Source organism: Acinonyx jubatus, chromosome B4 (genome assembly GCF_027475565.1).
Source record: "Acinonyx jubatus isolate Ajub_Pintada_27869175 chromosome B4, VMU_Ajub_asm_v1.0, whole genome shotgun sequence".
NCBI classification, from domain to species: domain Eukaryota; kingdom Metazoa; phylum Chordata; class Mammalia; order Carnivora; family Felidae; genus Acinonyx; species Acinonyx jubatus.
In genome coordinates this window covers 28,262,614-28,528,176 of record NC_069387.1, presented here as the reverse complement: position 1 = coordinate 28,528,176, position 265,563 = coordinate 28,262,614, and the positions used below count along the sequence as shown (strand labels likewise).

The window sequence follows — 265,563 nt, the reverse complement described above, 5'->3', positions numbered from 1 at the left end:
ACTACTATCTTCCAGTGGTGACCAGTAGTGCATTTTTCCCCTTGTTTTTGTTACTTGGTTTTCTTTTAAGTGTACTCTGTGAGCCTCCAAATCATTTTCCCTTTTATGGAGGAATTGAAATGGAAACCGACTCTTACATATTCTCTCCCACACTGGACACTGGTACAGTGTGTCTTAGGGCCTCCACTGTGCTAGCCACTTCTGTCGCATTTATTTCGATAAGCTTAAATTAAAAAGGTGTTGATATATGTTCTGTGGAGTGACCAGATGTCCAGAACTCTCAAATTTGACAGAGGTCAGGAGAGTTAACATGGCCCTGGGGCAAAATTGTACATGAATGTTGTCTGCTACATATGAATGTGAACTGCTTATAATCTGAAAGGAGCACGTTATATACTGTTTTGGCCAGTGGGTGTGGGAAGGGAGGGCACAGCAGTTTCAAAGGCTTCTGTTTGGCCTCTGGGATAGCCTGTGTCCTACAGGCCAAAGATGCATGTGGGGCGCCCTGCCATCTATTATGTCAATTCTGGTTACACATGGAGAGATAAGGAAATGACCTATAAGCTGAGTCCACAGTATATACAATTTTTTTAAAAACAATTCTATACATTACCCAGTGCTCATCATGAGAAGTGTACTCGTTAATCCCCATCACCTCTTTCTTCTGTCCCCCACCCACCTCCCCTCTGGTAACCATCTGTTTCTTCTCTGTAGTTAAGAGTTTGTTTTCTTGGTTTGTCTCTCTTGCTCTTTTTTATTTTTCCTTGGTTTGTTTTGTTTCTTAAGGTCCACATATGAGTGAAATCATATGATAATTGTCTTTCTCTGATTTTGCTTAGCATTATGCTCTGTAGCTCCATCCATGTTGCAAATGGCAAGATTTCATTCTTTTTTATGGCTGAATAATATACTTTTATATATATGTGCCACATCTTTATCCATTCACCTATCATTGGACACTTGGGCTGCTTTCATAATGTGAGCATTGTAAATAATGCTGCAGTAAACACAGGGATGCATGTATCCCTTTGAGTTAATGTTTTTGTATTTTGGAAGTAAATACCCAGTTAGTGCAATTGCTGATCATAGGACAGTTCTATTTTTAACTTTTTGAGGAACCTCCATACTGTCTTCCAGAGTGGCTGTAATAGTTTGCATTCCCATGAACCATGCAAGAGGGTTCCTTTGTCTCCACATTCCCACCAATACCTGTTGCTTGTGTTTTTTATTTTAGCCATCCCGAGAGGTGTGAGATGATATCTCATGGTGGCTTTGATTTGCATTTTCCTTGATGATGAATGATGTTGAGCAAATTTTCATGTGTTGTCTGTTGGCCATAGGAGTCTTGGGAGAAATGTCTGTTCATTTCTTCCACCCATTTTTTTATTTGGATTTTTTGTTTTTTGACTATTGCATTGTATCAGTTCTTTATAGATACTGATTACCAGATACGTCGTTTACAAATATCTTCTTTCATTCAGTAGATTGTCTTATAGTTTTGTTGACTATTTTCTTTGCTGTGCAGAAGCTTTTTATTTTGGTGTAGTTGCCAATAGTTTATTTTTGTTTTTGTTTCGCTTGCCTCAGGAGACATATCTAGAAAGATGTTGCTACAGCCGATGTCAGAAAAATTACTGAGGATTTCTCTCTAGGATTTTTATGGTTTCCTGTCTCACATTTACATTCTTAATCCATTTTGAGTTTATTTTTGTGTCCAGTTTCATTCTTTTGCATGTAACTGCAATTTTCCCAACTCCCATTTGTTGAAGAGACTGTCTTTTTCCTATTTGCATACCTCTTTGTTGAAGATTAATTGGCCATATAATTGTGGGTTTATTTCTGGGTTTTCTATTTTGTTCCATTGATCTGTGCATCTGTTTTTGTGCCAGTACCATATTCTTTTGATTACTGCAGCTTTGTAATATAATTTGAAGTCTGGAATTGTGTTACTAACAGTTTTGTCTTTTCAAGATTGCTTTGGCTATTCAAGGTCTTTTGTGGTTCCATACAAATTTCAGGATTATTCTACGTCTGTGAAGAATTGTGTTGGCATTTTGATAGTGATTGCATTACATTTGTAGATTGCTTTGGGTAGCATAGATATAACAATACTTGTTCTTCCAGTCCATGAATGTATGCAGTGTAAGAGTACTTAACACATACATTTATAATTTGATCAACACTGATGTTTATTACTGTGCCTGTACATGTTCTCCTCCCCCTCTCCCTACCATGATGATGCTTCAGACCCCTGAGTGTCAGTGCCAACCCAGGCTGTGTCCAACAGCCTCCCCTCAAAACATTGGATATATCTATCCCTCTCTCCAGTGTACAGTTCTGAGTAAATGGCCAGAATTCTGTTTGGGGTCAGGGAATTTAGTCTGTGCATGCTGTGTTGTTGCCAGGTCCTTCCTCCTGGGTACCAAACCTCTTCATTTTGTGTTCTGGGTTGAAAAACTGGCTTGGGTATCTGGGAAAGGTATTGTGACTTTATTAGGGCAACTGCCCTTAGCTTCCTTGTTGTCTTCCATCAATATTCTGATGGAAAAAACTGAATAGTATCCTTATTTGCTGCCCATATATGTTGCCCTTAGACATACTGTGTTCTATTAGCCATATCCATAATTGTGAATCCAGGCCCCTAAGCTGCCAGGTCAGCCCTGCTACATAGTATGGTAATTACATCCTTCTGTCTTCTGGTAGTTAGGTATCACCACCTGGTCTTTATATTGGAGAGGGTAGGGAGAATTTTGTCATCTCCATCGCTATCAGTAATCCTAGTGGGTTGTTTTTTGTGTTTTTTTTTTTTTTTTGGTTTTTTGTTTTTTGGGTTTTTTTTAGCTTTTTTAATGTTTATTTTTGAGAGAAAGAGAGCATGCACGCAAGCAGGGGAAGAGTAGAGAGAGGGAGACAGAGGTTCCAAGGCAGACTCCATGCTGACAGCAGAGCCCCTGTGGGGCTCATACTCCCCAAACCACAAGATCATGACCTAAGCCAAAGTAGGAGGGCTCAACCAACTGAGCCACCCAGGCACCCCAGTGAATCTTGTTCTATAACAGCCTCATTTACCATCAGGCATCGGGCCCTACCATACAGAAGAAAGTCACCGCTGAACTTTTTACCTTAACCAAGTGATCACCAATGATACATGTGGATATCCTGTACCCTTGATATGTAATGAGAGCACTTTCCTGTTATTCTCCCCCAAAACTCCTAACCCCAATCTGATCATGAGAAAAACATCAAACCAAATAGAAGATCATTCTACAGAATGCCTGACCAGTACTTTTCCAAAGTGTCAAGGTCATGAAAAACAAGGAAAGACAAACTCACAAATCACAGGAGACTATGGATTCTTGACAACCAAATGCAGTATGGTATCCTAGATTGGATCCTGGAACAAAAAGCCATCAGTGGAAAACCTGGTGAATAAGTAATGTATCACTTAGTTTCTTAATTTTGAAGCATTGGTGATGAAAGATGTTAACATCGGGAGAAACTGAGTAAAGGGTATAAGGGAATTCCCTGTATTACTTTACAACTTTGTAAATCTAAAATTACTCCAAGAGAAAAGGTTTATTTAATAATTTATAAAGCAGTAAGAAACAAACATTCTGGAAACTAAAGCAGACTCCAGAAACCTGACATTGAAGTCAACAGTGAAAAGATTGCTAAGAAGCAACCCAGTATCTCGCCTCCCATAGAACTCCCAAATGTTCATGAATATGACATCAGGTACCAGTAGAAGGAGCTTGAATATAGGATGAGTTGAAAGTATTTAGGACTTTCAGTTTGATCCCCAGATGGGCTCTTCAATACTATACAGCTTGGCAACAGCATCCCAGCATAAGCCTGTGTGTTTATTTAGAAGGGGTAAAACAAGGTCTCTATACTAGGAAACACCACAAAGAGTTGAGGGGAGGGTAACATACTGAAAACAAAGAGTAAGGAGCATGACAATTATCAATTTATTGCCTCTTATCCCCAAACTCACCCTTCATTGCTAATAGAAGTTGAATTGTGCTCCTCCCCCTGCCCGCCCAAATTCCTATATTAAAGTCCTAACCCCTAGTACCCTAGAATGTGACCTTACTTGAAGATGGGGGTCTTTTCAGAGGTAATCAAGTTAAAGGTCACCAGAGTAGCTCTAACCCAATATGGCTGGGGTCCTTGTAAAAGACGAATTTGATACACAGGGAAGATGATCTGAGGAGACATGGGGAACAGCGATCTACAAGCCAAGGAGAGGTCTGGCACAGATTCTTCCCTAAGCCCTTAGAAGTCAGCCCTGCCAACACCCTGATTTTGAACTTCCAGCCTCCACAGCTGTGAGACCATAAGTTTCTGTGAAGTTAACTAGGCTGTGGTACTTGATTATGGCAGCCCTAGCAAACTACTACAATTGGCTACACTACAATATTGAGTTGGACCCTCAAGCATTTTTCCTTTTCTCGTTTCTTAGCTGGCATGATTTCATTTGCTTTTCTTGTTAACGCTATCCAGTTTTTAGTGGTGTGTTTGTGGTTTTGGATGGAGACATCCAGTGGCTCTCAACCCCAGGGTACAAAGTCTCTAAGCGAGCTTGCAGCCCTGCAGCATGTGACCACCTCTCTTGTTGGCAAATAGACTTCCAAAGTCCTGACTCCCTCTGAGCCTGCCCTTCAGCCTCGTGGAGAGGCATTTCCTGCTCACCTGTACTCTGGAGGGATGTGCTAGCCTCAACCCTGTTGTATCCCAGTGAGGTGTTTCCTTTTTCCCAGTTCCAGTCATGGTTCCCCGCTTGCCAACCTTGGCCTGACTGCAACCCAGAGGGATGGTTCTTGCTTGCCTGGCGACTGTGGTCCAGTTCTAGCCTGAGAACCCTAGCAAACTTCACCATTCAGTGGGCTGCAATCACCTTCAATTAAATCTGAATCCCAGACATGGGGACAGGGGGCCCCCTTCTAAGTTTGTTCCATTCTTGGGTACTCTCCCTTAGCCCTAGACTGTTCTTTAAAGTTCTCTGTACCCAAACCCATGGGGGAGGGGAAGGAAAAAAAAAAAAAAGAGGTTAGAGTGGAAGAGAGTCAAAGCATAAGAGATTCTTAAAAACTGAGAACAAACTGAGGGTTGATGGGGGGTGGGAGGGAGGGGAGGGCAGGTGATGGGTATTGAGGAGGGCACCTTTTGGGATGAGCACTTGGTCTTGTATGGAAACCAATTTGACAATAAACTTCATATATTGGAAAAAAATAAAAATAAAAGTTATCTGTACCCATTTATACTTAATCCCCTTGGACCATGACTGATACAGAGAGTAATATGAAAGTTTATAATGTGAGTATTTAGAACCTCAGCACTTTATTCCCTCACTTGGCTACCTGAATGCTGGCAGCCAGGCTTAGGCTCTCCATCCAGGAGATTAGAAGATTGCTCTGTGAAAAATTTGACAGCTGATACTGGGGGTACCCAAGGAAGCAATTTCAGAAATGCAGGCAAATCCTATTCATACGAACCAATTGCTTCCAGTCAGCTTCTTTGTGTCCCCATCTTAAATATGTACAGTCAAGGATCATCAGACATTTGAGGAAAGCCCTTAAAAGGTGAAAGAATCAAAACAAACAGAATTAAAAAAAATATATATTATGACAGGGAGGGAGGCAAACTATAAGAGACTCAAATACTGAGAACAAACTGAGGGTTGATGGAGGGTGGGAGAGAGGGGAAAGTGGGTGATGGGCATTGAGGAGAGCACCTGTTGGCATGAGCACTGGGTGTTGAATGGAAACCAATTTGACAATAAATTATATTTAATTAAAATAAAAATAAATATTATGACAAAGAGTGGCTCTATGAAGGGAGAAGAGAATATTTTAAAGAAATGCCACTAATATTCTCAGGTTTTAAAATAGTAAAAAAGTTTGTCTCCACTAAAAAAGAAATTAAAAACCAAGGGACCATAAAAAAGAAATATGCAGAAAACAAAATATCTTGAAAATAGAAATGAAGGGGCACCTGGGTGGCTCAGTCGGTTAAGGTCATGATCTCACGGTTTGTGGGTTCGAGCCCCATGTTAGGCTCTGTGCTGACAGCTCAGAGCCTGGAGCCTGCTTGGGATTCTGTGTGTCCCTCTCTTTCTGCCCCTCCTCCACTCATGCTCTGTCTCTCAAAAATAAATAAAAATGTTTAAAAAAAAGCAAACAGGGCGCCTGGGTGGCCCAGTTGGTTAAACGTCCGACTTCGGCTCAGGTCATGATCTCACAGTCCATGAGTTCGAGCCCCGCATTGGTCTCTGTGCTGACAGCTCAGAGCCTGGAGCCTGCTTCAGATTCTGTGTCTCCCTCTCTCTCTGCCCCTCCCCTGCTCATGCTCTGTCTCTCTCTGTCTCAAAAATAAATAAATAAATAACATTTTTAAAAAATTAAAAAAGAAAATAGAAAATAGAAGTGAAAAACTCAATAGAAGGGTTAGAAGATGAAGTTGAGGAAACTGCTACCAAAATAGTACCCAAAAATGTTGGAAAATAGGGGGAAAAAAGAAATTAGAAGACTAGAACAAAAGGACCCACATGGGAATAATTAAGCATCCCACAAAGATAGAACAGAGGAAATAATCAATGAAATAATTCAAGAAAGTTTAACGAAAGGTCATCAGTTTCTAATGTACAGCACAATGGGTAAAAATAGACCCACACTAAGGTACATCATTGTGATATCTCAGTACAAAGAAGACCTTAAAAAAACAACAGATTTCATACAAAGGACTGAGAATCTGAATGCATCAACCAACACTGGAAATTACAAGAAAATGTATTACTACCGTCAAAATTCTCAGGGAAAATGATCTCAATTCATATAAAGGAAGTAAAAGGTTTCCAGACACACAAGTTCTCAAAATTTTACTTCTTAGAACCCTTTACTGGGAAACTATTGCTAACCAAAATGAGGGATTAAACTAAGAAAGAAGGTGTGGGACATGCAAAAGAAGGGTTCAACAAAAGAAGGGAATCATCAAGGTGACACAGAAAGAGCAACCAGTCCAGATTAGGGCCAGTTAGAAAGCTACCAGAGATATGTTTCCAAAATAAAACAGATTAATTGATGTGTTTAAAGATTTGGAGAGGAAATTTATATAACTGAAGAGTAAGGTTAACCAAATGATTGGTACATAGAACCATGAAAGAAGGTAAATTACTGATTCAAAAAGGAACCCTAAGTGAGAAAGGAAAAGTTGCCATAATATTTAACATGGCTCAGCTGCGAGTGGCATATTTCATTGTCACAGTATATAAACACTGATTATTAAATTCATAAACATTAATTATTAAATTCATGATATGACCTTATTTTTTTTTTAACGTTTATTTATTCCTGAGACAGAGAGAGACACAGCATGAACGGGGGAGGGGCAGAGAGAGAGGGAGACACAGAATCGGAAGCAGGCTCCAGGCTCTGAGCCATCAGCCCAGAGCCCGACGCGGGGCTCGAACTCGTGGACCGTGAGATCGTGACCTGAGCTGAAGTCGGACGCCCAACCGACTGAGCCACCCAGGCGCCCCCATGATATGACCTTATTGAGAAGAAGAGGGGTTAAGGGTGTGGTGTGTATGTGTGTGTGGGGGTGTGGGGTATGTTTGTGTATGTGGGGTGTGTGGGGGGTGCACTCGTGTGGGGAGTGTGGGGTGGGCAGGAGGGGTGTATTTGTGTGTGGTAGGAGGGGTGTGCGTGTGTGTGTGTGTAGTAATGAAAAGGGTTCATTCTTCATCTTCCATAGTGATAACTGATGATGCTTACCCATGAATAATCAAGAAGTAGCAGGGATTTGGAGATGAAAAAAATGAAAAAGGCTGCTTCTGGAGAGTGGGAAAGAGGTGAGGTGGGGCAGGGGACCACTTTTTAGTTTTGTTTATTTTGATTGGGGGGGAACCACTGTTTTTGAAACAAGTTTTCTAGAGCACATTTGACTTTTCAGGGCTCAGCTCTGTATTCTGTCATCAACAGCTCTGCTGTGAAGATGGCTTTGGATGCTAGCCCCAGGTTCTTGACCTAACAGACTTTAACTTGTTCATTTGTAGAACAAAGAACTGTCATTTGAAAACCGCAAGGTGACTCTTAGATCTCTTGTTGCTCTATAATTCTTTGATGCCAACTAACCTTTCCTGGAGATATAAATATAGCAACTGGTGCCTGCTTCAGCAGCACATATACTAAAAATTGGAATAATACAGACAAGATGAACATGACCCCTGTGTAAAGATGACATGCAAATTTGAAGCATTCCGTATTTTTAAGTAAAATGTTTGTCTGAGTTCAAATATATATATAAGATAAATATATATATCTCACATCTGAAGGGTTCATTTTAAATTAAGCCTTTATAATCACTGATGATGTGCAAAAACAAATCCACAAGTTCTCTGAAATGGAAAGTTATTGAAATTACTTCTTTATGAAATAAATGTTTCTAAAGTTTGAAAATTTAGAAGGGAATTTTTTTAAATTGTGGTAAAATGCACATAAAATAAAATTTACCATTTTAATAATTGTTAAGTGTGCAATTCAGTAGTGTTGGAAAAGAAGTGCTTTCTTTTTTGTTTTCTTTTTTTTTTTCAACGTTTATTTATTTTTGGGACAGAGAGAGACAGAGCATGAACGGGGGAGGGGCAGAGAGAGAGGGAGACACAGAATCAGAAACAGGCTCCAGGCTCTGAGCCATCAGCCCAGAGCCTGACGCGGGGCTCGAACTCTGGGACCGCAAAATTGTGACCTGGCTGAAGTCGGACGCTCAACCGACTGCGCCACCCAGGCGCCCCAAGAAGTGCTTTCTAAAGAAAAATGTACACGGATATTAGCTCAGGACTAGAATTATTTGTGTCATGATCTATACCAGAATATTTATTTAATGCTCTTCATATTAGTTTAATGAATTAATGTTAACATTACGAACTTTCAAATGTGTCCACTGAAGCTAAGATTAGAACCTATGACAACTATTTAAAATATCCAAGAAATTAATTCATTTTTTCACCCACTTAACAGTTGACAGCCATTTGAAATAAAAAATAAAGTAGCGTAACTAAATCTAAGCAATCCCAAATAAATGCTCATTGTTTCTGGAGAGATAGACAAGACATCACCAGTGTGAGCTACAGAAAACACCCACATTAACATCTTGGATATATTATTTTCTCGCTGAATAAAAAGTTAGGCACACAGCTTTTCTATACAATAACTGGAATTGTGCACAGTCCCCCTCCACACTGCTCTGAAAATGAACTTTTGTTTTATGCAGATGTAGGCGAGTTAGAATGAACAAAAGGCACACATTTGAAGGCTGAGAACATTCAACTGAAAAGGAAAAACAGATTTTTCTCTCATTTTTGTCTAATGAGAGAAAAGAGAATAAGGAGACCAGATGCAAATGGTTTACAGATTGTTTTGCAGTGGGCAGGTTAGAGGCAGACCAGAGGTCTTCGAACTGTACTATCTTTGACAGTGGCTGTCCACCAGCAAGTGTTTTCTAACTGCTCCTGCCAAGGTTCCCAACGTGGCCTATCTGAAAGAGTACACAGGAACAAGCCTGGTCTCCTTTCTGGTCTCCTCTGGCCCAGTATCTGTGTCCAGGACCAACTTCTTCCTATACCCAGTATTGCAATAATTTGCTCATTTTGGGGTCTGAGTAACTTGCTAGAGGATTGAGCTCAACAGAGAGCTGATGGGACTGGAAAACTGCAGCAGACCCTTGAACTTTTATGGGAGAAGAAGCATGTATAATCCTTCTCCAGAAGGCTGATGGAAAGATGCTTGGTTACCAGGAATGTGGAGGTCAGATCCCTGAGCCTGGACGCAGAGGCAACTGTGAGCCCTTCCTACCCCATCCTCCACACACGTGCTCCAAAAGTCTAAGTTCACTCTGACATCTGACAATAACTCCACTGAGAACTAGGAAGCCAGAAAAGTGTGCTGTGTCTTTCCTTGGCCACTGCTAGTGGTCATGGTCCAGAATGATCACACCCTCTGCTCCGTCCAATTCAAGCTTTCTTCTCCACATTTCTTGATCCATCCCTTAAACACTGATGTTCCCATTGCTCTTCTGGCAATGCATGGTTTCTGTTACGGGCTTTCATGATTCTAATGCAACCATTATCTATATGTCGATAAATCCAAAATCTGCTTCTCTAACCCTAAGCTCTCCCTTAAATTTCTAACTCATATGTCAACAGCATGCAGCCCATATACACTTGAAGACCTCACAGGCACTAAAAATCCCCCAAGCATTATGTGTGTAAATAAACTCCACAATCTCTTAGTTGAAATCCTTGGGGACAAATATTTTATGGAATTTTGAGTTTCACGAATTTAGAAAAGATAATAATACACAGTATATAAATACCACCACCAGTGAGGTCTAGACCAGTCTCTTATAATCAGTTTTTTTCTTCAGCAAAATGTACCACTACTCACATTAAGTGGAATTTACAAAGGCTAAAAGTAGTCTTATGTCAGCAGAGGTTACATTTTGTTATCAAATGAGTTTGCACCAAATTTACTAAAAACTTCAGAGCTTTTCAGATGTTGGAATGGTGAATAAGTGATTCAACCTTATTTGTTCCATATATGATATTAAAGGGCTAATGTCCCTAATATACACAGAGCTCTTAGAAATCAATAAGTAAAACAAAGCTGAAACCTAAAAGGAAACTGGATGAAGGACACAAGTAGACTGTTTAAAGACAATATTTTTTAAATGTTTGACCATACTAACCATAAGCTGCGAAGTTATGAAACCTGAAATAGTAAATTATTTTCTGCTTATTAGATAATCAGAGACAAAAAATAAATAACTCAGCAGGGAACCTGGGTGGCTCAGTCAGTTAAGTGTCCAACTCTTGGTTTCAGCTCAGGTCATGATCTCACAGTTCATGGAATCGAGCTCCACGTCAGGCTCTGCGCTGACAGCATGCAGCCTGCATGGGATTCTCTCTCCCCTTCTCTCTGTCCCTCCCCTGCTCGTGCTTTCTCTCTCAAAATAAATAAATAAACATTAAAAAAAATAATTTAGCAAAGGTAGAGAAACAGGCACTTACATATACTATTAGTGAGCTTATATTTGTAAAAGCCTTAGAATAGTTGCCTAGCACGTAGAAAGCTTTACATAAGCGCTTATTAAATAAATATTGGTAGACATTTTTATTGGTAAAAACTTTTGGGAAGACAAGTTTTCAATAATTGATATTTATTAAAATTTTAAATGTGTATATGCTGATATCCAGCACCTCCAGTTCTAAGAATTTATTCCACCAAAAGACTCAAACAAATACATTTTACATAGAAAGATGTTCATCAAATCACTGTAATCATGAAATTTGGAAACATCATTTCCCTAGGGGAAGAAGAGAATATCTTCCTGGGGCTCACATTTAGGAGTAGAAAAGCTTTTCCCAGAAGCTTCCCAGTAGACTTTTCTCTTGTCTCATTGGACATTTCTGGAGTCCATGAACATTCCCATACCAATCCACAGCAAAGAGAATGGCATTCCTTCAGGCCAGTGGTTCTCAAACTTTTTTATCTTGGGACCAACCCAGATGCTCAAAAAAATTTATCTCCCCTGGTCGCGCTCTCTCCCAAACAAAAAATTAAAAAGATTTAAAAATAAACCCATTAAATGTTAATATAAGTTAACATAGTTATATTTTCCAAAGCAAAAGCATTTTTTAAATGTTCATTTTTGAGAGAAAGACAGAGCATGAGAGGGGAGGGGCAGAGAGATAGGGACACACAGAATTGAAGCAGACTCCAGGCTCTGAGCCGTGCACAGAGCCCGACACAGAGCCTAGACCCATGAACTGTGAGACTATGACCTGAGCCCAAAATCAAGAGCCAAATGCTTAACCGACTGAGCCAACCAGGCACCCCCAAAGCAAAAGCATTGTTAAAATAAAAATTGTAAGTATTTAAGGTGTACAACAGGATGATTTGACATACATATAAGTGGTGAAATGATTACTACAATCAAGCTAATTAATAAACTTGTCCTCTCATAGTTACCATTTGTGTGTGTGATGAGAGCACCTGAAATCTATTCTTTCAGCAAATTTCCAGTATTCAAGACAATATTATTAACTGCAGTCATCATGCTGTATGTTAGATCTCTAGACTTACTTATCCTACGTACCTGCAACCTTGTGCTCTTTGGCCAACATCTCCCCATTTCCCTTACCTCTAGACCCTGGAAACCACCTTTCTACTCTCTGCTTCTATGTATTTGCCTCTTTTAGAGTCAACATACAAATGAGATCATGCAGGAGTTTTTTGTTGTTGTTGTTTGTTTTTGTTTTGTTTTGTTTTTGTTTCTTCTGTGTTTGGATTATTTCACTTGGCATAGTGTCCTCCAAGTTCATACATGTTGTCACAAGTGGCAGGATTTCCTTCTTTTTTAAGGCTGAATAATATTCCATTGTATGTACATATCACCATTTCTTTATCAATTCATCTATCAACAAACACTGAGGTTGTTTCCATATCTTGGCTTTTGTGAATAATGCTGCATGAACATGGGAGTGCAGGTATCTCTTTGAAATGACAATTTCATTTTGTGTGTGGGGGAGGCCGGGGGTGGGTGGGTTATACCCAGAAGAGGGATTTCTGGATCATATGGTAGTTGCTTTTAGCCATATAGTAAACATATTTGATGAGAACAGTGGCCTTGCTTTCCATCTTTGCAAAGCACCTTAATATTTGGTTTAGTGTAAGACAGCTCGATTCTCATACATGCTTTTGTATTCATTCAATCTGTTGGGATCTATTAGTAGTAGTGTTTTTTTTTTTAATGTATATTTATTTTTGAGAGAGAGAGGGAGACAGAGAGGAGAAAGGAGAGAGGGAGACAGAGGATCTGAAGCAAGCTCTGTGCTGACAGCAGAAAGCCTGATGTAGGGCTCCAACTCACAAACTGTGAGATCATGAGATGAACTGAAGTCAGACTCTTAACCGATTGAGTCACCCAGACGCCTCAGTAGAAGTATTTTTTAAAAATCCAGGCTCATTCAGGGGCACCTGGGTGACAGCTCAGAGCCTGGAGCCTGCCTCAAATTCTGTGTCTCCCTCTGCCCATCCCCCCACTTGCACTCTCTGTCTCTCTCTGTCTCTCTCTCTCTCTTTCTCTCTGTCTTTCTCTCAAAAATAAATAAACATTAAAAATAAATAAATAAGAATCCAGGCTCATTCAGATATGTAGCTGGAAACGGGAGAAACTCACAGACCCTCGAAAAGGATCTCAGAAACCCCAGGGACTCCGGCTGCATTTTAGGAAGCTCTCCCCTGAAGGGAGGCCCACCCCTGTAGGAGGGGGTAGATCGTTAGGGCCTAGGGCTGTTAGGAGAATGGGTGGATATGTAAACTAAGTCACACTGTGTTGGGAAGGAGAGAGGAGGAAATAGATTCTGTCAGGAGAAGAGAGGACAACCAGCCACGCCCCTCTACAAACTTCTCTCCAGAACACATCGAGAACAAGGTTTGGTTGTTTGTTTCTGTTTCCCAATTGTGGTTAAATACGCACAACATGCACTTTTCCATTTTAACCATTTTTAAGCATACAGGCATCAAGTACACTTCCACTGTTGTGCAACTGTCCCCACCACCTATCCACAGAACTCTTCATCTTGCAAAACTGAAACTCTGTCCCCATTAAGCAACCCTCCATTCCCCGTTTCCCCTGGCCCCTGACAGCCACCACTCCACTTTCTGTCTCTAAGAGTTTCATGACTCTGAGTACCTCGCATAAGTGGAATCGCACAGCATTTGTCCATTTATACCTAACTTATGTCACTTAGCGTAATGTCTTCCAGGTTCATCCACGCTGTAACATGTGTCAGAATTTCCTTCTTTTTCAAAGCTGAAGAATATTCCATTTATGCACGTATATTTAGTTTATCCATCCTGGTGATGGGCAATTGGGTTATTTCCACCTTTTGGTTATTGTAAATAATGCTATTATGAACATGGGCCTACAAATAGGTGTTCAAGTCCCTGCTTTCAATATTTTGGGGCAGACACCCAGGAGTGGAATTGCTGGATCCTACTGTAATTCTATTTTTAACTTTTTGAGGAACAGTCATACTGTTTTCCATAGTGTCTGTACCATTTTACATTCGCACTGACAGCGCACAAGGGTCTCAATTTCTCCACATTTTCACCAATACTTGTTATATATTTATAAATTCCTAATAAGTATGAGGTGGTCAGGGTAATCTTTTAAAAACATAAACCAGGTCATGTCATTTTCCTGGTAAAACCACAATGCCTTTCAGCTATCTTGTAAAAGTGAAACTCCTTGTTATGAGTGCTGAGAAGGCCTTGTGGATCTGGCCCCATCCTCTTCTCCAACCTCCTCTCCTACACTCTCCCCTTGCTCACTGTCCTCCAGCCCATGAACTTTCTGGTTTATTATTATTATTATTATTATTATCAATGTTTATTTATTTTTGAGAGACAGAGAGAGGCAGAGCACAAGTGGGGGAGGGGCAGAGAGAGAAGGAGACACAGAATCCGAAGCAGGCTCCAGGCTCTGAGCTGTCAGCACAGAGCCCGACCCCGGGCTCGAACTCGGACCATGAGATCATGACCTGAGCCACAGTCAGAAGCTTAACCGACTGAACCGCCCAGATGCCCCCCTTCCTGTTTTTCAAACATGCCAAGGCGTTTCCACCTCTCAGCCTTTGCACAGCCTCTTCCCTCTGCCTGGAAACCCCTAGAAACCGCGACCCTTCCCAAGGCTGGCTCTCTCCCCCTCACTCAGGTCTGAGCTTAAATATAGGTATTTCCTGAGTGCTGCTCCCAATCACTTGTATCAGACATTTCACAAATGTTTCTTAAGCATCTACTATATGACAGGCCCTATTCTAACTGCTGGGGGTATAGGGTGGACAAAACACCAAAATCCCTACCCTTATGAGACTTCTATTCTGGTGACTGTCTACAAGGTGCTAATCACCACTGCAATCGTCTTGTTCATCTTTTCAATGTTTATTTTATTGGCTGGTCATTTTGGCATCATTTATAAAGCAAAAGTTGGAAACAACCCAAATGCCTGACAGTGGGAACTAGTTTAAAAATTTATCATCCATCCTTAATAATATAAAGTCCTACGTCTGTTTTAAAGAAGGAGTAGACCTATACGTACTGCCATGAAAAGGCAGCCACAATATACTTACATGGGACACATGGATGTACGCCTTCTGAGTTCCCTCTGCACCAGCCTCCTCTCAGACCCTCAGCTTCCTCTTCACCTCAGCACATGGTTCTACCATCTGGGCCCAACACATGGGCCCAATCCCTGGGCCTGGGAGAGCAAGGCTGTATCCTCTTGCTGCCTCTACATAAACAGGTCAAACACTTGCCCAGAGTTTACCTGCTCCTGCTACTTCTGCCCTTGGATGACACCACATGGCAGGGCATGGGCTCTGACATCCTAAGTGGCCACACAAGAGGACAGGTGAGGCAACATGGAAATGTGGGAGTTAACACCCCCGGGAGACTTTTGCCTTTACTGAGTATTTCAAAAAGCTTTTCTTCATATGGCTTACATCTCTCCATATTCATCATATTAGAAATTAAAAGTGAAAAAACATTTAACTATTTATTAATTGATTTTAAACATCAGCAAACACTCATTGTATGCAAACATAAATAGCATATTTTATATGAAAACAAAATATATTTTCCAGAACAAAAAAATTAAGACAGAAGAGTGGTATTGCTTTACACTTTAGCAGTTCTCTTACCAGAAAGCTCAATTCTCATATCTGCTTCTGCATTCAATCTGTTGCAGTATCTTACTTTTTTATTATTTAAAAAAAATTTTTTTTAATGCTTTTATTTTGAGACAGAGAGAGACAGAGCATGAGCAGGGGAGGGGCAGCATCCGAGGATGCTGGGAGGACACAGAATCCGAAGCAGGCTCCAGGCTCTGAGCTGTCGGCACAGAGCCCAATGTGGGGCTTGAACCCACAGACTGTGAGATCGTGACCTGAGCCTAAGTCGGAAGCTTAACTGAAGTCGGAAGCTTAACAGGTGTCCCTGTTGCAGTATCTCATTTTGGTTTAAGTTCATGAAGATAATCTGGCTGCAGATGTGCAATTGGAAAAAGCAGACATAGCATTTTCAGATAACCGGATATTCTTCTTTGATACTGCACCAAAACTTGACAAGTATTAGTTTCTGAAAGGTTAACTGCAACATGGAATCTGAAACCGCATCAATAAACTCTCTGCATTCCATTATATTAAAACACATTGTTCATTTGTACTTTGGGTGGATATTTCACCCAAGTGTAATACTGATCTTACAGACACCTGAAAGGGTCTTGGGGATTCTCAAAAGTCCATGGACCACACTTTGAGAAGTGATGATTTATTTATTTAATGTTGATAGTTTGTTCTTCCCAATCCTACCCTCCAGAAAGTCAGCTTCACAGGAGCGGGAACATTGTTCATCTTCAATCCCTTGAACCTAGAACTGTACTCAATAGTCACTAGTTCAATGAATGCACCTCAGTGATTCTTTAAGAGAGGCATCCCGTAAAGTTATCTTATCACCTTACAGGGATGGCTCATGGTTCTACATGACTTGAGACTATATTAAATTATTTCCCCAGGATTTAAAAAATTGATGTCATAAAGACAAATTAATTTAAAACTAACTAGCTTTAAAATTCACAAATTTTGCCCTTAAGAAAAACAGATTGTGACTTTCAATAATAAATATTTATTTCCATAAACATTAAATAAAATACAGTATAATACAATGTCAAGTACCCTTTAAGAAATATGTGGTACAAAATTCTACATATGAGGTCTATCTAACCAATGCTTTATGAAGGAATTCTTCCTTCTTTACAGGAAGTATGCAGAAAGAAGAGTACATGAGATTAGGCTAAAAGAATGTTGTAAGAAAAAGATGAAAACAAAATAAGAAAAAGTTACATGGCATCTTTTAAGAATATTCATAAAAGCTCTGGTATTTCCTGGAAGTTAGAAATGAAGAGTCTCAGGCCCCACCAGACCTACTGTGCAGATGATGTTTTCCAAATATAGCCGTACAATATGTTCCATTCCACATGTTGTGAAGTTGACCCTTCTCCCATCAAGTGATGGGGGCAAAGTCTCTTCCCCTTAAAAATGGGAATACCTTTTGGACTGACTCAACCAATAGATTATGGTAGAAGTGACACTAGGTGACTTCTGAGATTACATCATAAAAATGCCATGCACTTCCACCTTGCTTTCTTGGGCCACTTGGTGAAACCCAGCCACTATGCTGAAGGGAGCCACGCATACACTTGGAAGGGATACATGTGAGTTTCTGGTCAAGAGCCTCATCTAGGGTCTCATTCAACAGACAGCATTAACCACTAGACGGTGTGAGTAAATATTCAGATGATTTCAGTTCCCAGCTGTTAAGTTATCCTCAGTATCCAACTTTCCCATCTAAGCATGTATGGGGACAAGCTTTCCCTACCAGGCCCTGTTCAAATTGCAGGTTTGTGAGCAAAATAAATGAGTAATCACTTAATGGCTGTTTTAAGCCACTAATTTGGGATGATCTGCTGTCCAACAGATAACGAGAACACCCACTGAATCAGTATCTGCATTTTAACACAATCCTTCAATAATTCATATGCACATTTCAAATGTGGGAAGTATTGTGCTCGCTTTGGCAGCACATATACTAAAATGTGGGAAGTATTGATTTTTTAAAAGTTTTTATTTAGACAGAAAGAGAGGGAAAGAGAGAGAGAGAGAGAGAGAGAGAGAGAATGCAATCAAGGGAGGGGCAGAGAGAGAGGGAGAGAATCTGAGTTGACAGTCTAGAGCCCAATGTGGGGCTCGAGCCCAGGCACTGTGAGATCATGACCTGAGCTGAAATCAAGAGTTGGCACTCAACCAACTGAGCCACCAGGCACCCCAAGAAGTATTGATTTAAAGTAAAATTGTGTGACATGTAATTCTCCTACTGCCTTTAACGACACTGATTGCAAATTATGAAAACTTCATACTGAGTTAAAATTGTATTTACAGTAATTATTCCCAGAAAGCTAGATGTGCTGTGTTCTCTAGGTGTTAAAACTTGTCCAGATCATGGGTCTGACTCACAGTTGGAGGGTATTTTCTCCATGAGAGATGGAGAAAACTGGCTAAGTAATCGAGGCAAGTCAAAAGATTTTAGAAGCCAAGATTCCTGAAATGTTGTAAAGATGAGGACTGAGGATGTGTGACTGTCTAGCAAACTTACTCATGTCAAGCGCAGTAATCATTTTAATAGCAGGTGGCTTAAAACTTTTAAAAACAGATGGTGTCATGCTACCAAAATGAAATGCAGATGAACATATGCAGGTGTTTGCTATTGTTAAAGTATAACAACAAAACTGTAATTCATCGCATTCTCTGGGGGCAGGTTTTAAAAGTGTGTTAGCTAAAGGCCTATGGTTTCCTAAAGCAGTGTACAGGATAGCTTTCATTCCTACTCATGCATGTGGTTAATATCACCATGGTTAAGTTCTTTGTTCAGTGAAGTTGAACATTTCACTCATAGTGCTCTAAATTCTAAGTCAATCCAAATCACAAAGATCCATGAATAATAATCATCAGCTGTCACATGATGTCAAACAATTGGGTATTTGGGAACATCTAAATTTTTAAATTCGTTTTTCCAGTTTCCAACCAGATATTTGGCATCCTGTGACCACAGCCAGGTCATTTAGCATTTCTTCCTATCCCTATCAAACTCACCTGCGTTTAGACTATTCCTGCAAAGAATAGCCCTGCAGCTGCTGTTACATTAATGTGCAGCTTGCTTTATTCCTTTTCCAGTTATAAACAATAACTCATTAGTAAGGGTTCTTGGTTGCAAACAACAGAAACACATTCTGGCTAATGTAAGCAGAAAAGGATTTATTGGAAGACTAATAGGGGCTCATGAACACACTAGGGGGAGGAGTTCCAGGCTTGGGAAAGGGCGGGGGTCAAAGAAGTCCCAGCCCCACCCACTTTCTCACCTACAGTGCTACCACCACAGGGAGACTATCCTCCAAAAGATCTAGTGGCCTCCTGGGTCAAAGTCCTCCTGGCTTCTGTAAGAGAGAGGTGGATGTAAGATGGGCAAGCTAAAATTTCCCCTTCTGCTGAGATTCCTCACTGAGGAAGAAATACTATTTCCCATAAGAAAACTGGGATGTTATAAGGAAATAGGATGATGTTGGGCATCCAAAACCCTCTATACATCTGCTATAAATAATGTGTAAGACTTGTTTACATTATGAAATAATGCATGTTCATTGTGGGAATATATAGTATTGGTTTTTTAATGTTTATTTGAGAGAGAAAGTGTGCGTGAGCAGGGGAGGGGCAGAGAGAGAGAGGGAGAGAGAGAGAGAGAGAGAGAGAGAATCCCAAGCAGGCCCCTCGGGGTCAGCCTAGAGCCCAAAGTGAGGCTCTATCATGAACTGTGAGATCATGACCTGAGCTGAAATCAGGAATCAGAATGTCAACCCACTGAGCCACCCAGGCACCCCTATAGTATTTTCTTTCTATATATTTTTTTCTAAAATTGGAATTATATTGAATGTACTGTTTATAACCAACTTTTTTCTCCCAACACATTGTGATTATTTTCCATGTCATTAAACTATTCATCTGCTTTTCAATTGGTTTTCAGTGTTGGCATAGTATTTCTTCTCTGTATTTTAATCACTTAGGCAATTTTTACTTTACCTTTTACTATTGTAAATAATGCTGAGCTGAACATACACTTCTTTTTTTTTCTCTTTTGCTTAAGTATGTTGAAGGCTTACCATATATCAGGTAATATGCTAAGGTGCTTCGTGTGCATTTCCTCGTTTACTCCCCACAATGCCCTGTGTGGTAAATCCTATTATTATCACCATTTTCCAGATGAGGAACATGCTGCTTAGAGGCTATAAAGAATGTGCCTAAAATGACATGGACACTGAGGGACACTAATTAATGTGAAGGTCACACAGCCAGCAGAAGCAGAACCAGCCTGCAAATCTACATATAGCTCAGGCTCTGAACTTAAGTTCCTTCTTATGTAGCAGTTGTTGGATAATCCACAAATAGTTCCTTAGGATAATAAATAAATCAAGAGAAGTGGCATTGAGGGAGTAAAGGCCTTTGATACATATTATGAGCTGCTCTCCTAAGAGCACCAATTTTATACAACCCCAGAAATCAATTAAAGGGCCTATTTTCCCACACTCTCGGGAAGGGCCTAGATGGAATACCTGCTAGGTATTACCTTTATTAGAGAACCTTTGTAAATCTACCTGGTAGGAAAAAAGGTACCTTGGTTTTTACATTTTGCATGTTTTGTATTATATGATAATGCTACCTATGATTTATGATGTTTTACTATGTGTCAGTCAAATGTAAGCCCCAAGAAGCTAAAGATTATGTCTGTTTTGTTTATTGCTGTATCCCCAGCACCTAACAGAGTGCTTGGGACACAGCAGTCACGTGATAAAAATTTTCAGAGTAGAATAAATAAGGGAATGTGCCAGGCATTGAGTTTAGCACTTTATGTGGGTTATCTCAATCTCATAACACTCTATGCTTTAGCTAGTATTGACACCATTAATACTTTCACTAGTATGTCTGATGCAGTAGGAACTGCCAATGCCTTGCTTTGAACCTCAGGTTCAGCTGTTCTAAAGTAGGACTACCCATCTCCCTCGGTCTTTCCCCAAATGGATTCCTTGTACAATACATGAGCTATATTTTAGGTCAAATCACCCTGAAATCATTCCAAACTTGGTGAAAATATGCCCATCCACTTTCCATGAAGTAGTAATGGAAACTTAATTTTTTAGGAGTCTTTTGCTTTTTTTATTAGTTAGAAAAGGTCCATTTTTTATTATTTTTAAAATTTTTTTAATGTTTTATTTATATTTGACAGAGAGACAAAGCAGAAGCAGGAAGGGGCAGAGAGAGATGGAGACAGAATCTGAAGCAGGCTCCAGGCTTTGAGCTGTTAGCACAGAGCCTGACATGGGGTTTGAACTCACCAACCATGAGATCATGACCTGAGCTGAAGTTGTTTGCTTAACCGACTGAGCCACCCAGGAGCCCCAGAAAAGGTCCATTTTTTAATTTAGCTTTCTGATTCTGTGTTTGTGCCTTCAACACTTTCATAATGATTTTCTGCTCCTCGATCAGAAAAGCACTCTTGATCCTGTCCTGGAGACATTTAGCAACCACGGAAGCGCCACAGGCCTGGAGGACATGTTTTTTTTGGTTTTAGACAGTCTCATAAAAACTTCAGATCTCATTGCACAAACCCCTTGAAGTTGGCCTGGGCACATGCCACATGTGGATTTTGTGTACTGTCCCCACTCTTCTTGTTTTAAAGAGAAACAATTCTAATACCAGGGGCTCAGGGCAGCCTAGTTTTGCTAGAGGTTGTATTTGTAAAATCGCCTACAATGGTATGTCAAATGCGGGACCATTTGAATGCCTCTAGATACTATCCCTAAAAGGGAAAAAACAGAAACCTAATTTTATTTATAGAAGTTGGAAAGAACTCTCCATGTCTTAAAAACATTAGCCCTAATCCTCTGTCATCCTTTGTCATATAGTTTGCAAATACCTTCCAATATTTTTATTTGCCTTTTAGTTTTATTTACGGTATTTTTTTTACTTGTAAATATGTACCCTTTTTTGTAGCAAAATCCACCTGTCTTCCCCTTTATGGTTTCTTTCTTTGCTGTTATGCATAAAAGTCTTTTCTACTTTAAGTAGGCTAATAATCATATATAATAACCATTTCTTGATGGAATTATCTGGATATAGAATAAAAACTCTGGCTTTCCAATGCAAAATCAAGCTGGTGGTGCACAGAATCCCTCTATTTCCACGTAATGGCATGAGATTAGCTTTGAAACTGCTCCAGGGCAATCTAACCCACTCAAGGGCCTGGGATGTCAAAGTTCTCTACTCTGGAAGAGAAGATGGGAGCATCAGTTTTGTTTCCTCTCCAGATCCTACAGACTGGTTATATGCTCTCCAAAGAGCATCTATCATCACAAGCACTACTTCAGTTCCTTGGAATCAATAACTTTGGGTATGTTAAAAAAGAAACATTAGGATTTCCAAAATGGAGCCACTTGTGCTAAACCCCACATCAGCAAGCCAAGAGAGGTAAATACCTAAACTAAGTGCAGTTTCAGCCCCTCCTAGGATGTAATCTTAACCAGTCAGTCTGAAATGTCCTAATCAGCACTAGTGAGGTAATCCTAGTGACTTTGACTTTGCTTGAAACAATCCATTCTTTTCCCCCTTCTGCCTATAAAAGCCTTCCATATTGTAGAGCTCCTTGGAGGTCCTTTCTATTTGCTAAATGGGATTCATGAATCATTGAAAAAAGCCAATTAGATCTTCAAACTTAGTTGATTTTTTTAGCACTGTAGGAAATGAGAAGGGATGTTTGTATGTACATGTGTATATTCATACAATTTTCCTTATAAAGCTCAAAGGACTGAATAAGAACAATAAAAATTAAATAGCATTAAAACAGTTCTCTATAATAGTGGAAAGTTAAATAAGGAAGAGGAAAAAAAACTCAACCAAATGTAATGTGTGAAAATGGAATTTTCTATGCACATGAGTGAGAATTGCTTAGGATGAATGAATTTGTACCATACAATGAGTTAACTGGTAACAAACAGTGAATTCCAGGTATTCACTGAATTCCAATGAATTCCAAGTAAAGGGCCCTGCTTCCAGTCCTGTAAGAGAAAACCTGGAGCCTGAAGATGGTGGCCAAGGAAGACCATGACTGAACTCAACTTCCCCCACAGATACCAAATCTATAGCTACAAAAGGGATAATTCCCTCTAAAAGAGAACAGAAACCTAGCTGAACAGCTCTCTCCATAATGAAGGATAAAGGGGCCACACTGAGAAAGGAAGGAGAGGCAGAAATACAATCTCACCAAAAACTTCATTCCCCACACAACATGCAGCAACCCATACACAATAGGGAGGGATCTCACAGGTCTGGAGTCTCTCCCTGAGAAGTGAGAGGTTTATGCCCCATATCAAGCACTCCAACCCTAAGGATCTGCACCAGAGAGATAAGACCCCCAAAACATTGACTCTGAAAATCAAAGAGGCTTATATCCGGGGAAACTGGGGGGCTGTGGGAATCTGAGATATTTCCTATGAGGGGTTCACATGCAGACTTACTCATCCCAGGAACCAGCACAAAGATAGAAATTTGAGAGGTGACTGGATTACATGTGAAGGACACTCATTTGCTAACCTTAAAGCATCTGCCAGAGGGGCCAGGGATGAGTTGAGACATTCTTTGGGGATGGAGGCACCAGCTAGTGCCATTTTTGCACTCTCCCTCTATTTTGCTAGTACAGGCAAATATGTGTGGACACAGCCTCACTAAAGCCACCAACGAGCTGCACGCCCAGCATTCCCACATCTCCCTAAACCTGTGGACATGTATGGCCCTCGGCACACTCATGCAGCTTTCCCCAAGCCTGTGTGTGAGTGCAATCTAAACAGGGAGTGTCTCTTGATGGTCTGGCCCTGGCAGCCTGAGTAACTTGTGTTTCTGAGTCCCAAAAGACTATAACAATTGGAAAGTTAGTTCTGGGCAGGCTATAGCACCCAGGGCACTGCACAGATAGCAAACTGAAATGTACTCTCAGTGTACCTGAGAAAAAGGCCCATCTACTTGTCCTGGAGCTTCAATCAGAGGGATAGCCTTCAACTTTGCCCCACTTTAGAGGTTACAGAGGCACTTTGAGGGAACATAGCAGGGAAACACCATCTTTGAGCCCTTCCTTGGTCTCACCACAGCTTGCTGGTACCTCCCAAAAAGGAATTTATATACCAATCTGAAGCTGATTTTTGCAACACGGTTGATGATGATGATGATGATGATGATTATTCTACAGGTCTGTATATATTTGCATACCTTACTTTTATTTTTTTAATGCCTTTTTTTTAAATGTTTTTATTTATTTTCAAGGGAGAGAGAGAGAGAGAATGCAAGCGTAGGAGCGCCAGGGGGTGGGCAGAGGGTCCAATGTGGGCTCTGTGCTGACAGCAGAGAGCCCTATGTGGGGCTCAAACTCATGAACTGCGAGATCATGACCTGAGCTGAAGTCAGACACTCAACTGACTGAGCCACCCAGGAGCCCCTGTCTTTTTTTTTTTTTTAAAGAGAGTCACTTCAGATCCAAGGACACACACACAAACTGAAAATAAAAGGATGGAAAAAGATATATCATGCAAGAAAGCTGGTGTAGCTACACTTATATCAGAAAAAATAGACCTTAAAACAAAGACTGTAATACAATACAAGGAAGGGTATTACATAATCATAAAGGAATCAATGTAGCAAGGAAATACAACATTTATAAATATGTGTGTACCCAACATAGGAGCACTAAATATAGAGAGCAAATATTAACAGATCTAAAGGGAGAATACACCAATACAATAGTAGAGGACTTTAATACCTCACCTTCATTACTGGGATAGACTACCCAGACATAAATTCAATAAGGAAACATCAATCTTAAAAGACACATTAGACCAGATGGATTTAATACATATATACAGAACATTTTATCCAAAAGCAGCAGAATACACATTCTTCTCAAGTGCATGTGAAATATTCTCTGAAATAGATCATATGTGAGGCCATAAAACAAACCTCAATAAACTTAAGAAGACTGACATTATATCAAATATCTTCCCTGACCACAAGAGTGTGAAACCAGGAATCAATTACAAGAAGAAAACTAAACAAAATCACAAAATGTGGAGATTAAACAACACACCACTGGACAGCCAATGAGTCAATGAAGAAATCAAAGGAGAAATTTAAAAAAAAACCTTGAGACAAATGAAAATGGAAATACAACAATCCAAAACCTGTAAGATTTAGCAAAAGCAGTCCTAAGAGGAAAGTTCATAGTGATACAGACATTGCTCAGGAAATGAGAAAAATATCAAATAAACAATTTAACCTTACACTCAAAGGAACTAGAAAATGAAGAACAAATGGAGCCCAACATTAGGAGAAGGAAAGACATAATAAAGATATGAGCAGAAATAAATGAAATAGAGACTAAAAAAACAATAGAAAAGATTAATGAAACTAAGAGCTGGTTCTTTGAAAAGATAAACATAACTGACAAACCTTTAGCTAGATTCACCAAGAAAAAAAGAGACAAGTTCAAATAAACACAAGGAGAAATTAAAGAGAAGTAATAGTTGACATCACAGAAATACAAAAGATCATAAGAGACTACTATGCACAATTATATGCCAGCAAACTCAATAACAAAGAAGAAATGGATAAATTTGTAGAAACATACAATATTCCAAGACTGAATAGACGAATTACTAGTACAGAGATTGAATCAGTAATCAAAAACCTCCCAACAAACAGAAGTCCAGGACCAGATGGCTTCACTGGTGAATTCTATCAAACATTCAAAGGAGATTTAATACCTGTCCTTCTCAAACTCTACCAAAAATTGAAGAGGAATGAAGGCTTCCATACTCATTTTATAGGGCCATTTTAATTACCTTGATACCAAAACCAGACAAGGCCACCACTACAAAGAAGTACAGGTCAATATCCCTGATGAGCACAGATGAAAAAAATCTTAACAAAATAGTAGTAAACTTAATCCAATAATACATTAAAAGGATTATACACCATGATCTAGTAGGATTTATTCCAGGGATGCAAGGATTGATCAATATCCACAAATCAATCAACATGGTACATCGCATTAACAAAATGAAGGATAAAAATCAAATGATCATCTCAATAGATACAGAAAAAACATTTGACAAACTTCAACATCCATTTATGATAAAGATTCCCAGCAAAGTGGGTTTACAAGGAATGCACCTCAACATGATAGAGGCCATATATGACAGGCCCACAACTAACATCATAAGCAATGATAAGAAGCTGAAAGCTTTCCAAGACCAAGAATAAGACAAGGGTGCTCACTCTTGTCACGTTTATTCAGACGGTATTGGACATCCTAGTCATAGCAATTAGGCAAGAGAAAGAAAAAAAAAAGGCATCCAAATTGGAAAGAAAGAAGTAAAATTGTCACTATATGCATATGACATAATACTATATGCATAGAAAACCCTAAAGACTCCACCAAAAAAAACTGTTAGAACTAATAAATGAATTCAATAAAGTTGCAGGAAACAAATAAATATACAAAAATGTGCTGCATTTCGATACACTAATAACAAATTAGCAGAAAGAGAAATTAAGAAAACAAACCCATTTATAATTGTATCAAAAAGAATTAAATACCTAGGAATAAATTTAACCAAAGAAGTGAAAGACTTGTATACTGAAAACTATTAAGACACTGATGAAAGAAATTGAAGAAGACAAAAAATGTAAAGATATTCGACACTTATGGGTTGGAAGAATTAACATTCTTAAAATGTCCATACTACCCAAAGCAATCTATGGATTCCATAAAATCTCTACTAAAATTCCAATAGCATTTTGCTATTGGAACTAGAACTAGAATAATTCTAAAATTTGTATGGAACACAAGTAACCCTGAATAGCCAAAGCAATCTTGAGAAAGAAGAATAAAGCTGAAGGTATCATGCTCCCTGATTTCAAAGTATACCACAAAGCTACAGTAACCAAAACAGTATTGTATTGGCATAAAAACAGACATATAGATCAATAGAACAGAGTAGAAAGCCAGAAAAAACCCACACATATATCATAAGTTAACTTACCATAAAGGAGCCAAGAATATACAGTGGGGATAAGATAATCAAGAAATCATGTTAGGGAAATTGGACAGCCACATGCAAAAGAATGATATGCCATATACAAAGGTTAACTCAAAATGGATCAAAGACTTCAATGTAAGACCTGAAATCATAGAACTCCTAGAAGAAAAAATAGGTAGCAAGCTCTTTGACATTGGTCTTGGTGTTAACTTCTTGGATCTGACCCCATAAGCAAAGACAACAAAAGCAAAAATAAACAATTGGAACTATAAAAAGTGTCAGGAGCACCTGGGTGGCTCAGTCAGTTAAGTGTCCAACTCTTGATCTCAGCTCAGGTCTTGATCTCAGGGTAGTGAGCTCAAGCCCTGCACTGGGCTCTGTGCTGGGCGTTAAACCTACTTAAAACAAAAAACTAAAAAGAAACTAAAAAGCTCTGTACACCAAAGGAAACCATCAACAAAATGAAAAGGCAAACTACTGAATGGTAGAAAATATTTGCAAATCATACATCTGATAAGGGGTTAATATCCAACACATATAAAGAACTCAAACAACTCAATAGCAAAAAAAAAAAATCCAACTTAAAAATGGGATAGGTTTTAACTAGACATTTTTTGAAAGAAGATATACAGATGGCCAGCAAGCACATAGTGATATTCAATATCACTAATCATCAGGGAAATGCAAGTCAAAACCACAAGGAGGTATCACCTCACAACTGTCAGAATGGCTATTATCAAGAAAGCAATAAATAACAAGTGTTGGCAAAGATGTGGAAAAAAGGGAACCCTTGTGCACTGTTGGTGGGAATGTAAATTGGTGCAACCACTATGGAAAACATTTCACATGTTCCTAAAAAAATTAATAACAGAGCTAACATATGATCTACCTATTTCACTTTTGAGTATCTGAAGAAAATGAAAACACTAATTTGGAGAGATTTATGCACCCCTAAGTTCACTGCAGCATTATTTGCAATAGCCAATGTAAATAATTTCAATGTACATTGATGGGTGAATGGGTAGGGAAGATGTAATATATATATATATATAAACATAATATATATATTATTTTTTAGATGTAGCTAAAAATATTTTTATATTATTTGTTTATTTATATGTAAGTTTACAAATTATATAAAAATTTATTTATAAATAAATATATTCTGTATATTCTATTATATATATTTATGTGTAAATTTATTTACATTTATACATGTTTATGAATATATATTATATACACATAATATATATATGAGTTTTTCATCTATACAATGGATAGTAGTCCAGTGTGTGTGTGTGTGTGTGTGTGTGTGTACACAATGGACTACACGCAATCATAAAAAAGAAGGAAATCTTGTCATTTGCAACAACATGTATGGACCATGAGGGTATTATGTCAACTGAAATAAGTCAGACAAAGAAAGTCATGTGATTTCATTTATATATGGGACTTGGTGGTTATCTAAGAAGAGAGAGTTGGGAAGTGGGTGAAATGGGTAAAGGGGGTCAATTGTATGCTGATGGATGGAAACTAGATTTATTGTGGTGATCACTTTGTAGTGTACACAAATATTAAATTATTACGTTGTACACCCCAACCTAGTATAATGTTATATGCCAATTTTACCTCAATTAAAAAAAATAACCTGTAGCCTACAAGTAGATGGGAGCATATTTTAGGCTCACTTTGAGACACTGATCTCCCAAAATAACCAAATCAACTTTGTTTTGGATTCTACATTGAACACACTATCTGCATATAGTTATATCTTACAGAAATTATAGCAAAGGTTGTGCCGTTCCTGGTGTTACGTAATTATCAAAAACACCTTCAGAACTTGTTGGAGCCTCCATCTGTCATATTTGAAGACAAGGAGTTACAGCAGTAGTGTCAGGGTTGTGTGATGACAGGGTGGATTGGTAATTAGTCGCTAATTAGAATTTTCTGAAATATTAGGGTAATCATCACACGAAAATCCCACTCAACATTATATGTAAGTTAAAAATGCCGCAGGGTAGCTATTAACTTCTGAAAATAGTAGCAGGTAGAAGTACTTCAGTTGAAGGTAATCAATATTTCTATTACCTACTTAGGTTTTAGAGATTAAAACTTGATTTTTTTTAACGTTTATTTATTTTTGAGACAGAGAGAGACAGAGCATGAACGGGGGAGGGTCAGAGACAGGGAGATACAGAATCCAAAACAGGCTCCAGGCTCTGAGCTGTCAGCACAGAGCCCAATGCGGGGCTCGAACTCACAGACCACGAGATCATGACCTGAGCCGAAGTCGGCCACCCAACCGACTGAGCCACCCAGGCACCCCAAAACTTGATATTTTTTTATTGGGCTACATCAGTCTGGTGTTTATACCCAGGTTTATAAATCTATAAATTTAAAAATATCTTTCATTTTATTGTGAAGCTGCTGCTAATGAAAATTGGCTTTAATAAACATTTTGATATTGGACTTAGTCCTCTTTCTTTTTCACTTGGAGATTTTTTTTTAGACTTTTCATCAGGGAGAGGTACTTAGGTAACCTACAAACATGAAGACATAAACAGATCTCAAAGACAAGTCATGTTGACCTTATTTGGACCTTAACTTCATGGTGATTTATTTCAGATCTTTTAAACAATGAGTCAAAGGAAACTTGGCAAAATGATTCTTTTTTAACCTCAGATTACAATTGAAACCTCATTTGAACCACTAAAAAATTAGAGAAACAGCAAAGAACATAGCCAAATAATGTAGTCTAGACTTTACCTAGTTACAGAACGCTGTAATTACTGTATCTTAAGTTAAGATTTAAATGTTTAATTTTGTAGAGAGATAGAACAAGCAAGCAGGGGAGGGGCATAGAGAGAAAGAGAGAGAATCTCAAGCAGGCACTGCACTGCCAGTGCAGGGCTCAAACCCCTGAACCGTAAGATCATAACAAGCCGAAATCTAGAGTTGGATGCTCAGCCGACTGAGCCACCCAGGTGCCCCAGGTATCTTCATTTAAGATTTAAATTTAGGGGTGCTTGTCAGTAGGTAGAGCATGTGACTCTTGATCTCAGGACTCTTGATCTCAGGGCATTGATATTACCTAAAAATTTTTTTTAATAAATAGGATAATATGCAGCTACTAGGTATTTAGTCTGTTCATGGATAAAAATAATACCTGATAGTTTCTTCTAGGGGCAGAAAGTTAGTTTTCTTCAAATTCAACACAGAAAATATTAAAACATGACAGAAGTCATATTTGACATTTTCACAGATTTTTTTTTTTTGCCTCATCCTGTAGGTTTTTTTTTTTTTTTTGGTCATTTGCACATAAGACCATAAATATTACCTAATAATGGATCAACCCCAGTGTATTAGTTGTCTACTGCTCTTTAACAAATATCCCCCAAACTTAGTGACTTATAACAACAAAAATGTATGATCTCTCAGTTTCTGTGGATCAGGAATCTGGGTACAACTTAGTTGGCTGCCTCTAGCTCTAGGTCTCTCAGGAGGTTGCAATTGAGCTGTCAGCCAGGTCTGTTGTCTCATCAAAAGACTAGACTGGGGAAGGATCCACTTCCATGTTCATACACCTGGTTATTATCAGTCTTAGAAAACCCACTTCCACGCTCACTTACAAGAACCTCTCCATGGGACTGACTCACAACATGGTAGCTGGCTTCTACACAGGGTGAGCAATCCAAGAGAAAGCCAGAAAGTCAGAACATCCAAGATGGAACCTGCAATCTTTTATAACCGAATCTCAAAATGACACACCATTACTTCTATCATACTCTTTTCTTTACAAGTGAGTCACTAAATCTAGCCTTTGAAAGAGAGAGGATTACAAAAGTACATGGATACTAGGAGGTGGGGACTGTAAGGGGGGGGTGTATCTTTGAGGCTTCTATCGTAACTGTAATCAGTCAATGATGATCTTTTAGAGAAGTAGATCATTGTTCTCTCTTATTTTTTGTCTGCCTGCCATATTTTTAGAAAATGATTTCTTCCTCATTTTCAATCTGTGCGGTTCTGAGAGCCTTACTACCTAACCTCATCACCCTGGTTTTTGTGGGAGGCACTGTGGTGCCCTGGCCTTGCCAGTAAGAATGCTTAAACTTTTTGGCCACAGTGAGTGGTACAGGGATGGGCCATTTGGTATCTCTTTTCAGGAACTGACATGGGTGCTGGGAGAAAAAGGATTTCCTAAGATCCTAGGTGCAGTAGAACATTGAAAACTGGAATTTCTTCCATCTCCCATACCTATATACAGGCTACCTTTGCTCCATGTGGAAATATTTTTAGAATAATACCATACAGAATTAAATGGAACTCAGAAGTGGAAAGTGAGCGAGTTACACCAAGTTCTCATGACATCTTCTGCCTCTCTATACCCAGCTACACCTAAAGCCAGGCTCTCCTTTTTTTTAAAATTAGTTTTGATGTGGCTTTCTGTTGCTTCTGACAAAAATGGTCCTAATATACTAATATATCCAGATATTATGGGTGTAGCTCCAAATATTCTAGGCTACCTTAACAATACCATCACAGCAGTGCCTTTTATGAAATTATCTAAATATTGAGAATATTTATATGCTTCAACCTTATCAGCTTAACTCTTAGAACCTAAGCTCCAAGTGTTTCTTATTATGTGAATTACTTCCTTTATCCACCTTAAATTTACTTTTCTCAAGATTCAGGAAAAATCTTCTTGTTGTATTTAAGTTCTCTAAAAGCAGGGAGAAATGCCTTCTTAATTATTAATTTCCTCCCCAAACTGCAGCACAATATCTGGCCATGTAGTCAATCCTCAATAAACCTTTAATGAGTGAATGGGTACATAAATATTCTAAGTACACTTCAGATTATTTTTGTCTAAGTTCAATACTTTATTTTTGCCCAAAGATCAATTCAATACTTTCTGCCTATTCACATAGCTTCATACTAACTTCAGATTATCCCCATATACTTGAGCTTTTCATACTCAGAAGAACTTGTTGTCATTACGCCTTCCCTCCTCCAAATAATTAATAAAAATATTAAACAGGGCAATTTAGAGAGGAATGCCATGTTTATACTTCTTCCTCCAAGAATGCCCTTTTATCCTAAACCATTGTTTCTTGTCTCTAAGCAACTTCCCTGTGCATTACACCAGTCTCCATCATACCATGATGACTCAATTTTTAAAATAGCCTTTTGTGTGGAGCTCTGTGAAAGGCTTTTTGAAAATCTAAATAGACGCCATTCATGAGCTTTGTCCATATGCATATGTGCCTCCTAAAAGAACTTTAATAAACTGATGAGGCCTCATTTCCTCTTATGGAAACCATACATTTTTCTCCAGCTCCTTCCTTGCCTCCCCCAGTTATATTGCCATACAATTAATTGTCTTTTGGGGAAAAGTTCTTTTCTGTTGATCTGCTCTCATTGGGTCTTTAATCCTTACTAGGTATTGTAGAATTAAGCAGGTTTAAGATAGTGCAAATCTATCCTAAAAGAGATTCATATCTATGGTTAAGTTAGCATGTTGAGGTCAGAAACAGGGAAGTATGGACTAATGCGTGGTAACTATGGGCAAAAAACCAGAAGTAAGTTTAGAAATGTTGGAAGCCAGGGGTGCCTGGATGGCTCAGTCGGTTAAGTGGCCAACTTCGGCTCAGGTCATGATCTCGTGGTTCTCAAGTTGAAGCCCCATGTTGGGCTCTGTGCAGACAGCTCAGAGCCTGGAGCCTGTTTCAGATTCTGTGTTTCTGTCTCTCTCTGCCCCTCCTGTTCATGCTCTGTCTCTCTCTCTATCAAATATAAATAAATAAATAAATTTAAAAAAATATAAATAAGTAAATGATGGAAACCAATAGGGTCAAGGATGTTTTAGGTCCTTCAGGAATTTGACAATGTTACTGATTTCTCTTTTCTTTAGATTCTCCCTTCCTTTGATTTCTCTACATCATGCTCTCACCCTGCCTTGGTAAACAGTCTTTCTCCGAGTCTTTCCCTGGATGCTCTTTTTCTTTTTAATATGATTGTTTTCCAGGTCCCATTATTGTTTTTGTGTCTCTTCTATATATTCTCTATTCTCAATTTCATATAATCCAATGGATTTAGGTAAACTCTTATGGATTTAGGTACTCTATTTATTCTGTAGAATCAAAATGTAAATTTGGGGCACATGCTTCTTCCCTGAGCTTCAGAGAAGTCTATTCACCTACCTAGTGGACATTTCCACACTGATATTCCATAGACATTCCAAACATGCATTCAAAAATCAAATAACATTTTAAGATGTCCAAACTCAAATGCATCACCTGTATATAATTTAAGACCTTTTTTCATTATATGTGACAAAACTTACATCTCGTGGAATCTGAGAGGGAGCTGAACAGACATGGATACAACTAAGCTCAGAAAAAACTGAACCTAGGACCTGGAAAACTTGATGATTTCTCTCTCCAAATTATACCTCTACTTTCCTCTGTATGTCTCTTTTTCCCCTTGTTACAGACTAACTTCTGCTTCTCAGTCTACTTGGTGGGAAATAATGAAGATTTCTATGTTCTTACTTTAGTCACACAGAATGAGACTGGCTTTATTCCCTTTGGGTTCTAAATTCAAAATATCAAAAAAGAAAGCCCTTGGCTCAGCCATGGCCAAGGTGTCCACTCATAAAGCAACCAACTTTGGCCTCAGGTACAGAGTTACAATGTATGCAACTTGAAATTTTCCCATAGCTCACTGATACTCTGGTCATTTTACTTTCAACCCTTTTTCTCTGTTTGTTTCATTTTAGATAAATTTCTATTGCTATGTATTCAAGTTTACTATGCTTTTCTTCTGTTGGGTCTAATCTGCTATTAATCCCATTCAGTATATGAGGTGCCTGGGTGGCTCAATCAGTTAAGCACCCAACTTCGGCTCAGGTCACTATCTTGCGGCCTGTGAGTTCGAGTCCCACATCAGGCTCTATGCTTACAGCTCAGAGCCTGGAGCCTGCTTTGGATTCTGTGTCCTCCTCACTCTCTGCCTCTCCCCCACTCAGGCTCTGTCTCTCTCTCTCTCTCTCTCTCTCTCTCTCTCTCTCTCTCAAAAATAAATAAAACTTCAAGAAAAATTTAATCCCATTCAGTATATTTTTCACCATAGATATATTTCTCATATCTAGAGTTTATTCTTAATATCTCCCATTTCTCTACTTACTATGCTCCATCTTTCCTTTAGGTTCTTATACTTATGGAATAGAGCTATAATAACTTTTAATGTCCTTGTCTACTAATTCTGTCTTTGTATAAATTAATATCCATGTCATTTCTGGGTTTGCTTCTATTGATTGATTTTTTTCCTCATCACTCATTGTATTCTCCTGCTTATTTGCATGCCTAGTCCTTTTTCACTGGATGCCAGACATTGTCAATTTTACCTTCTTAGGTGCTATTTTTTATCCCTATAAATATTTTCTTGAACCTTATTCTGGGAAGTGGTTAAATTACTTGGACATAGTTTGATGTTTTCAAAGCTTCTTTCAGGCTTTGTTAGGCAGGATGAGCAGCCTTTAATTCAGAGCTAATGTTGCCACACTACTGAGGCAATAACATCCTTTTCATCCAAGGATTATTCCCTCTGTTCCTATCCTGGAGTAGTTTCCACATGCTCAGGTGCTGATCAGTACTCAGCTGAGGACTCTTGGGGGACTCCTCTAGGAGCTCTCTCCCTGTGTGACACTCCTCTCCCTGCTACTGTGCCTGGGAGCTCAAGATGCCATGGCCCCCTCGGACACTCAAGGCCCACAGAGATTCCCACTCTCTAAATCGCACCGTGGAAACTCTCTCCAGGCAGTAAGCCAGGACAATCACAGGGCTCACTTCATTTGTTCTCCCAGTGTCAGGGATCACCGTCCTCTGCTGCCTGGCACACAGCGCCTGAGAACAGTTGTTTTCTGTGTTTTGCCTCTTTTTAAAGTTGTGCCAGATGCGAGGAGGGTAAATCTAGTTCCTTCTCAATCCATCTTGGTCAGAAGTGGAAGTCCAGTTTTTCAGAACCCTGGGCCCTTGCATGTCCAGCATTCCTCTTCTGTGCTCCGTGGCTTTAGACACACACCATACAGTTGGTTCCCCTCACAGAACTCTATGTCCTGTGCCCACAGATCATAGCTGATTCCTCTTTGTATTTTTGAACTTAGCACGGCTGAAGCATAGCAGGTGCTCCACATATGCTTCGCAGAATGAATAAAACATTGTAGATAATTACACCAAAACAGAGAACAATATTCACTGTTTTTTTTTCAGAGTAGTTTATGAGCTGTTACCTGAAAAATGACTTATAACTTAAGCATCTCTATATTCTGAAGTTCTTGTATTTCATCTCTGTGAGTCAAGTAAGTCATTAGCAAATTTCTCAGCCATTAGACATGATTCTCAACAAAAGTGGTTTAATTAGAAGTGTCTATTTGCCTTCCTTTGAGGAGGGCTGGGGATTGTTTGGCACATGACTGTGCATTTGGTTTGGTCGCATATACTGAGCATGAAATCTTTTCAATGTGTCATAGATTTTGAAAAAGCATTTGTGTATTTACAGCTCATGCTGAGCAGAATGCAACCAGACTGCCAAACATACAACCTCATTATTTGCTTCTCATGATTGCCTTCTCTGATTCCAAACAAAGTCACGCCACAATCTGTAGCTGTGCATTGTATTTCATTTCAGTCCCATGGTCTGCTCAGTGCAGATACATGGAAAACTTTACATTACATTTGTCAAGAGTTAGATCTCTGAGATTCTGTAATAGGTCCTTCCCAGGCCATACATGTTCTCTTTTGCTAAAATGTGACACCTCTCTCAGCACTGCCTTCCCCAGATCTCTGGAGCATTCTGAGCTGAAAGCTACTTGACACCTTGGTGCTTTCTTTTTTGACCTAAAATGTTAAGTTTATAAAAAACTGACATAGATAGGACTGGTGTTAACTGTAAATGAAACTAAATATTTGTGTATGAGCAAATAAGTAATAAATGTCACATATAATGATGCCAGTCAGAATGTATCATATATCACATATTATATATGTTGTATACATGTTATATACATTATACATATTATATATCTTATGTTGTATCTACTACTTGGTAAATGGTAATCTGTTTTCCATCCCCCCCGTATCTTTCCAAGTCAATGAATATCTTTTTTAATTCCCCAAAATAAAATCTTTTACAAATATTACTTTTTGTTATGTTTCCACTCTTTCTCTTTCTTTCTGGAGTGTCTATATTTCAATAAAAAACTCTTGAAGGCATAACACCTAACATAAAGGTATTAATTACTCTCAAGTGGTGGAATTTAAAGCATGATGGGGATAGAATTTTGAGTGTTTTTAAGTTGCTGTATTCACTTCATTCATGCAGAAGGCCAGCTCTGCCATATTATGAGTAACCATAACAGTGTCATTGAATAAAAGGAGCAAAACTAGAGAGACCATTGTAAAAATTCCAAACGTAATGTTCCACTATGTTCTAAGTGACAACTACTTTTAGTAACAGCAGTGATAGTTGTGAAACTTTACTACCTAAAGGAAAAGAGAAAAGAAAAATCTGTGGTTTGACAATTTCAACATTTTCCAATAGCCTTCTAAAGCCAACAATGAGCAATTTAATTGATTTCTTAATTTTATATTTGTATCTTGAGTTGGGGCAGTGTGCAGCCAATTTTCTTGTCTCCTTTTGGGGGAAAATATCTATCTTTGAAATAGTCTAATATAGGAGGATAAAAACATTAATGTTAAGGTCTCTTTGGTAAGATATACTAAGTTCCAAGATAGTAGGAATGATGTCTACCTCTAGTGTCTAACATGGTGCCTCACAAAGAATAGGTGCACAATACATATTTACAGAATCTAATCAAGTGTCAGTATGTTTGTAAGAGTCACTATTTGCATTTGAAAACAAAGTGTCATCTAAAAATTAATTTTTTTTCTTACCCTTTTTTTTAGAATGACATTGATATACATACAAATTATACAAACACACATATCAGGGTTTCTAACCTTGATACTATTAACACTCTTTGTTGTGAGGGGCTGTCTGTGCACTGTGCACTGTGCACTATAGGATGTTTAGTAGTCTCTCTGGCCCCAACCCACTAGATGCCAGTAGCACCTTGCTCTCCTCCATGTTGTGACAATCAAAAAATATCTCTAGGGGCACCTGGGTGGCTCAGTCGGTTGAGCGTCCAACTTCAGCTCAGGTCACGATTTCGCGGTCCGTGAGTTTGAGCCCCGCGTCAGGCTCTGGGCTGATGGCTCAGAGCCTGGAGCCTGCTTCCAATTCTGTGTCTTCCTCTCTCTCTGCCTCTCCCCCGTTCATGCTCTGTCTCTCTGTCTCAAAAATAAATAAATGTTAAAAAAAAAATTAAAAAAAAAATCTCTAGACATTGCCTAATATCCCCTGGATGGGGGGGATTGCCTACACATACACACACATACACAGACACATGCACACCCACATATACACACAAAGTCAGGACTGTTGAGAAACAATTACAATGACTCTTTAAAAAGACATCATTCAAGTGACATATTACTAGTAACACATCAATTCAAAGGAAAAATTACCCAGCACCTTTGTGGCTCAGTTGGTTAAGCATCTTCTGACTCTTGACATTGGCTCAGGTCATGATGTCTCAGTCATGAGATTGAGCCTGATTTGGGCTCCGCCCTGAGTGCAGAGCCTGCTTAATATTCTCTCCCTCTCTCTCTGCCCCTCCCCTGTCCTCTCTCTCTCTCTCAAAATAAATAAGTAAACATTTTTTAAAAAAAGAAGAAGGAGAAATTACAAGGGTGCCTGACTGTCTGAGTTGGTAGAGCATGTGAACTTGATCTCTGGGTGGTGAGTTCCAGCCACATGTTGGATGTAGAGCTTACTTAAAAAAAAAAAAGAAATAAAAATAAATAGCTTTAAAAAAATAAATGAGCAAATAAAAATGAAAAGAAAATGAAAGATTACTTTAAGAAGTAGGAATATTTACCTCAATTTGCACAAAAATGGCTCGTTATCTTGACAATATTAACTGGGTTCTGAAACATAAAAAGACCTATACCATGTAAAAAACAACCCCTTTGCAATAGTCATGCATTAATTTTACGCATCCAGTTATGTACTTGAACTTTAAGAAAAATATCTGAAATCAAATCGGCACCAATATCCTAGTGATTCAAGTAGACTACATTTCAATGCCTTCAAATTCAGATTCTTTCATAATTAATGGCATTCTTGTTTACTTCACTATGTAAAAGTTAATTCTCAATGATCCATGTATTGATTATTCTGGTTCTGCCAGTGACACACAGGGCCTCAGTTTCTTCATCTGCAAAATAAAGGTAATACTAATATTGACTCCTAATTGTGTTGTCAGACTTGAAAGAGTACCCACAAGTGCACAGAACAATGACTGATGCTCAGAGAACACCTGGCGAAAATAAATAATATTATTAACATCTTCCAATTTGTAACGAGTTTTTCATATCAGAGGACTCATTCTTCTCTGTCTTTGCCACACATTATTTTTGGCTAATCCATCCCATCAAATTATACTAAGCAAAGTAAACTTATTTCAAGATTATCTTACATAAAATATAATTGGATATATACATCTGGCTCACTATTCTATTAATGCTATTATTCTTTTCTTTAATATAAGTAAAAAATTAAGAATTCATGAGAAAAGGGAAGACTGGCTAGTTTAGTTGGTAGAGCAGGCGACTATTGATCTTGGGGTTGTGAGTTCAAACCCCATGTTGGGCACAGAGAACAACAACAACAACAACAACAACAACAACAAAAGATTTATGAGAAAAGAACAACAGTCGCTATCCTAGATTCTCAATTTATTTCTCCCCAAGTTAAAAAGCAGTTTTAAATTCACTTTTTTCAGGTGATATGCTTTTTTTCTGTGTGAAACAAGAACAACAATAATGAGTACAATTGATACTTGAATAATATGGGTTCGAACTGCCAAGGTCCAATTATGTGTGGATTTTTAAAAATAATTTTTTTTTTGATTTTTGATTGTGCAATCCTAACTGTTCAAGGGTCAATTACTTACACAGCATTTATCCTCTTTCAGGTACTTTCCTAAGCATAAAATTTAATCCTCACCCTTATAAGATAGGTATTTTATTATGCCCATTTTACAGATGAGAAGCTGTAGCAAGACAGATTACATGACGTGCTCAAGGACATTCAGCTAATAAGTGGCAGAACTTGTGGAAGAGTCTAGGAAGTCTGAGTCTGTGCTCACAAGTGTATATGACTGAAAACAACAGCAGCAGCAAAGACACAGACATAAAATTAAAAGCTCTTTTCTCTTGACTTTTATGTATCTTCTTAAAATAATGACTTCTCATTGTCACTGTGAAGCTGAATGACAATATCCCAATTCAATCACTTATTTGCAATTGAAATGGTTAAGTGAATTTTCGGTTGCAGCCAAGGGAGCAAAATTAGCTCTCAGTCTAAAAAAAAGCACATTGTATTACACTTAAAAATAAAGCTCTAGAGGGTGGGACATCAGCAAGATGGCAAAATAGGAAGCCCCAGGGCTTTGTTCCCCACAGAGACACCAACTTAACAACAACATCCAGATCAAACTGCTTTTGTCAGACTTCCAGAAACTAGTTAAGAGTCTGTAGTACCTAGGCTAAGACAAAGCCAAGAGAGCCACAGTAAAGTGTGTAGGAAAGTTTGTTCCATTTTGCCTGCCCTCACTTCTTCCCTACCCACCCCACCCACCCTACAGTATGGTGCAATTGGGAGAAAATTCCCGAAGACCAGTTTTTCGTTCAGGAAGGAAAGAGAAGATTGGAACATTTGTCTAAAGATTTTATGGGGCTCCTTGAGGGAATATTCTGTCTCACTTGACTAAGTGCTGATGCGAACTAGTGACATAATTGCTTGCTAGGTTGGGGGCCATTGAGAAGAAAGGCAAGCATCAAGATGTTGTAGCAGTAGGGAGACTGCAGTACCTCAGGCAGACACCAGCAGGAGAAGAGATTACACTCTCATGAAAAGAAATAGGAAAAAGACTTATTAAGTAAACAATCACATGCAAAAGCTCAGAGGAGACATATCTCTAGAGAAATTTTGAGACGTCCCAGAATCTTTACCAGGTTGATTGGTGATGGTCTTCCCCTGCATAGAGGCAGTCTATAAAGACTGGGAGAGGTGACTTTTTTCAAATGCCAAAATCTCGACAAAAGATCACAAGGTACACAAAGAAATAGGGAAACATGGTCCAATCAAAAGACCAAAATAAATCTCCAGAAACTGACTCTAACGAACCAGAGATTAATGGACTACCTAACACAGAATTCAAAATAACTATCTTAAAGATGCTTAATAAGGTAAAAGAGAACACAGACAAACAAAATCAGGAAAATGATCATAAAATGAGAATATCAATAAGGAGATAGAAACTATAACAAAAAAAAACAAATAGAAATTCTTAAACTGGAAAATACAATAACTGAATTAAAAAATTTACTAGAGGGGTTTAACAGCAGACTTGATAAAACTGAAGGAAGAATCTGTAAACTTGAAGATATTGAAATTATTTTTTAATGTTTATTTTATTTTTGAGAGAGAGAGAGAGACAGAGACAAAGGGAGGGGAAGAGAGAGAAAGGGAGACACAGGATACAAAGCAGGTGCCAGGCTCTGAGCTGTCCGCACAGAGCCCAATGTGGGGCTCGAACTCACAAACTCATGAGATCATGACATGAACCAAAGGTGGCGCTCAACCGACTGAGCCACCCAGGTGCCCCATAAGATATTGAGACCCTCCCCAGAAGACCAGTGCAGCCCCTGCCCACACTACATCCCTAAATCCTGGAGTTTTAAAAGTCAGCAGGCTTAGCTGGGACAGAGGCAGGAGGGCACTGTACTGCTCCTGGAGAGAAGGCAGGCAAACAACCCAGAGGCAGACCTCATGAAAACCACCATCTCAAAAACACTGAAACACACAGCAGGGAGATTATTCGCTCTTCTGGGAGTGCTTCCCTGAGAATAGGAAGCACGAAGACCCCTCTCCCAGGATGAAGGAGCTGGCTGGCACCATCTCCCTCCCCTGCCCCTCAGCATAAACACAGAATCACCTTCAGTAAACAGTACAGCACTGACACTGGCTGCCTAACTTGCTTGCGCCAAGTAACAGCCCACTGCTCTCTATTGGTACTGCCCAGTAAAGTGTACCTCAGTCCCAGCACAACAAACCCCCCACCCTAGAAGACCAGCAGAAACCTCCTGCTCACACCACATTTCTCAACATAAGAGTTTTTGGCAAGGCTTCAGTACTTGTGGAAGTAGCATCAGGTCTCAGTTAACAAGCACACCAGAGAAAACCAAGTTAAAATTCGCCACATTCTGGCCAAGGGCCAAACACTGACCACTGCAGGCAAGGAGAGCCTCTGTAGATGACTAACCTAAGAGACAGAGCAGCCAAAACACAATAGCAGAGTACATGCAGCACACACCAAAGATATTCCCTGAAGCACCAGGCCATGGACACTATATGACCTCTTCTTCATAAAGCCATAACTCTCAGGAGCAGGAAACATAATGGGCTTTTCTAACACACAGAAGAAGACAGAGATTTAGACAAAATGCCAAGACAAAGGAATTCATGCAAATGAAAGAACAAGATAAGGTCATGGCCAGAGATTTAAGCCAAACAGGTATAAGTAATATGCCTGATGGCCTGATGGAGAATTTAAAGATACAATCATAAAGATACTTGATGGGCTTGAGAAAAGAATAGAAGGCTTCTGGGAGTCCCTTACCACAGAGATAAAAGAGATAAAAACAATGAGTCAGAAATGAAAAATACAATAACTGAGATTCAAAACAGACTGGATGCAGTAAACACAAGGATGGAAGAAACAGACAAATGAATAAGTGATATAGAAGATAGAATAATGAAAAATAATGAAGCTCAACCAAAGAGAGAAAGAAGAATTATGCAACAGAAAAATAGACTTAGGGAACTCAGTGACTTCATCAAATATAACAGAAGTCCCAGAAGAAGAAGAGAGAAAAGGAGGCAGAAATTTTATTTGAGGAAATCCTAGCTGAAAACTTTCCTAATCTGGAGAAGGAAACAACCATACAGATCCAGGAGGCACAGAGAACTCTTATCAACATCAACAAAAGAAGGCCAACACCAAGACATACTGTAATTAAATTTGCAAAATGTAGTGACAAAGAAAAACATCCTAAAAGCAGCAAGAAAAAAGAAGTCCCTACCTTACAAGGAAGGACCTATAAGGCTAGCTGCAGATCTCTCCACAGAAATTTGGCAAGCCAGAGGGGAGTGGCATAATATATTCAATGTGCTGAAGTGGAAAATTCTGCAGCCAACTCTATCCAGCAAGGCTATAATTCAGAATAGAAGGAGAGATAGTTTCCCAGACAAGCAAAACCTAAAGGAGTTCATGACCACTAAACCAGACCTACAAGAAATATTAAAGGGGACCTCTGTGAGTGGAAGGGAAAGAACAAAAGTGACAAAGACAAGAAAGGAACAGAGATCTCTAGAAACAATGTCAAAACAAGTAATAAAATGGCACTAAATATATATCTATCATTAATTACTCTGAATGTAAATGGACTAAACACTCCAATCAAAAGACACAGGGTGTCAGCGTGGAAAAAAAAAAGCATGACCTATCTGTATGTTGCTTATAAGACGGTCATTTTAGACCTAAAGACACCTGCAGATTGAAAATGAGGGGATGTAGGGGCGCCTGGGTGGTGCAGTCGGTTAAGCGTCCGACTTCAGCCAGGTCACCATCTCGCCGTCCATGAGTTCGAGCCCCACGTCGGGCTCTGGGCTGATGGCTCAGAGCCTGGAGCCTGCTTCCGATTCTGTGTCTCCCTCTCTCTCTGCCCCTCCCCCGTTCATGCTCTGTCTCTCCCTGTCTCAAAAATAAACGTTAAAAAAAAAAATTAAAAAAAAAAAACGAAAATGAGGGGATGGAGAAACATTTATCATGCAAATGGAAATCAAAAGAAAGCTGGAGTAGCAGTACTTACACCAGAAAACTAGACTTTAAATCAGAGATTTTAACAAGAGACAAAGAAGGACATTATATCATAATAAAGGGGACTGCCCAACAAGAAAATCTAACAATTGTAAATATTTATGCACCCAACGTGAAAGCACCCAAATATATAAATGATTAATAACAAACATAAAGGAACTCATTGATAATAATACATAATAGTAGGAGACTTTAACAACCCACTTACATCAATGGACAGATCACCTAAGCAGAAAATTAACAAGGACACAATGGCTTTGAATGGAGAGCAACACGCCAAGGAATGAAACTGGATCACTTTCTTTAATTTTTTTTTAATATTTGTTTTTGAGAGAAAGAGACAGAGTGCAAGTGGGGGAGGGAAAGAGAGAGAGGGAGACACAGAACTCGAAGCTGGCTCTAGGCTCTGAGATGTCTGCACAGAGTCCGATGCGGGGCTTGAACTCACGAACTGAGATCATGACCTGAGCCAAAGTTGGATGCTTAACCGACTGAACCATCCAGGCTCCCTGAAACCGGCTCACTTTCTTACACCATACACAAAAATAAATTCAAGATGGATAAAAGACCTAAATGTGAGACTTGAAACCATTAAAGTCCTAGAGAAGAACACAGGCAGTAACCTCTTTGATCTTGGCTATAGCAACTTCTTACTAGTTATGTCTCCTAGCGCAAGGAAAACAAAAGCAAAAATGAACTACTGGGACTTCATCAAAATAAAAAGCTTCTGCACAGTGAAGGAAACAATCAACAAAACTAAAAGGCAACCTACGGAATTGGAGAAGATACTTGCAAGTGACATATATGATACAACATTAGTATCCAAAATATTTAAAGAACTTATCAAACTCAACACCCAAAAACCAAATAATCCAATTAAAAATGGGCAGAAGACAGGAATAGACATTTTTCCAAAGAAGGCATCCAGATGGCCAATAGACACATGAAAAGATGCTCAACATCACTCATCATCAGGGAAATACAAATCAAAACTACAATGAAATATCACCTCACACTAGTCAAAAGGACTAAAATTAACAATGCAGGAAATTACAAGTGTTGGCAAGCATGTGGAAAAAGAAGAACCCGTTTACACTGTTGGTGGGAATGCAAACTGCTGCAGGAACTCTGGAAAACAGTATGGAGTTTCCCCAAAAAGTTAATATAGAACTACCCTATGACCCAGTAATTGCACTACTAGGTATTTACCCAAAGGCTACAAAAATACTGATTCGAAGGGACAAATACACCCAGTGCTTAAAGATGCACCATTAACAATAGCCAAATAATGGAAAGAGCCCAAATGACCATCAACTGATGAATGGATAAAGAAGATGCAGTATATATACACACAATGGAATACTACTCAGCCATCAAAAAGAATGAAATCTTGCCATTTGCAATGACATGGATGGAGCTAGAGAGCATTATGCTAGCAAAATAAGCCAATCAGAGAAAGACAAATACCATATGATTTCACTCATTTGTGGAATTTAGGAAACAAAACAAAGGACCATAGAGGGGAAAAGAAAAGAGGAAAACCAAGAAAGAGAGTCTAAATGACAGAGAATTAAATGATGGCTACCAGAGGAGAGGTGGGTGGAGCAATGGGTTAAATAAATGACTGGTTTTTTTTTTTAATGTTTATTTATGTTTGAGAGAGAGAGAGTGCACGCAGCAGCACAAGTGGGGGAGGGGCAGAGAAAGATAGGGAGACAAAATCTGAAGCAGCCTCCAGACTCTGAGCTGACAGCAGTGAGCCTGATGTGGGGCTTGAACTCACACACCGTGAGATCATGACTGAAGCCAAAGTTGGATGCTCAACCAATTGATCCACTCAGGTGCCCCTAGGTGATGTGTTTTAAGGAGTGTACTTGTGATGAGCACCAGGCGCTGTATGCAAGTATTGAATCACCATATGGTACACCTGAAACTAATATTACACTGTATGCTAACTAAATGGAATTTAATAAAAACCTGGAAAAAAAAAAGGATCACTGATTGTCTTCTGTCAGATTCCTCCACAGTGTTAGCAGTAGTTGTTATGCTTTTTATTTGTTTAGTAACTATTTGTTGAAATAAAAAAAAATGTCAAAAGTCACAGATAAAGAGAGGATCCTAAAATTAGCAAGAGAAAAGTGATTTGTCATCTGTAAGGGGGCATCTTTAAGATTACTAGTGAAATTCTCAGCAGAAACCTTATAGAATAGAAGGGATTGTGATGATTTAATCAAGGTATGTAAGGAAAAACTACCAGCCAAGAATAATATATTTAGCAAACCTTCCTTCAAAAATGAAGGAGAAATTAAGATTTTCCTAGATAAACAAAAGCTGGGGGAGTTTATCACCATTAAATTTTCTCTAATGTTAAAGGGAGTCCTTTAAGTTGAAATGAAAGGACACTAGACAGAAACATGAAACTATATGAAAATATAAGACTTCCTGGTAAAGATAAATATATGAACACATACAGAATCCTGTAGTTTTGTACTACTGGTGTGTCAGCCACTTTTACTTCTTGTATAGAATTTAAAACATGAAAGCATAGAAAGTAACTACAAACCTATGCTAATGAATACACAATATAAAAAGATGTAATTTGTGACATCAATAACATAAAATGGGTGAGGATAAACATGTAAAGGAGTAGAGCTTCATATTTACTTGAAGTTAAGGTGTTATCAGTTTAAAATAGGTTGTTATAACCTTAAGATGTTTTATACAATTGCCATGGTAACCACAAAGAAATTACCTATGTAAGTACACAAAAGGAAATGAGAGACCTACAGTTTCTGGTCCAGCATATAAGAAGCTTAGAAGCATGTAAAGAGCTTAGAAGTTGCCACTTTCTCCTAACACATAAAGAGCTGAACAAAATGAAAAATCAACAATTCTTCTAAGATCTAGAAGAAAAGTGAGGTCACAGGGCAAATCACTGCCCCCAGGGTTGGAGAAACAGGCACATACAGAAATTCACAACTACTGGAGTAGAAATCCATGAGCAAAAATCTCAGCAGGAACCAGTGCCTAAGTAGGAAAACCTGAACAGTAATTGGCAATTTGCTGGAGACTGAATGTGGACAAGTATGAAAGTTAAAAACTACAGAGGAGCCCAGTCATTGGGGAGGTGGGTTCTCATCCTTTTATGACTTTTACCCCATGGAGCTCTACTGGATTGTCACAGTGAGCACTGGGCAAAAAACCTCTCATGCCTCATGGTAGGAGGAGGAGAAAAGTACGCATTCTGAAGGACACTAGAGCATTGTTCATTTTTCTTTTTTAATGTTTATTTACTTATATTTGAGAGACAGAGAGAGATAGACAGTTGGCGAGGAGCAGAGAGAAAGGGAGACAGAGATTCCCAAGCAGGCTCCGCAGCTGTCAGTGCAGGGTCTGATGTGGGGCTCGAACCCACAAATCCTGAGATCATGACCTGAACCAAAACCAAGAGTTAGACGCTCAACTGACTGAGCCACCCAGGTGCCCCTGGACCATTCTGTTCTTCATAATAAGGACTGTCCTCAGGAGAAGCTATCTACCAGAGACTAACTTGAATCTTGAATCTAGAATCTTGAATCTTATCTAGACTAACTAGATTAGACTAACTCTATCAGAGCCTAATCTATCTGAAGGAAGGGAAACATCCATTTCCAGCTATTTCTAGACTTCTATTTGGGGGAAGGGGAATATGAAACTCTAACCCCCTCTTGCCATTTGTCCCAGGTAAGGGGAAAAAAAACCCTAAGAAGTACTGGTCAATTTCATAGTCTAAGGGCACAGGTATACCAAAAGACTGAGGCCTAGTCACACTGCCATAAAATACTTACCCTCCCCTCAACACCTTACCATCACATTATTAATGGCCTGTTTACAGTAGTTCCTTTTGCAGTACATCATGTCTGCTTTCCAACAAAAAATCATGAAACATGTTAAAAGGCAAAAAACAGTTTGATCAGTGAAAAAAACATCAGAATCAGAGTCAGATAGGGCAGGAATGTTGAAATTAACAACCTGGAAATAAAAAAATTTTGGTGAATATGCTAAGGACTTTAATGGAAAGAGTAAAGAATCTGCAAGAAGAGATGGATAATGTAGCAAAGAGATAGAAATTCTAAAAAAATAAATAAAAGAGAAATGCTAGAGTTCAAAAACACCATAACAGAAATGAAGAATGTAAGATGGACACTAAATTACAGATCCAGGAAGCTCAGAGAACACCATTTGGCAAAAAAACTACACCGATGCATATCATATTAAGTTGCAAAAAATCAAAAGAAAGAGTGTGCAGATAAGAGAGAAAAGTCTTCAAGGAAGCCAAAGGGAAAAAAAAACACCTTACACAGAGAAAAGTAAAGATAAGAATTACATTTTCTCCTCAGAAATCAAGCAAGCAAGAAGAAAATGGAATGAAAATATTCAAAGTATTGAGAGAAAAACCTATCAATCTAGAATTTTATAAACTGTGAAAATATCCTTCAAAAGTGAAGGAAAAGTCTTTCTCAGAAAAACAAACAGAATGAATTTGTTGCCAATAGATTTTTCTCATAAAAAATGTTAAAAGAAGTTCTTTGGAGTGAAGAAAAATGATATAGATCAGAAAGGAATCTATATAAAGAAAGGAATTGTATTAGATAAGGAATAAGTAAAAGAAAAATAAAAACTTTGATTTTTCTTATTCTTACTCTTATACTCTACCGACTGAGCCAGGCAGGCACCCCTGATTTTTCTTATTCTTAATTTAACTAACAGGTAACAGTCAAAATAATACCAATGATGTATTCAATCATGCATGTGCAACTACTTATCATACTTATGTATAAATGAAATAAATGATAACAATCAAGAGACAGGAGGAAGGAGTTAGGAGTATTTTGTTTTCATAAGGTACTTGCACTACCAGTAAAATGTTACAGAGCTATTTGAAAGTGGACTTGGATTAGTTGTATATAGCAAGCTCTAGATCAACACTAATTAAAGTTTAAAAATTAAGTATAATTGATATGCTAATAAGGAGAAAATAGAATCTCATTAAAATGCTCAGTTAAAACCATAAAGGGCAGAAAAAGTGTTAAAGATAAAAATAGGAACAAAGAACAAGAGCAACAAATAGAACACAGTAATAAATATGGTAGATATTAATCCAACTATATCAGTAAGCACTTTATGTGTCAATGGTCTAGGGGTACATGGGTGGCTCAGATGGTTAATTGTCTGACTTCAGCTCAGGTCATGATCTCCCAGTTTGTGAGTTCAAGCCTCACGTCAGGCTCTGTGTTGACAGCTCAGAGCCTGGAGCCCACTTCAGATTCTGTGTCTCCCTCTCTCTCTGCCCCTCCCCCACTTGCGCTCGCTCTCTCTCTCTCTCTCTCCCTCCCCCAAAAATAAACATTGAAATTTTTTTAATGTCAATGATCTAAATACACTAACTAAATGACAGAGATTGTTGGAGTGGATCAAAAAGCACGATCCAACTATATGTTGTCTGCAAGAAACCCACTTAAAATATAAAGACACATATAGATTAAGAGAAAAGGTATGGACCACATGATTTCATTCAAATGGGGAATTTAACAATGAACATATTGAGGGAAAAAGAGAGAGGCAAACCATGAAACAGATTCTTAACTATAGAGAATAAACTGAGGGTGCTAGAGGGGAGGTGGGCAGGGGGATGTGCAGAATGGAGAGCCCAGAGATATACTCACAAAAATATAGTTAACTAATCTTTCACTAAGAAGCAAAGGTAACACAATGCAGACAAACTGTCTTTTCAACAAATAGAGGTGGAAAAACTGGATATCTACATGCAAATAAAAGGATCTAGACAGACCTCACATCCTTCACAAAAACTCAGAATGAATCATAGAACTAAATGCAAAATTGAGAACTATAAAACTCCTAGAAGATAATATAGAAAATCCAGATGATCTTTAGTATGCCAATGACTTTTCAAATATAACAGCAAAACACAATCCATGAAAGAAATAATTGACTTCATTAAAATTAAAAATTTCTGCTCTGTGAAAGCATCTGGGTGGCTTAACTTGTTAAGCATGTGGCTCTTGATTTTGGCTCAGGCCATCATCTCACGGTTCATGAGATGGAGCCCCATATTGGGCTCTGCAGTGATAGCATGGAGCCTGCTTGGGATTCTCTGTCTCTCCCTCTCTCTCTCTCTCTGCCCCTCACTCACTCTCTCTCTCAAAATAAATAAACATTAAAAAAATTTCTGCTCTGTGTAACACAATGTGAAGAGAATGGGCAAACAAGGGACAGACTGGGAAAAAAATATTTGCAAAAGACATATACGATCAAGGACTATTATCCAGAACATACAAAGAGCTCTTTTAAAAAAATTATTTTAAGTAGACTCCACACACAATGTGATAATTGAACTCATGACCCTGAGATCAAGAGTCCCAGGCTCCACTGACTGAGCCAGCCAGGAACCCCATACAAAGAACTCTTAGAACACAACACTAGGAAACAAAAACTTGATTTAAAAAATAGGCTAAAGACCTGAACAGACACTCACCAAAGAAATTAAGCAGATGTCAGGTAAGTGTAAGTATATGAAAAGATGTTCAGCATTATACATCATTAGGAAACTGCAAATTAAAACAACAGTGAGACACCACTACATTCCTGTTAGAAAGGCGAAAAAAACTGACACCATATACTGACAAGGATGTGCAGCAACAGGAGCTTTCATTTATTTCTGATGGGATGTAAAGTGATTCAGCCACTTTGGAAGACAGTTTGGCAGTTTCTTACAAAACTAAACACACTCTTACCATATGACATAACAATCGCTCCTTGGTATTGAAAATTTATGTTCACACAAAAACCTACACACAGATATTTATAGCAACTTTATGCATAACTGCCAAAACTCAAAAGCAACCAACATTTTCCTTCAGTAGGTGAATAGATAAATAAACTGCAGCGTATCCAGACAATGCAATATTATTCAGTGCTGAAAAGAAATGAGCTATCAAGACTTGGAAAGACATGAAGGAAACTTAAGTGCATAATACTAAGTGAAAGAAGCTAGCTTAAAAGGTTACAAACTGTATGATTCCATGTATGTGACATTCTTGAAAATGCCAAAGTATGGAGTCAGTGAAAAAATTAGTGGTAACCAAGAGTTAGTGGGGGAGAGTGGGATGAATTGACAGAGAATAGAGGACTTCTAGGGCAATGAAACTATTCTGTATGATACTATATTGGTGGATACATGTCATTGTACATGCCCAAACTCAGAATTTGAGGCACCAATAACGATCCCTAATGTGAATATGGCCTTTGGATGACAATATATCAATGTAGGTTTATCAATTGTAACAATGTACCACTGTGGCGCAAGATGTCAATTGTAGGGTAACTTTCGCCTGTGTGGGGACAGTACATGGGAATGCTCTGTAGTTTCCCCTCAATTTTGCTATGAACCTAAAAATGCTCTAAAAAGTAAAACTTTTTTTTCACAAAAGCATAACCTAAAAAACGATAAAAACCCAACCCCCTTGTAACAAAAAAGAAAATAAATGACAAAGCATGCCACTGCAAAAAATAAATGGAGCACAAAGAAAGGAAGTAAAAGAGGGATAGGTTCAGACATACAGAAAATAATGAACAAAATGGCAATATTAAGTCATTCCCTATCAGTAACTATTTAAATGTGAAAGTATCAAACCACAATTAAATGACATATACTGGCTGAATGCATAAAAAAATTACACACTGTCCACAAGAGACTCACTTTAGATCTAATGACATGCACAGGCTGAAAGTGAAAGGATGGAAAAAAGATATTCTACACAAATGCTAACCAAAAGACAGCAGGGGTAGCATGCTTATATTAGACAAAATATAATTTCAGTCAAAAACTCACAAGAGACAAAGGACATTATATAATAAAGGGTCAATTCACCAGAAAGATATAATGAAAATGTATATATATATATATATCTCCACCTAACATCAGAGCTCCTAAATACAGGAAACAAACATTGACAGACTTGAAAGGAATAATAGCAACACAAAAATACTAGGAGCTTTCAATACCTCATTTTTAACAATGGATGGAAAAACCAGGCAGAAGGTAAATAACAAAACAGAGGACTTGAACAACAATACAAACCAATTGTAATAAAGAGACGTATGCAGAACAATCCATCCAGCAAAAGAATATACCTTCTCACATGTACATGGAACATTCCCCAGAATAGATTACATGTTAGGCCACAAAAGAAGTCTTAAAAACTTCAAGAAGGTGGAAATTATACAAAGTATGTTTTCTGAATACAAGGGAATAAAATGAGACATTAATAGTAGAAGGAAAATGGGAAGATTTACACATATTTGGAAATTTAACAGCACACTTTTAAACAACCAATGGGTTAAAGAATAAATCACAAGGAAAATTAATAATTAACATATATATTATATATGTAATACATATACATATTTATATATATAAATTATAACATCTAAAATATTTTTAGTGTTTCCTATTAAGGGTTACAATTTATATCTTTAACTTCTCACAATCTACCTTCAAATAGAATTTCACATAAATTTAAGAATCTGACAATAATTTATGTACATTTCTTTTTTCTCAATTTTTCCAGTATTAGTTATTCATTTTACATGTAAATATGTACTAAACACCAAAATTCATTTTTACTACTTTTTCTTTAAAGAATACAAAATAGGGGACACCTGGGTGGCTCAGTCAGTTAAGCATCCAACTCTTGATTTAGGCTCAGATCATGATCTCATGGTTGGTGAGATCAAGACCCACGTTGGGTTCGGTGCTGACAGTGCAGAGCCTGTTAGGGATATTCTCTCTCTCTCTCTCTCTCTCTCTCACTCTCTCTCCCCCTCAACTCCTCTCTGTCAAAATAAAGAAATAAACTTAAAAAAAAGAGTAAAAACTATTTACTCACATATTTACCATAGCCTGTGCTCTTCATTCCTTTTTGTTCATCCAAATTTTTATGTGGTTTCACTTCCCTCTGCCTGAAGGACTTCTTATGTGGTTTCATTTCCATCTGCCTGAAGGACTTTCACATATCTTGGTGTTGGTCATCTGGTGATGAATTCTTTCAACATTTATATGCCTCCAAATGTCTTTATTTACCTTCATCGTGAAAGATATTTTCACCAAGTAAAGAATTCTAGGTTGGCTATTTTTTAGTTTCATTACTTTTAGGATATTGCTTTATTCTTTTCTGGTTTGTATTGTTTCCAATGAGATGTTTGTGTACTTAATGTCGGTTTTCTCTGGCTGCTTTTAAGATTCTTTTTTCTCTTTATCAGTAGTTTTAAGCAATTTAATTATAAGGTCTTATAAAGTGCATCATGTTTCTTGTTCTTGGGCTTCATTGAGCTACATAGATCTTGTAGATATATACTTTTCATCACATACAGAAAATGTTTGGTCATTATTCTTTAAATAGTCTTTCTGCTTCCACTCTCCCATATCACATTCTCTTCTTCTGCGACTGTAATCACACGTATATTAGGTTGCTTGATATTGTCCCACAGCTCACTGAACTGAACTGTGTTCATTTTCATATCCAATCTCTCTTCTCTTTGTTTTTTATTTTGGATAGGGTTTTTTTTGTTTTGTCTTCAAATTCACTAATCTTTTCTTCTGTGGTGTCTGATCTGCTGCTAATCCCATCCGGTATAATTTTTTGTATTTTCCATATTTGGAAGTTTATATGGGTTATATCTTTTATATATCTCTTTGCAATGCTCCTTTAGAATATGCAGAATATTTATAATTACAGTTTTAATGTCCTTTTCTCCCACTTCTATCATGTGCTCCATATGTGAGTCTGCTTCTTTCTATTGATTGATTTTTCCTCTCACTGTGGGTTGTATTTCCCTGTTTCTTTTTATGTTTTAATTTTGTTTAAATGGGAGACTTTGTGGATTTTACATTGTTAGGTGCTGGATTTTTTTTTTTTTAGTTCTCTTAAATACTTTTGAGCTTTGCCCTGGGATGCAATCTAGTAAAACCTGAAACCGTCTGATCCTGTCAATGCTTACTTTTACACTTCCAAAACAGCCTTTACTCTAAAGCTAATTTGACTTTTCTCCTAAAGCAATACCCTTCTGAGCATTCTATTTAATGTCTAATAATTATGAGGTTTTCATTCTGGCTAGTGGGAACAATAACCATTCCCAACCCTGTTTGATCTCTGAAGATCATTCTGCCTTTTTCCTTCAGGTTTTCATTCTGGCTAGTGGGAACAATAACCATTCCCAACCCTGTTTGATCTCTGAAGATCATACTGCCTTTTTCCTTCAGGTGGTCTTTTCTCTAGCCTCAAGAAGTTTCCTCTCAGGTGTGTGCTGATCAATACTCAGCTGGAGACCTGAGAGGAACCCTCTGCAGTTCCCTCTAGTTCTCTTTCTATATAATTCTTTCTTCTCCAGTACTTCACCCTGCAAATTCTAACCACCTTCACCTCAATTCTGTCATTTCAACTCTCTTTCTTCACTCAGGCTCTGTTTCAGTTTATCCCTCTTTGAGCTATGGCCTGGAAAGTATAGAACAGTAAGCTGAGACAATGGTAGGGCTAACCTCATTTGTTTTCCTTCCCTTAGGGAACACTGTCCTGAGCTTTCTGTTGTCCAATATCTGTGAACCAATGTTTCATATACTTTGTCCAATTTCTTATTTGAGGTAAGAGGGTAAATCCGATTCTTGTTCCATCATGGTTGGAAGAAAAAAACCACTTGGTGCTTTTTGGTTCTACTAAATGACTTTACTGACAGTCTGACATCTAGTAATAAGACAAAGAGGCCTATAATGAGAGTAATACACAGTCAAATATCCACTGTGTATCACTGACATTTTGTATTATGTGCTGATAAAGAAATACTGCCCCCTTTAAGGTTTTTTAAAAGAATATTCTCTTCAGTTTTGTGTTTTTTCTCTCCCAACTTTTGATTTTGAAAAATGTGAACCCTTTTTTGGAGAATTTGAAAAAAATTGAAAAATGAAAATCCATAAGCTTTCACCTAGAATCAAAAATTAATATTCTACTGCATATCCTTTATCTCTGTAAATAAATTGAAAGTAAGTTTCACACCTAAATATTTATCCTTTATCTTTCAAGGAAAAGATATTCTCATACATAACCACAATAGTATTATTCTACCTAAGAAATTTAATAGAGGTTCCTGGGTGACTCAGTTAGTTAAGCATCCAACTTCAGCTCAGGTCATGATCTCATGATTCATGGGTTTGAGCCCTGTGTTGGGCTCTGTGCTGACAGCTCAGAGCCAAAGCCTGCTTGGTGTTCTGTGTCTCCCTCTCTCTCTGCCCCTCCCCAACTCGTGCTGTGTGTGTGTGTGTGTGTGTGTGTGCTTGTCTCCCTCAAAAACAAACATTAAAAAAATAAAAAAAAGAAATTTAATACCAATACAGTAATATTAGGTAATACATAGCCCATATTCGAATTTCTCTAATTATCCTTTTCTTTCCACAATCACAACCCAATCAAAAATTACTCACTGAATTTGGTAATTATAGTCTCATTAATCTCTTTTGTCTGAAACAATCCCCCTGCTATTTTCTGTTATTTATGATGTTGGCATTTTTGAGGAGCTCAGGCCTGCTATCCTGTTTAATTTCAATTTTTAAAGATTGTGATAATCTTAGTAAATTTTATGACAACTGGGAAAGAGAAACTCCTCATTATTCTAGAATTATATTCATCCTGTCACTTTGAAGACTGTGCTAAATTTTGAATATGAATAAAACTCATTTAAAGAACTAATACACTTGAAAGTTGCCCAGTGACTCAAATGTGCTATTATAGAATTTAGAAGTGGAAAATATCTCATAGTGCATTTCTCCCTGGCAAAGGGAAAAGCAATTGAGACATTTAGCTTCATTTTGTGTTGTCATGTTTGTTTTATAGTACTAGGGTTAAAAATGTGGCCCAACTTTTTCACAAGTACTATTCTTGGGTGATTGTTATAGAAAGTCAACTTTTTTCATCTATTCAGCAGCTGAACCTATTGTATACTCCCCCAAGTGAAATGGAAAAGGAAAATGCTCATTGATTTAGAACCCCAGAATATGCATGAGAGAAATAAATGCATATTTTCCCCTGATGAAAAGTATTTCACTTTACTTCCGGATATTTCAAAACTCACATCTGGTAGTCCACCCTGTTTTTCCACCAGATGGCAATAATCCATAATGGGTGAGCAGGACGAATGGAATGTACACAAGGGCGTGAGCGTTAAAGGGCTATGAGCTTGCAATGTGGTAATGTAGGAAAAATGATGAGTCCCAGGAGAAGAGGATAAATAATGAGTTGCTAAGTCTGGCATGCTAAAAGCTAACAACCACCATCATAAAAGGGATCGTATCATTCATCTTTAATTTATTAGTGCAAAATTTAAGAAGAAAACAAGTTGTGGCATTGTTATATTTTTTTGTTTGTTTTTAGAATCACATAGGAAAGAAAAGCTGATAGAGTGGAGAAGTTGTTGATTTTCAAGTAGAGTTTCTCAAATTCAGCACCAAAAAGACACTGTATATTCCTAACAGAAGTCACAAATTGAGGGATGCCTGGCTAGCTCAGTCAGTAGAGCGTGAGACTCTTGATCTTGAGGTTGTAAGTTTGAGCCCCACATTGGGTGTAGAGTTTACTTGAAATAGATAAATAACCTCATTTAAAAAAAAAGTCATAAGTTCAGAGCATTCGAAGAAAAGGGAGGGAGAAAGGAATCTGCAGGAGCTGCTCAGGAAACCTGGAGACCATTTCTCTTCCCCAGCACCATGGCTTGATGGGGAATCCTGCTGACACCTCACGAGTCTATCAAAATCTTTAACTGAATATTCCTTCTTGGTTTTGGTTTTAGGTGGTATCATACAAATCCAACCCAATGCTACACCATCTCATGCAAATAATTCCCAGTGTGTTATAGTGAAAAATTACTGTACAATTCTACACATTGGCAGGTTTCCTTTCAAAAGACTTTCCCCCACTGGATATCTGTCATTTTCTTCTCCTCTGGGTTCCTTTTTCTAAGTACTGAATATTCCTGTGATAAAGGCCAGGCTGCTCTTTTTGAAGACTAAATAGTACTAACTTTTATCATTGTTTTTACTATTTTCCTTTCTTTCATTTTGAAACATAACAATATAGAGTTCAAAGGAAACTGGAAAGAATCTAAATGAAGTTGTTTATTGGAACACAATCATACAAAATTTCTAAGGAAACTGTTAGGAACATTTTGCTGTTGGTGTTTTGAGAAATAGATCAATTATCTATTTAACGTAGGTAAAGATGGTATATAAAGAAAAAAGACCAAGATAACAGTGAGAAGAGATGAAATCCAGGGAATTCAGTTTTTTGTTTAGACAATGCTTTTTTAAAGGGGGCTATGATAAAAAGGTCTTATCCTTTTTTAAGTACATTTTTGTCTACATTATAAGTGATCAATATAAAAACATTAAGAATGAAGAAAAGTAAAGAGTTACCAATCTGAAGACAATTGCTATTAACATTTCAGTGTATTTTCTTCCACTGTTTTTTTCCGGAAATAAGTTTATTTTTGTCTTTTGAAAAAATCTGTTTTCATGATTGTTTCATATTTTTCATGAACTGATTTCTTACATTGCATGATAACGTATGTATTTTCCTATGTGATTAGAAACAATAAAAATATTTTATTTTTATTTTATTTAAAGGAATATTTAAAAATTTTTAATGTTCACTTATTTGTTTTAAAATTTTTTTTAACATTTTATTTATTTTTGAGAGACAGAGAGAGACAGACCATGATTGGGGGAGGGGCAGACAGAGAGGGAGACACAGAATCTGAAGCAGGCTCTAGGCTCTGAGCTGTCAGCACAGAGCCTGATGCAGGGCTCGAACGCACAAACCGTGAGATCATGACCTGAGCTGAAGTCAGACGCTTAACAGACAAAGCCATCCAGGCACCCCTAAAATAATTTTAATTGCTTCATAATGCTTCGGTAAGGATAAGCCATACTTTAATTAGCCTATTATTAGATATTTATTTAGTTTCTCCTTTTTGATTTAACAAATAGCACAGTGATAAACATGTTGGTGTATACAAAATATTTTCCATATTTAAACTTTCTTAGAAAGGATTCCCAAGAGTGAAATCACTAGTTCAACAATGATAAAATATTTTAATGCTTTAATTTTATTTGTATCACTGCCAATTTTCTTTTCAATAGAGCTAAGTCAGTTTACACAGCTAATCGCAGTGTGCAAGAATGCAGCTTTCACACTAATGTCGTTGCTGAGTATTATAAAAAACAAGCAACCAAACACTTTACTAAATGGCCTCTTACTAGTGCTTTAATTTGCATATCCTTGATTACTAGTGAGATGGAACCTTTTCCCACTGTTTGCTAAACAGCTGAATTTCCTCTTTTATTAATTGTTCATCCTTTGATCATCTTACGTCCCTTGTTCATCTCTTGGGGTCTCTGTAATCTCCGTTTACAAAGAGAACTAACAAGCACTATCTAGAGAAAGGCCTTCTGTATGCAACACTTTGGAATTCTTCCCCTTTTAAGTCTTTTCAGAGGCAGCATTGGAACTGCAATGTGAAGAGGAATCCAGGAAGGGCAGGAAAGATATATATTTCCTGTGATATATTTCCGTCTGCTGTACCAGTGAAATAGAAGTCCATGTTACCGTGGTGAAATCGCTCTCTTCTTTACTTAAGACGGTACTCACTCGAAAACTGCATTCTAATAAGTTTTGACCACTTTACAAATATCATGTTTATGTGTTATATAACACCAGAAATACACGTCATATAAGTCACTGTGGAGCCATGGTGGTTCCACAAAATGTTGCCATTCCAGGGTCTTTTAAAATAATTTACTTAGACAAAATTTAATTTAACTTAGCTTGGAACCAAGTTATTATCCTTTATTCTGCAGCCACTTCCTGGGAGGCTGGCACTTCATATATAATTTTTCTTTCTTTTTTTTTTTAATTTTTTTTTAGCGTTTATTTATTTTTGAGACAGACAGAGACAGAGCATGAACGGGGAAGGGGCAGAGAGAGAGGGAGACACAGAATCGGAAGCAGGCTCCAGGCTCTGAGCCATCAGCCCAGAGCCCGATGCGGGGTTCGAACTCATGGAGTGCGAGATCGTGACCTGAGCTGAAGTCGGACGCTTAACCGACTGAGCCACCCAGGCGCCCCTATAATTTTTTTTATATGGATACAACTAGAGCAAGTACTGAAAGGGGCATAAACACAGAGTCCTGTCTCTGAAGTGACAGTGGATGAGTTGAACTTTTCCCTGCATAGGTGACTATCCAGACCCAGGCTCTAAGAACATTCCTCCTCCTGGCAATGACAGGGCTTAAGACCAGTAAATAGGACTCTAATGCTGACAGCTACTTGAAACAGCCTAAATTCCCTATATGAAACACCCAGATAATCATAGTTCCTCTTATCCAACGGATATTTTAAAGATTACAAAAGAAAAATCTTTGAGGTTGAAAGGAATAGCATTAAGTATTACTATATTGCAGTAAATGTTATTTTAAAACCCAAGTCAAGACTCAAAAATGATCTCCTTTGTCAAGTATCTTGAGATCATAAAGAGAATCAAGGAATATTGGGAATGGACAGGGTCATGGAATCATCACAGCTAACTCTCTCCTTTGACAGAGGAAGAAACCAAGTCTCTGAGAGGTTTCAGCCAAGATGACACTTGAATAAAGTGACAATGCTAATTAAAGACAGAACTTGCATGCTAGTGTGGGGGTCCGGAGTTTCCTCCAGATATCTTTCTACCACCTCCCTCTTCATCTAATGGGTAGAAAGTTACTACGCATCATCTTTAATAGAAGTGTTTCAAGCTCCCTCTTTATTCTGAGAGCTAATTTTTTTAAGAGAGAGAGAGAGCATGTGTGCACGCGAGCGTGGGGGCAGGGGCGGAGAGAGAGAGAAAGAGAGAGAGAAAGAAAGAGAATCGCAAGCAGGCTCCATGCTGAGTGTGGAGCCACTGGATCCCATGACCCTGAGTCACAGGACCCAGTGGAACCACTGGATCATGATCTGAGTTGAACTCGAGTGTCTGATGCTCAACCTACTGAGCTACCCAGGTGTCCCCTAAGAGCTAAATTTCTGTTCACAGTAAAAATAATTACTTCAGGGGGACCCTGGCTGGTTCAGTGGGTAGAGCATGCAACTCTTGATCTCAGGATCATGAGTTCAAGCCCCACGCTGGGCGTGGAGACTACTTTAAAAACAAAAAACAAACAAACAAAAAACCAAGTGCTTCAAATAGGCTAAAATATGTATATAAAGTTCTCTGACAAAAGACTGTAAGTTTATTTAAAGATAAAATATTTTATGTCTAAAAGCTTAAGAAATAGGCATCAAAGAGCAGGTTTTAATCAAACTGAAGCATCTTTTTAGCTTGTGTGCTGCTGTAAACACAAGAGGACAAAGGTCACTGAAATGAAGTGGAACCAGTTTGACAGAGAGCATTCAATCTGGTTTCAACAGTTTGATTAATATCAGAAGAAATAAATTTGTTACACTAAGGAAGAGGGCTCTGGAATCCTTGTGATTTAAGAGGCTACACCCCTCTTTTCAGCTGATCAGTTAAGTGAATGTGTTAACTCTCTATGGAAATAATGCAGGTTGCAATGGGGAAATTGCATATCAGTACATCAGAGAAGCGTCTTCATCAAACACTGGGAAAACAGGCAAGTTGATTTATTTGTGTGAAGCTAAGGGGAATTGTATTAGTAGATACTTTTTTTTTTTTACACTTTATTTATTTTTGAGACACAGAGAAGAGTGACCAGGGGAAGGGCAGAGAGAGAGAGGGAGAGAGAATGTCAAGCAGGTCCCGCACTGTCAGTACAGAGCCTGATGTGGGGCTCGAACTCACAAACCATGAGATATGACCTGAGCTGAAACCAAGAGTCAGACAGACGCTCAACCAACTGAGCCATCCAGGCGCCCCTGTATTAGTAGATACATCTAATGATCCAGAGTTCAAACTTGTAAGTGTTGCTCATGAAGCTACATGCTTAGATAGAGAGGAGACAAACTGTAAAATCAAGAGAGAGAGTATCTTCCCCTCCCCCCAATTTCTTTAAATATTAAAGAACTTTTGCTTTCTTTTATATATTTTCCCCCAACTTAAGTAGGATTTAATATATATTTAGATACACAAGAATCTGTCTTTTTTCATTACGTGCATGCACATAAACACACACACATGAAATAGTATGAGTTAATCAAATGAAAAACACAGTAAGAAAGTTCTACGTGGCCAGAACTTTTTTCTAAAAGACAGAGAGAGAGAGAGAGAGAGAGGGAGGGAGGGAGAGTGAGCATGAGCCGGGAAGGGGCAGGAGGAGAGGGAGACAGAATCTTAAGCAGGTTCCACGCCCAGTACAGATCCTGCCGTGGGACCTCTGTCTCACAACCATGAGATTATGACCTGAACCAAAATCAAGAGTTACACACATAAACGACTGAGCCACCAAGGAGCCCCTCTTTTCTTGCTTTCGAACAAAACTGATAAGGCAGCAAAAAGAACTGTTTTACTTTCTCACTGGCCTTGCACCCAAAAGAAAGTGAAGAATATGTTTTGAATTGCCTAAAAACAAAAGGAAGAGACATAAAGGCTGCACATGAGCACAAAGTGAAAATGTCTCAAAATCCATGAAAATAGATGACAGAAATATTTAAGGAAACCAACACCTTGCTCTTGTGGAAACTGTCACAGATCATGTAGTGGCTGCATTTTACATCTTCTATGCTGAGTGAGAACATTGGTATTTTCGTGACTCACAAGGACAGGGGTGTGCTGCCTGCTGAATCACCCACCCTCCTCTCTTCCTGGGGTGCCTGAATGTTCCAAGACACTAATGGAGGATTAAATCGTGGTTACCATGACAGCTACTTAAATGCAGTCATGATACTATCAACAGATGTAGTACAGTGTTCCCTGAAAATTGAAATTTTATTTTACCCCCTTCAAAAACTTCAATAATTTTAATCATTGAAGTTCTTTAATAACTATGCAAAGTTGGTCTAAAGAATTAGTAGTATTTTTCTTAACTAGATAGATTGCTATATTAAGATATAAGTCATCTCTTAAAATTTATTTCATCTAGTGAACACTGATTGATAAATGATGTTGCCTATTGTATTTTTAGAAATTAAAATAATATTAAAGTAGAAATAAGAATGCAGTTTTATCAATTTTTTTGAAGTCTAGAAACTCAAATTTACAAAAACAAATCTGAATACTTTAAGCATTAGCCAGCATCTTGTGGTAACGGGCTGTTTTTTTATGTGTGCCAGCAGTTTATGCAAACTGTAACATGTAAAAACCTGCCTGTGGAGGGTTTGTATGTGGTAGGCTGATGTTCTGTCCCTCTCTTCCCTCGGTTCCAATGATTAGATAATCAGCAGGAGATTTTTATGTATATTTTAAAAATCTTACTTTCGGGGAAGTTTAAAATATCTTTTGGGATTACTGTGAAGCCTCAACTACTGAGGAGCACTTAGACTCATTAAAATGAACAGCAGGAAAAGTTCAATGACCTTGAGGGTTCTTGAAATGCCTTTACTAAATGTTTTCAAAACTCGGCTCAAGCATTTGCTGCTGCTTTTCTGATAGAGTGTTTTTCTCCTTCCATTTCACCTGCCCTCAGGGTATTGGTTATTCTTTTTTTGCTGGAGTGTCACTAGGAATCCTTCTAATTTCAGTGGGACAAATTATCCAAATTATCAAAGGCTAAACTGTTCTTCAGGCACATGTTTAATCAAATGTGTCAGTCAGGGACCTATCAGGAAAAGGTCCACTTAAATGAATTTAATGGAAGTTAATTTAATGATGGCACTATTCACAGAGGTGTGGGTAGGGTTAAAGGAACCAACAAGAGGGTGGTGAGGCACTCAGAGATTAGTACAACCAGGAGTCATTCCACCATCCAGACCTCTAGGTGGAGGAGGAAAGCCCAATTAATGCTCCAGTGCCTGTACAGAGCAGGAACTGTGAGAGAAGAGTTCTTAAAGGGAGTCGCATGTGCAGAGGTGAGCAGCTTCCCCACCACCAGAATCTTGGAAAGACAGGGCATGGAGAGGAATAAATACCCTGGCCCTTTCTCTCGTTCCACCTTCTATCTTCTGTCACTGCCTCCCAACCAAAAACCAACAGGGCAAGGGAGCCTGGTTTTGATACAATTCCAAGGGATTGGCCTCCAGGGCAAAACACAGGACACCAAGGGGTGGAGAATGAATCCAGGGATGGTGGTTGGGTATGGAGAATAACCAGTCTATTAAACCTAGAATTTCGGATTGAGTAAATTTTGTGCATGAATTCTGTTCCGAGCTCTGCTTTAAAAAAAAAGAAATTTCTTGGTTCTTGGCTATTTGGGTAGTCTATATTGCCAGATATCTGATTTATAATTAATCCAACTTACGGTTTTGTAGTCACATCATCACATTTGGATTCATACTGGGAAATGATAAAGTTATACTTCATGGAGCAATAAAGATGACAATATGCATTTTAATATTCTAATATTTTTAACATAATTCTGGCCACACAAAAACAAACGTTTCTTCTTAAGTATGGGACAGAGAAAATCCTCCAGGATTGACTCTTCAAACCATTATTATACACAACTATAAGACTGAATTGGTAGACATACACTGAAAGCAATGCAAATTTCACATGCTCACCTAAAGGAGTATAGGGCCCCCGCTACCATGGAGTTGGAGAATTCATCTAGCATCTTTCGGAAAATATGATTATGATGGTTAGTTCCATCTTGCGTATGTATTTAGAAAATTTCACAAACTCACACTTAGGGCTGTTATTGAAAATAGAAGAGAAGTTATTGTTGCTCGGTTCCCAGAATTTCCCTGGTGGGGTTAATCTCCAACTACCCACTGTACACATCCTTTACTAATTTCCCTCTTCTCTGCCTCCTTTCCTCACTCCCCTGTTTCTTCCATCCCCTCCCAAATAAACTATCTGCACTTTAATCCTTGCCTCAAGGTCAGTTTCTGGAGGAACCTAAACTAAGAAAAGTATATTTTCATCCCTTGCCTGTGTAAATCTGTAAAGGTCTAATTTCCACAATTTTATAACAAATTACTCTTTTACAAAGAGTTGAAAAACTCCACAGAACTTCAACTTTATCATTTACTGACCCCCTACCAAATGCCAAGTTTGGGGCTATCTTCTTTAATCCTTCCATCCAATCATATGGATTTCAGTAATGTGATTTGTTTGGGTGTTTTATCTACTGTACCAAATTGTATAAACATACATAAAGTTTTATCTACAAATTTACTTATTGCCAGATACTCGGTACAACCGCCAGTACAATGTTGACTCAAGGTGGTGAAAGCAGATATTTTTGCCTTATTCCCAAAGTTAGAGAAGTATCTCCACTTTTAAATCAAGAAATATTATTTCTATATTACCTGTGTTTCACACTGAAACATTGTACTACTGCTTAATTATGACAAATACTAAAGGTTTTCATGTAGTGTAAATAGACTTCAATAATGAGTTATTGGTCATTGCTTTTTATTAATCTTAAGGTAATTTCTTAGTGCCTATATCTGAGTTATAAAGTTTCAATGGCTGCATATATAATTTAAAGGATATAAGCAGAAGAAATTAAAATATACCTTTAATTATTGATTGGCTGATTACATAGTTTAAATGTTAAAGTCAATTACTAATTTTCTGGTGTTAGGTAGCCCTGGCTATACAATTTTGGAAATATTTCGAGGTGGCAGTTTGCCTTTTAGTCCTAATTACTTATGCCTGAATTTGTCTCTAACAAAAAGTGTGAAAACACTTATATGTAAGTTTATATTATGAAAACTGAGATTTCATAAGAATATATTAACAAAGCCCTTAAAATCCTCAAGGAGATGGTGTTTTGTAAACTTGAATGCTACTGTAGTCTATGATTATAATTCTTTTTGAAATTTCTGGAAATTAAGTCTAGGAATAAATATAATAAAATTCTGAAACACAGTAGGCAAAGTAATTTCCAGGGCACCTAGGTAATCTTTGGAAAAGAGAAGGTAGTTGACATTACAAAGTGGGCAAACTAACAGATATACACAGAAACACATGCTTTCAGTGTTTTTTTCCCAAATATTTTTTTCTTAATTTTAATTAAGAGATGAATAAATGATCCACAAAATTCTAATTTTATTACTTATTCAGAGGATCCAAGTCATTAAAACGTGTCCAAATAAGGCTCTATTTCAAGAAAAATAAAGTTCTTTTGAAAATACACATATATTTGATATGATGTAACCATACTTCAAAGTAAGTATAGTACCTGGGTCTTAAATTATTTCAGTAAGGTACAGTTATTGTTCAATCAAAACTTAATGAAAATAATTTATTTTTAAAAAAGTTTACCTTATAGGGGTGCCTGGGTGGCTCAGTCGGTTGAGTATCAGACTTTGGCTCAGGTCATGATCTCACAGTTTGTGAGTTCGAACCCTATTATCGGGCTCTGTGTTGACAACTCGGAGCCTGGAGCCTGGAGCCTGCTTTGGATTCTTGTCTCCCTCTCTCTCTCTCTGCCCCTCCCCAGCTCGTGCTCTTTCTCTCACTCTCTCTCAAAAATAAATAAATTAATTAATTAAAAAAAATGTTTACCTTATTTATGTACTAGTTTACCTGATAGGCTTATTTGATTAGGTAAACTTTGATAAAATAGGTGAAGCCTGACTGTTTTAATAACAAAATAAAGATAACAGAAAAAAATTAAATATTTTAATTTAAATTTTTGAGTAGTTAAACCACTCACATGGTTTGAATATCAAAAAGTTTAGATACAAAAAAAAGTTCAGATATGAATACAGTGAAGGATCTTTCTCAGACCTTCCATCCACAGATTTCTTATCCATCAACAGTTAGTTTGTCCTAGTTTAATGCACATACAAGGAAATAGATTATTTTGCACCATTTTCCTGCTTTTTTTCATTTAACAAAAAAACTTGGAGACTGTGATATTAAAACATAAGGAATTTTGTCTTTTCTTTGTTAACAGCCATGCAGTGTTTGCATGTATGGATTTATCATAATTTAATTAGTTATTCCCAATCATTTGCTATTCTCAACATTATAAGAAATACCTTATCATTTCTCATGTATAGAAATACATCTGCAGGATAAATCCCTAGAAGTGAATTGGAGTTCAGAATATGTATGCATTTGTAATTTTGATAGGGACTGCCAAATTCCTGTTTCTCTAGAACCTAGCCAAAGCAGGGATGCCAGATATAATTTTATGCCTTTTCATTTAGAAATACAAAATGAAAAGTCGGTTACCTATTACAGAATTAGAAAGCAGGGCATATTCAGCAATTTACAGAGTACATTTCAACAGAAATCTATTGTGCATCTATCACATGCCAAGTACTTTCAGGCACTTTAGATACACACACACACACACACACCCCAAACTCAAATCTCTGCCTTTGTGGAGCTTACATTTGAAATCTACATTTTGGAACTTCATGCTACCTCATTAGAAGTCAGTTAAATGTCAATATCCTGAAAGTGATCTGTTGAGATCCTGAGCACAGGAGCCAGACATATGCTGCTAGTCTTATTTAAAAACTAACAGGAGGCACTGTTGCAAATGATTTCATAGCTCTCCATCAGGCCCTTCTCAAACAACACACTTGAGTGAGAGCTCTTTTTATCTGACTCCATCTGCTGTTGGTAGTGATCAGCATACTGTGGGCATTGTGGTATCATCTGAGATTATGTTGTGAAATAGGAAGTAGAAGTTACAGGCAGATCAGCAAGTACGCAAACTGTTCAGTTTTCTCTTGCTGAAACCAAGGGTGCCCAGTTCAGGTTTGGGGAGTAGGGAAGATAAAGTTATCAGCACATTCCCATCAGGGCACAGTTTACTTTTTGTAGCCTGTCCTTGTTTTGGTTCTAGAAAGAGATCACAAGGGATTCTATGGAAAAGTTTCGGAAGCATACAGCAGCAACACTCTGTATGCTGAATAAGTGCATGGAAAAGAGAACATGTTAGAAACTGAGGGAGACAGGAAAAACCATTAGTGTCAAGGAAGGGGTAGTGGAAAGTGCAATGATAGAGACAGTCTCTGGCTTCTTTAGAAAGTGTCTTTCCTTTCTAAAATGAAAATATTTTAAAACTGTAGTGCCGCCCACCCATTAAATTTAATAAGAAGGTGGAAAACTATGGCTGTTAAAATCTTGTCAATAACCCAGTGGGTTCTCTGTAGTCATTAAAGAACAAATGGGAATTCAGCTTATGATAAGGAAGCCAGACACAGTGGCATCTTCAAGTATGAGGTGAAGAACAGAAAAGGGCCAGTTCCCGAGAGTGACTTTCCAACCATATCCTCCCACTTTTTTTTTTTTTTTTAATTCTGGTATCGTTAAAATTTAATCCCGGCACCATAATAGACACAACAATTGGTTACTGAATGAGTGGTTCCTTATGACCTAATAATGCTGATCAGTTTTCCTCACAGTCATTAAATTTAGGGCTAGAAGAAGGAGACTTTGAGTTCAGTGAACACAGTCCTTTGACAGCTGAGGTCGAGAAGTGTGAAGGGACAGTGGTAGAAGCTAGGTGTCTTTTCCAGATTCTCTGTCGAGTACAACTCCTGCCATAGGATCACCATGAAAAACCTTTAGTGCCTCTGACTTCTGGATTCTGTGCTGCCAAAGTGCAAACGCTGCAAACAGTGATGACTTTGGCCAATGACACTGTGGCCCCGGGGCTTGCACACAGCTGGCCCCATGGACAGCCATTGGGCTGCTTCAGCATTCAGCTGAATGCTGAACGAGGGGTCATGCTGCTTTGCAGCAGCCTGACCACACGGAGCGGCCGTTCTCGGGTCCCCAGGGCCCTCTTCAGCCCTGAGTGTGTGTGCACAGCTGGTGCAGCAATCTGCCCTGGTGGCCCCAGCGAAGGACAGCTCCTCATGGACCCAGTAAATGGACTCACTGTCTCCAGTGTTCCATTTCGTCCCCAGGAGGTAGCTGGTGGCACTTTTTCCGAGTCTCCCCGAGGGATTTCCGGGGCGGTGGACGACTGACTTAAGCCTGGCAGCAGCTCCCAGCAGGCCAGTGGGCCGAGAAAGGGAGCGGGCAGGGCCCACCGCCCCGCTGTCTTTCCCGGGGCTCCATTCCTGTCACCCTAGTGCTCGCTCCGTTTCCCGTTCGCCCTTCCCTCGTTTTCTCCCGAGCGTTTTCTCTCAACGTTTCCCACTTCATGTTTACAAAGTGCTTACGCCCACTTGGCAGGCAACAACCTCGCCAGCCCGAGTCCCTCAGCCAGTCCCTCGGACCGCCCCCCTCCTCCCGGATCCACCTCAGCCGATTCACCCGGCGCCCGCCCGGGTCGTCACGTGAGCACCGCCCCGCCCCCTGCCATCACGTGAGCCGCCAGCCCCGCCCCGCCCCCGCGCCGGCGCGCTCCGACGTGCCCTGGAACTTACCCTCCCTCGGAGACCAGCCTGCGGGGACAGGCTGGCCGCGGCCGCCGCGGTGTGAGCGCCCTTCGGGCTCGCCTAGGCGTCCTGCAGACCCCGTGCTAGTACAAGAGGGAGCTGCTTCCCGCGAGGCCGCCGTCCTCTCGGTAAGGTGGGGGGCACAGGTTCCCGCGGACGGAGGGCAGGTTGGTGAGGTGCTGCACAAAGGCGTCCGCGGCCGGGGCTGTGCCCGCCGAGGGCGGCGGAGTTAGGGGGAGGTGTGTGCGGGAGGCGCGTCGGCGCCGAGGTGAGCGCGAGGTGCGGTCGGGAGCGTCGCGGAGGGGGCGCGGCGCGGGGCGCGAGGTTGGCGCGGGGGCAGGGGGGCCGTGGCCAGCCCATTGGCTGACGTGGGCGAGAGGGTTTAAATGGCTCTAAAGTTGTGGCTCCTCTGCCCCCCGGGTTTCCTGACTTCCTGTGTGAGGGCAGCGCCCGCCCGCCCCGCCCCTAGGAAGGAGGGCGTCGGGGTGTGTGTGTGTGTGTGTCTGTGTGTGTAAGAGGCAGGCTGGTGCCGCCCTCCTTCCTCGCCTTCTGCAGCTGCGTGTGCCCGCTCTCTAATTGCTGTGGGGGGTGCAAACCTCCGCCCATCCAGGCAGCCCACCTGGGGCCTCCCCTGGACTGCTGACCTTAAACTGGGCACTTTGGTCTCCGCAGAGGTGCTTTAGAGGTGCTCCGCCCCTGTTGAATGGACACTTGCTACTCTAGCTCTTCTGGGAGCAATCTCCTCAAAGTCCTTGAATTAAAAAAAAAAAAAAAATGCTCCTTATGAGCGTGCTGCCCTCCTGCCGTTTCAACGCAGTTGATTGTCTTCCAAGAATGGCTGTCCTTTAAGTGTTGGATCTTAAGTTACCGCAGACCCTCTGAGAAGAAATGTCCGCAGGGTCAGCATTACAGAAAAACTCAACGGCCTTCAGTTTTAGAGGCTTGCGATGTTTTCCTTTGACTGCAGCAGCGGTTATAAATGCATTTGCAAAGGCTAAAGCAAAATGTTTAAAGCATACCTTTAGGAAAGTTCTAATGCCGTTCCAAGTGAAGTGTTTATTATGGGTAAAGGCACCTAACGCTCGAATTGTTTTATGGTTAATTATGACCTATGAGCAGATTTTATTGAGCATTTATGCACATATTCCAAAGGGGAGGAAATGTGGAGGAAGGAGCAGCAAGCGAGGAGTCCCTCGGCTTCTGGTTCAGATTCTGCCACCCCTTCTGAAGGTGAGACCTCGGAAGACTGTGTTACAGTGGAAGGTTGTTAAAAAGTATCTAGCCCCTGGCCACGCCTGTTTCCTACTGAAAAGTTGGGAAATGGTGGCCTAGAGCTGTTATTTATTTGTCCATATCCAGTGTTCCTTCCCTGGTCTGTAGAAGGGTGTGTTACAGAATGGGTCATCTTTCTGTACATTTTCTTGTCTGAGTAGACATTCTGGCTGCTGGTGCTAGTATTTTTCTCTTTTTCTCTGTTTTGAAATGGCTTGGAAAGGTTTCAAAATAGGGATTTGGGAGCCCAGAGAAGTGCCTAAAAGCAGGCTGTGAAATTTTAACCCTGAGCAGTGCACCGTGAAGAGCCAGACAAGCCCGATGCACATGTGGGACCCGCGGTTGCATGTAGCTCCGTGGCTCTGGAGGGGTTTGTGCTTGGGGGAAAAAATGAAGTGTGATGAACAGATTATGTGTTTGTGTATGTGTATGTCCAGGATTTGTTGATAGGATTCTGTTCAACTTTATCCACCATAAAAGTTGGAAAAGATTGCTAACGCACTAATTCTTGATACAATGCCATTTGTAAAGGTTATTCATATATAGACAATAACTTACATATTTTTATTTTTTACTTACTGTACTAGTTGTGAGGCACAAGTGAAAACGTGTACTATAAATGCTGTAGAAAAACAGCGTATTATTTGCAGTTAATCACTTGGTTTTCATTTCATTAATTAGAAAGTATCTGTTGGGTGCTTTTTTTTTTGTAAATAGGTGGATAGACAGTGGGCTTTACAAACTTAAGTACTTGAAGTTATGAAGTTGACATTCCTGAGAAAAAGAGCGTAATAAAATGTTTAAATTGATTGAAATAAAGCAGTGAATATAGTGAGGTATAAGTGGTAGTACCAATATTTTGCTTATCTGAGAAAATTGGTACTAAGAAAAGGTAACTTAAGGTGAATCTGGCCCAAATGGGCATTACAGTTTTCTAATAGTGGGAGAGAAAAGTGAAATTAAACTTTTATTTTATCTCATATTTAACATTTTTAGTTTTAATTGCAAATATGCAGTGTTTTGTGGATTGAATCATACCTGAAAAGGTATGATTATCACATACCATCATTTTACTTCAAATCATGCTTTTCAAATCTCTCTCTTTTGAGGAACCCATTGGGCCACTATCTTTGTGGTTTTTCTTTTCTTCTGTTGTTAACTGGTCTAAGTATGATACATCCTCAATTGTGGACGGCTTTGCTGTGATTCAGCCATTTTCCATTTACTTTCATTGACTTAAATATTTTGCAGTTTCAGTTTGCAGTTCATTAGCTTTTTATTTGAACCAAACTGCCAAATGCTGACATCTCTAAGCACCCCTCCCTTGTTGATAATTAGTGTTTCTCAAACTTTAATGTGCATGGGGATCACCTGAACTTCTAACAATCCCCCAGGTGATAGATACCCTTGCTGCTCTTCTACCCAGGCCACACAAACTATTGTCCAAAAGAAATGTAATACCAGTCACCTGTGTATTTAATGTAATGTAATTTTTTATGTAAGTAATCTCTACACCCAACATGGGTCTTGAACTCACAACCACGAGATCAAAAGTTTCATGCTGCTGCAGCTGAGCCAGCCAGTCGGGCGCACCTCACCTATGTAATTTTAAAGCTTTTAGTAGTCACATGATAAAAAGTTAAAAAAAAGGGGAGAACCCAAGTGAAATAAATTTTACCATATCATGTAATCCACATGATTCTTTTATTCAGACTAAGTGTTCAAATCCTATGTGTATTTTACACATCCAGCACATCTCAATTTAGATTAGCCACACTTAAAGTGCTCAGTAGCCACATTTGGCTAGTGGCTCCTGCATTGGACATCACTTCTGGAGTCTAGAACCTAGACCACTGCTCTTCTAAGTGTATTTTTACATTAGCCCCATCAGCATCCTTTGGGAACTTGATAGGAATGCAGATTGGGGGCCTCACCTCATACTGCTCTCATTATATTGTCTGGGTTTCAGTAACTTGTGTTTAAAAAAATTTTTTTTTAATGTTTATTACTTATTTTTGAGGGAGGGGAGGGGCAGAGAGAGAGGGAGACACAGGATTCAAAGCAGGCTTCTTCTGGCTCCCAGCTGTCAGGACAGAGCCCAACATGGTACTCGATCCCATGAACCATTTAAACCATGATCTTATCATGATCACAACCTGAGCCAGAGTCAGATGCCCAACCAACTTAGCCACCCAGGCTCCCCAGTAACTTGTGTTTTAAAAGCTACAGGATATGGGGCGCCTGGGTGGCTCGGTAGGTTAAGTGTCTGACTTCTGTTCAGGTCATGATCTCACAGTTCATGGGTTCGAGCCCTGCGTCTGGCTGTGTGCTGACTGCTCAGAGCCTGGAGCCTGCTTTGAGTTCTGTGTCTCCTTCTGTCTCTGCCCTTCTCTCTCTGCTCCTTCCCTGCTCATGCTCTGTCTCTCTCACTCCCTCAAAACTAAACATTAAAAATATCTTAAAAAAGAAAAAAGCTACAGGATATGATCACAAAATGTATATGTGGTATTCTGAATGGAATTCTAGAGCAGAAGTCCATTAGGGGAAAACTAAGGAAATCTGAACAGAGCATGGTTATTGTGTCAGTGACAAATGTACCATACATACATATATAAGATGTTAAAGGTAGAGGAGACTGTATACAGGGTATATGGGAACTCTCTGTTTATCTTTGCAATAATTCTGTAAATGTAGAACTCATCTAAAAAAGTTTTTATTAAATGTTTATTTATTTTTGAGATAGAGAACATGAGTGGGGGAGGGAGGGAGGGAGAGAGAGAGAGAGAGAGAGAAAAAGAGGATGAATCCCAGACAGGCCCTGCAGGGGGCTCAAAACCCATGAGCTGTGAGATCACGACCTGATCCAAAACCAAGAGTCAGACACTTAACCGACTGAGCCACCCAGGCATCCCGCAACTTTTGCATTTTTGAATAAGTGATTAGTGTGGATACTCTGTATCATGCCTTAGAGTTGACAGAGTGCTTTTTTCTCTTTCCATTCTCACAAGGATCTTTTGAGGTTTGTATTGTCTGTTTTACAGGTAAGTTAAGGTGCTCATAAATGGCAAATCCTAGATCTAAATTTCAGACCTCTAACCTTGATTTCTGTGCTTTTTTGCCACAGGAGAATTTAGAATACATTTTACGTTAGAGTGGTAGCTTTAAGTTTGTTGAAAATTACCACTATTTTGCTGTATATTACTGGTTTGTTTAAAAAAATCAGTTTTGTATACATTAACATATAATAATATTTAACAGTAGAAGTGGACTATAGATACATGCAACTACATGGATGAATCTCAAAAGCATTGTTCTAAGTGAAATAAGCCAGATGTAGAAGGCTACATACAGTATGATTCGTGGGTTCTTTTCTTTCACCACTTTGTTTCCTTTAGTGAACAGTGATTAATGTGATGGTCTGTATCAAGCTTTATAGTTTAAGTACTTTTTCACATTTTCTCTTTCCATTTTCACAAGGATGTCTCAAAGTTTGAGTATAGTTGATGCACAATGTTACATTAGGTTCAGGTGTACAACATAGTGTTTTGAAAAGTTATATGTTATACTCTGCTCACCCACAAGTGTAGCTACCATCTGTCACCATACAACACTATTACTGTAGCATTGACTATATTCGTCGTGCTTTGCCTTTTAATTCCATGACCTATTCATTCCATAATTAGAAGCTTGTATCTCCCAGTCCCCTTCACCCATTTTGCCCATCCCCCTCCACTCCTCCTCCCTTCCCAGGATCTCTTAAGGTTTCCATTCTTTCCTATTTTACACATGGATGTACCACAGTTAGTCTAGGGTTTCATTAGTTGATAGGCCTTTTTTTTTTAAATTTTTTAAATGCTTATTTATTTTTGAGAGAGAGCGAGAGCAAGAGACAGAGTGTGAATGGAGGTGGGGCAGAGAGAGAAGGACACAACAGGATCTGAAGCAGGCTCCAAACTCACGAACTGTGAGATCATGACCTAGGCTGAAGTCAGGTGCTTAACCGACTGAGCCACCCAGGTGCCCCATTTGATAGGCCTTTGAGTTTCCAGTTTCTGGCACTTTATGAATAAAGCTGTTATGAATGTTGATGTAAGGCCTTTGTATGGACTTATGGTTTCACTTTTCTTGGGTAAATACCTAGAGGTATTGAAAAGGAATGGCTAGATCATATGGTAAATGTATACTTTATGAGAAACTGACAAAATGTTTTCCAGAGTGTCTACCATTTTGCATTCCCATTAGCAGTGAATGAAAATTCCAGTTGCTAGTATTCTTACCATGCAAGATATCCTTTATATATACTTAAAGTCATTGTAGTATAGGAGAAAGTAGTATTTGGTGCTTTAAATTTGTATTATTAGAGGGTTTTTTAACAGGTTTATTGAGGTATAATTGCTGTCTAATAAACTGCATATATTTTAAATGTGTAACTTAATGAGTTTTGATGTATGTGTATATGTGTGTGTGTGTATATATATATATATGTGTATGTATATATATAACCTGTGAAACCATCACCACTATAAAGAACATGTTAATCTCCTCCCCACCCCCACCCCTAAATTTTCTTGAGCTCAGGATAGTTCATTCCCTTGTTCTCTGGTCAATATTGATTTGTTTTCTGGGGCTTTAGATTCATTTCCATTTTCTAGAATTTTATGTAGACGGACCCATATAGTATGCAGTCTTTCTTGTCTGGATTTTTTTTCACTCAGCAAAATTATTGTGAGATCCAGTTTGTTGTGTGTATTAGTAGTTGGTTCCTTTTTGTTGCTAAGTGATATCCCATTGTGTGGATATACCACAATTTATCCATTCACCATTTTTTTTTAATGTTTGTTTATTTTTGAGGGGACAGAGTGCGAGTGGGAGATGGGCAGAGAGAGAGAGGAAGTCACAGAATTTGAAGCAGGCTCCAGGCTCTGAGCTGTCAGCACAGAGCCGGATGCAGGGCTCGAACCCGCAAACTGCGAGATCATGACCTGTGCCAAAGTCCAGCTGACTGAGCCACCCAGGCGCCCCTATCCATTCACCTCTTGATGGACATTTGGATTGTTTCCAGTTTGGGGCTGTTACAAATAAAGCTGCTGTGAACATTTACACACAGGTCTTTGTGTGGACACCTGCTTTCATTTCTCTTGGGTAAATACCTAGCAGTAGAATCCCTGAGTCATATGGTAGATATATATTTAAATTTTTAAGAACCTCTCAGACTATTTCCAAATTTTACCATTTTACAGGTCCACCAGCAGTGTTGAGTTCTGGTTGCTCCACATTCCAGAAAACAGTGATATATGGTCAGTCTTTTAAATATTAGTCATTCTAATAAATGTGTAGTATTATTTCTTTGTGACTTTAATTTGCATTTCCCTAATAACCAAAGATGTTGGGCATCTTCTCATGGACTTATTTACCATCTGTAGATCCTCTTTGGATAAGTATATCTTCTACCTATTTTTTATTGGGTTGTCTTTTTTTTGTTTATTTATTTTGAGAGAGTTGGGGGACAGAGGGTGAGAGTGAGTGTGTGTGGGAGGGACAGAGAGAGAGAGAGAGAGAGAGAGAGAGAGAGAGAGAGAGAGAATCCCAAGCAAGCTCCACACTGTCAGCGCAGAGCGTGATGTGGGGCTCAAACCTGTGAACTGTGAGATTATGATCTGAGCTGAGATCAAGAGTTGGACACCTAACCTCCTGAGCCACCCAGGCACTCAGAGTTTTTATTGGGTTGTCTTATTGACTTGAATAGTTCTGTATATATTTAAATGTGAGTCCTTTCTTGGAGATAAGTTTGTATGTATGTTCATGAGGGATGTTAGGTCTTTAGTTTTTCTTACAATGTCTTTGTCTGGTTTTGGTATGAGGATAATGTTGACCTGATAGAATGAATTGGGATGTTTTTTCTCTGTTGCAATTTTCTTCAAAAGGTTTGTGTAGAATTGGTATTATCTTCCTTATATTTTTGGTAAAATTCTCTAGTGAAGCCATCTGGGCTAGGACTTTGTGGGAAGATTTTTAAAGAGATGTCAATTTATTTAACAGATACAGGGCTTTTTAGGTTATCGAGCTTTGGCAATTTGTCTTTCAGGAAATTTGGTTCATCTAAGTTGTTGGATTTATTGGGTTAAAGTTGTTCATAGTATTATCTTACTTTTGATGCCTTGAAAGCTGTAGTTGTGTTCCCTGTCTGAATGCCTGATATTGGTAATTCATGGTTTTCCCCCTTGTGTTCTGGATCAATTTGACTAGAGGGTTGTTAGTACTACTGATCTTTAAGAACCAGCTTCTGATTTCATCTAACACTTTTCTGTTTTCTCTCTCAGTGATTTCTGCTCTGATCTTTATCATGTGATATCTTCTGCCTATTTGCTGTTTAATTTGCTTGATGTTCATCTTGTAGTTTCTCAGAGGGGAAGTGTACATTGATTTGAGACTTTTTTCGTTTCTAATATGGCCATTTAGTGCTATAAATTTTCTCTGAGCACTACTTTAGCTGCATCCCAAAAGTTTTGAGATGTCATGTTTTCATTTTTATTCAGTTTAGATTTCCTGTTTGATTTCTTCTTTGACTTCTGAGTTATTTAGAAGTGTGTTGTTTAGATTCCAACAACAAATTTGCAGCTAAGTTTTTGTTAATTTATAACTCAATTCATTTGTTAGAGAATATACTTAGTATGATTTTAGTCCTTTGAAATTTATTGAGATTTGTTTCATGGCCCAGGAACAATTTGTTTCAGGCTGCAGAAAATCTTTGTTTATAGGAAACTACTGAACTGCCTGCACTGTTTTTAGTATTTCCATTAGCACTGTGTGTCGGATTCAGTTGTTGGTAGACTTATCAGCATTTTGTATTGTCTTTAATTTTTGAAAATAACTTTATTGTGGTTGGTGTGTAGTAATAATCTTGTTTTGGTTTAATTTGCATGTTTGGATTTTCAATGTTTTGTAAAATAATTTAAATCTGAATAAAAATTAAGAATCATAGTGTGCTTTCTTTTTTCAATCTGAGGGATTGGTAGTAGTAATAATTCATCATTTGTATGCCACATAAGTGCTACTTTCAGTTTTCTAAAAGTTTGAATGTGTTTTTGCCTTTTAAAATTTACTTTGAAAGCGTATCTGTAAAAGCTATGTGAGGATTTTAGTGACTTTTGTGGTTTGGGGGTAGGCAGGTGTAAGGTGATTTAAACTGTATTCTGCAATGACTATTGTGGTAATATATACACAGTAGTATTTTATGTATGTACCACATTTTGTTTAGGCATTTATCTGTCCACAGACATTTGGTTTTTCTTTCCATCTTTTGGCTATTGTGATTAGTGCTGTTGTTAACATGGGTGTACATATATGTTTACAAGTCCCTGCTTTTGGATATATACCCAGAAGTGGAATTGCTGTATGTTTTAAAAAACCACCATACTGTTTACCCCAGTGCTGCTACTGTTTTGCACTTCTACGAGCAGTGCAAAGAATTGCAATTTCTCCACATCCTCACCAGCACTTGTTATTTTGGGGTTTTTTTGGTTGTTGTGGTTTGATTTCCATTTCCCTAATGATTAGTGATGTTGAGCATCTTTCCATGTTCTTTTTTTTTTTTTTTTTTTTAAACATTTGTTTTTGAGAGACAGAGACAGAGTGTTAGCTGGGGAGGGGCAGAGGGAGAGGGAGACACAGAATCTGAAGTAGGCTCCAGGCTCAGAGCTGTCAGTGCAGGGCCTGATGTGGGCCTTGAAATCATAAACTGTGAGATCATGACCTGAGTTGAAGTTGGGAGCTTAACCCACTACGCCACCCAGGCGCCCCCATCTTTCCTTGTTATTGGCCACTTGTGTTCTCTTCTTTGGAAAAATATCTATTCAAGTCCTTTGCCAACAATGGCTCTTATCATGATGTTAATTTGGAGTAGGTTGGTATAATGTAAGCATTAAACAGAATAGTTTTTTCTTTTTTGAAAAGTTACTGAGGTCTGACTAGAGCTTTGCAATGGCCAGATGTTAATAATCACTATTCTTGTATTTGCCTTTGTTTTGTAGATTGTATATTTTTTTAAAGCACAGGATTTGGTAAACATTTGAAAGTAGTTGAATGTAAATAGTCATTTCAAAGATTTTAAGAGGGTAATGTGTATAGTTTTGGAGGAATATCTGAATGGGTTGGGGGAGAGGGTGGTTAATACCGAGGTAACCAATAGAATTGTGAAGTGAATGAAGTTTTTCTTCTAGAGCAAATTATTAGAGGATTAGAAATCCTATTAAACTTTATAAAGACCAAGGTTATGATTTTCTTTTCTTTTTTTAAGTTTATTTTGAGAGAAAGCGAGAGAGTGAGGGAGAGTGAACAAGGGAGGAGCAGAGAGAGGGAGAAAGAGAACCTGAAGCAGGCTCTGTGCTGTCAGCACAGAGCCCAACTTGTGGCTGGATCTCACAAACCACGAGATCATGACCTGAGTAGAAAGTAAGAGTTGGACACTTAAACTGACTGAGCCACCCTGGTGCCCTGATATTCTTATTAATATATGACAACTTGTGTAATGATATGGACTGAGATCATGAGCATGGATGCTTCCCCAAAGGAAAATCAAGGTGTTGTTACTATAAGGGGGGACAGGTTTGATGCCACCAAGGCAAGATCAAATTTATGTGACCTGTAAAAAAAGGTTACTTTCTTTTTTTTAAATTAAAAATGGTTATTATAGAAATTTCTTAATAAGAAATTAAAATATGGGACTCAGGTGTTGAGGGTATAGAAGGAAGAATCCATTGTTTGGAGTGCATTCAGAAAGAAGTAATAAGAAAGCTGAAAAATACAGAAGCAGAATTGATTATTGTAGAAGGGTGGTTTTAAAGGTTAACATGGAGCCAGTATCCATATAGGTAGCTTATGAAATAGAATCTGAAGGAAAAGGAAGTTAACCTGTTGGCTCAAGAAAATTTTTTGATCCTTAGACTTTTTACTAGGTCTGAGTTTGTTTGTTTTTTTTAACCTTATAGGCTGTCTTCTGGTGTGTGCAAATGGATCTGAAAGGATTAAATTCTAGTTTAATCCTTTTTGGTTTGAAAGGGCTTGATCAGGATGGTTTACTGAAGTACTGAGTGTGTGAAATTTTTAATACAGTAGGCTCCTCACTTTCTGCTCTGTCATATATCAGCTGGATCAGTATTTACTCTCCACGTATAAGAGATTATTTTAGAATGATTTTGAACCCTACTGCCTCTTAAGTAATTGTAATTTATATTTTGTTGAGAAAAACAGGCACTGTGATTCTCCATAAATGCAGTGTGTAAAAGTAAAGAATTACAGAAATGTGAGTTTTTATTTAAATTATTCAAATGTGGGGCAGCATAATGTAAGATTTTTTTTTATTTTTATTTTTGAGAGAGAGCTCCATGAGTGGGGGAGGGGCAGAGAGAGAGGGAGACAGAGGATCCAAAGCAGGCTCTGTGCTGACAGCAGAGAGCCCAATGTGGGGCTCGAACTCAACGAACTGTGAGATCATGACCTGACATGAATTTGGACACTTAACCTACTGAGCCACCCAGGCCCCCCCTAAGATATTTTAATATGAATATGAAATGTGCGCCATATCACTTTGAATTATAGTTTAAGAAGACAGTAGTTTAATAATAAGCATTAAAAAAATGGTAAGCATTTAAATCTAAGGACTAGATAGTCCTTAAAAAAAAGTGAATATAGTCCTTAAAATCCAGAGGGGGAAGGGTCACTATGGCACTACAAGGAGCTTGGGGCTCATCTTGTATATTTTCTGCCCCAGTCCTTGAATCAGTCATCTCTCCAAAGAGCCTTCTTTCCTTTATTTGGAGAATGGTATTAGAAACCATATCTGGATGTTAGGTGTACTTGTTGCTGTTAGGTATCATTTTTACTGACAGCAAAATGTGTATACTAAGCAATATATAGATACATATCTGTAGTATTTCTTTATAAAATCACCTTTATTTTTGTTGTTATTGTTCTGTTTATTTATTTTTGTTATTTTAGTTTATTTATTCTCATATTAGCTAACATAACAGTGTAGTCTTGGCTTCAGGAGTAGATTCCAGCGATTCATCACTTACATACAACACCCAGTGCTCATCCCAACAAGTGTCCTCCTTAATGCCCCTCACCCATTTTCTCCACCCCCATCAACCCTCAGTTTGTTCTCTGTATTTAAGAGTCTCTTACGGTTTGCCTCCCTCTCTGTTTTTATCTTACTTTTCCTACCTGTCCTCTACGATCATCTGTTAAGTTTCACATATGAGTGAAATCATATGATATTGATTGATTTATTTTGCTTAGCATAATACCCTCCAGTTCCATCCACATTGCTGCAAATGGTAAGGTTTCGTTCTTTTTTTTTATCACCAAGTAGTATTCCATTGTATGTATAAACCGCATCTTCTTTATCCATTCATCAGTTGATGGACTTTTGGGCTCTTTCCATAATTTGGCTATTGTTGATAGCACTGCTATAAACATTGGGGTTCATGAGCCCCATTGAATCAGCATTTTTGTATCCTTTGGATAAATTTCTAGCGTGGTTGCTGGGTTGTAGGTTAATACTATTTTTAATTTTGTGAGGAACCTCTACACTGTGTGGCTACACCAGTTTGCATTCCCACCAACAGTGCAAGAGGGTTCCCCTTTCTCCACATCCTTGCCAACATCTGTTGTTTCTTGAGTTGTTAATTTTAGCCATTTGATGGATGTGAGGTATCTCAGTGTGGTTTTGATCTCTGTTTCCCTGATGATGAGTGATGTTGAGCATCTTTTCATGTGTCTGTTTGCCATCTGGATGTCTTCTTTGGAAAAGTGTCTATTCGTGTTTTCTGTCCATTACAGAATCACCTTTGTTATTTTATCTGTAGTAAGCTAAAAATGAGTTCGTATTGATGTTTCCAAATTTAATCCATGGATAATTCTAATCTTTTCCCCATGATTATAAATTTCCACTCCATCACTGAGAAACCTGGTTCCTATCATCCATATTCCATTTAATTAATTATTTCGTTACAATACACAAATATGGCTGTATCAGAATTTTTGACTTGTACCCCCGTGGGATGTGTTTTTTATCAAGCTAGAATACAGTATTTATGTTCAATTCCTTTGCCTATATTCTTACAAACTTCACTTATTTTCAAAATAAGTTAGATCAGCATCCTCTTCCACCCTCCATCCATTCAGTGAGGTTGTTCCATGCATTTGTCATACTATTAGACTATCTTGTCTTAATCTGCTTTCCTGGGAAATCCTGGCATTCCCCCAACTGCCTAAATGAATTTTTAAAATTTGCATACATTAAAGTTCATTATTTGTGTTATAAAGATTAATGGCTTTTGACGTGTACATTGTCTTACACCCACCATTACAGTATCATACAAAATAGTTTTATTGACCTAAAAGAATCCCCTGTGCTTCGCTTGTGGAACCCTCCGTCTCCTCCTCCCGTCCCTGGCAATTACTGTCTGTATGGTTTTGACTTTCCCAGAACGTGATATAATTGAAGTCATTCAGTGTGTAGCATTTTCAGACTGGCCTCTTTTGCTTTGCCAAATATATTTAAGATTAGTTTGTATCTTTTCTTAGCTTGATACCTTATTTTTATCACTGAAGAATATTCCATTGTGTGGATGTCTCACACATAGTTGGTTTATCCTTTGTCCTATTGAAGGATTTCTTTGTTGCTTCCGGGTTTTGGCAGTGATACATAAAGCTGCTGTAAACATTTGCCTGCAGGACTTTTTGTGGACATAAGGTTTCAACTTATTTGGGTAAATACCTTGGAGTGTGATTGCTAGATCGTATGGCAAGACTATGTTTAGCTTTGTAAGAAACTGCTAAGCTGTCTTCAAAGTAGCTGAACCATTTTGCATTCCTACCAGCAGTGAGTGAAAGTTCCTGTTGCTCTACATCCTCACTAGCTCTTGTGTTGTCAGCTTTTTTTGGATTGTAGCTATTGTAAGAGGTGTGCTGTGGTGTCTTGTTTTAATTTGTAATTCCCTAATGGCATGATGAGCACTTTTTCATGTGCTTATTTGTCATTTGTCTGGTTTTTTTCATGATTTGTCTTTTCAGATTCTTTTTCCATTTAAAATGTTAGGTTCTTTTTATTGACTTTTAAGAATTCTTTGTATATTTTGGACACTAGTCCTTAATCAGGTATGTATTTTGAAAATATTTTCTCCTTGTGTGTGGTTTGTGTTTTCATTCTTTTCGCAGTGTCTGCCACAAAGGAGTTCTTAATTTTAATAAACTCCTATTTTTTTTCTTTCATGGATTGTATATTTGGTTGTATAACTAAAACTCATTGTAAACCCCAATATCATATTTCTTCCCTTTTAAATTAGAGTATTTTCTCCATTCTTGGAACAATCCAAGAAGTTATTACGTCCACCCTTATTTCTGACTAAGACTTTATGGCACGAATCATTCTAAAATACCCTATGCAAATGTAATTTTTAGTAAAAAATGCTTGCTTCCTCAAATGCTTTGTTGTTTCCTCATTTTTGTTTCAGATTTAAATCTCAGTTTTTAAATTTCTTTTACTACTCTGTTTGTGTTCTCTCCTGCTTTCCAGTTACCCAAATATTTCCTGTATCCTTCTTCTGTCCCTGTTTTTGCTATTTCTTCATGGCCAATGTAGTTGATAATATTAATCACTATATTTTTCTTCTCTTCTTTAGGCCTAAAGAAATGTCTTACATCCTACACGTTTTTATTATTAGAAAACAGGTGTCATGCATTGTGAAAAACTCTAAGTGCCTGATAAGTGGCCTATGATTTTTTGTTGTGCAAGTGTACAATTTAAAAAATTATTTGCTGGTATAATTCTTTATGCTAGAACTTAATGCTGGAATTGTTCTTAACTATTTTATTGTGCTCATTATGTTTAACTGATTTCTTCAGTAGAGGCCCGTTTACGAATTGTTCATTGTATTTATTTTTAATTTTTTAGGGGGATTATTCATTTTAAACAAGTACTTTTAAAACTATGTGGAGGGCTTCATGTCAAAAAAAGTGGCCTAAATTGTACTTTTTAAGTTGGTTAATATTTACTTATATTTTTAAATGTTTCTTTTTTTTTTTAATTTTTTTAAATGTTTATTTGTTTCTGAGACAGAGAGACAGAGCATGAGTGGGGGAGGGGCAGAGAGAGAGGGAGACACAGGAGCTGTCAGCACAGAGCCCGACGCAGGGCTTGAACTCACAAACCATAAGATCATGACCTGAGTGGAAGTAGGACGCTTAACCGACTGAGCCACTCAGGCGCCCCTGGTTTCTTTTTTTTTTTTATGTTTGTTTCTTTTTGATAGAATGAGAGAGAGACAGAGCGTGTGCAGAGGAGGGGCAGGGAGAGGGAGACACACTTTGAATCAGAAGTGGGCTCCAGGCTCTGAGCTGTCAGCACACAGCCTGACGTGGGGCTCAAACTCATGAACCGTGAGATCATGACATGAGCCAAAGTCAGATGCTTAACCGACTGAGCCACCCAGGTGCTCCAAAGTTGGTTAATATTTATGCACGTGAGGCTATATTAATATTTTGTTGCTCATGGCATTACAATTGCTATACTCATTGTACATATATGTATTAGATTTAAATTGTAGACTCATCCCCCTAAAATTATAGACTCATTAATTATGGATGCATTTACTGTATTTCTCTTAAGATTGTGTTCATTTGTTTACTTTTTTGATATACCTAGTAAAGATACCATGCTGAGAGATGTAGTTGATTAAAACAGATGTCCTGGGGGAGGAAGATAACATGTGCTGAGCTGTGTAATTTGCCGTGGGAAAGAAAATGAGGGGGGAAAAAAAGGCAGACAGAAAGGAGGAGGCTATTAGATTTTAAAATAGCATGGTAGAAAGTTCTGAAGCTGACGTGGAAGAAGAGAAGTAAAAGATGTAAGGAGTTGTGTATATCTGTTCTTGTTGAAACATGAGTTAGAAAACTGGTAAGAGTCATGGAAAGCCTACATGGGTGGTGTTGAAACTGCCGAGTAAAGCAGTGGTTGGTACTGGGTCAGTAGATACGCAAAAACTTTATATATATTGGTGGTTGGGTACTTAGTTTTAAGGTGTGTGTGTGATGAGTGTGGATGGGGGAGTGTGGTGATGAGTACAGAATGTATTTCAGTTCGAGGAGAGCTGTGCTCAGAGCATTATAGTTGGATGAGTAAGATTCTAATCAAAATACTTGAGAGGATAAAATAGCAGGATAAACAGTGCTTAACCTATCTAAAGAGAAGAATCCACAAGTTTGGAGAGTAGAGAAAAAGATAAATGTTTGTTTTAATATAGCTTATGTTTTTAAATAAAATTAGGCAATATAATATACTTGCAGATAATTTTCACTTAGATCTCAGTTTGTAGAGCTACCCCATAATTATTTTAATTTTCTCTGAATCCATAACTTAAAATAAGGCTTTCCTCTTTTTTATTTTATGTAACTTTTCCTAGACCTTGGGTTGTGATACATAATTCCTGCTGTGTGACTTTCTAGAGGTTTATAATTTTAATAGTCTCTCTTAGGGGCTTCCCAGTTTCATTCCCCACCTCACCACCCCAGTATTATAACTAGAAAACTATGTCAGCTCCATTTCCCCTATTCTTATCCCATGTGTCTACTCCTGTTCATGTTGTCTGCCTTGATATCCAATTTCTTTTTCTATGTAGAAGTCTTTTGGCTACTTCTCCATCTTCTTTGTCCTCCCAGTCTCATTTTTTTTTTTAAACTTTAGATTGCATGTCTCATGTTGAACATAGTGAACTGACTACTTCACCTTTCTCTCTGACTTCTCCTTCATATTTATCTTTGTAGTCACAGGGCAGGGTGTAGTCATAAAGCCTGGCAGTGAAAGGGACTGAGCATGGATTGGCTTTTAACCTATTGTTGGTCCCCACTGCCCAGCCTCTCTCCTACTAGCATGACATACAGTTTTCTTGTTATTCTTCATACTTTCCTTTTCTTCATTGCTGTGGATAAATACCTGACTGCTTATGGTATGTATGAGCTTAGAGGTGTTGCTTATGTTACTTTATTACTTCCTGGAAAGCAAAAGCAAAAAAAAAAAAGATCACCTGAGGAGAAGTATTTCAGTGTGGAATTTTAAAAAGTTGTAGTGAAAAACTTTTATGTAGGTAAAAGGATTAAAGCACATACTAATGTCCTGGTAACGCATGAAAGTAAAGGCTGAACATTTGGAAGGTTAGACTTTCTATTTACCGCTATTGGAAAGACCATGCAGATCTGGTGGGGCTCAGGTGGGATAGAGATAGAAAGTAGATTTTGCATGTTGTAAGTTTTAGGTACCTACTAAAATACCAAGTGTATTTTGTTGTTGTGGTCCAATAATCTCTTTTGATCTAGAAGACTCTTCCTCCCTTATTCATTTTTCCATGAAATTGTATTTCTTGAAGAGTTCAGGTCTGTTATCTAATAGAATGTCTTATACTTTGGAATTAATTGTTTCTTAACAATTAACAAGATTTAACATGTTTTTGACAAGAATACACCTTAGGCAACATTGTGTACATCACATTAGGAGGCATATATCATCAAGGTTGTCCCACTGTCGGTGTTACTGCATTTGATCACTTGGTTAAGCTCATGACTGCCAGATTTCTCTGTTGTAAAGGTGTATTCGTCTATTTATAATTAGTAAGTAATCTGTGGGGAAACATGTTAGGACTCCCAATAGCTTGGAGTGTTTGTTGTCATTCTCTTTATCCATTCAGTACAATAAACTTGAAAACCAGTTCTGTCATTTTAACAATTTTACAAAGGCTGCTTTCATATTATTAAAAATTTTAAAAGATATTTGTTAGAATAAAAAATAAGGGGCAGAAATGAAATTGAAACCATGTGAAAGTGAAGTAGGAGGGGCAGTGGTGAAGCATACCTTGTATTTGTCCACGTTTGGAGGGTGGTGCGGAACAGTCTTGAGATACAAAATTGTACTGTTTCATAGAGCTGTTATAAAAATATGAGCAACGCATCGCAGCTATTCTAAATCATGAACAATATTATTAGCCTTCTTAAAGCAATCCTGGTTAAAGTTAATGAACTTTATTATTTTTTTATAGGTTTAAATGAAATACTGGATATTTATTTCTTCCTTTAAGGTAAGTTTTTTATTTTTAATCTTTTTCAAAATATTATTAAATTTGTTATCCAAGTACTTTGTCCAGAAAGTAAAAGTTTTAGTTACTGAAGTTGTGTCACTAATTTATCATCTGGACTTATGGGCTTTATCTATTACAGAGAAGAAAAATGTCCTCAAGGAAATGATTGTTACTGTACATACAGCACCCAGTAATACTATGCCCAGCATTTGGGTGCTGAAGAGAATTGGTAGGTTATCATGGGACCTTAGGTTTACACATTTGTGGTGTATCTCAGTATTCAGAATTGCTTAGCTTTGCCTTAGGATCCTTGAGCCTTGGGTTAATACTAGTTTCCTAGGGCTGCAATAACAAAGTGCCACACACTGGGTGGCTTAAAACAATAGAAACTTATTCTCTCCCTGTTCTGGAGGCTAGATGTCCCAAATAAAGGCAGAGTTGTCCTCCATTTGTGAAGGCTTTAGCAAAGACTCTTTCTTTGCCTCTATCTTCTGGTAGCTGCTGGGTGTCCTTGGGGTTCCTTGCTTATAGCTGCTTCACTCCATTTTCTGCCTCTGACTTCACGTAGTTTTTCCTCTATGTGTTTCCTTTCTCTGCCTCCAGATCCCCCTCTCCTTATAAAAACACCAGTCATTGGATTTTGGTCCTACCCTAATGACATATAACCTCATCTTAAATTGATTACATCTGCAAAGATCCTATTTCCAAATAAGGTCACATTCATAGGTCCTGGGTTTATGACTTAAACATACCTTTTTTGGGGAACACAGTTCATCCTACAGCAGTTGGTACTTGAGTTGTAGTAATATCGAGATGCTATGATCACTTTGAAGCTTGAATACTGTATTCTGTGAAGTACTAAAGTATTTTGGAATTGATATAGAAATAAAAGTGAATCCCTAGATTTCTCAAGCCAAGTTAGAACTCATTCTGCAACAGACTTTGAGTGGTAGGGGGGTAAGAATTTTTAACATTTATAAATAAAAAGATCGGGAGCACCTGGACAGGCTCAGTCTGACTCGATTTTTGGCTCAGGTCATGATCCCAGAGTCATGGAATGGAGCCCCACTTCGGGTTTTGTGCTATGCATGGAGCCTGCTTAAGAGTCTTTCCCTCTCCCACCCCCTCCTCTCCCCCTTCCCACCCACCCTACCAGCTCCTGCTCTCTGTCTTTCAAAAAAAAAAAATTATAAGACTGGTTATTTATTTCCATTTGTGGGATTCAGCCTGACAAGGATTGTGGCCCTCCTGAGGTACAACATGGAAACAAAGTAAACTAGGAGTTTTGTTTTCTTCATGTGCGTACTTCGTCTGGAAATAACAGTGTTCTCCTTTTTATCCATTTATGTTAGACGAAACTCATATAATTGGATAATTTTTTAAAGCACATTAATACTCTTGACCATTTTAGAAAATAGTACAGGGTTACTGAAATTCAGTTCCAGCTTCAAAGAAGGACTTAGATAAGTGAACCTAGCTCAGTTCTTGGCTCTTGGTAAGTGCCTAAGATGTATTTGTTATTATTAGTGAGCCTTTCTAAGAAAGTGAAGGAGGTTTTAGGTAGTCATGAAAAGAAGGAAAATTCTCACCTCTTATTTATTATTATTTTTTTCTGTCTGGCTGGTTAGGATATTTACTGTTCCAGTAATTGGTTTGGTTTTGCTTATAAATGACTGGAAAATGTAGATTACAGTTAGAATGAATGTTTTTAATGTAGGAAAATACATATGATATTAGACACATGTTTACTTTTTGGAGGGTGAAGGTAATATTTTTTAAAACTTTTTATTTATTTTGAGAAGGAAAGAGTGCACTCCCATGTTAGCAGGGTAGGGGGCAGAGAGAGGGAGAGGGAGAGAATCCCAAGCAGGCTCTGTGCTGTCAGCACAGTCTGTCAGCTCATGAACCGTGAGATCATGACCCCAGCCGAAGTCAAGAGTCGAACGTGTAACCGACTGAGCCACCCAGGCGCCCTGGTAGTATTCTTTAAATACCTTGATTATATGATGCTTTTGGATAAATATTAAAAATCCAGGCTGTGTTAACTTTTTCTTTATTCTCTTCTTCCATTTAAATAAAAATAGCTGTATTAATCCAACAAGGCATAAAGCCATAATGTGGCATACCATCCTGTTTGAGAGGTGAACATTACTGAATAAAAATGGCTGACAGAAGTGGGAAGACTATTCCAGGACAAGTGTATATTGAAGTGGAATATGATTATGAATATGAAGCTAAGGACAGAAAGATCGTGATAAAACAAGGGGAACGATACATCTTGGTGAAAAAGACCAATGACGACTGGTGGCAAGTCAAACCAGATGAGAACTCCAAAGCATTTTATGTGCCAGCTCAGTATGTCAAGGAGGTCACCCGTAAAGCTCTCATGCCGCCTGTTAAACAGGCAGTTGGACTGCCAAATAATTCTATGAAAATGATACAGAGTCTCCATCTTCAGAGGTCAACAGAAAATGTGAACAAATTGCCTGAGCTTTCGAGCTTCGGAAAGCCATCATCGTCTGTTCAAGGAACAGGTCTTATTCGTGATGCCAATCAGAATTTTGGACCCAACTATAATCCATGTCAGACTGTGAACCTAAGCCTGGACCTGACCCATAATAATGGAAAGTTTAACAGTGATTCACATTCTCCTAAAGTTTCTGGCCAGAATAGGACGCGCTTATTTGGTCACTTTCCCGGCCCGGAGTTCTTGGACATAGAGAAAACTAGCTTCTCCCAGGAACAGTCTTGTGATTCAGCAGGAGAAGGCTCAGAAAGAGTACATCAGGATTCTGAATCTGGTGATGAACTTAGCAGCAGCTCCACTGAGCAGATAAGGGTAAGATGAAAAGTAGAATGATGGAGCACTTGTACTACCATAACAAAAATATTGCAGATTTTAATTAAAATCTTTGTAGGAGTTAGGCATTGTTCATTTTGCTTTGTTATTAGAATAGGTTCCATCCTGACTTAATGAGGTGGAGAATAGTGTAATAACTTGTAGAGTTCATAAAGGTTGGCCTTATGGTTTCCATAGTTCTCGTACCTTTGTGGGACTAGAGCTGCCTCAAGTGTGGAAAAGTTTTTTTTGGTCTTCTCTATTGATAATGCATAGGGTAGAAAGGATTTACTTACCCAGTGATATTTCTTTTACTAGACCAACTTTGTTTTCTAATTGTACTCATTTGGCTTATTTGTGATAAGTTTTCAGGTAATAGTGGGAATATGAGGAAAGGTGTCACTGGAATGTTAGCTGCTAACTCTTGTTCTTTAAAACTTGTTTATTAACCTCTAATATTTAAAAACTAGCTGACAAATCTTTGCCTTCATTCATGCACTTTGGTGTCTTAAGTGTTTAAATATACACACTTGTTTGCATGGAGCATTGGCCTGAAAAAGATTGTGTCAGTGATTTGATTTTTTTCCTCCTTATCCAACTTTATTTTGAGATTAGTTTATGCCAGTTTGTCAAGTAAAGTGAAATAAAATTAAAAGCAATTGCATGAAATCAAAACTTGAATGTATTTGGATAAGTCTAATTAAAAAAATTTTTTTAAATGTTTTATTTATTTTTGAGAGAGAGAGAGAGAGAGAGAGATGGAACGAGTGGGGGAGGGACAGAGCGAGAGGGAGACACAGAATCTGAAGCAGGCTTCAGGCTTCAAGCTGTCAGCACAGAGCTTGATGCAGGGCTTGAACCCATGAACTGGGAGATTATGACCTGAGCTGAAGTTGTTTGCTTAACTGACTGAGCCACCCAGGTACCCTGGAGAAGTCTAATTTTAAGTGAAATTGTAAATTGATAAATTTTTGGTCTAAAGCTCTGTTGTAAGATTTATTCATCAAGTTAAGTCAGTAATTGTGAGGCTGGTCTTAGATGTGGTCTGACTCTGATGGAACTAGTTTGTTCTTACTATAGCTTTTAATTTTTTTGTGACATTTTGAATGGAAAAGCGAAGATTCTCTAGAAAAATTTCTGATGTTTGAGATCAGGGCAGTTAACGAAGTAGCACTGCCAGTTTACCATCATGTGTCTTAGGAGGCTTCTATTTCTTTAGTCTTTATGTGATACTTTGACATAGGATATACAGTGTTTCCTGGAATTTTTCTGTTCATAGCTTCTTTTTGAACTAGCGGGACTTAGGAAAGATGCGTTTTCTATTACTGATAGCCATCACAGTTCACGGTATGTTTTATATTTATGTATCCCAGCAATCCTGTGTTCTCTTCATTATGGTCATCTTAAATTCACTGCATGGAAGTTCATGGCTCCTGACCTCTCCTGAGCCCTTAACACTGCTTGGAAATCCTGCTAAATTTCTCTGACAGGTCCTTTTCCTAACTGTTCATGACAAGTATTTCAAAACTTTATCATTTCTCTCATTCACCTGCTTTTCCCTGCTCTCTTAGGTCAAATAACTTTACCTTCTATTACCTTTTATTAGTCTGTAGCCTAAATAAAAGCTTTAGGATGGAAATGCTTCAGCTGTGGGAAGGATGTATTGCACAGCAGTTAATAGCACTGGCTTTAGATTTGGATCTGATTCCATACCACTTACCAGCCCTGCCATAATTGGGGCAAAGTGCTTAACCTCTGTGTCTCAGTTTCCTCATTTTGAAATGGGGATCACAGGGTTATTGAGGATTAAGTGGGCTACTATATCTAATATGCTTACAACTATGCTTTGCGTATAAGTACATTATGTATCTATTGCTATTTAATAAATTCCTCCCAAGTCTAGTGGCTTAAAACTGTAACATCTTCTCAGAGTTTCTGTGGTCCATAACTCAGAAGCCGGTTAAATGACTTTTTTTTTTTCAACGTTTATTTATTTTCTAGGACAGAGAGAGACAGAGCATGAATGGGGGAGGGGCAGAGAGACAGGGAGACACAGAATTGGAAACAGGCTCCAGGCTCTGAGCCATCGGCCCAGAGCCCGACGCGGGGCTCGAACTCACAGACCGCGAGATCGTGACGTAGCTGAAGTCGGACGCTTAACCGACTGCGCCACCCAGGCGCCCCTAAATGACTGGTTTTAAAGGCACAGGGTCTCATGAGGTTGTAGTCTTGTGAAGGCTTGGCTTGGGCTGGAGGAGCTGCCTCTAAAATGGTTCACTCACATGAAATTAGTTGGGCCTCTTCACAGGTGCTTTTGTTGTAGACCAGCTTTCCCTCAGAAGGAGCAGTCCAAGACAGAGCAAGGTAGAAGCTACATTGTCTTTTATGCCAGTCTTAGAAGTCATACACTGTCATTTCCTATTAATTACACATCTCACTTCTATTCTGTGTGGCAGGAGACCATAAAGGGTATGTGTATCAGGAGATGAGGATCATTGGGGTCCCTGTTGGGGCTGGCTAGCATAGTAAGTATTCAGTAAAATAGAGCTGTTGTTGTTATTTCTGTTATTTCCACCATCAAATCTATAGGTGCACCTGTGTCAGCAGTCCCCTTTCCCCTTGTGTGGCCCAAGCATTGTCTCTCTTCTCCCCTCCATAGCTGGTAAATATTATGCAGCATTGTGCTCATGTGGTTGATTATTTACCATGTTTTCTCCCTCATTTAAATCTCATGTTTTTCACATTTTAGTAAAGCACTTCAATAATACCTTCCCCTCTGAGTATCACTTTATCACCCTTTTCTTTTATTGACAACTCCCGGGAAGAGTTGTATGTATTTGCTTCTCTGCATTTTGTTGTTTCTCACTCACTCCTTAGCCTAGTAGGACTTCTAGCTCCACCATTCTACCTAAACTGCTTCTGCTAAAAGGTACTCAGGTAAATAAATTTACAGACAATTGAAAACATTCATACACAGCCAATGCCATCATCATGGTGAACAAGATTAATAATCATATGACAATTTAAAATAATCTTTTACTGAGGCAGAGCATACAATCAAGTGTGTAAATTGCAGCAGTCTTAAATGCACAGCTTGATGGATTTGACTTACGTGTACACCTCTGTAACCTTGAGCTGCTCCCCTGCCCCTCATGTGTCTGCTAGGAGATTGTCATTTTTCTGACTTATAGTGTCATTGGTCAATCTGCTTTAATTAAACTTTTCATTTTGAGATGCTTGTAGATTCATAAAAGCAGTTGTAAGACATAATACAGAGAGATTCCCTTGTGTCCTCTATCCAGTTGCAAAACTATACTGTCATATCACGATCAAGATATTGTCATTTGTTGGGCACCTGGGTGGCTCAGTTGGATGAGCGACTGACTTCGGCTCAGGTCATGATCTTGAAGTTTATGAGTTCCAGCTCCGCATCGGGCTCTGTGCTGATGGCTCAGAGCCTGGAGCCTACCTCAGATTCTGTGTCTCCCTCTCTCTGCCCCATCCCTGCTCATGCTCTGTCTCTCAAAAATGAATAAACGTTAAAAAAAAATTGTCATTTGTACAATCTAGATACTGAGCATTTCCATCACCACAAGGATCCTTTATATTGCCCTTTTATAATCACATCCTCTTTCCTCCCATCCCCATCCCTCCTTAACCCTGGTTACTACTAATTTGTTCTCCATCTTCATAATTTTGTCATTTCAAGAATATTATATAAATGGAATCATATGCTATATACCTTTTGAGGTTGGCTTTTTCATTCAGCGTAATTCTCTGGAGATTGATCCAGGTGACTGTATCAGTGTTTGCTGTTTTTGTTGTTGACAAGTATTCTGTGATATGGATGTACCACACTTTGTTTCACCATTAACCCATTGAAGAAAATCTAGGTTTCCAGTTTTCTGCTGTTGTAAACAAAGCTGCTATATATAAACATTTCTGCACAGGTTTTTGAGTGAACATAACTTTTTGTTTGTCTGGCATAAGTGCTCGTGAGTATTGCTAATGGTATGGTAGATGTGTGTTTAATTTTTTAAAGAGACTGCTAAACTGTTTCCCAGAGTGGCTGTACCATTTATATTCCTACCAGCAATATATGTGATCCAGTTTCTCTGCATGCTCACTAGCATTTGATGTTGCACTGTTTTTTTGTTTTTGTTTTTTTTTTAGCCATTCTGAAAGGTGTGTAATAATATCTTGTGATTATAATTTTCATTTCTTAACAACTAATGATGTTGAACATCTTTTCATATGCTCATTTGCCATCAATAGATCCTTTTAATTGAAATGTCCTTCATATCTTTTGCCCATTTTTTAATTGGACTGTTTGTTTTTGTACTCTTGAGTGTAGAGAGTTCTTTATATTGTCTAGATACTAGTCATTTGCCAGATACATGGTTTGCAAATATTTTCTCCCAGTCTATAGTTTGTCTTTTTATACTCTTAACAGCATAGCTAGTCAGGGTTCTCCAGAGGGTGTGTGTGTGTGTGTAAACTGCTTTTATATCTTTGTGAAAAATCAGTAGGCCATATTTGTATGGATCTATTTCTGGATCCTCTGTTGTGTTTCACTCATATATGTGTCTTTCCGTACTCTAATATCAGACATCCTTGATTTTTTTTAATATTTAATTTTATTTATTTTGAAAGAGGGTGAGTGGGGGAAGGGCAGAGAGGAAGAGAGAATCCCAAGCAGGCTCCACTCTGTCAGTGCAGAGCCCAATGTGGGGCTCAGACCCACAGAACTGCAAGATCATGACCCAAGTCGAAACCAAGAGTCAGATGCTTACCTGGCACCTCTCAGACATCGTTGATTACAGTAGCTATATAATATGACTTAAAATTGGTAGACTGATTCCTCCCAATTTGTTCTTCAAAATTGTTTTAGTTATTGTAGTAGGCTAAATGATATTCACCAGAGATATCAGATCCTAATCCCTGGAACATTTCTTTTTTAAGAAAAAGATCTTTATACAGATAAGATTAAGTTAAGGATTTTGAGATGAAGAAATTATCCTGGACCCTGCATGTAATCACAAATGTCCTTACAAGAGAAGAGCAGAGGGGGCATCGCACACAAAGAAGAAGGCTATGTGAAGATGGAGCACAGAGAGATTTGAAGATGCTGGCCTTGAAGACATGAGTGATGTGGCCACAAGCCAAGGAATACTGGCAGCCACCGGAAGTTGGAAGAGGCAAAGAAAGCATTGTTTACTAGAGACTCTGGAGGAAGTGCAGCCCTGCCAGTTCCTTGATTTCAGCCTGGTGATACTGATTTTGGACTTCTGGCCTCCACAACTGGCAAGGAATAAATTTTTGTTGTTTTAAGCCATTTTGTATTAAGTTCTTACGGCAGCCACAGGAAACTACTCAGCTATTCTAATTCCTTTGCTTTTCCTCATACATTTTAGAAGAGTCTGATCCATATCTATAAAACATCTTGCTGGGATTTTGATAGGAAGTGCATTAACTTCCATGTCATTTTGGAGAAGATGAACATTTTTACTATGTTGTGTCTTTAATCTGTGTATATTGTGTGTCTCTTTCCACTTACTTAGATCTGATTTGATTTTTTTTCATCAGCATTTTGTAGTTTTCAGTAAAAGTCCTGTATGTGTTTTGTTGTATTTACACGTAAGTATTTAAATTTTTTAGAGCAATTGTAAGTGATACTGGTTTTTAATTTTGGTATTCACGTATTCATTACTAGTATATAGAAATACAGTTGATTTATTTTTTTAAAGATTATATTTTTAAGTAATCTTTACACCAAATGTGGGGCTTGAACCTACAACCCTGAGGTGAAGAGTCGCATGCTCCACTGACAGTCACTCAGGTGCCCACGATTTGTTTTTATTCTTACTTTTGAACTTTTAAATTATAGACTTCTGATATACCCCACACCTAGTTTTCACTGTTGTTAACATATTAGTATGATTTGTCATAATTAATGAACTAATATTGATACATTATTAGCTAAAGTCCATACTTTTTTCAGGAGTTCTTCATTTTCTATTAATGTTCCTTTTTATCTCTTCCTGAATACCACATTACATTTAGTAGTTATGTGTCCTTAGGTTCTTCTTGGTTTTGATAGTTTTTCTGAGTTTCCTTGTTTATAATGACCTTGACAGTTTGGAGGAGTGTTGGTCAGGTGTTGTAGAATGACCCTATTTTGGAATTTGTCTCATGTTTTTCTCATGATTGGACTGTAGTTCTAGACTTTTGGGCAGGAAGACACAGAGGTAAAATGTCATTTTCATCACATCTTGTCAAGGGTAAATAACTACCAACATCATTTATCAGTGTTGATAGTGACCTTGATCACCTGATAGCTGTTATTGTCAGATTTTTCCACTGTGAAGTTACTCTTTTTCTCCCTCCCTTTCCATACCATGGTCTTTAGAAGGAAGTTGCTATAGTGGCCCATACATAAGAAGGGGAAGAATTATGCCCTACCTCTTTGAGTGTACAGTGTCTACATAAATTATTTGGAATTATTTTATATGAGAAATTTGTATGTTTTGCACCATTTATTCAGTTATTTATTTGTATCTGTATAGACTTACAGATTTTTTCTTTATACCTTGCATTATAATCAATACTACTATATTTTGTTCCTCAATTATTTCAGTTTTGGCCTTTGAGAACTCTTTCAGGTGTGTGTATGTGTGTTTTAGCCATTCCTTACTTGCTGGCACTTCAGGATGCTCCATGCTCATCCTCTGTATTTTATGCCCCAGCCCTAGAATCAGCCATTTCACCGTGGGGAGAATGGTATTAGAAACTGGAGAATGGTATTAGAAACCAAGTTCTGGGTGCTAGTGTGCTGATGCTACTAGGATGTCATGGCTTCTAGGCCCTCTGAGCTGACAGAGCAAGGAAATAAACATAGATATGCTAACTCATATATATACCCAATCTATAATTATTTCCATATGTAATCATCTGCATCTATGTTGAGCTAAACCTGGGTTCATATTGATGTCTTCCACTCTGTAATCTCTTCCTGCATGGATCATTGCTTATCTATAAACTTCCTCCCCAACATTGAGAAATGGGGCTTCCATTGTCCACTATCCATTTGCATAATTGTTTAATACAAGTATAAGTGTATAGGAGTATCAGAATTGTTAACTTGTATCCCTGTGGAAAGAACTTTATTAAATAGAATATAGTACTTCATATGCAGTTATTTTTTTTTTTACTTTATTTATTTTTAAAGTTTTTATTTATTTTTGAGAAAGAGCACAAGTCAGGGAGGGACAGAGAGAGGGAGAAAGAGAGAAAGAGAGCGAGCACGCCAAGCAGGCTCTGCTCTGCCAGCACAGAGCCCCACATGGGGCTCAAACTCATGAAACCGTGAGATCATGACCTGAGCAGAAACCAAGAGTCAGACGCTCAACTGACTGAGCCACCCAGGCGCTCCAGTTGTTTTTGTTTTTGTTTCCTAATGTTTGTTTATTTTGAGAGAAAGCAAGAGAGTAGGAGCTCACAAGCTGGGGAGTGGCAGCAAGAGAGAATCCCAAGTTGGTCCCATGCCCAGTGCGGAGCCCGTCATGGGGCTCGACCCCAGCCAGTATCAAGAGTTGGATAGCTAGCTCACTGAGCCACCCAAGCACCCCAAAATGCAGTTCTTTTTGATTTTAGTTTTACAGACTCATTTTCAAAGTTTCTTTGATCATCACCCTACCCACCCCCGCCCCCCCATTTTAATGAGGTTGCTGCATACATTTATAACATTTAAAAAAATCATATTCTGCTTTCTGTTTTGGGATTTCCCACCCCACCTTGAGTTCTCTCTCTATATATATCTACAAATACTTTCTCCTAGTCTGTAGCTTATCTTTTTATTTTCATAACAGTGACCTTCACAGAGTAGAATTTTTTAATTTTAATAAAGTGCAAAATTTAATTTTTTTTCTCCCAGACCGTGTTTTTACTGTTGTATCCAAAAACTCATTGCCAAATCTAAGATCATCTAGATTTTCTCTGTTTTCTAGAATATAGTTTTGCATTTTATGTTTACGTCTGTGACCCATTTTGAGTTAATTCTTGTGAAAGGTATAAAGTTTTTGTCTAGATTCTTTGTGTATATGTGTGTATATATGTATATATATATTATATATGTATATTATATGTGTATATATATATATATGATACATGTATATATATCTAGTTGTTCCCACTATGTACAGAAAGACTTTCCTTTCTCTGTTGAATTGCCTTTGTTCCTTTGTCAGTGGTCAGTTGACCATTTGTGTGTGATATATTTCTGGGCTGTTTTGTTCCATTGATCTCTGTGTCATTCTTTTGCCAATAACATGCTGTGTGGATTAGTGTAATTTTGAAACTAGGGAGTGCATGTCTTCCAGCTTTATCATTCGTCAGTATTGTGTTGACTCTTCTAGGTCTTTTGCCTTTCCATATTAAGTTTAGATTCAATTTGTTATCTATAAAAGAGTTAATTGGGATTTTGACTGGAATTATATTGAATCTATAGATCAAGTTGGGAAGAATTGATGTTTTAACACTATTGAGTCTTCCAATCCATGGGCAAGGAATATGTGTTCATTTATTTAGACTTGCTCTTGATGTCTTTCCATTAGAGTTTTGTAGTTTTTTGTACCCTTTAGCTATCACTTCACTATTCCTCTATCCACCCCTGCCCCAAACAACCTTTAATCTACTTCCTATTTCTGTAAATTTTCCTGTTCTGAATGTTTCATTTTAGTGGAATCATATAAGATGTGCTCTTCTGTGATTGGCTTCTTTCACTTAGCGTAATGTTTTCAGTGTTCATCTATGTTGTAGCATGTATCAGTACATCTTTCCTTTTTATGGTGGAATAATAATCTATTGTTTATCCATCACTTGTTAGGCATTTTGCTTGTTTTCATCCTTTTTTTTTTTTTTTTGCTACTGTGAATAATATTGTTATAAACACTTGTGTACAAGTTTTTGTGTGGGTATATGTTTTTACTTCTCTTGGGTAAATACCTAGGAGTGGAATTGCTAGGTGATAGGGTAACTCAGTGTTTAACTGTTTGAGTAACTGCCAGACTATTTTCCAAAGTGCCTATACTGTTTTGCATTCCCACCAGCAATATATGAGGGTTCCAGTTTTTCCATATCTTCTTTAGGACTGGTTAGTATCTGACTTATCACAGCTGTCCTGGTGGGTGTGAAGTGGTATTCCATTGTGGCTTTGATTTGCATTTCCCTCATGATTGATGATGTTGAGTATCTTTTCATAGGTTCATTGACTACTTGTGTATTTTCCTTGGAGAAATGTCTGTTCAGATCTTTTGCCCATTATTAAGTTGTCTTTTTATTTGAGTTGTAAGAGTTCTTTATATAGCCTAGGTATAGCCCACTACCACATGATTTGCAGATACTTCTCCCATTTTGTGGGTTGTCTTCTCATTTTCTTGATAATGTGCTTTTAAGTACAAGTTTTAAATTTTGATCAAGTCCAATTTACCCATTTTTTTTTAATTTTGTGCTTTTAGTGGCTTTGTTGCTAGTGCTTTTAGTGCAACTCCATCGCAAAATATGAGGTCAGGAAGGTAGTCCTTCATTTTCTCCCAATAGTTTTAGCTCATAAATTTAGTTTTGATCCATTTTGAGTTCATTTTTATGTATGGTATAAAGTAAGGGTCCAACTTAATTTTTTTTGTTCCAGGACCATTCCTTGAAAAGACTTTCTTTCCCTCATTGAATGGTCTTGGCAACTTTGTTGAAAATCAGTTGACCATAGACATGTGTTTATTTCTGAACTGTTCAACTCCAGTGATTTATATGTATATCCTTATGCCTGTGCTAGATAGACTGTCTTGATTACTGTTTTGAAAGTTCAAAGTGTTGTCCCTTCTACTTTATTATTCTTTTTCAAGAGTGTTTTGTCTGTTCTGGCTCCTTTGTAATTTTATGTGGATTTTAGAATCAGCTTGTCAGTTTCTGCAAAGAAGACAGCTGGAAGTCTGATAAAGATGGTCGGAAGTCTGTAGATGGTTTGGGGAATGATGCCATTTTAACAATGTTAATGTTTCTTTCAGGGCAGATGTGGTGCTGAATTCCTTGTTTTGTTTGTTAAAGCAGGTGTTTATTTCTGCTTCATTTTGCTGCATAATTTCCTTGGATACAAAGAAAATTGGTGATTTTGTTTCTTTCAACACTTTAAATATTTCACCCTTTTTTTGTTTGCTTGGTTTCTGATGAGAAGTATGCTATAATTCTTCAGTAGTTCAGGTGTTTTTTTCCTTTGGCTTCTTTCAAGCTTTTCTCTTGATCTTTGTTTTTTTGCAGTTTGCATATGACCTGCCTTTCTGTAGGTTTTTTGATATTTATCCTGTTTTCAGTTTGGGACGTTTCTTTTGACATATCTTCATGCTCATTGATTCTTTTCCCTGCCATGTCCATTCTAGTGATCATCCCATCAAAGGCATTTTCTATTTTTTTTTTTTAACAGTGCTTTAATTTCTGGAATTTGTTTTTGATTCTGTTTTAGCTTTTCCATCTCTCTGCTTACATTACTTATTTGTTTTTGAATTTTTTTCTTTTATAGCTCTTAAGATATTAATAGAAGTTAAATTCCCTGATAATTTGAAGATCTGTGCCATATCTGATGCTTGCTTTATGTTATCTCTTCACATTTTTTTCTTGTCTTTTGCCATATCTTCTGATTTTTTGTTGAAAGCCAGACATGTTCTATTCGGTAAGGGGAACTGAAGTGACTAGACCTCTAGTGTTAGGCTAATCTGGCAAGAAATTGAATTGTGTTTAAATTTTGCTGTGGTTGTAGGTAGCAGAGGCTTTAAATTTCTCAATTATCCGTGTTTGGGAGCTTTTCTGAGTGTTTCTCATTAATACCTGGTTCCTCACTAAATCTCTCTGCTACCTCCCTGGCTAGGAGGGGTTGAATTACCTCATTACTTGGTCCACCTGGCTTCCACTAACACCGCGGGTTAGAGGATGGCTTCCTTGCTGCTTGGCAGTAACGTAAGTTCTGATTCTCCCAGTAGGCCGTGTGTGTGTGTGTGTGTGTGTGTGTGTGTGTGTGTGTGTGTGTGTGTTGGGGGTGGAGGTTATCTTGTTACTGTCTGGTAATGACTCCTAGTTTCTTCTTCTGCCTTCTCTGACACCACTCAGGTGGGCATTTTGGAGTGCCTTGTTCCAGCCTGGTAAGTGTGAAGATCTAGGTTACCTGTCTGCCATTGTTGGTGATATGTGGTGAGACTGTAGGCGTTTTTTTCTATGTAGCATTTGGCTGATGCAGAGTGGTTATGTATAAAAGTTTTCAGTCTTGCTAAATCTTCCTCTTTTTTGGTCCTTTTGTTAGAGCAGGGATTTGTTGGGGCCTTTTAGTCTGTCTGTTAGTGTTTCTGTTTTTTGCTGACTTCTGCCTTCAAATCTGGGATATATGAAGCCAAAATTAAACCTAGGAAACTCACCACCATGTTGTTCGTTGGGTCCTGAAGTCACTAGTTGGTCTACTTTCTCTCTACTTTTCAGAGTCTGTGTGTGTTTTAATAATTTAATAATAGTAATTCCTAATCCATTCCCCTCACTCTCTTACCTCTGGCAACAACTGGTTTGTGCTCTATTTATGAGTCTGTGTCTGTTTATTTTGCTTTTCAGATCCCACATGTAAGTAAAATCATATGGTATTTGTCTTTCTCTGTTTGGCTTATTTCACTTAGCATGATACTCTCTAGGGCCATCCATGTTGTTGTAATAATGGCAGATCTCATTCTTTCTTATGGCTGAGAGTGTGTGTGTATGTGTGTACCACATCTTTATCCGTTCATCTTTGGGTGGACAGATGTGTTCTTGTGTTTGTTTTGTATTGCATCCAGTGTTTTTATTTGTACTTAGTGTGAGGAATAGGGAAAAGTACATTTACTTCTTTTTCCCAGAATGGAAGGTAATTGATAAGTTTTCAGTGGTACTTCTTAAGTATTAATACTTTTTAAGTATTAATTTTGTTTAAAAAATTTTTTATGTTTATTTTTGAGAGAGAGAGAGAGAGAACATGAGCTAGGGAGGGGCAGAGAGAGGGAAACAGAGAATCCCAAGAAGGCTCTGCACTGTCAGTGCAAAGCCTAATGTGGGGCTCAAACCCAAGAATTGTGAGATCATGACTTGAGCTGAAGTTGGACGCTCAACCAACTGAGTCACCCAGCTGCCCCAAGTATTAATTTTCTTGATCTCTTAACAGTCTTGTTAGTTTTGGCATCTTTGAGATACCCTCTCATCATAAACTACCATTGCGTCCTTACTCCTCCTTTGTTGTACTCACTGCATTTATGATTATTTTCTTCTTTTTTTTAGTCAGTCTGTAATCTCCAGGCCATACTAGTTATTATGTCTTGTCTATCTCTGCATATCGAGTGCCCTTAGTGTAGTGCATGGTACATAATACATATGCTGAATGTTTCTGGAATGATGACCAGTGTTTAGCTACAAATGCATGAAGTCAAAGGGGAAAGGGAAACCTAGATTAATGTCCCATCAAAGGCATGTTCCTTTTTCTAAAGTAACCTAGAAGTATTGTGACCCTTGCTTACAGCGTAGATTTTATCAAAGAATATTAGGGAGATGAAGTTGGAGGAGTTGGTTTTAGAGATTCCAGAATTTGAGTCAAAAATTATAAAATTCAGTTTGGCCTTTCACTCACAGTGAAATGGACACATCATATTTATTGTCTTCCTTAGAGCAGTAGGTTTTTAGGTCATTTCAAAGTTCATATTAATGGTTGATAAGAATATGAAACTTTGAAAATCAGTACGTTAGTGCAGAGCTCTAAACCTTTAAATAGACTTAAAAACTGTACATTTTGCTCCTGATACCCTGTTTTGCCTTCATGATCTCACTAATGCCCCTTTAATATATGACATATCAACCTGGAGTATCAAGTTTCCCAGTTCCCTATAGTTAGAAAGTATGGTCTTAAACTGGAGAGTAAGGGGTGCCTGGGTGGCTCAATCAGTTAAGCATCCAACTCTTGATTTAGGCTCAGGTTATGATCACAAGGTTCATGAGTTTGAGCCTGGAGTTGGGCTCCATGCTGACAGTGCAGAGCCTGCTTGGGATTCTCTCTCTCTCCCTCTCTCTTCCCCTCACCCACCCACTTCTTTCTTTCTTTCTGTCTCTCTCTCTCTCTCTCTCTTCCCCAATAAATAAATAAACAAACAAACTTTTAAAAAAACCCACAAAAACTGTAGAGTAGAAATGGTATTTTGTAGACCTTTATCTATGGGCTCGTGCTAGACAGAGAAATGAGGACTGACAACCTGCCATAAATTTAGGAAGGCCAAACAACTCTAATGCCTAGAATCATTATTTTAAAAATACAATATGAGGGGTGCCTGGGTGGCTCAGTCGGTTAAGCGTCCGACTTCGGCTCAGGTCATGATCTCATGGTTTGTGAGTTCGAGCCCCGTGTCAGGCTCTGTGCTGACAGCTCAGAGCCTGGAGCCTGCTTCAGATTCTGTGTCTCCCTCTCTCTCTGACCCTCCCCCGTTCATGCTCTGTCTCTCTCTGTCTCAAAAATAAATACACATTAAAAAAAAAAATACAATATGAATGTCTATCATGATGACCATAAATCTAGAAATGTTTGGATTAAGTTCTAGCTTTTTATGTTGGCAGATATGTTTATAAAGGAGTGTCTTCACTGACCATGATAAGCTAATGCATTTGAAACCTAATCTTAAATTAATCTGGAAAATTTTATATATGGAGCACTTCATCAACATTTTTAGGTGTTATTCTTCTCTGGGTTCACAAGATCAGTTCCTTATTTGTTATAGATTTACACTTCGTTTCTAATTGAAAAAACATTTAAATATTTCCTTTTAGTCCCTTTATTGCCAAATTGTGTTGGCTGTTGAAATAGATGTTTATTGTGTTTAAAAATTCAAATTTAACTATACGTATGTACGTTTGTATATTTACAAACATTTATATTGTATGTGCAGTTTCACTATAGGGAATATTTTAAAAACTAACATACAAATAGAATTATCTGTTATGCAAAGAAGAATGCTTGAGGGATGTAATTTTTCAGGCTAATTGGATTTTCTGGGTAATGCAAGAATAGGTATAAAATGTTTCAGGGTTTGTTAGAGATTTTCCTAAATCCATTTCCACATAGATGGTGCTGACTCTAAAAACAGATCTAAATTAGCTTTGTATAGCAAAAACTAATAATGTCTCCTGTCATCCAAATCTTTGTTCACTGTTAATAGATCTTTTTGTTAAATCCTTCCACTGCCACACTGCTGGAACCAGTGGAGTCATTACTTAGCTGCATCTAGGCAGAATGTTGATGTTTTAAAACTATTTAGTGTCCTTAACTTTCCTTTGTTTATATTTTCCTCCCTGAATGACATCTGTTTCTGCTTCACAGGATCATCTTCTAGTCACACCTTTCTACTTAATTAAATAGGAAAGAAAAATAGTTTTAAAAGTTGGTTTTATTTTTATTATTATTAAAACAATTTTTTTAATGTTTATTTTTGAGAGAGAGGGACCAAGTGGGAATGGGGGAGGGGCAGAGAGGGACAGAATCCAAAGCAGGCTCCAGGCTCCATGCTGTTGGCACAGAGCCCGATGTGGGGCTTGAACCCATGGACTTCGAGATCACAGCCTGAGCTGAAATTGTACACTTAACTTACTGAGCCACCCAGGTGCCCCCAGAAACCTGGATTCTTAAAGTGGAAGTTTTAGGCTGAGTAATTATGGAGTAAAAATTGATAAATCTTCTTTAAGGAAATTTAGGCTTAAATATCTGGGTAGATGGCAGTTTGGTAGAGGAGCTAGATGAGCTTGAAGTTGTATTTGGGGTGAAGCTGAAGGCAAAATTGATTGAGGTCTTTTAGGATAACTGATCTTAGCTTCCTTCTGGAACAAAGAGCCTGTTTTATTTTAGCATAGATCTGTTTATCAGGCTCCTTCTTTCTAAATTGTTTTTTTGTTTTGATCTTTTGAGGATATAGGGAAAGGAATGAATCGTCTAAGAAAGTGCCTCTGTGTGTATTCATGCATACAGTTTCATTGGGCTCACAGTTCACTTTTTATGTCCACCTCCCTTTCACCTCTTCTCTGACCTTTTCTCACTTTTTCATTTTCTAAGGTGTCTTTCAACTTTCTTCTAAACTCTACCTGTCCTTCTACTTTGATTCCTAATGCATTTGGTCTTATTTTACATTCATTTACTTTTTTCTGTTTTAATCCCTGTGATTAGTCAGAATGTAGCTGTTAAGTGGTAGACACCAAGTGTGACTAGGTGAGGCAGAAGGGAATTTAGTGGCTCATGTAACCAGGCTACAGGAAGTGTTTATTCATTAGAGCTAGGGCCTTGTTCACTGTTAGGATTCCTTTTATCACTTGTGTCTCATATCTCTGATTCTGTCTCCATGATTTTGTTATTCTTCCAAACAGACTTCTTCCTCATGGCTGTAGATGAGTTGCTGGCAACTACTAGGATCACATCCTCAGTTTTATAGTAGAGTATCTTATTTTCTTTTCTTAGTTCTAGTTTAGAAAATCTCAGAGAAGGAATTGGGCTTGGCTTGTGACATGCTTGTACTTACGGCCAGGGACCCTACCCAAACTGCATAGTTGGAATTTACAGAGAAACAGTTCTCCCAAAGAAATAGTAGGTATGCTGTTCCCAGAATAAGGGAGAGGTGCCAGGCAGACAGTATAGTTATCAACCATATCCTCTGTTTCTGAGATTGATTCTCTGGGTCTTCCCACATTGTATCTGTTCATATCAGGTCAGTCATTGACACCAGCTGTTCTGAAAGCCAGGGATGGAGCTAGCAAGGGTGGAATACCCAGACTGATTCTGGTTCAGCATATGAAGTTTTGAAGATCCAGATTTCAAATGGAGAGGAATTCTCTGTGCCAAAAAATAGGAAGAGCAAATTTTTGTGCATATCTTGTTCTCTTCATAGTCTTTAAAGCCAAAGATTGTGTCCTACCTATTTCTTCCAGTAAACTTTTGACAGCAAATAATGTAGTGAATAATCTGTATAGTGAAGCCAGTACTGATTAAAAAAAAGAAAACACCACCACCTTAATATGATATGCCTACAGTTGACAAGAGGTGAACTTGTGATGACGAACTGAATTTTATGTGTCAACTTGGCTGGACCATGGTGCCCAGATATTTGGTTAAATATTATTCTGAATGTTTCTGTGAAGGTGTTTTTTGGATGAGATTTACATATAAGTCAATGAAACTTGAGTAAAGCAGATTACTCTCCATAATGTGGATGGGCTTAATGGAGCAGACAATAGACCCTCCCCAAAATGAGAAGAAATTCTGCCTGCAGACTGCCTTTGAACTCAAACTGGTACTCTTCCCTTAGTCTCCAGCTTGCCAGCCTACCCTGCAGATTTTGGATTTGCCAGTCTTCCACAATTGCATGAGCCAGTTGTTTAAAATAAATCTCTCTTTCTCTCTATATACACACATATATCCTGTTGGATCTGTTTCTCTGGAGAACCCTAATTCACCAGATACGCAACTGAATATTCCAGGCTTTTGTCATCACAGTTAGAGCCAGAAGAAAGATATGAAGTTCATATCTCAAGTCCTTTGCAGGGACATCTGAACCTAGCTTAATTAAGTCTGTATTCATCTCTGTATAGTGTAGGTTGGTTGAGTATTCTGATTTGTCAGAAATCACTGTGTTTTGTGCCAATCCTTCACAAAGGTGTGAGGTGTGCAGGGTAGAGTCACCTATTTGGGGGAAGGCAGATAACCAAAGAAAGGAAAGGTGCTGGTGCTAGCACAGGAAAAGGACAGAAATGATACATGTTCAGATAGCACAGTTATTTGCTGTACACTGGGATCTATCTTTTGGAATATGGAATTAATGTATTTATGTTTCAGAATTTTTGCATACTGTGTAAGATCAATTACATATACATTTTTTTCACTTCTGTAGATGGATTCTGATATACTTAAATGCCTGAATATTCTATTCTATGACTTTAAAAAGTCGACATATTTAAAGATTAAAGTCGTGTCAGTTGACTTGCGATATTGGGAATTTCTTTCTCTGTCTCTTGATGTATATATGTCTATGTGTATATACATACCTATAATTGTAGTATGATTGTAGTAGAGTAGTAATGGAAAATGTGGTTGAAAAGATAATCTTAACAGAGTCATTAAAAAATGTGTACATTATACATGTTTTGTGTTTTCACCCTGTTTTCTTCCTAGGAAAGAATTTGCTAATCTAGGTGACATATCAACAAAAACAACAGATGTGGAAACATTTTTGCATTTTTCTTCAGAAAAATCTCATCTGTATGCATAGAATATCTTTAGCAATTGCTTCAGTAAATGCCAGACAGATGGTTTAGACTCAGAATGACTACCAAATAATTTTATCACCATAATTATTTTGAAGTGGGGTATAGTAACACCACTCAGATTTCTGGAAAATCATGAATGTAATTTGGTACATTAAGGAAAGAGGTGCATGAATAGGCTTCCAAACCAGAGAAATTTTTGTCTCAGAGCCTTCCTACAAGATATTTGACTTCTGAAGCCCTCTTTCTGTAACCTGTGGTTGAACATTACTTACTTGCCTGCTTTTCTGACTCAGAGCAGTGTAAAATTCAGTAGTTCCAAAGTGATTTGAAGTGGGTGAATGGCAACTTGATTTTTAGTGAGAGATACAAAAATAGAGGGGATTCACAAAAATAACCAATACTGTAGTGAGAAAGGGGAAGGTGAATGGATCTAGCCATTGCTGAGCATCTTTAATGTACCAGGCACGGGAGAGATGCGTACATATGCGCTTGCTTCACCACTGCTTTGTAAGGTAGATAGAGATGACTTCCTTACTACTCTGAAGAAACAATTCCATATTCTCAGTTTGCACAGTCAGGGGAATACTTACACCTTTAAAAAGTACTTAAATATAACTATATAAAAAATCTGACATTCTTGTTTGTGTTAGGAGTTGAACCAGTCACTTTTCATGGAACACCAGTTTTACCTGAAAGAATGAGAAGTGGTGTTCACACTAGGGCATATGTTAGATATTTTCTCAGATATGAACAAAGTAAGCCCATTACTTTCAGGAAAACAACAGTTGTTGCAAATGATAAAATTCAAGCTTTAAAGTGAAAATTAGAATTTTATTTTATTTTATATTTTTAAAGTTTATTTATTTTGAGAGAGTGAGAGCAAGAGTGGGCAAGCATGAACTGGGGAGGGGCAGACACACCGAAGCAGGCTCCATGTTGTCAGTGCAGAGCCTGATGTTGGGCTAGATCCCACGAACCATGAAATCATGACCTGATCTGAAATCAAGTGTCAGGTGCTTAACTGACTGAGCCATCCAGATGCCCCGAAAATGAGAATTTTAAAAATTTATATCTGCTGCCGTGAGCTTATAGCTTCTCAGTCTCAAGACCAACCGACCTTTTTTCCTTCCTCCCTCCCTCCCTCTTTTCCTTCCTCCCTCCCTCCCTTCCTCTTCTTTTCTCCCTCCCTCCCTCCCTCCCTCCCTCCCTCTTCCTTCCTTCCTTCCTTCCTTCCTTCCTTCCTTCCTTCCTTCCTTCCTTCCTTCCTTCCTTCCTTTTTCTTTCTTTCTTCCTTTCTTTTTATTTATTTTGAGAGAGAGAATGCAGAAGGGGCAGAGACAAGGAGAGAGACAGAATCTCAAGCAGAGCCTGATGTGGGGCTTGAACTCATGAACTATGAGATCATGACCTGAGCTGAAGTCAAGAGCCAGACATTTAACCAACTGAGCCACCCAGGCGCCCCAGTCTCAAGACTTTTCTGGTGAAACACTGGTGGTATTAAGAATTGTGTTTTGTTCTTTGTTTTTGATACTGTCTAATGAAATGTTTCAACATTTGGAAGATAAATGTAACTCAGTGAATTAGTATTTTTCAAATGACCAAACCATGATGAATACAAGAGTCATTCAAAGGCAAGATAGACCAATGGACTTTTAATGTGCCAACGAACAAATAATTGATCGTCGCAATTTTAGATTCCACATTGCAGCTAATCTTTAGAATCTATCACTTGTTGAGTTTTGGCAGAGTGACAGAGAAGAATGTTCACAGTTATCTGGAAGGACTATTAAAATACTTCCCCCTTTTCCATTTCCATATCTGTATAAAACCATTTTCCCTTCATGTAGTTCAAAACAACATATTACAAAAGACTTCACGTAGAAGTAGATATGTGAATCCAGACAATAAAGAGATTTGTAAATGTAAAACAATGCCATCTTTCTCACTAATTTTGGGGAGACTGTTTTTAGTTTTCATAAATATATATTTATGTTAACATAATGGAGCTTATTATTTTTAAATGAATTTAACAAATAATTTAAAATTTCTGTCTTAATTCCTAATAACTAAATAGCAATTGATAGAACATAGATAAACAAAAGCCCTTTGGTGTTCCCAAGTAATTATTAAGAATATAAAGGGACTCTGGGACCAAAAAGTTTGAGAATTGCTGTTGTGGTGAAAGTCTGCATTTGGCTTTGTGAAATGGTATTTGATTGAGGCCTTGCAGAATTCTTCCGTTAGAAGGAAAAGGGTATATGTGAGTGGTTTAGTGGTTGATGATAATAAAAATTTTTGATAAAATGTCTTAAAATTTGACTATATACTTTTTGGCTAAACTCTTTTTTTTCAGTTAGAGAGATTGGTAGGTGAATTCTTTGTTAAAATCTGCATCAGTTAGATCAGAAAGCATATATTCAGTGGTCTTTTAATAATATATAGAATTAATTTTTGTTGTAAACCCATATGAAATACTATGAATTATGGCAATACTAAAATGTTGGAAATTTCATGCCTTAGAAGTAGTTTATACTTAAATCAGTTATTGTACGTAGGGTCACATTCCCACAAGGAAAGCATTGTGAAAATACTCAGTTTCAAGACCTGAAAACCTTGAGTAAGCAGAAATAGAAATGACAAGAAGTGAAAGACTTAATGTCTCTAGTAAGGATGGAAAAGAGGAAGGAGTCAGACTGCTTTAAATATTTTTATGCTGAAGTTAGAAAATAGAAAACTTACCAAAAGAAAAAAAAGCCTGCCTACTATATTGGTTCTGCCTTAAACATAGCATACAGTTTGAGAGATACCTTAATTAGTGATGGAACTTTTTCGCTACTTTGTTATAAGATGAATTCATAGCACTTCTCTCCTTTTATTTGTCATGCTTGTTGAGCTGAACTTTGAAGCAAGTTTGGGTAAGGGGATAATTAATGTAAGTCTTAGGGAATAAATATTTCTTAATGTAATGAAATCTCACTCCATTTTCTTGGGGTACAGAAATTTTAGCCTAATTTCCCTTAGTAAGGTAGGGATGTCCAGTATCTATGTTTCCTTCTCCACTTACTAAAGACTTTCTCTGTGCCTGATAAAATGAAGTCTTGTCTAGTTTCTGCCTGTAGGAGGCTTATAATTTAGTGTATTGTAAGCCATGCTTAGTGTATTAGTAACAGTAATATATGAAAGATTATTGAACCCTTCTTTAAAGAAACCAAGACTGTTGTTGTCATCATAATTATTACCATTAGTTATCTTCATAGTAATATGTTAGTTGGTAGTGTTTCTAGGACATACTCAATGCGGTTTTGGGGGAAAAATAATTATTCTACCAGGTATCATTTGCCTAATTCCTCTCTCATGAAAACTCTGAGAAGTTACAGGTAACAGTTTTGGTTAGGTAGGCTCTGACTACTACAATTTTTTAATGTAGATTTTCACTTTTCTTTCTATCTGATTAAAACAAAATCTAAACAAAACTCTCTAAGTTTGAAACACTTGTTCCTTCTACTGTATTAACTCTTAGTGTGTTTATTATTTCTGACATTCATTTAAAATCCTGTGGCTGTAGACTTAGTCTTATTTTGGAGATTCTATCCTCTGAATGTTACTTACCATTTTTGGCCTCTTAGAGCCCAGAGCATACATCTGGCCTTCTTTGGTCTTGTGTCTAGTAGCTTCTCTGCAGATGAGGACCATATGTTAATTAAAATCTCAGTACCTAAGCACATAATCTAGCCAAATGTTATACAGTGGGAGAATTGTTCTGCCTCCCCTCTCTTTGAGAAACTGATAGAGTGGGAAGGTATCCAGTCCCTTACTTTGGGAGGGTAGACGGAATGTGCGCTATAGTCAGAAATGTATTCAAAACTTATTTTAAAAAAGAAATTGGTGGGTGTGTCATGACCGTTATTTTATAATTTCCAAGGTACTAGAGAACCATGAATACAAACCTTGAGAATGATCTTTTTCTGCTCAAAACTGCCTAATGCCCTATACTTACAGGCACTAAGTTAGATGACTCTGTGTAATGAATCAAGTAGTAATCTGTTTCCTAGTGGAATACGCTTTTGCACCATTAATTATTCTCCTTTCATTGTGCACAGCAAAATTAGTTAATTAAATTAATTAAATTAATTTAAAAATTTTGAGCTTGGATATTTGGTAGTGTCATGGATGTGGCAACCATACTGTAGGAACCAAAAATCAGAACATTGTTGTGACAAGTATGGGAAGTGAGAATGAACTTCTGGGGGCAGTAGGAGGCACTGAAATCTGAACTGAACTGTATGGTTGTCATGCTCGTAGAAAGAAGAGTATTATTTAATTATTTAAAATATTTATTGATTACTTATGCTGTGCCAGTCATGTTATACAAAGTATGGAACAGTATTCTCAGATCTTTTACTAAAAGGTAGGCAAACTGAAATGAAAGTGGAATAATTTAGTACTTAGTATTTCCTGTTAGTGTTTTCCTGTTTGCAGTTTCAGGGAAAGACAATGTGTCAGTTCCCATATTCGAAAATATTTTGCACTGTGGTAACAAAAGTATTTGTTAAACACAACTCCAAGAAATGATTACTTTTACTTCTACTTGGTAGCAACAATATAGGTACTAAGTAATAGCCCGGACTTTTGAAATCAAATACACCTAGTTTTGATCTTGGTTCAGCAACTTCCTCATGAGGAGGAGTAATTAAACTCCTGGGTGTTGACAAGATTAAGGAGATGAGTTAAGTGTTTTGAACAGAGTTTATGCTTAATAAATACTAACTGCTATGTATTATTTTTGTTCCTGCCTAAGGAAAATTTTATTGGAAAAAAAGTACAAAACTTTTTGGATTTTCCTTCCTTCCTTCCTTCCTTCCTTCCTTCCTTCCTTCCTTCCTTCCTTCCTTCCTTCCTCTCTCTCTCTCTCTCTCTTTCTTTCTTTCTCATTCTTTTTCTTTTTTAAATGTTTGAGAGGGAGGGGAGGGGCAGAGATAGGGAGAGAGAAAATCCCAGGCAGTCTCCGTGCTGTCAGTGGAGAGCCTGTTGTGGGTTTCAATCCCACAAACCATGCGATCGTGAGCTGAGCCAAAGTCAATAGTCAGACATATAACTGAGCCACCTAGTGTCCCAACTTTGTGGATTTCTATTTGAGACCCTTCAAAAAAACGTTTCTGAGACCAGCAAAAATTCTTTTTTTTTAAATTTTTTTTTTAATGTTTATTTAATTTTGAGAGAGAGGGCACTAGTGGGAGAGGAGTTGGACACTTAACCGACTGAGCCACCCAGGCACCCCAACAAGTACAAATTCTTAAATGTATTATTGGTATATTACTTTGGAATTGATTTGTTTGGAGTGTGTACTTATGTATTTTGTATAGTGTATTGGGCCTTTTGTAATATATCATTGGGCCCAGGGCATTTATTTGTGTTTTTCCACCTGTAGAAACAGTGTTACTGCTTTAGGCAGTTTTTATTTTTTATTTTTTAACATAGCATTGCTTTCTGCACTTTTATTATATTAGATAATTTTTTGTCAATTTTAATATTCTTATGGAAAACTGATACGGTACAGTTTTTTGGAGGAACTTATGATGTAAAGTCTGGAAAGTACACTCAACTGCATTGAGTCTTGCTTCCCATACCTGAGTTGCCACACTTCTCAAGGACTGATTTGTCTGTTACTTTTTTCTTATCCTTTTAGTCAAGGATATGAACATTTCTTGAATGAGTAAGTGAATGATGGAGAGCATAAAAGATTACTAGTGAAATCAAAAGACCTAGACATTGAAGAATATGATTTCTCAGTTCTTTTTCCTAATTAATGTATACATTGCCAGACAGACATGTTACTTTATTCACTGGCACAAGTGCTTTCCTTGGTTTTCCAGTTTAGTCTTTACTCCGAAGAAGGCTTGAATTTTGGTATGGTTTACTTTCTATAGCTCATAACTGTTAGCCATGTCTAAAATTTCAGTATTATATTTATAACTTTAATATACTTTTTACCCATTAATAAAGTGTAGAGGCAGCGTTGTGTAAGACAGGCACAGAGCATGGGTTCTAGAGCCAGGTTGCCTGGGTTCAAAGATCACTTTCTAGTTGTCTGACAATAAATGAGTACCTGAACTTTTCTGGCAGTATTTCCTCATCTGTAAAGTGGGAATAAGAGTACCTATGTCACAGGGTTTTTATAGGGTTAAATGAATTAATATAAGTACTTAGACTAGTGCCTGGTCCATAAAATATATGATGTAAGTGGTTTCTGTTATTTGTAGATGTACTTTTGTTAACTGATCTCAAGCATATAGACAGAACTACACACACACACATACACACACACACACACACACACACATTTATCTGTGAGTAAAGACAGTTTGTTTTTTCTTCTCAATCTGCACACAAGAAAATTTCTTTTCTTGTCTGGTTGTACTAGCTGGGTCTTCAAGTATGATGTTGATAGGAATGGTGAGAGGGAACGTGATTGCCTTTATTCCAGTCTTAGCAGGGAAAACATTCAGTTTCTCACCATTAAGTTGTTAGAGGTTAGCTGTAGACTTTTTGCAGATTAGAACTACGTATTTTTTGACATTTTAATTAAAAATAGAAGAAAGGAAAAATAGCTAAAGCCTATTTTAATACCTACTTAGGAAATAAAATTTACTTATAAAGTAAATGTATGAATGTTGTAGAAATACCATTATATGTCTGGTTGAAGTAGTAAAGGTGGAACTTAGTTAATTACTAGGGATAATTTGATATTGACATTCATATGTGTCTGTATTTGGTTATTTTACATGAGGAGATGTGAGCCTGTGTTTTTTACATAAGCATTTTTTTGGAGACCATAACAAGGTAGGGTATTTGAAAATTGAATCTGCAATATCTTCCCTGTGTTTCAGAGAAGTTTGAACTCCTCAAGTGAAACAAGAATTTTTTAATACCCATTGTCGGCTAGGGGTTTTCAAAAAACTGGTTTCTTTCTCATACATATTTGTTAAATATCTGAATATTTTTTATTTGGAAAGGAAGGGAAGATACTGATGGAGAAGAATAAAATAAAGCAAAAAATCATGACTTTAGATTTACTGGAATAATTCATTCATTCATGCATTCACTAAATAAATGTTTATTGGGCACCAGCTACATACTTTGTATAGTGCAAGGTTCTAGGGATAATGATGATGAGTAAAGGATCATGTCTTGTAATAAAACCATGCTTTATAAATGAATACTACATACCATTGTGTAATAGTAGATCATTTCTACTGCTTCCTAGTGATCTCCCATAAGAAAAAAATTTCAATTTGGACATTCCTGACCTTTAGGGGTTGTTAAAAGTACCTGCAGAGACTAGAATGACCAGCAACCTTGTAGAAGCATGTAGGAGCCATTACTGTAAACATCAAGGAACTATATAGGAAATTCCAATACGATTCTGGTACTGTAAGTGGAGATGATTTTAGTTTTGATACTTACCTGATATAAAAACTGCTAGTCTATGCTTGGCAGTGATGTACAGTTCAGATGTTTTAGGTGTTCCTCCCCGCCCCCCAGCTTTCAAATGTTTAGAGGTCACAACATTTTGAGTGTCTTTCTCTCTGTATATAGATCATAGAAAAAAATTAAGTCACACACATTAATTTTTATTGACTCCTCCAGGAGACTTTGGAGGAAATGGGAGAGGTGGAGTGCTTAGAAAACCAAGATAATCAAGTGACTTCAACTTAACTTGGAGACCAATTAAATGGTTTTGAATAGACAGTTAAGCGTAAGTGTATTTAGACAAAGGAAAATGTCATTGTTAATCAGGAAATGAAATTGCAACACAACATCATTTATCCTCTAATATTTATTACTATAGAGCTTTTTTTTAAAAAGTTTATTTACTTATTTTGAGAGGAGCGAACGAGCATGAGTGGAGGAGGGGCAGAGAGAGGGAGACAGGATCCAAAGCAGAGTCTACGCTGACAGCAGAGAGCGTGACATTGGGTTTGAACTCAGGAACTGTGAGATCATGACCTGAGCCGAAATCAGGAGTTGGCCACGTGCCCCACAGCACTAATTTTCTGTTCTGCGAATGCAAAGAACTAAAATACAGTAGTACAAAAATAAGAATTAGATCCAAAATATGAAGAGTACCCATTCATTGTCTTAAAAATTCCTGACATGTAGGAAATAGAAATAATACCACTTAATATACTTTTAGTAAGTAAGCTAGGGGGGAAAAAACCCTTTCAGCCTAGTGTCAGTCTGTTAATCTGTATTGACTTTTTTTTTTTAAACTAGAGCCAAGTGTGAGCATGTTAGGTGATTTGTTGGAATGCAGGTAATAAGTAGGATAAGGCAATGAATTGGATATGAGGTCAGAGGGAAAATATGTGGGGAAGAATAAGTTAAATAATTTTTACAACTAGAGATTCTACACTTAATTTGTGTGTCTGATTTGGTCTAGGTACTAATGTTGTATTTTTGTTTATTTTTAATTTTTTAATGTTTATTTTTGAGAGAGAGAGAGACAGAGTACAAGTGGAGAAGGGGCAGAGAGGGAGGGAGACACATAATCCAAAGCAGGCTCCAGGCTCTGAACTGTCAGCACAGAGCCTGATGCAGGGCTTAAACTCACAAACTGCAAGATCATGACCTGAGCCGAAGTCGGACGCTTAATTCACCCAGCCACCCTACATTTTTAAAATAAAAATTTTTTTAAATAAAAAAATTTTTAAGGGAACTCACTAAAGGCCTTTGTGAGAACTCTTTCTGTAGCTAAGAGAACTATGCTTGTCTTTTAAATAGGTAATAAAACTTGCATGTGAATTATGAAAATCAGTTGAAACTCACTGGTAACCTAAAAGCTGAAGATTGTAGCTTTTCATCTTTTCTGAGGTTTATAGGATAATGTCAATGCTGAACAGATCTAAATTTTGTAATTATTGAAACTAATTACTTTGGAAGAATGCAGTAAAATACATACCCATCTAATTCTTGTGTACTTGGTTTTAATAAAATCTAGCTTAATACAAGGAGGGCATTTTCACAGGAGTTGGCAGACTTTTTCTGTAAGGAACCAGATAGTGAATACTTTAGGTTTTGTGAGCTTATATGATTTCTGTTAAAAGAATCCAACTCGCATTGTAGCATAAAATAGCCGTAGACCATATGGAAACGGTATGTTTCAATAAAACTGTGTTTTACTGAAAACAGCTATGTTTCAATAAAACTTAATTTACCAAAATAGACTACAAGCTACATTTGGATTATAGTTTGCCTTCTCTGTATCATAAGGAAATCTAGGGGAATGCTATACTATACTATTATTTTTCCATTTTTATTTTTTGCCTCATTTTAATAAGTGTAAAATACAATAAAATGCTCACATACCAAATTATAATGGTCACTTGCTTTGCTGTATCACTATTGTTATGTAATAGTTTTCATGTTAGTGCATTCGCTGAAATAGAATATGAAGACTGAAAACTGTGATAACCAGACTTGTTCCTTCCTACGGTTAGCAGTTTCTTCTATTAAAAGGAACGAGGCATCTTTATGCCACTTTCAGTATGTGTCATTCAGAAGAGCAACAGTATCCTAAACAGACACAGTAAACAAGAAGTTAGTAAATCTTAATTTAGATCTCTGTCACAGATTTTCTCATTTGTCTGTTTTTATATGTAGAGACTTCTGAAGCCTGAATGAAATGTTTTTATTTCTCCTTGAACATTCAGATACCTGATGAAAAGGAGCAAACATATAAATAACTGATTCGGAAGCAAAGGGGACTGACATGTCTCAAGTGAGTCTTGGAGCAGGATAGAGTAATTCTGAGCCTTTAGATGAGAGTCAGTAGTTGATTTGACTTAGAGGAAATGTATCTTTTGTATTTAAGAGCTTTTAAAAAAATTCCAACTGAGAACTAGTTTTGATGAGGAAGAGAGGTTGGAAAGGCCCTAAAAGGAGACTAAAGATCTTGGAAAACAAACTGCAGTTTTGGCTAGCATTAACTCTGTAGAATTCAAGTGCATTTACTGGATGAATTTTGTTTCATGTACTTTGGGATATAACTAGAATGTTTTATATTTTTCTCTTTTACAATGAGGATATATGAGGAGGTCAAGAGGAACAAGATTAAATTGCTCCTAAACTTAGCTGCTGATCTTTCCCTCTTTAAAAATTTTTTAAAAAGTATTTATTTTTTTGAGAGACAAAGAATGCAAGTGGGGAGAGGCAGAGAGAGAGAGGGAGACACAGAATCTGAAGCAGGCTCCAGGCTCTGAGCTGTCAGCACAGAGCTGGATGTGGGGCTGGAATTCACAAACTGCGGGATCATGACCGGAGCCGAAGTTGGACGCTTAACTGGATGAACTACCTAGGCGTCCCTAATTTTTCCTTCTTTTAGATTAATGGTCTTTCATATATATGTAAGATGTCAGGAAGTGGAAAACATGCAAGGTATCAATGTTATTTTTTGAATGATGACCTTTAGAGCTAATGGTAAGTTTACTGAGGAGTTTGAGAAGAAAGGGGCTCTTATTGGTATTGGGGTTCTCAAGAGAAAAAGAACCAATAGGGTATAAATAGGTATATATATGAGATTTATTATAGGAATTGACTCATGCAGTCATGGAAGCTAAGAAGTCCCAGTTCTGCTGTCTGCAACCTGTAGAACCAAGGAAGCCAATAGCGTAATTCAGTCCATGGCTGAAGGTCTGAGAGCTGAGGAAGTCTGATGGTGTAACTCCTTGTCTAAGTCTTTAAAAAAAAAATTGTTTTTTAATGTTTATTTTTGAGAGACAGAGAGACTGAGCACCAGTGGGGGAGGGGCAGAGAGAGAGAGGGAGACACAGAATCTGAAGCAGGCTCCAGGCTTTGAGCTAGCACAGGGCCCGACATGGGCCTCAGACTCACCATGAGATCCTAACATGAGCCGAAGTTGAACACTTAACCAAGTGAACTACCCAGGCACCCCAGTCCTTGTGTACGTCTTAAAACTCAAGAAACAAGAGAGTCATGCAAGAGAGTGATTTTGCCCTTCCTCTGCCTTTTTCTTCTATTTAGGCCCTTAGCAGATTTGGAGGATGCCAGCTTCCTTTGGTGAGGACAGTCTTCTTGACTTAGTCTGCTGATGTAAATGCTGATCTCTTCCAGAGGCACCCAGATATAATGTTTTTCCAGCTATTTGGGCATCCTCTTAATCCAGTCAAGTTGACTAAATTAATGATCACAGTACCCAAAAGAATTGAATGCAGGGATTTGAACAGATATGTCCTTGTTTGTAGCAGCATTATTTTTAATAGCAAAAGGTAGAAGCAACCCAAGTTTCCATCAACAGATGAGTAAACAAAATATAGTATGTACATTCAGTGGGATAGTATTCAGCCTTAAAAAGGAAGGAAATTCTGACACCTGCCACAGCATGAATGAATCTTGAAGACATTATGTTAAATGAAATAAACCAGTCACAAAAAGACAAATATTGTATGATTCCACTACTCGAGTAGTCAAATTCATAGAGACAGAAAGTGGAATGTTGGTTGCCAGGGGCTGGGGAGTGAGGGGATGGAGAGTTATTGTGTAATGTGTACAGTTTCAGTTTTGCAAGATGAAGAAAGTTCTGGAAATGGATGGTGGTGATGGTTACAAAGAGAGAATGGCTGGGAATGATTACCTAGTGTCTAGACAGGCCTCAGTTTTATGAAACTTTAGGATGAACTGCTCAAAGAGGTGTTAGACTTTTCACTGCTGTCATTATAGAACATTCTCATTCTGTCTCACCCATTTTACCTTTCCCTTCTCTACCCTGTCCTGTTTTATCCTTTAGCAACTTGGAAAACTTGCTAATGGGAATCGTATTCTCATTGTGACTTATGAGGATTTTAATTCTAAGGACAGTGACTACATTTGTCATTTAGAATGAACCCAAAATACTCATGACTGTGAACTAGCCCTTCTTCCTTGCCTACTCTAGATTTTCTGGGTAAACTTAAAGTTTTGAATTTTGAACTCCATGGGTATCATCAGTGTGTTCTTGCTTTTGTAGCTTATGTTGTAGAATTTCTTAAAGATCATTCCAGAATTGTTGTATAGATTTAAAACTAATGGCCTTTTTCTCTTCCACAAGTTTTTTCTTTTTAATCTCATTTCAGAATAAATAAGAGAATACAGGTAAGCCAAGCCAGCCATAATTCCATGAAATAAGTTACAAAACTTATAGTCTTGATTTCTTTCATGCATCTATGAATGCATATGTGTGTGAATTTATGGATATATTTTTATATTTTTAGGTTCATCTATATGTGTCTAAATACCTATTTAGAATATCTTTTAAGGAATTCAGGGCTTAAATGTTTCTTGTTTTAGTATAAAGTGGCCATTAAAATGATAGAAAATCATCTACTTTTTATTTGCTTTGTATAGGTATAAGGTGTTCAATACAGTTTTAAGGGTATAATACTTTAAACCTTGTAAACTATGCACTCAGTTTAGAATTAATATAATAATAGATTATCCAAGTACCTGTCATACGGACTTGTTAACAAATTGGTACATGAAGTAAATTAGAAACCCATTTATTTGGTTGTGCTCTTTTGAAGTGAAAATTTATATTTTCCTTAGATAATGAGTTTTTCAGAATATTTTACTTCAGAATCTTATTTTTGAAAAAACAAAAGAACAGTCATGAAAATGACAGGACGGTATGTCAACCATTTAAATGTGTACCATGTAACTTTGGATTGATCTTGTATTTGTTTTTAATTTATTATATTTTTGGCTATTACCAGAAACCTCAACATCTAAGCTTAAACTTGTATTAATATTAAATGCTTTCTAACAAGTAAAGCCAGATGCATTTTTTTCCATGGGTGATTTTACCACAAACTTTTTACTCTCTAGAAATTTCACAACAGAGTATTCTTTATTCTTTAGTCATCCTCTGAATGCTGATCATACAGTTACCATTCAAGTCCCTAGGGAGAGAGATTTGCGATAGTGAATGGCAGCATACCAGGCCATTGCATGTTGCTTCATCAGTATAAATTAGTAGCTAAGTCTTGCTATTTCAGCATAATGTCCTAGTGGAGAATTTTGTTTGCTTAACTGACCAAGGACAGGCATATCTGGTTGAGTACTTTCAACACAATAATGAGGTTTCATCAACAAATATTCTTAGCTGTTTCATTTATCTTTCTGTTTTTTAAAATATTCTATGTATTGGGAAAGCAGTTACTGGGAAAATTATCAGTGTTTGAGTCAGGGCTTGAGAAGACATCTTAAATTTATTAATTTGTTTCTACATTTTGAAAATACAGTGTGTTTAAGACATGATCTTGCTCTGAACTCTTGGGGGGCTTCAGGTTTAGTTGGAGAGACTGAAAAATAACAACTAAGTACAATGTAGTATGGGGGGGAATTAGTAGAGGTGGATATAAAACACTGTGGATTGATACTGTTTAATACAGTAGCCAGTTGCCATGTGTGGTTATTGAGCACTTTCTGAATATGGCTAATGAGACTGAGGGACTGAATTTATTTTAGTTTTAGTTATTATAAGTTAAATTTAAAAACGGATATAGAATAATTTGCATATGTGAATTTGCCTAATTGTAAATTTTATGATATCTACAAACAGATTAAGTACTTTGAAAATTTGGGATCTAAATTGAAATATGCTATAAAATACTGGATTTTAAAGACTTAGAATTTTTATATTGATTATATGGTAAAATACTGGTATTTTGGATATATTGGGCTAAATGCATATATTATTACAATTCATTTCACCTCGTTTTGCCTTTTCAATGTGGCTACTAGAAAATTTTAAATGACATATCTGGCTGTCATTATATTTGTATTTGTGCTACTGTAGATGCATAGGAAACCTGTGCATTCTGCATTGAGGAATAGAGGAGTGTCTCAGAGAGAAAGTGACCTTTGAACCAGCTCTTTATGGTTTTATATATGGTTTATTCGTTGGTGATTAGGGACAGGATATCCCAGATAGAAGGATAAAGAAATATTTGAAGGTAATGGTTGGAGGTGGGGGAATAGCATGACATTCATAATAGATGTGTGAGTAACATGGGGTTTTGGAGCAAAGAATGTGAAGAGAATGAAAAGAAAGGAGGCAGAAAAGATTCTTTGGGACTGGAGTGTTCAAGAGTCTTAAATTCTCTGCTATGGTATTTGAACTTCTTTTATAGTCAGTGAAATATTCATTGATGTTTTTAAAAGCAGGTGAGTAGAAGATCAGATTTGTGATTTTAGAGAATAATTATTGGTACTGTGAAAGACCAATTGGACAGGGTGAAGAAATGGAGGCAGTTGACCCCCAAGGGTGCTTGTAATCATTTAGCAAAATAGATGAAGAGGACCTAGACTAAGGTAGTTATCTTAGGGTAAGAGAGGAAAGAATTTAAGGTATATTAGGAAGAATTCGTGGAACGTATTGGAGTAAAGAGAAGAGACACAAGATGACTTTGAGATTTCTGCTTGGGTAGCTTACGATGCTGTTATTTGAACTGGCAAATATTCAAAGATAGTGTGTTACAGAAAAAAAAAGTTTAGGAAGAAGATGTAAGGAATTTAAGGTATGTGTGGAGGATCCATGGTAGTAGGTCTTTCAAAATACATGTCTGTCATTTAGGGGAGAGAGGTGGATGTTAGAGAGGGAGTTTGATTTTACTGAAGCAGTAAAATTAGGTAAGATTTCCCAAGGAGACTATGAAAACAGTGGTAAGGAGTTAATTTCAGTGTATGGATTCCATGATAGCTTCTTTAGTTATATGAAATAATTTTCATTAAGGGGTGCATTGAGTGCTTACTGTGTGCAGGTGCTGTATTAGGCACTGTGGATGAAGAGATAATCAAGGCAAACATTCTGCCTTGAAGATCATCAAGTGTTAGAAGGAAAGGCAGACAAGTAAATCTGCGATCGTAGTGCAGTCTAATGAGTACCCCAGAAATAAGCTGCAGCATAGTAAGGCTGTAGGAAGAGATGCATGTGAGGGCACAACAGAGAATTATTGAAAGAGCTGTGGGCTTAATTTTTTTGTGTGTGGGGTCCTAGTTTTTAAGGGAAATAGGTCTTTTGTTCTTTTTTGGCAAATCTTTTACCTGTGACAGACTTCCTAATTGTACACACCCTTTTGACTATGTCTGTATGGGTCCCTTTTATTATTGTGGTGTCTGTCAGCTCTTATCTGTTCACCCTCTGATTATCTTCAGCTCCCAGTGATTTTAGTTGACAGCATGGCACATTTGCACTGTTGTCAGTTGGCATCTGGTTTTGCAGGTCGGCAGCACAGAAATGACTTCATCAGTATGTTTGTTTATGGCTTCCTACAAATAAGCCTTTATGGGGCCTCACAGCTCTCGTACTTGTGCCTGCCTTCTTACTGTCTGTCAAGGGAGAGGCAGAAATGGTGACAGATCTCTGATGTTGGGAAGCGGTTGTTGAGGTTTGTCAGTTAAGGTGATCCAAGGGGAGGGAAAGAGGATGGAAACAAGGTGAAAGATAAGCAGCTAAAATGTTTTAATGTATGAATATAAGGTATCAAACTCTAGAGGAGCTGAGCAACCTTGAGTGCAATAAATAGGAAAAAAATAATACAGAAAAGAGGCTTTTTGTTTTTAAACCATGAAAATTATATTTATGAAAGCTTTTCACAGTACTGACTTCCTTTAGCTACCAGTTATGTTTTATTATGCAAAGGCTGCTTTTTATTTTTTTGTGTTATGCTAGCTAAAAACAGATTTTGAAATGTACTCAGAGTGCCCTTCAGCACTTCCTTTGACCTCCTTGGCTCCCTCCTGCTTCCCTCTGCTTCCCTTTATAGATCCAGATAAACCTGTGTGTACCTTTCTTCCACACTATGTCTCACCCTCTCCTCCTTGTTTATTGCCACTTTTTTTGTGTGTGCTCCTGGAGTATCCTGTACACATAGCTCACTGTAGCACTTAGCATGTGCCATTGGAATCATTTTATTATCTGTCTCATCCTCTTTACTAGGTTGCTGGCCCTTAAGGATAGGGACTGTCACAATTTCATCTCCCACCCAGCTCATAATTAGTTCTTAAATGTTAGTTAAGTAAGTAAAATCATAGAATACTCCATAGTAAACTCTATAAACACTGAAATCTTAATGTAGGCATGCTTTAAAGATATAAACATTAGAGGGGTGCCTGGGTGGCTCAGTTGGTTAAGCATCTGGCTCTTATGATTTTGGCTCAGGTCATGATCTTACAGTTCATGAGTTCCAGCCCCACATTGGGCTCTGCACTGATGGTGTGGAGCCTGCTTGGGATTCTCTCCCTCCTTCTCTCTGCCCCTTCCTGGCTCATGCTGTCTCTCTTAAAATAAATAAATAAAACTTTAAAAAAGAGAGATATAAACATTAAAGCTTGTAAGTTTTTATATTTTAAAATTATCAAACAAAGGGTAATATATGTTTTTCTCCCTAAAATTCTCTGAAGTTTATTTTAGAAGCAATACTTTAATGTTAAAAAGTAAAAAGAGAGCAAATCTCCATGTTTTTGGTATTAAAAAAGTAAGGATTCAGGTAGAGTCTAAGTTTAAAGTTACCTTCTTATATATATATGTGTGGTTCCCCAGTTTTTTCTTTCTGTGCATAGTGGGAGGACTATTTTAGTCTATGTATAGACAAAGTGGAACAGGCCAAGTCTTTTTTTAAATATAAAATTGGGTCATGTGCAGAGGTACTAGTCCCAATTCAGTTGTTAATTAATGACAGATATATGGCCCATAAAATTAACTTTGTTTCTTTGTTCTCCTTTTAAAGTTTTTTTTGTTTTGTTTTGTATGAAAAATCACTTATTTTGTTGTCTACAATTCATGAGCAAGGTTTTTTGCTCAGTTTAAGGGCATAATGCATAAGTCTTATAAATATTAGAAAATTAATTTTTATGTGATTCATATGTTGGAAGAACTTCTTGTTGCTTATTCTTTTATTTTAATTCTTTGACTTATCTGCAGACTAAGAAACAACTGGGGGTGTGTGGAGTTCAGAATTATCTTTAAGCTTTTTAGAATACAAATTTGTTGGACCAAGGGTACCAGTTTGCCCTGAGTCCATTCAGGAAGATTTAATTTTATCAGTGTGTTCCAAACAATAGTACACATAAGGATCCCATAGAGTATTTAAAAATACAGATTCTTGACTACCACTTCCCAGTGTCTCTGGGATATGACTCAAGAATTTTAAATTTTATTTTATTTTATTTTATTTTATTTTATTTTATTTTATTTTATTTTATTTTTTTAATTTTATTTTATTATTATTTTTAACGTTTATTTATTTTTCAGACAGAAACAGAGCATGAACAGGGGAGGAGCAGAGAGAGAGGGAGACACAGAATCTGAAACAGGCTCCAGGCTCTGAGCTGTCAGCACAGAGCCTGACACGGGGCTCGAACTCACGGACCGTGAGATCATGACCTGAGCCGAAGTCGGACGCTTAACCGACCAAGCCACCCAGGCACCCCAAGAATTTTAAATTTTAAAAAGCATTCCTAAATGAGGCTGATCTAGATCATCCTTTGACCACCTGTTAAGAAACACTAGTTTACATAGTGTTAATACTGTTGCTGTCACTTTTGTGAGTCCCCTGGACTAGGCAAGTGCTCCAGATTATTGAGGAAAATAAAATTGGGAAATAAAGCATATAAAAAATCATACATAATCCTATTATCCAGAGAAAAATGGCCATGTTTAGTTGGTTTTTCTTCATACTTTAAAATTTTTAGTTGGAACTTAGTTGGGTTTTAGAAGCAGCTTTATATTCTGCTATTCTCATTAACCTCAAAATTTTTATTGTGTTATTAAAAATCATTAACATTTTCAGTTCCTCACTGAAAAAAAATATATTATTGCCTCATATATCATTATTTACTTAACCATTCCTCTGTTGCTGAATGTTTAGATGATTTCTAATTTATTTCTGATAAATAACATTGGAATGGACATCTTTGTGGGAAAAACTTTTTTCTATACTTAGGATTTTCCCCCCTTCTCTGCTCAGGGTTCTAAAAATATATTTAAAAGCTTTTGAAACATACTTGCCAAACTGTTTGCCAAAAAGGTTCAGCTAATTGAAGTCATCAGCAGTAAACTGAAGCTCTTACATTCAACCTTCAGCAGCATTGAGTGTGTTTGTTAAAAAAAAAAAAAAAAGTATTTTTGGTTCACTAGACAAAATGGTGTATAATTATTTACATTCCTCTTTGTAGTTAATCTGTATTTATTTATGTGTAAAATTAGTTTGATATTTTATACTATTTTTTCTATCAGGAATTTCTATTTTTAAAAGTTCTTGAGGAAAATCCTTAGTGATCTCTAAGGAAATGCCTTACAGAAATGGCATTTTTCTTCAGTTTTTCTCAGTGATTTGAGCAATTGAAATAAATGTACATAGTTTTCTTTTTGTCAGAGATGAGAGTATTAATAAAAATACTGAATCCTCTTCTATTCTCTTTCTGTATACTTTGGACGTTAAAGTATAAACTGATTTTAATCATGAAGTTAATTCTTTTCTATTCTTTTTTTAATGTTTATTTCTGAGACCGAGCATGAGTGGGGGAGGGGCAGAGAAGAGGGAGACACAGAATCTGAAGCAGGCTTGAGGCTCTGAGCTGTCAGCACAGAGCCGGACATGGGGCTCGAACTCACAGACTGCAAGATCATGACCTGAGCCGAAGTTGGTCGCTTAACTGACTGAGCCACCCAGGCGCCCTTTAAGTTAATTCTTAATTAAGAAAACAAAAGTCTTCTACCAGAAACTGTTGCTGACAGTAGATGAGCAACATTTCAAATGAATATCTGTCAACAATTTTAACTGGTAGTAAGAATGTGAAATATTAAAATTTTACCATTCATTCATTGTCAATAAACCTCTTCTAACTACATGTCATTCTGTTTAAAATGACTGTTATATTTCTTGATTTCAGACATAACTCTTCTTGATTTCTTAGTTTATCAATTTTGAAGAACATCAACAAAATTTGGAGATTCCTGGAAAAATTAGAGACCATTCTCCTTGTCCTCTCTTTGCAATATTTGATACTTACATAATTATTTTCATTTGTTGTATTTTTCCCTTTGATATTTTAAATAAGAAATGTAAACCTTTATCTCTGTACTGTTTAGTCAGTGAAACTGTATAGGTTTCCCCTTCCTGTGCTGATTTCTGGAAACTACCTCCAGGCAGAAAGCCTTGGAGTGGTCAGGGGACACCTCATTTGTTTCTTCTTTCTTGAGATCACAGTCCTGCGCTGCTTTTTGTTCCATTGCCTGAAAATGCCCGTTTCCTGTATTTCATTCCCTTTTCTGAATGTTGGTGGCAGGGAGATAATTTGGGATCTTCATGACTGGAAGTTGAAGTCTTCTAATGACTCCTTAATTGTTAAATCTAATACTTGTTCCAGAGCCCTTATATTGAATTCTTTGGAATGATACTGTCAAATTCCCCTTCTTTTGAAATTTTCTTCTCTTTGATTTTTTTAAATAGCACCTTTTCCTGTTTAGCTCTTCTATTTCAGACTTTCCTTTCTTCCTTTTTTATTAGATCCTCTAACTTTGGTACTTTAATTATAGTAATTGCAATAATAATTATAATAATAACAAGACTAGAGGTCACCATATTAAACCCTGTGCTAACTTTATACCTGTATTTGCATTTTAATTCATAAAGCAACTGCTTAGTATTCTCCACAGGTCTGTTTTCCTCCTCCTCACATTCTGGATACTCTACTCTCTTAAGGTAATGGCCCCACCTGTATGCTGATGACTTACATTTATATTTTCAGCTCTCATTTCTATACTGAACTCCCCATCCTTGTAGCCAACAAACAATCTGTGAATATTTTCAAAAGGCGCATCAACCTAATACAATCTGAGTGGAATCCCTCTTCGCTTCTTTTTATCCTGTTCTTTATCTTGGCATTATTTAACCTGTAGTTAAACACACAGACAAAACAAAAATATACTTCACATAAACAAACATACAGTCCGTATGTTAAGGTAACCTCATTATTTCTCCAGTCTGGCCCTGCTGCTTCATTCCTACCATCCTTGTCTCATTGTAGCTTTCTTCATCTTCTGTCTGTACCTTTGTGCCAACGTTAACAGCGCTCCGCCTCTGGTTGTGTCCCTCCGTAATATTTCTAAATTTTAAATCAGAATGTATTTCCTGCCTGAAAGTCTTCAGCCCTCCTTGTTCTGTCATTGCTTCTCCTTAGATCTCCATCTTGCTGCTCCTTTTACGTACTGTAGGAGTCACATCATTCCTTGACTGTGCCATGCTTTTTCCCCAAACTTTTGTTTGTGTTGCCTCCTGTATCCCCAACTTTTGCCTGGCTGACTCTTATTATTTATTCATTTCTAGAACTCAGTCACTTGTTTCCAGGTCTTTTTCCTTTTAGCTCCCACAGCACCCCATGCGTAGCTCTAGTCTTGTTGATTATCCACTTAAATGAGCTTTTGTTTCAGTTCCTTTTGCTGTATCACGAAGTCCCAGAAGACAGTACATTTTTTTAGTTCATGTTTGTAACCTTAGCACCTAGTTAAGTACTTGCTCCCAATTCATTTTTAGATAGTTTCTTTTCTTAAGATACTTTTTTAAAGTTTATTTATTTTTGAGAGGGGGGGAAAACATGAGTGGGACAGGGACAGAGAGAGAGAGAGAGAGAAAGAAAGAGAGAGCATCCCAAGTAGTCTCTGCACTTCAACGTAGAGCCCAGTGCAGGGCTCAAACTCACAAACTGGCAAGATCGTGACCTGAGCTGAAATCTTGAGTTGGACGCTTAACCGACTGAACCACGTAGGCGCCCCTAGATAGTTTCTGTCTTAAATGGTGACACAACCATCCATCCTTTCCCAAGACTAGAAATATAGATGTTTTTCTAGTTTCCTCTCTCTTTATCACATGTAGCCAGTTCCAAGTCCTTGAATTTCACTTTCACTTGGGCGTTAGGTGTTTGTATTTTTTTGTTCACATGTTCGTTCATTGAACGAATTTCATTAAGTGCTACTTTGTGCTGGGCAGTGTACTAACTATACTGCTTGCTGGACATAGTGTTGAATTTGTAGGATTTATAGATTTTTTTTTTTGCAGAAATCACATGTTTACAAGATAACTTTTTCCCTTTAGAAACAAAGGTTTATCTGAATAGATAAATATAATTTTAGGCATCTAAGGAAGGTTTTATAAGTACATATTCCTGCTTTGATTTTATACATTTCTTTTAAAGCTTATTTATATTCTTTTGCTATTGTGAATGAGGTTTTTTACATTGTTACATTTTCCACTGTGTCATTGCTCATGTATGAGAAACTGATCAGATGATCTTTTATCTGGCCAACTTATTAAATTTCTTAGTAGTTTTTCTGGACTTGGGTTTCCAGATATTTGTTATGTCATTGTCAGATATCATGGTTTTTTTCCTCTAGGTATTTATGAATTTAATTCATTTTTTATATCTTAGTACATTGCTTAGAATCTCCAATACAGTGTTGAATAAAAGCAGTGATATTTAGCATGCTAGTTTTTATTCTTTTAATGAAAATGCTTCTTATCAATCCTTGCTGTGATGCTTATTTTATTTTTAAAAAAATTTTTTAAATGTTTATTTTTTTGAGATAGAGGAAGCACGCACAAGCGGGCAGGGGGCAGAGAGAGGGAGACACAGAATCTGAAGCAGCTCCAGGCTCTGAGCTGTCAGCACAGAGTCGTATGTAGGGCTTGAACTCATGAGCTGTGAGATCATCACCCAAGCCAAAGTCGGACACTTAACTGACTGAGCCACCCACTCAGCTTAACTGACTGAGTGCCCCTGTGATATTCATTTTAAATAGTAATTTCTAAAGTCACATTAAGGAGACATCACACTTATTCCTTACTTGCTAAGAGTTTTATCCTGAACCCACGTTGAATTTTATCAAATGGTGTCTGTGGAGAGGATTATGTGAATCTGTTAATGTAAAGAATTATAGTATGAGAGTTCCTAAAGATGGACTTTCTTAACATTTCTGGGTTTTTTTCTGATTTACTTCCTTAGTACAGTGCTAGATTTGATTACTAATGTTTTACTTAGTATATTTTCATTTATAACCAAGGTTGGTTTATAATTTTCTTCCATTTAGAATAACGCTAGTCTTATAAACTGTGTTGAAGCATTTCAATTTTTTTTTCATGTCTGAGAGACAACATGAGTAGGGGAGTGGCAGAGACAGAGTAGAGAGAGAATCCCAAGCGTGCTCCACTTTGTCAGCCCAGAGCCTGATGTGGGGCTCGAACTCACATGAGATCATGACCTGAGCCAAAATCGAGGAGTTGGGCACCCAACCAACTGTGCCACCCAGGCGCCCCGAAGCATTTCAGTTTTTTTTAAGTAGAAAAACTGTTTAAATTTGCACTGTTTAAATTTTTTTTTCAACATTTATTTATTTTTGGGACAGAGAGAGTCAGAGCATGAACGGGGGAGGGGCAGAGAGAGAGGGAGACACAGAATCGGAAGCAGGCTCCAGGCTCTGAGCCATCAGCCCAGAGCCCGACGCGGGGCTCGAACTCACGGACCGCGAGATCGTGACCTGGCTGAAGTCGGACGCTTAACCGACTGCGCCACCCAGGCGCCCGTAAATTTGCACTGTTTAAATAACAGGACTTGGTGGTTTCTTAAAGATAGAGTAGAATTTTCTATCAGTAGAATTTTCTATGAACATCTTTTAGAAAATGGCTGTCTCTTGGCTCTTTGTTTCCCTAAGTCTAGTAACCTATCAGGAGCAAAGTAAGAATTTCTTTTAACACTTGTTGAATAAATATTCTCTAGAAAAGGTTCTGGGAAATGATTTGCTACATAGAATTATTTGTTGTATTAACAGAGTTCATTGTAGTCAGAGAAAAACATTGTTACCTTGGCTAATTCACCAGGATATGGAATTACTCTCAAAGAGAAATACTGCATGGAAATCTGTCTTCATGGATAGATTTTCTTCATAGAAAGATGCTGTTCGGTGGTAGTCTAAATTCACAGCTAACATTTCAAGGAAAACAGTCTTAATTTGTATCATTGTGCATAATTACTATGTGTAAAAAAACCAAGGTAACAATTTTACATATGTATTCATGTTTGGAGTTATTTTACTGTTTTCTCTTTTAAATCTTATTCTTTGATTTAGATTCATTATAATTACTTTATAGGCAGGTAATATTTTAGAAGTTAAAGTACTTTAATTTTAATATAACTGACTCTGTATCCATCCACATTTCCCTTTTTAAATTCAGTATTTTTAAGCATTCATAAAACTCTGGGTACATTATAGATGTAATTAAACATCTGCATATAATGCTAGGATGTATATAGTAAAGCAGTGGTTCTCAGTCAAGGTTAGTTTTGTCCCCAGGGGACATTTGGCGCAATGTCTGGAGACTTTTTAGTTGACACAGTGGGGGAATGCTGCTATCATCTAGTGGGTGGAGGCCAGAGATACCAGTAAACATTTTGTAACACACAAGATAGACCCCCCACAGCAAAGAATTATCAGTCCCAAAATGTTATGGTGCCCAGGTTGAGACACCCTGTGGTAAAAGGAAAGATAAATATACAAATATGAATACACAGTGTAGAAAGGTGTTCTCAGACATGTGCTTTTTTTCTTCAGCTATTAGAATTTTAAATTCAGTCATAGTGTCCTTATGCAAAGTGTCTGAAGAATATTCTGCTCTTGACTGACATCTAGTGAGACATTTAAAAATAAAAAGTAAAGCTGGAAGTTGAGATTAAGCATGTAAATCAGTTCCTGCTAATGCTTATTTTTCCACTGTTAGGAAATTCACAAATGAGGAATCTAGGAAGAGATTAAATGATTTGTTTATGGCAACTGAGAAATTATTAGTTGAGAAGGAATAGAATGTAGTAAACTCTTAGCTGAAGAATTTATCTCCTTTATCTTTCACTTATGTATTCCTGATTTAATATTAGAGCTTAGAACGTAAAATCTTTCTTTTGGTAGTTTTTTGAGTTACCCAGGTGTAAGGCTTTTTGTGTTTTAAAAGATTGTCTGAAATGATAGACTTTTAGAGACAAAGGAGACTGGTGTGATTTAATCTGATCCCCTCATATACAGAGATGTAAAAAATCAGTTTTGGAGAGATGAGGTGATCTAATCCAATGTCATACAACTTGTTAGTGCCAGGTCTTGAACTGAAACCCACAGATCCTGACTTCTAGTGCACGATTCTTTTAGGATAAGGAAAAGTTACTAAGTACACTTTGGATTCTATTTGAAACTTTTATGTTTTCTTTAACCAAATCATGAATATTAATACCATTGCATTGCTTTTTCTTTAGAAAGAATATATACATCTGTATGTACGTTTTAAATAAATTTGTATGTATTTTCTGTGTCTCATGTTTCATTCAATTTTTATTTGTAAATGTTATGCCAGTTTAAACATGAATATTTCACATTTTCCACAGGCCACAACCCCTCCAAATCAAGGACGCCCAGATTCTCCTGTCTATGCTAACCTACAAGAACTGAAAATATCCCAGTCTGCGCTCCCCCCGCTGCCTGGGAGCCCAGCAATTCAGATTAACGGAGAATGGGAAACTCATAAAGATAGTTCAGGGCGATGTTATTACTATAACAGAGGAACACAGGAAAGAACCTGGAAACCACCTCGTTGGACTCGGGACACAAGCATAAGCAAAGGAGATTTCCAGAGTCCAGGAGACCAAGAGGTATGAGTGATTAAGGAAATCAACCAGTGACTTACCAAATTTTCTCTGTTTCTATTATTCAAGATAAAAGAAGTGAATAGGTTTGTTTCTTGGTATTAAAATAGTAGAACACTTGAAATCTCTAAGATACTAAATGTTTTTTCCAAGTTTCATTATATTAATGCTACTTTCTAATATCTAACTAATAGACAGTAGCTAACCTTATAATGTACTTACTAGTTCCAGAATTAACTCCAAGTTGCTTAGTGCCAGTTATAGAAGATACTAATTTGGTTATTGTTATTGCTGAATCAGTGACATTTTATAGAAAAAGGAAAGAAAATACAGATATGACTTAGCCAAACAAATAAAAACAAAGTTATTAACTGGTTAAAACAGACATTTTTCTGTATTGGCGTGGTACGACTAAGATACTTTCCCAGTTTTTGTCAGTCAGAGGTACAACATCACTTTTTATTTATATGTAAGGAAAATGAGTAAATGTAATCCTTTGCTATAAATTAGCCACCCTGTAAAGTTTGACCATTCACTTTCAAGTCATTATTTTCTCTATCAAGTGTTCATACTACCTGTCCCCTACCGCAGTGAACTTGGCCAGCCATATTTTGAGTAACTCTCATGTCAGAAGTCTGGAGGGATTCCTTAGGACTGTTCAAACATGCAGGAGAGGCTTGGGTAGAATTGATAGAACAGAATTAAAGTCTCCTGTTTGATAGACGGAAGCCCCTATGCCCGCATAGGACACCTTGGTCTTACAGGAAGTAGCTGGATTGTGTAATAAAAACAGAACTCCAGTCACATAGGAGCTGGAAAAATCAGGTAGCACATCTTGTATTTAGCAGAATCTAAAAGCTTTTTGTAGTTAATAACTCCTCTTGTCCTATTTTTCAGTTGGTTATTTATAGCTTTGGTTTGGTGGTAACTTGTACTTTTAGTGTTCAAGAATGAGATCGAGAATAGTGAGAGAAATTTGCTCATGTGTTACTATAATAAGAAAATGTTGGGAAAATTATTTGAATTGTAGATCTAGAAAGATTTAAAATTATATTGTCCTGTGTATGAATAATAAAGTAAAATCTAATAATTTGGAAGAATTAGGGATTAAATTAAATTATAGAATAATTTAAAGGAATTTGAAGTATACACAGGAATTTTCAGTATGTTTTTTAGCTTTCCATTTTAATAAATACATGAGATTGATTTGTACATGAGAGTCTCAGTCTCTGCACAGATTGTTTCAAAATAGTTATTTCCATAGTAGCTGGAGCACGTTTTCCAGTAACCTCTTGAGAAAGGTTGCATACATTATATAATATTGAGACTTTATGTGTGAAAATGTTTATATATTTTTTTAATGTTTATTTATTTATTTTGAGAGAACGAGAAGGGGAGGGGCAAAGAGGAAAAGCAAGAATCCCAAGTAGGCTCAGCACTGTCAGCATAGAGCCCATCGCAGGGCTCCATCTCAAAAAGCATGAGATCATGACCTGAGCTGAAGTTAAGAGTCCGCTGCTTAACTGACTGAGCCACCCAGGTGCCCCGAGAAGGTTTATATTCTGCTCTTATATTTAATTGATAGCTTGCCTGAGAGAGTATAGAATTCTAGGTTGGAAATCATTTTTTCTCAAAATCGGAAAGCATTTTGAAGTTTACTTTATGGCCATATGGATCAACTGCTTGTAGGGAGTCTCCAATGTCAGAACATTAGGTCTTTCCTTTTAGACTAATGAGTCTTCACAGAAGTCTTAAAATCTTCCAGGAAAGTAAGGGTTGCCAGGGTCTTGGTAGTCAGCATTTAGTGTGCGTTTAGTCTCTCCTCTTTCTGCTTGGTACTCATGTCCCAGTTGTGCGTGTTGTCTTTCAAATCAGAATCTTTTTTCCCTCTTAAGAGGGAGTGAATTCCTGTACTTCTGCTGGGAAAAGGGAAGGGTGCACCTAGCGGTCAGGCCTGAAGGAAAGGGATTCTGGCAATTTTAGTGCTCGTTGCAATACCCTCTCTTCATCCCCAGTTCAAAGAGGACCTAATACTGTCAGTTCCTGAGCCATTTGAAGATTCTGCTCTGTAAAGTGGTTGGATTTCACTTCCCTCTCCAACTCCACCCACTACCCCCACCATTTTAGACTTTGCTCTTTGCAGATAATTTAGTCTTTTGTTCATCTGCTTCTCAGCTTCCAGAGTTTTGTGACTATTGTCTCTTCTTGTGTTCTCCCTGTTCTTGGGAGTTTAGGTCTTTTTATTAAAGCATATTTGAGTACTTCTAGTGGGGATTGAGAGGAAATAAGTGTTCAATCATCCATCTAATTCAGGCTTATTATTTTAGTGTTTAGCTAGAACAGTTGTTCTCAGCTGGAGATGGTTTTGCCTCCTGGTGACACTCCATGTCTGGGGACATTTTTGGTTGTTAGAACTCGGGGAGGGCTATTGGCGTTGATTGGGTGGGTAGAAGCCAGAGGTGCTATCAAACACCCTATGATATGAAAGAAAGCTCCCACAATGAAGAATTATCTGGTCCTAAATGTCAGTAGTGCTGCTGTTGAGAACCCTGCCGTATAAGTGTTAAGGTGCATGTATATCAAAGTCTAAAGTCAGTATCTTCTTGCTCTTTAAAGCCATACAAGAACCGTGTGCTGTTTGCTGTTCTTGTCTTTTATTTCTGTTTTTAGCCCCTTCTTTGTACATGGTGTCTCTTAAAATTTGTCCTTGTATTTAGCACTTTCTTTTCTCACACTCCTTTATGCAAATTAGATATCTTGGTTAACTTTTTGTTAACTACTGTCTTAAGTATGCACTTTTAAATTTTCTTAGTGAAGATTTATTAGTGATAGAATCTAGTTTTGTCTGAAAATTTAATTTTCCTCATTTTTGAAGAATATCTTTACTTGATAAACAGTTCTGAGTTGACTGTTTTTTCCTAGTTCACTGACTGTTTTATTCTCCTGTTTTCAGGCTTTCATTGTTGATATTGCAAATTCAGCTCTCAGTTTGATTGTCATTCCTTGTCTCTTCTCGCTGGCAGCTCTTAAAGTCCATGTCTGTAATTTTCCTATGATGTGATTAGGTGAGGGTATCTTTATTTCCTGCCAGGGTTTTTTTGAGGTTTTTGAACTTGAGGAGCCCTGTCTTTGATTAGTTCTAGAAAATTCTTGGTCATCTATATATAGCCTCTGTCCCATTTTCTCTTTCCTCTCATTCTGGAACTTTGATTAGAGGAACATTTAATCTGCTTACATTGGTCATGTCTCCTGATTTCCCTTATACTTGTGTATTATATCTCTAGGTCTCTCTGTGCTTCTCAGTTTTTAGATGCAGTTCCAGTTCACTATTCTTCACCTTTATTTGTTTTTGCATCTTTTTTCTGTAAGTTTATTTATTTATTTTGAGAGAGACAGAGACAGTGTGAGCAGGAGAGGGCAGGGAGAGGGAGACATAGAATCCCAAGCAAGCTCTGCACTGACAGTCCCAACAGGGGGCTCAAACTTACAAATGGTGAGATCATGACCTGAGCCGAGATTAAGAGTTGGACACTGAACCGACTGAGCCACCCAGGATCCCCCTTCTTTATTTGATATTAAACCAATCCTTGAATTTTAAAAACCTGTTAGTTTTTATTTATCTGGGGGAGCTTCTCCATCTTGTTGCTTTGGAAAGTTTTAAACCTAAAGAATAGAATAGTGAACATCCATATACTAGATAGCCTTATTAGTCAAGATTTACCAGTTTTAAATTTTGCTACATTTGCTTTATTTCTCTCCCTCCTTCTGCTCTCTACCCTCCAGTAATTTTCTTCTGAACCTTTTGGATAAGACAACATAATATTTTATTTTCTAAGGATAAGGACATTTTCTAGCAAAACTTTTTTTTTGGTGAATATCATACTCAAGTTTAATATTGGAATACTATTTAATACATAGTTAATATTCAGTGTTTCTCGTTTGTCAAGTAATATCCTTTACATTTTTTTTCCTGCAATAAAAGATCCAGTAAAGGATCATATATTTCATTTGTCCTATCTTTCTTTAGTCTTTTATTTTTTATAATTCTAGTATATAAAGTCTTTAAGAGTTGGATTATGCTGCTTTTTTGCTGACTCTAACTTACAGTGTTTTGTTTCACATCTTGTCCGTGTGTGTGTATTTTAAGATGAGATTATAGTTCATATATAGGAAGTCTTTAGTGCTGGGGTTGACAGTCTGTTCCATCAGAGAGGATTTGCTTTTGTTTCTGCCAGGAAGTTAGTATCCTGTGAACATTTGAAACTGAATTTTCAGCTTTAGTTTTTACAGGCCACCTAGGTACTAGTAATTTGGATTGCATGAAGACTGGTTTGTGGCTGGAGATTCTCCCATTTTCCCTCCCATTCTTCCATTATTTGGGGATATTCCCGTGATTTCTCTTGTGTGGAATAAAGGGACAAAATTTGTTTCTGGTTAACTGATAATCTGAGGGTATAATTCTTGGGGGTCCCAGTTCTTTATTTTCAGGGGGGAATTCTGTTAGACTCCCTACTTTTGGTAGTCTTGAGTTCTGTTTCCCAATGCTTCATGACTTTGAAAAGTAATGTTCTAGTTTGGGGATTGGCAAATGCCTTCAAAGAGAAAGCTGGTCTTTATATTCTACTTATACTTTTGGATTCTTGCTTCTACTTAGTTTTGACTTCTGAGTATTTCTTAGTTTCTTGCTTCTTGATAATTTTTTAAAAAAATTTGGGGCACCTGGGTGGCTCAGTCTGTTAAGTGTCCAACTTCAGCTCAGGTCATGATCTCGTGGTTCATGAGTTCGAGCCCCGCATCAGGCTCCTGTGCTGACAGCTCAGAGCCTGGAAACTGCTTTGGACTCTGTGTCTCCCTCTCTCTACCCCTACTCTGCTCGTTCTTTGTCTCTGTCGCTCTCAAAAATAAACTTTTTTTTTTTAAAGAATGTGTTAAAAAATTTAATATATTAGGGGTGCCTGGGTGGCTCCGTCAGTTAAGCGTCGGACTCTTGGATTTGACTCAGGTCATGATCCTACGGGTTTGTGAGATTGAGCCCCACATCAGGCTCTGTGTTGACACAGTCCTTGCTTGGGATTCACTCTCTGCTCCTCCCCTGCTCATTTTCTCTCTCAAAATAAATAAACTTAAAAAAAAATTAATATTTTAAATTGTTTTAATCCAGGTACCCATTTCAGTACCTCCCTGTCATTCCCCTGTAAATGGGACATCTGTGTAGCCCCCTTTATTTCTACTAGGCCATGTTTGCTGCAAAATATATACCCCAAAGTTACTGAGCTAAGTATGCTGCTGAATGGAGTTATGAGTATATAGCACAGTTAACATTGACAATGCTTGCCAAAAATAATCTAACTTTTATTTAATTGCCACTAAATAGCTCCTTTCTAGCAGTAAACAATCAAGATCTTCAAAGTACTCCTGGTTCTGTAATGAAACACATTGAGATACTGGAGGTTTCTTTTCATGGAAGAAAGGAACATCTTACTGCACAAAAATTGGGAAATGATGGGAGCATTTTGCCAAATAGAAAGTCATATTTACAAAAAAATTGATTTAGTAACTTTGTTTCCTAAATTAATTTTACTAGTTTTTTTTTATTTAGGTATAATTAACATATAATATTTTGTTAGCTTCAGGTATACAACCTAATGGTTCAATATTTGTAAATATTATAAAATGATCACCACTATCTAGTTAATATCTGTCACCACTTGATTATAGAAGTTTTTGTCTTGTGATGAGAAGTTTTAATATCTACTCTCTTTGCAACTTTCACATATGCAATACAGTATTATTAACTGTGGTTGCCATGCAGTACATTATATCCCCATGACTTACTCACTTTGTAACTGAATTTCGTGCCTTTTGTCTCCTTTGCTCATTCAACCTGCCTTCCCCATCTCTGGCAATCACCAGTTTGTTCTCTGCATCCATGAGCTTGTTTTGTTTGGTTTTGAGGACTCTACGTAAGTGAGATCATATAGTATTTGTCTTCTCGCTCTGATTTACTTCACTTAGCATAATGCCCTTAAGGTCCATCCATGTTGTCACAAATGGTAAAATTTCATTCTCTTTTAGGGCTGAATATTATTCTACTGTATAGATTTCTTTTCTCTATTTCTAAAATATTTTATTGTACTTTGCCTACATGAACTTATATTTTAAGTGGCCTCAATTAAATAAAAATAAATTCTGATTTTTGCAATAAGTTTTCATTAAAAAAAATTCCTGTTACAGAACATATATAGCGCACTTTATGCAAGGCTTCTGTAAAGTTGTTTATGTCAGTTTTTGTGTTATGTTATTATTAGTATGTTTGTATCTTTAAGTTACTTCTAAAACATTGAGAATCTACACATTTTACTATTTTAGACCATTTAGTATTTTAGTATTCTGTGGTGGGAGAAAATGCAGTCTGATTAAGTAAGATATAATTGTAGAAACTATTTTACCTAAAAGTGACCCAGGAAAGGTCATTTGCACCTGAGAGTTAATCTAGTAAATATTTGTTGAATTAATGACATTTAAGGGCAGTAAGTAAATTGCTACTCACATTATGATACTTCTTGTTTGAAAAAAGCAGAGATTAGGTTTTCTCCGTCTCAATCGTTTGTCTTATATGTCTGGATTCTCTCATGCTTTTATTTATTTTTATTTGTTTTTAAAATTTTTTAATGCTTATTTTTGAGAGAGAGAGAGACAGAGTGTGAGCAGGGGAAGGGCAGAGAGAGAGGGAGACACAGAATCTGAAGCTCCAGGCTGTGAGTTGTCATCACAGAGCCCCACACGGGGCTTGAACTCATGAACTGTGAGATACAACCTGAGCCAAAGTCGGAAGCGCAACCGACTGAGCCACCCAGGCGCCCCTCTCTCATGCTTTTAAAAGTAAAGTATACCTAAGTTACTTCCATACTGAATTTTTTCATCTATCATGTTTGAATTTTTTTAATATTATTTTTTCTTGTTTTGAAGTTCAGTTCCCAACCATCTTTAATAAACGTTTGGTTGAATGAGTTAGGAAATCTTGCCAATAATTTAGAATATAAAATACAGTATTATAAAACTAATGTCTCTTACCTCTCAGTTTCACACATTTAAAAAAATAATTCAAGATCTATTTTTTGAACACTGTCAGGCATTTGTCTAGGAACTTGTATATATAGGTGAGTGAGAATTTTTAAGAAACCCAGTCTAATGAAGTACCCTCATCCCCTATTTTGCTTACACATGGATGTGTATACCCATACACACATTCCTGTCAGTTTTTAACCTGATTTTGTTTCAAAAGCAGCATTAAATAGAAGGCAGCATTTTTGTCTCTCAGTCTGAAAACATTGTTTTCAGTTTTATTATAGAGAATTTTTCCAGGGTTGCATTATTGTGCTAAAATAACCATTATTAATTTCACCTTACCACTTACAGTGTACTCTTTGAAAGACTAACAGTTTGTTTTGAAAATATTGAGATATAGTCAAGATATCTTAGTGCTTCAGCCAGATACAGTTTATTGCTTAGATTTGCAACTGCTGCATATATATTTTTTTTTCAAAGAAGAAAAATACTTATGTTTCTGACTATTTATAGCTTCTTTCATCAGAAGAAAACTACCACAGCATTTGTTACAGCCAGTCAGATAGGCAGTGTGGTTCTCCTCCAAGGGGTTGGTCAGAAGAGTTGGATGAACGTGGGCATACCTTATATACCAGTGACTATACTAATGAAAAGGTACATTCTTTTTTTCTCATCTAGTTTTCTTGGCAGAATCTTCTCATAAAATAGTTGTGTACTCAAGTTTGGTATTTTAAAAACTCATGAAAATATTCTTTATTGTAATTTTGTAGTCATGGCAATTGACAACATGGAAACTCACTATAACTACTGATTCATGGTTTTAAACTTTATAATTACAGTGATTCTTGTGGTGTCAAAACCCATTTAAGACAAATCTTTATAAGAGTAGACCTATTGAGTGTCATTCTGTTTAAACTTCTTCAATAAACATATTTCTTTATATTTTGGGGGGGGGGAATGGTTTTTAGGGAATCGTTTTCTCAGCATGTGTCACTATGATATACCACTTCACTTTCTATACTTTTTATTTTATAACCAAGTTACGTAAAACAAAAACCATGAATCTAGTTATTTTATGATTGATTAACTATTTTGGGAATGCATATTGAAATTTTATGTATTATATCTCGTGTCATCAGAGAAGGTAAGGTTGTGCTTGCCTAGAGAATAGACCTTTGGGAATAAATGGAGATGGGCTTTTACCCCTCATTTCTGCTTTAATTATTTGACACTAGAACATAAGAAAACATTAGTTTTCATTTATTTCACAATTTTGTTTATATTAGCAGTGCTTAGTCTTTTGCCCCTCATATTCCCTGTATTATTTTATACGAAGTTATATTAGTATTACTTAAATCATGTTGAGTAAGAAATTTGTTGGCTACAGGAGGTAATTCCTAAGGGTTTGCATTAAGTTTGGCTTAAATTGTTCAATAGTTTTATATTTGAAGATTAAAAAAAATTTTCTCTTGTTAATTTCTCAACCTTGTTTTCAGAGTGAGTGTGGCTCTGTGTCTGGTGTATATGTGTATCTGTGTATCTTTGTTACATATTTCTTACATTAAGTGGTGCTTGACATTGGAACTAGCTTGACACACTGGAAGAAAGAGAGAGAAAAGAAATTCAATTAAAAAAATTAATATTGAGTTTACTTATTTTTACCAAACTTAAAATACAAATCTATTAGTATAAGTTTGTAAATTTCTTTTATAGTGTTCTTGAGCAAGTAGAATAAAATTCCTAAGAAAATATCTAATATCTCTGGTTGTATAAGCTTAAACTCACTTTTACTTAAATTGAAAAAGTAACACCTATTTTGTTTTTATAGTGGCTCAAGCATGTTGATGATCAAGGTAGACAATATTACTACAGTGCAGATGGATCTCGGTCAGAATGGGAATTGCCAAAGGTAATAAACCTTAACACTGAATTTCTGTTTTAAATAGCAGATAAAATATTATCTGAAAATGGCTTCAGCAGATTTACTTAAAATTTTTATTCAACCTTTAAAGAACAAGACTTTTCTTTCAGAATTCACTGAGAATCTTTTTGGTAAATTTTTCTAAGATGTGTATTATCTTTATAATACTATATAGTACTGATAATTTCTATTCAAAAATTCTGGTTTAACTTGAAATCAGTTTTTCATCGTTCCTAGAGATAAGCATCCCCTTCAGTGCCAATAATGACATCTTATACCTAGTTATCTTGAATATATTGAATTTTCTATGTGAGGTTGATTTTACGTTTAATCTTTTTTTTTTTTTTTAGTGTTTATTTATTTTTGAGGGAGGATAGAGCACACGAAAATGGGGGGTGGGCAGAGACAGAGGGACAGAGGATCCAGAGCTGGCTCTGCACTGACAGCAGCAAGCCTGACGCAGGGCTCGAACTCACAAACTGTGAAATCACGACCTGAGCCAAAGTCAGATACTTTACCGACTGAGCCATCCAAGTGCCCCTAATCTTTTTTTTTTTTTTTTAGGAGGAAAAAAAAAGCAGCTCAATATTCCAGTTTATTCTCATATGTAAATATGTGTTGTAATTGTGTCAGTAATTAGCAGCATGTGCTGATAAGATATTCTGGTCTCTCACTGGATATCTCCTTTCAGATAAGTACACTAGGGCTGAGTTTAAATGCAGCAGGTTTCAGAGTGGTCATGTACTTGTCACTAGTAGTATTGAGATCATTTTAAATGATATCGAGCAGGCTTTAAATTTTAATTGGTATATTATTTTGATGTTTTAGAAAACAGCCATAGTCAGCAGACGTATCTGTAGTGTTAATTATCAGGTAAACTTCAGTTTTTAAAAAAATTTGTCTCTTTACCAAAGTCAGTCAATTTAAAGAAAAGTATTAGTATAAAGATACATATAGAAAAACTCACTATGTGTTACTAAATTGAAGATTGGGAAACACTGTCTAGTAAAGTAGTAATGATGGTGGTTTCTTCCTATGTGAAGGTTATCTGCCTCTAATTCTTTTATGAAATTATAAGGGTTGATATTAGTAGAAAAAGATGAACCGCTTGTACTTGACTTTTAAGAACATCTTTGGGGCCTATCTTGAGCCACTAGCATAAGAACTCCATTATAAGTCTGACAGCTTTTATTTTTAGTATTATCTTTTAATTTTGAGAGAGAGAGAGAGAGAGAGAGAGAGAGAGAGAGAGAGAATGAATATGAATCACAAGCAAGCTCCATGCTATCAGCATAGAGCCTGACCTGGGGCTCGATCTCATGAACCGTGAGATCATAACCTGAGCTGGAATAAAGAGTCAGACACTTAACCCATTGAACCACCCAGGTGCCCTTAAGTCTGACACCTTTTAAAATGTTTACATTTCAGGGCGCCTGGGTGGCTCAGTCATTGAAGTGTCTGACTTCCACTCAGGTCATGATCTCATGGTTTGTGAGTTCAGGCCCCACCTCAGGCTCTCTGCTGTCAACACAGAGCCTGCTCTGGATCCTCTGTCTCCTTCTCTGTCTGCCTCTCCCTCCCCTCTCTCTCTCAAAAATAAACATTAAAAAAATTTTTGTAAATAAAATAAAATGTTAAGATCTCAAAGAACGATGTAAGTTGCTATAATGCAAACTTGATAACATTCGGGGATAAGGGTTGGGGATAAAGGAAATAATAGCTCTTTTGGTTAATTTGACTATCAAGTACAGCTCTGGATTTTTCTTGTGTTTAAAAAAAGCCTTGTCAAATCTTCAAGTGACTATTTATATTCACATATTTTAGCACTTATTTTACACAGGTACTTTCTCTTTTGTCCAGCTCAGCAGAAAAAAGTATTTCATATTTTTAACCATTTTTAGTAGTTTCAAAATGAGAAGTTGTATTAAAATTTATGTATAGACAATAGGTACTACTTGTTGGGCGCCTGGGTGGCTCAGTTGGTTAAGCCTCCGACTTCAGCTTAGTTCGTGATCTCATGGTTTTGTGAGTTCGAGCCCCACATCAGGCTCTGTGCTGACAGCTCAGAGCCTGGAGCCTGTTTCAGATTCTGTGTCTCCCTCTCTCTGCCCCTCTCCCACTTGTGTTCTGTCTGTCTCAAAGATAAACACTTAAAAAAACACAAATGCTATCTGCAACACAATATATTACTGTTTTTTTTGTTGTTTTATGTTTTTATTTTTTTTTAAACATTTTTTTTAACGTTTATTTATTTTTGAGACAGAGAGAAACAGAGCATGAACGGGGGGAGGGTCAGAGAGAGGGAGACACAGAATCTGAAACAGGCTCCAGGCTCTGAGCTGTCAGCACAGAGCCTGACGCGGGGCTCGAACTCACAGACCGCGAAATCATGACCTGAGCTGAAGTTGGCTGCTTAACCGACTGAGCCACCCAGGCGCTCCTATGTTTTTATTTTTGAGAGAAAGCAATAGTGGCAGATGGGCAGAGAGACACAGAATCCTTATCAGGCTCCAGGCTCTGAGGTTTCAGCCCAGAATCTGTTGCAGGGCTCGAACCCACGAACTGTTAGATCATGACCCGAGCCGAAGTCAGACACCTAACTGACTGAGCCACCCAGGCGCCTCCATGACATATTACTGTTAATGACGATAAGTTTTATATTTTAATTACAAAACTCCTTTATGCAAAGAGTTTTGAAGATATCACATTGTGGGTTTTCTTTTTCTTTTTAAGACTTAAGTTTTTTAAACAGTTTTAGGTTTACAACAAAATTGAGAGGAAGGTACAGAGATTTCTCAGATATCCCCTACACATGCATAGCCTCTCCCATTATCAACATTGCTTACCAGAATGGTATATTTTTTACTAAGGATGAACCCACATTGACACATCATAATCCCTGAAGTCCATAGTCTACTTTAGGGTTCATTCTTGGTATTGTATATTCTGTGTGTTTGGTTAAAAGTGTACTGACATGTCCATCATTATAATATTTATGATATATTTTCACTGCCCTGAAAATCTTGAAAATCTTATGGATGGTGAGAGTCAAAATATGTTAATACCCATGTGCTGGGAAAAGAATATGTATTTGGGGACATAATTATTCAATATTGAGAACTATGTAACAATGATTGGTTGTATTGGGCTTATAAAATATGAGATCTGCTTTTACTTGAAGACATCAGAAGATAAATCTGCTGGAAATTTAGTTCACTGAAAGTGATTTAGATTATAGAAGGCCAATATTTTATCAATATATTATTAATTAAATAATTTAAACATATATTAAATTTTTGTTCCACTTGACAAATTCTCATTGTAGCTCATATAAGTATGTCAAATATCATTTGAGTTATAGAAAAGTCTTATTGTATTACATCTTCTTTCATAGTAGTTTCTGATTACCTGGAGTAATGAGATCAAACACAAGCTGCCTTTTGAGCGATTTGTCTCAGGTCAGGGTCCATTGAAAGAAGAGGCTTCCAGGATGACCTTATGTAAGGAGCAATTTGGAACCTATACTTAACTGGTAGCTAAATATTTGTTTTTGTATTAACTCCTATACTTTCCTTGGTCAAAAGACTTAAAAGTTCACTATTAAGAAACTTGTTTGTGGAGATGCCCTGGATGAAAGAAAGAAGAGAGGCAAGGGACTAAGTGATATCAAAACCTTTAAGGATAGTTCCACAACAATGGAAGTGAGTGCTGATTGTGACCAGGAGTGAGTCATTAGTTTTGTGATATTATCTCATTTTCTGCCAATATTTGCCACTTGGACAAAGTCAGAATGGGCAGTTTCTTGAACTTCTAACTAAATTGGATGTAGGGAGGTTTGATTTGGGTACAGTGGGAATGAGGAAAAAAGACAAAATGTTTTAGAACCATTATTTAAAGGATTTTTACTGTATGATAAAGAAAATTATAGGTTAAATTTTGTACTCTAAGCAATTTACCACTTAGTAAATCCAAAATAAATTCGATCAGATAGGTTTGTAACTCCCAGTGCAGATAGATATTAGAAACTTAGCTAACTATTTTATGAATATATCTTTGTCAGCTCTGTGTAGGTATTATAATGGATCCAAATGCATAGGGCATGGTCTTTACCCTCAAGGAGTTTGCTGTAAATTTGGAAAGAAGAAACATGTTCATATGACAGCTAAGTGAGACAGAATACATACACACATACATTTATGCATACCTGGTTCTAAATTGGGTGTAGGTGAAGGGGATCATAAAACTAGACAGGAGCAGGGTGCCTGGGGGCTCAGTTGGTTGAATGTCCGTCCATCATCGGCTCAGGTCATGATCTCACATTTTGTGAGTGCAAGCCCTGTGTTGGGCTCTCTGCTGTCAGCATAGAGCCTGCTTTGGGTCCTCTGCCCATCTCTCCTTTTCCTCCTCCACTCGTGTCCTCTCTTTCTCTCTCTCTCTCTCAAAAATAAATAAACTAAAACAAACAAAAAACTAGACAGGAGGAAGGACTGGGAGAGAAAAATAAGGATGAATGAAAAGAGAACAAAACAAAATATCCCCCACTCAAAATGAGTCTGGTATCCAAAATTCTAAGTAAAACACATAAAGAACCCCAACGCTTATATAAACATGAAAAAATCCAGAATCAGAACATTGTACTCCAGTTGAAATTATTTTTTAAAATAACTTAATGAAGACTTTATAAATATGTTGTAGATGTCTAGAGTTAAATGAAGTGTTTCATTTAAAAAGAACAAGAAATTATGAAAAATAAATACAAATGATATTTTAATAGGTGAATATGATAAAAAATAAATTGGAAATATTTCAGGTGAGGGACGCCTGGGTGGCATAGTTGGTTGAACATCTGACTTTGGCTTACGTCATGATCTCACAGTTTATTGAATTTGAGCCTGGCATCTGGCTCTCTGCGATCAGCATGGAGCCCACTTTGAATTCTCTGTCCCCCCGCCCCTCTCTGCCCCTCCTCCGCTTATGCGCACTCTTTCTCTCTCTCTCAAAAATAAATAAAACATTTTTAAAAAAGAAATATTTCAGATGAAGAGATAGTGCAATAAAAAATGTAGGTAGTCAGTAGTGTAAACTACAGACAGAAGGGCAGAAAGATAACAAATATTAAAGCATAGTTAAGAGAAATGGAAGATGGGTGAGAGGTTTCCTGTATTCATATACTAGGAATTCCAGAAGAGGAGAATGGAAAAAAGATAGGGAAATAATATTTAAAAATATAATTTCTAGGAATTTTCTAAAATTGAATGAAGGCATGAGTCTTTAACTAGAAAATATGCCTTAAATACTGACTAGGATATATAAAAATAAATCTATGTGTTGACAAACTTTACTGGATATTCAGAACTTCAATATAGGGAGACAGTTGTAACAACCATCAAAGGGTAAAGGACCATATTACCTACTGTGGTAGAGTGCATCATTGGATCCGTTCTGCACCCACTCCTGTATCCGTGCTCTTTGCTGTGTGCCTTGTAGAGGCCTCCCACTGTGAGTGGAGGTATATTCTGCTGTTAACTGAGTTCAGTCATGTGACTTGCTTTCCCAGATGATTTTTTTTAAGTTTATTTTTTTTATTTGAAAGAGATACAGTGTGAGTGGGAGAGGGGCAGAGAGAGAGAATCCCAAGCGAGCTCTGTGCTGCCAACACAGAGCGATGCGGGGCTTGAACTCATGAAACCATGAGATCATGACCTGAGCTGAAACCAAGAATTGGATGCTCAACTGACTTAGCCACCCAGGTGCCCCAGCTTTCCCTAATGATTTTGAGCAAACGTGTCACAAGTATAGTATTGAAATGAGCATGTGCACCAAAAAATAAAGTTTTAAAAAATGAACAGAGCTTCAGAGATCTGTGGGGAAAATACAAAAGTGTTAGGTATTTATGATATTCATTTTATTGGAGTTCTAGAAGAAGAGGAGAAAGAGTGTGAAGCTGAAAAATATTTGCAGTAACGGTGTTTGAAGACATCTCAAATTTGGCAAAAGGCAAACCAAGAATCTGAGCAACACTAAACAGGATAGACCCAAAGAAACCCACATCTAGACATAGTAGTCAGATTTCTGTAAACTAAAGACTTCTCTTTCCTTTCCTGCTAAAATAATCTCGAAAGCAACTCAACACAGTAGCTGTAGGGGAATAGTGGTTTGAATGGCAGTGGATGTCTTATCAGAAGCCATGAAGCTAGAAGGAAGTGGTATAACATTTTTCAAATGCTGAAAGAAAAAACTGTAAACCCATAATTGTACATCCAAAAAAAATGCTCTTCAAGAATGAAAATAAAAGAGACATTTTCAAAGGAAAGGAAAGTAAGAATTTTATTACCAGTATCATGTTCTTAAAGAATTACTATAGGAAGTCCTTCACACAGAAGGGAAATGATAACTGAAGAAAACCTGGAACATCAAGAATGAAGAAAGTACAGTGGAAAGGGTGAATATCTGAGGAGACTTGTCTTGAGTTTTAAAAATTATGTTTGACATTCAAAACAAAAATTAAAACATTTCTGAAGTACTCATTGTAGTTAGAAATATACTTTTTTAAAGTTTATTTTGAGAGAGAGAGAGTGCATGTGCATGAGCAGGGGAAGGGCAGAGAGAGAGGGAGAGAGAATCCCAAGTAGGCTCCCCACTGACAGCGCAGAGCCCAACATGGGGCTCAATCTTACAAACCATGAGATCATGACCCAAGCCGAAATCAAGAGTCAGCGCTTAACCAACTGAGCCACCCAGGCGCCCTGGTAGAGATGATACTTAAAACAGCCAAATACAGTACCATAAAGAGGGGAGAGTAAAGTGATATCACTGTTAATAAGTTGTCTGCATTTCACTTGAAATAGTAAAATGTTGATACTAGTAGACTGTGGTAAATTAAGCATGTAAATTGTAATTCCTAGAGCAGTCACTAAAAACCAACAAAAGATATATTCAAGAAACTATAGATGAATTAAAATCTAATAGTGAAAACTTTTCAAGTAGTCCATAGGAAGGTAAGAAAGAAGAAATGTGAATGATAAACAGGATAAAAAACAAAATGGCAGCCTTAAATCTCATGGTTTGTGAGATCAAGCCCTGCATCAGGCTCTGAGCTGACAGTGCAGATCCTACTTGGGATTCTCTCTCTCCCTCTCTTTCTGCCTGTACTCTACTCATGAGGGTACTCTCTCTCTTTCTAAAAATAAATAAAGAACCTTAAAAGAAAAAAAACAACTACCCATTTCTCTAGTAAAAAGTCAGGTTTGAAATGTGATAGAAATAAAGATCCTCTTTACATTAGCAGCAGTGGCAACAAGAAGAGTTGTAACTACTGATACACCAATTAAAGGTTTGTAAGATCTTAATGAAGAAAATTTCAGAGCAGAATGGAAGAACATAAAACCTGAGTAAATGGTGCAATATGCCATTGTGGTTTTGGACAGGGAGGCCCAGTGTTAGTGCAGTGTCCACATTAATCTATAAATTCACTGCATTTCCACTTTTTCCCTCTCCACCTTTTTTGGAACTGATGCTAAATTTTGTTGACAAACAAAGGTCTATGAAGAACCCAAGTATTCCTGAAAATGGGAGGTGGGGCATATGAGGGATGAGGTTCATGAAAATAAGTGATTAAGATGGGTAGTAAGAGCACACATACAGAGAAATAGACCAGAATAGAAAGCTCAGATCTGGCATTACAAATCGATGAGTTAAGCATGGACTATGCAATAAATGTTGCTAAGATTATTGGTTATTCTCATGGAAAAAAAAATGAAGTGTAGATCTTGACTCATGTCATACTTAATGATTAATTCCAGGTAGATGAGAGATGTAAATTTAATCAGCAAAATTTTAAAAGCTATATAAAAATATCTTTGACTTCAGAATGGGAAGGATTTCTTAAAAAGACTACAATAACGAAAACCTATAAAAGGAAAGAATGACAGATGTGATTACATCAAATTAAACAAAACACTAATATAAAAGGTACCTTTTAGGGGAAAAGCTGAGCTATGGACTAGGAAAAGGTATATTAAACTCAAGAACTCAAGTAGCTTACAAATATTTAGAAGCAAAATATATAAAGAACTTCCTGATCCTTTCTGTATGTAAGAGAAAGTCCAGTTGAAATTAGGCAAAATACATGACTAAGCAATACACAGAAGAGGAAATACATGAAATAAGTATATGAAAAGATGTCCAAATTTATAGGTAATCAGAAAATGTAAATTAAAACACTGAGCTAGCGTTTCACCTTTCACATATTTTTTTAATGTGTATGTGTACTTAACATTTATTTTACATATAAAAATGCATATAAATTCAGCAATTCCAAGTAGGGCAGTGCAAAGCATTATGTTCTGCTGGTAGAACTATAAATAAATTAGTACTGCCACCTTAGACATATCCATTTGTAGCAAAATGGTTAAATTGTGGTGTTTACATATAATGTAATATTCTATAGAAGTGAAAATACGTGAGTCAGAACTGCATAGTCACCAGCATGGATATGTTTTTTACAATAACATGTTGAATGCAAAAAGCAAGTTGAAGAATGATGCAATATGTGGTCTGATTCCATTTATATCACTTTTAAAACTCCACAGGTAAATATATTTATAGGTGCATAAGTATATATCAAAGTGTGATGAGAATGATTACCACTGAATTATATGATGCTGCTGGGAAAAGAGGGAGAGGAATGGAATCTCAAAGATGTGTTCAGAGGGTCTCTAACATGTCTATAATATTTTCCTTTTTTTTTTTTTAAAGGGTACCTAAAGCAATGTCTTCTATTAGATATGCTAAAACTTGATGGTGGGTTTTCATTAGAGTCTTTATTCTTTTTTTTTTTTAAAGATGTTTATTTACTTATTTTTTTCAACGTTTATTTATTTTTGGGACAGAGAGAGACAGAGCATGAACGGGGGAGGGGCAGAGAGAGAGGGAGACACAGAATCGGAAACAGGCTCCAGGCTCTGAGCCATCAGCCCAGAGCCTGACGCGGGGCTCGAACTCACGGACCGCGAGATCGTGACCTGGCTGAAGTCGGACGCTTAACCGACTGCGCCACCCAGGCGCCCCGAGTCTTTATTCTTTTGTATATGTTTGAAATAATTCAAATAAAAGTTCATTTAAGATTGTTAAAAAGGTGTTTTTAATGGGATTAGAAAAGTTTTAAACTTAGCCGTCTTTTTAACTAGACGCACGTGTGTGTGTGCATGTGTTTTAACTGTGGGGTAGTTATTTTCTGTTCTTTGCACACAACTGTGCAAAAATAACAATTATTTTTCCTTTCTCTATGTGGCGCCTTGTTTTGTCTTCTGTCTATGCAGTATTTTCTGTTTGACATTTTATTTATGCTTTGTTTTTATGAACTTACTATGCCCTAGTAAAACCACCAACACATTTACAATTGTGCTTATTACCCAGTTTAGTTTTATGTTATCTTTGATACCGTGTAGAAAGGATTTCTCAGCAACTATAGTAATTATAAAGCTCATAAGCTAAGGTAGGTATCTGTTATGGTTTGTATACATGTCTCTACACAGCTATACATTTTAGTTCTTGCGATGTTTGTATTGAAGGGAAAGTGTATTTCTGTTTTCACTTAGAGACTTCTGGCAAAGAATTTTTGGGGGTGTAGCCTTTAAGTTTCATCTTTGTTCATTCTAGAAATTATCCCTTTGTGAACTTCTGTGACAGATTTTAAGATTGCTAATTGTTAAGCAACAGTGATTTAAAAACAAATGCCATATGTGACTGCCTGGCTTTGGCAAATTTTAATGTGAAGAATGAAGTAACAGATTTGGGAGACAGTTTAGGGGCCTATATAGGCTCATTTTGGGGACTAAAAAATGGCATAGAGAAACATGTTGGAAGATTTTTTAATATTAAAAACATTCCTATAATATAATTTTACTGGAATTGTAATGAATCATTAAAATTTTAAGATTTGATGGGCTTTTTACAGGTGAGAGAAGTAGATAGGTATTAGGTGTCCTTTGCTTTCAGGAGAAGAATGTAACCTGTAATTTTTTGTCATTTAATTATGTTTTATCACTTATAATTTATTAAAATTGGCTGTATAAATCAGTATAACTCCTAAACGTCACATTTCTGAAATGTTTATGTTTGCTGATCTACTTGACATTTCAAACACATGATTTAATACCTTACTGATAATACATTCTTAATTTTCTGTGTAATTTTAGGGGGTAGTTATTTTCTGTTCTTTGCACACAACTGATATATTCAGGATTGGTCTTTCCAACCAATACCATCTCTGTCTTCTGGTCTGCTATGTTTTACCACTTCAGAGAAACAAATAATAGTATGTTTGGCTTATAAATGAAAGCAAAAATACAAACAAACAAAAAACCCTTTAAATGTGAGGATACTGTTTTATATGTAATAATTATTTTAAAAACCTAAACCAAAAATTGAATTCATGTGGATTTTTGAATTAGAAGGAACCTTAAAATAATAAATTTGTTCAACAACTTCGTTCTACAAATTATAACTAATATTTACTGAGAGTCTACTATTAGGGCAATATTTAGCACTTTTTACACTGCTTAAGTTTTTTTTTTTAAGTTTATTTTGAGAGAGAGAGAGAGAGGCACACAGGGAGGGGCAGAGAGAGGGGGAAGGAGAGAGAGAATCCCAAGCAGTCTCCGTGCTGTCAGCCCATAGCCCCATGTGGGGCTCTGTCTCACAAACTGTGAGATCAGGGCCTGAGCCGAAATCAAGAGTCTGACACTCAACCCAGTGAGCCACCCAGGTGCCCCCATACTGCTTAACTTCTTTAACACCGGTGTGAATGAGACGGTGTTTCTGTTACGCCTGTTTTACAGTTGGTGAAACGGAGACCCATGGAGACTGAATATTTATTTTGCCAAGCTAACGTTAACTTTGTCCAACACCAAAACCCCTGATCATCTCAGTTGTGCCACAGTGTGGTCAAAGATGAGAAAACTGAGACAAGAAAAATTCCTGTGATGAACTTCGCCTAACATTATGTGTCATTTGGAGCCTGCATGTTTAGATTCCACTTTTGTTTCTATTATTTATGAGGTATAATTTTTTTTTTTTTAGTATAATGCTTCATCCCAACAACAAAGAGAAATAATTAAAAGTAGGAGCCTGGACAGGCGGCTGCAAGAACCGATAGTTTTAACAAAGTGGAGACATAGCACCATTGTGTTGGACACCAATGACAAGGTAGGACTTCTTGAGAAAAACTGTTGACAATATTGGCATGTTCTTTATTCTTTATACTTTTATCTTTTTCCTTAGGTGGATCTCCTATTTTGGTGACTACTGTTTTATTATATATAGACAGCAGCAATTTATCCTGGAATGGGTTTTGGTTTTGAAGCTTACTGATCTTTGCACAGTGGACTGATTTATCTGTGGCTTAATAATGTATACGTTTGAGCCTAGTAGGTGATAAATACTTTTGATAACCCTTTTTAAAAATCATATATCTGTTACTGTTTATCTTCAGTCTTCCAGAAGTTTTATAGTAAAGACATTAGTTAATTTTCTTCATCCCCTGGGAAGATCGGAATCCCACTCCTCTGTTTCCCTAATTGTTCTCTGCACGAAGGACTTTTATCAATCTGAGAAGTAATGTTTTCTGTTTCAAATAAGGGATAAATTTTGATGCAAACATCAGAATGGAAAAGCCATAATGTTTTTAACTTCCTTGTGAGTTTTCTCTTTATGTTGTATCTTCATTTTGGGGATGGAGTAGGAAATTCATGCGAATTTGTAGAGCATCAGCCATACTAATGTAAAAATGAAAGGGCAGTAGTAACACTCTAAAACTAAAAAACTTATTTTAAAAAGATATTTGTCACTGGGGACTCTTTTATTCTATCATAATCAGACTTTTCTTTAGCATAATTAACAGGTTTCCTACATTTTCAGGTGTGTGACTGAAAACAGAATGAACTCTGACTAAGGCGTGTTTCTCTATGCCTAAGTACTTTCAGATGTAAATTCCTTTGTAAATTATATCAATCAGTCAAAACAAGTTGGTTTTTTGTGTTTGTTTGTTTTTTTAGTGACTTTAATATTTTTGTGAAATTAAATGGAAGGGTTTTTGTGCAGCTGTAGAAGCAGTCTACACACATTATGTTTGTAAGATAAACTAATAGAACAACAACAGAAGTAGTAGATCAGTTTGTAATTTATAGTTTTTAAGAATATTATGTGATTTGAAAGTAGAGTGCATATCAAAGGAATGAAATTCTGGAACCTGTGCTATTGAAGAATGCTTCATTATTTTAACATTAGGATTAATGTGAGTAGGTGAGATTCCTAGAGATTTTTAATAGAAAAATTTATTTAACTCCAAAACCAGATTATAATTCATTGTAGACACAAAGCTTGTGTATGTTGTCATATATAATGCTCTAAGGCAAAAGCCATTTTTTAAAAAATTTTTGTTTATTTTTGAGAGCTAGAGAGACAGAGCATGAGTGGGGGAGGGGCAGAGAGAGAGGGAGACACAGAATCTCGAAGCAGGGTCCAGGCTCTGAGCTGTCAGCACAGGGCCCAATGTAGGGCTCGAACTCACGGATCACGAGATGAGCTGAGCCAGAGTTGGCCAAAGTTGGCCCATTGAGCCACCCAGGTGCCCCAAAAGCCATTGTTGAAACAACCCCACTCCCTCTTCATTCTCGAATAAAAGGGATGATTACTTTGCAGATGGAGACTTAGTTTCTTACTCTTATAAAATCTTTTTTGAGATTTATTTTCAGTCTGTTGTTAGAATAACTTGCCTGAAGTTCTTACGACATTCCTTCTTTTTTAATGTTTATTTGAGAGAGAGAGAGAGAGAGAGAGAGAGAAGAGAAGAGAAGAGAAGAGAAGAGAAGAGAAGAGAGACAGAGTAAGAGGGGGACAGAGGATATGAAGTGGGCTCTGTGCTGACAGCAGAGAGCCGAGAGCCCGATGCAGGGCTTGAACTCATGAACCATGAGATCATGACCTGAGCCGAAGTTGGACACTTTTAACCAACAGAGCCACCCAGTTGCCCCAGACATTTCTTTTTTTACTTGATTGTTTCAGAGTTCTGATAGCCTGATTTTCTTCGACCAGAGATTTACTTATTTTTGGTAGAAAGGTCTTTTTTTTTTAATACCCACACCTTAAACTTTATAAATGAAATCATAGATAATAACTTCAAGTAAGCTTTTCTATTTATTATCACCATCTAGTATATACATTAAGATTTGAGGAACTATGCCAGAACAAACTAGCTGAGTAATGTATGATGAGGGTTAAAGGATGTGTCACTTGAAATGTAATAGAAAGTGGGGTGCTTGGGTGGCTCAGTCAGTTAAGCGTCCAACTCTTGATCTTGGCTCAGGTCATGATCTCACTGTTCATGGGATCAAGCCTCGCTTTGGGCTCTCTGCTGGCAGCTTGGAGCATACTTAGGATTCTCTCTCTCTCTCTCTCTCTCTCTCTCTCTCTCTCTGCACCCCCCTCCCCGCCCCTTGCTTGTTCTCTCTCAAAATGAATGAATAGACTTTGAAAAGAGGAAAAAAGAAATAATAAAGAAACCTAATACTATGTAGCAAATGTTGTCATGATGATACAAGTCCTAATTCAGATGTCAGACAACTTTGGAGAAGGTAGATGTGTGTATATCTGTGTGTATATGTATATGTGTGGGTGCACTGTTCCTGCCTATGTATGTTTTTTTTACTAAAACCTCATTGTAGACATTTAGATATACATGCACATACATTTATAAATATACATAAATAAGTGTAAAACTTTTGCTATAGAATTCTACTTGTTGTACATATATTATTACTTCATTTGCTGTGGTTTTTATTTCTGTAGGACTGATAATGTCATGAAAAAAATCGTAATTACCATTCACTTATTTTTTAGTTTGTGGGTCATCAAATCTATCTTTTCTCTTTTTTTCAAACTCTTAATATTAGACACACAAGAAATTAAAAAGTGAAACATCTGAAGCAGTCAGAAAAATACTTAAGTGAAGCTATACTAGATATGTGTAATTTCTTTTTGTAAAGATACATTTGATATGCTTTTAATGTTTCTTCATTAGTAATATAGGCTTTGAATGTTTGATTTGTAAGATTGTCCCTTCAAGGATTTTCTCTGTAAACTTTCACTACTATCTAGTTTCTCTGTTTACAAACTTTATATGGTATAAACCTGAATATTTTTTTCCAAGTGAATGGATATGGAGTGGATGGTTTTTTTTATCGTGTTTTAATACGAATTTCCAGGTTTGTTAACAGTACCTGATTTCATAACCATGGTAGACTGATAGAGATGTGAAGATGAATGTGCAAACACATTATTTAGTTTTATAAGAAAACTAATAATAAGTGTTGGCATATGATTTTTCTAATTCTCTTTTCCTAAGATTATTCATAAAGCATTCAGGGCAATGGAAAAAATTAAATGGAGTTTGGCTGTGGGTACCAAAAATGTTTTTCCAGTCTTGTCTTCTATGAAGAGTCTTGTAAACATCTGTGGTGGAAATCACATAACATGTCTTTAATATTGACAAACCAGAATTGCTTTTAAAATACACACCATCGATTTGCTCCTGTTATATATTCTTGTAGGCTTAGACATTAAAACATTTTTTTTCTGGAGAGTTATGAATCTTTAAAGTTTTTTTGTGTGTTTTAAAAAATCTTGTTTATTTCTAGTAATTGAAAGTTAGCTATAAATTACTTTAAATATTAATAACCATTTCATTTAATTTACATAGATAACCATTAACCAACAAAGTTTTCATTCTGGCAGTTGCCACGTCATTCCTGTGACTGTTGCTTGCCTAATCCCGGGTATTCATACCTGCCGTACCAAGAGCCAGTTAGTATGGTGACTAATACATTTTTATCCATAAGTGTTTAAATTTTACCTATTTTAAATGTGGTCAGTTGAAGCTGATACAATATCATGGTATTAAGGCAACATGCATCATTTCTTTTGAGTAATTCTGTATGCAGTATTTAACTGTAATTAGAATAAAATATGTCATATTTCATTAACTTTAAGACGTCTGTATTTTATAAATCAATACCATACTAGTTTCAGAGCTGAATATAGAAAGAAAATAACTAGGAAGAAAATTTTTTAGCTTCCCTTATTAAGCTCTCCCACTGCGAATAGAGGGAGAAATATAATGCTATAAAATAGAGTAACATTTTTCATTACTTATTTCTTGTAGGAATCTCCAACTGCCTCAAAACCCTGCTTTCCTGAAAATGAATCTTCTCCCTCTTCACCAAAGCACCAAGATACAGTTAGTATGATAGCATATAGTATAATATAGTCCAGTTATTTCAATCAGTTTCAATAAGTTAATTTTCTCTAAGTATAATGTTTAAATATTTCTTGGGCTTCTATTAACTTTCTTTGTTTTTTTAGATAATAATCATAAAATAGGTTTAAGTTAAGAATTTAATCATTTTATAGACTTAAAAGCCCCCTTTTTAGGCAAAATATGGTATCTTCATGATTAAACAATTCATATACCATATTTGTAAGTGACAAATTTATATTTGGTTTTTTACAATAAATATAACATCCCTGGAAAATACTGTCAAATTCTACTTCATTCTTTTTTCCTCAGGACAGCAGTCCAAAGGTAAGCAGTTTCCCTTCTTCCTAATGAGCACAGACACCACTTTTGTTCTGTGCTGTACAATTCAATGACGGGTCTAAGCCAGAAGAATGTCAGAGGTCTGCAACTCAACTTTAAGGTTGCCCTACACTGAAAACCTCCAGATGACTTCTCTTCAGAGACCTGGTTTGACTTGGATGAAAGTTTACTTAATCTGTGTATTGCAGTCCCTCCTGGTCTTCCCTGTATTGGGCTGATCCTGCTAGACCCCTTCAGTGGCTTTCCTTTTCTTTTAGAATGAAGATCAACATTTGTAATGAGGACTACAAGACTGAGCATGCTCCAGCCTTACCTCACACTTCTTGTGTCCTCCTTTTCCCTCCTTGCTTGTTTTCCCTCAGCTGCACTGTACTTCTTTCCTCAAAAGAGCCTGCTTTTCAGCTCAAGGTCCTGGCACATGTCATTTCTCTGTCCACTGAACCATTTCTCTCCCACATCTTTGCCTGTTAACGTCCGTTCGTTTGTTCAAGTTCAGTTCCGATTTTGCTTCCTCGGAGAATCTCATTTGAATCTTCTAGATTTGGTCAGATTTCTCTGTAATACTCTTTGTAGCATGTAATTATATGTTACTTGATTATAGAAAATAAGATAACACTTTTCATTTTTATTTCTTATAGGAACCTCAGACCCTCTATTTGTGTTTGTCTTCCCTGCTAGACAAAGAAAAGCTTTATTAGAGCAGTAATAGAGGAGCCCTAGTACTTCTGTGGGTACACAGAGTAGTAGCTTTTCAGTAAATACTTATTGAATAAATAAATAAAACTTTTAAAGCTTTTTAAAAGACAGACTTTTATTGTTACTTCCTTATTTTATGGAACTGTAGTAGACTTACTTATATGATACTTCTGATTTTTTAGAGGCAAAGGCTTCCACAGATGCCATTTTATTTTTGTAACTCTTTCTCCATTCCCTAACTGCATCACATCTTTTATGGTTCATATCACATGTTGTACACAGTTCCTTCTGACATTCATTGTCAGAGTCAGGACTGACTCTTTCAGAGGCCTTGCCAGACTAACCTTAGCATAATAATGGTCTCTTCTTTTTAAAAAAAATTTTTTTGGATGTTTATTTTTCAGAGAGAGTGAGCAAGCAGGGGAGGGGGAGAGAGAGAGGGAGACACATAATCTGAAGCAGTCTCCATGCTCTGAGCTGTCAGCACGGAGCCTGACGTGGTGCTCAAACCCACAAACCGCGAGATCATGACCTGAGCTGAATTCAGACGCTCAGTTGACTGAGCCACCCAGGCGCCCCATGATCTCTTCTTTTTTTCCTGAATTGCCAAGTCTCTTATTGCATCGAATAGTGTAAATGTTAACTCATGTACCTGTCATCTCCCTACTAAGGTTTTAAACTCCCAAGGGATACATAGTGACTACTTTTTTAGTTTCTATTTTTGATCTTTTGCGTTATGTAACATAGTACTGGGTACATAAACATTAAAGATAAAAGTGAACATGACTTTAGTGGTGGTGTCAGGAATTAGTGTATGAATCTAAGGTGTTGTTACTCTAATACTCTTTATTAGCGCATCTAGAAAAACAAATCCTTTCTAACTTATTTTAAATACAGGTAATACATAATTATTAAGGAGACCTTTTATAATTTATTTACATTTTGGTAAAAGCGAATCTCTAGGTTAGACTGGAAACACAAATTTGCAAATGTTCCACATAGAGTTAAAAGGACAATTTGCAAATTATTTCCCAAACCATTGACCCCTTTTCTCCAGAGTTTGACAGCAACTAGACCATCCTGGACTCATGGTACCCCCTGATGGCCATCACAGGGAACTGTCTCACCGGTATTTTCCTCTTTGATTGTTTTATCTTCAAGTGAAAAGTGGAATAGGTTTGTTAGTTCTGCGCGACTCCATTCTTTTTTCCACATAATCGTACAACTCTTCTTTCCTGTTCTGGAGTACACCTCTTCCAGGCCATCTGGCCCCTTCCCATTGAGGCTTTTGCCCTCCTTGACTTTTCCCTTTCTTGGCCCTCCACTCCCTATCCTCAACTTGTGCTTTTTTCCACCAAGTCTTTTTTCCACGAAGCCTGCCTTTCCCACTCTTAATGGGTTAATACGGGTTAATACTTCCTTTTTGTGAGTTAAAATCTGGTTAGTATAATGCCTTAGCAGTAAGAAAAAGAAAGCTACAAATTTAGGAATGAAAATAATACTGTAATCATTGTTAGCTTCCTGATGTCATCTTAAAATCTCTGCAAAGTGCCCATCTATCTCTTCAGACCCTGTTTTGTTTTTATAAAAAGCTTTACTGAAATAAAATTCATGTACTGTACAATTTACCTACTTACATGTATAGTTAAATGGTTTTTAGTATATTCAGGTTTGTGTAGCCATCATCACAGTCAATTTTAGAATTTTTTCATCTCCTCAGGAAGAAACCACATACTATTAGGTATCACTCCTCTACCTCCACATCTCACCCAGCCCTGAACAACTAGGAATCGCACTTTCCGTCTCCCTAGATTTGCCTATCCTGGACATTTCATAAGAATGGAATCATACAATATGTGGTCATTTTTGACAGGCTTTGTTCACTCAGCATGATATTTTCATTTAACCTCTTCTAATCAAACCAGATTTAAAATTCCATCCCTCAGTGTAAATTTTAAACATGTTCATTTTTTTTCTTGTTTCATTTCCATTCAAATGCATTACTGTTGTTTTTAATGCCCCCTTCAAATCCTTTTTTGAGATATGCCGCATATGCTTTTTAAAAAGATCAGTGTAATATTTCCGTGCAGTATGAGTACAGTGTAGATTAAATAGGTGTGGGCTGATGCAAGAACCCAATCTCTTTCCCAGTGTGTCTGTGACAGATGTGCATTTTTTTAAAGTTTTTATTTAAATTTGAGTTAGTTAACTTACAGTATAGTATTAGTTTCAGGTGTACAGTACAGTGATTTAACAGTTCCATGCATCACCTGGTGCTCATCACAACAAGTGCCCCCGTCCTCACACCTACCTCCTTTCTGGGAACCATCAGATTCTTTTCTGTAATTAAGAGTGTGCTCCTTGGGTTGGCATTCTTATAGGCTTGACTCCCTCTCCTCTGTTCTTCCAATTCCTGTGTCCCCTAGCTCACATAAGCAGTGCCCTCCTGGCAGTTGTTGTTACTTAGTTCCTGTATCATTGAAAGGGTTTTTTCTCCCCTCCCTGCTCCTGATAGGAAGTTGGGAATATTCTTACTTAAATGTGCATACTTAAAATTGTGTAATTGATGTTTTTGTTAAGAGGCAATAGAGAACTGTTAGAAGTATCAGGCTTGCATGTCTAAGGAGATCTAACCTGTGTTTCATGAAAAAATTATAGTAAAACTTCACATGGTATTTCCCGAGTCTTCATTATACCACAAATGATGAACATTAATACTTTATCAGCTTTGTCTATAGATGAGAATTTTTGGCAGAGTAGGCAAAACTTTCAAACATTATTTTTTAGACATTATTGAGAAAACAGTCCACATCATGTTTATCTCTCATACAAGAAAGATTTATCTTTTTCTAATGGAAATACATTGGGAAAATAGCTGAGGGATAAATTAAGTAGAAATAAATTCTGAATTGGGAATATTTTTTCTTTGGTGTGGATGTGTGTGTGTGTGTGTGTTTTGGTTGAAGTAAAATTGTTCTGTCATATACATATAGTGCTTACTAATTTGGATGATTGCTATAGACATCAATCATGTAGATTAAATTCAGTTGAATATTGGAAGCTAAGCAATGAGAAAGTGTTTCCTTTCTTCACCTGGAAGAATTTTAAGATCAAATTTAACTTCAGCAAAGTGGTTTTGCCTTCAAGGGGTTTGATGATAAAGCTGTGTCACTATTTGACATCAGCTAACTACTATATCTGGTTTGTCCAGAGCCCAATTTACCATCTGATAGTATGTTTAATGAAGCACATACTGAATTTTTTAATGCCACATTAAGGCCAGTTCTATGCATAGAAACATTGACTTTTGAGTAATTTATTAATACAGTTACTGCATTTGTTTTATTTAGTTTTTTACATTCTGACAAAGGAGGTTAGTATCTTAACTAATTTTCAGGCAGTACTGCTGTAAAATAATACAAAGCAAATAATTTCTTTTTGTAGTATTTATCATTATAGCATTGTATTACTTTCTTTGAATAGGAAGTCATAAATCATTTTCCCAATACTGACTAGTAGTGTTCATGTGGAAACCTAATTTGACAGCAAAGTACTTTATGGCTGCTGTGACTTGAGAAGAAGAAAGGTTTAATTGTAAAGTTACCGAAAATAACCTTACGGAAGTACTAGGAAATTGTATTCCTAACATACTTTAGAACTAAGCATATTACATACTGACTAATCTTTTTTTAAGCTGATTTTTAGAGTACCAGATCATTTTGTCTTTATCATATATAAGAATTTAGATTTTACTGTCTAGATGAGTGATGTGTAAATGGTATTACTCTGTTACATAGGGTCAAGAAAAATATGGATTATTAAACGTAACAAAAATTACTGAAAATGGGAAAAAGGTTCGGTAAGTATAAAAATCATTAATATTCTGACATGTATTATTTGATTGAAATTAAAAGCTATGAATATAGTTATAGTAGAAATGGTTAAAAGGTTCATAAGAATTTCAAATAATGTATTTTCTAATATAACGTATGTAGGATTGTCATGAAATGCATGAAAATCTCCCTTTGTCTTGGCATTTTTAAAGGTGGTACTAGATTCAGAGGTGATAAAGCAGAGGATTCTGATCAAGCATTAGCTTTACTTAAACATTTTTTTCAGTAAGTAGTAAGTGCACATGGTAAAAAACAAAGATATGCATAATATTTAGCCAAAAGTCAGTCATCCATCTATGAGTTCCCTTCCCTAGAGGCAACTAGTTAAGTCTAATGAGAAATAGTGTTTTCTTCCAGAGTTAGAAGATATATACATCTGTATATGCATAGATTAATTTTTTAAACAGTCTTTGAAGAGTTTATTTTGGAGATGGTTCTGTTTTGTTCATGTAGAGCTGCCCATTGGTTTTAACTGCTGCAATATTGTGTGGCTGTACCCTAGTTTATTTAACCATTATTTGCAGGTAGGTAAATAGGCCTTGTCTATTGGTAGACATTTAGAATGATTACATTTTTTTTTGCTATTGCAAACAGTATTACACATACATTACATCTTACATAGTTCATTTTGCAAGTATGTAAATATACTTGTAGAATAAATTACAAAAGTGGACTTGCTAAGCCATATGCAGTAGTCATTTTGATAGTGTTCCAAGTTATGCTGTATGGCACTGAATCAGTTCATACCTCTAATAGCAGTGGATTTCTCCACACCTTTGCCAATTCAATATATTGCCCACTTTTTTGATCTTTGTTAATAGAGATTAGAGAGAAAATGATATTTTTAATTTGTATTATTTTTAATGTGGTAGAATATCATAAGCCACTTGTAGGTCTTTTTGTTGTTGTTGAATTGCTAGTTCATCCCCTTTGTCTGCTTATCTATTGGGTTGCTGGCTTTTTTGGTTAATGTGTAGTAACTCCTAATGAATCAAGGAAATTAACTCTATAAGCTAAGTTGGATTTTCCCCAGTTTTTAAAAACTGCTAAAATGCTATGATTTTATAGTCAACAGAGATCAGTCTGTTGTGTAAAGAAGAGTTTAAAATTTACATATAGTTGAGTTTTTAAGATTTGCTTTAACTGAACTGTCTTTGTCCCATTTTAGTACTTGGAAGTTTTTCTTTTAAGTGGTCTGAAATAGCTTTACAAATACTGCAATTATTTGTTCCTTCATCTGTTCTTTGGGTGGAGTCACTTGTGAATGGGGTCTTTATTTTTCCTTTTCTCCCTTTTGGGCATGTGTAGTGCAGATAGTTCTTTGGCCACTTTCTCTGTTTTTGTTTTTCCTGTGGTAGTCTTTTAGATTTTCGACTTCTTTTGGAATACTTTTGGTGATTTATGTTTTCTAAGAAAATCATCCATTTCTTCTTCAGATTTATTTGTGTGGAGTTGAACAAAATAGTTTTTTTACTTTTGTGTATATCCAGGGTTCTCAAACATTTTGATCTGAGAACCCCTTTAAACTCTTAAAAATTACTGAATACTGCAAAGAACTTTTGTCTATGTAGTTTATAGCTATAGCTATTTACTTTAAGAAATTAAAACTAAGAAATTTTAAGTATTGCAACTCTTAAAACTATAACCCATTATCTGCTAACACAGATAACACAATTACACATTTTTATGAAGGAAAATACCTGCATTTTCCAACACAAAAAATTTCCCTGAGAGGTGTGGCATTGTTCTACATTTTTGCAAATCTTTGAAATTTGATTTGATGGAAAACAGCTGGATTCTCATTTATGCTGGCAGTCAGTCTGCTGTGACACATTGTTTTGGCTGAAGTATATGAAGAGAATCCTCCCTTTCATATATAAAGCTGGCAAAGGGAGGAGTAGTTTAATATTCTTAGGTTATTGCACATATTTCTCTGCTACACCATAACTCCACAAGTGTTAGTTGCAGTTAGTGAACTTTCCTACTTAGTCACGTCAGAGTCCATCGGTCTGTGTTGCACTTTGAATGAATCTTTACCCATGCACAATTTTGTAGCATCTTGTGGATCATTTGGAAAATACTGGTTCACTAAAGTTTGCTGATTTTTTCAAATGTTGACATATTTTATAATATCAAAGAATCACAAATCTGTAACATCATCAGAAAAATCATTAAGGATTGGAAAATCGTCCACACCACAGTGGTGGGTATGCCAGGTTTTCCCAAATTCTACTTACCCTTTGAAAGCTTAAATTTTTTATTGTCAACAAATACTGTCATTTAAATGACACGCTCACTTCATTTATTTTTGAGATAATGTCTACCTGCCAAATGCTCAAGACTAAATAACCATAGTATGATCATCAGTCTTGTTTTTGTTGTTTTTTTCCAGGAAAAATTTCCTGGGGAAAAAAATGTGACTAATTCTGCTTGCAGCTCAGTCCCATGAGTGCTTCAGTTGTTGAGACAACTATTGTTAATTCACTATTTAATATTCAATATTCTTAATATGTTACTAGTTCTATAGTTTTTCTCATTTTGAAAACTAAGTTCAAAAAGTTTATTTAAAGTAGAAATACACTAATTTTAGCATTTTTCAGAGGAGGGAATCAGTAGATGATCTCTCTAGAAATAGAAGATTGAGTATAAAATAAATTTACAAATAAAAATAAATCTCTTCAAAATATCTTAAGAGATCCACACAAAACAAAAAATAAAATGAAATGAAAATATAGCAAAAAGATGACACAAGGACTAAACATATGTCAATGTCTATACTCCTCTATTAAAAGAAAAAGATAACTCAGATGAAGCACAAAACAAAACCCACCTAAATATTATATATAAAAGAGATACCTGAAAAATGATTCAGAAAAGTTAAAAAAAAAAAAAGGGGCATGTCCAAGATACAAAAAGTAAAGCAAGAATGGGGCTTTTAATAGCAGACATGTTCAGTTCGGAGGGGGCAGGGGGAAGGAAAGCATTAAGCATCACAAAGATGGGGACTTAAGATGAAAAAAACTGTGGATAAATCCACAATAAAGATCTAATCATTAGGAATAGCCATTCACCAAGTAAGTAGCATTAACTACCATAAACAAAAACACCAGGAAATAAAAGGAAAATTAGATAGAAACTTAGTAGTAGTAAACTTTATTTTACTTTTAATCCATGAAGTTCAAGTATACATAAAAACTAATAAAGTAGGTCTCATTGATATGTATTGAGTTCTGCATTCTGAAAAAGGAAAATAAATCTTTTTAGTACCCATAGAATTTTCACAAAACCGTCAGTATGTTTGGCAGTAAGGTAGGCCTTAATAAATTTCTGTAGTAGACCTATTTGACATTCATTTTAGCCTGCCAGCAGTTGAATTTCCTTATAAGGTAAATATTGCTTGTCTTTGGAATGTGGGTTGAAGGAGAAGAAATAGGGACTTTTCTCTTTATACATTTTTTTCTTCATACATTTTATATTTAGAGTTTTATATATGTGTTAATTTTGTAATTTAGGACAATAAGAAAAACCCTCATCTTAGTAACCTCATTGATCAATGAGTATGTAATTTATTGTATACTTGTAATGTACCTACTATCTATCACTTACATTGTGTAGCCTGTATTAGGGGAAGGGAGAATACTAAGAAATATAAAACAATATGTATCTATAAAGAATTAGGTGAAGGGGGCATGTTTGCCTAATTTTTAATCATGGGTAATTCTTGCCAAATAAAGGGTTCAGTTCATGTTACTTCAAAATAAATTCATATCCTTGATCACAGGTGTGCTGGATTAGTCCATGAGAACTTAATTAGGTATATAGTTATTCTGATAACTTCTATCTCTATTAGCTTCATTTATTTGGGGCATTATATTCTCAGTAAATACAATTAGAATGTCAATAATGAGTATACATTGTGGAAAACATTGTTAAGTAGGTTTTAATATTTTAAATGCAGTTGGAAAAACTAAGTAGCAAAGTTTTAGTTGGTCATATTTATAATTACAGGAAGAACTGGTTGTCTTCTTGGGCCGTGTTGCAAGGTTCATCTTTACTCTTTACCAAAACTCAAGGAAGCAGCACAAGTTGGGTAAGTATTTCTTCTCTTTGAGGGCTTTATACGTTTAAATTTTGTGGAAGGTATTTTACCTGAATTTCATGTAGTATTTCAAAGTCCTTCTAGCTACAGCTGGTATGCAAATAAAAGTAAATGAAATTTTTAAAAAGATGCATTTTGACTCATAACAAGAGGGCTAATTAGAAGTCTGATAAGTTGTATTATTTAAATCATCAAAGTCTGTTGTATCCATTGGACTGAAAGGTGAGCTTACTACTTGGATATAATAGAACAAAATATCTCTCTTTATTCACCTCCAGGATGTTATAGGTTGTCCGAAAGCAGAGCATTCCAATGAAACTTCATAAAGCAAAGAAGCAATTACCATTAATTTATATGGAAAAATTTTTGAGCATTTTCATCCCTCCCCCCACCCCCCCCCCATCCCTCTTTTAGGCTTTTCTGATACCTTAGGAAATATCTTGCTAATGGATGAACAAACAAGCTAAAGCACAGATGCTTACACAGTCAAAACCATGGTGGATTGATGCTCAGGTGCTAGTGTGGTTCCCTGAGAGGGAGCTTGGGGCGTGAGTTTGCCTCCACAGTTGCTCACTGACAACAAATGTCCAATGCTATTTTCACTCTTCACCTTTTTTTTTTTTAATTTTTTTTTCAACGTTTATTTATTTTTGAGACAGAGACAGAGCATGAACAGGGGAGGGGCAGAGAGAGAGGGAGACACAGAATCTGAAACAGGCCGCAGGCTCTGAGCGGTCAGCACAGAGCCCGACGCGGGGCTCGAATTCACAGGCCGTGAGATCATGACCTGAGCTGAAGTCGGACGATAAACTGACCAAGCCACCCAGGCGCCCCACTCTTCACCTTTTTTAATGAAAGTGCAAATACTCATCAGATTTGTTTTGGTTAACAAAAACAGATACTAATGTAGGTCTTTTGTAAAAGCAAAGTGGTGTAAAACTTCCAAAAAGCAGGGGACACCTGTAAAAGCTTTCTTATGCTTTGTGGTTTTGCCAGTTCAGATGTTTACTCAGAAAATAAACAGTAATGTGTCAAGCCCCACCTTGAATTGTGATCTGATCCTTGGATTACTAGTCAGTGATTACATATCTGTGTATGTCAGCCAACATTTAGAAGAATAAGTAAATGTCCCATTACTTGTGGGATTTTTGAAGTTTTTTGTATATCTGAGTGTTTGCTATTGTTACCCCTCAGTTAATTTGTAATCGAAATATTAAAAATTACAGCTTGTGACATAATAGTTATTAACACTTTTTGAATGCTTAATATGTATCAGGTACTCCTCTAAGGGCAGAAGATTATGCATATATTATTACCCTTTTAAGTCTGAGATAGCTACTGTTTATCATCCCCTCTTCCCCTGTTGTAGATGAGAAAATGAGGTGTAAAACAGTTAAGGAGCTTGCCGAAGGTCATATAGCTAGCTACTAAGTGGCAGAACTAGGAGGCATTTTGTCTCCAAAGTCCACCCTCAGAATATTTCCAAAAATTTTTGGTAATTGAATTTGAAAAGTCAAGCTTAAATAAAATTTAAAATGAAATCAATCTAACGTCTTTAGTCTGCTCTATATCCTACCTTAACCAGTATTTTCTTATATTTACTGTTGCTTTAAAATTAACAGGACTTATGGACCTTATGTTTGATAAAAAAAAGAAATCCATTTATAAAATTCAAGCAAATTCTACTCATTTACATTTATAATGCAGCCATTTAACATATTACTCAGAACCAGGAATGCATAGAACATGTTAGAACTCTGATATGGCAACAACCCCAAAATCCTCTGGATTGGGCACTAATATGAACTTTCTAGAATGTTTCTTCTGTTTTGTTCACCAATTTTTTGATTTGCTTCATTGTTTAACCAGAATGGTGGAACAGACCTGTGATCTGCTTTCCATATTTAAAGATTGAAATTTATCTTAAAGTAAATGGATAATTATGTGTTTCTCCTTTTTTTCTCTGAGGTAAAGCATATGGTACTTTTTGTTTGTGCTAATGCATTTCTAGAGGGTTATGCAATTCTTCTTCCTGCTTGTGGCTCAAGCTTTCTTTGAAATCAAGTGCAGGAAATGAATGCAAGAAGAGGAATGGAGAAGCAATTAGAGATTAATAAGTAATAAAAAAGGACCTAAAGAAAGCCGAGTAATGGTTATTTGTTTGATAATTTCTGATACTTAAAGATTGGAGGTTGTGGTATGTGCAGATAAAGTAGAGAACATTGTGGTAAGAGGTGTCATTTAGCTAGGCAGATTTGTATGTTATTTAAAGAAAATGAAAACTTTTTTAAATTTAAAGATGTTAAGTGAATACCTCAGCTCATGATCATCAGTGCAGGCTGGTTGCATTTTACTTAAGGTTTTCACTCTTGAAGATCTTACATAATTCAGAACTCATAATTAAATCTAATCTTGACAAAGGATGTGAGGTATTTCTGTTCATCAGCTAAAGTTGTGTTACTGTATTACCATGTGGCAATAACGGAAACAGTGTAAAATTCAGTGAGCCAGCCAATTTTGAAACTGTAGAATTCTTAATTAATTTTTAAGTTTAGGGATTCACTATTTGAACTACTGCCTTTAAATGAAATTTTATTAATGTATTTTGAATTATAGAATATATTGTAATCATTTCAAATTGGTATAATTAAATAAAACTAAACAGATGTGAGATGATAAAATGCTTGGATTTGCAGTTAATTCTTAATTTTTATTTTATGGCAAATTTAAAAATCAGGCTTTCTTTCCATATGTAACATTTATGAAGTGAATGAAAACTAATTTAAATGGGCTAAGTAAAAGCAAGTCAAGATGATTCAAATAAAAAGTATATGAGTGTGTACAATATATTTTGGCACATACAACATTCATAAATATTAAAAAATTGGTGAAATATGTGAAAGGCTTCTTAACTAACTCTGTAATTAGGATTGTTAAAAAGGATTTGAAAAAAATCACAGCTTTGTTTCTCTGCTCAGTCACCGAGTAGATCTATTGTAGGTAAAATGTATCCTGTTTATATAATGAAATCACACCTTACCTGAGGATGAGATTCTAAGGCTAGATATAAGCCAAAAAGACAAAAATCACTTGTAGTGAAAATGTCCTTGAGTATCTCTTAGAAAGGTGTTAGTTAGAAGTTGGTCTCTAGCAGAGATACTTTGTGCCTTTGATGTTGGAAGATTGCTTGCCCTCCACTTGGTTTATGTTAAGGGGCTAGTTGGTCCCCAGTCCAGTTGGTTCTTTAAAAATTAGTTTCACAATTAGTGCAAAAACCTATACCTAGATCTACTTGAAGAAAGAGCAGGTTCAAATCTTATGCTCACTCCAGGGCATATACTCATTGATTGAAGGCTGAGCAAAATCACTCACACTATTTGAAATTGTTTTTTGTTTTAATTAATTCATACTTAGCATTTATTTTTGGTTCCATGGATAGTTAATATTAAGTAAACAAAACATACATATGCACCATGCAACTCCACTATATAAGATAAATTTTACATAGGTGGTACATGATCCAATGAGCCTTTCTTTCCCCTTTAGGATATATTCCAGTTGTTTTCTGTATAATTAGTTATCCACTGGATTGTGATATCAATAACATAAATTATACTTGTTTTTTTTTTCTTACTTCATTTCACCTGATTTGTTCAACAGACCTTAAAGCCTATTTTGTTCTGGGCATTGTGTTAAGTTTGGGGAGTTACAAGTAAGTAACATGGTCTTTATCCTCATGACTTACACTATAATGGGGAAGACTGACAAGTGCACAGCTATAATGTGACATGACATGTATTGTGCTACCTTTCGGGATATCATTCATCATATTCCTTGAGTATTATAAAAATCACCCCACAAATATTAGTAATTATTCAAATTTATTTATATGTGCTTTTAAATATCTAAAAATTGTCATTTTGGGGGAGCAGATAATTCTTTGTTGTGGGGGCTCTCCTGTAAATTTTGTGGTATTTAGCAGAAGATAGTAGCATCCTCACCTCCAGGTGTGACAACCACAAATGTCTCCAGACATTGCCAGATGTCCCCTGGGGGACAGAATTGCCCGTGGTTGAGAACCACTTGTCCTAAAGGAAGAGAAGGCAAACTGGATGGTAGGGCCACTGGGGGACATTGCCCAGCAGGTTGCAAGGAGGAAGCTCCCAGATTCAGGGGCTGCTGGGTAAGATGGTGGTGGGCCAGATGTGACTCCCGTCTGTGACCCTTCAGGTCTTCTGTTCTGAATACAGACGAAGATGTTTAATGTAATTTCTGTTTAATGTAATTTCTATAAAGCATTCACCTTAAAAATAAAGCATGAACTTACATAGTAACAGAGTCAGAAAATAATTCTGAGATATAAATGCTTAGTGTAATGTTTAATGTAATTTCTATAAAGCATTCATGTTAAAGATAAAGCATGAACTTACATAGTAACAGAATCAGAAAATTATTCTGAGATATAAATGCTAGGGCCTTTGCAAAATATTTGGAAGTTAAGCTTTGTGTTGTGTCTGCTTGTGGAATTGTATTTTTGTCCCATTTGTTTCCATATGCTTTTCTCTTATGTGTCATTTTGCCGTTGTGCATTATTATGACATCATCACTTTCTTCCCTTTTTCCATCAAGTCATTCTGCCAACAGGGCTCTGTCTCTGAGCTCTTGCTTTCGCTGCTTTCTTCTTGGAAAAATTCTGTCAGTCGTCGGCCTGCATATGTAAAATCTGATCCTGTTTCGGCTGTCACTGTATGTGTTCTTGTTGCATGCCCCTTGCCACAATTATTCCATTTTCTTTGCCATGAATTTATTGGAGGGATGTATGATAAAGTGGGACTAAAGTTTGAAAAAGAATGAGTAACAAACACAAAATTTTGCCAACCGCAGTGAATGTACTTTTACCAGCATTCCGTGTCCTGTCATTGTATTTGTTATTTGGTTGCTATATCTTACTTGGTTAGTTATTTAAGCTAAGTATCTTAGCTTATAGCTAACCATTTACAGGCATGTAATGACAATTTGTACATGGATTTTTATCATTCAGTTAAATGTGTACATTTAAGTTTTACAACTTTTGAGATCATCATTTTTGCTCAGAAAGTTCTCTTTGCCCATTGTAGCTCCTCCTATGGTTAATTAAATGTTTTTTGAATGACAATGACAGACACTTAAGGCCAAGACTATAAATTAGTCAAAATTTTTGTGATTGTTATTATGATTCCACTAATAAAAATTCCATATAACACCCTAAGCTTTGTTTTGATTCCACTAATAAATGCCATATAATATCCTAAATGTTGTTTTGTTATAACAAGTACATTATTTAAGTCCACGTTGCTAGCTGAAAAGATGAAGTAAAAGGGAACAGATGAAGTTGAACCATTCATTAAACGGGAAGCTACTGAGTAGTGTTATGAACAGTGACGAAGATATCAGTAGGTTGCTGGGGTAATATCCATTTCCAATGACAAACATAATTTGACTTGAAAATATTTTAAGAAACAAAATCTTCTGTAATATATCTTTGGCCTTAAGATTATAACCCTTAAAGATTTAAAACCTCTAAACCTTTCAATAAATGGGAATGCTATTTTCTGTTCTTAGTTCTGTTGTCTATTCTTAGTTAAATTTCTAAACAAAAATTTAAGTTAATGATGACAAGGTACAGAGTACGTCTGTATTTAACATGAATTTTCTGCTGCTTGCTAATCTTTTCCTTATCTGGTTAACAAAATCTAACAGCTAGCTAAGTGCTTTTTCTTTTTATGTCAGCTGTCTTCCTATTCTTTTCACAGTTTTTTATTAAATTGCTGAGGCTTCATAGCATCTGGCTCCAGGTATAATTTCTAACAAAGGCTAATAAGTAAAAGAACATGAGGCTTAGAGTTTTCTGTTTTTATAAGTTACTGTTAGTTGTTGACAACATAAATAGTCAATAAGGAAATAACTCTTGAAAGCATAATCAAGTTTATAGAATGTTTATTGAGTGGAAAACAACTTGATATCTGCCAGATATTATTTACACATATGTAAGAATAATGCCTTGCCTTTTGAACACATCATTTTACCTAGTCCTATACAGTCTAGGTTCAGTTCCAAGCCAAAGGATACATGCATTTGTAAATTTCCAAATAAAGTATTACAATTTCCCTCTCTAGGCATTGTTCCAGTTTGTACTGTACTTGCATATGAAGGCCTATTTCTCTATGCAAAACGTTTTTCATCTAACTTTTAGAATTTTTTTTCTACACTGATGGGTGAAAAAAGATTTTAGTGTGGCTTCATTTTGTGTTTTTCTTATTAAGATGCAAGTCGAGCCATTTCCTTTTCTGTGAACGATATATTCATGTCTTGTAGACATTTCAGTTTTAAGGTATGAATTGTGATTTTATAATAAAGACAAGAATTTGAGGTAATCACCTATTTGATTTATTGTTCATAATATAAAATTGGTCTAAATTGTTTTTGATACGCTCGTGTACATGAATATCACAAGGGTTTTTCCTTTTTTCTAAAATGAAGTTTGGGAGTAATCAGTCCAAGCCAGAGTTCACAGTGGACCTGAAGGGGGCGACAGTGGAGATGGCTTCAAAGGACAAATCCAGCAAAAAGAATGTATTTGAGGTAATACATTTTTTTTCTAAGTATAATTCACCTTCTTTAAATTTTTTTTAATGTTTATTTTTGAGAGAGATTGAGAGAGAGAACAGGGGAGGAGCAAAGAGACAGGGAGACACAGAATCAGAAGCAGGCTTCAGGCTCCAAGCTGTCAGCACAGAGCCCGACCCGGGACTCGAACCCACAAACTGCGAGATCATGACCTGAGCCGAAGTCGGACACTCAACCGACTGAACCACCCAGGCACCCCTATAATTCACCTTCTTAACCATAGTAATTGGGTGTTCTTTTTTTTGAGTTCTTTTGAGCTATATTTTAGTGCAACTGATTAAGGCAAAGTTGGTCTTTACATCAGTTTGGTGTCATAATTTAAGGGGAAAAAAGCTGGTATAAAGATCTGGGCTTCACTTGCATAAATTATTGGGTCTCGGACTATATATTACAAGCCTTTGTTCCACAGTCTTGCCTTTCCCTACCAACAATAAAAAGGGTGTGGATTCCTTTACCTACCAAATCTAATATTGAAAAATAAGTTGAAACCTTTCCATTTTGTCATTAAAAATCCCCCACAGTAATATATGATTCTGTATCTCTTATTACTGCTGCATATCAGACCACCTTAGAATTTAGAAGCTTAGGAGAAAAGAACCATTTTTTTAGTTGGGTTTGGCCTTTACTGAGCTGAGTGGTTCTTCTGATCTCACATGGGGCCATTCACGAGGCTTTAGTAGTGGCTTGACTGCGTCTGGGCAGTCTACTCACATGTCTGGTGTTGTGCCAGCTGCTAGACCTCTTTCTCTCCAGGTTCTCTCACTCTTCAGGAGGCTATGCCAGGCTTCTTCACGGGGCCGTGTCAGGGTTCCAAGAGGGTAAGAGTGGAAGATATAAGACTTCCTGAGGCCTAGATTTAGGAGTCACACATCAGTGGATTCCATTGGTTAAAGCAAGTCCGAAAGCCAGCCGAGTGTTGAGGGTTGTGGGGAGCTAGAACCCACCTGTTGATGGAGGAACAGTAAAGGCACATTGCAGAAGGGTGTGTATTCGGAGATTGGAGGAATTTTCCAGACTGTCTGCAAACAGTCTTCCCAATCCCAGCCTTCCTTTAGAGCCTCATGTGTCAGTCCTTTCCTGTCTTGTCCAGGCATTTGCTGTTTTCCAAGTGAGACCTAGGCTTTCCTGCTCCTATGATTTTTACTCTATCTTAGTACCCATGGCAGTCTCTGCTTATCACATGTTACCTGTCTTCCAAGACCCATGAGAAATGTGACCACAACACTGATGCTTCTTTTTTATTATGCTTTTAAAATAGCATTTAATTGGGGCGCCTGCGTGGCTCAGTCGGTTGAGCGTCCGACTTCGGCTCAGGTCACGATCTCGCGGTCCATGAGTTCGAGCCCCGCATTGGGCTCTGGGCTGATGGCTCGGAGCCTGGAGCCTGCTTCGGATTCTGTGTCTCCCTCTCTCTCTGCCCCTCCCCCATTCATGCTCTGTCTCTCTCTGTCTCAAAAATAAATAAACGTTAAAAAAAATTAAAAAATAAGTAAATAAAATAGCATTTAATTGAGTGTGCCTTAGTTTACCATCATGTGTAAATTACGCTTCCCACTAGATAATTATTATTTTTTCAGCAGAGAGACTATTTTTCCTTATCTTGAGGTAAGAACTGACAGTATCTCATGTGCAGTGAATATTCAGTATTGGTAGACTGGCTTGACGGACTCTGGGAAAGTAGTACAAGAAAGGAAGTCAGTGTTTACTGAATTAACCTTGTAGTTTTAAGAAGTAATTTAGAGTGAAAGCGAATCCATGGTCAAATAAATGCAGGCAATGGTGTATATTGTTATTCTTTCCTTAGAAAATCAGTGTACCCTGGAATATCAAAGCCCTGCAATATCTTGAAGGAGAGAATCTTGTTTAACTTTCTTCAATCCAGTATTTCCCAAATTAATATCTTAAATATCACTGAGGATTACCTTTTTTTAAAACATTACTTTGGGAACTGTATTTGAGGCATATGTCTCAGAATGTTGTATGGGAAACAATGCAATATGTTCCTCAAGGAAAAAAATAAACAGTTACTAACCACAAAATAGGAGGAAGGCTTTCTCCCAATACCTCATAATTTTTCTTAGTCAAGTGGAAGAAACTTTGAAGCAAAGTGATTACACATAATCTGGCAGTAGCCTTCATGTAGAATAATACATAGTATCCTTACTTGAGTAGTTCATGATTTGACACTTAATTTAGTACTGTTTCTTTCCAAAAGTGATGTAACATTTATTGTCTGTGCCTTCTCTTTATACCAAGCCATTATATTTATTTGCCTATTAAATAGGAAATAATGAATATTTCACTCTTTCATATATTTTTTCCTACATTTATTTTTTAACTGGGGAGAGAAAAAAGTTCCTCAGATTTACATAAAAAGATCACAGATTTTATTTCTTTACAAATGAATTTTGTTTTGGGGCACCTGGGTGGCTCAGTCAGTTGAGTGTCTGATTCTTGATTTCAGCTCAGGTCATGATCCTGAGGTTGTAGGATTGGGTCCTGCACCAGGTTCTGCACTGAGCATGGAGGCTGCTTGGGATTCTTTCTCTCTTTCTCTCTTTCTCTCTCTCTCTCTCTCTCTCTCTCTCTCTCCCCTCTCTGCCCCTCCCCTACTTGTGCACGTGTGTATGTACTCCCTGTAACATAAAAAACATAAATTAAAATGAATTTTGTTTCAATTCTAATTGAAAACACAGCTTTGATACTTGGAACTTATTTTTTTTCTGTTTATTTTATTTTATTTTTTGTTCTCATTCATTTTATTTTTTTAATTTACATCCAAATTAGTTGGTGTATAGTACAACAATGACTTCAGGAGTAGATTCCTTAATGCCCCTTACCGTTTAACCCATCCCACCTCGCACACCTCCTCCAGTAACCCGCTGTTCTCCATATTTATGAGTCTCTTATACTTTGTCCTCCTCCCTGTTTTTTATATTATTTTTGTTTTCCTTCCCTTATGTTCATCTGTTTTGTATCTTAAAGTCCTCATATGAGTGAAGTCATATGGTATTTGTCTTTCTCTGACTAATTTCACTTAGCATAATACCCTCCAGTTCCATCCACGTAGTTGCAAATGGCAAAATTTCATTCTTCTTGATTGCCGAATAATACTCCAGTGTGTGTGTGTGTGTGTGTGTGTGTGTGTGTGTGTGTGTGTGTGTGTACATATCACATCTTCTTTATCCATTCATCCATCGATGGACATTTGGGCTCTTTCCATACTTTGGCTATTGTCGATAGTACTGCTATCATTGGGGTGCATGTATCCCTTTGAAACTGCACACCTGTATCCCTTGGGTAAATGCCTAGTAGTGCAATTGCTGGGTCATAGGTTGGTTCTATTTTTAGTTTTTTGAGGAACCTCCATACTGTTTTCCAGAGTGGCTGCACCAGCTTGCATTCCCATACTTGAACTTATTTTTTAATGAAGAAGTACACTAGATTTCAGCAAGTTTTATTGCATTTGTGTGATGGAATTTGGGACCCTAAGTTATTAGATTTTTGTTGAGAATTTTTTTTGTGAAAAAAAATTTCATGTTTTATAAAATAATTCCTCTGGGATTATTTTATATTAAAGTAAAAAATACTCTATTGCTATGCAGCATTACTTTAACCTTTCATCGCTTAATGTAACGTCTTTTGCTGGTGGTTTTGTAGACTTTAGTTTAAATATATTCATTTATTTGGGGGCTCCTGGCCGGCTCAGTTTCTGGAACATGAGACTCTTGATCTTAGGGTTATGAGTTTGAGTCCCATGTTGGGGGTAGAGATGACTTAAAATCTTAAAAAGAAAAAAAATATACGCACACACACACGTGGCTTAGATGAACATCTGACTCTTGATTTCAACTCAGGTCACAATCCCAGGGTTGTGGGGTCAAGCCTTGCATCAGGCTCTGGGCTGAGCATGGAGCCTGCTTGGGATTCTCACTCTTTAATAATTATGTGTGTATGTGTGTGTGCGCGTGTGCGTGTGCGCACATGTGTGCACATGTGCATTCATTTATTTGGTTGAAAGCACTAACTGTACTTTTTTTTTTCCTTTTCTCTAAAGCTGAAAACCCGTCAAGGAACAGAACTGCTAATTCAGTCTGATAATGACACTGTTATTAATGATTGGTTTAAAGTTCTTAGTAGTACTATCAATAATCAGGTATGTGTTTGACTTAGGTAAATGTTTTTACTTCAGAGCTGTTTTTCTTTTCTGCTTTCTAATTGACTATTGCATATCTAGTTTCCAATTTATATGTGATAAAACAGGTGGGAAAGGCACTGGTCAGTTTAGCAATTCCCCAGGGCTCGTGGAGACTTAACATTCTCAATTCTATAATATTTGCTATTAGTGGATTTTAAATAATTTTCAGATTGAAGGATTGGTCCTAAAAGAAATCGTTCAAGAAGAGGGACAAACCATTCCTAGTGCATAGTATTTATTCAATGATTGATGAATTGGGAATAGTGCTATTTGGTGGAGGCAAGTCCTAGGCAGTTATAAAATGAATAAAGCTATAGTCTCTTCATGAGCACCTTTTCTTTCCTCATGATAGCTCTCTAGCTACCCCTTAGGCGTTCTAGTTCCTCCCCTCACTCCCCTAATCATGGAGGTGTTCAGTACCCTCCCATTCCTGGTGTGCGTGTGTGTGTGTGTGTGTAATATACTATATATATATATATATATATATATATATATATATATACACACACACACACACACACACACACACACACACATATACACACAGCAGATATAGAATATAGAATATATGTATATATATAATAATAACAACCAAAAAGAACCTCAAATTTGTATCCTGCAGCTGTGTTAGTAAGAGCAGGAATAAACAAATAGGGACGCTACTTTTTCAGACTATATTCTTACCCACACTGTATGGGGACATGTTCCTGATTAAGGATCATAGGTCAGTGACAAAAAGAAAAGTGAATACTGAAGAAAGTGTGTTATGGTTTTAAACTAAACAAAGACTGAAAAAAAATTGGGAATCACAGGCTTTAGTGAAGACTGAGAAGTCTTTCAGAGACTGTAGGTGAAGCCTCATTATTAATAAGATTTGTGATCTTGGGGCACCTGGTTGGCTCAGTCGGTTAAGCATCCAACTTCAGCTTAGGTCATGATCTCATGGTCTATGAGTTCATGCCCCGTGTTGGGCTCTGTGCTGACAACTCGGAACCTGAATCCTGCTTCGGATTCTGTGTGTACCCCTCTCTTTCTGTACCTACCCCCCCCCCCCCACTGGTGTGTTTTCTCCCTCTCTCTCTCTGTCTCTCTCTGTCTCTCTCTCTCTCTCTCTCTCTCTCTCTCTCACACACACACACACACACAAATAAATAACCATTAAAAAAATAAGGTTTCTGATCTTACTGAGGTATTCTACCTCTATGGGCATCCATTTTTTTCACTTATAAAATAGGGAGGTTGGATTTGATTGTCTCCCAGTATCCTTTTAAGCTCCAGTGTCTTTATGATGCACTCAGTTCAAAACAACCAGATTTGGAATCTTGAGTATTAACTCTTACTCCTCTTTTTACCTCTTGTAGCCAGTTATTCATTCATATATATATATGCAGTTTGTATATATTGTAAAACTCCTTTGCAGTTTGTAATGTTGTATATTTCTGAATCTTGTTTCTTCCTTTCCATTTATTCCTGAAACCTGATCAGGACTTTATATGTTAGATAAGAGTCACTTCCCAGTTTTTCTTATTTCATCTCATCCTCCACCAATATGTTCCTAATAGTATTGCTGTATGAAACTTCCTAATGTTAACTTTATAATCCTCTCCTGCTCAGAAACCTTCTGTGACTCTCATTAAAATTCAACAACCCGAGCCCAGTCTGTCTTTTCAAATGTACCTTCTTTCTACTCTACCCAATATGGGCTTTCAGCTCTAGTCACTGTAATCTGTTCCCAATCCCTTGAAAAGCAAGTATGGCTGCATTCATTTAATAAACGTGAGAGTGCTTTATGCACTGGGGAGATATAGCAGCATGCAGCCACATGCTACACATTTCTATATGGAGTTTACAGCCAAAGACAGAAGATTACTGAAGACAGATGACTGAATAGTTAATACAGTGGAATGTGGTGAGGTTTATGATGGTAAGGGATATACAACTTACTATGAAAATACCAATTAAGGAGGGGCTAACCTAGTGTAGGGGTCCAGGAGAGCCTTGCAGAGAGAAAAAGGGTTTTTTTTTTCCTTTCCATTTAAGCCTTATAGGATCAGGGGATAAGCCAAGTGAAAAGAGAGTAACATCAACTATGAAATTTAAAATATATACTGTTTACAACGTGGCAAAAGATACTGTAGAAATATGCACAATAAATGTAGAAAGAAGCACAAGACTCCTGCAGGGAAGATTGTAAAACTTGACTGAGAGACATGGGAGAAAATCTCATTATATGTTCATGGATTGAAAGATTCAGTAATGTGGAGCGCCTAGGTGGCCCATTCGGTTAAGCATCTGACTTTGGCTCAGGTCATGATCTCCTGGTTCACGAGTTTGAGCCCCGTATTGGGCTCTGTGCTGACAGCTCAGAGCCTGGAGCCTGCTTCGGATTCTGTGTCTGCCTGCTCGGATTCTGTGTCTTCCCCTGCTCACGTTCTGTCTCTCAAAAATAAATAAATATTAAAAAATATTTTAAAGATTCAATAATGTAGGGGCACCTGGGTGGCTCAGTCAGTTGAGTGTCTGACTTCGGCTCAGGTCATGATCTCGTGGTTGAGTTCGAGCCCTGCATCGGGCTCTGTGCTGACAGCTCAGAGCCTGGAGCCTGCTTCCGATTCTGTATTTCCCTCTCTCTCTGTCCCTCCCCCGTTCATGCTCTGTCTCTCTCTCTCTCTCTCTCTCTCTCTCTGTCAGAAATAAACATTTTAGAAAAAATTTTAAAAAAAGATTCAATAATGTAAAGATATATTCTTCCAAATGATTTATAAATTTATATATTTGAGATTTTTGAACCTCCTTCAAAATCTCATGGAACTTGACAAGCTTGTTCTAAAATTCATACAGGAATATAAATTTGGTAAAAGTAAGACACTCTTGAAGAAGAAAGTGGAAGGGCTTGTTCTCTCAGATGTCAAGACTTTATAAAGCTGTATTAATTAATAGAACATGGTATCCATACCAGGCTAGATATGCAGATCTATGGAACAGAATAAAGAACACATACCTTTGGACACTTTATGCTAGATTTAGCGTTGTAAATAAGGAAGAATAAGCTTTAAAATAAATGGTACTGGGTCAACTGGATATCTAAGAAGAAATTAGAACCTTTTTTTATGCTCTACACAAAAATAAGTTCTAAGTGGAGTAAAGACATCAGTGTGAAAGGCAAAGCAATGCTTCTAGCTTTGAGAACTCACTTCAGTTTTTTAACCCATAAAAGTGACTGGTCAGGCTGTACATGAGCCCTGGGATTTCTTTCAATGTCTAAAATCCATGAATTGTGAGTAATTAGTAGCTATTGATACAAAGTATAATTTGCAACATTTGTTGGTGTGAAAAATTAATGTGCCCTAGGCTAGTTAGCTTTATCTTGTAGTATTAGCACAGAATGTAGCTTCATCATGTTCTGTCACCACAGATTATAGTCTGACCTTTTAAGTTTTGTTACTATAATTCTTATGCAGTCGATCTACACAAGGGAAGATAGCCTCAACATCAGTATATAAACCCATTGTCATGTGAATTATTAGCATTTTTTCTCTTTTGAAATCAGAATTAATTTCCCCCATCTAGAGGAAAAAGAATACTTTTAAAAAGTTATCAAGTATCTAAATCATATATATCATATACTAATTAGATCCCTAAAATCATTTAGGAGGATCAGTTACTGATTATAATGAGAACTATGCTATCACATCTAAAAATAGTTTCAAAAGTAATATGTGTTTGGGAAATCTGTAATCAATAGACAGTAGAAACTGATGAAGCAATTGAAGAGGAGATACCAGATTCACCAGGAATAGAAAAGCATGATAAAGAGAAGGACCACAAAGACCCTAAGAAACTTCGTGGTAAGTTATTCTTTATATGTTTTGCTAGTAGCCTTCAGATTAACTGAATGATTAGAAAATCATTTCTGCTTTTGTTCTCCCATATTCTGAAGAAGGTTAGGCCTGTTACAGGCATTGTCACGGACATATAACAATGTAAACACATGAAAATTTGATTATTTTAATTCTTTACCATCTATCGTTTGTGCTCTCAACTTTCCTCATATACAGTTCCTTTCAAGAAATTTACTTTTTGGATATTTTTTATGGTAACCAAAAAAGAAATCAGATTGATGGCAATGTAGGACGTTATTCACGTGGTCCCATTCTTAGTGTAGAAGTAATTATGATGAGATTTTGTTAGCTTAAAGTACAAATAATTGTGATGGATATACATATCTCCAGACTCCTAGTCCAGTAAGGATACTGCAGGATAGGGACTTGTTTATGTTTTATAGACATTTTTTTCTGGTCATTTTACCTTCTAAAACTGATGGAGAGTCAAAGAAGGTATAAGTAGTATCATTTATGAAACACTGAATATAAATTAAAATAACCAGTGTCTTAGCACATATACCAAAGAAGGTATAGTTCATTGTCAGTGTTTAGTGATAAAAATGAAATGTTTTGCTTGGTTTATCACTTTGAAATTGGGTGTGTGTTAGCTTGATTCTTCACATATTACTCTCAAACTATGTTAAAGTTACAATAACTGAATTTATAACTGATTTTTACATTTGAGATTAATATGTTTTGAGTGCTAGGTGGAAAAATTTTCATCAAGAAGTTCTTATTTTATGAAATGCCTAATATCTGTTTGTCTTAAGCCATGAAAGTGTCCAGCATAGATTCTTCAGAACAGAAAAAAACGAAGAAAAACTTAAAGAAGTTTCTTACACGGCGCCCCACTTTGCAAGCTGTTCGTGAAAAAGGTTATATCAAAGGTAGATAGAAGTGATGTTTTTACTAATGTTGGCCAAAATCAGAAATAAGACATTTTAAAATAAAAACTGAAAAATTTTTGACTAGTAAAAATGTTTTAATTCTTTAGAGTTACCAGGTTCATTGGTTAAAATACATTTGAGTGATTAAAATTGATATTTTAATGCACATGAAGGGTTTAACTAAAACATTGAACAGACCTAAATACCAGACAACCCTGTACCAGAGGAATTACAGGGATGTGATGGATGGATAGGAGACTTGACAATAAAGATTTTTAGTTTTGAGATGCACAGATCAGAAGAAATTTTGAATAATTGGTCCCTAACACAGTAGAAAGAAATATATGAACAATTTTATCTTGATTGTTTGCTTTCAGTTTTCATTTCAGGTGATTTTAAAATTCATATAAGGTGTGTTTTCCTAATTAATTTTTATATTTGTTACTTCATTTATAAGCAGTAATAGCAATAATGCACTAATAGGATCTTTTTTTAATAAGAGTATTCTTTAAAATCACATATACTTGTGTATGCCTTTAGTTTTTACAAGCACTTTTAATTTCAATGATTTCTAGTACATGACTCAGCGACATTAATTAGTAAATAAAGATATAGGTAAAAGTAATATATAACACATACATGTCTTTGAAATTTCAAACAAAGACCATCACTGGAACATCTGTTTGCAAAGCATCTAAAATACACAAATGGGTTTCATTAAAAAGATACTTAAAACTAGGTGGAGTTCAACCAATTAAGGGATTCAAATTAGCAACCTTAAGAGTTATCGGTAAACAGGGACTCTGAGATGATGCATATGAATTTTGTATATTGAGTTTAGAACCTTAAAAAAAGCCTGACAAGTCAATGAAAAGAAACTGCTATTAATTTGTTCACCAGGCTTTTTCATTGAGAAATATAAACTGTTGGTGCTTTATAGTGTTATGCTGCCTTATGGTGATAGGAGATTGTGTTTAGCACTTCGAGTATTTTGTTTTCCTGGATACTTAGCACAAATGTGTCATGTCAGAACTGTGCTTTTTTCTTTTTTTAATGTTTATTTTTGAGAGAGAGAGAGAGAGAGAGAGAGCGCGCGTGAGCAGGGGAGGGGCAGAGAGAAAGGGAGACACTGAATCCAAAGCAGGCTGCGGGCTCTGAGCTGTCAGCACAGGGCCCGATGTGGGGCTCGAAGCCACAAACCACGAGATCATGACCTGAGCCAAAGTCAGACACTGAACTGACTGAATCACCCAGGCACCCCGTGCCGTGCACCATGCTTGTTTTAATACTTAAAGAAATATTTCAGTATTTACTAAGTGTTAAGTGTTCACCTAGGTTCCATGAATACCTACTGGTGTTCAAGAATTGCAAGGTCCCTGCCCTCATGAAACTTACATAAAAATGAGAAATGGACAACTTCAAATAGTGCTGACTACTCTGAAGAATTTACCATAGTAATAGAATAGAGAGTGATTGTAACTGGGTTACCTTAGGCTGCTCCTAAGGTTTTTCTAAGTAGATGATACTTTAGCTGAGGGTGGGAGGGAAAAGAAGGAGCCACGTTTGGGAGAGAGGATGGATCTCTGCAAAAGGTGTAGAAAACAAAAAGGCTCTCAGGTAGAAATGAGTCAGGGTGTTTGTGGAGTTTAATAAAAGCAGGACAGTTGAGTTGTTTGAAGTGGCATTGGAAAAGGGCAGGCAGATCACAGAAGGCGTAAGTCACAGTTGACGCTGTCTGGCACGGAAATGTCTTGATGGCACTGTGAATGGTTATCACCATGTTGCAAACTAAGTTTTAGCAAGATGGTTTATTTTAAAAAATAAATCTCTTTCAGATCAAGTATTTGGAGCCAATCTTGCTAATCTGTGTCAGAGAGAAAATGGCACAGTGCCAAAATTTGTGAAGTTATGTATTGAACATGTTGAAGCATATGGTAAGAATGATTTTTTTTATGTTAAACATACTAACCCATTGTTTTGCCATCAAAATCCCTAGGATTTTTATGATTTTTGAGTGATAGAACAGTTGTAAGATATTAAGAAAAGCATCTTGTTTGCAAAAAACTTACGTGTTTATACTTATTTTAAATTAAGACCTTTGCAGGCACCTGTTGAATGTTCTGCACTTCTAGTTGATTAAGCGTATGGTATTCTTTGAAGCCATTTGGAGTTGGCATTTGCTTGAAATGAAGGTGATTATGAAATTGAGTTTATTAAGAAGTGGTAGTGTAGAAGGTTGTGTTTACTTACCAAGAGAGTGTTCTTTCTCTTTAAAATAAAAATGAGATCACAGTTTAAAACTGTTAAATCAACTATGAAGTGTCTCAATAGACCAACCTTCTTATGTCATTTTCTGTTAAATAAGACTTAAACCAATTTATATTTTGGTTAATGTTAACATGTTTATAATACTTATACCTTTATTATATAAATATTATACTTAGAATTTATATTATACAAATATATAATATTTTCAATAAAATAATATCTTGATGGTAATCACATTAACTTGTATCTGTACATCATCAAAAACATCTTGTATAGTTAAAACATTTGCATAATTTGTAATTTCTGCCAGTTTCAGATCTTGTCTCTGATTTTTCTTAACACGCCTTTATTTGAAGTTATATGAAGAAGCACATTAGATAGTATGTGCTTTGTTAAATGTGTACAACCTTATCATTTAATGAACATTTGAATTTTTTAGGCTTAATGGGATGAATTTCAAATGATTCTATTCCATATATAAAATAAGTTAATAAACTCTGTCAAATTATCAATAGTTTTTATAGAACCTTTACTTTTTAATTGCTAGCTTATATTAAGTTTATTACAAGCACTTAATAGGACAGCCATGTTTGAAAGAGTGCTTTAAGATGTACATCCACATTATAAAATGTGCAAAAAAATGGATGGGCTGATTTTACTGGTTTCCTTTACCTGTTGAACTATCCACAGGTGCAGAAGTTTATCTTAAATTGTTAGTATTTCAAGTTTGATGAGGTGATTTTTTTTGAAATGATCCACCAGCTTCATGATAAACAAAGTAGAATTGTTGCTGTTTATTAAACATTTCCACCCCCTCTGTCTCTGCCAAGCATCTATAAAAAGCCAGTTAGAGGAAAAGAGTATTTGCCCATTTGATTTTAGGCTAATGTTAATGAAGAACGATTCTGAAACATGCAAGCATCTTTAGAAGAGGCAAACACCTACTTTAAACACAAAAATACTGTCATTTTCTTTTAGGTTTGGATGTTGATGGGATATACAGAGTAAGTGGCAACCTTGCTGTGATCCAGAAACTGAGATTCGCAGTCAATCATGGTAAGATTGTACTCCCTATTGTTATGTGCAAAAACTCTCATAACTGTTAGAATAAGTTTAAAGTAAGTTTTAAAAATTTCCTATTCTGTTTTTCAGATGAGAAGTTGGACTTGAATGATAGTAAATGGGAAGATATTCATGTTATTACTGGAGCACTCAAAATGTTTTTTCGAGAATTACCAGAACCTCTTTTTACATTTAACCATTTTAATGATTTTGTTAATGCAATTAGTAAGTATGTCATTACACTCAGTTTTTTTTTTTCCAGATGTTGAAAGTCCTCTGTACTGATTAAGCTACTACATTCTGTTTGATCTTTTAAATCTTTTCGAAGGTTTTACTTCAGCAATTTTAAATGTGACCACCAGATGTCACTGTGTATTACCAAATATCAGGTTCTAAAATATGTCACTGTTTTCAATTTCATGCAAAATCTCCAGTTATTATCTCTTTTTCAGAACAAGAACCAAGACAGCGAGTCGCTGCTGTTAAGGACCTAATCAGGCAGTTGCCAAAGCCAAATCAAGATACAATGCAAATTCTTTTTAGACATCTCAAAAGGTAAGAGGTTTACCATGAAAGAAAGAAAGAAAGAGAGAGAGAGAGAGAGGGAGAGAGAGAGAGAGAGAGAGAGAAAGAAAGAAAGGGGGAGAGAGAGAGAGAGAAAGAAAGAAAGGGAGAGAGAGAGAGAGAGAGAGAAAGAAAGAAAGAAAAAGAAAGAAAGAAAGAAAAAGAAAGAAAGAAAGAGAAAGAAATAGTAATTAGGGTGAAAAAAAGAAAAAAGTAAGACAAATGCATGGTTATGAGATGTGGCGTGGTACCCCCAAGGCCAGGTCAATGTCACTGAGACATTGGTTCAGGTCCCAGCTGAGCTAATTGCTATCTTTGTAACTTGAAAAAGACCATTCCTTTGGGCCTAGTACTCCATAGGCAAATGGTCTGCTATGAAAGACATTTACTTTAAGTAAATATTATATGTAAGCATTTATATAATACCTAGCACATAAGCGTCCAGAAATTGTTGAAGTTAGTTAATATGAAAATGAGATTGGTTAAGTGACGAATATTAAATTTAAATTACCGTTAAAGCCATCATAGCTTACTGCTGTAGTTGTTACTGTAGTTACTACAGTACTATATTTATATAGTTAGTATAGTACTATATACTGTAGTTACTATAGTTACTGCTTAGCCATTTTAATAACTGATTTTTGTCTTCTGATAGAACACTAGAATACTAAAATAAATTATCCCAACAAAGGAGATTTAAAACACACATAAAATGAGTAAAATGAAAAATTAATCTCTGTACCCTAATGAAATTTTTTTCCCCATCAATCTGGTGGAGTAATTATTGTTACCTGAATTGTAGCTCATACTTACATCTGTGTCTTAATTTTGTTAGAGTATATACAGTTGTACCTTTCAGCTGTGTTTATCCAAAAGAAACTTTCACATGGTGTTTGGACTGAGTTCTACTTGGTTAAGTAGCTTAGTTTAGGAAAATGAGCATTATTTCTCATTTCTCTTTTTTAAAAATTTTTTTTGTTTATGAGAGAGAGAGCAAGAGCACGAGTGGGGAGGGGCAGAGAGAGAGAGAGAGAGAGAGAGAGAGACACACACAGAGGCAAGCAGGCTCTGTGCACAACCTGAGCTGAAGTTGAACACTCAATAGACTGAACCACCCAGGCGCCCCATTATTTCTCATTTCTAAATGCAAACTGTTTATAATACAATTTGAAGAATTTTTCCTCTCTGCTTACTCTTTTAACAACTTATTTTTTCCTTCTTAGAGTTATAGAAAACGGAGAAAAAAACCGAATGACCTATCAGAGTATAGCAATTGTTTTTGGTCCCACTCTGTTAAAGCCAGAGAAAGAGACTGGTAACATAGCAGTTCATACTGTCTACCAAAATCAGATCGTAGAATTAATTCTTCTGGAAATAAATTCCATCTTCGGGCGTTGATTCTTACTGAAGACAACCTGTGGAATAGAAGTTGGATTCGATCAGATTTCAAACCCTTAATATGATGTGTTTAATTTTGGACCAAGCAGTTACTCTTTGATTTTGCACTTTTTGGAGGGATCAGAAGGGAATGGGAGAGTCAAGATGTGTGTTAGGCCCTCATATTTGCTGCTTTGTTGCAAGTTGATATAACTGTGTGTAATTTTGAATTAATTTTATCCTGAATGTGTGCATTTCATACTCTGAATTTCAGTAAAAATCAAAACTTGCAATTCTACCAGTCGTATACACTGGATAATTTGGTAAGAAAAGTATGTTTTTTTGTTTTTTTGTTTTTTTCAAACTGGATACTGTAGAATTTCTTCTCATGATTCGTTAGATTCATCACTTGATAGAACAGTACTCACTATCAGTTATTTTGAAGACGCTCTTGGGCATTCTAAACGAAATGAAGTACATCCTTTTTGAAACCTGTGTATTTTTTTTTCAGGGTTTCTGCATGCAGTGGTAGTCTAAGTACTACAAGTCACTATAACCCAGATGTAATCCCTTGTGCAGCCTTGCTGCCTGTTAACTGTGTTGCACAGCATCCTTACTGGATGGATGTCTTAGTTGTTTGTTTGGGCAGCACACTAATATTACTTAACACACTGTGATACTGGAGTTTAACTTAGCATGAGTCAGTTCAGGGTATTTTTGGGCTGTCTGTGCTATACTGATTTGTAGCTAAGCATCCTAATTCTGTCTAGTGCCATACTGAGTTCTTGGTATGACCCTGTGGAAACAGACATTAGTTGATGTAAATATAAGCTAAAGACAATGTCCTTTAGCTTATGTATATAATTTTGTTGTATAGTCTCAGAGTACATCCTAACCTGACATTTCTAATCATGATATTGGTAATCTTTTCCGTGAATATTAGGTTTCCTCCAGAAATAGGCTGTTATTTGAGAAACTTAACTGTGTGCACTTTTAGATTTTAATTACATTTACAGGCAAATCACTGTAATGCAAATGGTACTGGAAAAATACTGAATAGACTTGCTAAATGGCAAATGCACTACAAGAGGAACCTTTTAGATAATTTAATATGTACAGAATACATTAGAAAAAATTTATTACAGAATTCTAACTGCAGTATGAATAGTGGAAACCCATATGTAAATTAGATGGATGTCAAATGGAAAATGACATTGCTAAATTTGAGAATTTCTTTTTACATTACTAATGTAGGTTGATTTGTACAATAAAACAGGGTTTGGAAGGTTTTGTTACAGAGAGCCTGGTCTGTTAAAGATATTTTAAGATGTATTTTTCTAGATTAACTGATGTATATGAAATGTCTAATCTGAATAAAGAAAACTATAAGAGGTTTAGAGATTTTCCATTGGAAATGTGCATTTTGGTTTTACTTTTTTCTTGTTTTTGCATTTACTGGCATACTCTTATACCTCATTTTTAAAAAATCAATTGAATCCAGCATTTCATGTGGTAAATATGTTTTCCTCATTTTCCACACCTTTTCTGCTCCCTGCCATGCCAATACCTCCTCCACTATCCCCCCTCCAATTTTTATTTCTTCATCAATATTTAAAAGTGGATACTTTTGTAATTGAGACTCTTTTCTTAGAATTGCATTTGTAATTTACAGATTGCCTTCCTTGGGAACAAATAGTTTTTGTATGATCTGCCTAAAAATCTCTCACCTGAGTTTTGTGGTAAAAATATTGTTTGTTGTCGTGATCTTGTTAGATTGGTAACAAACCAAACTACTCGATAGCTATGAAAAGCAGATTGTTTTGGGCAGGGAGAAAAAGCCCCAAAATGAGAATGTTTATATTTGCCTAACAATGTCCTGAACAATACAATATGCTTTAGAACTGACCTATATAGTGATTGTATGCCAGCAAAACAATTAGACTCAAATCAGTGATGCTCTTTTTCTTGGTAGCTGTGGACATAACAAAGATTAAAATTGTCCTGTGTTTCTTGTTTCAAAGTACATACGTGTGTATGTGGGGTCTTAAATGTTTTATTAGTCTACAGCTAATTCGTTTATTGTAATATTGTATGTACAGTGACATAAATGTCTTGTGTTTTCATCTTTGTGAATTAAAAATTCTCACTTTTTTTTGTAATAGCAAAACCAGTAATATTTTCCTGTCTTGATAACTTGATTTTTAGTAGAAAACATGTTAAAGGCTGAAATAAATTGTCAGTGGAATTTCATTTGCTAATAGGCCTTTTCCTTCAAAATGTCATTTTAAAAAGTAGTTGGAAATTGAAAGGAAAAGTATATTCAAATATGAATTAGAAGAAAAATGTTCATTTAAATTTTATAGCAGTAAAACTACCTTTTACTCTGGAAAAATGATGTTGTCTTTTAGGTAGAGGCAAATCTGCAAATATATATATATATATATATATATATTATTTTTTTTTTTTTTTTTTTTTTTCTTATGGGAAAAGCACCAATGGGATAATTCAGCCAAACTGGGCTGAGGCACATGTATGTGTATATAAATGTGTGTGTGTGTGTGTGTGTGTGTGTGTGCGTGTGCCATTGCTTACAAAGAAATGAAAATTTCATTAATAATAATGGCAGATATCTGGAGACCTTTGTGTTATTTTAGTTCTATCCCATGATTCTTTGTAAGCCTGTAATATTAGATGTTAAGATAGCAGTAAGAGGAGAAAGAGTTATTCTGTAATTTTGCCAAGAGATTCTTTTTCAGCTCATGAGAGAGATCCTCTAATTAAATATTTAAAGTAAACATGCAGGTTCCCATGACACTAATTTCTCCAACATATTTAGGCTTTTAAAAGACACAGAGGAGTCTACAACATGTCATTTTAGTAAAGAAGAAAATAAAAATAGTCAAATGGGCATCATGCTGTCAGTGGCCTAATAAAAGTCAAATGTTCAAAGATTACATCTATATACAGACCTGAAAATTGGTAGAAAATAAGATTTTGTGGAATTTTCTAGTTTCTCTGAACTCTAGCCATCAGCTCTAATGATCCTCTTTTATAGAAAGCACTCTGTAGTACAAGACTAGAGAAGGTGTTTAATAGGGACTGTGGCCTGTAAAAATCCTAGATGCGGGGCATAGTCTTGTTTTTGTTTGTTTTTTAAACAGTATTTCAATATAACTACTACAGTTGTGTTAAATGCAACTTTCGTTTTAAACCAGAACCCCCCCCCCCCACACACACACAAAAAACAAATAGCGAAGGGGGCTGCAAAACAAAATCAAGTCTTACAATAATGGTGTATTAGAATCTATTGGAAATTCACAGGCTGCAAACCCAGGCCAAGCAGAGTCAGACTTCGTATTCTAGAGAAGGGGGAGGAACAGAATGCCTAATGAGACATTCTATAACTACTAAAGACAAGGGAGTTCTCCTGAAGAATCTCAATTAGTCTTCTCAACTGAAGTTTTGTGGGCCAGTGGTGGCTGTAAATATATTCAGCTGGATTGAGCTTTTACAAATTAGCCTTATGTGAATATGGCACTTAAATGAACTCTTTCATTTCCTTCATTGCTTCCCTTCTCCCACAGGAAAAAAAGGAAAGAAAAAAAGCACTTTCATGGTACTCTCATAAACAGAGCACTTGTAGAACAAGGTAACTGTTTAACAAACCATTACAAAATGTATTTAGAAAAGTCTGATTTCTTAGTTTTTTCTCATCAACCCCCCCCCCCCTTTATTTTACTTCCTTTCTGTGTTTTCAGAAAAACAGTTTTTGGTAAAGATTTTTAAATTATTAATGCTGGTAGCTAAATCTTTCAGGTAGTTCTAATAGTTGCAATGTCATGAACCTTGTAACGCTAAAATTTGTGGTGACATCATACCAACAAATGATGCTGTGGAAGCTCTTATCAGCAGGGCCTTTGCAGAGGTGAACATCAAACACTCATCTATCTCATGGTGGAGTGACCGGTGAAGATTCAGCATAGCATTCAAGGCCTTCTTTCTCCTCCTGGACATTTTGAGAGATTGTTTATATTTAGGCAAGCGAAATGGAACTCTTAGACACTCAAGTAAAACTGAGTCTAACTGATTGATAAAGCAGGACAGAACAAATAGGGGCCCTAACATTCACAGCCTTACTTTATGGAAGCATAAAATAAGAAGCTTAAGGCTGGAAGGAAGACTTATCTTGATTACTTACATTATTGTCTCTTTAAACTTCACAATCAATTTTAAGTAGAGCATATTTTGCCATGTTCAAATACTATCATTTGAAGAACAAACTAGTAACTTCCCTACCTATTCTGACCATCTGTTTTCAAGCTAAGTTAGTTTTTATGTATGTGGTGTATTGAAACTTCATTTACTTATTATTTATTTACATTCTTTAAATTTTTTAAACTTTTAATTTTTTTACTTTTATATATTATGTACATCTATTATGAATATAGATGTGGCAGAGAGGGTATGTATTGCTTTCTGCTGGTCTCTCCTAGTTCTAGTTGTATAATCAGGCTTGAGTGGTTGTATTTCTACCTGCTGACATTCTGGATTAACCATTGTGTTCATTAATCTCTTTAATATGGATGTCTGCTTTCACTGGAGTTCTAGAACTATGCTGTCCAGTACTATAGCCACTGCACACATGTGGCAACTTAAATTTTCATTAAAATTAAGTAAAATGAAATTCAGTCACAGTAGCCACATTTAAAATGTTCAGTAGAAATGTGGAGTCTATGGCCACCATATTGGACAATGCAGGTATAGAATATTTTTTATCCTTACAGAAAATTCTTCTGCACAGTGTTGTTATAGAAGGTTGGTTGTGAGGAATAAGCAATTACAAAATACAAAATTCTTTCAAAAATATATGCTCTAAAGCATTATATTTCATAATTCTCCCTCATGCGCATCTCAAGTACATGACACTAGAAGAATTTAAAATCAAGAAGAGATAGTATTTTTATACAAGGGCTGCCAAACTTTGAATATTTGTCCCATTATATGCTGTCATTATAGGGGGCTGGGAGAGTAGTAAATGTGATTAGACTTCTAATACAGCTCCATCAAAATGCTTGCAATTTGGTGAAAATCAGTTTGAAACTGTGGCTTAAAAGCTTCAGTTGACATTGTTCTCTGGAAATTTAGGAACTATGAGATAATTAACATTTCTGATGCTATGTCACAGTATTCTTGCATTCAGATTTTAGGGACTTTTCACCTTGGTGGGAAAGATTTTCTGAAAGATTTTCAAATCTTTCAAGATTTTCTGAAATCTTACTTTTTTTTATTCTTTTATGCAATCTTTATTTATAAAACTTAAAAAAAATTAGATTCAAGCTAGTTAACATACAGTGTAGTATTGATTTCAGGAGCAGAATTTAGTGATTCATCACTTACATATAACACCCAATGCTCTTCCCAACAAGGGCCTTCCTTAATGCCCATCACCTATTTAGCCCATCCTCCTCCCCACCTCCCTTCCAGCAACCCTCTGTTTGTTTTCTATATTTAATGGTCTCTTATGGTTTGCCTCCCTCTGTTTTAATTTTATTTTCCCTTCCATTCCCCTATGTTCATCTGTTTTGTTTCCTAAATTTCACATATGAGTGAAATCATATAATATGTCTTTCTCTGATTGACTAATTTTGCTTAGCATAATACACTCTAATTCATCCCTGTTGTTGCAAATTGCAAGATTTCATTCTTTTTCATCGCAGAGTAATATTCCGTGTGTGTGTGTGTGTGTGTGTGTGTGTGTGTGTGTGTGTGTATGTGTGTGTGTGTGTGTATACACGTACACCACTTCTTTATCCATTCATCAATTAATGGACATTTGGGCTCTTCCCATACTTTGGCTATTATTTTTATTTTTTTTTAATGTTTATTTATTTTGAGAGAGACTGAGCATGAGTGGGGGAGGGCAGAGAGAGAGGGAGATACAGATTCAGAAGCAGGCTTCAGGCTCTGAGCTGTCAGCACAGAGCCTGATGTGGAGCTTGAACTCAAACCATGAGATCATGACCTGAGCCGAAGCCAGACGCATAACCCACTGAGCCACCCAGACACCCTACTTTGGCTATTATTGATGGCACTGCTATAAACATTGGGGTGCATTTGCCCCTTCGAACCAGCATTTTTGTATTCTTTGGATAAATACCTAGTAGTGTAACTGCTGGGTGGTAGAGCAGTTCTATTTTTAACTTTGCGAGGAACCTCCATACCATTTTCCAGAATGGCTGCACCAGTTTGCACCCACCAACAGTGCGAAAGGATTCCCCCTTCTCGGTATCCTCAGCAACATCTGTTGTTTCCTGAGTTGTTAATTTTAGCCATTCTGACGGGTGTGAAATGGTATCTCCTTGTGGTTTTGATTTGTATTTCCCTGATGATGAGTGATGTTGAGCATCTTTTCATATATCTCTTAGCTATTTAGATGTCTTCTTTGGAAAATTGTCTATTCGTGTCCTCAGCCCATTTCTTCACTGGATTATTTTTTGGGTGTTGAGTTTGATAAATTCTTTATAGATTTTGGATACTAACCCTTTATCTGATTTGTCATTTGCAAATATCTTCTCCCATTCTGTTGGCTGCCCTTTAGTTTTGCTGATTGTTTTCTTTGCAGTGGGAAGCTTTTTACCTTGATGAGTCTCTAATAGTTCATTTTTGCTTTTGTTTCCCTTGCTCCAGAGACATGCCTAGTAAGCAGTTGCTGCTGCCAAGGTCAAAGAGGTTGTTGCCTGTTTTCTCCTCTAGGATCTTGCTGGATTCCTGTCTTACATTTAGGTCTTCTATCCATTTTGAATTTATTTTTGTGTATGGTGTAAGAAAGTGGTCCAGTTTCATTCTTCTGCATGTTGCTGTCCAGTTTTCCCAGCACCATTTGCTGAAGAGGCTGTCTTTCTTCCACTGGATATTCTTTCCTGCTGTGTCGAAGATTAGTTGGCCATATATTTGTGGGTCACTTTCTGGGTTCTCTATTCTGTTCCATTGATCTATGTCTGTTTTTGTGCCAATACCATATTGTCTTTGTGCCAATACCATATTGTCTTCAAGCTTTGTAATACAGCTTGAAGTCTGGGAATTAGGATGCCTCCCACTTTGGTTTTCTTTTTCAAGATTGCTTTGGCTATTCAGGATCTTTTCTGGTTCCATACAAATTTTAGGATTGTTTGTTCTAGCTCTGTGAAGAATGCTGGTGTAATTTTGATGGGAATTGCATTGAATATGTAGATTGCTTTGGGTAATATAGACATTTTTAACAATATTTGTTTCAGTCCATGAGCATGGATTGTTCTTCCATTTCTTTGTGTCTTCCTCAGTTTTTTTCATAGTGTTCTTATAGTTTTCAGCATACAGATCTTTTATCTCTTTGATTAGGTTTATTCCTAGGTATCTTAAGGTTCTTGGTGAAGTTGTAAATGGGATCAGTTCCTTGCTTTCTCTTTATATTGCTTCATTATTGGTATGTAGAAATGCAAGAGACTTCTGCACATTGATTTTATATCCTGCAACTTTGCTGAATTCATATATCAATTCTAGCAATTTTTTGGTGGAGTGTTTCAGATTTTCCATGTAGAGTATTGTGTTGTCAGCAAAGAGTGAAAGTTTGGCTTCTTCCTTGCCAATTTGTATGCCTTTTATTTCTTTTTCTTGTCTGATTGCTGAGGCTAAGACTGCCATTACTATGTTGAACAGTAGTGAGAGTGGACATTCCTGTCATGTTCCTGACCTTAGGGAGAAAGTTCTCAGCTTTTCCCCATTGAGGATGATATCAGCTATGGGTCTTTTATATATGGCCTTTATGATGTTGAGGTATATTCCTTCTATCCCTACTTCCTTGAGGGTTTTTATCAAGAAAGGATGCTGTATTTTGTCTAATGCTTTTTCTGCATCTACTAAGAAGTCATGTGGTTCTTACCCTTTCTTTTATTAATGTGATATATCACATTGATTGATTTGAGAATATTGAACCACCCAACAGCCCAGGAATAAATCCCACTTGATCGTGGTGAATAATTCTTTCTATGTATTGTTGGATTCTATTTGCTAGTATCTTGTTGAGAATTTTTGTGTCCATGTTCATCAAGGAAATTGGTCTTTCTCTTTTATAGCAGGGTCTTTGGTTTAGAATCAAGGTAATGCTGGCCTCATAGAGTTTGGAAGTTTTCCTTACATTTCTATTTTTGGAAAAGTTTCAAAAGAATGGGTGTTCTTCTTTAAATGTTTGGTAGAATTCCCCTGGGAAGCTATCTGGCCCTGGACTCTTGATTGTTGGGAAGTTTTTGATTAGTGATTCAATTTCTTCAATGGTTATGGGTCTGTTCAAATTTTCTATTTCTTCCTGTTTCAGTTTTGGTAGTTTATACATTTATAGGAATTTGTCCCCTTCTTGCAGATTGCCCAATTTGTTGGCATATAATTGCTCATAATATTTTCTTATAATTGTTTGTATTTCTGTGATGTTGGTTGTGAGCTCTCTTCTTTCATTCATGATTGTATTTATTTGGGTCCTTTCTTTTTTCCCTCTTCTTGAGTGCACATGGAACATTCTCCAGAATAGATCACATACTGGGTCACAAATCAGCCTTCAACAAGTACAAAAAGATTGAGATCATATCATGCATATTTTCAGGCCACAATCTTTGAAACATGAAATTGACCACAAGAAAAAATTTGGAAAGACCACAAATACCTGGAGGTTAAAGAATATCCTACTAAATAATGAATGGGTTAACCAAGAAATGAAAGAGGAAACTAAAAAGTACATGGAAGCCAATGAAAATGAAAACACAACAGTCTAAAACCTTTGGGATGCAGCAAAGGCAGTCATAAGAGGGAAGTGTATAGGCTTTCCTAAAGAAGGAAGAAATGTCTCAAATATACAATCTAACCTTACACCTAAAGGAGCTGGAAAAAGAACAGCAAAGCCCAAAACCAGTAGAAGAAGGTAAATAATAAAGATTAGAGCAGAAATCAATGATACCAAAATCAAAAAAACAGAAAAGATCAACGAAACTAGGAGCTGGTTCTCTGAAAGAATTAACAAAATTGATAAACCCCCTAGCCAGACTTATCAAAATGAAATCTTATTTTAGAAACAATAATTAAAGAAATGGTTCTAATGAGAACTTTCCCTTGAGATCCAAGTTTCTTCACCTTGTATTTACTTCTGATTTTTAATAGTACCTTGTAAGAGATGGAGATCTTGACAAACTGACATACAAAATTTCTCTTTAAATGAGAGCTGACAGGTAGTCATGGATACAGGGAAATTTTTGGTTGTCTCAAAGTTAAGTAGGTCTGTATGTGATTTCACCAGATGCTTGCTTGAGTATGGACAGTGACATGGTACATAGGTTCTATACACTGTATGGTAATTAGCATTTTTCATTTTTGTCTCTATCAGAATGTTTAAGGGTCCCAGGCCAGATTCTTTCAGAGATGGTACTTCTATTCGTAGCTGACATATATAATGCTCTGACTGAAGAAAATGCTACTGTTGTATTTTCAACCTTGTAAGCCTTTCTGTTAAGAAGTATCTTAATATTTCTAGTGAGTATAATAGTTTGTTTTTCTAATTTAACCAACTCATTGACAGAATGCTTCAGTTCAGACTTAAGCAAAACCTAGGGTGAAGACGCTTTGCTGTCTAGTAAAATTAACTCACAAAACTCTCTTCTTATCTTCTCATTAAGAAGTACATGGGAACATGAAATGCTACTTTCTGTGTCTTTTCCTCTTTTATCTCCCCTCCCCTTCTCTATCTCAGTAGTTGCTGTTTGCTTTATTTAGATGATCGAGTGAGTGGCTACTCACAGAGGCTGTCTGGGGACTTATTGAGGCCCTTGTGTCCACAGTGTCCAGGTTTTCTGAAGGGGAGTTAGACTTAAAGAGGAATCAAAGGCCTCTAGGGAAGCCAACACAACTGCATCAAGGTGGAAACTAAACCTTTTATAAAGAGCAATCCCAGTATCTTTGGATGACATAGTTCTATAAGATTCCCAGAATTCAACCCCTTATGCTAGATGACCAGATTTTTTAAAAAATTTTACATGTTTATTTTTGAGAGACAGAGCGTAAGCAGGGGAGGGGTAGAGACAGAGGGAGACACAGAATCTGAAGCAGGCTGCAGGCTCTGTGCTGACAGCAGAGAGCCTGACGCAGGACAACTGCGAGATCATGACCTGAACCAAAGTCAGATGCTTATCCAACTGAGCCACCCAGGTGCTGCTAGATCACCAGATTTGATGTAACATTTCTGACATCTGGCTACATCTTATGAATGCCCTCTCTGATCATGTCCTTGTTTCCTGACTTGTTAGATTAGCCAAATTGATCGCCTGAGCATTGCCAAAACAGTGACAACCTTCTTACCCGTTGGATCACTCATTAACGGCTGTAGCGTATTCAGATGGCATTAATGGTTCTACAAAGCCAGCATCAGGCAAGATGCAATTGCTATTTTATTTTATTTATTTATTTATTTTTTAATTTTTTAACGTTTATTTATTTTTGAGACAGAGAGAGACAGAGCATGAACGGGGGAGGGGCAGAGAGAGAGGGAGACACAGAATCTGAAACAGGCTCCAGGCTCTGAGCTGTCAGCACAGAGCCTGACGCGGGGCTCGAACTCATGGACCGCGAGGTCATGACCTGAGCCGAAGTCAGACGCCCAACCGACCGAGCCACCCAGGCACCCCGCAATTGCTATTTTAAATGAAGGGTAGTGCTGAAACATCTCTCACTGAATAAAAGGTTGTGAAGAGAGTTAATATATAAACAGTCTGCTAAGAGTCTATTCGTTCAACAAATTCAGTGAATGTGTTTTAGGTATTTAAGCATAGTGTTAACCTCTGGGGATAAAATGGTAAACCAAACAGATGGAATCCTTGCTTTTATGTTTACAGTTCTGAGGTTGATAATATGATAACTCATATATATTTAATTCTGACACCTGTTTTGAGTAGGTGCACTCAGAATGGCCAATCTCAAGTAGTTTTATTAGTGTGTCTTCCAAATTGCCTATTTGTGTTGTGGTCATGCCAGTCTACTGAGATTGAGCTAGCATTTATTGCTACGTAATTGAGTGACATGTTGAGAATGACATAATTCTTGAGTGCTTTTTCAGGTGAAGTAAGGCAAAGCTTGTCAAAAACAAGAAATGTTGAAGCTGTGATGAAGCATAGTTTAAAGAGGTGTGGTTTTAAACTGCAAATGGATCACCCTGGCATGAAACAATAAAATGTAAACTGGAACATTCTCACCGAAAGTGTTAGGAAAAGCATGGGTTTAATAACAGTAGTGGCCCCACAAGAGATTCACATCATACTTCATATAAAATTAAATGTGGAGAGGATTCTGGAAAGATGGTGGTGGTGAGAGCATTCTTTTTCAATTCATACATTAAAACAACAATATAATCACATTGACCCTAAAACTAGGTAACAAGGTATCTTCATACCTCCAAATACTAGTAGGTGGGATTAAAGCACCAACACCTCCAAGGTCTGCAATGATATTGGTGTCTCAGAGGAACAAGGAAGAAGAAACAGGGTAGCATCTGCTAGGTCTGAGAACACAAGAACCAAAATATAATCATCAGGAATTAAGGGGCTAAAACATTAGCCTCTGGGAATTCTCAAAACCAACTTGGCAAAGCTTTCTTCCAGGACAAGTCACATTAAAGAAAAGTTGCTGAGAGTGGAATCAAAATTGAACAGGATAGGGACAATAGACCAAAAAGGTGGTCTAGTTCAAAGTGGGGAAGGGGAGTAGAGCCAGGAAACCCCAAGAATCAAGCTGTCATATTTTTTAACGCAATGCAAAAACAAGGATGGATCTGTTAACAAAGCTTTCCTGAATCCTATTTCAAAAGTTTGAGTTAATTTTACACAAATTATTAATAATTACACAATAATTATAAGTACCAAAAAATAAATTTACACAAAAACAAGCAAAATAATAGTATCAAGGCCAAATCCCGTATTAAGTTATAAGAAAATAAGCAGAATAACATCCAAGTGGAAAATGGAAGTACGCCAAAAACATATGCCCACAAAACTGAAACCTATGATTGCAAAAGGAACTCAGTCTCTAAGAAATGGTAAAGACCTAAAAGAAGAACATAAAACAGAATTACAAGAAATAAGGTGACAACTCAGGAAAGAATTAGAAATAGGAGGAGATATTTGAGAATTGTAAATAGAAACCTAAGAGCAGACAAAACAATGCCCTGAAGGAAGTAGGTGTAAAAAAGAAAACAATTTTAAATCAAAAATAAAGATTTAAGAAAACATCATTTTAAGATTAAAAAGTGTCCTTGAAGATAGGCAAAGAAGATCAAACATGTAATTAATAGGAGTTTATAAAAAAAAACAAGACAAGCCAAAGACATAAAAATATTTCAAGAACCCTGGAATTGGGAAAGACATTGAAATTCTGTATCGGAAAAGCACAGCAAATAATTAATATTGACCTAAAATAACCAATACCAAGACATCATCTAGTGAAATTACTGGACTATAAAGAAAAAGAAGCAAATCTTTTGGGCATCCATTTAAAAAGGGCATGTGATTTGTATTAGATTATCAGAATTTTCAAAAGCAACACTTTATACTAGATGGAAATGGAGAAATATATTTAAGATTTAATTCAAGGGAAACAGATTGAATAGAAAAGGCAAATTCTGTGATACCTAAATAAGACATTAATTTGTAAAGAAATGTAAAGAGAAACTAAAAGGAGATATGTAGCACTGTAGTATAATTACATAATGCCACTTACTATTTGGAAAATATGATGATTGCTTAATATAGATTATATAACACAGAAATAATCCATTGAATTAAGACCTTCAACTTTCCTGATCTCTGCTAAAAGCAGAGGCCTGGAATCGAATCCGACCTTGCTGACACTTTCAGAAGGGGAGCAGCTATGTGGATAATTTTAATAAATAAGAGCTAGTTGGTTGCCTGGAAATGATAGGACACTGAGAGACAGCCTTTTATCCTAAAGTTCATAACAGCAGGGAAATGGAATACTGGGACTGAAAAAGGTAGTAACTGAAATTAAAACCCCAGTAGGTGAGCTTACATATTACATACAGCTAAAGAGAGAATTGTACCAGAAGATACAACAAAAGGAAATATCCAGACTGAAACTTGGAGAGACAAAAGGATAAAAAATAAAGAATCGAACATAAGGGTTGTATGGAACACAGTGAAAAAAATTTAACATGTGTAGTAGGAGTTCCAGGCAAGGTGGAGAGAGAACATGGCAGAAGCATTATTTGAAGAGATAATAGCTGGGAATTTTCTAAAATAGATTGAAAATCAGCCATAAATTGAGGAAGTTTTATAAATCCAAGCAGAATAAACACAAAGAAAACTACATCTTAGGGCATCATGGAGAAACTGCCAGAAATTAAAAACAAAAGAAAAAGGACATTACCTTCAAATGAGCAATAATAAAATTGGCTGTGGACTTCTCAACAAAAATAGTAGTGTTAAAAGTAAACTGCCAACCTAGAATCCAATACTTGTACATTATGATTTATGAGAAATAAATGACCCAACATATATTTCTCATGTGTTTAGTTTTTGCCCACAGTTCCTGGCTTACAGCGCCCCAAACCCTTGTAATTTATTGAGCAATGAGAGCATCTTTTGTTATTAATATTTGGTCTCTTGTCCTCAGTTCCTAAAATCTCTTCAGAGCCATAAAGGTGAAATGGAGATCTTCATGACAAGCCCTTTCCACCAAAACTGGGTTTATGTTGATGAATTGACTTTTGAAGCACCAAAGGATAAGGCTGTTTTCCATGGGAACCAAACATGATTAGAGGGTTGGAACTTTCAGTCCCACCATCCTGATTTCCAGGGAGGGGAGAGGGGCTGGAGGTTAAATCAATCACCAATGGCAGTGATTTGGTTATTCATGCCCATGAAATGGAGCCTCCATCAAAACCCAAAAGGACAGGATTTGGAGTGTTTCCATGTTGGTGAACACATAGAGGTGCTGGGAGGGTGGTGCACCTGAAGAGGGCATGAGAGCTTTGCATCCCTTCCCATATACCCTGCTCTATGCATTTCCTCCATCTGGCTGTTCTTGAGTTGTATCCTTTTACAATAAACTAGTAATTTATTAGATAAAATGCTTCTCTGAGTTCTGTGAGCTGCTCTAGCAAGTTAATTGAACCCAAAAAGAGGGTAATTGGAACCTCCAATTGATAAGCAGTCTGTCAGAAGCCCAGATGATATAGCCTGGGCTTGCCAGCTGGCATTTAAAGATGGGGAGGTGAAGCACTCTTGTAGGATTGAACCCTTAACATGTGGGATCTGACACTGTCTCCTGGTACATAATGTCAGAATTGAGTTGAACTGTAGGACCCCAATTGGTGTCCAAGAATTGTTTATTGTTGCTGTGAGGAACCAGCCCCCTCCTTCCCACATACTGGACTTGTGTCCAGAGCCCCCTTAATACTCCACAATAATATCCTTCACAGAGGAGGAGAAATAAAGACAACTTTCAGAATGGTGAAATCGGAGAGAATTTGTTACTGGTATTTTCTTGATAAAATAACAAGTGTAGTTCCATAGGCAGAAGGAAAAATAACCTCAAATGAAACTATGGAGATTAAGGAAGAAGGTACTAAAACAGTAAATATGTGGGTATGATTTGTGGGGCATGTATGTGCATATGAGTGGGTACTCACATGTCTAAAATATGGCAATAATAATATGAATGATGAGAGGCAAGTAAATATAGTCAAATGTTCTGGAAGTGGTGAAAGTACTAATTTATATCAGATTTAATAAATCAAGAGACTTGCTGTAATCTCTGATCTCTTTTATAATCAAGAGTAGTAAAAAGACTTAGATACAGAGGACAAACTAGGGGTTGCTAGAGGGGAGGTGGGGGGGGGATGGGCTAAATGGATGACGGGTATTAAGGAGGGCACTTGTTGGGATGAACACTGGGTGTCCTATGGAAGTGATGAATCACTGTGTTCTACTCCTGAAACCAATACTACACTGTATGTTAACTAACTTGAATTAAACAAAAAAAATAAATTTAAAAAAAGAGTAGTAAAAAATATACAGTTAATAAGCTATAGTAAAGGAAGTGAAATACTGAAAACCATAAGATTAAAAAAAAGGCAAAAAAGGGGAGACAAACAGTAATGTAGGATAGGTGGGAAAAGAGAAAACAAAACAAGTAGATAATAAAACATAAAAATAATACATGAAATGTAAACAGATTAAATGTTTCACTTAAAAGTTTATCGTACTAGATGAAACAAAACCAAAACTTACAAATATACCTTTTATAGGAGTATGCAAATATAAAAATACAAAAAATGTTTAAAGTAAAAGAATGGAGAAGATATACCATGTAAACATTAACAAAATGAAGCTGTTGGAGTTACAAATTAGACTTAGCGCAAAAAAGCATCATCAGAGATAAGGAGGGATATTTCATACTGATAACAGAGTCAGTATACAGAAAGATACAAAAATTCTAAATTTAATGCAGCTGTTTACATAGCCTCAAAATATGGAAATCTAGAACTGTCAGAACTGAAAGAAGAAATATACATATTCACAAACATGGTGGGAAATTTTAACACATCTCTCCCTTAATAACAGAACTTGTTGAGAAAAAATTAGCAAGGATATAAAAAATTTAAATGATACAATTAATTAATTTGCCCTAATTGACGTGTGTGTACCCACAATAGTAGAATGCATGTTCATTTAAAGTGTGTATGTAACATTTACCAATATTGGCCATATGTTGGGCAATAAAGAAAATTTCAACAACTTTCAGTGGATTCAAATCATACAGAGAATGCTCTCAGCCTAGAGTGGAGTTACATAAGAAATCAGTATCAAAGGGAACTATAAAAGTCACATGTGCATGGATACACTTTGTTCGTTTGTGTTTTGAGAGAGAGTGGTTGGGGAGAGGGGCAGAGGGGCAGAAGGAGAGGCAGAGAATCTTAAGCAGGCTTCATGCCCAGCGATGAGCCTGACATGGGTCTTGATTGCACAACTGAGATCATGACCTGAGCCAAAATCAAGAGTCAGACGCATAACCAACTGAGCCACCCAGGTGCCCTGAAGCAGTACATTTTTGGATAACCCAGAGGTCCAAGAAGAAATCACAATGGAAATTTAAAAATATTGTAACTGAATGATCTTGGAAATGTGACAGTTCACCTTCTATAAATAAGCAAAGGACAGCAAATTAAACCCACAGAAGTAGAAGGATGGCAGTAATAACATTAAAAGAAAAAAATAGTAAGTGTACAAGAGTAGAGATTAGTAAAACCAAAAAATAGTCATTTGAAAAAAAACTAATAAAACTGATGATAGAGAATAACCCATAAAGCACAAAAACAGGTGGCCATCATCACAAATTCTAGAGATATGTAAAAGGTAATAAGAGGATCTTATGGAAATATTCCAACAAATTTGAGAATTTAGATAAAATGGGCAAATTCCAGGGGGAAAAACTTCCCAAGACTGACACAAAACAAATAGAAAGGAGAGAATCTGTCCTAGACAAAGGGTAATCTCCCTCATATTTAAAGAGCCCTTAGAAATTAAGAAGTGAAAGACCAACAATCCAGTAGAAGAATGAACAAAGGAAAGAAGAGAATAGCAGCTATGTAAGTAATAAGGGATTCATTATAGGTGGGTGCTAACCTAGTGAGTGAGAGTTGAATGAGAAGGGGGATACGCACCACCCTCTTCTTTCATTCATTCCCAATTGTAAATGCTTTGGTTTCTGCAGTTTGGAGACCTTGCTATAACTCTATTATTATTACTACTACTGCTGTTCTTATTTGAGACCTCAATTCACTCTTCTCTTGGTAGATGCTGCTAGATGGACCTTATCAAGCCTTAGAAACTGTATTTTACTGCCATTCAGCTTTGGAATTCTTGTAATTATTTATCTTTCCACTCCCAAGAAGACGCTATCTTAACTCATCTTGGATTCTCAGCTTCTTCGTTTGGTAATTGGTTAAAGGGGACACAATGGGAAAATTACATTTGAAATGTAAGGGATCTGATTTTTTTTCAAAGTTGTATTTCACTATTTTTTCAAAACAGATCATTGGAAAGAAAAACTTCCCCATATGACAGAGATATTTGTATCTGAGGCTAATTTCAAACAACTTACCTATTTTTGAAAACTCAATTTCTGAGAAGTCTGTTAGGCAGTAAGATCTATTAAGACTCTTGTCTCAGTCACTTTTGGATGAGTTTATACCTGGGCTCAAGGCACCACAGTATGTGTGACATTTACTGATATAGTCTGTATTGACATAGATTTTCAAGTCCCTGTCCTATGCTGCTTTGGGTTGGGATAAGCAACACAGAACTGTTAACTCATTTTGAAAATGACTACAGTTTTCATGGCATTCAAAAGGGAAGGAGAAAAACATCTTTCACTTAGTGAATATAGAAGTTATTTGTCCAGAGACTGCCCTGTTTTCCTTCATTTCACCTAAACAGAGAGATCAATCTGCATGGTTTTCGCTTGTCACACCAGTCATCAATAAAAGGCACATGGTGTCTTTCTCCAAGTAGCTGAGTCTGCTTGAAACTTTAATAGTACTATTTTATGAGCTGAACTGCTTCAAGTTTTTCTCTTAGAGAATGGTTATATTTTATTGAGAATAATTGTGCTGCCAGGTAATGGAAAATAAACATTAAACACTGATACTATCATCCTCTTGACTTGTCTAATTTTCCTAGTTCATAATGCATTGTGGCTAGACTGATGAAATCAAACCGTTAATGGTAAATTACCTGTCAGACTGATTTGTCTGCTCTGTTCATTATCTTTGGTGAAAATACGGCTGAGATGGTGTGTGTATGTGTGTGTGTGTGTGTGTGTGTGTGTGTGTGTGTGTGTGTGTTGTTTTAATTTACTTGAGTTTAGAGTAGAAGTTGGAAATGCCTCTTTACAGAAAGTAAACTTAGTGTGTGTATGTTTAAAATAAAATAGCTACCCACTCATAACTGATGTTCAAAATATAGTCATCAAGCTCTTACTGTTTTGGATTTATCTTGGGGTCCTAGAAAACAATAGTGGAAACTCTTCTGGTTGTCCCTCTTTACTACCCAGAGGGATTTTAAGACAGGCCTATACATATCACTGTGCTAGGCACTGAACACAGAAGGTTTTCCAGCTCCTTCGGTGATTGAAGATGAAAACAGCTTTGCCATAACTACATGAAGGCCTTTCAAAGAACAAAATGGAAGCCATAAACTGATTCCTAAGTAGACCAAAGTGTAGTTCTATTCAAAAACTAACGTTCTTTTGGATCTGGAGACGAGTGGCAAAAATTTTAAGCTGTTTTTTTTTTGTTTGTTTGTTTTGTTTTGTTGCCTTAAGTTTGAAATATCATTTTTGAAAAATCCTTTTGTTAAATGAGGAAGAACTTCCTTCAGTATCAGCCTCTCCTGCCATGAGGTTTTGGACACTCAAGGACTGCTTGAACTGTGTGTCTGTGAGTGGAAGACAGGAGGAAAGCCATCATGGACTGAAGCAGATCTTGGACAAGAGGAAGAAAGTGGCTCCGTCACCATAGTCATGGGGACACCTCTGTGGGGCAGCCAGACTCAGAACCCTCTGCAAAACTGGGTTTCCCCAGCTCATCCAGGTTCTCTATGCTAGGGAGTGCTGTGCTTTGGTATATTTATTCTAGTGAAGTTGGGAAGGACATGGTTCAGAGAGGACCTCCGATGTTCGCTCCTTGATTCCTAGCCAACCAGACAGTAGGTTCCAGAGTAGATGCTGCTGCCTCAGAGCAGTGCTGGGGTCAGTGGGGCTCTGGGATGACACTGAGGCATGGGGGTTAAGAGTGTGCAGGCGCCAGGATCAGAGACTGAGTTCTGACCCCAAATTTCTCAGTTGAAGATGAAGCAAATTTTTTGAACATTTTAGGACTTCGATTTCTTTGTTTATAGAATGAAGACATTAATATCTTCTTCACAGTTTTTAAAATAAAGATTAGATGAGATCATGTATTTGGAGCACTTTGCATAGTGCCTGGTTTATAGTAAGTACTCAATAAGTACTTATTAGTCATATAGCATAATGTGATATTGTTCCAGCTACAATCCTATAGTAAAATTTTTCATATATTGGGTTTTATTTGGACCTTATAAGAACCCTGAGAAGTAGGTGGGTGGGTCTTATTATTCCATTATACAAGAGGAGAAACTAAATTGCAGAAAGATCAGTGCCTGGCAAAGGGCAAAAGATAAGTGGCAAAGTTGGGGCAACCTCTGTGTTCTGAGCTCCCACAATTCAGCCATTCAAAAATAATTTTGAGTATTTCCTATGTGTTAAATACTAGAATTTATGATGAATATTACCAGATATATTTCCTGCTACCAAGGTGTTTATAGTCTTGTGAGGGACAGAGATATTAATCAAATAAGCCCACTAATAAATGTCTAATTCAAAACTGATTTAAGTGCTCTGGCAGCAAGGAAGGAAGTTTTATAAAGGTGTATTTACAAAGGGGCCTGACTTAGACTTGAGGTCAGATCAAGCTTCCCTAAGGAAATGCCGCTGGAGCCAAGGTCAAAAGGATGAGTATGGGTCAGCTGATCATGGAGCAAATGTTGAGCCCCAAGGGGAAGGCCAGGGGCGGGAGAGTGTGGGAGCTTCCAGGAAATGGGAGGAAGCCAGTGCAGCTGGAAGACACAAAAGGCAGAGAGGAGGCAGAGAGTGGTGAGATGGAGGTGGTGATGGGAGGTGGTAATGGTGGTTGCTAATATTTATTGACTCTGTGCATACCACGTAAGCTGGGCCCATCTGGGACCACCTTCCACTAGATTCTGAGGGTGAGTTTCCTTGTGAATCTGGGCTGCAAATCCATTCTAGGGCCAGTGGCCAAGGATGTGTTCCTTTTGTTTTTTTCCTTGCCTTGCCTGCTAGCTGCAGAAGCGATCTACCCTATGACCCCTGGGTTGTGTGTTTATGTGGGGTGGGGAGAATGGATTTGGGCCCAAGTGGAGGCCTCCATGTGGGGAGGGTGTCCTGCTGGGTTCCCTGTCTCGGTGGATCCCCAAGCCTTGGTTTCCGTTTTCTTGCCCCAACAGGCTGTTAAAGTAAAACCCATTTAGTTTGCCCATTTTTAGCTCTGAAGGTGAAAACAGCTGAGATGCTTTCATGTTTTGCTACCTCTGTGGGTTTCCATTTCTGCTTTGAGTCCAGCCTGGTAGTTACTATCTGGTCAGCTTAGTGATGCTTTTAAGGAATTTGCTTCTATTTTATCCAGTATGTTTTTTCCCCCCAGTGGACATCTTGGTCTGAAAATCCAGTGTGCCATTGAAGGAATCAAAAATCCACCTATTACTGGCTTCTTCTCTCTCTGCCTGTGGAAATCTTATGTAATATGAGAGTGATATGGGGCTTTTTTTCCCCCAGGAGGAATTAAGTAACTGAAGAATTGTTTTTATTGTGGAAACACATATATTACACAAAATTTACTATTTTAACCATTTTAATTGTATAATTCAGTGGCATTAAGTACATTCACAATGTTGTGCAGCCATTGCCAGAACTTTTTCATCATTCCAAATAGGAATTTTACACCCATAACCATAACTCCTATTTTCCCGACCCCAGCCCTTAGTAAACTCTAATCCCTCTAATCTACGGTCTCCATGAATTTAATGACTTTATGTGCCTCAGATAAGTGAATCACACAATATTTGTCCTTTTGTGTCCGGCTTATTTCACGTACCAGAATGTTTTCAAGGTCCATCTATGTTGTAGCATGTCAGAACTTCTTCCATTTTATGGATGAATAATACTAATTGTACACATACATGCCACATTTTATCCATTCATCTGTTAATGGGAACTGATTTGTTTCCACCTGTAGGCTATTGTGAATAATGCTGCTGTAAACATTAGTGTACAGGTATCTGAGTCCCTGCTTTCAGTTCTTTTGGGTATGTACCTAGGAGTGGAATTGCTGGGCCATATGATAAATCAGTGTTTAACTTTTGGAGGAACCGATACTCTATTTTTTTGAAGTCACTCTTTCTGACATAAACGTTATTCCCTGGGGCTCTCCCAGCACAGATCCTCAAACCCAAGTTTCTCTGAGACAGCATCCTGCCCATGTGCTCCTGTAACTCTTATGCCGGCCCTGTGACTACACAGATGGTACTTACATGCATCTCCTGGGGCTTCCAGGAGGGCAAGGTCTGTCTGTGTCTAGCATGGTGCCTGGCATGCTGAATGAATTAATTCCTTTGATGAGTGTTATTATACTCTGCCCTTACAAAGGTTGTGGCCTTGGAACATGGCCTCTGAGAATCAGTTCCCCCTTGATCTAGACTGAGTATAGAAGTAGCCTGGACCAAAGGCTCTGAGCTCAGCCACACCCTGTGGACACAGGAACTTCAGATCTGCCCTGGATTCTAAGGGTGAGGATTCTTTTTTTTTTTCTTTTAATTTTTTAAAATGTTTATTTATACTTGAGAGAGAGAGAGAGACAGAGAGAGACAAAGTGTGAGTGTGGAAGGGGCAGAGAGAGAGAGGGAGACGCAGAATCTGAAGCAGTCTCCAGGCTCCAAGCTGTCAGCAGAGCCCGATACGGGGCTCAAACCCATGAACCGTGAGACCACGACCTGAGCCGAAGTCGGAGACTCAACCGACTGAGCCACCCAGGCGCCTCAGATTCTTTTTTTTTCTTTAATGTTTATTTATTTTTGAGAGAGAAAGAGAGGGAGAGAGCAGGAAGAGGGCAGAGAAAGAGCGGAACGGAGGATCCAAAGCTGGCTTTCTGTTGACAGCAGAGAACCCTATGCAGGGCTTGAACTCACAAACTGTGAGATCATGACCTGTACCCAAGTCGGACGCTTAACCAACTAACCCACAGGGCTCCCCTAAGGGTGAGGATTCTAAGTGTGAGGGCAGATCCACCTGGAGCAGGGCACCCACAGCAGAGTTACGCCCATGCTGGGTGTTAATCACTGGCCAAGGCTGGGAGCTTGCGCTGGCCCGAGTGCTTTTCCTTACTCTTAAGAGCATCAGCGGGCTTGTACAACAATCTTTCCAGAGGCTAGATCTGGAAACAACTGAACACTTTTCTTTTTATTCCCATTAGGTTTTTCTTCCTTTTAAACAATTGCTGTGAAGTATACATAATATAAAATTAACCATTCTGACCATCTTTACAGTGTCGTGAAACTTTCCCACTCATTTTGAAAAGATCTCTGTAGTCAAAAGAGATTTTGCCTTTCTAAATACTAAACAGAGCTTTTCCCTTAAGGAAGCAGAATGCTCCCCCAGGTATGTGATTTTCAACAATGTGCACAGCATTACAAATAGAATAGGTAGACACGACAAGGCAGACCCTGGGCTGTTGAAGAGAGAGCCACAGTTCCTCCTTCTTCTTTCCCTTCTCTCCTCACCTTCCCTTTGTTTCCATAGTACTGGAAGTCAATACAAGTGAGGTTGTTCACCTCCTCCCAGAGGCATCAGCATCTTTGATGATGTCTGCAGGAACCCGCGCTGCTCTGTGAATAATAGTGATTAATTCCTGCTTTTGTCTGCAGTAGGTGATGGGGGTGGGGGGCGGGAAGCCAAAGCAAAACTAAAGAGAGGAAGCTGAAGGCTCTATTTATGTATTTATTTATTTATTTTTACCAAACTAAGAGTTTTTAAGTGATTAACCTGTTAGGTTTTATTTCGGTGTCACTGTTTCGGAGCAAGTGCCATTTCAGAAATGTTGCAGCTGCAAAGTAGAGCCCTGACGTGGTCAGAGATGTGGGCTCAATGTCTGCGCTGGTCTGTCCCGCTCCAGTGGTGGGACCACCTTGCTTCCACCATTCGAGGGGGAATGTCATCCCCAATATCCGCGGTCATGGAATCAGAATTGATAGATCTGGAAGGACCAGAGGGAACAGATCCAGGGTCCCATTTTGCAGACTAGTTCATTGTGGCTGTCAGTGAGAAGTGCCTTTTAGCTGAGACAGACCCAGGAGCAGAGGCAAACTGTCCTGAAGGAACCAGCACACTCCTCTCCCCGCCAGACTGCAGGACTGTCTGCACCAGGTTGGGTAGTGTGGGGCCCAAGGCGGCAGCTCTAGGGCCCAAGATTCTCTGCCCCACCTCTGCTGCTCAAAGCCTGGCTTTCAAAGTTGTAGGACAGTCACAGACCCCCTTCTTCCTTTCTTTTTCTTCCTCTTGACCCAGGCGGTGGGCCTGTTCAGACCCCCCAGGCTTACAGGAGCCTTCCCAAAGACGTGGGCCTGTTGTTGATTTACGGGGACACGGCTCCTCTGTGTGCGCCTGACTGCATAACTTAACGGGATCTGTCACCTTCAATAGACTGCCACACAGCTGCGCGCGGGAGCAGCTGCCTTCTCTGCCTTTGTTTGGTCTCAGCGCTCCTCTCCTCCAGCAGCGGGGCCCTCTCTCCTCCCGGCACCTTGATTAGTACTGACTGTCTCTGCCCTCCAAGTGCTTCGCTTGGTCCCCGTATATACAGTGTCTTGCACACAGTTTACGATAGTGACAGTGAGCAAAGGTCGTCTATAAACACTGAGTCGTGGGTGGTAGCATTAGCTCTTAAAAATCATAATCAGCTCTCCTGGTGGCCTCTTAAATTCGTGTGCGGCTTTTCTTCTCACCCATAAAATAGGCTCCTTTAGACAGAGGCCCCAGAGTTGGCAAGCGTACAGAGCACATGTTTGGCCATGGGTGCCTCAAATGACAGTACAATCCCCAATTTGGGCTGAGAGTCCGTGTGCCCCTCTAAACACACGTGTGCGTGCACATACATTCTGTCACACGTGAACACCCATGCACGTGCACTCCCTCTCGTGCATCCAGAGTCCGTGGTGCAGCGGGCGGGCAGCCAGGCCGGGAAGCTGGTGCATGGGCCACAGCAGGCTCACGGCCGAATGGACGTGCACAAACGGCTTCCCCTTTCACTCCGTGATGGCTCGCTCTCTACTGTCAGATCTCAGTGCCTGCGACCTGTCCCTCACCCCATCTCAGGGAGCATCTGATATCATTTAAGAAGGCCTCACCCAGGGGCACTTGTGTTGGCTGCTGGGGTTGTGGAGTGAAATCCCACAGAGTAGGTGGCCGGGGTGTCTGAGAGTGTCATGCCTGCTGCCGCCAGGCCGCTTGTCGCTAAGTGCCACCGGTTCCTCATGGGCACCAGAGTGGACCTTGGGACAGGAGCTAAAATGGCATGCTGACTGGTCACAACCTAGGCAGTGCTTCCCAGAGGAAGGAACGCGGGATCCCCAGACGGATGCATGCAGGCTCACCAGCTCCTGGCCATTTCACTTCCTGGCTGTGAGACCTTGGGTGAATTATTAACTTAACCCTGGAGCCTCAGTTTCCTCATCTATAAAAAATGAAAATGAAAGAACCTACCCTCAAGGTGCTGTTAATAGGAGTTAAAAAAAAGAATATGTGTAAAGGGCCAATTGTTTTATTGGGGCTCGATACATGGCAGCTATAATAAATACTATTATTATTTTATGATCTCTTTGGCCCAAGGCTTTGATCCCGGGATAAGGAAACAAGTATTGGGCCACATACAGCCCTGACAGACCCAGGGCTGATTTCAGCAGCAGGGCTAGTAAAAAGCTCACCTTTTCGATGTGTGTGTAACAGGAAGGAAGCCCCTAGGTATGGCAATGACAGGCAACCCAGGGCTTTTGTCCGACTCATTCCCTAACTCTTCTGGGGCTCATGTGCTCCGCCTGGCACTGGTGTCTCTTGGTTTGGGACCCAGCCCTCCTCTGTGGTGAGCGCAGGAAGAGAGGGGGAATGTGGGACTCTGAATGGCCATGGCCAAGGATGGGCCGTGAGTCCTAGGTCACCTCAGATATCTGCCCTGAGCTCCCATCAGTCCCAGAAGAGCTGCTAAAATAGGTATGGAGAGGCCAGGTGCACTCACCAGCCATTCGGTGTCAGCATCAACAAGAAACCAAAGCAAGCCCCCACCTTCAGAGGTGGAAAGACTGGAGATGAGGGACCACAGGGATGTGAGGGCTGAGCAGAACCCACGGGAACACAGTTTGGGACCCATTACCTCAGGCCAAAGACTTAACATTTCCCAGATGCTAGACGCGCCATTTCGGTTTAGCACATAAAGAGCAACTCTCTCCTCTTGACATGACAATCCCAACTCACGTTGTCTGGCATGTGAAGAGAACAAGCCATGAAGTCTTGTGAGGCTCCTTGGAAGAACCGTGTTATAATGACACAAGTCATTACTTAAGGCCAAGCTGACAGAAAGTCTGCCCCAGGACCGAGCTGGATGCTGGGAAATGTGCCTGCTGACTCACACTTTCTTCTCCCCCTCCGCCCAAGTACCTGGTGCCCATCCAGTTTTCAGGCAGCTCATGGCTCACCTGGACTGCTCTCATGAAGCTGAGTCTTGACTCCAGGCCTCCCCCTCCTCCTTCCCCCACTCACATGAGCTCATCTCTGCTGAAGTGTTAGCGCTGAAGGTCAGACGTGCTCTCTTATCCTTTTCCAGGGTGATATGTGCCCTCCACACACACTTCACCCAGAAGGATGCAGGTTGGTGCAGGTGCAGATGAGCATGAAGTATTGTTGGACAAACATTTGAATTTGCCTCCTGCCATTTATGTGAGCAACTATAATATATGTGGTATACACTTTCATGTAGAAAATTAAATTATCATATATATCCTGTTTCTGAAACTTTTACCAGTCAGTATACTGTGACTATTTCCCCCATGTCTTTATATATAGTCTTCTATAACATAATTTTTTAATAACTGAAAAGTAGTCTCTTGTGGGGTGCATGAATGACAATCCCTCAGGATGAGGGAAGAAAATATTGCAACTTCCTCCCATATGTCTTTTTATCCAAGTATAAGAAAGAACTGGTTTACTGATACTCTAATACCTGGACTCACCATGGTGTTGCACCCAGTCTGCTAGTCCCCTGGTTATCTGTGGCCAATGCGGGTCCAACAGCGTTGTTTGCTTTTAGCAAATTCTGATTTACTGTAGTTTTTGAGTCTGGCTTAGAGATTTTGCCAGATTATATTCTTTTAGATAATAACCTTCATAAAATGAACAGGTAGCCAAAAAATCTTTCTCCAAAGAAAATGTAGAGCATGAGAAGAGAACAAGAAAATGGCAGAGTGGATTCTTCTTCAGCTTTGAGCATGAGCTCATCATAATTCTGATTAGATGTAAAAGAAAAAAAACCCCAATAGCATCAGATCTGAAAGTCAGCCAGCAATATATTCATATCTTGAGAAGATTATGTAAATAATGGATATATATTCATTTCATTCATGATGGCCTTACCTTAACTCTATATTACATACAGAGATATTAGCTTCTAAGGTATGAGCTAAGGAGAGTATCACCACAGGCAAAATGTTAAAAAGTAAACATCGAAAACATTCTCCCACCAATGTTTAAAGTCATGCAATATTTCAGTACTTAAACATTTTTGCTAAACTACTAATAATACATGCTCAGCAGCTTAAAAGCCACATACCATGGTAAAACTAGGCAAAGTAACACATGGAAAAAATGCAGGGATGAACTTAAATGTAGTATTTTGTCAGAAAATACTGTTGGAAGATGCAAGGAGAACAATTGCTGAATGTTTGAAGAAACAAGTATGAGAATACATAATGCCGTGCAGGAGTTTTGCCACAGAGTTGGATGAAAGTACATATGTTTCCAACATGATTCAGTTATGGCAGTTGCCAAATGCTGCTTCCAAAACAAAACACATGAATTTTGTTTTTGTAAGCCACTACAGGAAGGATAATTGAAGGACATATATTCTGAATATCAAATGAGATCTTTAACAATGGTTAAAACAACAACAACAACAACAGCAACAACAAAGGATGGAAGTAATAAGTGCAGACAGGGCACCTGCTTTGACTTCAGGAACAAGATTCTTGAGCGTCATTGCACAGATAATGGTCTATCATGGTGGGGAATAGCGCCGTCCCTCGATCCTGGATGTCACAGTTCAAAATCCAGTGCTGCTGCTTGTCAGTGGTGTGACCTTGGGCCAGTTACCTAACTTCCCTGTGTCTGTTTCCTTCCCTGTAAAATAGGGATAGTAATTGTGTCTACATGAGGGCTAGTTGCAAAAAGCAAATGAATTCATATAGGTAGGGTGCTTAAACTATGCCTGGCACATACTAAGTGCTCAACAAACATCAGCTAATAATTTATGCCACACTTGAGATTTATTTACAAACCTCTATAGCAAAGGAAGTTCTACACTGAGTATCAGTGATGAGGTTCAGGTAATAAAATGAAGCTTTTAATATATAGTAGAACCTTTGCAATATTTTACATAATTTTAATACATTATATAAATATATATAATTTATATATGTTTATATAATATAAAATATTAAATATATATTATAATATAAAATATTCTAACGTATAGTACGTTAGAATAGAAAGGTCACAGAGAATGAGCAAAAAATCTTTTATGTACACAAGATGTGTATCATGTAGCAAATTACTTGAGTTAATAAATATAAAAATGACTTAGAAATTTTTGTGGCTTCCCATATTATGTTACTTGACTCTTAAAATATATAATTACATGGAATTTGTCTCATCAAATTATGGTGACATTTAAAAAAATAAATAAAACATAAAGCTTTTTGAAAGAAATAGGGCATTTAGATTTCCAATGTTCTATGACTTTATTGCTGGAAAAAAGTGCAGTTGTATATAAAAACTCTCATACACTCACTTTAAAATGTGGAAACAGAATTTGCTACCTTGTTTAAATATCTTCCAGTTAAGTTTTTAGTGTTTTGGAAGCATTTGTTTAAAATATAAAGAATGTAAGACCTATTGATTGACATCATAGCAGTAGAAAATTTACTCAGCCTAATTCCAATAAAAGTCTGTATACTTAGTACATGAGAAAGAAAAATTAATTTATTAATAAGTGTGTCCAATTATGCCTTTCTTCTATTTGTATGTGTCTTTATAAAAGATTGCTTCCAGTTATGGCAACTATTACAACCAAATATAAAAATATACTGACCTTTCCATTGTTGCATCACCAAATGTGAAGATAGGATTTTAAAAAATGGAGCATATCCAAAATCATGTCGCCCAAAGCCAAAATGTTTCTGTAGTATTAATGAATAAAATTAAAAAATTTGAATATTGGCCAAAATTTCCACATTGTATGTTTTGTAGTGCACATAATGTCTTTAGTTCAGTAGTACCCATATGTGACTCATTATAAACAAATATGTATTTATCAGGATGTGAACTAAAAAATTGTATTTGATAGGAGTATGTGACTGTTGACTCGAAGTACAAGAGACCACTTAACTCTCTATTGTCGGGCACTTAAGTTATTTATAATTTTTTCCCTTTTGCCACATTCCTGCTTGTTTTCTGGAATAGATTCCTGGAAGTGGAATCAAAGAGTATTTGAAGGGAATATTTTTATAGTTATGTATTACAAGTTGCCTAGAGAGAGATAGTAAATCTGTAGTAATTGATGTGTTCACTGCCATCAATGAGAATGTATATCCCTTGCCCTTGGGTTTCTTCTAATCTGATTTCATGCTAGTAGGAGGAGACGGCTGTGGTCTATCTTAGGGCAGTCAGGTTGCCCAGGGGCTCTGGGGAAGACAGTTTTGGGCAGGGAGCCCAAGTGACCACAGACAATGGCCACCAAAGGCATCCTTTGCTTCAGGCATTTCCTCTCTGGATGATGAGCTCCCTGGGGACTTGGCATGGCTCTTGGGTCGGCAGCAGGGTGGGGTGCAGGATGGTGTGGGAACATGGTCATCTTGCTCGGAGGTGGGGGTAGGAGGTCAGCGAGTGAGGTTCTGTTTCTGGAAACTGTCTGTGGATGATGATTGTTTACATGCTGCAGTGTCTGAGGATCAAAAGCTAGTGGAAAGAAGCCTCCTCCACTCTCAGGCCATGTGGAAAGCATTTAGCTCCTGCTGGAAACCTTGCATGAGAACAAAAGCAAACCTTGCAGAATGCTTTCAGGCACTGCATCTTGTTTCCGGGTCTCTCAGCCTTTTGCTAACAGAGTGGGACTTCCCGCCAGAATCAGAAATGCCAGATTTTCCCAAGCAGAGTGGATGCACAGCAAATTGGTGGCATTTTGCTCTCCATTTTCCAGTCCTGCTAAGCTGGCACATTGTTCCATCTCAAGCTTTTTTCTCTGTCTGGAGACCAAGACAGAGTGGCTCCTAGTTGAAGGAGGTGTTAACCTCACAGACTGCATTTGTTTCTTGGCCTTGGATTCCCTTCTTAAGGGGCAGTTTGGGAGTGGGGGACAATGACTTGGTCAGATAAGCCTTTTTGGTACTACCGCTTACCACGCTGGCACCCAATAGCCTTGCCTTTGTGCAGGTGGGTCCTTGGGAGGCACAGAACCAGCCTTGCAGTGGGGGTGGGAGGGTTCTGCTTCTACCTTTGTCTCTGAACCCACAGGGAACCCTAATCTGGTGTCTCAGCAGCCCCATACTTCTCTCTTTCTGGGTCTTCCTAACCTGAAGTCTGTATTCCCAGCGAGGGGTGAATGCAGCTGCAGGGTCTGAAGAGAAGATAGTTGAACTTGCCCTCCAGGAGCAAAGGGCTTGGAGGTGACCACTGCTTCATGTCATTTCCTTAGGTGTCCAGGCAGCCAAAGAGACAGGAAGGCTTATTGAGGGATCTTCCAGAATAAGTAGGGAGTGGCTTTAGAGGCCAGATTAGCTTCTCCACTGGCCCTCTTAATCTATCCTCTCCCTCTCCTCTGAGACCTTACCTGGTCTGTCTCCAACTTGCCCAAACTTTCTCTCTCTTTCTCCATGCATATATGTGTACACACACACACACACACTGGTTCCTTCCATCCATCCATCCATCCATCCATCCATTCAAGAAGCCAACCAGCCAGCCATTGATCTTTTTTCCCCCCATTTGTTCCTTCCTTCACCTACTCCTTCAGTCAATAAACATGAGGCTATTTTAAAGCAGATGGCTGTGGCTGAGAGAGGTTTGAGGGCTCTGACCCACTGCTCATAGGACCTCCCAGGACTTTGGACAGAATCTAGTTCAGAGCTTTGCAGGTCTAGAAACTCATTTTTGTCCACTAGCCCAGAGGTTCATTCCAAAGAAGTCATAAGTGACTGATTTGTAAACCTAAAGGCCAAAATTAATTACAGCCCAAGTTAGACTGGGTGGGATAACCAGTACCAGTGTTTCCTCCTGGGGCAAATTAAAGTCCAGAACGGGGATGTCGACTCAAGATAATTGAATGGATTGCTTTTCCTCATGCCAAGAAGATTCCTCTCTAGATAATGCTATGCTCCATTAGCCACACAGCAGCCAGAGTGGTGTTTACAAAATGTAAATCAGATCATGCCCCTCCCCTGCTTAAAACCCTGCAATTGTTTTTCATTGGACTTAAAATTAAATTACAGCTCCTTAATAGAGAGTACGGAGTTCCGAAAGATCTGGCCCTGCCTCCCCTTTCCAAACTTCACCTCCTACCACCATACCTCTGAGCACTTTGCTCCAGCCATCCACCCTCCTTTCTGTTCCTTCACTATCCAGCTGAATGCCTCACACCATTCCTGCACTGGAAGTCTCTGCCAGCAGCTCCCACTACAGCCTGGAGCCTGTGTGCTCTAGGGGCAAGGGTTTTTGTATCTGTCTTGTTCACCAGCGTATCCCCGGTGCCAGCACAGAATAGGTGTTCAAAGGTTAGTTAAATGAATGGGCAGTACCAATTACTGATGGGGTAGGCTCTGCTTTGAACGTGGTGGAAAAGATTTTGAACTTTGCTCTATAGGATGCATTTTATAGTCCTTTATCTTTATCTTGTTTCTCCTCCTTCTCCTCCCCCTCCTCCTCCCTCTCCTCTTCCTCCTCCTTTTCTTTCTTTGGTTAGACATCACCATGAACTTCCAATTTCTGTGCAGATGGTTAACCAATTTGACTGCTGTTTGTCTATTTTAGAACAGCATTGGAGAAATTATGAAACAAAAGGAAAAGTTGGATTTTAAGAATTAACCAGAAAACTAGGAGAAAATCATGGGGGCCTGAAAGCTGTTTTAAATTGGTACATGTGGTGGGGGAGGCAGGTGGCTGAAGGTGGGCAGAGACAGCAAGACAAGAATAGGCCAGAGGAAAGCTTCTGAGATTCTTCCCTTGCCCCACAAAGGCCTTTACCATCGACGAGATTGTAGGGGAGTTCAGTAAATGCCTGATGCTGGGGTAGAGGAGGTGGTCCAAGATGCCAAGATCTTTGGTGCCTTTGGTAAAATGAGGAAATCTATCCTTGGATGGCTGCAAGATTTTACAGGTACCCGATCCAACTGATTCTATGTTGTGGGTATGGGATATTTGGAAATTAAGAGAATCCAGCCATTAGCCACTATACTGCTGATGCAATGCTTCATCACTCTGCCTTTTAAGGTTTGGAAATTTTGTGAAATCATCTGCAAGTCCTGCAGAGTCAAAGCCTATGTGTTGTAGAATCACTGGAATGCTTCAGAGCTTCGGATTGCGGCCAAGTTAAAGGCACCTTCTTCTTTCTTCAAGGAATCTACCTTGACTAATATCAGAAAACTCAGCTTGGTCCTTGTCTCCAGTTTCTGAGGGCTGGATGTGTATGTTGCCAATTATTATTGGACAGCATGAGAGGATGAAGAAGAGGGGGAGGCACAACAAACCTGTGTCCCTGAGGAAAGCAGATGGTCCGAGCTGTCCAGCATGATGGGACAGAAAGGGCATAGTATTTCTGCTCTGAAAGCTGGGCTGCCTTGTGCAAGGTGCCCAGCATCTCTGAGCCTCAGACTTCTTATCTGTAAAGCGAGGGGGTGAGGGAGATTGTTTATCATCCCTGCGGGCTCTGACATCTGACACTTCAATCAAACCTCAGCCCAGAGCCATTCCACATCTCCTTGGGTTGAAGGGAAATTCATCTCCCTTGCAGATTAAACACCTATTGATTTTTTTTTTTTTTTCTTCTGGCAAGGGGGAATGAGACAGCTATTTCTTCCTCTGTAGACAGAAGGACAGAAAAAAAAGTCAAACCAGACTCCCATTCTGTGATTTTCTGTTCAGGCCTGAATGCTAAACAGCGTTGGCTCCCAGGGGGTGACTCAGCTTCCGCAGCTCATAGAAATTTAGAATTGGAAGGGTCCCGACAGACTATCCAGTCCTCTCTAAATTGAGGAAACAGAGACCCCCGGATGGAAGTGACACGGAATTAGGCGGTGATGGAACCCGAACTAGAGTGTACATAGTATATAGGATGAGCACATCTGATGGCCCTTTGCCACAGAAACCTTTCCAGGACCAGCTGTTAGGGGCTGCTCAGGTTCTCATATTGCTCCTTTATGTAAATACGATAATCCCGCTCACGTTTTGCCTCTCTGATTGGAGTTTTCATTAACCTCAATTGAGCCATCAGCCTAGCTTTCCCGTACAGAGAGAGCATGGCTTCAGGAAGGCGACTCTCCACCCTTTGTAAGAAGACGCGGCCGGTGATTGGTGGCTTCAGGAGCGCCGGAGCCGACCACCAATGGGGAGCGCGAGGAGGCGGGGCATCCTGGGGCGGGGCGGAGCGGCGGGTTCCTGGGCTGGGGGTGGTGCGAGGCCCGGCGCGGTCGCCGTGGTTACCGCACCCCGGCTGCGGCTGATCAGTAAACACTAATTTCGCCCGCCACCCAGGTGCCGGGGCGGCTTGCTGAAGACTGAAAAACACCTCAATCCCACTCCGGGACTTTGGTATGGTTTTTAATTTTACGGCTCCTGTCCTCGAATCTGTCCAAGCGCATTAGTATTACGTGCGAGGTTTCCCGACAGGACTTTGACGGATGTTGCCCGGAGAGAAGCTGCTTTCCCGGGCAGAGAAAAGCTTCCTTTAGAGGCCTGGATGGACGAGCCCTGCTGTACCCGCCTGGACCTGATGCAAGCGCTTGGGTGGAGCAGTCCTTGATGGAGCAGAAACATCGTTTTCTGTGTGAGGGCCCGTAATGGCCCAGGTGGACAGCCACGCAGACACACGCGCCACCTCCCCCAGAAATCAGTCCCAGGCCAGGGGTGCAGGGGAGCGGCTTCGCCCGGGAGACTCACGAAGAGCGCCACCGCAAAACTCAGACTCTTCCGCCCCAGCACGCTGTCGCTGCCCCCGCTGTCCTGCCCGCGAGCAGTGGGGACACAGACGCGTGCACACAGACCGCCGGGGCCACTTCATGGGCACGCCTAGTCTCACGCACGCGGGCGGGCGCTCACCATACTGCTCCAGTCCCCTCCCAGCCCCATAGCACCCTCTAGCGGAGATAACGTGCTCCCTCGTAGGCGCACCGACCGACCGGACTTGAACCTAGCACCAAGCGCCCACCCTCCTCCTCCCTTAGCCCGGTGCTGCAGCTGAGGCTTCTGCAGGTTTGTTTGATCACCTGCCTTTCTACTTCTTCTGCGTTTATGACCCTGCTGACGCCCGGGGAGAGGGCAGCATAGCTAGCCAATCAGGATGCTCTAAAGGTCAAGGTAATGCCCATTTCCCAATTTGATTCACAGACTTCACAATTCTTGTTCTCATGACAAAACGTGGCAGTCAGCACTAAACGTGACGTATCCCCTATCTTCTGGCAACCGAAAGAATAAAATGCTGAAAATATAAACAAACCCTTTTTATTAGAATTAGAGGTCAGTTCTCTTAAATGGTTATAATTCTTCTCACCTGGGACCTGTCTTCAGTCTTAACGCACTGACATGAGATGAGTTGGTCTGCATCCCAGGCATACCTTGTTTCCCTTATCACTTTTTAAAAAGTCTTTTTAAGTGCGGGGAAGGGGCAGAGAGCAGAGGGAGAGAGAATTCTAAGCAGGGTCTGTGCTGTCAGCAGGAAACCAGACGCGGGGCTCAAACTCTCAGAACTGGAAAGATCATGACCTGAGCCAAAATTCAAGAGTCCGTGGCTTAACCCACTGAGCCACCCAGGGGCCTCTCCCTCATCAATTTAGGTAATTTTTTTTTTCCTTCAGCTGTCTAAACACAGACCCCCTTTTATGAACTTTACCCTGTAGAAAAATGACCCATTTGAAATCCTTCAGTTTGTAAGCTTAAATTTCATTGGAGGTTAGAGTAGGTTCGCGGATGAAGGGACTGGAAGGATAGGAATGAATGTACACCTGTGGAGTCACTTTCTTTCATATAAGGTGCCTGAGCCTTTCAGTACACTGAACCCACTCTCTTTCCCATCTCTGAAAAAAAAAGTGTGCTTTCATCATAGTTTCTGTGCTTGAAAACCCAAGGCAACTCCTGGTTTCGCCCTAATGTACTAAAAACAAACTCGTGACTCTGCAATCTGAGGCCTGGAGCTACAGGTCTCGTGAAACCAACCTGACTGCAGATGTTGTTCTGACTTCCACGCTTCGCCCTTCTCAGGACACTTTCCTTTTATCCCTCCAACTCCACCTGCACATTCCCCATCTCCATTCACATCTGGTCGGTCCCGCAGTTCAGCCCTTCGCTGCTTTTGCCTCGTTAAGTAGCAGAGTAAGGGCCTTTCAGATGGGAGGGTTAGTCCAGTCCTGGGTTAGAGGCCTCTGGTTCCCACAGGGTCTGGTTCTAGCCTTCATGTGGCCCTTGGTGTGTGGAGCCGTTTGGGAAGGTTTGAGGAAGAAGGAATTCATTTGTGGTCGGCAGAGAGGAATGAAGGTGAGGTAGGAAAGTTGAGAGGTGCCAGGTGAGGTCGGCAGTTGAGACCTGTTTGGGATTTGTCCCAAGCTCCATAAGAACCCTAGGCTAGACACCAAAATAATTTGGAGAGCTGTGTTTTTCCCTGTCAATTTATGACTGGCCATGTCTGGCCAAGAAAAAGGAGGTGGGGGAAGCACGCCAGGAGCCATTTGCCAGACAACTCGGCAAATAAGGCTGAGTCTGAAACTGAGGCAGGCTAGAAATTGCAATTAGCGTGGAAATGAAGATCTTTTCAGAAAAGAAAATGGCCCCAGCACTTGTTCTCTATTGTCTCTCCCATCCTCTGGCGCCCACCCAGACAGCCCTGAGACAGCCCCTTGGCTCACAGACTTGTGAATACCCAGCCAGGATAAGGGGGAGCACCCACCCATCCTCACCTGCTTCTGGAAGGGCTGTGCTGCCTGTGAGGAAGGGAAACCCAGGGAGGCTGGCAGCAGGCAGGTCCGCAGCAGGGAGGAGGAAGATCTGTTCTGTTGAATACATTTGGATAGGTTTATTGCACACCCCGAAATCACAGCGAGTTTAAAATGGTGTCCTTGGGGTGCTTGGGTGGCTTAACCGGTTATGTGAAGGACTTTGGCTCAGGTTATGATCTTGCGGTTCATGGGTTCGAGCCCCGCGTTAGGCTCTGTGCTGACAGCTCAGAGCCTGGAGCCTGCTTGGGATTCTGTGTCTCCTCTCTCTGCCCCGCCCCTGCTCACACTCTGTTTCTCTCTCTCTCAAAAATAAAGAAACTTTAAAAAAAGTAAAATAAATAAATAAAATGGTGTCTTTGAGAGTTTGTCTCTCTCTTTCCCATCCGAAGGTATTAACTTACCTAAAAAGTGCATGCTCTCTGGAAGAAGGCTGGGAACTCTGAGCTCAAGTTAGAGGATACAAACATAGTCAACATTTTTTGGCAATGAAAAGGATAGGATGTTTTGTTGATTTTCATTCTAATTTTGTTTATATAATATGGGTGGTAGGTCCTGCTAGCCTACATTATACTCATTCTAACGAAGCCATCCATCATTTGAGCATTTACCACTGACAGATTCAGGGCTAAGTGCTTTGTATGCATAGTTTTGTTTTATCCCACGCCAGTCCCACCCAGTGGGCATTAATCGCCCTGTGAATGACAGAGGAAGTGGAGTCTGAGAGGTTAAGCAACCCACTCAAGGCCATACAGCCCCAGGGTGGTAGTGCAGGACTCAAACTGGGGATTTTGACCCGCACAGCCCAGCAGCTCTGGGCACGACCCTGCAGGTACCGGGCCGTGGGAGCCGAGGCAAGGGAGACTCATGTCCCTAGTGGCCTTGCAGGAAGCGTCTGCAGTGCCCAGCAGGGAAGGCCTAAAGGTCCCAGACAAAAATACTGCAGAAACAGCCCCTGGTGGCCGGAAAGAGCCAGCCCTGCGCTAGGATGGGTCGTGGCTGGAGGGTGGCGGGCGGCGAGCGGGAGGTGGCTGAGAGCCGGGCTTTGGGCCATGGCCAGGATTTGGGCTCCAGCGCGGCCTTCCCACGACCGAGGCCCGGGTGGGCCCCACAGGCCGAGATTCTCTCCCGCCGCCCCGCGGCGCCCCAGGCTCCGTGTCTAGCGGCTGCGGCCTGTCCCCTCCCCTGTGGCCCAGGAAGGCTGCGAAGCGAGCTAGTTCCTGGGCCTGTGCATGTTTCCCTGGGTGGGGCCTAGGTGCCGCCGTCTGTTTCCTGCGGGGACCCAGCACCCAGCTCCCGGTTCCTGACCAGTTCACACTGGTCCATGGCTTGGACACCCGGGTCGGCGTGACCAGGATGCAAACATGGTTATATAGGCCCGTTGCAGGAAGAGTGATTATCCACGATGGAGTGGCTTACTCGTGCTCTGCGATTATAGGTTCTTGCTCAACTCCGCAACAACCTTGGCGGGTGGAGGGGGGTGGGGGTAGGAATATAATCCTTATTCTTGTTTCACAGATAAAGAGGGAGTCCAGGGTGGTGAAATAACTAGCCCAAGGACATTCTGCTGGGAAGTCAGGACATGCAAGCTTTGGTAACTGGAGAGGAGTTAGAAAAGTTGTGGACTGTTAGGATCTGTCGGCAGGGCAAGGGGTGTGGGGATGTGGGGGCTCACGTGTGCTTCTAAGTGTGTGTGGTGGGGAGGCATGGGGCTGGGAAGGCCGTGAAACCACTTTCCTTCTTCCATTTGCTCAGGTTCTAGGCAGTCAACAGTTGATATTGACACTGTCCTCAAACTATATTTTCAACCACTTTTTATCACCTTTTTGCTGTAGTCAAGCCACTATTGAACCTCCCCAGGACTACCGAATCCCTGCAGTGGTCTCCCTGCTCCTGCCCTTCCCTTCCTTTAGTCTGTATTCAACAAGGCAGACACAGACGTCCAGCTAGAACTCAAGTCCCAGCACTCCTCTGCCAAACCCTGCAGAATTTCCTCTACGAGAATTATCTCCTCTCCCCACCTGAGGGCCCTCATCTCCCATTGTCCCAGTCTCTCCCCTCTGCCTCCTGCCTCCAAGCCTTGGCAATTGCTCTTCAGAGTAGAATACTGTGCCCCCCCCTCCACCCCTCCCCCCCATATCCACATGGTTGTTTCTTCACTTCTTCATGGTTTTCTTCTGTTTTGTTTTGTTTTGAACAGTAACTCGAATAAGGCTTTCCCTGGTCTCCTTTAAATCACCCCTCACACTTATCACTTACTTACTTATTACTTACTTATCCTTATCACTTACTTACTTTACACTTTCTTATTTTTCTTATTCACCTTCTATCTCCCCAGCTAGAGTGGAAGCTCCATGATGCAGGGAGGGCATTTTGTCTGTGTTGTTGTTTGGCTGGTGTCTTTCATTCACTGCTGTATCTCCCCATGCCTAGAACAGTGACTGGCACACGTGATGAACTTAATAAATATTTGCTGAACAAAAGGATGAATGAATGAACAGACCCATTTCTGTCAGTGAAAGAGGCTAGAATCTTCTGATAGGACAGGGAGTGGGGGAGGGTGGGGATTAGGGGGGTTGTTGAGGGAGGCCATGTTGAAGGATGAGGAGAGCAAAGACCTATGAATAAAAATGGTTGTCATGAAAGGCAGTGGGTGTGGGGGAAACCCCCTCCGTGTCACCCACACCCTCTCCTCCATCATGTACTGGGTCACTGTGACTGGGCCCTGGCAGCTGGTATCAGCTTGGGGAGTCCCACAGGAAGCTGTTCTGTAGGTCCAGGAAGAGAATGAGATATGTCAGATGACAGTGTGTGAAATGTAACCTCCGCTGTCAAAGCTGATGTGAAGTGGCCCCATCTTAAAGAACAGGAGGTCAAGAGAAAGCCAAGGACTCTCTTGGAAACCAGATGCCATTGGCATTAGGGCGGGAAGTATCTTATCCTCTGGTGGAGCTGCCCTGGCTCCTGGCATAGGTGTTGCTGCCCTGCCCACCTCATCAAGGGTGTCATCTGTGACCTGCCAGGAAAGACCTGTGTGCCCAGCAAGAGAGTCCTGGTGTTCTTCTGGCTCTTGGCAGCAGTTACAAAAATTTTTTTATGTTTATTTATTTTGAGAAAGAGAGAGAGAGTATGCACACAAGTTGGGGAGGGGCAGAGAGAAGGAGAGACAGAATCCCAAGCAGACTCCACACCATCAGCACAGAGCCCAATGCAGGGCTCGAACTCAGGAACCACGGTATCATGACCTGAGCCAGATGGAGAGTCGGACGTTTAACCGACTGAGCCACCCAGGCACCCTTTGGCAGTAGTTCAAAAAGTACAGGCTTAAGATAAGGAAACAACCAAAATGCTCATCAATGAATGAATGAATGGATAAAAAAATTGTGGTGCATATACATAACGGAATATTATTCAGCCACGAGAAAGGAGATATCCTGCTATTTGCAACAACAAGGATGGACCTTGGAAACATTGTGCTAGTGAGAGAAATCGGACAGATAAAGACAAGTACTATATGATATCACTTATATTTTGAATCTAAAAAAGTCAAGCCCATAAAAAAACAGAGAGTAAAATGGTTACCTGGGGATGGGGGGCATGGTAAAGAGTGATGGTATTTAAGGTACATACTTGTAAGTATGTACTAAATAAGCCATAGAAATCAAGTACAGTGTAATGAATATAGACAATAAGATTGTACTGTAACTATGTAATGTGGCAAGTATCACTACATGAACAATCATATTACAATATATAAAATGTATCAAAGTAACAGGATGTGCACCTTAAACTTACACAATTTTATATGTCAAATTTGTTTTTATTTATTTTTATTTATATTTTTTTAACGTTTATTCATTTTTTCAGAGACAGAGAGAGACAGAGCATGAGTAGGGGAGGGGCAGAGAGAAGAGGGAGACACAGAATCCGAAGCATAAGCTCCAGGCTCTGAACTGACAGCACAGAGCCCGATACGGGGCTCGAACCACAAACCGTGAGATCATGACCTGAGCCGAAGTTGGATGCTTAACCGACTGACCCACCCAGGTGCCCCCGTATTTATTTTGTAAAAAGTACAGGCTTCGTGTCCTCAGATTATGGGTTATCTGGGACTTGGAGTTAGGCAGGCCTGGGATGAATCCTAAATGCAACTTTATTGTGTGTGTGATATCGGACAGGCTCTCTAATAAAAAGCGTGGGGGATGAGGTCTACTGAGAGGCTATCGTGAGAACTAATGACATAATGCATACGATGTGCCAGGCATACAGGTGCTCAATAAATCATATGGGAGCCTTATTTTCTTTACTGTCAAAGTCACATTCAGAAGCTGGAATGGTGTTTAAGAGTGCAGTCGAGAAAGCAAGAACCCAACAAGGAATCTGGAAACCTGTGCTGGCTTCCAGCTCCAGCTGGTTATATGGCCTGAGCAGGCTACTTGGCCTCCCAACAGCAGTCTCTATAGGAAAATGGAGGGGCTTGAGCTCCATGACCCCTTATGGTGCCTGGATATAGCTCCAGTATTCTATGATATGGGACTCTGAGAAATCATTTTTAACTGGGCTTCACTGAAGGGAGGAAATAAGAGGCAAGGGCCCATCGGACTTCACACAGAGGGGCTTCTCAGAGGTCTTCTTCTCCGGAGTTGGTGGGCATTTGTGTGTTAATGCACTATGAACTTTGGGGAGCTCTGCTAACAATATCCTAACTGCCATTCTCCCTCACACATGGGACCCTATGTGGCCTATGAAACACAGGGGCATCCTTCACACAAAGGCAGCTAGGTCAGCGATTCTTGAAACTGGCTGTGCTTCAGGTTCACCTCAAAGCAGATAATCAGACTCCACCTCATGCTTACTGATTTAGAATCTCTGTGGGCAAGCTCAGGAGTCTGTACTGTTATCAGGTTCTCCGTGACACCCACAGCTATTTAAGCCTGTGAATTTGGGACCCATTGCAGCAGGGGACTGCCAGTTGTGTAGGGTACGAGACGGACAGGACACGTTCTCCTAAATGTCTTCGCAGTGTGACAGAAGTGGACATCTTGCCTGACAGTGTCCCCTCGTTGACGTGTCCTGGCCTGACAGATGTGAGAGCATGGTGACCAGGCATTGTGCATTTGCTTCTCTGGTGCTTTGTTAGGCTGGCTAGGGGAGCAGCTCTTTGGGGGACACCAGCACCCAGTGGGCAAGAGGATGAGTAGAAAGATGGGAAGGGGCTGTGTGAGTCCACTAGGACAGCCATAAAAACCTACTACATGCTGAGTGGCTTAATCAACACAAATCTATTTCCTCACAGCTCTGGAGGCTGGAAGTCTGAGATCTGGTGTCGGCCAGTTGGTTCCTCCTGAGGGTCTCTGTTGGCATGTAGATGTCTGCCTTCTTCCAGTGTGTTAGCATTTGTCTGTGCCCCAGTCTCTTCTTATAGGGACACCAGTCATATGGGATTAGGGCCCAACCATATGACCACATTTTAACTTGATTACCTCTTTAAGGATCCCATCTCCAAACACAGCCACATTCCGAGATACTGGGGGTTAGGGTGTCAACATATGAATTTGGGGGAGAACACGACTGAGCCCACAGCAGGAGCACTCAGGGGCAGCATGGAGGAGAGGAAGCGAGGAAAGGGGCAGTGTCTTTTTGTTTCTAGGCTTGTCCCAGGGCCCACCTGGCCTTTCCTACACACCAGCCTCTGGGGGCTCATCACCTCCACACTTTCCTTGGAAGGAGTGCTGGACTCTCCCTCTCCTGGTTCTGATCCCATTTATTCCTCACAACCCTCCTGTGAGGCAGGCAGGGCAGGCTTATCATTATTTTGCAGGAAAACATGAGTTCAGAGAAGCCAAGTGGTGTATTCCAGAATGTATCCCATGATTGGTATCCAGATTTTCCTGCATCCAGAGCAGTATTCTTCCCATGGGTGCACTGGGCACCTGCTATGTGCACTACGTCTGTTTCTGTGGCTTCCAGGGACTTGGGTACAATGTCTGAGGAGGGCTGAGTGCTGGCAAGGGGTGGTTCGAAGAGAGATCCCATGTCTCCCTCCCTGCCCCCTCTTCTCTCCTTTCTTTTTTATTTTTTGTTTGGTTGGGATTTTGTTGTTGTTAGTTCTCTCCTTTCTTTTTTATTTTTTGTTTGGTTGGGATTTTGTTGTTGTTGTTAGTTTTTGTTGTTTGATCACCTCTTATATTGTATTCTCTGATGGAACTCCTAGGAGAATAAAGCCTGTTCTGTGTATATAGATAAGTGTTTTCCCATTTTTGGCCTATTAAAAGCATGGGGCTTGCCTAATTCATTAAAAATTCATGCTCCATTTGCTTGGGTGTGGATGGTGAGAAGGCTGAAGAGCCAAGGAGACCAGGCTAGCTCATGTCTCGTTGACACGAGGGGGTGGATGGCTGAGCTGGGAATTAGAGAACACTCTGGAAGAGTCGATTCACAAACACTCACTGGGAAGTGCTCGCTGCCCTAGGCCACAAACAAGACACAGCCTCTGCTGTCACTTCACGGAGCTAGAGAGGTCAAATGAATGGATGATGCTATGATGCTATGATGGAGATGTGCTCATCAAGGATCTTGGTTAAGCGCAGGATAAATTGGGGCAGCTGAGGGTGAGTGGGGTGCTAAGGAAGGAGTCAGGCTGGGAGTGTTGGTTCCCCCCAGCCTCACACACACACACACACACACACACACACACACACACACACACACTGTCTCTTGTGATGTTATGATGCACAATGCTTGTTCTGTATTCTCTGTGTATCCAGGCAGGTGGAAACTCTGGGAGCCATAGAATTCCCAGGCCACCTGCCAGCCCTTAGCCAGCCTGGGGGTGCTCAGAGGCCAGTAGGCTGCAGGAGGCTGATGACCAGTGCAGGAAAGTGATATGGGCTGGAGTGTTACAGGGCTCCCTGCCCTGTGGTCACCTAGAAAACAAGCTCAACTTTCTACAAGTTTTCTGATGTATCTCTGCGTCACCAGGAGGATGGCCCAAACTGCAAAACCCAGAAACCAGAAGCAATTGGACAATGATTACAAGCTGCCAAAGGATGGCCTGTTTTGGGTGTGTGAGTGTGGGCGTGGTCTTGTCCTTCTGCTGTTGTACCCTGATTTGGGGACTTCCGAAAAGGAGTGTTCTTGGATTGCTTAGGCCAGCAGGACAGTACTGTCTTGTAGACAGGGTTCCACTAGTCTCTGGGGACAAGATTCCCAGAGTGACTGGACCTGGAGGTCCCGCATGTTGTTGCCTCCTGCATGATCTCTGCTTGTATTCTGGGCTCAGTCAGCAGTGTGCCTGGAGAAAAAACCCCAGGTTGCCTGAGAGTCTTGGGCAACATAAATGTCTGGGCCCCTTAGTCAGTCTGTAAACTGCTCTCTCTGGCAAGGCCAAGGGCAGAACTGCTTGTTTGTTGGTTTTTAAATCCTTATGCTAATCAAGGTGTGATGACAGGCTCTTTCTTTGCTCCCAACCAGGCTGGTAGAATTGGCGTGGGGTCGCTGATAGAGCTTTTGCCCAAAAGCCAACTCCCCCGGCTCAGGGGATTGAAGCCCCCATCCACCCCATTCAGTCCAGGAGCTGTGGCCAAGAGAGAGAGATCCAACAGGGGTGGAGGGGCCGCTTCTTCAAGAGCCGCCAGGGAGGCTCCAGACTGGTGATTTAGTGAGAAGAAGTCCCCTTGTTCATCTGTCACTTCCGTCCCCGAGGGCCCAGTACTGCAGCCCAGCAATCCTCCCGGCATCTGACAGGGGCGGCAGACCAGACCGGAGAGCAAGAAGGGGTCCTGCACTGACCTGGCCGGGGGCCCAGAGCTGCTCGTGGTGGGGGAGCCGCGTGTCAGGAAGGGGCCGCGGTGGGGGTGGGCAGGGGAGCCCGGGCAGGCTGGGAAGGCCGCCAGCAGACAGCTTTGTTTTTCCGTGGCAGTTTGCTGGTGATACTTCTATTTCCCGAGCCGCCAGCTGAGGGGGGGAGGGGAGAAGAGCGAGGCTTGAAAGGGACAGACTGTGGCCACGAAGAGTGGGAGCCGGTGCTTGGCACAGCTGCGGGGTAGGGGCTGCCTTGACGCCCCGCCCCCTCGGATCTCCTGCATCCGCCCTTCAGATCTCGCGGCCAGGGGAGCAGATGTCTTGCTGGAGAGACTCCCCCATCAAGAGCCCCCCCCCCCCCGCCCCTTCCCCCGGGACTCCCCTCCTCCCTGAGGCTCAGCAGGGCAGGCGCCGGGCTGAGAGATGGCCTGCCAGCTGTTGGCTCCCTCGGGCGCTGGCCCGGGCCCTGCTGTGTGTGCCAGGCGGCAGGTGCCACGCAGGGGGTGGTGCTTGAGTCTAGGGGCTGGAGTGTGCAGGGCGGGGGCGAAGGGGGGGTGCTGTGCAAAGGGGCCGCTGGAAGGGCAGCAGGTTGTTAAGAGGCAGGGCGGCTTCCTCTTCGGGATTCGAGCCTAGCGGCTGTGCCGAAGGCCCTGCACCAGCGACAGTTACAACATGGACAAAATACTGGGTGGACAAGCTAACAAAGTCTTGGCCTAAACCTAAGATTCCACGTCATTCTGTTTTCACTTGAAAAAAATGGCCTTCAGCCGTGGTCTCTTTTCCAGGCCTCAGACTTTCCCAGGGCAGTGAGTGGTGGAGGAAGGAGCATGTTAGCGCCAGGAGACATTTCTCAGGCTGTTCTGGCAAAGCTTGCTCCGAAGCTGACCCTGCATTCGGCTGGGAGCCGCAGAAGAGGCCACTGGCTGTGCAGAGCAAGTCCCAGGACTTCCCTAGGCTTCGGCCACTTCTGGGACCGCCCACCGCCCCCAGCCTGCCTCCGGAACCCTTCGCACATCTTCAGATGGTGGGGAGAGCAGCTGCGGGCTGCGAGGTCACCATGGTGACTGGCGACAGCCGGCAGCCCCTGCCTCCATCCTCCAGGCTGGCAGACCAGCCCCCAGCCCCCAGCCCCCAGCCTGCAGCCCCCAGGGAGCAGGAGGACTGCAGGGCCAGGGCCTGCCCACCGGCTGCCTCTGGGGCTTCCTTTCTGTGGCAGATTCCTCTCTGGCAGCCCTGATTCAAAGGCAGGGTTTCGAGTTGAGGCAAATGGGCATAAACATGTCCCTGGAGGAGAACTCTAAGGCGTTACAAATGTAAGGTATTGTTGGTACAAATAAAATCAAACTCATTATCCAGGAGATAATAAAGATTATGATGTTAGAGAGAACCTAGTCTAGTCAGAATATCCTAATTCTCCTCTTGAGTGTCCCCCTGGCCTTGTGATTCATTCATTTAATGAGTCTTTCTGGTCTGCTGAAATCTTTGCTTTATTTTAAGATCATTTACTTTCAATTTGTCAGAGGTAAAGAATGACTGATGAACTTCCTTCTCAGAAATCTTCAGCTATTTTAAGGCCAATCAAGTCTTCTCTTCCTTAAGCTCAGCCACCCCAATTATTCTGACTGGTGCTTTTTAATGACCTAACATCTTTTTTCTTTTAGAATGACATGGACATATCTGCTCAATAAATTAGCATCGGCTGAAGTATTTGGCTCTTACAAGTCCACCTGCCAATAAAGAAGAGGCAGATGGGGCAAAGAACTAGAGGAAAGGGTTGGGGAGTCATGTGACCATTTATCAAGCGAAGAGAACCAGCACCCAACCAAAAAAAAAAAAAAAAAAAAAAAAAAAAAAAGCACTACTTTTAACCTTTTTTTAAAGTCTATTTCCCATATCTTTAATTACCTCTATTGCTCTTCTCTGAATCCTCTCTGGTTTTCAATGTCCTTTTGAAGGGATGTTAATCAAAACTACCCATTTTTCTGATCACAGTTCAAGTAGCTACACTGTAGCATAGAAGAATTACTTTACAATCTCTGTAAGTCATACAACTATCCTTTATTATAGCCCAAGTTATCAGGTGATCTTTGTTTCTTTGCTTCTAATAACACTGACTTATTATTTCAGTTCAGCTTGTGGTCAGCTAGGGCCCCTGGATTTTCATTTTTGTTTTCTGTTCTCTATACCTGGGTCTAACTACCAAGCATTTTTGTGTTAGTATGAGCCCTCCACCATTTCATTTAACATGTTTTTATTGAGGCAAAATAAACACACACAAACCTGGACGCGTAGTTAAGTACACATCCCGATAAATTTCAAAGACGCAGCCCACATAACCAACATTCAGATTAAGCAACCTTACGTTATCAGCAACCCCGAAGCCTCTCTTGCGCCCCCTTTCCACCTTTGCTTCCACCACCCCACCTGTGTTAACCACTATCCTGATTGCTAACACTGTATGTTACATTAGCCTGTTTTTATTCTTTATAAAATATAATCACAGACTGTGCACTATTTTGTGTCTGGTTCATTCATGTTGCCACTCACTTCCACTCTCCTTTCTTGAACTCACCCTTTTCATTAGTGGGCCTAGAAGGATGTAGGGGCCTGAGAACCAAGGCATTTCAAGCTCAGACCTGTCAATGTTGACTGCAGCTAGGTAACATAGTTCCTGTGACATGCCAGATTTCTGAGTTAGAATTTTACTCGAACCATTTACTGGTCATTTTGTCCCTTTTACTCTTCAGAATCAACCCTCTCCTCCCCAGGTCAATTTATACTCCCATATCAGGGTAATCTCTGAGGACATAATGTGTGTATATGACTGCATTAGCCCCATGGGGAATTATTTCTGTGTTTATGAGGGAAAGGATTAGAGTTGTGTCTTGTTTAGGAAGCCTTTAATTCAGATGTTCAGTTCAAGGTTTAATCCCTAGTTGTGGTTTGTGCTAATATGCTGTGGGCATGACAGGTATGGGAGGTGGGGAAATCACGTGTGTTGTTACCGTAGAGCAGTGCTTCCCAGACCTTTTCACAACATGGCACCACAGAGATGATAACATTTATATGGAAAACTGTGGCCAATGGAGAAGATATGTATGTATAATGGGCAACAAAATGTAAGACAATGTTTTACACCATTCCAATATTTACAACACTTACATTTATGTATATATTTATATTTAAGCAGATCTAGTATATATTTAAATGTATTTAGTGAGTAAATCTAATACATATATTTATATTATTATATATGTTTATGTTTAAGGAATCTAATAGCCCTTCTTTTTCTTTGTGCCATATGTAATGTTGATTTGTGTGTGTATGATGTAAATAGAATTCCAAATCCAAACTAATTTATTTCATATCAACTATTTCAGAATAAAGAAGTCCTAATTTGCAGAATAAACATGCATTGTTAGGGATGCCTGGGTGTCTCAGTCGGTTAAGCGTCCAATTCTTGATTTTGGCTCATGTCCTGATCTCACTGTCTGTGAATTTGAGTCCCTCAGTGGGCTCCATGCTGACAGTGCAGAGCCTGCTTAGGATTCTCTCTCTGTCCCTCCCCCACTAGCATGCGAGGTCTCTCTCTCTCTCTCTCTCAGAATAAATAAACTTAAAAAAAACATGCATTGTCATCGGCTCACTTGGGCACCACTAAAAGGCATATCAACCAAAATAACAACAAAAGTATCCAGTGTACACAAAGCTGGAGATAGAGCTGTGCCTGCGGGAACCCCTGCCACCCTAGGGGCCTTCTTTGGGCTGTGGGCCACGCCCCCTGGCACGTGGAACACAAAGTCCTGGAGTAGCTCATGGTCGTGTCCATGAACAGCAGGTGCAGACTTTGTGTCTGGCTGCCGGAGTCCTTGGGCAAGTGGTGGAGGCAAAACCACAGATGTGGGGTATTTCTCATTGTGCAAGCTGCCTGCAGGACCAAGTGCATGCCACTTCCCTGGGGGCTGCCCTTCGAGGATTCGGAGGTGAGGCTGCTCCAGCTACTCAGGCCCTGCTCAGCTGCCCAGAAGGATGAGGGGATCATCTCCCATGGCATTCTTGGAGCTCATCTGCAGCACTCCAGTTGGCTTACCATTTGGGACATTCTTCCAAAGATGTTTTAGTGACAGAGGCCAATGCTCTAGAATTGTCACCTTAGTGTGTCTGAGCTGCTACCATAAGTACAGTAGGCTGGGTGGCTTACAAATAGCAGAAACACAGTTTTGGAGTCTGGAAGTCTGAGACCAGGGTACCAGCATGGTCAGGTTCTGGTGAGGACCTCTTCCAGCCCATAGACTGATGACTTCTCATTGTATCCTCACATGGCATAGAGAAGAGTCTCTGTGGTCCTTTTTTTTTTGGTAGGCCACTAATTCCATTCATGAGGGTTCCACCCTCCTGACCTACTTACCTCCCAAAGTTTCCACCTCCTTATACCATCATAGTGGGGGTTAAGATTTCAACATACACATTTCGGGGAGACACAGACATTAGGTCCATTGCAACTCTTCCCCAAGCAAGCTAGTCACACCAGTTGAGGCTAGGAGAGCTTTTTTTTTTTCTTGTAATTTTTTAAATATTTATTTATGAGAGACCAAGAGAGACAGAGCATGAGCAGGAGAGGGGCAGAGAGAGAGTGAGACACAGAGCCCGAAGGAGGCTCCAGGCTCTGAGCTGTCAGCACAGAGCCTGATGCGAGGCTCGAATTCACACACCGTGAGATCATGACCTGCACCAAAGCTGGACGCTTAACCAACTGAACCACAAAGACACCCCTAGGAGAGCTTTGTTGAACAAGTTCCTGATTATTTATTCAGAAGGCTGGTGAAAAAGTGTCTGAATATGTGTGGCACTGAAAACTTTTATACAGGATATAGACAGGTGAATCAAATTCAAGAGCCTTGAATTAGGCCCACTCAGAACAGGTGAGGATGGGCACTAATCTGAGAAAATATCTGCTCTAGATTCAGCCTGACTAAACTGGGCTGTGTTGGTGAGGACTGTGATAGATTATCCAAATGGAATAGTTGAGAAGGGTTTAATAAAGGGACTACTTACAAGAGTATTTGTCGGGTCAGGGGAAATCAGCAACATTTAGTGAATCATCTTGGGAGTAGAGTGCCATTACCACCCCTCTGCTTGAGGAGAAGAAGAGGAGGTGTGGGAACTAGAACCTGGAGGGTAAAGTACTGTAACCTTTAGTAAAGGAATGTGGCCACTGACAACCTGTGATGTGATGGGAAGGATCTGATGGAAACTAAGGAGCTGATGGCTATGACCTCATTGTCTTCTTCCTCCAGCCTCCTGTCAGAACCTCCCATGGCCAAACCCAAGTGGATGCTGAAGACAAAGGAGCCCATAGATCTGGTCCACAGAGGCCAGTTCCAGGAACAGAGTACAGAATGGAAGAAAGAGAATATCCAACACTTTTCACACCTTTTGCCCTTCATCATCCACCTTGTCCAGATGAAGACGTCATGTCCCCAGCCCCAGGACGTACAAAATCCCATTAGTTACTGAATGACATCATACTCCCATCTGAAACCTAAAGTGTTAACCATAATGCTCTTCATGTAAGGTTTGGGGGTAAAAGTGAAGGAAGAGAATCAAGTAATTAACATAAAAGCTGCTATTATCCCTCCTTCTATACCTGGTCATGAGACTCAAGTTGATAATTGTGTCTTCCTTCTTTTATTACCTATTACACATTTCCTAACTCTTTGCTACCACCTCAACTGATCAGGGTTTTTTTACCCTCATTTCTTCATAATCTATGTCCTTTGGTGGCACTATCTTTTTTGGGTTGCCTCAGTTTTCCACTGATGAGTAATCTAGTGAAGAGAATACTCAATGGTGGTGTATGAAGTCTTGGATTCTGCATTTGGTCCTTCCTGACCTCATTGTATAGTGGTGACCCAATTTCTTCTTGGTAAGCAGATCACCTTGGTGAGTGTCATGCCCTCTTTTCTGATTATTGGTTCAGTAGAATGAGAAGCTGAAAATCGTTAGAAGGCAGTAGCAGCTTCTGACTTAACAGAACCTCACCCATGTTTTCGGGTTCACAGGGACCTCCACTGAGGCCAATGAGCCCAAGGTTGCCAGGATCAGAAGCAAACATCCCTTAAGAGGATACAACAGTGAGAGGCCACGCCCACATCCATGCTCCCAGTCTGGTTTCCAGACTTGGGCATTCCGTCTATGGGACAGCACCATACATTGGCTGCTGGTTTAAGGTATGTACCATGTCCAATAGCAGGTTTTGCAGACTGCAGTCTTCCAGCAGGCATAGTAACTGAGCCTTCAGTGGGCCATTCAACTGGAATATGAAGCCATCTACTTTCTGAGGCATGTGGAAAGACCACATGAATTTAATTGGAACAAATTCTCTACTGCACTTTCTTTTTACTTTTAAGAAATGAGTTTCCTGGTCATAGGCAATGTGATTAACAGTGATGAATAAGGCATTCTGTAGGGAAGGATGGTGCTGGCAGAGCATTATAAGCGGGTAAAGCACAAATAAATGTAGAGTATGTATCTATTCATTTTAAGGACAAGTCACTGCCCCCACAGTGCCGGAAGAGATTCAGTGTCATCAACCTGTCACTAGGTGACTGGCTATTCAGCTTAGGGAATAATCCCATATTGGGAACTCAGCACTGACCTCTGCTGATGGCAGCAAGGGCATTCAGCTGTGGCACTGATTATGTTAACCTTGGGGAGGTGAAGTCCATGTTGTTGAGACTACCATAGCTTCTATCTCAGGAAAGGGTGGAGCAAGCTACTTTTTCACGGTTCCATTGAGTTAGTCCAAAATATGCCCTCTGGTAGACACTCACATAGAAGGTAAATATTTTCACAACCTTGGCCCATTCATTGAAGTCTATCCATATATCCCTTCCCAGTTCTCCTTGTCACCAATCTACCCTCACAGAAACATCAAGAATAATATTTGACTGAATATCAGGGCACTTTTCCCCAGCTAAGGTGATATGTAGATTAACCATCACTGTGCTCATGCAATTTGCTTGTGCCTGAATTGGTAGATAAGATAATGCTCAGCTCACAATGGTGGTGTCTGTCACATAGTCACATGATATTGTGTGACCAGGTCTAGGTTCTATCAGAGCCTAGTGACAAGTGGGGAACTGCTTTGTCAATGAAGAATAGTCAGCAAAAGAGGCCACACACCTCACACCTTAGAGATATCCATGTAGTTCTCCCATTAGAGTTCTCCTGAGGCTACAGACAGCATTTTATAGTCTATGTCTGAACACTTTCTCTACCACTGGGTCTGCTTACTTGTGTAGTCCCAGAGGCAGAGCAGCTTGTATTTCTTGATTTGGCATCCCTCAAAACTGGCGGCTTGAATGGGTCAGAGCAGCGTACCTAAGGGTGGTATATGTTATTCCCCCAAATCCACAGATCTACCAAATATCAAATCACTTTGTGGTAGGAAGTGCAAGATGGAGCAATTTGTCACTCATTCCTGACATCGTTCACACCCCTGGGTCCCTAGAAATTTCACAATGTGGAAGGCCTCTGAACTTTCATGGGGTTTATCTCCTATCTCCCAAAATGCATACTTCTTATTAAGGCACCGAAAATATTTGCCACTTCCTGTGCACCAGGTGCAATTGGCACAATGTCACCAATGAAATACAGTGATTTGTTTTTATTTTTTATTTATTTATTTTTTTAATGTTTTATTTATTTTTGAGACAGAGAGAGACAGAGCATGAACGGGGAAGGGACAGAGAGAGAGGGAGACACAGAATCAGAAGCAGGCTCCAGGCTCTGAGCCATCAGTCCAGAGCCCAACGCGGGGCTCGAACTCACGGACCGCGAGATCGTGACCTGAGCTGAAGTCAGATGCTTAACCGACTGAGCCACCCAGGCGCCCCACTGATTTGTTTTTAGATATCAAAATGATCAAGTTCTGTGGACTGTAGTACAATAGTGCGATAGCAAGGTAGTGGATGAAGCCTTGTCATAAAAACCTCAGGTGGAAGTGTACTGCTGTCCTTGCCATGTGAAGGCAACTAGCTTTGCTGCTGGGAATTGGAAAAAACCCTTTTCTAGGCCTGTAGCTGCACCTAGCAGGTGCCAAGGGTGTTTTTATTTGTTTTGGTTGAGATACCCATCTGGAACTACAGTTGCGATTGGCATCACCATGTGACTGAATTCTCCATAATCTATAGTCATTCTCTACAATCCATCTGGTTTCTACACCAGTCAAACATGAGTTTGATGTTAATGTGGTAGTAATTACCACTCCTGCATCTTTTAAGTATTTGATGGTTACATTAATCTGTGCAATTCTGACAGGGTTACTATATTTCTTTGGGTTCACTGTCTTGGTGTGGGGGAGAGGGAAGTTTCATTTGGAAGGGGACATTTCCCACTTGGAACTGCCATAATGGCCTCATTCCATGGGTCAGGAAGCCAGTGTGAGATTCTGTGAGTAGGTAACATATCTATTATTATTATACATTCTGGCACTGGCAAGGTAAGACGAGTGTGGTTTCTCAGTCTTATTGGACCCACTGTAAGATAGACTTGGACTACTGCTATTCCATTTATCACCTGATCTCCTTGAGCTCACACTATGACTTGTGGACCACTGTGCCAGTTTGAATCTCCTGTGGTTAGCATGAGTTCAGAAACAGAATCTAACAGTCCCTGAAAGTTCTGGATAGTTCCCTTTCCCCATTTCGTTTAATGGCCTCTGGTCTCTCTGGGGAAAGATTGGGGAAGATTCACAGCATAGAGGTATGGCCACATTTCAGGTGCTTGTTCAAAGAGACTCCCTCACCTTTGCCCCCAAGTCAAAGGATTCTGGGCCTCTGGGTCCAAACACAGTAAATCCTGATTGTCCACCATGATTTTCCCCACTAGACCCAGAATTATATATGTCAAGTAGCACCTAAATAGTCTGTACATCCACTGCAGTCCTGAGGAACCCATGATTAGGTAGCCAGTGCCAGAGATCCCTACAGACCCAAACTTTCTAATTACCACTCCAGTTTCACACCTTATTATGGTAATTGTGTCCACTGTGGCTTTGAGACTCCTGACCCCTACTACACTGGGATCCCGTTTTTTCCATTTAAACCAAGGAGTCTAATTTCATTGCAACCTCTCCCATTGTCATTTCCTGCTTACAGAAAACAGCCAAAAGCTTTCAAGGAGGTCTGTGAACACTTCACAGTGGAATTCTTCTGGCCTTGAGAGGAGAGTATCCTCTGGCCTCCTGGGGAGTGTGGTTAAGGTGTGGCTGTGCATGTTGTACAGAATAGATCCCCTCCAACATTCTTAACCTCCCAAACCTTCAGATTCCTTCTCAGAATGCTAGAAAAGTCCTCATTAACGGCCAGCCACTGTTGAGTCCAGGCTTTTGTTGGCCAGTATAGCTATGACTGCCACTCCCAGCTGCTCAAGCCAGCACATGAAGTCCTGAATCTTGGGTGAGCACGCCTGTACCATTAAATTCTCCCATTCAATGCTCTTACGACTCCCTCCTATATATGCTTCCCAGGCTCCTCCTGGGGGTTCTGCAACCCTTTTGATGTATAGGCTCTCTCTCCCCTGTACCATGCTTTGTCCTTCTCCATCTGGGCTATACTAGGACATAACTCTTGCTATGGGCCTGGAGGCAATGAGGGCTGTGGAACAAGTCCTGAGGTGACTTTGCCACATCTGTGTCTGCTCAAATGTCCTATGAATCAGCGTCTCACTTTTGTACCAGTGGAAGGCATAAGAATTCTAGTGGGATTGAACATTTAATAGACTCTGTATGTATGTCACCTTTATAATCAGTCCCTGGGCATAGCTGCCCAACAAGAGATCTGTGACTCTCTCAAAGCTACCATCAAGGCTTTCTGCATTTCCATCTATGTTCCAAGTATTCAGGACCTTTGATTTATCCCTCCTCTGTATATGGTCTCTGGGACTATCATAGATCAGCCACCCCACACCACAGTAATCACCACTGTCAGCATAGCTAAGCCCCTGGATCTGCCAACATTGTGTCTTCCATCCGCATTCTTTTAATGCCACTCATAGTGATAATTGGAACAACTATGATGCCACTGTATTTTATTTTATTTTATTTTATTTTATTTTATTTTATTTTTTGAAATGTTTATTTATTTTTGAGAGAAACAGAGAGAGTATGAGCTAGGGAAGGACAGAGAGAGAGGGGAGCAGATGATCAAAAGGGGTTCTGTGCTGACAGCAGGGAGTCCAATGTGGGGCTTGAACTCATGAACCATGAGATCATGACCTGAGCCAAATCAGATGCTTAACTGACTGAGCCACCCATGTGCCCTGATGCTACTGTATTTTATGGATTAACTGCATTCTGTTTCCCTCTGTCTGGCAAGAGGATATCCCTGCCATACATCTCAAATATGTGAGCAACCCAATTCTAGAATCTCATCTGAGGGTTATTTTCCTATAGGGCCATCCCTGGTACCATTACTTTATCAGTCAGTGTCCCAATGGGACACTGAAGTGGGGTAATTGCAGAGGGTTTAACAAAGATATTTACAAAGTTGTGAGCAGTGGTTAAGGGAAATCAACAGGGTATGGTATAATACCCTGTTGGGCTAGAAAAAGCTGAGATCCCTGCTCTTATCTAGGTCTGAGTGGTTACCAGAACCTGGAGAGGGGGCTGTAATTCTAGGAAGAGGCCACAGAAGAGGCTCTGTGGCCTTGGTAAAGGGAATGCCGTTACTGTCAATTCTCAGCTCAAAAGGGCAAGAGCCTGAGACAGGGAGGCCCAGACTCCAGGGGAAAACCAGACTCTCATCCATGTTCTTGTTCAGGTACAGAAAACCTAGGGGACTCCCATCAGCACATCACCCTGGAAATCCTCTAGCTCTGTGTAGACTAACTGCATGAAAATTGATAGAGCATACTTCCTGATTTTGGAAAAAAAAAAGTCACCTATTAAAGATATTTGGGGGAAACTTGGGGAAATTTGAATTTAAGAATTGATATTAGATGATCTCAAAAAATTTCATTAAGTGTGATTGTTTCTTGTGGACAACAGGAAAATGTCCTTATTTTTAAAATGCAGTTTAAAAAAAATGGCATGGTGTCTGTAATATACTTTAGGACAGTTCAGCCAAAAAGGAAAATATGTGGTTCTAGAGAGATGCAGGAAATAGGGCAAAATGCTAGTAGTTCTTTAATCTAGGTGGTGGGTAAATGAGTGGTCATTAATTCTTCTTTCTGTATGTTCAAAATTTTTCAAAATATAAAGGTAACAACATAACAGGGCATCTGTGGCCTCCCATTTCCTCCAAGAAGTGGAAACAGATAGAAGCATTCAGCAGTTGGACAGCTGTTCAGTAAATGGGGCAGGGTACCATTTCTCAGTGTAGGGTCACTAGACCAGCCTGTATAAAAAGTAACTACAGAGCTTGATAAAATGCAGATTCCTGGGCCAGATTTTTCTGGGCATCTGCATATTTAACAGATTTCCTGGGTGAGAAGCACAGGGTAATAAAGTACCACTGAACTAAAAGTCAAGAGTGTGGGACTGCTGGGTGGCCCAAGTTGGGTAGGCATCTGACTTCAGCTCAGGAACTATCTTGTCGTTCATGAGTTCAAGCCCCGCATTGGGCTCTGTGCTGACAGCTCAGAGCCTGGAGTCTACTTCAGATTCTGTGTCTCCCTCTCTCTCTGCCTCTCCCCAGCTTGTTTTCTGTTTGTCTCTCTCTCTCAAAAATAAACATTAAAAAAAAAAAAGTCAAGAGTGAAACATCTTCTCTTTGCCACCTAATAGCTGTGTGATCTTAGACAATTTGCTTAACTTCCCCCATCCCTGATGGTGTCATATGTAAAGCGGTGACATTATATACATGCTACTTTCCCTACCTCACTGATTAGTTTATTCCATATTGTATGTTTCTCATGTGCTCTACAAAATGCTATTCAGCTGTAAGGTGATCTCCTACAGGGTGAGAAAGAATAACTATTGCTTACTGAATGCTTGTTATGCATATTAGTAAGCATGGCAAGTACAGTGTTTGGTTTGATGCTCATAACGATGAGGAGAGACACAAATGACACGCTTCTCTTTACAGATGAGGAAATAGGCTTGTTCACAGTTGTATCCATTTCCTATTGCTGTGCTAACAAACTGCCACAAACTTAGTGGCTCAGAATACTCATTCATTTGTTCGTTCATTCATTCATTTATATTTGTTCCGGAGGTCAGAAGTCCTAAAATCAAGGTGTCGACAAGGCTGTGTTCCTTCTCGAAGCTCTGGGGGAGAATCTAGTCCCTTGCCTTTCCTAGATTCTGAAGGCTAGGCATGCTTGGCTAGGGCCCCTTCTTCCGTCTTCAAACCCAAAGTGCAGCATCTTCAAATCCCTCTCTTCACCTTTCTCTCACTCTGTGACCTTTGATTTGTATGTACCGTCACACCTTCTCTTTTCCTCCAGTCCTCCTGCCTCCCTCTTAGAAGGGACCTTGTGGTTACATTGGGTCTTCCTGAATAATACAGGATACTTTCCCCACCTCAAAATCCTTAAACTAATCACCTCTGCAAGGTCCCTTTTGCCATGTAAGGTAACACATTTACAGATTCTGGAGATTAGGACGCAAACATCTTTGGGGGCCATTATTCTACCTACTGCCATTGTATAATTAGCGAGTACCCATCTGATTCCAAAGCGCATGGCCCTGGGCTGCTCCCTCAAAGATAACTTGCGCCAGTGACATGCCAGACACCCTCCAAGCCCCCTCTTCCTCCATTCGTTAGGATCCCCTATACTATGGTTTATCAAGCGAGGGGCTGGTCTGGATCTCACCCCAGCTGTCGAATGAATGTTGAATGGTAGATAGCCAACGCCACAAGTAATGAGTCAGAACAGTCCCAGCAGCCACACAGGTGCAACAGAGGCTGAAGCCATGTGGCAGGGCTCTGAACTATACGGTCATATCATCTGGGATGCTGGGACCTAAGGTTTCCCATTGCCCTCCACAACACCACTGAGGCACATACGTGCTTTTCTTTCCTTGATTGTAGAAGCAGTATTTACTCATTTTGGAAACTGAAAATAGAAATGAGCACAAAGGAGGAAACATCACAACATTCTCAAAATTCAGGCAGATTTTTTTAACATGGTCTGGTTTGCTCCACTTTTTCCTATACATTTTTACACGGTCTAGATCATACTATATATGTAATTTTGCTTCTTGCTTTTTCCCCTCAACATTATATTGTGAATATTTCTCCTAATCATTGAAAACTGTTTGTAAACATCATTTTTAATGACTGCATAATGATCCATTGTCAAAATGTATCATTGCTTACTTAATCAATACATTCTTTTTGGACAATTAGGTTAGATTTTTTTCCAATTTTTTTTGTGCCATTAACTGCTTCAGTTAATATTTTTGTGCATCAATCTATGCATTATGAAGTTGCACCTGATGCTGGAGTTAAGCTTTAAAATCAAAATGTAAAACAAAAATTGAGGATAGGTAAAATTAATCTTGAAAGAAATCCCTTAAATCAACCTTAATCCATTAAGGCCACCAGAAGCTCAAAAGTAAGAATTAACTATTTGTATTTCTCTTTGCATTTAAGCTGTGGCTGTTTTCCCTGGGGCAGTGGATAACATATGGTTGAACAGGAAAGCTTAATGGGGTAAAGACATTTTTCCTCCCTCCTTCCATCTTTCTTTTCCTCCCTCCAGCCCTTTCAGATATAGTTGAGTACTTACGTCACCCCTATTTTGATTATGGCTGACCCGTGAACAACATGATGGTTAGGGGTGCTGACGCCCCACACATTTGAAAATCTGTATATAACTTTGGACTTTCCCAAAACTTAATGACTAATACCCCACTGTTGACTGAAAACCTTATCAATAATATAAATAGTTGATGAATATATAGTTTGCATGGTATATGTATTATATACTGTATTCTTATGATAAAGCTAGAGAAGGGGAACCTGGGTGGTTCAGTCGGTTAAGCATCCAACTTTTGCTCAGGTCACAATCTCGAGGTTCATGGATTTGAGCCTTGCATCGGGTTCTGTGCTGACAGCTCAGAGCCTGGAGCCTGCTTCGGATTCTGTGTCTCCCTCTCTCTCTGCACCTCCCCCACTCACACTCTGTCTCTTTCTCTCTCTCAACAATAAATAAAAATGTAAAAAAATTTTTTTTAAAAAGCTAGAGAAAAGAAAATGTTATTAAGAAAATTGTAAGGAAGAGAAAATACATTTAGAGTACTTTCCTGTATTTATCAATACCACAAGTTTGTGTCCTCTATGAATCATCTGTCAGTACGTACATCAGTATAGCCTTATGTGACATAAAACACTGCAGATGTCATATGTATAACTGACGCTAGACATCAAAAATGAAAAGATAATGTACAGTCTGTGTTTGTATGTATAAGTTTTTTTTTTCATGTTTATTTATTTTTGAGAGAGAGAGAGACAGGGTGTAAGTGGGGGAGGGACAGAGAAAGAGGGAGACATAGAATCCAAAGCAGGCTCCAGGCTCTGAGCTGTCAGCACAGAGCCCAATGCAGGGCTCAAACACATGAACCGTGAGATCATGACCTGAGCTGAAGTTGGACGCTCAACCGACTGAGCCACACTCAAGTGCCCCTAAATTTTAACTTTTTATAATAGACGTGTGTATCGTTTATGGTAGCAAATGATAAAATAGGTTAGTATATCTATATTTTATGCATTCATACATGACCTACCTCACCTTTCCTTATTTTTTTTTGATATTTCTAGGCTGCACTGTTTATTTGTGAGTTTTTTCAAACTGTCACAGATCTCCAAAAAACTTCCCAATATGTTTGTTGAAAAAAATTCACGTATGAGTGGACCCATGCAGTTCTAACCTGTGTTGTCCAAGGGTCAGCTGTATTTCCCTAAGTGGATGCTCTGAAGGGTGATTCCTGAGACCAAGTGCATGCTGTGTGGTCAGTGGGGTGTTTCAAACACTGCTTCAGTCTGCTGGGCCCTGCCTCTTGTTCCCTCATTCCTTTGACCAGCTATGTGAGGGGCAACCTGACAACCTTTCTGTGGCCTCTAGATTCCTCTTTAGGGCATTTCTAAAGCCTTGGAACACCCAAGTGTGCAATCTGGAAGCATTAGTGCCTGCGAGCCCACTTGAACCTTCGGTGATGGGGCCAGTAGATGATTGCTTCCCCTCCCTGCCCAGGGTGAGAACTTTTTTTTTTTAATGTTCATTTATTTATTTTGAGAGAGACAGTGCAAGTAGGGGAGGGGCAGAGACAGAGGGAGAGAGAGAGAGAGAGAGAGAGAACCCCGAGCAGGCTCCCTGCTGCCAGCGCAAAGCCTGACACGAGGCTCAATCCCACGAATCGTGAGATCATGACCTGAGCTGAAATCAAGAGTTGGATGCTTGGGGCACCTGGGTGGCTCAGTTGGTTGAGCATCTGACTTCGGCTCAGGTCATGATCTCACAGTTTGTGAGTTTGAGCCCCACATCAGGCTCTGTGCTGACAGCTCAGAGCCTGCTTCGGATTCTGTGTCTCCCTCTCTCTGCTCCTCCCCTGCTCACACTTTGTCTCCCTTTCTCTCAAAAATAAATAAACATTAAAAAAAAAAGAGAGAGACGCTTAATGGACTGAAGCACCCAGGTGACTCAGGGTGGGAACTTTTAAGATGCATTTCATGAGCCTCCTCAGAAGGTCCTGCAGGTTTGAGCCCCAGCCACCAACTGTGGAGTTACCTGATAACACAACCCCGGGCTGGCGTCTCTCCTTTGGTTTCCCTGTGCGTGTTCCACACTGCTTCCTGGGATCACCATCAAGCCACCATGCCAGGCTTTGCTTCAGGAACACCCAAGGCAAGACATCAGGTGTACCCTACTGGCAGGTGACAAAGGTCCAGTTATCCTCACTCTTAGAACCTTGAGTATCACCACTCTGTAATGGTTGATAATTGTTATGCCAAACAAGGGTACCACATTGTTGTTCCAATTTAAATTTCTGCGGCTAATAGTGAGGTTGAACATTCTTTTTCCATGGAAAAGTTTTTTTTCTCCATGTGTTGTAATTCTTTCTTTGATGTGTTAATTATTTAAAGTATCTTTATGATTCTGGAGTTCTAATCTTGCTGTTTATTGACAATTGTCTTTTCACATATAATGTAATCTTGGATAATATGCCCTGTCATCTGGCCTGCTGGGGCTCCTCAGAGAGGTTTTTTCTTTTTTAAGTTTATTTATTTTTGAGAGACAGACACACACACAGAGAAAGCTAGAGCGTGCAGGCGGAGGAGCAGAGAGAGAGGGAGACATAGAATCCCAAGCAGGCTCTGTGTTGACAGCCTGACAGCATGGATCCTGATGCAGGGCTTGAACTCAGGGCTCTAACCCTGAGATCATGACCTGAGCTGAAATCAGGAGTTGGACCTTCAACTGACTGCACCACCAAGGCACCTCTCCTCAGAGCAGTTTTGCATTTGTCATTCTATGATCGCTTTTTATATTCTGTCCTTGGCTTGGAGTTCTTGGATTACTATGAGATAATACTCTTCAATGTAAAAAAAAAAAAATCCTGTGGCATTTCTTCCACCAAAAGGTTAAGTAAGACCAGCTTCCTCATTGTCCCAGTTTGCCAGTGGACTGATTTTTTTTCTGGTGCACCCTTTCACTTCAAAGACTCCTGTGGGGGTCTTAATTCCAACTCCCTCCCTTTCTCAGGCCCAGGGCTGCAGCCATTAATATGCAAATCTTTGGGTTTCCAAGGCCAGCCAACCTCTAGAGATAAGATAAAGTGAGAGCTCTCCCAGGCCAATGTGGTTTTGTTTTCTCTTCATTTTTTGGCCTTTGGGGGTTTCTCTTACCACGACCACCCCCCATCCCCTACCCCAACCTCAGCTATGCATTTAAAAAGGGTTTGTCATGTTTTACCCAGAACTGTCTTCATTTTCTAACAGGAAAGCATTCGGGCTATCTAGTTCTATGTTGGTGGAAACAGATGTTCTCACTCCAGCAAATCTTTGAGGCTTGGAAAAGGAGGCTGTGCTGATGCCTGATGAGGATAAATCTCAGAGGGATGAATCTTGGGCTCCTGGCTCAGCTGGCCTCCTCCACATGAAGATTCCGGAACAGACTTCCTCTCCGCTCCAGTGCTAGGGGGGTTTGTAGTTTATTTCCCAGGAGCCTAGCACAGTACCTGGCATACCATCAGTGCTTTGTAAATGCTTGTAGGAAATGGTGTTCCTTATCCTTTTCCATTATGAAACTTCTCAACATTCAGGCTTTGGGGATCTGTGTTCAGTTCCTATTTTTCTTGGAAATATGTACAAGAGTCAAGCTTAGGACTAATGTCCTTATGGTTTTTCCACATTCAATCTATCAGCAAGGCCTTTTGTTTCTACTCCAAAAATATGTCTTGAATGTTCCATTTCTTTCCATGTCCACTGCCACTCCTTCACAAAGGGTGCCATTGATGGGCCAGGGCAAGCATTTCATGAGGGGGAAGTTGGTAGTCTCCCTCCAGACCCACCCACTGCCAGCCCATTCTCCTTTATCAGAGCAGAATAATTAGGCTGCCTGACTGGTTCCAGTCCTTCCAATATCTCCCAGTGCACTTAGATTAAAATTAGGATGCCTTACCATGGCCTCAAGGCCATCGGTTCCTGGTGACAGCTACCTCTCTTAATTCACCATCCGCTCCCCCACCCTCTTGGCTCCCATCCAACATTTACTTTGAGTTACTCAAATCCATGAGTTCTTTACTGCCTCAGGGTACACGGCACTCTTCTGCTCAATCTTGGAATTGGAGTTTTTTACTAGAATTTAGGAATGCACTAAAATGTCAACAGTCTTTGCTTCCCTCAGGGGGGTAATTACAATTTATAACTATTTTTCCAGTTTGGTTGTTTTATGTTTTTTTGTGTGTGTGGTTATCTGTCTACCCCTTTAGGATGTAAGCTCCATGTAGGGAGAGACATTCTCTCTCTTTGTCATTGCTGGGTCCATAGCATATAGTATGTGCTCAATAAATACATGTTGAATGACAGAGTGAACAAATGAATTGTAGGTTCTCTTTAAGGGGTTCAGCCCTCCTCAGCTGTTTTCCTGGATCTCTAGCCAAGGACAGTCAGGGCCTTCCATGATTTGTAGAGATAATTATCTCTTGGAGATCCCTGAATGGGATCTGCCCTGAATTTTCCTTCCCTTCCCTCCCCTCCCCTCCCCTCCCCTTCTCTCCCCTTTCCTTTCCTTTCTTTTTTCTTTTCAGACAAAAATCATATTCAGGACTAGAATGAGAATTCTTCCTAGAGAGGGAATTTTCTTTGTTGGGATAAATAGCTTGACTCAGCTCTTGGGGATACAAGATGAGACTATGCAAGGGCTGGTTTTGGGCAGGGACCCAATCAATAATAAGAGTTGTTTGACCTGCTTTTCAGGAGAAAATGAGGAAAATTTTGTCTCAGTTTGAGAGGAATGGAGAGAGGAGATAAGAGATGACTAGGAGATGGTGACAAGCTGTTTGTGGTCAAGATTTTGACCGGAAGAAGCAGAAGCTCTCTCATGAAGTGGCTGGAACAACAGAGATTCTGAGGAGGGTCCGGGGAGCAGTGGTTCCAGAGCTGCAGGCCCAGGCTCCTCCCGTCTCTCTGAATCGCTATCCTCCACTTGTGGACTCTCCCACCTGGCTGTGTCACATCTATGTAACTCTGGACACAGGTCCTCATGTGACTGCCTTGTAAGGCAGAAGGTGGAAAGGGAGCGGGAGAGAGATTTTCCTTTTGTATCTTTTTATTTTCACTAAGAAGGAAAATATTTTCCGGAAGCTTCTAGGACACTCCCCTTCAGAACACTGGCTAGATCTGGTATTTCTGAATTCAGCCGCCTACACCTAAACCCACCTGGCAGCGGGCAAATTGGGTTATCATGATCACTCAGGCCCATCATGGTTCACCTCCTGGTCTCTCCTGGTCCTTCCTGTTGGAGAGCTCACCTTTGGAGAACATCGACCCTATGCTGGAATAAAAATGAGTTTTCATTAGCAAGAAAAAAGCAGGAGATGTATGGTACACAAACGACCTCTCTTCTGAGCTTTCAAGAATTTGTAAAGTGCACTGTCTTCAGCATCACTGGGCATATGCATGCCTATGCGGGACCCTTCGCAGAGCTCATGCTCACCTGCCCTGCAGTGGTGGCTTCACCCCCAGGGTTAACAGCTGATGTCTGCCCTGATTGCCAGTGGCTATTCCATGATGGTTAAATATTTCCAGTGTCACCCTGGTTGTGTGCAAATCACATGTCGGTCAGCACAATGTGAGTCCAAGCTGTCGGGTAGAGGCTGATTGGACCATAAAACTTAAGTCTCCAAATGAATATGTGAAATCTCTAGGGATGACATGACATCCTCGAGTCATGGAAAAGATGTGTGAGCCAACCTCGCTTAGATTTTCAGTGGCCGGAGGATTTAGCTGACAAGTAGGTTATAACTGCACTGTACTGCCTACTTCCCGAGGAGGAGGACATGCAGGCTCTGAGGATTTCTCAGAGAAGACTCACAAGAGTCTCCCAGGGGTGTTGTTAAGTTGGCCTGGCTCCTCCTCCTCTCTTTACACTTGCCTGGATTCTTCTTGCCCCTCCTTCCAGGTGCCCATCAAAGTTTGGGGGAGGTCTGTGCAGCCGTAGCCCCCTGAGTCTTCCTCAGACTAGCCAGCCAGCTTGGAGTGAAGGTGTGGAGTCCCATTCCCCTTTCCAGCTCTGGAAAGAACAGTGAGAGCTTCTGCCCTAGTGAGACCCCCTGAGGGAGTGTGGGGGGCAGGAGTTAGATGTCCACACCTGGAAGGATGTGAGAAGGGGGTCCCCACACCAGGATATTCCTCAGGGATTGGGCCCTTTGTCTAAAAGGAATTCTTGGGCACATCATCCTCCACTGATAATTCCCATTTGGGCTTCTGAGGCTCAGTTGTAGTTGATTCTCCAAGTGTAAAGCCAAAGGAGCCGTTAGGTAGCAATTGTGTAGCAATTAGGTAGCTCAGAATAAGACCTCCAAAGACAGTTATTAAACCAACTGGGATAAAGGCAAGAAGGGGTGCTAATTCTGCCTAGCTTAACAGCAGTATAATTTTTCTGGCATTGTTCTACAATTTGAAAGTGGGTAGGAGCTCCAGCTGATACAAAGCAGAATGGTGGCAGGTGATGCAGAACAGGTGACTGCTGATGTTGCTGCAGAACAGGTGACTGCTGATGTTGCTGCCTTAGGAGGATCAGCATCTCACCCAAGCCTTTGCTGGGATGGGCAGCCTTTCTTCCTTAGCAAAGAAGGATCCAGTCCTGCTGGGTTCCTATGCTCTCCTGGCAGACAGGAGGCAGAAATTCCCCTGAGGAGGCCAGCGCTGGGCCAATCTCTTCTCTTTGGTGCCTCAGATTTACACAGCCTTTGGGCTTATGTATATCTGCTCCACTGTGTTGGGCTCTATTCCCCAAGTTTACCTCATGACCCATGGATGCTTCAGCTTTAGTCCTCATGTCTGCATTCCAGCCAGCAGGAAGGAGAAAAAAGGAAGATAATTTCCTGCCTCTTCCTTTAATGACATCTTGAAATTGCACACACCATTTCTGTCAATATCCAACTGGCTAGAACCTAGTGACATGGCTTCACAAAGCTGTGAAGGGGCCTGTTTGCCAAATGAGACAAAAGGGGCACCTGGAAATAAAAATTATAGTAAATGACAAATGAGTCAGGAGCGGTGGGATAGAATAAGCACAGAACCTGGGGGAAGAAGGCAGCAGGGCTCTGGGCTGAACATCCAGACTTTTCCCTGGGCATCTACAGGCCTGGGAAGGAGAAACTGAGGAGCAGAAGGTTACCCCTGGCAGAGATGGGCCAAGGCAGTCAAGGTAGGTTGGCAACGTCTCTTTCTGCAGGCTTCATGATTGGAACTTCAGAGGTAATGGCACATAATATAAACACTGTTTTGTTCTGGTACTATCTCATCATAAGTAGTAATGCTGTTGGCAGCCAGGTTATATCCTCCATGGTATATATACCTCAGAAACATGAAAAGAGTTGTTTCCAGGAACGTTGAAAGTTTCTACTTTCCTGTCCTCTTGCAGACTGCTCTCTGCCTCGGTGGGATCTAGCACAAGGTGTGTGGGGGCGGGAGAAGGGGTGGTGGTGTGTGTGTGTGTGTGTAGGGGCTGTTGCTGAAAGGATCTCCCTTCTTTAAAGCCTTCGCTTTTACTCTTGGCATTATCGCCACATGATGTTCTAACGCAGTTGTATTTGTCTTCATTTTTATAGCTATTGAAAGTGTTTATCGTTAAATGTTGTTATATTTGAAAAATTGTTTTGTCATTTCTTAATTAAAAAGAATTTTTTTTATACATAGAGGCTCAAAAACGGAAGTGACTCATGTCTGCCTGCGTCCACCCTTCCGGTTTTATCTTGGCATTTCCGCTATCTCACCCCAGCACGAAGAGATCAGTGATCTGGATGGTTCACCTGGCAATTTCCAACCCTGCATGGCGTTCGCCAATGATTCTCTGCCCTTTTACCTTCTCCCTTCATCAGATTTTGGTGTGGGGGTTATGTGATTTGTTAAATAAATTAATAACTTTCCTTCCTTTTTTTGGTACTTTCTGAAAATGTTTATGTAACAGAGGAGCTACTCTAACCTTGGCAATTTAAAGAAATCGACCAGGAAGTCTGTCAGGTGCTGAGTCTACTTTGAAGGTGGTTCCTGCCAAACTTTCTTAGGTCTTGTCGATTTCAAACTTTCCACATCTTGTGGCATTGCTTTTGGCTATTTATATTTACTAGAAAAAGCGTTTTTTAAAGATCTCCAGATTTATATTTATTTAATCTTTTTGTCTCTGATGTTTATCAGTTTCTAATTTCTCATCTTTTTTTATTAAAATTGTTTTCTTTATTATACTTGCCAAATGTTAATCAATTTTGTTTCTTGTCAAAGAACTAGATTTTAATTTACTTATTCATTTTTCTACAAATTTATTTTTTTCTACTGTTAAGTTCACTTTATAGTCTATTTACTTTCTTTTTATTTTTTATCATTTTTAAAATAATAAACATAATTAAAGTCATGATGTTTCCTTTGAGTTTAACTCTTTTTTTTTTAAATAGACTTTATTTTTTTATGATAAGTTTAGATAGACAGTAAAATTGAGTGGAAGGTCAACAGAGAGGTCCTATATACAGGTTCCTTCTGTTATGCATAAGTAGAGAGTTTTTATTATTCAACCATAAAAAAGAAGGAAATCTTGCCATTTGTGACAACATGGATGGATCTTGAGGGCATTCTGTTAAGTGAAATAAGTCAGAGAAAGAGAAATACAATATGATCTCACCTATATGTGGAATCTAAGAAAGAAAAAAAAAATGGTTGCAAGTGGCAGAAGGTAGGGCAAAATAGGTGAAAAGGGTCAAAAGGTACAAACTTTCCAGTTATAAACTAAATAAGTCCTGGGGATGTGATGTACAACACGGTGACTATAGGTAATAATACTGTATTGCATATTTGAAAGTTCCCTAAAAGAGTAAATCTTAAATGTTCTCATCACACACAAACAATTTTTTTAACTATGTTTGGTGATGGATGCTAACTGGACTTATTGTGGTCATCATTATGCAATATATACAAATATAAAATCACTATGTTGCACACCTGAAAATATGATAGTGTTATATGTCAATTTCAATAAAAAATAAAATAATTTTATTCTCAAAAACACCCACAAAAAAACAAAAGTAAAGAAGTTTCATGAAACCTTTCATAAAATGTCATAAAGTAGGGGTGCCTGGATGGCTCAGTTGGTTAAGCATCCAGCCTGGCTAGGTCATGATCTTGTGGTTCAGGGGCCCGAGGTCCACCTTGGGCTCTGTGCCGAGGGCTCAGAGTCTGGAGCTTGCTTCAGATTCCTTGTCTCTCTCTCTCTCTGCTCCCCTCCGACTTGTGCTCTATGCCCCCCACCCCAAAATAAAATAAGCATTAAAAAAATGGCATAAAGCAAAGAGCATCTCCCTGCTTTCTGAAAGTTCATGCTCCACCCATTTGCAAAAGACTTACTTTGAGGTACCTGTACTCCCTGCCCCCACACATGAGCAGCCTCCTCCACCATATCAACATCCGCCACCTGAATTGGTACATTTGTTACAACCAGTGAACCTACACTGATCCATCATATTCACCTGAATTCCAGAGCTTACCAAAGTCTTCAGTCTTAATACTATCATTCTATGGGTTTGGACAAGTTTGTGATGAACATCTCCACCGTTATTGTATCATAGAGACTAGTTTCATGGCCTTAAAAATCCTCTGTGCTCTGCCTATTCCTCTCTCCTCCCCCTTTAACTCTTCTTTCAAGCCAACTGGTTTCAGTAATGGTCACATTTATTGTTTTTTCAGAATAGCTTACCATTATATTCTTAATTTTCTTCATATCATTGCTTCTTTGAAGAGTGTTTTTCAACATCCAAGTGATTAAGACTTTAAAAATCATTGTTTTTGTCTAGATTACTGATTTTCAGTTTTTATCACTTGAAATCAGAGAACACGGACTGAGAAATTTCTGACCAAAATTTGATTGAGAGGAAATTTAGTTTTTGTTACTTAGCATGTCATCAACTTTTACAACTTAAAATGAATGTGCATTTTATGTTTTTAGGAGCCATGAAATAATTCAGCTTGTGATTGGAAGATATACTGTGTATTGTTTAAATCTTTTGATATTCATAGAGACTTATTTTAATGCCCTGCCTGTGGTCAGTTGTGGCGAATGTTCGCGTGCAGTCAAAGAATATGCACTCTGAAATTAGGAGTTGTGTTCTATAAATGTTAATTGGGTTAAGTTAGTTAGTTGATTATTTGTTCATGTCTTCTATATTTTCACTAGTATTTTTTCATCAGTTATTGAAAGACAGATATTAAGAAACTTTCCACTGTATTTGTGATTTTATCAATTTCTCCCTTTAGCTCTTTTAATTTTTAAAATGCATTTTGAAGATCTGCTATGAGTTGTATATGCATGTCTTCTTAATGAATTAATCCTTGTATAATTAGGACATGACCCTCTATCTATAGTAATACTCTGACATAAAGTCTACTTTGTTTGGTACTGATTATAGCCATGCCAACCCTCTCCTGCTTATAATTTGCTTTAAACCTGTCCATGTCTTTATACATAACAGCATATATATTTCATCTTGCTTTTGGATCCTGTTCGTCAAATTCTAACCCTTAATTGGAATGTTTATCCCATTTACATTCAATGTAATTATTATATGATTAGATTCATATCTCCCAGGTGAACTGGTTATTCATCTCATTAGTTCTGTATTCCTTTGTTTCTTCTTTCCTGACTTAAAAATAACCACTCTATTGAAGTATTATTGACATGCAAAAAGCTTTACATATTTAACATATACACTTGATAAGTTTGGAGGTAAGTATACATTTGTGAAACCCTCACCACAAAGTTACTCATCATCTCCAAAAGTTTCCTCTTACCCTCTTTTTTTCTTCTTCTTCTCCTTCTCCTTTTTTGTGGTAAGAACACTCAATGTAAGATTTACTCTCTTAGAGAATTTTGGAGTTTACAACACAGCATTGGTAACTATAGGCTCTGTGCTGTACAGATCTCTAGGACTTATTCATCTTGCATAACTGAAACTTTGTACTCTTTGTCTAATACATTCCTGCTTGCCCCTCCCCCTGTCTCTTGACTTTTTGGGGGATGGGTAGGTAAACTGTGTATTTTTTCGTATTCCATTTTTCACTCATATTGACTTTTTAATTATATCTCTTTGTGACATTTAATGGTTGCTCACAGTCTACCTTCTAAGGTACACGAGCTGTAGAAGAATTCCATTTACTCTGTCCTATATTTTGTGTTATTATTGTCTTATGCTATGAAACTCACAATACATATTATTTTTGGCCTAAATAGTCAGGGATGTTTTTAAAATTATTTTATTTTTATTTTATTTTTTTAAAATTCTTTTAAAAATTACACACATGCTTGAACACACACACATTCGCACAACTACAAAGATGAAATCTTTGATAGTAACTATTTGCACTCATGTTTACACTTCCTGTTGCTCTTCATTCATTCCTGCAGATCTGGGGTTCTATATATTCCATCTGGTGTATTGTTTCCCTTCAGAAAGATAGAATTCTTTCAGTCTGAAAAATCTTTGAACATTTCTTATATGTCTTCTTTCACCAATTCAGGTATGCTGGAAATGATTTCTTTAAGTTCTGTAAGTCTGAAAATATCTTCATGTTGCCTTCCTTTTTGAAGAAACTTTGTATTGGATATAGAATTTTACATTAATAATTTGTTTTCTTCCAGCACTTTAAAAAGATATCATTCTATTGCCCTTTGACCTCCATTGTTTCTGGTGAGAAATAACATTTCCTTCTTCCCTGATTGCTCTTAAGATTTGATGTTCTTATTTGATTTTTAGTAGTTTGATCATGTTGTGCCTACGTATGGTTTTCTTTTAATTTTCTATACTTGAGATTTGCTGAGGGTTTTTTGTTTTGTTTTGTTTTTGACTTTGGATTTGGAAATTTATTGGTCATTATCTGTTCAGATATTCTTTTTTTTTTAATGTTTATTTATTTTTGAGAGAGAGAGACAGAGTGAGAGTGAAGAAGGGGCAAAGAGAGACGGAGACACAGAATCTGAAGCTGGCTCCAGGCTCTGAGCTGTCCACACAGAGCCTGCCGCAGGGCTCAAACTCTTGAACCATGAAATCATTACCTGAGCTGAAGTCTGATGTTTAATTGACTTAGCCACCCAGACATTCCTGCTCAAATATTCTCTTGCCCAGTTCTTTCTGTCCTCTCCTTTGGGACTCCAATGACATATACAGTAAAATGCTTGATATGATATTGCCTCACAGTTCTCAAATTCTTTGTTCTGTTCTTTTCATTCATTTTTTTATCTTTGTTTCAGTTTGTAAATTTTCTATTGCTCTGTCTGTAAGTTTACTGATTCTTTTTTTTTTTTTTTTTTTGGCTGAGTCCAGCCAACCATTAAGGCCATTGAGACTTTTATTTGCAATATTGTATTTTTTTATTTTCAGCATTTCCATTTGATTCTGTTATAGTTTCCATGTCTCTAGACATGTTTTCTTCTCTTCATGCATGTTTTCTACCTTCCTACTAGATCTGTTAGCATTTCTATCATAGTTATTTTAAAATTCTGTGTTTGATAATTCAAAAATCTGGATCAGGAGTGATCTGTCTGCTTCTATTGACTATATCTTCTCTTGATCATAAATCATATTTTCTTGATTTTTCATGTGTCTTCTAATTTTTTATTAATGCCAGCCATTTTGTATAAAAAAAACAGTAAAAGAACAAAATAATTTTGTATAAAAGAAAAATAAACAATAAAACACAATAAATAAAATACTGACATAAACAGTTTACTCCCAGGAAGGGGTACTAGAATTGAGGGCCTGAGTCTGTGTAGTTGGGTCTGGGTTTTATTGCAGCTTTATTTTGATTTGGTTGACTGGTAGATGTAACTGTTTTGAGAGTATAATCAGAACTTTCCCTTCCCTGGGTCTTGGGGGCCTGAGTAATGGTAAGATTCTGGAGAAGTTTTTGTTTTTAATAGCTGAGCTAACACCTTTCTGAGCCATAGGACATCTTTCACTTGGCTTAACAGCCTGACTGCCAGCATTTTGAGTTGTGAGGAATTCTCTTTGCTCTCTGCTCTTGCCCCAGATTTTCTGTACCTATCTGCCTAGAATTCCTGGAGCAATTTCCTTCAGCTATCCTTCCCTGCTTCATTTTGTGGCAGTCCAAAGTCCAGCATATCAGGCATTGATTTTTCTCAGCTTTCCCATTTTGCTCCTCTACCTTCATAGATTGTCTGCCTTGAACTTGGTGGAAGACCCACACACTGCAGGCTGTATCTCTTCCAGCTCTTCTGCTCTGCCTCTCAGCCTTTGGCCTACTCTCCTGAGAATTCAGTGAAATCTGTGTGAAAAAGCATTGGTGGACAGGAATAGCCTGACGCGGTGGCTTGAACTCCTGGGAATTTTTATCTATTATGCAAGTCCACACATGCTTGTTAAAAAGTTTTTGGAGTTTCAGCTGTTTTCTCCTCATTCACAGCTATGGAGGATTCCTCGTCCTGCCACTTGGTCAGAGACCAGGGATAAGAGCGGCTGTAGATATCTCATTTCCTACAAATAGCTTGTCACTTTTGGTGGTTGAATCCACTTAGGTTACTTTGCATTCTCAGCTCTCTGATGGGTTCTGGAAAACTATGATTTTGTAACTTATCCAGTTTGTCTGGGTTGTAAAGGTGAGAATGGGAATGTCTGGCAACTTTTTACATTTTAATCAGAAGGAGAACTTAGGATAACATCATTTATTATAATTATTGTTCAAGTCTTCCATCTTCTAATCTACTTTATCTGCTACTGGTATATCACAGATTCATTAGAATGTCCCATGGCAATTTTGTTTCTGTCAATATTTTATGTATTTCTAGGTTTTTTACATTATATAATCTATTCCCATACTTAGTAAATAAAGAAGGCAATGGATTGAATAAACAAATCCTCAAGTGGCTCTTTGGCGCATCTATAAACAAACAAACAAACAAATACAAATCCACAAAATAAATAATTCTTTGTCAGATTGAGTTGATTTTACCTCGATGATATGAAATTGTTATTCTGTTTTAATGTTTTTTCTTAAATTGTACTTCTGCTATATTAATATTTCCTCTGTACTCATGCTTCTTCTTAATTTAAACTGACACAATCCTTTTATATTTATCATTTTATACTATTTTTTTAGGTTTTAGATACAGCTCTTATAAGCAGAAAAGTTTTAGATTTTACTTTTCAATTTAATCTGAGGCTTTGGATAAATTTTAGCCATTTATATTTATTGTCATAATTTGATGCTTAATAAGACTTTTCAATTTATATATTTATCAAATATTTATTGAACACCTTCCTGGGGAAAAAAAGTGACCAGAGCAAAAATTTTGCCTTTTGGGAGATTACAGTCAAGTAAAAGACTATGATCACCACCACCGGTGGTAATTTTACTCAGGGAATATGAGAGTGAAATGAGACAACTGGCTCCAAAGAAAAATGAATTTTTCAATTCTATTCTATTATTCAGTTAAATTTATATGGGGATGCAAAATATATGCTTGTTCATTATTCCTTTTCATGGTTACATGGAGAATCTTTTCCCTTTCAGGTGATATGATATATAAAGGAGTTTTCTTAAATCTTCTACTCAGTGTACTATGATTCAAGGGAAAAATTTTATCTTTGTAACCATTTTAGATCATCTTAATTTTTCAATATAATGTCAATATAATTTTTGCCTAGAGGTTGAGGATAAGTTGTGTTATAGATAGTATTTTGTAGGCCAGTTGAGTTTCTACCCTAGAAGGGAGTAACCTTTAAAAAAAATGTTCATGTTTATTTATTTTTGAGAGGGAGAGAGAGACAGAGCACAAGTGGTGGAGGTGCAGAGAGAGAAGGAGACACAGAATCTGAAGCAGGCTCCAGGCTCTGAGCTGTCAGCACAGAGTCTGATGCGAGGCTTAAAGTCAAGAACCATGAGATCATGACCTGTGCTGAAGTTGGCCATTCAACAAGCTGAACCTCCCAAACACCCCAGGAATAGCCTTTTTTAAGTGAATGAAGAAGTTTCCATCAAGTAGTTAAGAGCTCTTTGATTCTTTGGGGTCTAAGGAGAAAAAAGTTACAATATGATTACTTCAGATAATTTTGTCCCTGAAGCTAGAGAAGTTGCTTCTTACCAAACTGCTGGCTGGTTCAATTAAATGGGGGACCTGGAAGGAGATGGCATCTGACACTGTAGCCTTGCTCAGGGCGGGGAAAGGATCTGGAGCAGTAGGCCTGTCACTGTACCTGTTAGAAGGAATAGAGGTGAACACCTTCTGCCTGAAAGCTAAGGAAGAATGAATATTAAAGACCTGAGTCTGTCTTCTAATAGAGTTCACGGAGGCCTAAGAAGAGAGTGAGCTTGAAATTCCAGCCTCAGGACTACTCAGGACTCTGCTGTCTTTTGCATTTGGAGAGGAAGTTGGCAGAACTCAGTTACTTTGCTGAGAGTAGCTAGCTGCTTAGACAAGAAAAGGAACCTGGCTTTCCTCAGGTCTGCAACAGAGCCAGCTTTCTCTGGGATGAACTAATCCCCTCTCTCCCCACTCCCCACCCCTGTGTAGCCTCAGACAGTCATGGTTGCTGACAGCCACTCCTTACCCTCCTCAATCCCCTCCATTCTGTTGAGCATAGGGTCACTTGGATCCAAATGAATGTCTAATATTGGAGCTGACACCAGTTTAGAGCTTACAGTGGATAGGGTGATTCTATGTTCCAGTTTTCCTGGGACAGTCAACCATCTACACTTGTTGTTTGGCATAATTATTAATAGCCCTCCTTTTCACTCAAAAGTGTCTAGATTTAGACAATAAATTATGGGGTTACTCTAACTTTTCATCTGTAACAAGACCCATTCTTTGGCTTATACTGACACCTGTAGGATACAAAATGGCTTTGAAGAAAATGAAAAGGTGGAAGACTCTCCACCCTCAATGTCCAGGATTTTAGCTCATCTCCTGAGCATATTGAGAACCTGGTTGTTTGGCATGTTCTAGAAAAGGACAATGGCAGGAAAACATTTTCATCTGAAGATGCTATATAATTTGCTGCCTCAAATGTCCAGGATTGCATGATAGTTGGAATAATGTCAGTGCTCTGAAGAGGACTTTTTGACCACTTTTGTTGGTGACAATAGTTTCTGGTCAAATGACTCTATGAGGCACAAAAGACAATGCCCAGGTTGGGAAGTGTGATGCTTGGGTCCTCCTTTGGGGACAGGCAATTGTCTGAAAAGGGCAGGAAAGGACACAGTAAGGGCAGCCACATGAGCCTTGAGGCTCTCAAAGTTCACAACTGGAAAGTGTTAGAAGAAGGATTTAGGAGGGACAGTGTCAAGGCCCCCTGGCTCGTCTGTTGGAAAGTAGGTGACGCTGGGTCCATATTGACAAAAGGCAGGGCCATTGGAGGGATATGTGCTGCAGTGGAGGAAATTTTCCCTCAGGTCCCATTGGGACACCTGGGGTCCAATCTGAACGTCAGAAACAACATAACACACATAAAACATTTTAAATTCAGAGGTCAGGACAGCTTCAGGCAGGGCTAATTGATATGCTTGGCTGTCACGATGATGGATTTGCGGCACATTAACCCTTGGTTCTCCTGGGCCCAAATGCCCTGTGGGGGCACCCTTCCCTGCAGGTGGACCTTGCATGGGGTCCCCTGTCCCAGGAGAGGTCACCCCCTCCTGCTGCCTCACAGCCCAAAGCCCAGAAAAGTGAAAATAGACGGTTGCCAAGATAAGAAAGGAGGCTTGAAAGCGTGTTTGCTCTATTCAGAGTAAATCAGGATAGGGAAGGGAAACACAGGATATTGTCTGACTTCCACGTATTCTTATAGGTTTTTACTGGAGCTTTTGTTTTTGTCTTTTTTTTCTTTTTTTAAAGACACTAGTGTTGTAAAGTCCTAGTATAAAGTGTGTAAAGTTTAGCCAGATAGAAACCTTAGGCTTCACCAATTCCCTTGGAAGGGGCTTGCATTGGCTTCTTCTAGACTCTCTGTGAGAAAATCCTGGCCATGCCCCTTGACCCGCATCTTGGGAATGTGGGGACTGAGCGGGCCGCCTTCTGGCTGTCACTTGCTGAATGAACAGACCATAATGAGTCAATTCTCTGCTGCCTGCTATTTAAAACAACGGGTTCCTTCCTGTTTCCTATGCGCTGACTGAGGCTTCTTCTGTGTTGGGGAAAAAAAAGAAACTCAGGGATAAAGTGCGTCCTCGGAGACTGAATGAGCCACACATCTCAGCCCGCTGTGGCACAAAAGCTCCTAACTGTTTTATCTGTACAGATGGCTCTAATTTGGTGCTGGTGGCATGACTCTGTGAGCTAATTTCCTAAATACTTGGTTCATTAAATTGGAAGGAAAAAAAGAACAAACACTGTAAGCCAAACTAGACTCATTCCAAGAAACAGAATTGCTCCTAGGGTTTTCATGGTACGTTTTTGCAGAAGTCCCTGAATATTTAAGTGCAATGTTGCCTCCGAGAGGGAAAGAGGGGGAGTGTGAACCCCCCCAGGCCAGAATGGAAATGCCCAGTGCTCCCATTCTTTGTCCCTCACCCTCAGGCAGTGCAGTTACCCAGCCACCCTGATGATCTGTCCCGCGGGGAACCTGGACCCGGGGAGGACAAGTGTAGCCTCCCTGACGAGCCAGGGCCTCAACAATGCCCATAGCATGGGCTTCCTCAAGTGAGTCCCTAACTGTGTCTTTTTCCCTGTGTCTCCAAGCATGTGTAAGTGGTTTAGGAGGGAAGCCAGGTTTCCCTGGGTAAGTGATAGTTGAGTTGCCATCCAGCAATTATCCGAGACAAGGCAGCTCCTTTCCTGGGGACATCGCGAGACTGTTGCTGGGCCCAATGGACATCAAGACTGTGCCAGTCTGCCTGTGCACAACTTGGTGGCTCTGGGAGCCAGGGCTTTTGAGTGATGACAGAGAAGATTGGGGAGTACTCGGCACTTCCGGGACGTGTGTTCCCTTGCTCATGCAGCGAGCGTCCTGGGCCCTCATGTCAGGCCACGGGATGCATAAAATGAGTAACTCAGGTCCCCACCCACAGGGCTGTCATCTCCCACTGAGGCAGCAGTATCAGAGATGCAGCAGGGGATTTACTCTACTGGGAGGAGCAGGCCAGGCTTCACAAAAGAGCCAAGTCTCCAAAAAAAGGGTTAGGCCCACATTAGGAGGAAAGGGAGAGAGGTCCTGGTAGAAAAAGCACAGAAAACACGTGTGTGACATTTAAGAAACGGTACGCGTGTCCGTGTTGTATCCCAAGCACAGACAGTTGGCACTCTGTAAATAACTGCAGAGCGTGTGACGAGAGCGTAGGGTGCGTGAGTGTGTGCGCGTGCGTGGGTGTAGAGGCTGCTCTGCGGAGGAGTGCAGAACTCAAGGCTTTACAGGGTAGGCTGGAGCCAGACTGAGAAAAGACAGTTGGCAAAGGGAAGCCTAGAGAGTCATTTAGGATATAGCAATCACGTGTATTTCCAAAAGCTCATGCTGGCTGCTGTACAGGGTGGGGTGGGAGGAGCACTGATTAGGAGGTGAGTGTGGAGTCAAGGCAGGGTGCTGCTGGGACTAAGGGAGGGGCAGTGGAGGTGGAGAGATATCCAGAAGGCAGGGCCGGCACTTGAGTGCTGGGGGCAGGGGAAGAGGGCAGCAATCCACCAGGACCCTCAGGCTCCTGGCTCCACGGCAGGGCGGGGTGGGGTGGGGTGGGGTGGGGTGTGGTGGGGAGGGAGGTGCGGATCTAGACCCCCCTCACCCAGTGTTGGACCGGGAGCAGCAGGGCCAGGGAAAGAAGATGAGTTCCATGTCCTTGAATCATGAGTTCTGAGGGGCAGCAGGACCAAGTAGAGCGTGCTCAAGGAGGAGGGCCCTCGAGACAAGGAACTGTCCCAGCAGTGATGACAGGAAGGCCAGGAAGGAAGCAGAGGTGGAAGAGACAGATGCCTGTGGCAGAGCAGGAAGCCTCCGCCTCCTCGGGTCCAGGGAAAGAGGTAGCCAACCAGAGAGCTAGACCGGGGGGAGCCACGTGGGGCAAGCCCTCGGCCTGAAGCAGTGAGGGGTCCGCTGCGGGGTGGGGGTGGGGGGCAAGGGCCAGCCGCCTCTGGGTGGCGGAGGGCACAGGGTCTGAAGGAGGTGGGACAGGCCTCACAGCCACGGCCCTGGGTCCCTCCTGCTTCTGGGCCAGGGTTTGGAGAGAGATACCCACGGTAAAGGTGGAGGGTGTGGAGGACAGAGGTGGCCAGACTAAGGTGAGGAGGGATGTGTGTTCCCATGACATGTTTGCCCATGCCCGTCCGCCAAACCCTAAGACTGGCTCCACAGCTGAGCCTGGGCTCTGGCTCCTTATTTCAGGAAGGACCTAGTGAGGGGCGTCCCTGCCGTGTTCCAGGGACTGCCTTGTGGGAGATGGGCCAGGAGCCCACGTGGGGGATGTGTGCCAGATGTGGCCTGTGCTCTCTCCAGGCAGGGCTACGAATTTTCTTGTTACCAGTAACATGATAACATGGGGCACTTTCTACCATGAACCTCACAGAGCACAAGGCTTTCCTTTTCTTACTGGGCCTGGATGTAAAAGCAGGGAAGCCCTCATTGGAATGCCCCCTTGGCCACTTACTGGCCTCAGGGCCATGGGACCTCCAGCAGGTCTTCTACCTTCTCAGTCCCCTCAGAGCACTGGCAGAATGGTCCAGCCAGCCATGCGCCTGCAACTCATGAAGGCAGACATTGTTCTCGGCTCTGTCCTGTCCTGTGACCAGCTTACAGCGGGGCCTGACCTTAGGACATGCTTCAAAAATATCTGCTGAACGAACGGAAGAGCTGAGGGTCCCGGCATGCTCCAGGCACCAGCAAAAATGGAATAAATGTGAGTTCCCTTTCTCTCCCATGTTTTCTCCTATCCCCTCTTTTGTTTCCTTTGCCTGGCATGTCACCTTGGTCTCGTTTTTTCTGCCTTCCTCTCCATCCTTCCCTCCCTCACCTTCTGTCTATCTCTCTGTCTCTCTTTATCTTTCTACTCCCCTCCTTCCTTTCCTGCTTATCCAGAGATGAGCAGTGTCCCTCCCCCACCCCACCCCCCAAATTCATATCCACCCAGAATCTGTGAATATGGCCTTATTTGGAAATGGAGCTTTCGCAGATGTCATCAGGTTGAGAGGAGGTCACACCGGAGTAGAATGGGCCCTAAATCCAAGACTACTGATGTCCTTGTAAGAAGAGGGAAGGTTGGTGGGGCACCTGGGTGGCGCAGTCAGTTAAGCGTCCGACTTCAGCCAGGTCACGATCTCGCGGTCCGTGAGTTCGAGCCCCGTGTCGGGCTCTGAGCTGATGGCTCAGAGCCTGGAGCCTGTTTCCAATTCTGTGTCTCCCTCTCTCTCTGCCCCTCCCCCGTTCATGCTCTGTCTCTCTCTGTCCCAAAAATAAATAAACGTTGAAAAAAAAAAAAAGAAGAGGGAAGGTTGGACACAGAGACACAGGGAGAACGCCACATGATGATGGAGGCAGGGATGGAGGGATGCTGCTACGAGCCAAGAGGTACCAAGGACTGCAGACCACCACTAGGGAGGCCGGGAGCCATGGACCCAAGTCCTCCAAAGAAGCTCTGAAAAGGCACCAAACCTACACTTTGATTTTGGGCTTCTACCCCCCAGAACTGTGAGATAATTACTGTTATTCCAAGCCAGCTCGTGGCACTTCGTTAGGACAGCCCTATGGAGCGGTCGTGTTCACTTGCTCATTTTCCCTGCGTGGTGAGTCCTTCAGTTTCTGCTGCAGAGCTGTGCACACCCGCCCATCCCGGGACGCCTGCATGCCTGCGGTGCATTCACGTTCCCGCCTCTGGCTTCCCTTCACACGATTGAGATGCACAGAAAAGTGCAACAAAGTCATGGGAAACATCTAGGTGGGGAAGTCACTCAGAGCCTCCTGCGCAGAAAGGAGGGACACGTGATTGGCTGGAGAGCTGGGGGTTTTCAAGCGTGCTAACAAATGCATTGTCAAAGCGCTCCATGCTCCACAGGTCGGTCGCTGGGGAGCAGGTGAAAAATGGGCTGGGGAGATGTGTGCTGGCAGCTCTGCTTTCAGAGAACATTCATCTTCAGGTACTGGAGCAGCTGTTAGACAGGAAGGGATTTTCTGCTGGGTTCAGAGGCAATAGGCTGGCGAGCAGCAGTTACCCCGATAGGCCATCTGTCACATGCAGCACCCTGGGGCGCTGGCACCAGAGTGGGTGCTGGGGAGGCACCATTAGTGGGGTCTCAGAGAAGCAGATGCTCCATGCGCTCATACTGGCAGGAGGGGCCAATGGCCAGCTCACCTTCTGGGAGGTCCCATGCCACCCACTATCCATATGAGAATCCTTCGTTCTCCATTTGCCTGGGTGAGTACCACACATAAGAGTTGGGGGCTGTCTCCATCAGCTTCCGCGCACTCCCCATGGGGCATTGGGTGCAGCATCGTCACAGGGAGGAGAAAGGGATAAAGTGGGTTGCTTGGGCAAAGCAGAATGGCTCACACCATTGCGATCCTGGAGCGAACAGCTGTGAGTGGGAAAGCATCCTTTTCCTGCTTCCACTGAGGGACTTCAGGCCTTTACAAGAAAGAAGAATGGAGGATAAATGCCCCAGGTGGACTCTCTACACTCTCCCCGCAAGCAGATTGGAAGCTATATCCTGATAAGGCAGGTCTACTTCCTCCAATGGAAGGACATCTTGGGGCCATAGGCAGAGGTGAGGGGCAGAACGCACAGGTGGAGGGATGCCATCCAGGTGTGATGCAGGAGAGAGGGAAAAGGAAGGTATAGAGGAAGTAGGACTGGAAGGTAAGGTCACAATGGAAGAGTTGTAGTGCAGCCAGGAACTGGGTCAATAACTGGCCAGCGGCAGGTGGGTCAGGAAAATCATAAACATGGGAAACACTCCAAGGGTGGTATACCCAGGGAGAAGGAAGCAGTCCAGGGAGACGGCTGTGGGTGGGAAGCCTGAGTGTGTACATGCTTATATCATCAGGGTAACCCAGGTGAACGCACCAGTGAGACCCCAAGTCAAACGACAGCAAGAGCAGAGCAGTGGCAGCAACAAACTGCAGACTCTTGCTTCCTTCACGGCCAGCTAGAAAGAAGTGAGGAGTCCTACTTTGGTCTGGGAGAATAAATAAGGGTAGAATTGGAATTAGCATGGAAGAGTGAGAAGCCGGTTAAGCGATTAAACCAACGTGCTACCTGTCTCCACCTAGGGAGCCTAGGAGAGTAGCTTTGTTGCCCACATTACCAGTGGGGTGCATGTTGTGTAGATAATTCCCTGCAGAACTGAGAGGACCCCCCCCCTCTGCCCCAAGGTTAGGGCAAAGGAGGGATTCCTTCAGAGAGGTTGGGGAGAGTGTCCCGCTCCTGGCCGGGACCCAGGAAGGAAGCAGCACCCGTGAGTCCCACGGGGGTCACTTGAAGGTCACGTGTTCCAGATGGGGCAGCTGTGGCGTAGGAGTGCCATCCAACCTGCGACAAAATTTACAGGAACGGAAAGGAAAGCCGTATTTCAGGGTTTTAAATGTGTGTATGTGTTTGAGCCTTGGACCACCTTGTCTATTTGGTAAGTCCCGTAAGCCTCCTTAGAAATGGTTTTAAGTGGATAAAATAGAAAAGTGGATTGAAATTTGTACTGAAATAGTTACCAAAATATTTAAAAAAAATTTCATGTACATATCTCTTTATTAATCCATTATTAAATAAGTTAACAAATAATAAAGGGAATTTTAATAACCACTATACTTTTGAAGTAGTTATGAGTATTTTGATATTTTGATATAAATACAACAATGTAAGGGGATATTAAAATATCTTTGATTTCTATTGGTGATGACATTATAGGTACATCATAGGTATAGGTATCAATACTGATGCGATTTACTGACTGCACTTATTATTGAAGAAAATACTAAGTTTAGAGAATATAAAGATGTAATTTTTTCCTATCCAAGTTCAAAGATCCCCCAAATTTTATCTAAGGATCCTTTGGGGATTCTGGACCTAGGTTAAGAACCACTGTTTATTGTATAAAGCCATGAAAATTTTGGAGTTTGTGTGTTCCAACAACAGCTGGCATTAATTACCCTAACACTTTTGTTGACCTGGAAATGGGCACTTTGCCTGTATAAGGAACTTGACCTTCATTGAATGATATTGTGATAGACTAAATAATGCCCCCCCTCAAATGTCCATGTCCTAATGCCCAGAATTATGAATATTACCTTATGTGGCAAAAGAGGCTTTGCAGATGTGATTAAATCAGGGTTTTTGAGATGGAGAGCTTATTCTGGATTGTCTGCGTGGGCCCAAAGTTATCATAAAAGTCCTTATGAGAAGGAGACTGGGGAGTAAAAGACACAGTAGTAGGAGATGTGATGACAGAAGTAAGAGGTTGGGATGATGTGAGAAGGGGCAGTGAGCCCTATCATGAAGGTGGCTTCTAAAAGGTGTAAGAGGTATGGAAGCAGATTCTCCCCTAAAGCTTCCAGAAAGAACTCAGCCCTGCTAACACTTCGGTGGTAAACTCCTGACCTCCCACAAGATAACAGATTTGTGGGGCACCTGGGTGATTCAGTTGGTTAAGCATCTGACTCTTGATTTTGGCTCAGGTCATGATCTCGTGGTTTGTGGGATGGAGCCCCCATATGGGGCTCTGCACTGATGTGCAGAGCCTGCTTGGGATTCTCCTCCTCTTTCTCTGCCTCTCCCCTGTTTGTGCTCTGTCTCTCAAATAAATAAATAAACACTTAAAAAAAGAGAACAGATTTGTGTTGCTCTAAGCCACTAAGTTTGGTAATTTGTCATAGCAGCAAGAGGGAGCAAATACACTTACATAAGAGATATCGTTCTGTCTCAAGAACATTTTTGTTGAGGTATGGCAACATGCAGTGAAGCGCCTGGGTCTTATTTGCATGGCTTCATGACTTTTCACATATTTTACTCTGTATGACCATCCTCAGACCAAGCCATGGAACATGGGAGTCTCCCGGGTGGTCTGTCTCAGTCAGCACACCAGTAGTGACCGCTCTTCCGACTTCCGTCCCTGTAGATTAATTTGTGTTTTGCTTGCTTTTGAACTTCACGTAAGTGGAAGCGTTCCCTATGTAGTCATTTGTGTCTTGCTTCTTTTGTTCAACGTTGCGTCTGTGAGATCCATCCTGCTGCCTGTCATTACTCCAAATCCCGTTGAGTCCTTTTATCAATTTAGTGGGAAATTCTTACAACCACACCAATGCCCAATGAACCAATAAGAGGTGGAAAGAAAGACACCATCTTGTATGTTTTTCAGTTCATGGCTTCCCTTACTTAAATGGCCGGAAGCACTCCAAACTTCTTCCTTGTTCTCCACCAGGAGACCGGGGCCTTGCTCAGCAGCCTGGACTGAAGGTGTCTGGACGCGGGCTTCTCTCCCTCCAGGAATCAGTGCTCTGGGCTGTGCAAGCAGATTCTGGACACAACTGGAGTCCTCTCTGCCACAGAGTTTTCTTAAGTGGAATGATCCATCCTCCTGACACCATTTCCTGAGCTTTTTCTGGCAAAGATCCTCTTCAGGACCCTCTTGTCATCTGCGTCCTCCCTTGCCCCTGTCCGACCTTTCACTTACAGTAACTTTATGCCCACCCCCACCAGAACCGCCCTGCACTCTGTTCCTTCCTGTTCCAAAACAATACAGAAGGCTCCTCTTTCTGTCTGCATTTGCATCTATCTCAGTCTCTGAGTCCCCACAGAGAGCCCCCCCCCCCCCCGAATCCCTCCCCACTTTGGCAACATTTCCTTAAGGTGGCACAGTCACTGAGAGAGAGTCTACGCTCGCTGAAAGAGGAGATTTTCCTTCTGCTCGGCCAGGGAGGCCCCACCAGGGGAAGCCTCAAAGAGAGGAAATGCTCGCTGGCCTTCCTGCCTTCTC

At 38.9% G+C, this 265,563-nt stretch overlaps 1 protein-coding gene, 1 long non-coding RNA gene, 1 other non-coding gene and 1 pseudogene across 7 annotated transcripts; 3 read left to right on the top strand and 1 right to left on the bottom strand.

The window, feature by feature from the left end:
- The first annotated feature begins 8,161 nt into the window (after positions 1-8,161).
- On the top strand, positions 8,162-8,267 carry LOC113603767 (U6 spliceosomal RNA). The gene has a single exon (XR_003425454.1). It is a non-coding gene; the product is annotated as a U6 spliceosomal RNA (small nuclear RNA).
- A 7,655-nt stretch (positions 8,268-15,922) lies between these two features.
- Positions 15,923-27,761, bottom strand: LOC128316317 (60S ribosomal protein L34-like; annotated as a pseudogene).
- Positions 27,762-67,371: 39,610 nt separating this feature from the next.
- On the top strand, positions 67,372-186,217 carry ARHGAP12 (Rho GTPase activating protein 12). 4 transcript variants are annotated; one of them, XM_027073755.2, is made up of 19 exons: positions 67,373-67,544; positions 84,777-84,815; positions 86,900-87,654; positions 129,472-129,735; positions 137,311-137,451; positions 138,626-138,706; positions 149,801-149,926; positions 153,939-154,013; positions 158,867-158,928; positions 162,971-163,052; positions 169,581-169,682; positions 173,785-173,883; positions 177,671-177,773; positions 178,580-178,696; positions 180,532-180,630; positions 181,943-182,020; positions 182,117-182,251; positions 182,479-182,581; positions 183,814-186,217. In XM_027073755.2, exons 3-19 carry the CDS (start codon positions 86,977-86,979, stop codon positions 183,986-183,988), a joined length of 2,520 nt encoding a protein of 839 aa, XP_026929556.1. In that variant the 5' UTR covers positions 67,373-67,544; positions 84,777-84,815; positions 86,900-86,976; the 3' UTR covers positions 183,989-186,217. The 4 variants fall into 4 exon arrangements, with proteins under 4 accessions (XP_053081460.1, XP_026929556.1, XP_053081461.1 ...); XM_053225485.1 differs by lacking the exon at positions 173,785-173,883 and having other exon boundaries at positions 67,372-67,544; XM_053225486.1 differs by lacking the exon at positions 137,311-137,451.
- A 30,380-nt stretch (positions 186,218-216,597) lies between these two features.
- Positions 216,598-248,560, top strand: LOC106977178 (uncharacterized). 2 transcript variants are annotated; one of them, XR_001430619.3, is made up of 3 exons: positions 216,598-217,420; positions 233,019-233,186; positions 248,328-248,560. It is a non-coding gene; the product is annotated as an uncharacterized LOC106977178 (long non-coding RNA). The 2 variants fall into 2 exon arrangements; XR_008300008.1 differs by having other exon boundaries at positions 216,598-217,525.
- The last annotated feature ends 17,003 nt before the right edge of the window (positions 248,561-265,563 follow it).

Bases quoted from the DNA above. Each gene is read 5' to 3' on its own strand.
- ARHGAP12 (XM_027073755.2), top strand. From the start codon at position 86,977: ATGGCTGACAGAAGTGGGAAGACTATTCCAGGACAAGTGTATATTGAA. The intron at 137,452-138,625 runs GTACATTCTTTT...TTGTTTTTATAG, and splicing joins GTGACTATACTAATGAAAAG to TGGCTCAAGCATGTTGATGA. The intron at 138,707-149,800 runs GTAATAAACCTT...TTTTTTTTTTAG, and splicing joins CAGAATGGGAATTGCCAAAG to TATAATGCTTCATCCCAACA.